Genomic DNA, 288358 nt, shown 5'->3' on the forward strand with positions numbered 1-288358 from the left:
CTTCGTGATTTTTATAACTGACCTGGACGAGGAAGTGGAGGAATGGGTTATTAAGTTTGCTGATGACACAAAGGTTGGAGGTGCTGTGGATAGTATGGAGGGCTGTCAGAGTTTACAGCGGGACATTGATAGGATGCAAAACTGGGCTGAGAAGTGGCCAGATGGTGTTCAACCCAGATAAGTGAGAAGTGGTTCATTTTGGTAGGTCAAATATGATGGCAGAATATTGTATTAATGGTAAGACTCTTGGCAGTGTGGAGGATCAGAGGGATCTTGGGGCCCGAGTCCATAGGACCCTCAAAGCAGCTGTGCAGGTTGACTCTGTGGCTAAGAAGGCATACAGTGTGTCGGTCTTCATCAATCGTGGAATTGAATTTAGGAGCAGAGAGGTAATGTTACAGCTATATAGGACCCTGGTCAGATCCCACTCGGAGTACTGTGCTCAGTCTGATTGCCTCACTGCAGGAAAGATGTGGAAACTATAGAAAGGGTGCAGGGGAGATTTACAAGAATGTTGCCTGAATTGGGGAGCATGCCTTATGAAAACAGGTTGAGTGAACTCGGCATTTTCTCCTTGGAGCAACGGAGGATGAGAAGTGACCTGATAGAGGAGTATAAGATGATGAGAGGCATTGATCGTGTGGATAGTCAGAGGCTTTTTCCCAGGGCTGTAATTGTTGCCACAAGAGGACAAAGGTTTAAGGTGCTTGGGAGTAGGTACAGAGGAGATGTCAGGGGTAAGTTTTTTACGCAGAGAATGGTGAGTGTGTGGAATGGGCTGCTAGCAATGGTGGTGGAGGTGGATACGATAGGGTCTTTCAAGAGACTTTTTGATAGGTACATGGAACTTAGAAAAACAGAGGGCTATAGGTAAGCCTAGTAATTTCTAAGGTAGGGACATGTTCAGCACAACTTTGTGAGCCGAAGGGCCTGTATTGTGCTGTAGATTTTCTATGTTTCTGTGTTTTCTAAATGGGTGCAAAATATGAAGTGGTTGTCTATCACACAGACATTTGTTGGCTTTCAGATGACTAGTCTTGAAGTGTATTTTCAAACTAAGGACAGAAGTTTCAGCTTTTCTGAAAGTAAAAAAAAAGCAGTTTTGGGACAGTTTGAGGGAAAAAAAGATTTTAAGTTGGCTTAGCTGGCAGATATTTTTAACCAAATGAATCAAGTGTATCTTTCATTTCAAGGTTCTGAAGCCATCATTATGGATGTGATGGAAAAATTTCAAGCTTCCTCTGCTAAGCTGTCAATATGGAAGAAGGAAGTAGAGGCCGACACTTTTGCAGACTTTGAAACTCTAGGGGAAGAGCTTTACCAAAATGGATTTTAGATACAAATTTCACTGTCAATTTCTTTAAAGAGAGGCATTTGCAAAGACATGTAAACAATTCAGAACTCTCTTAAAAGTTAATTTCATCTGGTTGGCATTAAAGTTGAGCCATGGATCCACAATTCTTTTCCTTCTGATATAAAATGGATCAAAAATGTTGAACTAACCAAAGATTAACTTGATCTTGGGACAAAAAACTGACTGCAATTGGAGTTTACCTCAAAAAGCCTTGCAGAATTCTGGTGTGCTTTGAGAGAAGCTGATCCTCACCTTGCAAAGCAAGCGATGGAAATGTAAATTCCATTTGCAAGAACATACATTTCCAAACAAGGGTTTTCAAATAGAACCATTAAAACAAATAGTCAAAATTGGTTGAATGCCCAATATGACCATCCCACAAGTTGAAATTCTCATTCAATCTAAGCAGCAACAGCCTTCACGCTGACATATCTTAAAAAAATGTTGATAATTATATTTCAATATAATTGGTTTATTTTGTAAGCCTCTGAACTGAATATTATTTATATATCTTTTAGAAAAATGGTTAAGAGCCCCTGAGCTAGATGAGAAACTCATTTTCTCCCAGTGCGCTAAGGAACAGGCCCAGCAAGTCTGGCAGGTTCTACAACAGCTATTCAAGAATCAATTACTTGTCAAGCATGAAGATCAAATTCCATGTAACAACAGTTTTATTCTTTGAATTTGTTATATTTAATGGTGACGTACAAATGGACCCCGATAAGACGCAGACCATGTGCAATTGGCCACCACCCACCACGGTGATAGAACTCCAGTGGTTTCTAGATTTTGCCAGCTTTTACAGGCAGTTCAACTGTGATTTCACTTCAGTGGTGGTGGCTTTTGCAGAGTTAAATCAAAGGTTCACGTCCACTCCTATCCTCATTTAACCAGACACAGACTTTTGCGGTGGAGGTCAACACGTTGAATGTAGTAGTAGGGGCATCCTGTCCAAATGACCTCAGATCACAAATTACAGCCCTAGGCCTTCTACCTGAGACATCTTTCTCCCACAGAGACAAACTATGACATCTGGAATCAGGATCTGTTGGCTGTTAAACTGGCACCGGAGGAGTGGAGGCACAGGTGAGAGGAGTCCAAACATCTGCTTGTGATATGAACTGACAACAAAAACCTAGCCTACAGGATGCGAGGAGGCTGAATTCTAGGGAGGCACATTGGTCCCTATTCTTTAACAGGTTTAACATCCTTCTTATGTATCGCTGAGGATCACAAAATCAAAATCCAGACACCCTCTCTCAACAGTTTGAAGCACCTATCAGAGAGGTGCCCATCCTCTGCAATATGGACTTGATAGCACACTAAGCTCAAGAGCAACATGGGGAAGACCCTGGTAATGAACCTTACAGATGTATGTTTGTTCCAGAACCTATTCACTTGGAGATGCTCAACTGGAGACACACTTTGAATCAGGCTGGGCATTCAGGGGTGACTCACATCCTAGAGTTCGTCAAGAGATGTTACTGGTCATCAGGCTTGGTGAAAGATGCCTGGGAATGTGTGATGTCAGTGCATGAAATGAAGAATCCTGAATGTAGCCTCAATGTTTACTTCAGCCTCCCCCATTCCAACTAGCCTCAGATCCCACATTTCTATGGACCTTGTCATTGGTCTTCCAGGATCTCAAGGTTACACAGTAGTCATAGTGGTCATAGAATGATTCTCTAAGGCCTGCTGCTTTGTACCCCTTCCCAAACCACCATCAGCTTCAGAGACTGCCAAGCTCACGTTGAAGCACATCTTCAGGGTACACAGATTCCCCCAGCACATTGTCTCTGATCATGGCCTCCAGTTTGCCTCTAGGTTTTGGAAGGCCTTTTGTGAACTCATTGGACCCTCTGCCTATCTGTTATCCAGGTTCTATCTGCAGAACAATGGGCAGATGGAGAGGGTCAGCCAGGACCTAAAGAGAGCACTCGGGTGTCTAGCCTCAGGGAACTCTACACCTGGAGTGACAATCTAATCTGGGTGGAGCTTGTGTACAGCACACGTCAACATTTTTCTATTGGGAAGTCCCATCCTCAGCTCTTCTCAGAACAAGAACTAGAAGTTGGGGTTCCATCAGCGGATCAACTGATCGAGAGATGTCGACATAAATGTATTCAGGTGAGAGAGATATTGTTGTCCAATTCATGGCAACAACAAGACCAGGCCAACCACTAAGGAAGACAGGGACCAGCGCTGCTTTCTGGTCAGTGGGTTTGGCTCTCAACTGGAGATCTCCCCATGCAGGTCAAATCCAAATAATCGGTCCCTTGTCCCATCAGTCCATTCAAATTCCTGCAATGCATCAATCTGGTTACCTATCATCACCAACTACAACTCCCAAGCAACATGCAGATTCATGCCACATTCCATGTATCCTGCCTCTAACCCTTGACTCCTGTTGCCAAACCTCCTCCACCTCTCAGAATTGTTAAGAATCAACCCACCTACACATTATGATGACTGTTGGACACCCGCATTATTCAAAGTAAAAGGCATTTACTCGTGGGTTGGGAGGAATTTGGCCCAGAAAGAAGAAACCTGATTCATTCATGGGACAGCCTGGACCCTATGTTGACTGAGGACTTTCACCTGCATCATCATGACCACCCTGGACCATCAGGATTTAGCCTAAGAGGTGTTTCTCTCATGGTCCTGACTGAACAATAGCAGGGAGCAAAGTTTTGGCATTCCAATTCCCCACAGAATGGTTCGCTGCCACTATCCCTTTAAGACTTAGACTGCCAATTACTGGCTGCTGTATTTCTGCATAGAAAGTCCGTACTTATAGACCTCATGCTGAGCACTCAGTGTTCAATCATAGGAGCTCCATTTCTAGTGCTACCATTTGTGATTTTGCCTTTGGATTTCATTGGCGTTGTCTTGTTTATTTCCAGTCTGAGGATGAGTTAATTCTAGACCTTACTCTGCACTTGGGTTCACCACGCTCCATAGCTCTCTCATTATAGATATAATATGTAACCCTCTCACCATGGGCTTGTAATGAGTTAGCTTTTGCTGTGAATACAAGCAAACAGCAAAATAACTACAACGCATGGGAATAACGATGAAAAGGCCATTTCGAATAAATAAACACATTTAGGTTAAGTATAATTCAGGTAAGTTCATACATAAAAGTTTGAATGTCCCTTCAAGGACTCATAATTGTATGAATACTCACACCAATATAAACTTATATTAAAATTGTATTGATATAATATTTTCGATTGTGGTGTAATCAATCCAGTTTGTTTCATGTTGTTTGCACACGGTACTGAACTGGCGTTGCACCGAAGATCCCATCCCAGGAATGAAGTATTCATGCAATGAGCAAGGAAAACCTTCTGCAATGTTGTGTGATAAAAGTTATCTGCATATACCCTGTGAAACCAAAATCAGCATAATGATTTTCTGACAGCAGTATCTGTCCTTACAAATAGATTCTGTGAGTATTTCAAAATGTTCTTCAATGATGCTTGGTGTCTGTTACAATTTTCCTTCTTTCTCCTTCTTTGATCCTATGCTCTCTCTAAAATGGCTACCCCGCTCTTTTTTCCCAAGCACATTCTCAAAAAAAGTTCACAAGACAAATCCTGTTGGTTAGTATAACAAACCTAACTTAATCAACTGATTTTTTATTTTAAGCAGCAAGAATGAAGTACTCAATTGTATAATGTAATCTATAGGAACATTTACTCAATAGTATAATTGCATTAATAAAATATAGTCTTAAACCAGGATAATACAAATACAATACCAAACCCTCAAACCATTGGGTTAGGACTCAGCCTGTAAGTCACTCTCACCTATCTGTTGTTCTATAATATAAACCACAACCACACCCCAGCCCGCTTGATCCCTCCTGTCCCTCAAACTCACTGTTATGAAGTCCACTGCCCTTGTACAATTACATTCCTTCACAGAATTAAATAACTGATCGTGTATATAACATGAACCCTCCTGAATTCCTGTACTCACCAGAATTCCTTTCATCGTGGAGATCACTGAGCTGTCACCAGGATCCAGATTTATTTTCAATGTTGTTAGCATGTACACGTCACCTGACTGCAATGAGGGAATTTACACGTTATAGCACGCCACCTTAAAACTACATTGCTTGTGGAATTCAAATTTTTTTTTAGCATGTCACACCAGACAGTCAGTCATTCTTGTCTGGTGCGTGGTGTCAGGATTGGTCACCTTTCGGATTAATCAGGTCATGATATAAAGGTTCCTGACTCAACCATTATTTTTTTATGAGGCCAAGTGGCTAGCTCGACGCTCAGCCCAGCACAGATGGAGAGCATGCTTGGGGGCAGCCCAACTTGGATTTGAACTCGGGAGCCTGCGCTCCGGAGTCTGGTGCTGATGAAATTGCACCACCAGCTGGCCAATTCAAGCTTCCGACAGGTAGAAATTACAAATGCAGGAAGTGAATCCAGAACAACATACTTAGATGATCTCAAAAATATGCCTTTGCTTTGTGCTGTGATCAGACACTTCAATTTCAGTCTGTAGACCATTGTGAGTATCCATTATCAAACATACAGGATATCCCTCCTACCACCCTCCAAACTCGTGATTAGAGCTCATCATGTAATCCATTGCCAGAGATCTGTTCTATCCCAAAAACCTGGATTACATTTCAGTCTGCAACCCATTCACTGGGATAGGGTATCTATATATAAACCCCTGAAGCCTTAAATTGCATCCCAGAATGAACTTCCTTCTGGGGATCTGTTATTCCATATATAACCTCTCAACCCTCTGTTTATTCCCAGCCTGTAACCCATTCCTGGTGATGTGTCATTCTATTAATAACCCCCCTCCCTGAAATCCTGAATGAGGACCCACTCATTAACTCAGTCTTTTCTTGTATACACCTATAGAATTTTGTCAAAGTTTTTGGTGAGGTATATAATTACTAATATAATGATTATAATTAAAGGTTATAACATTTCTTGTGTTAATTCCTGTAAAATGAGTGGGAAAGCAAATTGGGCAGATGATAGAAAGAGCTTGCAGAGAGATATAGATAGGTTAAGTGAGTGGGCAGATAGAGTATAATGTTGGTAAATTCAAGATCAGTCACTTTGGAATGAGAAATGAAAGAATAGATTATTTAAATGGTAAAAAAAATTGCAGCATGCTTCTGTGCAGAGGGACTTGGGAGTGCTTGTGCATGAATCACAAAATGTTGGTTAGCAGGTGCAGCAGGTTATCAAGAAGGCAAATGGAATGTTGGTGAGGGATATAATTTTTATTTCAAACAGCAAGAATGAAATACTCAGTTGTATAATTTAATTATAGGAACACTTATTCAATAGCATAACTGTATAAATAAAATAAATCATGGTCTTAAACCAGGATATTACAAATAAAATACCAACCGCCTCAAATTCCTGGATTAAGACTTAGACAGTCTTTAGTCAGTCCTATGGACCTGGAGATTTGACCCAATAATCATTTAATGGAAAGATGGTAAATTCAAAGGGCAGTACTCTGAACAGGCTCTCCCTTTGTCTGTCCTCTGTCTCTCCTATTCCTATTCCCCGGGCTCCTCTTCGACCACCATAGACCCCAGCCACTGAGGAAACTATGTAAATAGGCTGGACCAGGCTCTCTCGAGCTGAAAGGCAAAGAAGGAGGGAGATTTGTGGAGAGGCTGCCTCAAACTGCTGGGAAACTCATGGGTCCGTCCGGAGTAGGGAGGGCTATGATGGTTGTTAGTCTTACTCACAGTTCAGCTCCTGCTGGAGTGGTGCTTCCCATGTCACTGTCACTGGGAGATCAAAAACATTCCCCAGACACCTGAATGACTCCTGTGCAGTGGGGAATTCTTTGGAGCATGGACTGGTCAGAAGATTGAAAATCCCCATTGACATCTCAACCAGCAGCACGTCGTCATGACCTTTGGTGCCAGGACAGATCAGCCACCAAACCTCCCTGCTCAAGATTGATCAGCAAGTGGAATCAATCCAGCTCCATCTCATTCTCTCCCCACAAATACCATTCATTCTGGTCATCCCTGGCTGTCATTCCACAATCACAGTCAATTGGATTACTGGCATCAGTGTAGGCTGGTCAAATCAATGCAAAAAGAAATCCTCTAAAAGGGGCTTAAGGCACCTCCCAGAATATCAGTTGAACCTTCCACCTCGATCCCCCGTGCATCTGATTTGTCTAGATACATCCAGAATATTCAGACATACTGGAGGCATGTAACACCTCACCAAGACTACAACAGCGCCATCTGCCTGTCTCCAGGTACTTGTCCTCCTTGGGATAGTGCTACTCTCTGTATCAGTTCCAGGGAGAAAAGCCACATACAAGAAGCGCTGATTTCTGTGTTTATTCAACCATCCACATCTCATGCTGAAGCTTGATTGTTCCTTTTTCACTGAGAAGGATGGTGGATGAAGAAACTGCATAGACTATATGAGGCTAAGTAAGATAATTTGTCAGACCATAAAATGTAGGAGCAGAATTAGGCCATTTGACTCATCGACTCAGTGTAACCCTGACCCTTTAGGTGTATGGCATCACTCCATTCTGCTATACCGGCGAGGCGTAAACTCGTTTGGTACCCCTGCGATATTTAGGTCGTAGGAATACACTCGGAGGTGGGTGCGGTTCCCCTCCCCACAAAGGAGTTGCACCCCCTGGGTCAGGGGCTGGCACAGTGCCTCATGGCAAGAGCAAGAGATCCCTAAGGGGTCCTTGGTGGGGTGACGCTCCCTTTTCCTACAGGGCTTGGAGAGGCAGGTGACGTCATTCGAGACATACACGTCAGAACATCCCCACCCTGTTCCGAAGCAGCAGTTCTCATATACTCGGTCACCCTTCGGGGGCTTGGGATTCCCCTCCCACCAGAGATCTTTTTTCATCCGCAGGGGGAGTCGAACAGCCCCTATATGATCTGACCGCTTAATGATGGACGGGGGAAATAGGCAGTCCGCGACGGGGGCCGTGGAAGAGTCATAGGTGAATTCCACCCTCTTTCCCTCAGGCAATGTTTTGCTGGCGGGGGCACATCGGAAGGGCTGATCGGCACGATCCCAGTGCGGGAAAATGGTAAGGAGCGAGGAGACACTGGCGGGTTGGGGATAGCAAAGGATGGTTGTAGTGCCATACAGTCGTTTATGCACGTTTTGGAAATAGTTATCATTTATAAAGCCCGAGGAGGATCTTCCAAGGGTGGGGCCTTTGGGGAAACCCCAATCCCTTTTCTGCCTTGAAATGTCCCCCTTCGATCTCTTTAGGGGTTTTGGTTCCTCGTCCAGCGGTCCCTCAACCTTTGCCCTATACCCCACTATCCCTAAAAGAATATAGATAACCAAGAGCATCCTACCTTCCATTACCAGAGTACAATTTCAAGGATGTGGCACCACAAGGAAAAAGGAATTTAAACACACTACAGTTCAATCAAGTCCGTTTATCAGTCCCTTCATTTATCTGTAGTTTCTAGCGGGTCTGAGGTCCAGCGCTTGCAGTCGCTCAGATGAATCCAACGTTCTTGTCCCTTCACCTTGACAGCAGAGGGGGTCTGCAGGAGGACCTGGTACGGTCCTTTCCACCGGGGCCCCAGCTTGGGTCGATCCCAGTTCCTTATTAACACCCAACCTCCTGGTTCTGCTCCCTGCCACTCGCCTTCTCTGTCAGGAACAGGTCTTGAGGCTTCCTTCACCTGAGTATGTAGAAACTTAAGAAATAAAGTTAAATGCTTGAGGTAACACTGCAATTCCTCGCCCATCATTTTTGGATCTACCTGAATTGGCGGGGGGTTCTGGTCACTGCCCCATGGGGCTCTATTCGGGCGCCCGTAAACTATTTCAGCAGCAGTTAGCCCGGTAGCGGTTTGAGGTATAATGCGCATGTGATACAGTGCCAGGGGAAGGACTTTAAGCCAATTTAGTGCTGTTTCAAGGGTCAATTTAGTTAGTTTATCCTTCAGGGTGCCGTTTGTACGTTCCACGATTCCTGCGGCACGGGGGTGATAGGCACAGTGGAATTGTTGTTCAATCTTTAGTTTTTCGCAGAGTTCTTTGTTTACTTTCCCAATGAAGTGCGGACCGTTATCAGATGAGAGTCTTAGTGGGATACCAAAACGAGGAATAACTTCTTTCAGTAGCATCCGCACTACCGTGGAAGCCTTGTTGTTCGTTGTGGGGAAGGTTTCAATCCATTTGCTGAAGACTTGTAACAATTCACCTTAGGTAACTCAATAAAATCCATTTGTAATGTGTCAAACGTTCCTGCTGGGGTTGGGGTGCACCCTTTATCATATCTAATAGATTTACCCGGGTTTACTTTATGGCAAATTAAGCAACCCCTTGCCCGTCTCTCCGCTGCCTCATTCAAACTGGGGGACCACCATGTTTTTAATAACAACATACGCATTCCCCCCTTGCCGAGGTCCGTGTCAGAGTGGAGGCGGTCGACCAGGACAGGCAGGAGAGTATCAGGAATACAAGTCTGACCTGCTGGGGTCTGCCAGAGGCCCGTTGTGTTATTAATAATACAACCATGTTTCTTCCAAACATCAATTTCTGTCGCAGGGGCGACCCCCTGTAATCGCGCGATGTCGGATATGCCTGGGCTACCAACCGGCTGCCTGGCAGGCAGAAGGCGTGGGGCCGAATCCACAGTTATTGTTTTAGAGGAGGAGGCTCGCTTGGCTGCCAGGTCTGCCTTGGCATTGCCTTTACTAACGGGAGAGTCATCGGATAAGTGGGCAGCACATTTTATAATAGCAAGCTGTGGTGAACTACATATACCTGTCTGGACACGCACCCCCCCCCCCCCGCTGACTGCTCCTGTGGCTCCTCCCAAAGACCCCGATATAAAGGCGATTGGAGGCACAGACCCTTCCTCAGTCTCCAGGATGTTGTGTGGTGGTCACTTGCTGCTTGTGCTTTCTTCCAGCCAATAAAAGCCTACCTTAACCCACGTCTCAGAGTTATTGATGGTGCATCACAAGCTTACCGGGGAGCTGGATGGCTTTGAGCAAATTGTCAATGTAGGGGCCGTTGGCAATGCTTTTGCCAGCCGACGTTTGGAAGCCCCGCTGTGCCCATAGTGTGCCAAAATCGTGAGCGACCCCAAAGTCAGAGCGTGAATCCGTGAAAATATTGGCTGTCTGACCCGAGGCGAGGATGCATGCGCGAGTGAGGGCGAAAAGCTCAGCCAGTTGGGCCGAGACTGGTGGGTGGAAGGCTGCCGCCTCCAAGGTGGTGTGTGGGGTCACAATGGCATAACCTGATTGCCGGACACCGTCCGGGGAGACAGAGGACGAGCCGTCCACAAGAAGTATCAGGTCCGGATTGTCGAGCACAATGAGCACAAGGTCTGGCTGCGGAGAAATGAGGAAGTGGTTTCGCTCTGCGCAGGAGTGGGGATGCTTGGATAGAAGGTCGGGCGGGTGATCCACAAAGGCAGCAGGGTTAAGTGTGGTGCAACAGGTGAACGTCAGCAACGGTTTATGGAGAAGAGCAATCTCATAGCGGCTGAGTCGCGCCTGAGTGAGATGCTGAGTTGGTGCATGGTTTGAAGGGCAGTTACCGCATGGGAAGAGTAAACCTTCACTGGTTGATGCAGGGAAACGAAAAAGATCCCTTGGGGTCGCCCTGTAGATCTTAATAGTACTCAGCAAATATTCAATAAATTGCTCCGGCTTCTGCTTTCTGTCCGGGGTGCCCTGCATCACTATCAGCACTTCATTGGGCTTCCGGGGGTATACACAGAAACCATCAAGGGATTTTGCACAGCATCCTCAGCCTGGGCTGGATTAGGGTGACGAGGGTTAGGGACGTATCCTTTCCCTGATCCTGTCTACATATTTTGCTACACTTACCCCTCGCCCACCATTTCTACACGTACTCCTTACCCTCTTCACATTCTCAATGATAGCTTAATATTAAGAAGCGAGCTTTAGTATATTCACATTTATTTATTTACTTACTTACTTATTTACTCACTTACTTATTTTCAATCTTTTTGTTGATTTTTTTTAAAAGGTGTATACAAACAGGAGGAGAATATCTCTGGTATATATGTCAATAGCAATACATACAGAAAAATATCAGAATCACATGTAGTGTTGATATAAGTATACCAACTTTATCAAATTTATACTATATACACACAAGTATAAATTTGATATAGGATGTATAATTCTCCTCTTATCAATTTATGAAGAAAGGAAAAACTATTAGAATTTTTATAAAAGAAAAAGAACACTATTCTAAACAAAATAAAAAAGGACTGGGCAGTCCATCCTGAGAGAAAAACCAAGAGAAGAGAGACTCTCTGATCAAATCGAAGGTTCTGAAAAAATAGCTGAAAAAAAATCAGTACAAAAATCAGATCAAATGAAAATATTGAATAAAAGGTCGCCAGATTTCTTCAAATTTAAAGGATGTATCCAACGTCTGACTTCTTATTTTCTCTAGACTTAAAAAGGACATGATAGAGGAAAGCCAATTAAAGGCGGTAGGAGGGTTAGGGTCCTTCCATTTAAGTAAAATGACTTTCCTAGCCAATAAGGTTGAGAACGCTATCATCCACTGAGTGGAAGCAGGAATATATCCTGCTTCCGATGGAATAATCCCAAAATTAGCTGTAAATAAGTTTGGTTGTAAATACAGATAAGGTTTTGATAAGGTTTTAAAAACATCTTTACAAAGATTTTCCAACTTTATGCAAGACCAAAATATGATCAGTTAAAGTGGCCACCTGAGTATTACATCTATCACAAATAGGATTAATTTTGGGAAAAATTCAGGCTAATTTATCCTTTGACATATCTGCCAGATGCACTACCCTGAACTGTATCAAGGAATGACGGGCACAAATAGATGAAGTATTTAGCGGATGAAAAATTTTACTCCATTGATTATCTGAAAGTAACTCTTGAAATTCCAATTCCCAGGAGCTTTAATTTTATCGTTAGATATCATTCAAAAATTCAATAACCATTTATAAATTGTAGCTATTGATCCTTTTTGGAGTGGTTTAATCTGGAAGAGGGTATCTATTATATTAGATGGATAAGCAAAGGGATAATTTGGAAGCAGAGTAGGTAAAAAAATACCTAATTTGTAAACATCTAAAAAGTGTACATTGGATAAATCAAATTTATCTGCTAGCTGAGTAAAAAACATTAAGCAAGCCCCTATAAACAAATACAAAAAAAGTTATTATTCCTTTGGTTTTGCAAATTTAAAGATCTAAAATTGATTGTTTAAAAAAATTGTTACGATATATTTTACCAGAAAGGACAAAATTCTTTAATTCAAAAAATCTGTGAAACAGAAAACAAATTCTTAATGTATGTTTAATAGTAGGGTTAAAGTCTTGTCTACCAAAACCACTTGACATGAGGTGTTTCAAAAGTAGGCTTATACCTTGTTGCGGTTTAAGTGTTTGATATGGAGACATTGCTCAGCTTGGGACAAAGGCTCTGCATGTGTAGCCAACAGCAAGCCATCTACACTCACACCAGCTTTCTAAACAAGGTTTGAATTCTCCATGTGCGGCTCACCCACTGTTCAGACCTGGCCCATTTTCAGAGAAGACGCTGCATACCATGAAACTCAGTGAGTGAGGTGGATGGCAAGCAAGCTCCAAACACAAAGCAGAGGGAAAGACTGACCTGGTCTGAAGGACAGACACACTAAAACCAGCATACAGGAGGATGCCAACATGAACAGCATCTCTACCATGATAAAGCAACACCAACCCTGGTGATGTCATTATGATGCCCATCTAGCAAACCAGTCAGTGCCAGGAGGACCTTGACAACACATCCAGATAGACTTCACATGGCCCTCGTCAAAAAGCATGGATTATTTCACCGGGTAGTTAGGGGCTTTCCAAAGTAGGGAATGCACCGCCAGCATGGCTGCCTTCCTCTAACCCTTGTGTATTATAATACTTATAAAATGTGACATGAAGGCTGCAGTTACTGTACTCGAGTATTCTACCAGAAATGGCTAAACTACAGAGAGGCGAGAATACATGAAGTCTACCATTGCATCACTATCTACCACTACAACTTCCATTAAAGTATCCCTGATACTTACCATGGTTTGAAGGAAAATTCAATACACTGTTCTTGGTGAGTACACACACTTTATTCCCACCCGAAATTTGCATATGTAATAACATTTTTAAAAATGTATCTGAGAACTGACTAAAAAGCTAGTTTTATTTGCATGTATATTCAACTGTTGGAAACAGTTGCTTTTATATCTTTTATAAGATATTAGTTGAATTAATGCAAGACTAAACTCATTGTTTATTTTTGACAGTAAAACAAAATCATAATGTGTACTTTTAACAATTTGTATCTTAAACAAACTCATATTTTCTTCACAGTATGTGGTGATTCGGCCCTACTTACTGGCAGAAAATTGTATATCAGTTATATAACAGTTTACCATTGTTCATTTTTAATTGGCTAAGTTTTAACACAATATACATATGTTATCATATTTTTAATTACCTTTTGATTGGATTCTGTTATCTAAGGAACTTCTTTAATACTTTTATTTTTTATTTTTTTACATCAGATTACCAATGGCAACTGCGGGAAAGAAACAACATCAGCAATATTGCATTGAGTATTTTGTCTGTAGTTTTATTCCATCAACACAGGACAAAGGGATACCACTGTGGCTAATTTGTAAGACTACACTGCCAACTGAAAGTATGCAACCACACAAACTGAGGAAACATTTGGAGGCAGTGCAAAAGGAGACAAGTCATTTGATTATTTCAAAGAAATCTATCAAAAAATTTCAATCAAGACAGACAGTAAAACAAATGTTTAGTGACAAAAGATTTATTTGCATCCTATGAGATTTCAAACTCAATTGCAAAAGCTTTCAATCTTATATTATATTTAATATTATATGTGAATCATTGATTCCGCCTGCAGTTTTTGTTGTAATTTCCACTGTTGTAAATCAGGACACATATTAAGCAATTCAAGCCATCCCCTTGAGCAACTTATCAGTATCGATCCATAGTGATGATGTGGAAAAACAATTAATAGCACAACGACAAGTGAAGAAACTTGCCCTGGATACTGGATACTGAATCCTTTCTGATGACATCGGATAGGTTTTCGAATGATGATCAGGCCAGAGCGGAAATGAATTTTGCGTGAAACCTTGAGACAGTTATCAAAGATGAAACAATTTTGAAGATGTGAAGAACTAATTCTTTCAATATGAAAAATATAATAGCTTGTGCAACGGATGTTGTTGCTTCAATGGTAGGAATGTAGAAAGAATTCAAGGGTCATTTAAAATGCTGTGCCTGACATTTTTTGCATAAACTGTGTCATCCACTATCAGCAGCTGGTTGCAAGCTGATAATCTGATTTCCAAATTGAGCATTTGAAACAACTGCACTCTGATATGGATACTTGCTGGAGATGCCTATTCCAGATTGGGTTGTGGATCCAGCTGGGGTGAATGTGAATTCTGTTGCCACCACAACATCAATATCACAAGAATTGTGCTGCAGACTGATAGAACAGCCCAAGCAAAATTCAAATTCAGCAAGCAAAATTTCTGGATAACTAGCAATATTTTCCACAGCTCTGGGAGAAAGCAAAGTTGTTTTTAATTGTATTTCCCGCCTCTTTTCTAGTTTAATATATGTGCTAACCAAGTACAAATTGTGCCGAAGCGCAAATTGCCAGCCACAGGTGTAGTGGCATCAGCACTGCACTTCAAGGAGAGTGGTCCGGAGTTTGAATCCAGCCGGCTGCTTGCATGCTTTCCATCCATGCTGGGTGGAGCCAGTAACTCGGCCTTGTTAAAAAACAGTCAAATGTTACGGAAAGTGCAAAAAAGGTGTCCCATGCGCCGTAAGGCATGAAAAGGAACAACAACAAACTAATAGAATGTGGTTTTAGTCAGACTCTTCACCTGCTATCAAAAGCTGCTCATAACCATCCTGGCTGTCAAATCGCAGATATTCAAAAACTAGCTAATTTGCATTTGTTGCAAGGATCTCATTTTCATTTTCATTCTTAAAATCTTTTTATTGATACATAATCTTCTGCAGCTATAAAATGATACAAGACTTCAACAAGTTGATATATATACAATTAATAAAGCTGAGGATAAAATAGCTTATCAATAAAGAATAATATATGATAATGAAAAATAATTATTTTATAACGAAGGAAAAAAGAGAACCCCCAACTAACTGAAAAGAAACCCTACTAACTACAAGAGAAGGAAAAAGAAAAAAGGAAAAAAAAAAGAAAAAAAGACATTAGCAATCAACTCGTGGAGCAATATGTCTTTCCATCATCTATATATATATATATATAAAGAAGAAAAATCATCAACTGCCAATTCACATTTATATAAAATAAAATTGGAAGGAAACCATATAAATTAAACGATAATATTTGGCAAAAGAGCCCCATCTTCTCTCAAAACCAAATCGAGGATCAGAAGTTCTACTTCTAACTTTTTCCAAACTAAGACATAACATTACTTGAAAGAAAAACATTGAATTAATGTAGGGACAGAGGTATCTTTCCATTTCAATAAAATAGACCTTGTTGCCAACTATGTAACAAATGCAATTACACATTGGTCTGAAGATGAAATACCCTGAATATGATGCAGAACTATTCCAAATAGAACAGTTAATCTATTAGGTTGTAAATTAATTTTCAGAAATTGTAGAAAATAAAGATTTCCAAAAAGATTTTAGTGAAGAACATGACCAGAACATATGTGACAAAGAGGCTACTTCAGTTTTACACCTATTGCAATAATTGTCTATGTTAGGAAATATTTTGGATAGTCTCTCCTTTGTTAAATAATAATGGTGAACAATTTTAAATTGACTTAAACAGTGATTGGCACATATCAAAGAAGAATTGACCATTTTCAGAACTCACAACCAATCTTCATTAACAAAGGTCATATTAAGTTCTCTCTCCTAATCTTGTTTAATCTTTCGTGAAAGGTTATCTCTTTATAGTAAAAATAAATTATAAATTCTACCAATGGAATCTTACTAAAGGATTTATATTCAAAATAGTATCCAACAAATCACATTCTTGCATATATGAAAACTTAGATAAGTATTTTTGTAAACAATGTCTAACCTGAAGATATTTTAAAAGTATGTATGAGAGAGAGAATATTTGCTAATTAACTCTTCAAAAGTCATCAATCGACCATCACAAAATAAATCTGCAAAAAAACAGATCACCTTATTTCTCCAAAGAGAAAAATTAGATCGGTTATTGAAAGTTTAAATAAAAATTTCAATATAAAGAGCTAAACAAGTTAAATTGTTTAAAATTTTTCAAATTGCAAAACTGAAAACAAATCCATAAAGACTGTTTAATAACAGAGTTTTAAAATTTTAGAGAGTTGTAAAGGTAATGGAGCTCCTAATAATGAGGTTAAATGAAGTTGTTTGATAGCTTTTAATTCCAAACCAATCCTAGCTGAGTTTTGGCTCTTATCGAGCTAATATAGCCAAAAACATAATTGTCAAATATTAGCAGCCCAATAACACAATCTTAAATTAGGAAGTGCAAGTCCACCATCTTTTTAAGATTTTTGTAAATGATATTTATTAACTCTTGGTCTTTTATTGTTCCAAATAAAGGCCGAAATAATAGAGTCAATTTGATCAAAAAAATTTTAGTTAAAAAGATAGGTATATTTTGAAAAATATATAAAAATCTAGGTAAAATCATCCCTTTCATGGCATGGATACGACCTATTAAAGAAAGTGTAAGTGGGTTCCATCTAGAAAATAATTGTTTCATAGAGTCCATTAAAGGCACTACATTAGCTTTATAAAGATCTTTATAATTTTTAGTAATTATAATACCTAAATATTTAAAAGAGTTAACAATTCTAAATGGAATATCGTTGTATATAAAAACAGGAGCATTTAATGGAAACAATTCACTTTTATTTAAGTTAAATTTATATCGTGAAAATTTTCCAAAATCACTTAGTATTTCCAAAAGATTAGAGTGAGATTCTTCAGGATTCGAAATATAAACCAAAAGATCATCTGCATAAAGAGAAATCTTATGTGTGGTCCCATTTATAGAGATACCATGAATATTTTTAGCTTCACGGAGTTTTATAACCAAAGGCTCCAGTACAAGATTAAATAATAAAGGGCTTAATGGACATCCCTGTGTAGTACCTCGTGAAAGTGCAAATAGGGGACCTGAGATTATTAGTAATAACAGTAGCAATAGGATTCTTATAGATCATTTGAATCCACCTATTGAAATTATTACCAATGCCAAATATTTCTAATACCTTAAACAAATATGTCCACTCAACTCGATCAAATGCCTTTTCTACGTCAAAAGAAATAACACATTGGGCAATATAATGTTCATCAATCTCCAAACATTGGAGAAAGAGTAACAGCCTTTAATAAAACCTGCTTGATCCATAGAGATGATTTTTGTCAATAATTTTCCAAATGGTTAGCCATTATCTTAGAAAGAATTTTTGCATCCACATTTAATAACGAACTAGGTCTATGTGATGAACATTCAGTAGGATCGTTATCTTTCTTAAGGATTAAGGAAACAGAAGCTTCATAAAAAGGAGGTAAATTACCCTTCTCAAATGATTCATGAAGTATTTCCAAAAGATATGGAGAAAGTCATTTTTCAATATTTTGTAAAATCCTACCAAATAACCATCGTCCAGGAGCTTTACCTGACTGCATTGACAACATAGCTTTCTGAATTTCATGTTCAGTAATTGGAGCATCAAGCATCTGCTGATCTTCAACAGTAATTTGAGGAAATTTAATCTTATGTTAAAAAGCTTTCATTTTGGAGGCTTCTGCAGGAAATTGAGATTTAAAAACATCAGAATAAAGATCCTGAAAATATTAGTAATGTCTTCATGATTACTTACTATATCTCCATTATCTTTATGAATCTTTAAAATTTGTCTTTTAGCTCTAGCTGCCCTTAATTGGGAAGCTAAAAGCCTATTATTTTTATCCCCAAAAATATAAAACTGACTTTTCAATTTAAGCAAATATCCTTCAATTTCCTGTTGTAAATTGTTCCCTACCATTAATATCAACTATAATATCCTCCTGGTTAAACGGAATATCACAATCAATAAAAATGGAAACACCTGTAATTTTACTTCGAGAATTTGCACGACACTCTGCACCATACCAAAATTTAAAAAATTGGTTTTTATCACATAACCAAATATGCGTTTCTTGTGCAAAGATTATATCAGCTTGGAATCGGTTAATAGTTTTAAATGCTTTCTTACGCTTAATAGGATGATTCTAACCACAGACATTCCAACTTAAAACATTTAACTGTTTAAATATCATCATTAGACTTTATATCTGAAAAAGTAGTTAGATGCATGTCAGGATAAGGTAGTCGAGAATTGCGGAGATAAACAACAATAATGAGTATTTGCATATGCTCCGGAATTCCATAATGGGGATAAAAAATAAGAAAAGAAAAAAGGGAAAAACACACCCAACCAACAAAGCACAGAAATAAGTTGATATCAATCGATGCAAGCCCCAAAGAATGCATGAAAAGTAATTATAACTCCACCTGCTTGAACAGCAGGTAAAAATGAAAAGAGTAATCTCTGTCTCCCTCTTCCGAATATACATGTCATTACAGTCGACATACAGCTCATTACAGTTAAGTTGAAAAAAAACAGTTATTAGAAACGAAATTGTTTTGAAAATAACCTTAATAATATTAGATAAGAAAAAAAACACGTCCAAAAAAAATTCACAATTTCACATGGAAAATCTTCAAAGAAGCAAATCTCAGAGCTTTGAAATTGAAACAACCTTTGTTTTCTAGCAAGGTTAATAATGTGGTCTTTGTCTCTAAAATGAAGAAAACGCACAATGACATGCCTGTTTTTACCTTGAACCGAGGATTTTAAAGTACCAACTCTATGAGCCATTTCAATCTCCGGCAGTTGTAGGCAAGCCTCCAGAAATAAAGATTGAAACACGTTAGCAAAATAATCCAGTGTGTTGGCGGATTCTGATGTGTCTTTTAATACAAAAATTCAAATATTGTTCCGAGGAGAGCAAGCCTCCAGATCCACAATCCGCTGTTGAGTCTTTTCCAAACGAGAAGAAATATCAGCCACATTATGACTAACCTCTTTAAGGTCAAGGCTCAAAGAGTCAATTTTTCCCTCCAAGGGGAGAAATCTTTCTTTTAGTTGAGTTAATTCAGCAACGATATAGCTGATTTAAGACTCTATTATATTTACCCAGGGTGGCTCCTCTGAAGTCTTGTCAGCTTTTTTAAGCTTACCGTTGCCTGTTTCAGGATTTTCTCTGGTGCTTCTTATGTTAGATATTATTATAACTGTCGCTCTACAGGATCCAACTAAATAAAGTTAAAATTTCAAAGTTTAAGTCAGGAAAGGGAGAGATTAAAGGCAGTGTGGTGAACTACATATACCTGTCTGGACACGCCCCTTGCTGACTGCTCCTGTGGCTCCTCCCACAGACCCCTGTTTAAAGGCGATTGAGGCCGGAGCCCAGCCTCTCAGTCTCCAGGATGTAGTATGGTGGTCACTCACTGCTTGTTCCTTCTTCCAGTCAATAAAAGCTGATATCTCGCCTTTACGTCTCAGAATGAGTTATTGATGGTGCATCAGGCAGACAGAAAGAAATTGTGTCTTACATGTGCACAGGCGGAAGGCAGAGTCTGAAGGATCTCACTAAATACCCAAAGCTCTTTCATTGCTTGTCAGAAGTATATTATAGATATTATAAATAAAGTATCCTATTCAGAGCTTTGAAATAGTGTCATTTTTCATATACACCTTTAACATTACATTTAACACACATATAATACCTATATCTTGCTAAAACACAAATATTGACTATATATGAGAATAATTGGCTCAGTTGACTAAGGAAAAACTTTAACACCTAACGAAGATTGAATTGAATTGAATTGAATTTCTATTCATTGTCATTTAGAAACCACAACTGCAATGCAGTTAAAAAATGAAATAACGTTCCTGCAGAATGATATCACAAGAGCACACGACAAAACAGACTACTCCAGAAAATCCATATAACGTTTGGCAACCCCCAAATCCAGAGTCCAGAGGGGCTGCTGTGTATTAATATGATGTGGGGGGGCATCGATGTAAATGAAAGTCACAAGTGGGCCATAAACAGAAAAAGTTTGAGAACCATTAGTGTAGGGGACTGGAGAGAGTTACAGAGACAGAGAGGTGTAATAGGGCTGGAGGATTTTCCAAAAATATAAAGCTGTTTTAGTGCCTGAGGGCATTACGTTGCTAAGGAGGAGTGAAAGAGCTGGTGGTAATTTCAGGAGAAAGACTGGTTGGGCTGGGTGGTTATAATGTTGGGGAGAACAAGGGCCAGAGGGAGTTACAGAGAAAAGGGACTGATGGGATTACAGTGAAAGTTTTAGTGTCCTTCCATATATTCTCACCACAGGTGGACTGCACTGAGGCTTTACCACACTGGTTCATCAATAGTAAGTCTCGCACAGGAGAATTGATTTCATTTCCAGGACCTTATAACCTCAAGCTCAGAAAAACAAATGAGGACCTTTAACTCAAAAAAATTCTGACTGGGTATGACAGAGTTCAGTATTAATTTCCAGTATCTTGGCGTTGATGGTAAGAAGATGGGCGGGGTTGGGTCACTCCTTGATCTTCTGACACTTTATTAGGTAGACCTGTACACCTGTTTGTTAATGCAATTAAAGTTCAAAATTTCAAATACATTTAATATCAGAAAATGTATACAGTGTACTACCGGAAATTCATCCTCTTCACAGAAGTCAATGAAGTAAAGAAACCTCCAAAGAATGATAGAAACATCAACGCCACAGCTTCCACTCTCCCCTCTATTTGCACAAGTCACATCAAAAACATCAAACCCCGCCCACCCCAATGACCACCCATGCCAGCAGAATCCCTGACAAACCCCCAACCGCCCCCCCCCCTCCGTGCAAGGGCTCGCATCTTCTGGGTTGTTAATAGTGAAAGCAAAGCGCCTGGCCACACAATTGGTCCGGAAACCTACAGCTTGCAAGGAATATCTAATCAACCAATTATATGGCAGCAACTCAATGTATATAAGCATGCAGACATGGTCAAAAGGTTCAGTTGTTGGTCAGACCAAACATCAGAAAAGTGATCTATATGACTTTAACTACAGAATGATTGTTGGTGCCAGACAGGGTGGCTTCTGTACCTCAGAAACTGCTGATCTCCTAGGATTTTCACACAACAGTCTCTAGAATGTAAAGGGAATGTTGTGAGAAACAAAGATAACAATCAGTTATTTAGAGTGGCAGTTCTGTGGCCAAAATCGCCTTGTTAATGAGGAAGGTCAGAAGAGAATGGTCAGACAGGAAGGTTACAGTAAATCAAATCACCACACAATACAACAGAGGTGTGCACAACAGCATCTCTGAACACACAGAAAGTAGCATCTTGAAGTGAATGGGCTACAGCAGCCAAATACCATGGACATACACCTCCTGAACGTAATAAAGTGGCCACTGACATATCCAAGTCAGTATGAGCTAGGAATTGGTGGGTGAGCCAAGAGCACCCTCCCCGCCCCCCCCCCCCCCCCCCCGCCTACTGCATTTGTCCTTGTCGAGAGTGTGGTGTTGTGTGTGTTAGATGCTGCTGGGGTAACATGGACAAACACTATGGTAAATTAAATTGTGATAAAGGGTGTTGATGTGCACACAACAGCCACTGTGTGTCAGTGCTGGACAGCAATTGTGTTTCAGGTGGATGGGGAGCAGATCGAATAGGTTGGTTTGTTCTGCATGGTGCTGAGTCACTCTCACCCAGGGACGTGGAGAATGTTTCAGTACACTGCTGACCTGTAGGAGGGAGTGAGGTCTTGTGGCATGCATGGACAGCCAGTGTAAGTGTAAGAGAAGTGTTCCCCCCACCTTTCTTTCTCCAGAGGCCTCCCTTCCCATGATCCTTCCCCTTCTCCAGCTCTGTATCACTTTTGCATATCACTTTTCCAGCTCTTAGCTTCATCCCACCCCCTCCGGTCTTCTCCCACCATTTCGCATTTCCCCCTCCCCTGACTACTGTCAAATCTCTTACTATCTTTCCTTTCGGTTAGTCCTGACGAAGGGTCTCGGCCCAAAATGTCAAAAACGCTTCTCCCTATAGATGCTGCCTGGCCTGCTGTGTTCCACCAGCATTTTGTCTGTGTTGTTGTTTACATATTTACGTATTATGTTTTTCTTTATTATCATTGTGTTCCTTATTTTATTGTGATTTTTTTTTGTGCTGCATTGGATCCAGAGTAACAATTATTTCATTCTCCTTAACAGTTGTGTGCAGGAAATGACATTGAACAATTTTGACTCTTGACTATGTAGAGAATTGATGTAGGCTTTGTGTAGGCAGAAAGCATGAGGTGTCATTAGTTAGACACTGCATTGTGGGTCAAGGGGCCTGTTCCTGTGCTGTACTCACAGTCACAGAGTCACGGAGCACTACAGCACAGAAACAGGCCATTTGGACCATCTAGTTGGCCTCGTCCCATCAACCCGCAATTGGACCATTCGCTTCCCATCCAGGAACTTATTGAATTTCTCTTAAATGTTCAGATCAAACCCACATCCAACAGTTCCATTAGCAGATCATTCCACACAATCACCACCTTCTAAGGAAAGAAGTTCCTCCTCCGGTGCCCCTTAAATATTTTACTTTTCACACTTAACCTATGACCTCCAGTATCACCCAACCTCAGTTGAAAAAGCCTGCTTGAATTTACCTTATTTATGCCCCTCATCATTCTGTATCACTCTATCAAATCACCGCTCATTCTCCTGTGCCTCAGGGCAGGAGTTCCAACCTGTTAAACCTTTCCCTATAACAGGTCCTCAGTCCCAGCAACATCCTTATGGATTTTGTTTGTATTCTTTCAATCTTATTGATATCTTTTCTGTAGGTAGGTGACCAGAGGTGCACACAATACTCCAAATTTGGCCTCACCAACATCTTACAGAACTTCAACATAACATCCCAATTCCTGTACTCAGTACTATGATTTAGGAATGCCAATGTGGCAAAAACTCTCCTTACAGCCCAATCTTCCTGCAATGTCACATTCAAGGAATTATAGACCTGTATTCCCAAATCCTCTGTTCTACCACACTCCTTAGTACCCTACCATTCACTGAGTAAGTCCTACCCTGGTTTGTCCTCCCAAAGTGCAACACCTTGCACTGAAATTCCATCTGCCATTTTTCAGCACATTTTTCCAACTGGTCCAGATTCTGCTGCAAGCTCTGATAGTCTTCCTCGCTGTCCAGTAGGCCCCTGATCTTGGCGTCATCTGCGAAGTATCTCTATTAGTATAGATGATGAACAAGAACTGACCCAACACCGACCCCTGTGGCACTCCACTCATCACAGGCCTTTGTTAGAGTGTATTTTCTCTTTGAATATTGAACTAGTAGGAGAGATAAAAACAAGCCAGTGGATGTGATACATTTGCATTTCCAGTTGGTTTTTGATAAGGTCTTAATTTCAAAATTTAAGAGAAGTTTGGATCAGTACATGGGTGGTAGTGGTATGGAGGGCTGTGGTCTCGGTGCGGGTCAATGGTGCAGGGTAGTTTAAATGGTTTGACACAGAATAGATGAGCCAAAGGGCCAGTTTCTGTGCTGCACTTTTCGATAACTCTAGTTAGCTCATTTGCATGTGGCGTAGCCTGCCGAGGCAGGAAGTTGCGCAGCAGCTGAAGGCCTCAGCTGGTGCATTCTCTGGGGGAAGGGTCAATAGAGCTGAGCACCAAAACAGTCCATAAATGCATTGTCCCTGCTTGGATTGGCTGCCAGGCAGTTTTACAGAGCCTTGTGACTGCTCACTAAGAGCCTCTGCACAGAAGACAGGAGGGTTTGACGGGAGCTCCTTCGTCCTGTGAAAATGTAGAAGATTAGACTGTGGGTTTGATTCTTAAATCTGCCATATTGGTTAGATTAATGGGAAGGATACTCCTGGTGAAGGAAGGACTCATCTGACAGAAAGAAATCACAGAGTGAGTACTGTACTTTCATCACTACGGTCGACCCAATGTTTCCCAGTGGGGGCAGCTCTGGCCCTGAGCAAGTATCCAAAGCTGCTGGTTGTAGAGTGATACAGCACAAAAAAGTGAGCCCTTCAGTCCATGTCAACACTGACACATCCTTATACTTGTTCGCATTCAACACACATCCCTCTAAACCTTTCCTGTCCATGATCCTGTCCAAATGTTGCAATTGTTCCCGTCTCTACCTCCTTCTCTGACAGCTTGTTCCTTACACTCACCTCACTCTCTGTGGGGAAAATCTTGCCCCACAGATCCCCTTCTAAATCTTTTCACTCCAACTTAAACCTGTGCCCTCTAATTTGATATTTACCCACAGGGAAAGGTCCTTATCTTTGTCCTTCATAATTTCATAAGGTCACTCTCACCTCTTGTGGTCCAATGACAATATATGCAGCGTATCCAGCCTCTCCTGATAATAACAGCCCTCCCCTCCTGGTTAATTAGTTGTAGGTTGCAATTTCAGTTTCAGCTCAGCAACACTTTGTTATCTTTTTACTCACTCTTCTAAACATGTACGTTGTGAGTTAGGATGTGATACTAGTTTCAATTTCAATATTTATTGTTTTTTTGTAACTTTGGCCATATATATAGATTTAAGAGTTAAAGAACTGGGATCTAATCGTGAAGTTCAAGGGATTTATACTGTATATATAAATAACAGATCCCAAGGAGTGAATTACAGGTTGGAATCTAATCACAAGTTAGAGGTGATGGGGTGATATATACAGAGCTGTGCAGAAGCCTTTGGCACATATAGACAGAGATAGGGAGCCTAAGACAGTACAGTACAGGAATTTTAATCACAGCTCTCTACTGCTGCAAAAAAAAATCATGACCAATTTGAGTGATGATAAACCTGATTATGATATGGGTCTCTATTGTAGACTGAGAGTGGGAAAGAGGGCAGGGAGAGGGGGATTATGGTTGAGAAAGGGGGCAGGGAGAGGGGGATTATGGTTGGGAAAGGGGGGGAGGGAGAGGGAAGGGAGCAGGAAACCCCAGAGAGACATTCTGTAATGATCAATAAACCAGTTGTTGGGAATGACTTTGTCTGGTGTCTCAGGGTTGAGTGTCCCTCATGCCACCCTCTGTGCCTGGCACTCTGCCACCCAACCTTCTGTGCTCCACCCTCACCATTCCCAACATTCTTTGTTCCCGTCAGATTTTCCAAATCTCTCTCCACCATATTGACAAATATAGTACTGGACTAAAGTCTTAGTCACCCTAGCTTTAAATATATATACCTAGGACTTTGGCATAGTTCTGTATATTCGATAATGAGATACCCACTATGATTTACAGACTGGAATTTAAAAGTCTTTTCGTAGCACAGAGCAAAAGTGTGTTTTGTAGTTCTCTAAAGATGTCATTCTGGCTTCAGTTTTAATATACCCTTGGCTTTAGTTCTGCAAACTATGTGGTTTTAAATTGGTGCAATATAGAGTGTTAACTCAGAGCTTTTATCCCCTCAGAAAGGTGTTTCCTGAACGGAAGTTGTGATTGTGGTCATGTGATAACATTGAACATAGAATCGGATTCTGGTGAAAGCTTCGTGTCTGTGCCCAAGAGTGGTCTATGTGAGCACTAGAATAAACACCAAGGGCAGCACAGCCTGGACAGGTCAGTTCGAGGGACATGAGGGTGAGATGTGAGGGAGGCAGTTATGGGGAGTCAGAAGGTAACTGCAGCAACCTCCACACTTGTTATATCCAAAAGGGGTGAGGTTCCTTCAGCTGGGGAGAGAGAACTAAACAATTACAGCATTGTGGGATAGAGGGTCAGTCAGGCTGTGGGAGTGAAGAGGGAATGTATTGGTGACAAGAACAGTAATCCAGTGGGAGAGGTACTGTTTTCCACAGCCTGGAAGCATAAATCCTCACATCTGTGTTTGTCTGGGCTGGGGTTTATCCTTGAGATCAGAGTGGAATGATCCACTCTGAAATGGTACACATTGAAAGCGAGTCAATGATATGATAGAGGAAGAGTTATGGAGTGAGGATAAGCCTCAAGAATGCAGGAGAAGAGCAGAATCACCAAGTTGGGAATCCTGGGATTATTATCCAAGGCACCTGAATGGTGGTACTGAGTCAGTAAAATCAGGAACTGATTGATTCAGGTTGTGCTGGGTCTAACAACACATCCCCAGGAGTGGTTACAGGCTGGGATCTAATCCAGGAATGTGGAGGGTTATATATAGAATAACAGATCTCCGGGAGTGGGTTACAGGATGGGATCTAATCCAGGGGTTTGGGGTTTTGTATATGGAAAAACAGATCTTTAGCAGTGAGTTACAAGCTGGTGTCTAATCTCAAGGTTTATATAACCATATAACAATTACAGCATGGAAACAGGCCATCTTGGTCCTTCTAGTCCATACTGAACGCTTACTCTCACCTAGTCCCACCAACCAGTCCATAACCCTCCATTCCTTTCCTGTCCTTACACCTATCCAATTTTACTTTAAATGACAATATCGAACCTGCCTCTACCACATCTACTAGAAGCTCATTCCACACAGCTACCATTTTCTGAGTAAAGAAATTTCCCCTTGAGTTACCCCCTAAACTTTTGCCCCCTAACTCTCAACTCATGTCCTCCTGTTTGAATCTCCCCTACCCTCAATGGAAAAAACCTATCAACATCAACTCTACCTATAACCTCTCATAATTTTAAATACCTCTATCAAGTCCCCCCTCAACCTTCTTCACTCCAAAGAATAAAGACCTAACTTGTTCAACCTTTCTCTGTAACTTAGGTGCTGAAACCCAGGTAACATTCAAGTAAATCTCCTCTGTACTCTCTCTATTTTGTTGACATCTTTCCTATAATCCAGTGACCAGATCTATACACAATACTCCAAACTTGGCCTTACCAATGCCATGTACAATTTTAACATTACATCCCAACTCCTATACTCAATGCTCTGATTTATAAAGGCCAGCATACCAAAAGTTTTCTTCACCACCCTATCCACATGAGATTCCACCTTCAGTGAACTATTCACCATTATTCCTAGATCACTCTGTTCTACTGCATTCTTCAACGCCCTACCATTTACCATGTATGTCCTATTTTGATTATTCTTACCAAAATGTAGCACCTCACACTTATCAGCATTAAACTCCATCTGCCATCTTTCAGCCCACTCTTCTAACTGGCCTAAATCTCTCTGCAACCTTTGAAAATCTACTTAATTATCCACAACGCCACCTATCTTAGTATCAGTTGTGTACTTACTAATCCAATTTACCACTCCATCATCCAGATCATTAATGTATATGACAAACAACATTGGACCCAGTACAGATCCCTGAGGCATGCCACTAGTCACCGGCTTCCAACCTGACAAACAGTTATCCACCACTACTCTCTGGCATCTCCCATCCAGCCACTGTTTTACTACTTCAATATTAACACCTAAAGATTGAACCTTCCTAACTAGCCTTCTGTGCGGAACTTTGTCAAAGGCCTTACTGAAGTCCATATAGACAGCATCCACTGCTTTGCCCTCATCAACTTTCCTAGTAACCTCTTCAAAAAATTCAATAAAATTTGTCAAACATGACCTTCCAGGTACAAATCTATGTTGACTGTTCCTAATCAGATCCTATCTATCCAGATAATCATATATGCCATCTCTGAGAAAACTTTCCATTAATTTACCCACCACTGATGTCAAACAGGCCTATAATTGCTAGGTTTACTCTTAGAACCCTTTTTAAACAATGGAACCACATAAGCAATACGCCAGTCCTCCGGCACCATCCCCGTTTCTAATGCCATTTGAAGTATTTCTGTCAGAGCCCCTGCTATTTCTACACTAACCTCCCTCAAGGTCCTAGGGAATATCCTGTCAGGACTCAGAGATTTATCTACTTTTATATTCCTTAAAAGCACCGGTACTTCCTCCTCTTTAGTCATCATAGTTTCCATAACTTCCCTACTTGTTTCCCTTACCTTACACAATTCAATACCCTTCTCCTCATTGAATACTGAAGAAAATAAATTGTTCAAAATCTCCTCCATCTTTTTTGGCTCCACACATATCTGTCCACTCTAATTCTCTAGGGGACCAATTTTATCACTCACTATCTTTTTGCTATTAATATAATGGTAGAAACCCTTTGGATTTACTTTCACCTTACTTGTCAAAGCAACCTCGTATCTTCTTCTAGCTTTTCTAATTTATTTCTTAAGATTCTGTTTATGTTCTTTATATTCCTCGAGCACCTCATTTATTCGATGCTACCTATATTTATTGTAGATCTCTCCCTTTTTCCGAACCAAGTTTCCAATATCCCTTGAAAACCATGGCTCTGTCAAACGTTTAACCTTTCCTTTCAACCTAACAGAAACATAAAGATTCTGTACCCTCAAAATGTCACCTTTAAATGACCTCCATTTCTCTATTACATCCTTCCCATAAAACAAATTGTCCCAATCCACTCCTTCTAAATCCTTTAGCATCTCCTCAAAGTTAGCCTTTATCCAATCAAAAATCTCAACCCTGCGTCCAGTCCTATCCTTCTCCATAATTATATTGAAACTAATGGCATTGTGATCACTGGACCCGAGGAGCTCCCCAACACATACCTCTGTCACCTGACCGATCTCATTCCCTAACAGGAGATCCAACACTGCCCGTTCTCTAGTTGGTACCTCTATGTATTGCTGCAAAAAATTATCCTGCACACATTTTCCAAACTCCAAACCATCCAGCCCTTTTGCAGTATGGGCTTCCCAGTCTATGTGTGGAAAATTAAAATCTCCCACAATCAGAACCCTGTGCTTACTACAAATATCTGCTATCTCCTTACAAATTTGCTCCTCCAATTCTTGCTCCCCATTAGGTGGTCTTTAATACACTCCTATAAGTGTTACTACACCTTACCCATTCCTCAATTCCACCCAAATAATCTCTCTAGATGAGCCCTCTAATCTATCCTGCCAGAGCACTGCTATAATATTTTCTCTGACAAGCAATGCAACACCTCCCCCTCTTGTCCCTCCAATTCTATCACACCTGAAGTAAAGAAATCCAGGAATATTTAGTTGCCAATCACACCCCTCCTGCAACCATGTTTCACTAATAGCTACAACATCATATTCCAGGTATCGATCCATGCTCTAAGATCACCCACCTTTCTTACAATGCTCATAGCATTAAACTAAATGAATTTAAGAAATTCTCCACCTCTTCCTCTCTGTTTATCTCTAATGGTGCAAACAACTTTACTATCTTCTTTTTCTTCCTTCTCCCATACATCTGTTCCTACACTTTGGTTCCCCTCCCCTTTTGTACCTAGTTTAAATCCACTGGAGCCTCTCTACCAAACCTACCTGCAAGAATATTTGTCCCCCTCCGGAACAGGTCCCACCTTCCCTGGAAAACTGCCCAATTATCTATAAATCTGAAGCCCCCTCCTGCACCATGTCTTCAGCCACATGTTTAAATCCTAGTTTAAATCCTAGTTTAAATCCACTGGAGCCTCTCTACCAAACCTACCTGCAAGAATATTTGTCCCCCGCCAGAACAGGTCCCACCTTCCCCGGAAAACTGCCCAATTATCTATAAATCTGAAGCCCTCCCTCCTGCACCATGTCTTCAGCCACATGTTGATGTGCGCTATCTTATTATTTCTAAACCCACCTGCAAGTGGCATTGGTCACAATCCTGAGATTGCTATCCTGGAAGTCCTGTTCTTTAACTTGGTGCTTAACTCCTTAAACTCACTTTTCAGGACCTACTCACTCTTCCTACCCATGTCATTGGTCCCTACATGGACCACGACATCTGGCTGGTCACCCACCCTCTTGAGAATACTGAGAACCCAATCCAAGATATCGCGGACCCTGGCACTAGGGAGGCAACAGACCATCTGGGATTCTCGATCTCTTCCACAGAACCTCCTATGTCTCCTTAACTATCGAATCCCCTATCACTACTGCTCTCCTCTTTTCCCTCCTTCCCTTCTGAGCTAAGGGTCCAGTCTTGGTGCCAGAGACGCAACCACTGCAACTTATGTGTAGGTAACAGATCCCTGGAGTGGGTTACAGGCCAGGATCTAATCCAGGGGTGTAGGGGTTCATACGTAGTTTGAGATTACAGATGAAGGGCTTTCAGAAATTGTGTGCAAAATAGGTTGATTAACCTGTGGCCCTACTCTATTCTCCTTGTGCCAAGATGTCAACCTGCCAGCCCGCTCTGATGGAGGGAGAGATGTAGGAGCCCATGATGCTGATTTAGCTTACCCCACTTGCTCTCAAAGACCTACAATCCAATGAGCAACCTCTTGTTGTAGTTGCCATGACTGGCATGGCATGCAAGTCTTATCTCCAGAACCAGCTTGTGTGGAGCAGGAATGTGTGACTCCCGCCCTTAACTTTTCACCTTCAAGCATGCAGATCACCGACTTCAAGCCACAGGAGATTCTACCTGTGGAGGTATAGAACAGTGGGAGATGTGTGAGAAACTTTCAATTGCTGAGAGATTCTGACAGTTAAGTTAGCAAACAGAGAAAGTAATCTGGAAAGTTGAACAAAGTTTTTAAGAGCCCAGTAGTTTCTTCAGTCTTGAGAGGATATTTTCCCTGGTAGCAGGGAGTGATCTAGAACTGTGGGAATCATCTTGGAATAGGGGTCCGCCCACTTCACACAGATACAAGTAGGAATTTTTTTCTTGTGGATCTGACTAAATGTCATTAAAATGGACAATGAGATATAGAAGTGAGTAGAAGACATCATGTCTTCTCCACCATTCTACCATGAATGCTATTCCCTGCAACCCTTAACCAATTAAGAATCTGTAAATTTATGCATTATGGCCCTCTATGGCCCTCTGTGACGTCTGTCTGAAGAAATTCCTCCTCATCTCATACCTAAATGGATGTCCTTTTATATTCTCAGATCAGCTCTCCTGCTGATGAAAATGTATTCTTGGCATGCACTCTATCCATGCCTTTCAGTATCTTCTAAGTCTTAGTGAGACACTCCAACCCTCTCCAGCCCTCCACACTCCCATTGAGTACAGGCGCAGAGACATTTAACATGTGTTAACTCTTTTAGAGTTTTGAGTCCAAAGTTAATTTTTCTAATGTTGAGATTGATGGATTTTTCAGCTGCAGGTATGTCAAAGACTTGGGCAAAGACAGGTCAGTATTAGATGATTCACAAAGATTTGTTATGTGGGTATAAGAAAGATTTAAGGCAGGTGCCACATTGAACAGAACACTCAAAGTGCAAAGAACTTGGAACTGTTCAATCTCCCTCCTGTGTGCTGATTCATCACCCCTTTGATACAGCCCACAACTGTAGAGTCATCAGCAAACTTGTATATGTGTTGGAGCCATACTTAGCCACATAGTCATAGGTGTAATGCAAGTAGAGCAGGGGGCTAAGATCATCTCTGTGGTACTCCTGTGCTGATGGATGTTGTGGAGATTTTTTTGCTAATTCAAACAGACTGAGTTCTACAAGTGAGGAAATCCAGGTTCCAATTGCACAAGGGGGTACAGAGGCCCAGGCCTCTGAGTGTATTGCTTAGTTTTGAGAAGATGATGATATTAAATGCTGAGCTGCAATTGACAAGGAGCATCTTGAGCTGTAATCGACTAACACCGGTCTTACCGCATGTGACTAGTCACCGCACTCTTTGACTCCTTGAAGTAGTAAAATGGATTCAACAGTGGCTGGATGGGAGATGCCAGAGAGTAGTGGTGGATAACTGTTTGTCAGGTTGGAGGCCAGTGACTAATGGTGTGCCTCAGGGATCTGTACTGGGTCCAATGTTGTTTGTCATATACGTTAATGATCTGGATGATGAGGTGGTAAATTGGATTAGTAAGTATGCAGAAGATACTAAGGTAGGTAGTGTTGTGTATAATGAAGTAGGTTTTCAAAGCTTGCAGAGAGATTTAGGCCAGTTAAAATTGAACAAGGCATTGGTAAGGCTGAATTTGGAGTATTGTGTACAGTTCTGGTCACTGAATTATAGGAAAAATGTCAACAAAATAGAGGGAGTACAGGGAAGATTTACTAGAATGTTACCTGGGTTTCAGCACCTAAGCTACAGGGAAAGATTGAACAAGTTAGGCCTTTATTCTTTGGAGTGTAGAAGGTTGAGGGGGGACTTGATAGAGGCATTTAAAATTATGAGGGGAATAGATAGAGTTGACGTGGATAGGCTTTTTCCATTGAGAGTAGGGGAGATTCAAACAAGAGGACATGAGTTGAGAGTTAGCGGGCAAAAGTTTAGGGGTAACACGAGGGGGAATTTCTTTACTCAGAAAATGGTAGCTGTGTGGAACGAGCTTCCAGTAGATGTGGTAGAGGCAGGTTCGATATTGTCATTTAAAGTAAAATTGGATAGGTATATGGACAGGAAAGGAATGGAGGGTTATGGACTAGTTGGTGGGACTAGGTGAGAGTAAGCGTTCAGCATGGACTAGAAGGACCAAGATGGCCTGTTTCTGTGCTGTAATTGTTATAAGATTATAAAATCAAATTACACTAGGTACTCATAGTCCATCAGAAGCTCTAGATATTGGAAGAAGGCAGTGAATAGAAACCACACACTTCTGGAAATAGGTTTGTTTATACGAAAAAAAATATGTACAAAATATTTACATGAGCAAGAACAATTCAAAATTCCAACGTTCTTTTTAGGCACCAAATCTTATATATCAAACCACAACAAATTGCTTTTTAATTAGAATCAGTGAGATTCCTTTGCTACTCTAATCTTTCTAGTAAGATCTAGTGCTATTCCCTATTTAAAAGTTGACAGTCTGAACTTTGCTTTTCACTTATCCCTAGTTAGTTATAAAACCAATTCAAATTCAAACATCATATATACTGTTTAATTCTTTTCACAATTTTCCAACATCACAACTTTTAAGCAAAGTAAATCTCATTCAGTAACTTATCAAAGTCTTTGAAAAAAGTAATCAGTTTTTGCAGAAAATCAAATTCAGATTCTTGGAATGAAAATAAACTTGTACGTTCAAACATATGAAAACTTTTGCGTCATTACACATTTTGTTCCCACACTGGGTCTTCACCTTGGGTGGCTCACCATCTTGTTTCTTGGTTCATTGGATGGAATAGATTATCATCCAGGGAAAGTGAGTTCAAAAACTTGACCAAATCCCTTGGTATGATTTTGCAGAACGAATTCCAGACTACACGGTAGGGATTTTGGATGCTTGTCTCTGCCGATATTGTCTCGTTATAGATGCTGCGTGTTATAGCCATAGCTTCAATAAAACTTTTATCACTATTTCTCTCCTCCAGGTGTTTCACCCTGAGGTTTTCAAGTTAGTAGGGTAAAGATACTCACTACTAATTCCACTCTTAACAGTTCATGTCTTCAGTTTCTAATTGTTGCTGTGTTTCTCTCCTTCTTCATCCTGCATCAGCTACACCCGCCTTTGCGTATCATTTTTTTTTCAAATTCTCTTTTTTTAAAATCAGCAAAACTTGTTTTCATCCCTCCACAGGTGGAACCTTCTAACATTACATCTTTGGGTTTAACTAGCCCTGGGTTACATATGCATCTTTGCTGTCCAGATGTCTCAGGGTTCTGAGAAGAGCCAAAGATATGGTGTCCACTCTAGACTTGTTACTTCACTAGGCAAATTGGAATGAGTCCCAGTCACCACTCAGACAGGAGCTGATGTGCTTCAGCACCAGCCTCTCAAAACACTTCATCACAGTGGATGCAAATGCAACTGGGAATTTGTTTAAATTCATTCGATAAGATGGAATTTAAAATCAGCTGATAATTTGGGATTTAATTTCACTTCCAAATGTGGTATTTAATTTCAGTTAGTGCTAGGACCCTAGTTGTTTGTACAGTACAGTACGTGAATAATTTGGATGTGGGGTGTGGGGTCAACAGGTGCATGGATGACATGAAGATTGTGGAGTTGTTGATCGTGTGGAAAGTAGTTGATAGGTAACAGAGAGATATCAACGTATTGGTGAAATGGGCTGAAAATTGGAGTTTAATCCAGACAAATGCAACTTGATGCATTTTGGGAGCTACTGATGGAGCATCAATAGAACTAGTATTGAAGAACAGAGAGATCTTGCAGTATGTCCATAGACCGTTGAAGGTGGCAATGCAGGTGGATATCATGGTTAGGGAGGCCTACAGGACACTGGCCTTAATCAGTCAGGAGTAGAGTACAGCTAGAGGGAGTATATGCAGCAGTTTTATAAAAGTTACAAGGAGTGTGAATAGGGTGTACTGCTAGAAACTTTTCTCCCATAGCAGGGGGGCTAGAGGGACATAGACATGGAAAGGGATAAGATATGTAGAGGGGATCTGATGGTGACTTTTCTTACCCAGAATGAGATGAGTACCTGGAACACACAGCCAGAGAGCGTGGCAGAAGCAGAGTCACTGATAGTGTAGAAGAAGTGTCCTTATGAACCAGGTATGGAGACTAAGGGAAGATGGGATAAAGCTGGATTGGTGCCCATGGATTAGTGTAGATTTGATGGGCAGAATGGCCAGTTTCTGTGCTAAGAGTTTATAGCTCTGTGATGCGCACTCAAACATACAGACTGATGCACAGGAGTAACCATGTACTTAATGATAAACATCCACAGACACACACATACTAATACACACCGACTGACACGTGCACAAATACCCAGACTAACAGACACACACACAGGCAAATACAGAAGAGGGAGAGGCTAAGGGGAGTTTCTGTATCTTTCTTTCTTATTGCAATTAGAGCAGAGGGAATGACATTATCCTCTGCAACCTCTGCCATCCCCAAAAGGATCCGACCACTAAACATATCATTACCTCCAACCCCCCTCTTGTCCTTCCGCAGGGATCACTTCCTCCATGATTCCCTCCTGGCACTCATCCCTGCAAGTTGCCTGATTGCCACACCTGCCCACTCTCCTGCCTTACCCCCATTCAGGGCCACAAACAGTCCTTCCAGGTGAGGCAACACTTTACCTGTGGATCTGCTGTGTCTGGTGCTCCTGATACGGCCTCCTCTGCATTGGTGAGACCCATCGTATACTGGGAGTCTGCTTTGTCGAGCACCTCTACTCCATCCATCAAAAGCAGAACTTCATGGTGGCTGATCATTCCCATTCCCATTCCCATTATAGGTTGGTCCACGGCCTCCACTTGTGCTCAGAAGCCATCATCAGGGTGGAGTAGCAACATTTTATATTCCGTCTGGGGTAGCCTCTAGCCTAATGGCATGATTACTAATTTCTCCTTAAGGCAAAAATAAATTCCTCCCCCTCCTCTTCTTCATTTCCTCACTCTGGCCTTTACCTCTACTCACCCCAGGGTTCCCTCCTCCTTCCCTTTCTCCTACTCTCCTCTCCTTTCAGATTCCTTCCCCTCCAGCCTTTCCCACCCACTTGGCTTCACCTATCACCTTCTAGCTAGCCTCCTTCCCCTCCCCACACCTTTTCATTCTGGCACTTCCCCCTTCCATTTCAGTCTTGAAGAAGGGCCTCAGCCTGAAATGTTGTCTGGTTATTCACGTCTGTAGATGCTGCTGTATTCCTCCAGCATTTTGTGTGTGTTGAGTGAGAATGACTGTCATGGCAGAGGAGTGTCCCTCTTGCTGGATGTATGAAGACAGGGAGACTTCCAGCCTCCCTGAAGTCTACACCAACCAGATGTGCATCCAGCTGCAGCCCCTTACAGACTGTGTCCAGGAACTGAAGTTGGAGCTGAATGACCTACAGATCATTTGACAGTCAGAGGGGCTGACTGGCAAAAGTTACAGGGAGGCAGTTACTCCTTGGTCACAGGAAGCAGGTATCTGGATGGCCCTCAGGAGAGGGAAATGGAACAGGCAGTCAGTGCAGGTGATCCCTGTGGCCAGTTCTCACCATAACAAATATACAACTTACAGGGGTAGGACAGACATAGCCAAGGAAAGCCACAGCAGTTGTGTCTCTGTACTGGGTCTGTTTCTGTGGCTCAAGAGGGAAAGGAGAAGAGGCAAGCAGTAGTGATAGGACTTCACTAGTTAGGGAGGATAGACAGGAAGATTCTGTGGGACCAGATTGAAACTCCCAGTTGGGATGTTGTCTCCCAGTTGCAGAGTCCGAGATGTATTTGATTGAGTCCTTAGCATTCTTAAGGTGGAGGGTGAGTAACCAAAAGGTCATTCGTGGTCAACATTTGTGCCAATCATAGAGGCAGGAAGGGTGATGAAGTCCTGCAAAGAGCATTCAGGATGTTAGGTACTACATTAAAGGACGGGACCTCCAGGGTGGTCATCTCAGAATTTCTACCTGGGCCACTTGCTAGCGAGGCTAAAATTAGGAAGATAATCTATTTTAACATGTGTCTAAGGAGATGGTGCACGAGGGAGGACGTCAGATTTTTGGATCATTGGGCTCTCTTCCAGGAAAGTGGAATAGAATGGCTTGTACCTGAACTGAAGGAGTACCAATATTTTTGTGCAAAGGTTTGCTAATGACAACCGGGGGTGGGGGGTTTTAAACAAGAGTTGCAGTGGTGTGAGAACCAGAGTGGCAGGTCAGCGAGTGCAGTAACTGTTGTGGAAAGTAGATGTTGAACCTACGTGCAAAGACAGAAACTGAAAGGCAGGTCACAGTGGGACTAATGTTCTGAGTTGCCTGCATTTCAATGCAAGGAGTATTGTAGCTAAAGCAGAAGAACTTAAAGTGTGGATAGGCATGAGGAATTATGATGTTGTAGCCATTCGTGAGACCTAGCTTCAGGAGGGGCAGGACTAGTAGCTCAGTTTTCTGGGGATTCTGTTGTTTTAGAGATGATTGAGAGAGAAAGAGGGAGAGAGACAGAGAGAGAGAGAGTGAGAGAGAAAGAAAGAGGTATTAAAGAGAAAGAGGCTGGCACTACTCATCAGGGAAAATGTCACAGCAATGCTCATGGAGGACATACTGGAAGGCTCACCAATTGAGGCAATATAAGTGGAATTAAGGAGTGAGAAAGGGATGAGAACATTCATGAGTTTGTAGCAACAGGCCTCCCAATAGTCAACAAAGTTTATAACAGCAAATTTGGAGGTGTTGTGCTTAACTCTGCAATTCCCACTCTGATTTGGTTGATATTCATAAGTGTGAAACTATCCTCATATATGTTACCGATTCCTGGTCATAAATTCTAATAAATTGGGGCAACACTATTACAGCTCTGGGCATCAGAGTTCTGAGTTCAATTCCAACATCCTCTATAAGCAAATTTGTACGTTCCTTCCTGTGTGCACGTGAGTTTCCGCGGTGTGCTCTAGTTCCCTCCCACAGTCCAAAGATGCAGGATCATCGGTCAATGTAAATTGTCTGTGATTAAGTTAAATTGCCACGTTGCTGGGTGGTGTGGCTCAAAAGGCCAGAAGAGCCTGTTCCACACTGTAACTCCAAATAAATAAATAACTCTGTAGAGTGACAGCAGGCAGTTGCAAGAAAAATAAGGTTGTGTTAGAAGATGAATTTAACATTCCACGTATTAACTGGGACCCCCACACTGTAAAAGGTTTGGATGGAATAAAGTCTGTCAAATCTGTTCAGCGATGTTTCCTTAACGGTCAATGTGGAGAGGTCCCATTTACAGAGGGCGCAATACTGGGATCTCCTATCAGGGAATGAGGCAGGGTAGGTGACAGAAAATGTGTGTTGGAGAACACTTTTGATCCATTGATCATTATTCCATTAGTTTCAAGATAATTATAGAGAAGGATAATCATACCTTCAGTTCTTATCAACAAATTCCAAACTTTGGCCTCTGTGCCTCCCTCTGCAAGTGGATCCTTAACTTCCTCACTGGGAGTCCATAGTCAGTGCAGATCAGAAATAACATCTCCTCCTCACTGGTAATCAACACTGGTGCACCTCAACAGTGCATAGCCCACTGCTCTACTCTCTCTACACCCACAACTGTATGGATAAGCATAGCTCAAACACTTTCTATAAATTTGCCAATTGTCATTGTTGGCAGAAGTTCAGATGGTGATGAGGAGGCACACTGGAGTGAAATACATCAGCTGTTTGAGTGGTGTCACAACAACCTTGCATTCAACATCAGGAAGACCAAGGAATTGACTGTGGACTTCAGGGAGGGGAAGCTGAGGGACACACATCAGTCTTCATCAAGGGGTCTGCAATGGAAAGAGTGACCTTGGTTTTCCAGGGATATTGAGGCCCTGGTTAAGAAAGAAGAGGTGTGTCCGTATTTTCTCGGGAGTCACAGGGTCTACAAAACTGGGGCAAAAGATTAGTGATGTCATGTACCATAATTGGATTACCAAGAGGAGATACTTCCTGTCCAGGTCATGCTTTCGTCAGGAAGAAGGTGCAGGAGCCTCAGGACTCACACCACCAGGTTCAGGAACAGTTATTAACCATCAACTATCAGGCTCTTGAAACAGAGAGGATAGCTTCACTCATCTTCACTTGCCCCATTACAGAAATTCCCACAACCTATGGATGGACTTTCAATGACTCTTCATTGCATGTTTTTGCTATTTATAGCTTATTTATTTATTATTACTTTGTTATTTTATTTGCAAAGCTTACATCTTTTGCACAGTGGTTGAGTGGTCTTTCATTGATTCAATTATGGTTACTATTTTGTTATGGATTTATTGAGTATGCCCGCAAGATAATGAATCACAGGGTTGTTTATGATGACGTATATGTATTTTGATAATAAATTTACTTTGAACTTTGAAGCAAAGTTCCCCAGGGCCAAAGTAACCCCTCAGACCTTTCAGGAGGCCAATGCACAAATTTCAGGAGTATTTAAAATAGGCAGTTATTGAAAATGTCCTTAGCCACAGGTGAGGCATGGGGGAAAATAAATGTTGTTCTTTTGTTCAAGAATGTTCTAAGAATAAGCTGGAAAATTATAGGCCAGTGAGTCTGATGCCAGTCTTGGGCAAAGTTTTGAAAGGTGTTCTAAGAGAAAGAATATACGTGTATATGTATTGAATAGAGAGGGCCTGAATAAAGAATCAGCATGGCTTTGTGGATGCTAGGTTGTGTCTAACCAGTCTTACAGAGTTTTTATAGGAAATTACAAGGAAGGTTGTTGATGGAAAGGCTGTGGACATTGTTTATATGGAGTTTAGCAAGGCCTTTGACAGAGTCCCACTTGAAATACGGATCCAGAAGTTTAAGTTGCTTGGTATTCAGGATGAAGTAGTGAATTGGATTCAGCATGGGCTTTGTGGGAGAAGCCAGAGAGTACATGGTTATCTGTCTGACTGGAGGCCTGTAACTGGTGATGTGCTGCAGTTCTCTGTAAGTTTAGATGATTTAGATGATAATGCGGTAAACTGGATCAACGAATTTGCTGATGACGCCCAGCCTTAGGGTGAGGTGGACAGCAAGGAAGGCTATCAAAGCTTGCAGTATGATCTGGACCAACAGATAAAAGTAGCCTGAAACTGTCAGATGGCTTTTAATATAAACAAGTGTCAGGCATGGCAATTTGGGCTGACAAACCAGGGTCGGACTTGCAGGGTGAATGTTAGGGCACTGAGGAGAGGGTTCGATCTGGGAATACAGACCCATAATTCCTTGAAAGTGATGTCACAGGTAGACAGGCCATAAAGAGAGCTTTTTGCACAGTGCTCTTCATTCGTCTATTTTATCCGCTGATCCAGATCATGCTGCAAACCTTAATAATTCAGAGCATTGAATCCAGGAGTTGAGATGTTATGTTGAAATTGGCTAAGACATTGGTGAGGCCTAATTTGGAGTATTGTGTGCAATTCTGTTCACCTACCTACAGGAAAGATATTAATAGATTGAAAGAGTGCAGAGAAATTCCATAAGGATGTTGCATGGACTTTAGGACCTGAGTTATAAAGAAAGGTTGAATAGGTTATTAGTTTATTCCCTGCAGCATAGGAAAATAAGGGGAGATTGCATTGAAGAACACAACATTCTGAGGATATAGAAAAGGTAAAAACACGCACATTTTTACCCCCTGAGATTAGAAAGAGTTTTTTTTTTAGGTTCATAGGGATGGTTTGGAGGACAATATGGAGAACTGGAGGACAGATTACAGTTAAGGGATAGGAAAGATGAGGAGTTAGAGGTCAAGGGTCGGAGCCAGTGTTTGAAGTGCTCCCCAGCTGCAGGCCAGCAGATCCCTGTGGTCATTGACCAAGGACAGTGCGGCCCATGGACAAAGGCTTGTGATCTCTTCCCAGGCCAACAGATCCCAGGTTGAAGGTCTGTGAGGGCAGAAGGCATAATGATCCCCTCAGACAGGCAAGGCCCATGCGATTCCAATGATAGGCAATTCCTGGGGTTGGCTCCTAGAGGTTAGCGAAGTCCAGAGGTCAAAATCCGGGGATGGGCATATCCAGAGGTCAAGGCCTGAAGCTCAAAACCCCTGGGTCGGCGAGTACAGAGGTCAGAGGTCTACAAGTCCAGACCAGGAACTGGAAGTTAGACTCATGATGTCTGTGAGACGGAGAGTCCGTAGGGTTACTGGTGGCTGAAGGCCCAGAGACAGCATGGCCCGAGATTGGAGGAGGCCTGCCTTTGTGTGTGTGTGTGTGTGTGTGTGTGTGTGTGTGTGTGTGAGGGAGGGAAAGGAACTTGTTTTGCTCTTAGTGTTTTGTTGTGGTGTTTTTGTTGTTGGGAGAGCAGGGAGAGAGGCATGACAAACTGGGAGAGATGGTATAAGATATGGGAGGGTCTGTATGTGAAGGGAAGGGGCTGTGCACAGGGGGGAGGGGAAGGGCTGCATGCAATGGGAAAAGGGGAGGGGCTTCACATGAGGTGGAGAGAGAGGGTGAGTGGGGCTCACCAGTCTCTGTGTGAGTGGGGGGATGTCTGTGCAGGGAGCGTAATGGACTGAAGAGAGAAGGAGAGAGGGAGAGAAAGAAAGAGGATAGAAGGTTTCATCTCTCTCTCAACATGTTTCCCACAGCCTGGGTTATTGATTATCAGGGGTTCACATCTCTCAGGAAAAGTGGTTGGTCATTCAGGGCAGAGCAGGGAGAAATTCCGTCACTAGAGAACATGGAATGTTGGAATTTCTTCCCAATGGTGTTTCTGTCCCTGACCATGATCAAGAAGGGAATGAACGGATTTTCCATTTGGAGGGAGCATTGACAGTGAGAGAGGCTGGGAATACCATGCTGAACCACTAGAGGGACTGGTTGATCTACTACTGCTTGTGTTTTGCTCAGAATTCCTTGATTATTTCTGGAACAGAAGAGATACTTGACTTCAATGCTATCTGGAAGTGAATCGGAAACAGCTTTCCATCCTATCATTGTCTCACCTTCCCCAACCCCACGCATCACCAAGTACTGCAGGAAGGGCACAAAAGTTCCAAAAATCCTCTAATTACCTTTACTGTCAAGGAAAGGTCGAGAGAAGAAGTGAGGACTGGGGTGAGGACAGAGGGAGGAATAGGAACGGATGGAGTTCATTTGGTGTGTAAATAGGGGGAGTGAGTGAGAAGGGGTTGGTCCCATTGGAAAAGTGGGATTGAATGGGAAGGCGTGGGATCTATTAGGAATGTAAATAGCAGGATTGAATGGGAAGGGGTGGGTCCATTGGGGTATGTATGGTGGGACACAGAAATGACTGAATTCAGCACCAAATATCACAAGGAATCTGTGAAAAGCTTTGAGTGTATCAATTATAGACGGCAGTGCAGATTATATCAAGCTGGTGGGCATAAGAGGTGAACATTCGAGGAGGGAGTGAGAAACACCAGTCAGTGTACAGATCTCCCTCTGAGAGAGAGGGACAGGGAAACAATGGTCAGTGTACAAATCTTCCCTGAGAGAGAGGGACAGGGAGACACCAGTCAGTGTATAGATCTCCCCCTGAAAGAGAGGGACAGGGAGACACCGGTCAATTTAGAGATCTCCCTCTGAGAAAGTGGGACCGAACAACACCAGTCAGTATACAGAATTACCTCTGAGTGACACTGGTCAGTGTATAGATAACCACTAGAGAGCAGGACTGAGGGACACTGGTCAGTATACAGATTTCACCTAGAGAGAAGGACTGAGAGACACCGGTCAGTGTACAGATCTCCCACTGAGGAAAAGGGACTGATAGACAACATTCAGTAAAATTAATTATTTTATTTAATCCCAGGATGGCTTGAGTTGCCTTTAGTTCTAGTTGAGATCAAGGCAAAGTCGGAAGAGTGATATGAGGCAGATCTGCTGGAACTGACAGGATTAATTCCGGGAAATTTGGATTCTAGGTATTAGAGTGGGTGGTTTTGTGGAAATGGAGTCAGCCTCAATGAGATCAGCAGGAAGAACAGAGGAATAGCCAAAGATGAGGTGGGGGTGGGCATGCCATATCCCATAAGTATATCCCATAAGAGGGCATTCTGTGGATACTGATTAATCAGATGGGGAGAGTCGGTGCTGGGGGAGAGGACCTGCGAGCTGTGGGAGGGGATTCAGTGGGTGGGAGGAGAAGGTGATGGGTTGTGTGTTTGTGGTCTGTAGGAGGGGTCTCACTGGGTAAGGAGATTCAGTGGTTGGGAAGGTCAGTGAGAGGGAGTGTAGCCATGAGCTGCAAGAGGGATTTTGTGCGTGAGGAGAGTCAGTGATGGGGGAGAGTGTCCATGGATTGTGGGTGAGGAGAGTCAGTGATAGGGGAGAGTGTCCGTGGACAATGGGTGGGGATTCAGTGGGTGGGGTGTCAGTGATGGGGGAGAGTGTCTGTGGACTGTGAGTGGGGAGTGTCTGTGATGGGGGAGAGTGTCAGTGATAGGGGAGAGTGTCCGTGGACAATGGGTGGGGATTCAGTGGGTGGGGTGTCAGTGATGGGGGAGAGTGTCTGTGGACTGTGAGTGGGGAGTGTCTGTGATGGGGGATAGTGTCTGTGGACTGTGAGTGGGGAGTGTCTGTGATGGGGGAGAGTGTCTGTGGACTGTGAGTGGGGAGTGTCTGTGATGGGGGATAGTGTCTGTGGATTGTGAGTGGGGAGTGACTGTGATGGGGGAGAGTGTCTGTGGACTGTGGGTGGGGATTCAGTGGGTGGGGAGTGTCAGTGATGGGGGAGAGTGTCTGTGGACTGTGAGTGGGGAGTGTCTGTGATGGGAGAGAGTGTCCATGGACTGTGGGTGGGGATTCAGTGGGTGGGGAGTGTCAGTGATGAGGGAAGAGTGTCTGTGGACTGTGAGTGGGGAGTGTCTGTGATGGGAGAGAGTGTTCATGGACTGTGGGTGGGGATTCAGTAGGTGGGGAGTGTCAGTGATGGGGGAGAGTGTCTGTGATGGGAGAGAGTGTCCGTGGACTGTGGGTGGGGAGTGTCTGTGATGGGGGAGAGTGTCTGTGATGGGAGAGAGTGTCCATGGACTGTGGGTGGGGATTCAGTAGGTGGGGAGTGTCAGTGATGGGGGAGAGTGTCTGTGATGGGAGAGAGTGTCCGTGGACTGTGGGTGGGGATTCAGTAGGTGGGGAGTGTCAGTGATGGGGGAGAGTGTCTGTGGACTGTGAGTGGGGAGTGTCTGTGATGGGGGAGAGTGACCATGGACTGTGGGTGGGGATTCAGTAGGTGGGGAGTGTCTGTGATGGGGGAGAGTGTCTGTGGACTGTGAGTGGGGAGTGTCTGTGATGGGGGAGAGTGTCTGTGGACTGTGAGTGGGGAGTGTCTGTGATGGGGGAGAGTGACCATGGACTGTGGGTGGGGATTCAGTAGGTGGGGAGTGTCTGTGATGGGGGAGAGTGTCTGTGGACTGTGAGTGGGGAGTGTCAGTGATGGGGGAGAGTGTCTGTGGACTGTGAGTGGGGATTCAGTGGGTGGGGAGTGTTTGTGATGGGGGAGAGTGTCCGTGGACTGTGGGTGGGGATTCAGTGGGTGGGGAGTGTCAGTGATGGGGGAGAGTGTCTGTGGACTGTGAGTGGGGAGTGTCTGTGATGGGGGAGAGTGACCATGGAATGTGAGAGGGGATTCAGTGGGTGGGGAGTGTCCATGATAGGTGAGGGTATCTGTAAAGCAAGATTGTGTGTGTTGTGAAGAATGCGGTCAGTGAGATCGTCCATTCATTATTGAAAAGATGGAAATTGGGAGGAGGAAAAGGCTGCTCATCCCCTCCAATCCGCTCCACCATTTGAAAAGTTCACCTGATCTTAGTAACATTGGAAAGGCATTTGGACAGCTATCTGGGTAGGAAAGCTTTTTGGCCAAATGCAGGAAAATGGGATGAGCTTAGATGGGTATGTTGATCACCATGAATCAGTTGGGTTGAAAGGCACGTTTCTATTTTGTATGACTCTGTGACTTTGCACCAACTATCCCTCAATGACCCCAGGTCAATGTCAGTCCTCCCCAAACTGTGCCTCCACGATTCAGATGTAGACATTGCTCTCCCCATCCATTTCTTAATGATACTAAGGCAAAAATGACCCCTCCCAACTTCATTTTCGTGGGTCAGAGGCCACAGACCCTCTCTCTGCCTCTATCCATCCCTCAGTGGTCCTCAGGCTGTTATATCCCTCTCTTGGTCCACTGTACAAATCCTGCAGTAGGACACCCAGGTTCCTCTGTGGCTCAGAATTTCAGAACGTCATGTAACATGTTTCTGTTTACTTATTTTGCCATCCTGGATATTTTTGCTTTCTCCAACATTGTATCCCTGGTCCATGCCCAATCACTGACCCTATCTCTCTACTCTTTGGCATATCTGTGCATCACAGAGCAATACAACATATGCAGATATTTGTTCCCCCGGTCCTTTTTAAATCTTTTCCCTTTTATCCTACACTTATGCCCTCTAATACTTGATTGACGAACCCTGAGGAGAAAACGGTGTAGCTCCACCCTGTCTATACTCCTTTTGATTTTACAAACTTCTTTCAGGATCCCCCTCTCAGTTTCCTACACTTCAAGGAATGTCCCAGCCTGACCAACCTCTCCCTTTAAATCAGTCCCTCAATTCCGAGCATTATTCCGGGAAATCTGCGCGTTGTTTCCAATTTGTCTTTCCTATGACAGGATGACCAAACCTGAACATGGTATTCAAAACACCACCTCACCAAAATCTAGCAACCCCCCAATGCTGACCACATTGTCCACCCAGCTAGTCTCAATATCTGCCAATAACCCTCTGAGCCACATCCATCCACATAGCTTTCTGAGGGTTTCTTCAATGTTGTTATTGTATTTGCCTCAGCCAGTACCTGTAGCAGCTCAGTCTATATACTCAACAAAAAAATATCCCTCAGGTCTCTCCTAACATTTTTTCTTCACATTTTGAACCTAAAAAGAGCTGGGTAGGGTGGAATTCTAGAAAAAAAAGGTGGATGATTTTTACATGTACTTTAGCCTGTGACAAAGTCCCACCTGGGAGACTGGTCAAGAAGGTTCAGATGCTTCAGGATGAGGATTCAACATTGGCTGAGCAAGATGAGCCAAGAGAGTAGTGGCAGGTGTTTGCTCTCTGACTGGAGGACTGTGGTGAGTGTTGTGCTGCAGGGATCAGTGCTGGATCCATTGTTGTTTGTCATATCAATGATCTGGATGATAATGTGGTAAATTGGATTGGGCAAATTTATGGAAGACACAAAGACTGGGGTTGTAGTGGACAGCGAGGAAGGCTATCAAAGCTTGCAGAGGGATTGGGACCAGATGGGAAAATGGACTGAAGAGTGGCAGATGAAATTTAATGCAGGTAAGCACGAGATGATGCGATTTGGGAGGACAAACCTGAGTGAATGGTAGGGAACTGAGGAGTGTGGTACAACGGAGGATCTGGGAATACCGATCCATAATTCCTTGCTAGTTCTGTCATGGGTAGATAGGTTATAAAGAGATCTTTTGGTACATTAAATCAAAGTACTGAGTATAAGAGTTGGTATGTTATGTTGAAGTTGTATAAGACATTGATAATGACTAATTTGGAGTATTGTGTACAGCTCTAGTCTCCTACCTATATGAACGATGTTAATAAGATTGAAAGAGTGCAAAGAAAATTGACATTACTGGGACTTGAGAACCTGTGTTATAGGAAAGGATCAATGGAACATAAGCACATCAGCCCACAGTGTTGTACCAACCTTTTAATCTACTCTAAGATGAAACTAACCCTTCCTTTCCTCACAACTCTCTATCATCCCTGTGCTTATCAAAAATTTCTTAAATGCACCTAATCTTTCCACCTCTACCACCAACCTTAGAAGGGTATTCCACACACCCTCTATGAAAAGAACTTACTCTGACATCCCCCCTATATTCAATCGCCTTAAAATTATTCCCACTCATATTAGCCATTTTCCACCCTAGGAAAAAGACTCTGGCTCTCCGCTCAATCTATGCCTCTTATCATCTTGTACACCTTTATCAAGTCCACTTTCCTCCTCCTTCACTCCAAAGAGAAAAGCCATTGTCCACTCAACCTATCTTAATAAAACATGTCCTCTCGTCCAGGCTATGTCCTGGTATGTCTCCTCTGCACCTTCTCAAAGCTTCCACATCCATCTTATAATGAGGTAACTAGAACTAAAACCAATATTCTAAGTGTGGTCTAACCAGGTTATTATGGAACTGTAACATAACCTCTGGGTGTATGGGGTGGTTTGGTCCTGACTAAGTATCAGGAAATGCCAGTAGTGATTATATAGCTTCTCCCACCCAAGACAACTCCGCCCTCATGTAGGACTTAGGTCCGGGTGCACCCTGTCTCACTGAAGGAGCTCTGTCTATGGCGAGTGTTTGGCGCCAGAAAAAATAACCAGACCAAAGGTGGTGGTGTTACCTAAAATCACTGAAGTCTTCAGCAGCAGGGAGATGGATTCCAAGCTTTGGTAGAAGATTGTCTTTGTACAACAACAGCAAAGGTTGGGCAACATCTACTGTATGATTCCCAATTGGGAACACCAGTAGATCTCAATATGCTCTGGTTAAATGAGCACTGCAGCAACAGAAGGCAACGGCAAACCACTGTTGAAATTTCTGCCTGGTCAATCAAGGAAAGAAAAAAGAAGGAAACCAGACAACAGCGTGAATGGAGTTGATTCTAATCAACAGTACAACACCTCACTCGGTATGGGTAGTCATGTGCTGCAGGGGACACCAGACCGTCATCCAGAGACTGTAAGCAATAGGGAAAGGCTAAGGGTAGCAACATGGAACATCCGTACACTTCACCAGAAAGGAAAGTTGGACAACACATTAAATGAAATGAAAAGTTGATACCTTGGGCCTGTCAGAAATTAGATGGACTGACAGTGGCAAATTCACTAAGAATAGTTCTCTGATAACGTATTCTGGAGGTCAACAGCACATGTATGGAGTTGGAATTATTTTAAACAAACAAGTATCAAAATGTCTTAAGGGATATTGGGCGATATCTGACTGGCTGCTTTTAGTTAAATTAAGGGGTAACCCTTTTAACATTAGCATAATCCAAGCCTATGCGCCAACAAATGATGCGGATGAAGAGGATATCAAGAAGTTTTAAGAAGATCTTGACAGTGCTTATGAGCAATGTAAATCTCAGGATATAAAACTAGTCATGGGAGATTTTAACTCCAAAGAGGGACAGGAAAGGGTTGCTACCATCATAGGACTTTTTGGATTAGGGGAGAAAAATGAAAGTGGAGAAAGATTTACTGACTGGTGTGTCAGAAACAACTGAGTGATCACCAATACTTGGTATAAAAACTATCCATGTAGATGGTGTACTTGGATTAGCCCTGGAGATAGAACAAGGAATCAAATAGATTTCATTACCATCAATGAACGCTTTAGAAATAATATCAGAAATTCTAAAGCCTACCCAGGAGCAGACTGTGGTTCAGATCACCATCCAGTAATAGCTATCATCAAAGCAAAATTAAAGAAGCTGAAACATAGAAAGAAGTATATGTTGGGAGAACTTAAAAATTATTGCATAGTTAAGCAACAATTCAAAACAGCTATAGATGAACACCTCAACAAAAACGAAACAACACCTATTTGAGACAGATTAAAATATGCAATACAGCAATCAGCAGAGGAGATAATCCATATAACCATATAACCACATAACAATCACAGCACGGAAGCAGGCCATCTCGGCCCTCCTAGTCCGTGCCAAACTCTTAATCTCACCTAGTCCCACCTACCCGCACTCAGCCCATAACCCTCCACTCCTTTCCTGTCCATATACCTATCCAATTTTACCTTAAATGACACAACTGAACTGGCCTCTACTACTTCTGCAGGAAGCTCATTCCACACAGCTATCACTCTCTGAGTAAAGAAATACCCCCTCGTGTTTCCCTTAAACTTCTGCCCCCTAACTCTCAAATCATGTCCTCTCGCTTGAATCTCCCCTACTCTCAATGGAAACAGCCTGTTCACGTCAACTCTATCTATCCCTCTCAAAATTTTAAATACCTCGATCAAATCCCCCCTCAACTTTCTATGCTCCAGTGAATAGAGACCTAACTTGTTCAACCTTTCTCTGTAACTTAAGTGCTGAAACCCAGGTAACATCCTAGTAAATCGTCTCTGCACTCTCTCTAATTTATTGATATCTTTCCTATAATTCGGTGACCAGAACTGCACACAATATTCCAAATTTGGCCTTACCAATGCCTTGTACAATTTTAACATTACATCCCAACTTCTGTACTCAATGCTCTGATTTATAAAGGCCAACGTTCCAAAAGCCTTCTTCACCACCCTATCTACATGAGACTCCACTTTCAGGGAACTATGCACTGTTATTCCTAGATCTCTCTGTTCCACTGCATTCCTCAATGCCCTACCATTTACCCTGTATGTTCTATTTGGATTATTCCTGCCAAAATGTAGAACCTCATACTTCTCAGCATTAAACTCCATCTGCCAACGTTCAGCCCATTCTTCTAACCGGCATAAATCTCCCTGCAAGCTTTGAAAACCCACCTCATTATCCACAACACCTCCTACCTTAGTATCATCGGCATACTTACTAATCCAATTTACCACCCCATCATCCAGATCATTTATGTATATTACTATCATCGGCATAATCCCAGTACAAGAAATGCAACACACCAACAAGGGGTGGACAACCCAAGAAATTGTAGATCTGATGGAACAAAGAAGGTTAGTGAAGAATGATGAAGTGCAATACGGAGTGCTAAACAGACAGACCAGACAATTGTGCAATATTGCAAAGGAAGAATGGCTGAATCAAAAATGCAATGAAGTAGAAGGCCATTTTAACAACAGCAAAAAAATTAAGGAAATTACTGGAATTAAAAAAAACCTCTGCAGGATGCATAAGATCGGCAGACGGATCCATACTAATGGATGCAGATAAAGTATGTGAGAGGTGGATTTAGTATATAGAGCAGCATTTTGAAGATAATAGAGGGGAACCCCCAGATATTAAACACCCTAATTCTGGCCCACCTATTACTAAAGAAGAAATAACTAAAGCAATGAAAAGCATGAAACATGGTAAAGTCAACAGACCTGATGAAATTTCAATGAAAATGATACAAGCCCTAGAAGATCTGGGCATAGATATTCTTTTTGAACTACTTAATGGCATATATGAGTCTGGTGTATTGCCTGATGAACTCTTGAAATCAGTGTTTATAACTCTGCCAAAAATTCCTGGAACTATTGACTGCAAAAATTATAGAACAATCAGTCTCATGAGTCACATAATAATTTTGTTGAGAATAGTTCTGAGTCAGATTAAAAACAAATTAAGGCCAGAAACTTCTAAACTGCAATATGGGTTTATTGAGGTACTAGGAGCGCAAGTTTCATACTACAAATGCTTTCAGAAAGGGCAACTGAATATCAAAATAATGTCTTTTTATGTTTTATTGATTTCACTAAAACATTCGACAAAGTTCTCGCTAAGCTATACATTGATGGAAGGGACCAACAGCTGCTTCAAAATTGATATTGGAATCAAACGGCAGCGGTAAAAATTGATGATAATATAAAGCAGTTGGACTAAAATTCAAAAAGGAGTTAGACAGCAATGCATTGCCTCACCATAATTATTTTAATATCTATAGTGAAATGATTCTCAGAGAAACAGAAGACCTAGATGGGATAAAAATTGGAGGTGTTAACATCAACAATATAAGATACGCAAACCACCCTAATAGCAAGTGTTTCAGAAGACCTACAAATCCTCCTGGACAAAGTAGTACATACAAGTGTAGATTTTGGTCTAACCATCAACTATAAAACAACCAAACGTATGGTAATATCAAAACAGCGGGATACTCCCAACTGCCAATTGTACATCGGTAACCAAGAGATTGAACAAAAGACCAGCTTTAATTACCTTGGTAGCTTTATATCACAAGATGCGAGAAGTAAAGCAGAAATAAAAAGAAGAATTGCCATTGCCAAAATCAAATTCCACAAAATGAAACCCACTTTTAGCAACAGACACATTTCTATGACAACAAGGCTTAGGTTACTAAAATGTTACATCTGGCCAATCTTGCTGTATGCTTCTGAAACATGACTATAAATATGTCTTCTGTTGACTATAACACCAGAACTCCAAAGAAACTTAGAAGCAACAGAAATGTGGTTTCTTAGAAGAACGCTGAAAATATCACATAGAGATAGGGTAACTAATGAGACAGTACTCCAACGTGCCCATACAAAAAGATCTTTAATGAGAACATTAAATGAGAGGAAACTTAATTTCCTGGGCCATGTCATCAGAGAGGGAGAAATAGAATGCCTTACGTTACAAGGCTGTATGCTTGAGACACGCAGAAGAGGAAGACAGAGAAGAAAATATATGGACACTGTGAAAGAACTAATGAATCTAAATGTGCGAGATATCATTGGCGCTGCAAGGGATCGTTCGATGTGGAGAGCCTTGATCGCCCAAGCGAGTTACGCACAAGGCACATGAAGAAGAAGAACATAACCTCACAGCTCTTGAAATATTTAAGGCAAACCATTGCAGGCAATGGGGCTTTTGTCTTCATTTGGCGGAAAGACTTCCAGCCAGCTGCTTAAGGGTGGTGGTCAGGCAGGGCATCCTCCTACGGAACCCAGGAACAAGCCACACTGCTCAGAAGCATGCAGCAGGGGGTGAACCAAATTAATGGGACCATGAGGAGGTGGAATAAGGCAGAGTTTTCCCCCAGTGAGACCAACAGTGAATAGGTTGATGCTCAGCGTGCCTCTGCTTTCTCAAACAGCCCAGTCTCCCACCATGGCCACTCACTGGTGATCACAGTCCCTGCACAATATGTCACAATTCGTCTCTCCCTCTCCCCTTCCCTCCCAGTCTCGAAATCTCGCCATTGCCTGATGGCCGGTGTTTAGCAACTGGGCCTTGGATATTTAGTTTCTACCCATTGATGTGCAAAGTTATGTTATCCCTCTGCATGCTGCATGCCTGTAATGTTGCTGCAGCAAAGCTTTTCATTATACCTTTTGTGCGTACAGCAGTGATCTCTATTTTCATGAGCTCTTCAACATCTCCATCTATCAATGGTTGACATAGTTGAATCATCAAAGACCTCCACCAACGAGGACATACTCTCTTCTCCCTGATGCCATCAGGAAGGTGGTCCAGGAGCATCAGGACTCACCACACCAGGTTCAGGAACAGTTATTACCTCTCACCCATCGGGCTCTTGTACCAGAGAGGATGACTTCACTCACCCCATAACTGAACTGTTCCCACAACCTATGGACTCACTTTCAAGGACTTCATCTCATATTCTCCATACTTACTGCTTATTTATTTATTGTTGTTATTATATTTTTTTTATTTTCTTTGGTATTAGCACAGCTTGCTGTCTTTTGCACATTGGTTGGTCACCTTGTTGGGTGCTGTCTTTCACTGATTCCATTATGTTTCTTGGACATTGTGTATGCCCACAAGAAAATGACCCTCATGGTTGTACATGGTGACATATATGTACTTCGATGAATTTACTTTGAACTTTGATACAGCAATTCTAATGGACTCACCACCCACATCCCTCCCCAATTTCAGCAGTATCTACAGGAGGCGCTGCCTCAAGAAAACAGCATCATTCATCCGAGATCCCCACCATATGGGCCATGCCATCTTCACACGGCCTCCCTCAGGCAAGGGAATACTTCTTTGGTGAAGATACCGCACCCTGCATCAACCCATCTCCAATCGTCCTCCTCCTCTTGGAAACCCCGCCATGGTCTTCTGCTTTTTCATCTCTAATTGCTGACAAGAAACCAGCTGTCCCCTCCCCTCATCAAATCTAACACCCCACCCCCTGAACACACTGCCACCCCCACTCTGCTGCAATCCCAACTTCATCACCAAACCCTACTGTCAAGGAGGCGCTGCAGTCTGACAGACTGGCTTCTGCTTTACTGAGGCCAGGCCCCAACTCTCAAACACTTCCCCTTACTTACCCCTTGAAGAGGACTCCACTTTGGACCATCAAACCATTGCATCCCACACCAGCACCAACCTCATCAACTCTGGAGAACTCCCACCAACAAGGCCTTAAAGCAGGGGTTCCCAACCTTTTTTGTGCCATGGGCCAATACCATTAAATGAGGGGTCTGTGGATCCCAGGTTGGGAACCCTTGCGTTAAAGCTCTTCGTTTCTTTCTAGACCTGACCAGTTCCTCTCCAGCACCAGCACCACACCCTTCCATCCAGCAGAACTGATCCTCACACTCAACAATTTTCTAATGCTATCTCATTTGACTGCCTTCATGAGTACTCATCCATGGTTGAATATCAATTAAACTTTCTCTAAGCCCAAGGTGTAGTCATGGGCCCCAGCTATGCCTGCCTTTTCCTTGGCTACGTAGATCAGTCCATATTTTGAGCCTTCACTGGTAATGCTCCCAACTCTTTCTACGTTACTTTGATGTCTGTATTATTGCTGCTTCATGCACCCTGCTGAGCTTGTCAATTTCATCAACTCTACCTTCAGCTGCCACCCTGCCCTTAAATTCACTTGGCCCATTTCTGACACTTCTCTCCCCCTTCTCAATCTCTTTGTTTCCATCTCTAAAGATGGACTGAATATTGATATTTTTATAGAGCTATTGATTTTCACAGCTATCTTCACAATACCTCTTCCCAACATGTCACTTGTAAAAAAATTGCCATTTCCTTTTCTTAGTTCCTCAGTCTTAGCCATATCTGACCCTAAGAGGGAGCTTTCCTTTCCAGAACATCAGAGATGTCCTCCTTCTTCAAAGAATGTGGTTTCCCTGCCTCACCATTGATTCTGCCCTCACCTGCATCTTCCCCATTTCCCAGATACCAGCCTTCACCCGTGTGGTAAACCATGTATACCTGTCTGGACATGCCCCTCTGCTGACTGCTCCTGTGGCTCCTCCCACAGACCCCTGTATAAAGGTGATTGGGGCACTGCTCCTCCCTCAGTCATCCAACATGGTCATGCTCCATTTCTGCTGTTAATAAAAGCCTATCGTTCTTTATTCTACTTCCAGTCTCCTAGAGTTATTGATAGAGCATCAATTATGCCACGGTGTGGAAGGCCACACTCTTAGCCCTTAGATCAAAGGGACTACCGGTCTTAAAATGGATTCCATGTTTTAAAATCCCTGTTAATAAAATTGATGCTCCATCAATAACTCTAGGAGACTGGAAGTAGAGTAAAGAACGATAGGCTTTTATTAGCAACAAAAATGGAGCACGACAATGTTGGATGACTGAGGGAGGAGCAGTGCCCCAATCACCTTTATACAGGGGTCTGTGGGAGGAGCAACAGGAGTAGTCAGCAGAGGGGCGTGTCCAGACAGGTATACATGGTTTACCACAACCCGATCTTCCCATCGCCTTAACAGTGATAGAGTTTCGCTTGTCCTTACCTATCACCCAATGAGCCTCCGCGCACATTCTCCACAATCTCTGCCATCTTCAACAGGATCCTACCACCAAGCACATCTTTACCTCCCACCATTCTCCACTTCCTACATGGATCACTCCCTCTGTGTTTCCCTTGTCCAATCGCCTCTCCCCACTGCAGTGCTACACCTGTCCATTCACCTTCTCTCTCATTCACTCAGAGCCCCAAACAGACCTTCCAAGTGAAGCAACACTTCACCTGAGTGGCCTTCAACCTGATGGCATGAACAACAATTTATCTAACTTCCATTATTTTCTCTCCCCTGCCACCTTCTCTCTTCTTCCAATTCCCATTCTATCTCCCTTCTCACCTCTCCTTTTCTTCTTACCTGCCTACCACATCCCTCTTGTGTCACTCCCCCTTCCCTTTCTCTCCTGGTCCACCCTATCAGACTCTGTCACCTGTCTCTTCCCGGCCATCTATCTTCCATGATTTCCCTTCCTCCCCTACTCCCCTCTCTAGCCCCACAGCCTCCCTCCTTCCCCTGCAACTCCCCCTCCCTATCTCTGAAACCTCCCTTCCCATTTCTGTGCCCCCCTCCAGACCTGCCTCACTTCCCATATCCGTGACCCCCTCCGGCCCCTGCGTCTCTCCCCTTCTCTGTAACCCGCTCCCACGGCATTGAGTACAAAAGTTGGGATTACGTGACCACCCCCTACCCCAGGTCCTGTGTCACTCCATCCCTGAATCCTGCTACCAAGGCATTGAGTGCAAGTGGGTGGGTTTAAGCTGGAGAGGGCACAGGAAAGATTTGCCAGGACATTACTGGGACTGAAGGGAAAGAGACTGGACAGTGCTAGGACTGATCCCTGGAGTGAAGGAGGCCAAGCAGTGACCTGACAGAGGTTTGTAAAATCATGATTCTTTCTCCGCCAAGGGAGGACAGTCTAAAACTAGAGGGCACAGGTTTAAAGTGAAAGGGTAAAAGATTAAGGGGCCGGTTTAAAGGGAGCTGGGAGCTGCCAGAGGAAGTGGGGGAAGTGGCAATTAAAAGGCATTTAGGCAGGTTCACATGCGAGCTAATAGCGGACAAAGAGAACTAGCTCAGGAAGGCACCTTGGTCAGTTGGGCAGAAGGGCCGCCTTCTGAGCCAAGTTTTAATAATGAGTAAACATAAGCATGAACCTTGTGGAGAAGTACTTACTTGGAGCGAAAGCTATGAGATCAGTTGACTCGAGTGAGGGGGAGGTAATTGAAAGCAGCTGTAAGAGTCCACATCTGACATGTGGGAACGTTTGCAGAAGCAGCTGATCCAAGATCAGAACCAGCTTGTCCCATAGAGGGGGAAGGGATAAACATCGCAGCGCAAGTGAAACTTGGACAAACTTAATCAAAAAGAAAAAGGAAGTGTGTGTAAGTTTTAGAAAGCCGTAAAATCAGACAAGACCTTTGAAGAATATAGAGGAAAGAGCTCATGCAGGGCATTAGGAAAGCCAAAAGAATTTCTTGGCAAGTTGGATCAAAGATAATCCTCAGTCGTTTTACACTTGTATTCAAAATAAGAGGGAGGGGAGAGAGAGAGAGAGAAACAAAATGATGAAGGGGGGAACTTATTCTTTTAGAATGTGGGTCATGTTAGTAACTGAGAAGGACACCAAGAATAATGAAAGTAGTGTGGGTTATGATTTCAGACAAAAAGTAAAAGGATAACCAAAAGGGGCAAGTTGGAATAAAGAGAACCCTGGTGCATTTTATACCTATATTTGAAATAAGAGGATAACTAGGGAGAGAGGGTGACCACTCAGGGATAAAGGAGGAAAATATCTGTTCACTCAAAGAATGTGGGGCAAATTCTAAATAAGTAGCCAAGTAGGGGGAGAGTAATGTGGGGGATGCTAATTTGCTGGGGCATTCCGAGATTGAGAAGTTGGTGGTGCTGGGTATTTTGAAGATTATAATGGTGGATAAGTCCCCTGGGCCTGATAGGATCCATCCTAGGTTATTGAGGGAGGCAAGAGAGGAAATTGCTGGGACTTGATCAAAGTCTTTGAATCATCTCTTGCCTCAGGTTAGGTCTTGGAAGACTGGAGAGTTGCCAAAGTTGTTCCTTTGTTCAAGAAGGTAAATAGATATAAACCTGGAAACTATAGACTGGTTAGTCTCTCATCAGAGGTAAGAAGTTACTGGAAAGGACTTATGAGCATTTACGGGCAGACGACAAGGCAAGACATGACTCACCAAGTTGACTGAGTTTTACGGAGCGGGGACAAAGATTCACAACAACTTGGAGCTGGATGCCCTCAAAACCACTGAGATGCAAGTCGACCTCAGGAGAAATGCATCTCCTCACCACCAAATCATTGACGACACCGTTTCAACATGCCAGGCATCATTATTTCACAGGACCTCATGTAGGAGAACCGTATCACCTTCATGAACAAAAAGGCTCAGCTGAGGATCGATTTCTTGTGGCAGTTAGTGAAGTCCCATCTTCCGCAGAACATACTGTTCAATTCTACATTGCCACCACAGAGAGCATCCTCACATCAGCCATTACTGCCTTGTTCAGTGCAGCTTCCCCTCACAACATATAAAAACTACAGCAAACTGTCAGGTCAGCAGAAAAGGCCACTGGCTGTAGTCTACCAACACTGCAGGGCTTGTATGTGTCCAAAACTAAGAGGAGACCAGTAAAAATCATTGTGGACGCTATTCACTCTGCAAACTACCTTTCCCAAAAGCTCCCTTCTGGAAAGTGCTACAAGGCTATTTAAAAAAAAAACAGCCTTCATATCATCTTAAAGGTTTCTTCCCCTAGGCAGTTAATCTGATCAACCACTCTAGTTAATATCCCCTCACTCCTCTCTTTTTATTACACCTGTCACAGCATTGTAAACATTTTATATAATGCTGTTGGCATTGTAAATACATGCTGGCATTTATGCAGGTGTTTGATAAAGCAAGTTTTGCCACTGATAACTGGTGAGTAATAAACAGCAAGACAATTTAGAACTGTTTTGCTCACTGTGGTTTCAAACATTCAGGCTTGAAGATGCCAAAAACATACAAGAGTATAAATCAAGTAATTTCACAACTTCAACAAGTTAGGAACCACAAAGAATTTGAAGGTATCAGCAATGATTTTGAACATTGCAGTTAGAAGACTTAGAGGAGTCAAAAGCACTGTTTGAAGGTAGTCCCCTATCTGCACTAGGCACCCACACTGACCTTGTTCATTTGCAGTCAATCAACAGAACACATCAGTGTACACTGGAGAACTATAACTAATTCTGGATATCTATTTAGGAACTAATACATAGTACTGTAGTAGTTTTGGTAGTGTTCTAATTTAGACTGTATTTCATTTGAATACATAATTTCTTACTCAGTTAATGGTAGTTTGTCTTTTTTTAACACATTGTTAAACTACTTGCACGGAACTTAGGCTAATTGGGGTAGCTGTTTAATTGGGACAAAATATACTGGTCCTGATGTGTCCCAGTTAACTGGAATCCATAATGTGTATATGACAGATAGTTAATTGGGACCTATATATAATACAAACAGTGCATTAATAAGTGGGTGAATTAATAAGTTTTCTGATAACACAAAGGGATTGTAGACAGTGTATGGGGCTGTCAAGGGAGAGAGTGGCATACAGATCATATATAGATAAGATTGGAGAAATGATCAACGCAGTTTAAATCAACACACACAAGATGCCGGAGAAACTCGGCAGGTCAGGCGGCATCTATGGTTTCAGGCCAAGATCTTTCTTCAGGACTGGAAAGGAAGGGGGAGGACACCAGGATAAAAAGGTGTTGTGGAGGGAGGGGGGAAGGGAAGGAGGGTGGTTAGGAGGTGATAGGTGAGCCAGGTGGGTAGGAAAGGCCAGAGAGGAAGAAATCTGATAGGAAAGGAGAGTGAACCATAGAAGAAAGGAAGGAAGAAGAGGTAGGAAGCCAAAGTAGGGAATAGAAGAGGGGAGGGGATAGGACATAAGAGGAGGCCATGGACTGACATGTTAGAATGGGAACTGGAATTAAAATGTTTGGCACTGGGAAGTTTACTTATGGCAGATGGAGTGGAGGTGTTCAATGAAATGCTTTTGTAGTTTGTAGTTTAATCCTGGCAAGTGTGAGGTGTTGCACTTTGGGAGATCACATGTAAGGAGACGGTACATTATTAATAAGATTGTAGGATATAGGAGCAAAATTAGGCTATTTAGCCCATCGAATCTGCTCATCATTTCATTATGGCTGATCCATTTTCGTTCTCAGCCCCAGTCTCCTGCCTTTTCCCCATATCCCTTCATACCCTGACTAATCAAGGATCTATCAACCTCTGCCTTATATATACCCAATGACTTGACCTCCACAGCCGCCTTCGGCAGTGAATTCCACAGATTCATCGCACTGGCTAAAGAAATTTCTCCTCATGTCCACTCCAAAACGATGCCCCTCTATTTTGAGGCTGTGCCCTCTTAGACCCCTCCACCACAGGAAACATCCCCTCCACAACATATGATAGGTTTCAATGAGGTCATTCTTCTGAATTCCAGTGAGCAGAGGCCCAGAACCATCAAATGCTCCTCATATGACAAGCCTTTCAATTTTGGAATCATTTTCGTAAACTTCCTTTAAACCCTCTCCAATGTCAGCACATCTTTTTTTAGATGAGGCCCAAAACTGCTCATGATCGTCCAAGTGAGGCCTCACCAGTGCCTTATAAAGCCTCAACATTACATGCTTGCTTTTATATTCCTGTCCTCTCAAAATGAACCCTTGACATTGCATTTGCTTTCCTCACTACCAACACAACCCATGCAAATTAACTTTTAGGCAATCCTTCACGGGGACTCCTAAGCACTCATCGCACCTCAGATTTTTGAAATTCCTCTCCATTTAGAAAATATTCTATGCTTCTATTTCTTCTACCAAAGTGCATGATCATACACTTCCCAACACTGTATTGCACCTGCCACTTCTTTACCCATTCTCCTAATCTAAGTCCTTCTGTCCTTCCTCAAAACTACCTGCCCCTAAACCTATCTTTGTATTGTCTGAAACATGACCACAAAGCCATCTATTCCATCATCCAAATCATTGACGTATTGCCCAAAAGTGGTCCCAACACAGACAGCTGTGGAATACCACTAATCAATGGCAGCCAACCAGAAAAGGCTCCCTTTATTCCCATTCTTTCCCTCCTGCCAATCAGCCAATATTCTATCCACTCTAGTACCTTTCCTGTAATACCTTGCGCACTTAACTTGTTAAACAGCCTCATGCATAGTACCTTGTTAAAGATCTTCTGAAAATCCAAGTACACAACATCTGCCGATTCTTCCCTGCCTATCCTGCATGTTATTGTATTTCATCAAAGAATTCCAACAGATTTGTCAGGCAAGATTTTTCTTAATGAAACCATACTAACTACAGCCTAGTTTTTCATGTTCTACCAAGTACGTAATAGTCAACTCCAACATCTTCCTATCTACTGAAGTCAAACTAACGGGCCTATAATTTCCTTTCTTCTGCCTCTCTCCCTTCTTGCCGAGTGGAAACTTTTGCAATTTTGCATTCCTCCTGAACCAATTGATCCTTGATAGGTCGTTACTAATATCTCCACAATCTCCTCAGCCACCTCTTTCAGAACCCCCTGGGGTATATATCATCTGTTCCAGGTAACTTACCTACCTTCAGACCTTTCAGTTTCCAAAGAATCTTCTCCCGAGTGGTGGTAACTTCATGCACTTCCACCCCCGGCACTCTCGAACTTTTGGCATACTACAGCCTTCCACAGTGATGCAAGCTTCCACCATTTCTTTTTCTCCCATTATGACCTCTCCAGTATCATTTTCCAGTCGTCCAATATCTACTCTTGCTTATCTTTTACACTGTTTGTGGGTGTGTGTGTGTGTGTGTGTGTATTGTTGGTTAGTTTTGGATAGGTATATGGACAGGAAAGGAATGGAGGGTTATGGGCTGAGTGCAGGTCAGTGGGACTAGGTGAGAGGAAGTGTTCAGCATGGACTAGAAGGGCCGAGATGGCCTGTTTCTGTGCTGTAATTGTTCTATGGTTATATATATAGAAACTTTTTGGCATCCTCTAATATTATTGGCTTACCTTCATATTCCATCTTTTCCTTCTTTACTGCTTTTTTAGTTGCCTTCTGTTGGTTTTTAAAAGCTTCCCAATCCCCTCACTTCCCACTAATTTTTGCTCTATTATATGCCCTCTCTTTGGCTTTTATGTTGGCTTTGAATTCTCATGTAAGCCATGGTTGTGGCATCCTGCCTTTGGAATACATCTTCCTTTTTGGGATGTATATATCCTGTGCCTTCCAAATTGCTGCCAGAAATTCCAGACGTTGCTGCTCTACCATCATCCATGCTAGTGTTCCTTTCCAATCAAATCTGGTCTGCTCCTCTCTCATGCCTCTGTAACTCCCTCTACTCCACTGTAATACTTATACATCTGACTTTAGCTTCTCCTCAAATTCCAGGGTGAATTTGATCATATTATGATCACAGCCCCTAAGGGTTCCTTTACCTTAAGCTCTCTAATCAATTCTGGTTCATTGCACAGCACCCAATCCAGAATAGCTGATCCCTTAATGGGCTCAACCACAAGCTGCTCTAGGAAGGCATCTCACACTCTAGAAACTCCCCCTCTGGGGATCCAGCACCAACCTGATTTTCCCAATCTACCAGCATATTGAAATCCTCCATGGCTATCATAACACTGCCCTTTTGACATGCATTTTCTATCTCCTGTTATAATTTGTAGACCACACCTTTACTACTGTTTGGGGGCCATATATAACTCCCATTGGAGTACTTTTTTACCCTTATAATTCCCTACCTCTACCAACATGATTCAACACCTGCTGACCCTATGCTACCTCTTTCAAAAGATTTGGTTTCAATTTTTCCCTACATTAATGGAAGAACCCTTAACAGTTATTGATGTACAGAAGGGTCTTGAGAGCCAAGCCCACAGCTTCTTGAAAGTGCCAGGTGGCTAAAGCGGTAAAGAAGGTGTGCGGTATGCTTGCCCTCGTTGGTCCGTAAGAGTTTATGCTGCATCTCAATAAAAACGATGGTCAGGCTGCTCTTGGAGTATTGTGGTGCCCCGTTGCAGGAAGAATGTAGGGGACTTTGGAGAAGGTGCAGGATGCTGCCTGGATTTCAGGGTGTGAGCTGTAACGAGTTTATACAGACTGGGGTCGTTTTCCTGGAGTAGCGGGTGCTGAGGGAGGGGAGATCTGATAGAGGTTTATAAAACGATGAGAGGCACAGATAGAGTAAAATGCCCAAGGGCATGCGTTTAAACTGAGAGGTTATACAATACTTTCAAAGGAGATGTTCAGGCAAGTTAAGAGTGTGGTGGATGCCTGGAATGAGCCGCCTGGGGTGGTGGTGAAGGCAGATGCGACGGAGGCATTTAAGACGCTTATAGGAAGGCACGTGGATGTGCAGGAATGGAGGGATATGGAAATTGTGTAGGCAGAAGGGATCGAGATTAACATCGGGGCTGAAGGCCCTATTACTGTGTTCTGCTGGCGTGGTTTCAATGTCCTAATGTAGGGGCACAGTTACAATGTCTTCTATGCCTTCACCTATATCTCTGTGAATCGCCTGGCCTGTAAATCTCTCTGGCAAATACTCCCCTCCCGTCTCCATAACCATCCCAGCTCCAGCCCTATGCACCCACTCCGTCTCTGGTGGCACCTCCCCTTCCGATTAACATCGCCATCTCCGGGTCCTATTCTTCCCTACACTCCACTCTGTCTCATTGCCCCCCCCCTCCGGATCCTAAGCCGTCCCTATCTCTATTAACCCCACCCTCCCATTTATCCCTCTCTGTTTTCGTGACCTGCTCGCTCCACTATACCCTCCCTGACTCTGAAAACCCCTCTAGCCCCTGCAACTCACCCCATCTCCCTCCCTCCTCCCTCCGAGCCTTTTTCCTGCCAGACATCAGTTATGCATGGTCTGATGACCAATTTCCTGAGCTGTTTCTGCTCTTCGGCCAATTCCCAGCCGACCCGCGCTAACCAGAAATTATGTTGATTCCAGGCACTGACACGTCCCTGGATACTTAGCCCTTCTGTCTACAGTCCCCTCCATGTCCTCGTCCAACTCCTCCCCCAACCCATTTCTTCTCCTCACTCACACCATCCTCCCCTTCTCACTCCCCATTTCCATCCCCTACTCCAAGCCATCAGCCTGTTACTCTTCGCACCATCCTCCAACTCATCGTTCTCCTCCACTCCCTCCAGCACTTCATCCTTCTCCACCCCGTCACCTCTCCTCCTTCCAGTACTCATCCACCGCTTCCTTGTCCTCTTTCTCTGCCCTCCCTCTTTAGTTTACCTACCACACACTTTCCACTTCCTCCCTGAACCTCCCCTCCTGCTTCATGAATCCCACTCTATCCTTCACCTCAACCCTCCCCATCTTCTCAATCCTCCCTCCTCTCCCTCTCCCATCCCGCTCTTTTCTTCCTGTTTCCATCCCCCCACCTTACTCTCACTTCCCTCCATCTCTCCCTCCCACCCTCTTCCCCCTCCCTCCTCGCCCAGCCTTGCACATTCCACGCCCTTCCTCTCTCGTCCTCCGCGCCGACCCGACAATTGACGTTTTGGGGAAGTTTGATAATTTAGTGACGCTCCCTTCCGCTGCCCACACGGAAAAGGCGCGGTGGTGGCAGACGGGCCGAGCGGCGGCGCTGCAGCGGCTGGCGGAGGAACGGTGTCGGGAGCCGAGGTAGGGGGGAGAAGAGGAGCGGGGCGGAGGGGGGTCGCTGACAGCGCAAACTAACAAAGTACAGGCAGACTCACTGTCGAGCCGTATCCAGCCACACACACAGATTTAAACACACCTATTCACAGAAGCGCCGACACACAAACGGACTGTACATACAAGCTAAGAGATATCCGAAGAGGGGGTCCCAGTGATTAGACACACTACCCTCTCACACCCAACCCCCTACCCCGGTACGTCGTCCCCTTCCACCACCACCCCCACTACCGACCGGTCGTCGAACACGTCCTCTTCCCCCATCCTTCTGGGATAAGAAGCCAAGTTACATGCTACTTTGAAGCCCTCATTCAGCTGAATCTCTTCAGGTGTCCGTGCCCTCGCCATGTCTGTAACGGGGCAGGAGTGGGATGTATACGACAAACAGAGGGTGGTGAACCGGGGGAACCCGGTGGAACACGTTCACTAAGCAACCAGAAATAACTAAAATCAACACGGCCCTTCCCTGTCACGTGTAAATTGTTGTCTCCTACACTCTCTCTGTACGCTGACAGGTAACTCTGACTCTCCCTCGAGACGGATCTGTGCACTGACCGGCATCTCTCAGCCTCTCTCTCAGGGGGGAGATCTGTGCACTGACCGGTGTCTCTCAGGGGGAGATCTGTATACTGACTGGTGTCTCTCAGTCCCTCTCTCCCAGGGGGAGATCTGTGCACTGACCGGTGTGTCTCAGTCACTTTCAAGGGGATAGCTGTGCACTGGCCGGCCTCTCTCAGGGGAGATCTGTACACTCACCGATGTCTCTCAGTCCTCCTCAGGGGGATATCTGTACACTAGCCGGTACTTCTCAATCCCCCCACCTCCCGGGAGAGATCTGTACACTGACCAGTGTCTCTCAGTCCCTCTCTTTCGTGGTGAGGGGGATATCTATGTCCCTCAAGTGGTGATCTTTGTGCACCGATCGGCCGCTCAGTTACTGCAGCCTGTGTTTACTGCGTGTGGGCCTCTGACACAGATTGATTCCAGTATTTTCTATATTCTGCTTTTAAGTACTGCTGAGGTACGAGATGATTTTGGTTTGTCAATGACCGATTGTTCTTTCGTTCTGGGACATTGTCCTCCCCCTCTGTCCAAGTGTGTCCCGTGGCGAGGTCACTGCTCCAGTTCCACAGCTGGGGCTGTGTGAACGGCGAACGCCTGGTAGGCAGACAGTGCGGAGGCAGGCACTTCGGCCCATCTTGTGCGTACTGACTCAACCTATTTCCCAAACCACGCGTCCACTCTCCGCCTTGGAGATTCAAGCGCTCATCCGAATACTTGAGTCTCATTCTCCAACAGTTTCTTAGGCAGCGAGTTCCAGGTTCCATCCCTTCTCTGGGGGGAAATATCTTCCCTCGCAACCCCACCCCCCAGATCCCCTCTGAACCTCCTCTCCTCTCATCCCAAGTCCTCTGTTTTCAGATACAGGAAAGGAGTCTCCCATTGCCCACCCGATCTGTCTCTCCTCCCTCAGTCTCTTCGCTTCGGGGAGAATACGTTTAAGCTGTTCCACTCTCTTTGCATCACACAGTGTAGAATATAGATCATTGCAGGGGCTTCTGCCCACAATGTTACATCTATTCTAAGATCAATCGAACCCTTTCCTCCCATGCAGTTCTTCATTTCTTTCATCTACATGCCTATGAAGGAGCCTCAATTGTCCCCACTGTATCTGCCTCTATCACCTACTCTGGCAGTGTGTTCCACGCACCCACCTTTCTGACATCTCCCTATAGATTTGTCCAAACAACATAAAATTATGCCCCCCTCCTATTAGGTAGCTCCATCTGGAAAAATATCTACGGCTGTCCACGATCTATGCCAGTCGTCATCTTGGACATCTATCAAGTTATCTTCCTCCTCCTTCGTTTCAAAGAGAAAAGCCCCAGCTCACCAAACCTTTCCATAGAACACTACAGGCCCTTCAGCCCTCCATGTTGTGCCGACCCATAAAAAGGTACTAAACCCACACTACCCCATAACCCTCTATTTTTCTTTGATCCATGTGCCTGTCCAAGAGGCTCTTAAATACCCCTAATGTTTTAACCTCCACCACCATCCCTGGCAAGTCATTCCAGGAACTCACAACCCTCTGTGTAAAAAAACTTACCCCGATGTCTCCCATGAAATTCCCTCCCTTAATTTTGTACATATGCCCTCTGGTGTTTGCTATTGGTGCCCTGGGAAACAGGTACTGACTATCCACCCTATTTATGCCTCTCATAATCTTGTAGACCTCTATCAAGTCCCCTCTCATTCTTCTACACTTCAAAGAGAAAAGTCCTAGCTCTGCTAACCTTGCTTCATATGACTTGTTCTCCAAACCAAGCAACATCCTGGTAAATCTCCTCTGCACCCTCTCTAAAGCACTTCTCCACTTCCCCCCTAAAACAAGTCGGCCAGTACTGAATAGTATTTCAAATGTGGTGTAACCAAGATTTTACAAGGCTGCCAGAGTAACTCGTGGCCCTTGAACTCAATCCACAAACTAATGAAAGTCAACACACTATACAACTTTATAACAATCCTGTCAATTTTAGGGATCTAAGGGCATGGAAACCAAGATCTCTCTGCTCTTCCACGCTGCGAGGAATCCTGCCATCAACCCAATATTGTTTTCAAGTCAGAACTTCCAAAGTGAATCACTTCAGACTTCTCCGGATTGAACGCCATGTGTCACTTCTCAGCTCTGCATCCTGTCAATGTCCTGTTGTCAACTTCAACAATCTTCCACACAGTCCACACCACCACCAACTTTCCATCATCTGTACATTTACTAACCCACCCTTCCACTTCCTCATCCAAGTCATTTATAAACATCACAATGAGCAGTGGTCCCAGAATAGATCCCTGTGGAACACCACCGGTCACCGACCCCCCCAGACAGAATACAGTCCCTCTACAACCACCCTGTCTTTTATGGGTAAGCCAATTCTGAAACCATGCAGCCAAGTTTCCCTGGATCTCATGTCTCCTGACTCTAAATGACCCCACCATGGGAAAACCTTGTTGAATGCCTTAGAAAAACCCACATCCACTGCTCTACCTTCATCAATTTCCCACCTCAAAGAAGTCAACCAGGCTCATGGGGTATGACCTGCCCCTCACAAATTCATGCTGAATACCCCTAATCAAACTCTAAAAATCCTTTCCAATAGTTTGCCCATCACTGATGTTAGACTCAGTGGTCTATAATTCCCAGGATTATCTCTCTTGAACAAAGGAATAATATTTGCCACCCTCGGATCCTCTGTTACTACACGTGGTTAGTGAGGATGCAAATATCATTGCCAAAGGAACAGATATTTCTTTCCTTGCTTCCTGTAGTAAACTGAGATACATCTTGTATGGTTCCAGGGGTCCTTATTTATCATGACATTTTCCAAAAGTTCCAACAGGTCCTTGTCGACATGTTTTAGCATACCGTATCAGCTTGTCCTATGCTGTGCACCTCTCACTACTGAACACTGAAACAAAGCATTCATTAAGGACCTCCAGTACCTCCTCCTACTTCAGGCGCGTTTTCTCCTTTATCCCTGATTGATCCTGCTAGAACGCCTTGGTTTTCCTTAATCCTACTCACCAAGGCTTTCTCATGCCCTATTCTAAATCAATTCTTACGTTCCTTCCTGGCTACTTTGCAACTTTCAAGAGCCACGTGTCACTCTTGCTTTCTAAAACTTAAATAAGCTTCTTTCCTCCTCTTGATTAAACGTTCAACTTCTCATCAACCATGATTCCTTCACCTTGCTTCAATAGGACAAAGATATCAGAACCCCATGCAAGTTCTCCCTTCGAAATTCCATATTTCTGTTGTGCATTTCCCTGAGTACATCTGTTCCCAATTTACACTACCGAATAGCATCATAATCTGTTCTCCCCAAATCCACCTTACTCCTAACTCTGTCCAAGGCTATGGTAAAGGTCAATCCCAGCCTTCCTGGGTGACCAAAACAGCACACATTATTTCAACTGCAGTCTCACTAATGTCTTATACAGCTATCATGTGATTCCCAGCTCCTGTACTCTGTTGCACTGACAGAGACAGGGATGGGTGTAAGGGAGAGCAGGGGTCAGAAACAGAAGGGATGTAGGGGAGGGAGAGAGGGTGTCACAGAGACTGAAAGGGGTGTAGGGTGAGGGAGAGAGCATGTCACAGAGACAGGGAGGAGTGTTGGGGGGGAAGAAGGGGAAGGGTTAAAAAAAAAGCACCCGTTATGGTTTTATAAACTTCCCTTATATCATCCCTCCAGATCTGGCACATAACAGGAATCCCTCTCCAGCTGAATCATTGTCATCCTGACATATCCTGGGGTCGCCGATGGCGGAGGGAACAATGGAAGCAACTGGAAAGCCCAAGCAGTCGGTCAAAGGGGCAAGGGGCGAGGAGGTGGATGGAAATCCAGCAAGGGTGAATGGGGACCTGAATGACAACAAGGCCCTGATAAATGTAAAGGAGATGGAGGAGGAGGAGGAGGACGAGGGCAGAATATGCAACTTCTGGAGGACCAAGAGGAGATTTTTCTGGCTATCGATCTGCAGTGTGATCTTCGGGTGTTCCTGTGTCGGCATCTACGCACTCGTTAGTGCCGTAAAGGTGAGTTTGTACCCCACCCCTGTTACAGAGTCACCAGTTAGTTTACAGATCTTCCCCAAGGGAGACAGACTGAGAAACACCGGTCAGTGTACAGGTATCCCTTGACAGAGAGGGACTGAGAGACACCAGTTAGTTTACAGATCTCGAGAGAGAGAGCAAGGGACTGAAGGACGAGAAGAACACAAGACACAAGAACAGTATCAGGCTATGCAGTCTATCAAGTCTGCTTCACCATTCGATTGTGGCTGATTTATTTTCCTCTCCTACCCTCACTCTTTAACTGTTGACACCCTTACTAATCAAGAACAATGATCAACCTTTGCTTTGTACGCCCATCGACGTCTGCAAAATTGGCCACAAAGCCATCAATTCAGTCAACCAGATAATTAACACATGATGTGAAACATAGTTAACCCAACACTAACCACTGCGGAACCAGCAAAAGCCCCCTTTATACCCATTCTTGGCGTTCTATCAGTTGGCCAATCATTTTGTCAGCCAAGACTTATTCTCAAACTGACTTTAACCTATTTTATTGTGTGCCCCCAAGTGCTTCAAAACTTCACCCTTATTAATTAAGTCTAACATTTTCTCAACTACTTAAGTCAAGCTAACTGGCCTGTAATTTCCTGTGTTTTGCCTCCCTCATTTCTTAAAATGTGGAATATTTGTGATTTTCTTTGTATTAGTGATTATAATCACTTCTGCCCGAAACACTCAAATTTCTGGCATGCTACTGGAGTTCTCCCACAGTGAAGACTGACAAAGTAATTATTCAAGTTGTCCCCCATTACTTTCTTTGCTGTGTCATTTTCCAGTGGTCCAATATCCACTCTTATACATATATCTGACACTTTCTGGTATCCTCTTTGATATTATTGGGCAGGGTTAACTTCATATTTTGTCTTTTCTGTCCTTACTGCTTTTTAAGTTGCCTTGATAGTTTCCCACTATTTGTTGTCACCCTTTTTGCTTTTATGCTGTCTTCAACATCCCTTATCAACCACTGTTACCTCATTCTCCTTTGGAATGATACCAGTCAGCATACAGATCTCACACAGAGAGAGTGACAGAGAGCGACCAGTCAGTGTATAGATCTCCAAGAGGGAGGGATACCAGTCAGTGTACAGGTTTCCCCTGAAAGAGACTGAGAGACACTGTTCAGTGTACGGATCTCCCTCTGCGAGAGAGGGACTGCGAGACCCTGGTCTGTGTGCAGGTTTCCCTTAGGGGAGAGGGGGACATTATTCAATGTACAGATTTCACCCCCACCCCAAGAGAAAGACAGAGCCACCTGTCCGTGTAGATTCCTCCTGAGAGAGGGACAAGAAGACAACTGGTCAACGTGCAGATCTCCCTCTGAGCAAGAGGGAGTGAGGGGCATGCAATCCATTGATAAATCTATAGTTCAAATGCATTTCACTGATCACATTACTCAGAAAACAAAAATGGGGATTTCCAGATTTTGTGGGAGTGTCATTCAGTAATGAAAGTAATAAATGCTCTAAGCACATTCCTGTCATATGACTCACTGCTGTACTTCTGTGACGTTTTCTTTAAAACTCATAAATGCCTGGTTTAGATTCCAGTCTGTAATGCACACGTGGGAAATCCTATTCTACTCATAACCCCATAATTCCAGATTAGATCCCAGCCTAGATCTATTCTATATATATATATATATATATATATGTTATTCTATATATAATCCCCAAGCCTCTGGATTAGATCCCAGCCTGTAACTCACTCCTGGAGATTTGTTGTTCTGTATTTCAACCCCCTGAAAGCTTAGATGAGATCCCACCTATAACACATTCCAGGGGACTGTAGCCAAAACTCTGACGCCAATCTCCCCCATCCCCACAGGCAACAGAGCGGAAGATTCAAGGCGACGTGGAAGCAGCGAGGAAGTTGCGTCGACGGGCGGTGAAGTTCAGCCACCTGAGTTTCCTGGTGCTGGTGGCCAGCGTGCTGCTGAGTCTGCTGTTCATTGTCATCGTGTCCTACCTGGTGCGGCTAGCAGAGTAAGGTGGAGAGCTGAGCGAGCCTGGTCCAGAGCAGGATAACAAGCACTCGCCACCCTGCTCTACACCCTGAGGCAGGGGGGCCTGCTTCCAAGACTGAACCCAGCATTATGGCGTGACTGTTACTCTGAGCCCCACCTCCCACTGGCACTGACCAACTGCAACCGCTGGATTAGTGCCATTGACAGTATTATTGGGAACTGGGGGAAACTGTTACTGGTGGGGTTCAGTGGGGGGGGGGTTGATTATTTATACTTAACTTATATATCACTGGTTAACAATGCAAGATTAGCTGAAATAAACAATTTTGGCAAATGTGGTGTGGAGTGGACAGGGTGTGGGGGTTGCATGGAGAGAGAGTGGCGGGAGGGAGGGCGAGGCAGGGGGGAGGGCGAGGTGGGGGTCTGGAAAGAGAAAAAGGTGTCTGTAAACGCTAAAGGGTACTTAGGAGGGAGGTTAGACTGTTAAATCGCCTAACCGCCATTCTCATATCTCCCCCAAATGACTTTTGTACTCCCCTCCCTTCAGAGCAGTTTCCCAGGCGTGTGAGGCGAGCTCTAGACACAAACCAGCCCTGGGTCCACTTGGAGGAACCAAATGTTCTGTGAGTTAGGCCGCCTGAGAAACCTTCGCAGCATTCATTTAAGCAAGGTCATTTTAATTAAATGCATTGTACATCCTGCACCCAGGGCGGGGGAGGCAATGGGAAGAAACAGACCAAGGAGGAGTCATGGAAGGGGAGGTGGAGAGGTGGAAAAAAAGGAAATTGGAGGAAGGGAGGGAGATGATGGGTTGTGCAAGAGTGGGTATAGTGGGGAGCAGGGAGGGTGTGACAGGAGCAGAGGGATGAGGGGAGGGTGAGGAGGCAGTGCCTCATGAAAGGAATCGTCAGAACCAAACCATGCGACAAGTACAAAACTGAACGAGTTAGTAAAAATATATATTATCCGGTAAAAACGAGGCTGTACAGTGCTGTGGGGGGGGGGGGGGGGTGGTCAGGAGAGAGGGAGGATGGAGGGAGGCAATATAGGGAGGTGGGGGATGGAGGGAGTGAGGGCTGGGGGACCCTATCCCTCCTCCCCGGCGAAGAAGGCGTCAAGCTCGGACAACCGCTGCCTGAGCAGCCGCTCCAACTCAGGCGCCTCCAACCTAGAGCGGTCTCCACGCAGCCCCGGGCCACCCCCTTGCACCAAGCGCAGTTTCTGCCGCAGCCGTCGCTTGCGGGGGAGGCTGCCGTCCTGGAATTGCACCGTCCGCTTCAGCCGCCGCTGGCTGGTCAGCACCAGCAGCCCGTTCCGCTCCACCGGCTCCTCAAAGATGGTCTCAAATGGGCTGGTGGTATAAAAGGAGAGAAGTAAGAAACTCGTCCCACACTCCTGGGTGAAGCTCCTTCACACTGTCCCGTCACACACTTCTGGGGTGAGACACAGGGTGAGGCTCTGTCCACACTGTCTCGTCACAGACTCCCGGGGTGAGAAACAGGGTGAATACTGTCTGGTCAAACAATCCAGGGTCAGACACAGAGTGGAGCTCCCTCCATAGTCATAGAGTTATAGAGCACTGCAACGGAGGAAGAGACGATCTAGTCCGTACCAAACTATTATTCTGCCTAGTCCCGTCCCATCCATGTACTTATACTAATTTCTCTTAAGTGTTGAAATCAAACCAGCATCCACCACTTCCTCTGGCAGCTTGTTCCACCCACTGAATGAAGAAATTCCCTTTCAGGTTCCCCTCAGATATTTCACCTTTCACCCTTAACCTGTGGCCTCTAGATCTAGTTTCATGCAACCTCAATGGAAAGCCTACTTACATTTATACCATCAGCATCTTCTATACCTCTATCAGATCTCCCTCATTCCGGTATACTCCAGAGCACAAAGTCCTAACCTATTCACTCTTTCCCTGAATCTCAGGTCCTCGAGTCGTTGTAAAATTTCCCTGTACTCTTTCAATTTTTAGACCTCAACAATGTCATGCACATCTTCAACATAACTCTTGTACTCAGTATTTTGATTTATGGCCAGTGTGCCAAAAGCTCTCTTTACAAACCTAACTACCTGTGACACCACTTTCAAAGAATTATGGTTCTGTATTCCCAGATCCCTCTTTCAGGATCTATGAACTTGGACCCCAAGATGCCTCTATTCCTCCACACTTAAAAATCCTATGAATAACCCTGTAATCTGCCTTCAAATTCTACTTTCCAAAGTGCATTGCTTCACTTTTCCACACTGAATTACATCTGCAACTAGAGCCCAGCTGTACATCCTAACAATGTATCCCTGTAATTACTTTAATACCACCAACCTTTGTGTCATCTGCACACTTACTACCCTGCCCTTCCATTTCCCCACGGACAGATCCTTTGAAAAGGGACGATCGTGTTGTGCGCACATTTTGGGTGTTGCCATTATGATACAGGAGTGGGGCACGGAGTGGAGGGATACGTTCTGTGTGCAGAGAGACAAATTCAGAGAGATTGGCATGGACACAGTAAGCCAAAGGGACTGATATGGAGCTGCACTATGCAATTTCTGTGCTCTCACAACCCGTTGAGGACCAGTGACTACAGAAGTATGTAGGGTTTCCAATGCCTGGGTTGTGTTATGGAGCTTCTGTAGAGTGGGAGGGGTTCTGTTGCAAGAGGAAACAGTGGTTCTGCAATGAGATCCTGAATATGTAACAGGACAGCAAAGACCATTCAGCCCACAATATTATTCCATACTCATTAAACTAGTAATTAAATGCCTTCTGTCTAAAAAATGTCCATTTCCTTCCATTCTCTGAACATCTACTTAACAGTGTCCTAGTAACAATGCAGATGATACCACCATAGCAGGCCACAACTCAAATAACGATGAGTCAAGAGTATAGGATGTCACTAGGTGCTCTATCTACATGGTGTCATCACGGTAACATTTCCTTCAATGTCAGTAGAAAAGCTGGTCATTGACTTCAGAAAGTCGGGCGCTGTTTAGATTAATGGTGCCAAGGTTGATCAATGGTTGACAGCTCCAACCTTCTTGGAGTGAACATCACCAGTAGCCTGTCCTGGTCCAGTCACACAGAAACAAGAACCACAAGAAAGTTCACCAGCGCCTCTACCGCTTCAGGATCTTAGAAGAGTAAACGCAGTGCAGGCCCTTCAGCCCACAATGTTCATACTGACCCTTTAACCTAGTCCAAGCTCAATCGAACCCTTCCCTCCTGCATAGCTCTCCATTTTTCATTCATACATGTGCCTATCAAAGTCACTGAAATGTCTCATCAATCTGCCTCTACCACCACTATAGTTTCCACCACACACCCTAAAGTTATGGACCCTCATATTAGCCATTTCCACCTTGGGAAAAAGCGTTCCTGGCTGTTCACTTGATCTCTGCCTCTTATCTTGCACACCTCTATCAAATAACTTTTCACTCCAAAGAGAAAAGCCCTAGCTCACTCAACTTATCTTCGTAAGACATGCACTCTAAGTCAGTCAGCATCCTGGTTAATCTCTCTAAAGCTTCCATATTCCTCCTATAACAAAGCGATGACAACTGAACACAGTTGATGGCCTGCTGAGTTCCTCCAGCATTTTGTGTGCTACAATATTCTAAGTGTAGTGCAACCAGGGTTACATAGAGCTGCAACATAACTCGTGGCCCTTCAATTCAATCCCTGAATAATGGAGGCAACACACCACATGCCTTCTTAACCCACAGCACATGAACCCCGAGATCACACTGTTAAGAATCCTGCCAGTGACATTGTGCCTTAAAACTTAAAACTTCACACTCTTCCAGATTGAACTCCATCTGTCACTTCTCAGCTCAGCATCCTGTCAAAGTCCCATTGTAACCTACAACACGCTTCTACGCTATCCAAAACTGCACCAAGCTCCGTGTCATCTGCAAACATACTAAACCGTCCTCCAATTCCTCATCCAAATCATTTTTTTTTTAAATCACAAAGAGTGGTAGTCCACTCTCCACCAAAATACCTTCTGTGGGCAAGCCAATTCTGAATCCATGCAGCCATATTTCCCTGGGAATCCCAGCCCTCCTGACTTTCTGAATGAACCTACCATGGGGAAACATCAAACGCCTTAATAAGATCCATATACATCACAGACACTGCTCTGTTTTCATTAATTTGGTTTGTTTCTGCCTCTTAAGAATTCAATCGGACTAGCAAGGCACGACCTGCCCTCAAAATCATGCTGACTATCCCTAATCAGACTATGCTCACCAAACACTTGCAAATGCTGTCTAAATTATTCTCTACAATACTTCACCCACCACCAAAGTAGGGCTCACTTGTCTGTAATTGCCAGTTATCCACCCTCCAATTCTCTGGCACTACTCCAATGGACGAGGATGCAAAGATCATCACCAGAGGTGCCGGAGTCTCATCCCTTGCTTTCGTAGTGACTTGAGGTACGTCCCGTCTGGCCCCTGGGACTTATCATAATGTTTTTCAAAAGTTCCAGCACACCCTTTCTTAATGTCCACATGTTCCAGCATATCAGCTTGTTCTACCTTGTCCTCATATTCATCAAGGTCCCTCTCACAAGTAAATAACGAAGCAAAGTATTTATTAAAGACTTCCCCTACCTCTTCCGACTCAAGGCATATTTACTCTAATATCCCTGATCGGTCATACCTTCGATCTACTCACCCTACTGGATGTGCATGAAGAACAGAATGCTTTAAGTCCAGAAGACATAGAAGCCATTCGGCCTATCAAGTCTGCTATGCCATTTCATCATGGCTGATACATTTTCCCTCTCAATCCAAATCTCCTGCCTTCTCCGCTCAACCTTTCACATCCCAACTAATCAAAAATCCACAAACCTTCACTCTAAATACACCCAATGACTTCGCCTCCACAATCACCTGTGGCACTGATTTCCACAAATTCACCACCCTTTGGCTGAAGAAATTCCTCCTCACCACTATTCTAAATGGACGTCCTTCTCATCTAAGGCTGTGTTCTCTGGTCATAGACTCCCCCACAAAATGAAACATTTTCTCCACATCTACTATATCTAGGCCTTTCAATATCTGACAGGTTGCAGTGTGATTCCCCCCTCATTCTTCCGAACTCCAGCAATTTCAGGCTCAGAGCCATTAAACACTCCTCGTACGAAAACCCTTTCATTCCTGAATCATTCTCATGAACCTCCTCTGAACCCTCTAATCCTTTCTTAGATAAGGGGCCCAAAATTTCTCACAGTACACCAACCGAGGCCTCACCAGTGCCTTATAAAGCCTCTGCGTTACATCCTTACTTTTATATTCTAGTCCTCTCAAAATGAATGCTAACTTGCATTTGCCTTCCTCATCACCGACTCAATCTGCAAGTTGAGGGAACCCTGCACAAGGACTCCCAGGCCCCTTCACAATCCTGATTTTTGAATTTTCTCTCCATTTATAAATAGACTGCACTTTTACTCCTTTTACCAAAGTGCATAACAATACACATCCCAACACTAACTCCATCTGCCATTTTACCCATTCCTCCTGATCTAAATCCTTCTGCAGCCTCCCTGCTTCATCAATATTACCGGCTCCTCTTCAATATCATCTGCAAACTTAGCCACAAAGCCAATAACACTGCCATCCAAGTAACTGACATATAACATAAAAACAAACCGTCAAAACAACAACCCCTGCAGAACACCACTAGTCACCAGCAGCCAAGGCTCTCTTTACTCCAACTCTTTGTCTACTGTTAATTAGCCAATCCTCTATCCATGCTAGTATCTTTCCTGTACTATCGTGGGTTCTCTATCCTGTTAAGCAGCTTCATGTTCAGCATCTTGTCAAAGGCCTTCTGAAAATCCAAATACACAACATCCACCGATTCTTCTGTCTATCCTGCTTACTATTTTCTCAAAGAAAGCCAAAAGATTTGTCAGGTAAGATTTTTCCTTAAAGAAACCATGCTGACATCAGCCCCCCCAAGTATCCCAAAACCTCATTCTTAACAATCAACTCCAACCACTGAGGTCAGGCTAATTGGCGTATAATTTCCTTTCTTTTGCCTCCCTCCCTTCTTGAAGAATGGAGTAACATTCACAATTTTTTAGTCCTCTGGAATCATGCCAAAATCTAGTGATTCTTGAAAGGTCATTACTTATGCCTCCACAATATTTTCAACTACCTCCAAGATGTAGTCCATCTAGTCCAGATGACTTATCTACCTTAGAATTTTCAACTTCCCAAGCACCTTCTCCCTTCTGCACTCACTTCTGCCCCTGATAGTCTCAAATTTCCAGCATACTGTTCGTGTCTTCCTCTGTGAAGTGTTATGTGTGCTGAACAAACCAGATGGAAATGGGATCCAGAGCTAACCCCGCCACCCCCCACCCCAGGAACTATGCTGCTAACGAGAGAGAGAGCGAGAGAGAGAGAGAGAGATGAAGAATAGAGGTAGAGACACCTGCTACAGGTAAGAGAGAGAGAGACGAATGATTTAAGTATCGTGGCTTCTTCACTGATGGAAAGGTAAACAATCTTTTGGCTACAAGGACACTTCTTTGTTCATTAACATTCCTGAGGAGACAGCGGGAGTGGCCTAGTTTGATGGACATATTGAGTTGATGGATGGCTGATACCCCGTCAGTGGGGATAAAAGACGGGTCTGCGGAGACACCCACTGACACACCAGTGGACACTGAAAGAGTGTTGTGCACCCACAGGAAGGTGGGGGCCTGGAGAATTGGTCCGGTGTACAGTGGATGAAGGCAGACCGGTGGGGACTTGTGTGTGTGAACACCCTTGCCTGGGTGACGAGTCCATCTCTGAAGAACGGTCTAGCCTGGAACAGAAGGGTCATAATCGGTGACCCCCAACGGTACAACGGAACAAGAAGACGACGGAAGGTTTGCCTGCTGCAGCTGCTCATCTCTTGCTCATTCCCTCTCTCTTTCCAACAATTGCAATACAACAACAACTACCTCAGCACGAACTGAACTGAACTTTATATTCTTCTATGACAGTACATTTACCCTAGACTTTGATAGAGCTTGTTTTTTACTGTTGATTCTTATACCTACACTTCTGTTTTTATTATTGCTAACCTGTTTTATATGTATATTTGCATTTATTATTTTGTATTGCTTAGTTTACTAATAAACACCTTTAGTTACAGTACCACCAGACTCCAACGTATCCTTCCATTTCTGCTGGTCTGTTAACCCAGTTACAGGGTACGCAACAGAAGACTGATGCAAAATACTTAATGTTCATCCACCAATTTCATGAGTCCCATTACTACCACTCCAGTGCTATTTTCCAGCAGTCCAATATCTATACATATCCCGCTTTTACTTTTTATATATCTAACAAAACGTTTGGTATCCTAACAAATAAACTCTTCTTGGGCTTCCAGCTGGATATCAGCATCGACTATAACAAAAATTTCAATGACAAACTCTGCCACTTGTCAGGGATGATAATAATCCTAAAAGTCATCCCTGAAGAAGATGGCAGAGTTTCTAATCAACATCTCTACCTGGCTAGAAGCCAGAGAAGTTTATTAGTCCTATACTTCAGGAAAGCACTAGATTCTGATTGGTATCATCTTTGGTATTATTGGCTAGTTTACCTTCATAATCATTTCCTTATTTTTTTTTTAGTTTCTTTCTGTTGTTCTTTTAAAAAAAAGCTTCCCAATTGTCAAACTTCCTACTAATTTTTGCTCTATTATATGCCTTCTTTTGTTTTTATGGTGCTTTTGACTTCCCTTGTCAGCCACCATTGCTCATGCTACCTTTAAGTACTACCTCTTTGGGATGCACCTTTCCTCTGTCTTTCAGCTTGTTCCGAGAAAGTCCAAACATTGCTGCTCTGCCATCATCCTTGCTAATGTCCTCATCCAATCAACTTTGGACAGTTTCTCTCTCTCGTCTCTGTAATTCCCTTTACTCCACTACAATACTGATAACCTTCATCCTCTCAGGGAGAGGGAGAAATTGCAGGGAGAATGCTATCATATTGTGATCACTGCCTCTTCAGGGGTTCTTTACCTCAAGCTCCATAACCAAATCTGATTCATTATGCAATATCTGAGAACAGTCTTTCCCCTACTGGCCTTGGAGGCTTCCTTAATCTTACTCGGTGGGGCTTTCTCATGCCATCTTCTAGCTCCATTCTTAAAGTTCCTCAAGTCGCTTCTTAAACCTGAAATATTGATTAGATGTTCCACCTCTCTTGTCAACTATAGTTCTCTCACCCCATCATCCTTTCCCTGCCTCAATGGGACAAAGCAATCCAAAACTCCATATGCAAGCGCTCCTTAAACAACCGCCATATGTCTGTTTCCTCAGGTATATCCATTCCAGGTGTCCGCTCCAAAGTCCTGCCTAGCAGCATAATTCACGCTCCCCAAATTATTTACCATTAGCACGTGCTCTTATCCCTAAAGTAGGCTAAAGAAATTCAGCACATCTCAATCAACCCTCACAAAGGCTTTATAGAAAGCATCCTATCCAAATACATCATGGTTTGGTATGGGAACTGCTCTGTCCGTAACCTGTAGAAACAGTATAGAGTTGTGGACACAGCTTCTCCTCCATGAACTCTGCCTATACTGCTTGCTACCTCAGTAAAGCAGCAGCTGTCTACTCAATCTATGCCTCTCGTACTCTAATAAACCTCCATCTCAGGTCTCCTCTCAATTTCCATTGCTCTTGAGAAAACAACCTAAGTTTGGCCAACTTCTCATTTTAGCCTGTGGTCTCTAATCCAGGCAGTATCTTGGTGAACCACTCCTGCACCCTCTCCAATGCCGTACACCATCCTGTATAGGGCAAACAGAACTGAATGTATACTTCACATGCAGCCTGACTAGAATTTCATAAAGATGCAACGCAACTTCCTGACTCTATTAGTCAAGATGTTCACAAAAGGTCAGAATGCTAGCTATTACAGCACCAGCAACTGAAATCCAATTCCACCGCTATCTGCAAGGAGTTTGTATGTTCTCTACATGAGCATATGGGTTTCCTCAGAGTGTTTCCTTTTCTTCCACATTCCAAAGATTTGTAGGTTAATTGGTGACATGGGTGTTATTGGACAGGGGCTCACTGGGATGGAAAAATAAGAAATATATAGATCTTAGGTTGGGTGAGAATAGAGTTTAATGTGGGAAAGTGTAAGGTATAAGACTTTAGTAAGAGGATTCAAAAAGTGCATTGTTATCTCAATGGAGAATCTGTAAGTGAGTGAAGTTCAGAGGGATCGAAGTGGTCACAAAGTCTCAAAATATTAGCAGGCAGTTTCAACAAGTGGTGAAGACAGCAAACAACATTGTCCTTCACTGTGAAGGGGGTTGGAGTTTAAGAACACAGAGGGAATGTTCCATTTGCACAGGGTGTTGATTGGGACACATCTGGAAAACTGTGCATAGTTCTGGTTCCCTTACCTGGGGGTGGGGGCTGTCCTATCAAGAGGGGCTGAACAGTTTGCATCTGTGTTCCCTGGAGTTTAGAAGATTGAGAGGTAACATTACTCTAACACAGAAGACCCTGAGGAGACTTCACAACAGTAGATGTGGAAACACTTCCACCTGAGGGGGTCATGAACAAAACAGAGGGTCTAATTGTTTAAAACTCAGGTGTGTAGAAATTCCATCTCTCTGAGGATGGTGAACCTCTGCAATTCCACGCCCCCAGATGGAGGTAGGGGTCGCACCTGGATATATTTATGGTGGAGGTAGATAAACTGGAGATGAGAGGTTGGACAGACTGGGGCTGTAGAGTGTTGGAGGCTGAAGGGAGATCTGATGGGAGTTTATAAAATACTGGGAGGTCTGGACATGAAAAAGATGTCTCCATCAGTGGGAGAGTCTGGCATCCGAGGTCACAGCCTAAGGATTTAGGGATGTCCCCCTATAACAGATGAGGTGAATCTGTTGCCACAGAGGGCTGTTGAGGACAAGTCATTGGGTACATTTAAGTCAGCGATTGACAGATTCTTGGTTATCAATGGAGATAAGGGTTACAGGGAGAAGGCGGGAGAATGGAGATGAGGAGTATGGGTGTCTGCAAAGTGCTGCCAGATCTGGTGGTGGTGGCAGATATGGTAGAGGCATTTAGAAAGCACTTAGGATAGGCACATGGATCTGCAGGGATTGGGGGAATGTGAGTTGTGTGCAGGCAGAATGGATTTAACCCAATTCAACAGTGTTCAGCATAGACATCATGGGCCTGTTCCCGGGCCTTGCTTTATACATATCTGAACGGTTGAGCGCTACAAAAGAGTCGAAGTCAGTATTCATCAATTAGGATCATATTGAACAGAGGGCCACAGGGGACTGAGTGACTGAGTGCTGGGACCAGTCCCTTTTCCTAGTCAGCACCTCCAAATTTCCCAGAAGAGCAGAGGTAGCTATTACTGTCAGCTCCTGACCAATGAGGAGATTAATTTCGTGGGGGAGAGGGGGCAAGTTCCATCAACAGAAATTGGTAGGTTGGTTTACTATTGTCATATGTACAAAGATACAATGAAAAATTTGTTTTGCATTCTACCTGTACAGATCAAATCATATCTCCTGAGGTAGTACAAAGGTAAACAAAAACAGAGTGCAGAATAAAGTATTACTCTTATGGAGACAATGGGATGGACAGATTGAAGTGCATTTTTAATGCTAGAAGTGTTGTGGATAAGGATGATGAACTTAAGAGCATGGATCAATGCAAGGAACTACAATGTTGCGGCCATTACCAAGACCTGGTTGGGAAGTAAACAGGGGTGGTTGCTTCATGTCCCTGGGTTTTGATATTTTAGAAAAGACAGAGGTAAAGGGGTGAGAGAGATGTGCAATTAATCAAGTATTCAGAAGAGGGCTCATACACTCTCTATACTCAAAAATAAGAAAGGTGCAATCACTCTGATGGAATTATACCCCACTGCACCCAATAGCCACCAGGAACAGATATGCAGGCAGGTTAAGGAAGGAGGCCGAAAGAATAGGGTGATTATAGTGAGTGACTTAACTTCACTCATATAGGACTGGGATCCCCTGAATGCAAAAGGTTTAGATGTGTGGAGGGTATCTGAAGGTCAACTGCACAGAGTACAGGACAGAAATGTTCCAGTATGAAGGAAGGACAAGGTGACAAGGTAAGGGAACCTTAGATGTCAAGAGAGGTGGCAAGTTTAGTCAAGAAGAGAAAGGAAACATATGTAACGTTTAGGAAGTGAAGATCAGAGAGCTCTTGAAGATTATAAAGAAGCCAGAAAAGTGCTATCTTTGTGTCCACTCTAGCCACAGACAAGGTCCTGTATGACTGAAGAGTAACTGATGTTCCATTTATGGAATATGGATAATCCTGGAATCCATAGTCTTGAATGTCTCACATCAGTGGTAGAGGAAGTTACTGGAGGGGATTTTTATGGATAGGATTTATAAGCAGTTGGAAAACCATGGGCTAATAGGGACGGTCATGCCATCCAAGTCACGTCTCAGTAACTTGATTGAGTCTTTTGATGAGGCGACCAGGGTGACTGATGAAGGTCAAGCTGTAGATATTAGTGGATTTTAGTAAAGCATTGGAGAGTTCATCCAGAAATTAAGATAGTTCCATGGTGACTTAGCCGTTCGGATTCAGAATTAGCTAGCCCATAGAAGGTGAAGGAAAACGCTCAGCGGGACCAGTTCCAGCTGAAAATCCGTGATTATTGGTGTTCCGCAGGGATCTATAATGGGAACTCTGCTATGTGAGTTAGTGTGTTGGCAGATGATATGAAGATTGGTGGAGTCGTGGATAGAAAGACTGGCAAACAATACAGCATAATCTGGATCAGTTGCAGACATGGGCAGCGAACTGGCAGATGGATGTGGAAACCATAGAAAAGGTGCAGAGGAGATTTACAAGGATGTTGCCTGGATTGGGGAGCATGCCTTATAAAAATAGGTTGAGTGAACTCGGCAGTTTCTCCTTGGAGCGACGGAGGATGAGGGGTGACCTGATAGAGGTATATATGATGATGAGAGGCTTTTTCCCAGGGCTGAAATGGATAGCACAAGAGGGCACTGTTTTAAGGTGCTTGGAAGTAGGTACAGAGGAAATGTCAGGAGTGAGTTAGTTGGTGTTGATGGTTTTTTAATTTTTTTTTTATACACACACACACACACGTGTGTGAGTGAGTGAGTGAGTGGTGAATGTGTGGAATGGGCTGCTGGCAATGGTGGTGGAGATGAAAAATGATAGGGTCTTTTAAGAGACTCCGAGATAGGTACATGGAGCTTAGAAAAATAGAGGGCTATGGGTAACCTTAAGTAATTTCTAAGGTAAGGACATGTTCGGCACAGCCTTGTGGGCCGAAGGGCATGTATTGTGTTGTAGGTTTTCTATGTTTCTATGTAATTTAATCAGGGCAAGTGTTCAGTGTTGCACTTTGGGAGGTCAAATGTAAAGAGACAGTACATTGTTAATGAAAAGACCCTTAACAGAGTTGACGTATTGCATGATCTTGGGAGTCCAGGATCCTGTTGTACATCAGCAAATCCTTGCAGCATCTGCTGACCGTCATCTTTGTCTCAGAGACCGACATCAGAACATAATGCGTGAACCCTCGCAAGGGGTCTGGCCCCAATGGTGTATCTGGCAGGGCACTGAAAACCTGTGTCAACCAACCAGTGGGAGTGCTCAAGGCCATTTACAATCTCACTGTTACTGTCGGAGGCTCCCACATGCTTCAAAAAGGGCATTAATCACACCAGTGTCCAAGAAGAGAATGGTGAGCTACTTCAATGACCAGTGGCTAATTGCAATCACATCTACAGTGATGAAGTATTTTGAGAATTAACTCCTGCCTGAGAAAGGACCTGAACCCACCGCAATTTGCCTACCACCACAATATGTCTATAGCAGATGCAACCTCACTGGCTCTTCACTCAGCCTTGGACCACCTGGACAACAGCAATACTTATGTCAGGCTGCTGTTTATTGATTATAGCTCAGCGTTCAATAGCATCATACCTGCAGCACTAATCAACAAGTTTCCAAACCTGGGCCACTGTACCTCACTCTGCAACTGGATCCTCATCAGGAGACCACAGTCACTGTGGATTAGAAATAACATCTCCTCTCTGACGATCAACACCGACACTCCTCACCATCATGCTTAGCACCACTGTACATCCACGAATGTGCACCTAGGCACCACTTAAGCACCATCTGTAAATTTGCCAATGACACAACTGTTGTTGGCAGAATCTCAAAGTGTGACGAGAAGGAGTGGGATACATCAGTTGGTTGAGAGGTGTCACAAGAAGCTTGCACCCAACATCAGTAAGACCAAGGAATTGACTGAGGACCAGGAAGAGGAAGTGAAGGGAACACACACCAGTCCTCACTGAGGGACCAGCAGTGGAAATGGTAAGCAGCTTCAATTTCCTGTGTGTCAACATTTCTGAGAATCTATCCCGGTCCTAACATAATAAACAAAGAAGGCATGTCAGCAGCTATACTTCGTTAAGATAAGATTTTGAGGACCTTTGCTATGTCAGCAAAGACTCCAGCAAATTTCTACAGATGTACTGTGAAGAGCATTCTGACTTGCCACATCGCCACTTGGTACCAAGGTGCCAATGCACACTATCAGTAAAAGCGGAAGGGTTGGGAACTCAGTCAGTTCCATCATGGGCACTAGCATCCCCAACAAGGACATCTTCAAAAAGTGATGCATCAAAAAGGTGGCATTCATCATTAAGTACCCCTATCACCAAGGACATGCCCATTTCTCATTGCTAAAATCAGGGAGGTACAGAAGCCTGAAGAGACACACTCAATGTTTTAGTAACAGCTTCCTCCTCATCCCTCAGATTTCTGAATGGACAATAAGCCAACTTATGAATACCACCTCACTATTTTTGTTCTCCTTTTTTCCCCATTACTTATTTAATTGTTGCATATACTGTATAAACTCAGTGGCCACTTTATTAGATACCTCCTAGCATTCAAGGTTTGATGTGCTGTGCATCCAGAGATGCTCTTCTACACAGCATTGTTGTAACTTGTGGTTATTTGAGTTACTGTCACCTTGAACCAGTCTGGCCATTCTCCTCTGACCTCTCATTAGCAAGCCCATTTTTGCCAACAAACCCCCAGTCACTGGATTTTTCTTTTCTGTTTTTTTTTTTTGCACCATTCTCTGTAAACACTGTTGTGCGTGAAAGTCCCAGGAGATCAACAGTTTCTGAGATACTCAAATCCGGCCAGTCACTCCGCAGTCAAAGGTACTTAGATCACATTTCTTCCCCATTCTGATATTTGGTCTGAACAACTGAACTTCTTGACAGGTCTGCATGCTTTCATGCACTGAGTTGCTGCCACATGATTATCTGATTAGATACTTGCATTAATAAGCAGGTATATATGTGTACCCAATAAAGTGCTCAGAGTGTATATCTCTTACTGCAATTTATAGCTTTATACTCTACTGAAGCTGCAAAACAACAAATAGGTCAGTGATATGAAACCTGATTCTGATTCCAAGACAACAGCTCTCTCAAAGTGGCTACACCGGTAGATTGAGTGGGAGAGAAGAGATATGCACAAGCTTGCTTATAATAGTCGTGGCACAGAATTCAGAAGTTGGGAAGCTACACATGTTGCAGTTTTATAAAACTCTGGTCAGGCCACATCTGGAGTGTGCATTCAATTCTGGTTCTTCTCCCCATTACGGGAAGGGCATGGGAGCAGAAGACATTTCCTGGATGTTGCTGGATTAGAGAGTACGTGCTGTAAGGAGAGGTTGGACAGGCTTGGGTTGTTTCTCTGGAGTGATAGAGGCTAAGCGGACTCATGATAGAGGTTTATAAGATTATGAGAGGCAGAGATAGAGTAGATAGCCAATATCTTTTGCCCCCAGTGTCGAAATGTCTAATACCTGAGGGCAAACATTTAAGGAGAGGGGGTAAATTCAAAAGAAATGGAAGGGAGATTTTTTACCCCCACACAAGCAATGGGTGCCTGGAATGTGCTGCCAGGGGTGGTGGTGGAGGCAAATATGATAGAGGTGTTTAGGAAGAGCTTAGTTAGGGAAATAGATGCACAAGGAATGGAGGAATATGGACACTGTAGGCAGAAGGAATAAGCTTAACCAGGTATTTAAATGCTGTTAACTAGCTTAGCCCAGCATTGTTCCTGTGCTGTACTATTCTGTGTTCTATGTTCAACACAGAGAAACTGTACTGTAGGTAGACATGGTACAAGGGGCATGACAAGGTAGATTTGGAGGTCAAGAATGTCTTATCATACCAGGGAATCATTCAATTGTCTTGCAGCGCCGTCGTTCCAACGTGCTTCAAGGCCGCCACCATTGTCCCCGTGCCGAAGAATTCTTCAGTGTCCTGCCTCAGTGACTACTGTCCTGTTGCACTCACATCCATCGTCATGAAGTGTTTCAAGAGGCTCGTCATGAGGCACATCAAGAATGTTGGAATGCTGTTCACAGACTTCAGCTCAGCATTCAACACAATCATTCCTCAGAAACTGGAAAGCTGAGCTTACTGGGCCTGAACACCTCCCTCTGCAACTGGATCCTAGACTTCCTGACTGGGAGACCTCAGTCAGTTCAGATCGGAGACAGCATCTCCAACACCATCACACTGAGCACGGGGGCCCCCAGGGGCTGTGTGCTCAGTCCACTGCTGTTCTTTCTGCTCACCCACCACTGTGCTGCAACACACAGATCGAACCACATCATCAAGTTCGCCAATGACACGACCACAGTGGGTCTCATCAGCAAGAACAACGAGTCAGCATACAGAGAAGAGATGCAGCGGCTAATGGACTGGTGCAGAGCCAACAACCTGTCTCTGAATGTGAACAAAACAAAAGAGATGGTTGTTGACTTCAGGAGGGCACGGAGCAACCACTCTCCACTGAACATCGACGGCTCCTTGGTAGAGATCGTTAAGAGCACCAAATTTCTTGATGTTCACCTGGTGGAGAATCTCACCTTGTCCCTCAATACCAGCTTCATAGCAAAGAAAGCCCAGCAGCGTCTCTACTTTATGCGAAGGCTGAGGGAAGTCCATCTCCCACCCCGCCCCCCCCCCCCATCCTCATCACATTCTACAGGGGTTGTATTGAGAGCATCCTGAGCAGCTGCATCACTGCCTGGTTCGGAAATTGCTCCATCTCGGATCGCAAGACCCTGCAGCGGATAGTGAGGTCAGCTGAGAAGATCATCGGGGACTCTCTTCCTGCCATTACAGACATTTACACTACACGCTGCATCCACAAGACAAACAGCATTCTGAAGGACCCCATGCACCCTTCATGCAAACTCTTCTCCCTCCTGCCATCTGGGAAAAGTCTCCGAAGCATTCGGGCTCTCATGACCAGACTATGTAACAGTTTCTTCCCCCAAGCCATCAGACTCCTCAATATCCAGAGCCTGGACTGACACCAACTTACTGCCCTCTACTGTGCCTTATGTCTTGTTTATTATTTATTGTAATGCCTGCACTGTTTTATGCACTCCTGGTTACGTCTGTAGTCTAGTGCAGTTTTTTTTCCTGTGTTGTTTTTATGTAGTTCAGTGTAGTTTTTGTAGTTTCATGTAGCACCATGGTCGTGAGAAACATTGTCGTTTTTATTGTGAAATGTACCAGCAATTATGGTCGAAATGACAAAAAGTGACTTGACTTGACTTAACAATAGGAGAGAGAAGCTGAGCCCGATAGGAAGTACCTTCAGGATTTTGTAACTTCTGTATGACGGAAGGGGGAAGAGGAGAGTATGTCTGGGGTGGGTGGGGTCTTTACACTGGCTTCTTTATTTTGGGAGCAGGGAATGGAGACAGAGTCCGTGGAAGGGAGGCCGGCTGCTGTGATGTGTTCAGCTGTATCCACAACTTTGTGGTTTCTTGTGGTCATGGGCAGACCAGTTGCTGTGCCAGGCCACGATACACCGGGGTAGGATGCTTTCTATAAGGCACTGTTAAAAATTGGTGGGGGTCAAAGTGAGCTTACCAAATTTCTTTCACTTCCTGAGGAAGTATAGGGGGTGCAGTTGGTAGAAGACATTTTCCACAAGGCAAGATATGGCTCTGGACATCTGTCTACAACTTCCTTATCAGAAGACCACGGTCAGTGCATATCAGTAGTAACATCTCCTCGCTGATAATCAACACAAACGCACCTCAAGGATGAAAACTTAGCCCACTGCTCTACTATCTCTACACCCACAAGATGGCAGCTCAAATGCCATCTACAAATTTGCCAATGACACAACTGCCATTGGTAGTATCTCACTCAGATGGTGATGAATAAGTGTATGGGTGGGAGACAGGTCAGTTGCTGGAGTGGTGTCACAGCAACCTTGCAACCCAGCAGCTATGTTTTGTAAGGAGATTGAGGAGCTTCGGTACGTCACCAAAAACTTATGTAAAGTTCTACAGATGTTCTGTGGAGAGCATCTGACTGATCACATCACATCCTGAATCTGAATCCCCGAATTAATAGCAATTTGTTGTTTTGCGGAAACGGCGAATTGCAATACATAATGAAAAATATACATATACATATTATTTTTTAAAATACACACACACAAACATTAAGTAAGTAGTGCAAAAAGAGCAGTAATGTGAGGTAATGTTCTTGGGCCTTGGGCTCATTGTCAGATCAGAAATCTGATGGCAGAGGGGAAGAAGTTGATCCTGAAATGTTGAGTGTATGTTTTCAGGCTCCTGTGCCTCCTCCTTGATGGTAACAATGTGGTAAGGGCATGTCCTGGGTGATGGGGGTACTTCATGATAGATGAAGGTGTCCTCCATGCTGGGGAGGCTAGTACCCATGATGGAGTGGCTCCTCCATATCAGACAGCGATGCAACCAGCTTGAATGCTCTCCCACAGCACCATCTGTAGAAATCTGCAAGTCTTTGGTTACCTCCCACGCCTCAAACTCCTAATGAAATACAGCTGATGTAATGCCTTCTACGTAATTACATCAGTATTTTGGGTTCAGCAATGGACCTCAGTGACATTGACACCCAGGAACTTGAAAACTCTCACGCTTTCCACTTCTGATTCCTCAATGGGAACTGCTGTGTGGTCCCCTGGACTTGAAGTCCACAATCAATTCCTTGGACATACTGACACTGAATGTAAGGTTGTTGCTGCAACAACATTCAACCAACCGGTCAAACTCACTCCCATATGCCTAGTCACCATCAAAAATTCTGCCAACAATAGTTTTGTCAGCAAATTCATGGATGGCATTTGAGCTGTGTCTAGCCACACAATCGTGGGTGTAGAGAGAGTAGAGCAGTGGGCTAAGTACGTATCCTTGAGGTGCACCAGTGTTAATTGTAAATGAAGAGGAGATGTTATTTCTGATCTGCACAGACTGTGGTTTCCCAGTGAGCAAGTCAAGGATTCAGTTGCAGAGGGAGGTGCAGAGGCCCAGGTTAGAGGCCTGTTAACCGAGGGTAGGATTTTGTTGAATGCTGAGTTGTAATCAATGAACAGCAGCCTGATGTAGGTATTACTATTGGTGTGGAGACTCAACTGCACGGATTGAAAGAGGCTCCAGAGGGTTGCAGACTCAGCCCTATCCATTGCCGGCACAACCCTGCCTACCAGTGAAGCTATCTTCAAAAGACAGTGCATCAAGAAGCCAGAATCCGTCAAGGACCTTCACCATCTGGGACATGCCATCTTCAACTACCTTCAGGGTTGACCCTGAAGTCCCACACTCCTTCAGGGACATCTTTCTGAACAGTCCCTGAGCTCCTGAACACTATCTCAGATTTCCTTTTTATTTGTATTTTATAGTAAATTTATGCCTTTGCAAAGTACTGTAGGTGCAAAACAAATCTCACGTCATACAAGTCGGTGATAATAAATCATATTCTGCAGGGGGGGTGGATGGCTTTGGAAAGGGGGAGTTGTTTAAGGGAATAGAGCGGAGCAGACAGAAAGGGACAAGCGGCCAGTGTAATGTTTCAGAGAAATTTGTATTATTACATGGAAGAGAGAGGCTTTGAGGGACATGATCTGGGTGTGTAGATGGGTCTAGGCAGGAGAGCAGATCGCATGGACTAGATGGAATGAAGGGCATATTACTGTAATCTAGTACTGAATGACTATGACTTCCTCTGGCAGTGAATTCCAGATATCAACCACTTTCTGTGTGAAATAACACCCCTCAGATTCGCCCTTAAATCTTCTCCCTCGTTCCTTAATTTGTGTCTGGGATTTAAAAAGGATCCTAGCTATGCTCTCAAAATCTTATATCATTTACTTCACCATTCTGCTTACAGTGCTCCAGGGAGAACAGTCCCAGTCTCTTCCTCAGTCTCTCCCAGTACCTATACCACTCCAAATCCAGGGGAAATCTCACCAGACCAGCGCAACCATAAATCCAGGATTGTTTGCACCAGTAGTCTTTCAGTGTAAACAACCCTGCCACTTGCACAACCCCTGCAAAGCTCCAGGCATAGAACACTTACCGCTTCTCAGTGGGAGCTTTGTAGTTCTTGTTTGTGTAAATCTCCTCCAGGCTGAACTCCTTCTTATTTAACCTGAAACAAAATCATAATAGTCATAAACACCAGAAATGCTGCAGATGCTAGAAATCCAAAGCAACATACACAAAATGTTGGCAGCATCTATGGAAACGAATAAACAGTTGACATTTCAGGCCGAGACCCTTCTTTAGGACTGGAAAGGAAGGGGGAAGACACCAGAATAAAAAAGGTAGGGCGAGGGAAAGGAGAATAGCTGGAAGGTGATAGGTGAAGCCAATTGGGTAGGAAAGATAAAGGGCTGGAGAGGAAGGAATCTGATTGGAGAGGACAGTGGACCTGGGGGGAGAAAGAAAGGGAAGGAGAGGAGGACCTGGGGGGAGAAAGAAGAGGTAAGATGCCAGGGTGGAGAATAAAAGGAGAGGGAGAAAAAGATTTTTTTTAAACCAGAAGGATAAATCAATATCCATGCCGTCAGGGTGGAGGCTACCAGACAGAATACCAGGTTTTGCTCCTGCACCCTGAGGTAGGCCTCATCGCAGGACAAGGCCATGGACCAACATGTCAGAATGGGAATTGGAATTAAAATACAGATCTCCCACAGAGGGAGGATAGCTTTGCTACGCTACCTTGCTGGTTTTGGAAGTCCCATAGGCGTCAGGTTTGTCTGCGTCCTCACCGGTGCCTTCCTGATGCGGAACCTCGACACCTTTCCCACACGAGTCTGTCCATTGATTTCTGAGGTCTGGGGAAGAAATGCAGACTGGGTCAGACTGAGTATGAGGCCGGGCAGGAATGTAGGGGCTACAGGAGGGAAATGAGAATGGGGTACAGAGTGGGTGAGAGACATGGGGGCTGGAGAGGGAGATGTGAAGTTCAGAGATGGGAAAAGGTGTAGGGGAGGGAGAGGAGGGATGTGATTACAGGGATATAGGGGTGTAGAGAAGGAGGAGGGGATGTGATTACAGGGGCAGGGAGATGGGGAGTAGTAGAGGGGAGACAGAAGAACAGGGTAAGGAGGGATGTAGGGAGGGAGGAAATTACAATACAAAAGGGAGCAGGAGAGTAGAATAGGGCAAGGAAAAGAGGAGGGAGGTTAGGAGGAGTGGGGGAATGTGGGTCGGAAGGGACTACGGAGTCAGATCCTCCCTTCCCCCTCACCTCGGTACTGTGCTCGGGGGTCTCTGCCTCACGGGGTTCGGGCAGGACTGTGTCCAGCTTGCGTTTCCTAGGAGTGCAGCCAGGCTCCTGCACGGACACCTGCTCCTGGGTCTCAGATGCCCGTGCTGGTGAACTCTTGGACTGTGGAGGCAGCTCCCGGTTACTGGACTGGCCTGGACAGGCCGGGCTGTGTCCAGATACAGGGGGAAAACAGGGTCACAGCAAGGTCAGGGAGGATGAAACAGAGCAACTCACACCCTCCTCCCCTCTCCTACCAACTCCCTCTCGTTTTCATTTGCCTCCCCCTGGCCCCACACTCCCCCTTCCCAACCCTCCATGACCTTCTCTTACAGCCCATACCTACTCATTCCTCAACATTCTTCTATCCAATCTTACCCTCCTACCCTCCAGCTCCGCCCCCCTCTCATTTCCTACCTCTTCCAAATATCCCCTCTACCTCCTCATAACTTCTACCTCTCCTCCTCATCATTCTTCCACTCTCTCCCCGACCTCTTCTTCCTTCCCTTCTCCCGCCAACTTCCTCCCCATTCCCACTACCCACCCTCCTCCCACCATTCCACCCCACCTTCCCCTCTTTGGACCCCCCCCCCCTCCATCGGCCCCTCTTCCTCCATCCCATTCACATCCCTTTTGTCCCATTCCCCGTTCTCTCCCAGGACCCCTTTCCCCTCCTCTCCCTACCCATCAACAACGCATCCTCCATCTTTCATCCTCTACCCCCAATCCATCTCTCACCACTCCCCACCTCCCCTCAACCTTTCTCATTCCCCAATCACATCCTTGCTCCCCTCTTGCCACCCTCCCCTGCCATTCACACCATTTCACCTGTCCCTACTTCCCCACCTCCCTCCAATCCACACTCCCTCACCGCCCCCCATCCTCCTCCAGACCTCCTCCTCCCCCCCCCCCCCCCAATTACCTGTACTCCAGGACAGGGTCCCTCCATACGTCCGCCTCCTCCGTTTGCTCTCTGCTGGCCGTATGTGCAGGAGTCAAGACCCTCCTCTCGGGCCGGCCGCCTCCGTTCCCGGCTCCTGCTGTACCCCACGAACTGGGGAACACCTCCTTGCGCAGGCAGAGAAGGGCCGGAGGGGCCGTCAGCTCCCGGCTGGGGTCCGCACCCCCCAGAGTGTGGCGCCTGTGCCGGGGGTTGGCAGAGGGGGGCAAGGGTGGGGCTGGGAGGATGGGGTGGTGGGGCCAGCAGGAGGGGGAGGGAGAGGCTGGGATCTCGGGGCAGGACAGACTGCGGCAGAGGCGGGTGGCAGGTCTTTCCTCTCTCCTTGGCGGAGGAGGAGGGGGAGGGGGTGCAGGTGTGGGTGGAGGCGGCTCGGCCTCGGAGGGAGCTGTTGCCGCCGTGGAGCCCCCGCGCCAGGGCAAGTGGCTGCGAAGGGGCGAGAGGAAGATCTCGGCGAAGCCCTCCAGCTTGGAGCGGACAGTGCTGAGGATGGGGGAGAGCTCCCAGCGGCTGCAGGGTGGGGGCAGAGGGGAGCCGGGGGCTTCTGAGGGCTGCTCTGGGGATTCCAAGGGTGTCCAGGGCTGTGTAGCACCTATGGGAGGGGGAATAGCAAGAGTTAGTTCCCATCCCCAATCACACATCGCAAACATGGGGACACCAGCATTTATCACACACCCCTTGTCACTCACTTGAGAAGGTGGGGACCATGCCAGAATTTATATGTCCCTACATTCCCCTCAAGGTGGGGGACTTGCCTGATTTATCATCCATGCCCAGTTACTCTTAGCAAGGTGAAAATCTGGCAGTTCATATCACCCATCCCTGATCTCCCCTCATGAGTGAGTGAGTGTGTGAGTGTGTGGTTAGTGAGTCTCTCCTCCTTGAACCATGGCCTCCCTTCTGTGCCAGGGCTTCCATGGCAACAGGCTCTGGTGAAGGGCCAAATTACAAAATAATTTAATTTCAAATTTTATAGATGCTTAGCATTAACATTTTTCAGACTTATTACAACTATTACAAGAAGTTTTCAGTGTAGAGACATAGAAAGAGCTTTTCAGAAACCCCACATATCTACAACAATTGTTGGACACAGCCACAACTTGTGGCTAAGCAAAGTAATGTGATGTTTGCATTCATTTCAAGAGGATAAGAATACAAAAGCAAGGATGTAATGCTGAGGCTTTATAAGGCATTGGTCAGACTGCACTTGGGAGTATTGAGTGTGGTTTTGGACCCCCTATCTGAGAAAAGGTGTGCTGGTGTTGGAAAGGGTCCAGAGGAGGTTCACAAGAATGATTTCAGGAATGAAAGGGTCAACGTATGAGGAGGAGCATTTGATGGCTCTGGGCCTGTTTGCAATGGGGTTTGGAAGAAAGAGGGGGTATCTCATTGAAACCTATCGGATATTGAAAGGTATGGCTAGAGAGGAAGTGGGGAAGATGTTCTCTCTAATGGGTGAGTCTACAATCATAGGGCACAGCCTCAGACTAGAGGAATGTCCACTTAGAACAGAGATGAGGAGGAATTTTTTTTAACCAAAGGGTAGTGTATCTGTGGAATTCATTTCCATGGACCGATGTGGAAGCCAAGTCATTGAGTATATTTAAAGCAGACATTGATGGGTTCTTCGTTATTCAGGGCGTCAAGGATTACTGGGAGAGGCCAGGGGAAAGGGGTTGAGAGGGACAATAAATCAGCCATGATGGAATGTTGGAGCAGAATAGATGGGCCAAATGGTCTACTTCTGCTCCTATGCCCTATAGTCTAACTTGTGTGGGTCATTTCCACATTAGGGTGGTGAAAAGTATAAAAGTTTGGGATTTATTTTGCTCAAGCCACAGGCCAAATGGAGTATTTGTGCACAGTCTATTCACCCCACTATAGGAAGGGTGGGGGGGGGGGGGGGCTTTGGAGTGGATGCAGAAGAGGTTCATCGGGATGCTGTCTGCATTAGAGAGCACGTACTACAAGGAGAGGTTGGACACACTTGCACTGTTTTCTCTGGAGCGGCAGACTGAGGAGAGACTTGATAGAGGTGTACATTAAATAGACAGCTGGTATCTTATTCCTAAAGAATGAAATGTCAGGTACTACAGGGCATGTTTTTAAGTGAGGAGAAATTAAGTACAAACGCCATCATGCTGCTTTGATTTGGAGGACTTTAGTTACGAGGGGAGATTGGAAAGGTTAGGTTCATTTTCCCTGGAACAAAGAAGGCTGACAAGTGATCGGTTTGTTTTTGTCACGTGTTCCCAAGGTTCAATGTGAAACCGAAGTTTGCGTGCCATCTGTACAGATAATTTCAAAACAGATCAAGGCAGTATAACAGAGAAGAGGCTCTCCCCACCCTCTGCACGCTGAACAAACTCGAGTTGCTTCCTCTGGAGTGGTGGGGCCTGAAGGAGACCCGATGGAGGTTTGTAAGATTACGAATGGTATCCATTTCCCACAGGTTTGAAATGTCTAATACCAGAAGGCAAGCATTCAAGGTGAGCGCAGGCAAGCTCAAAGGACAAGCTCACTTTATTTATTCATTTATTTGCTTACACGGAGAGCAGTGGGTGCCTGGAACATGCTGCCAGTGGAGGTGGCAGAAATTATTCTGCTTGGTTCGGAAATTGCACCATCTTGGATTGCAAGACCCTGCAGTGGATAGTGAGGTCAGCTGAGAAGATCATCAGGGTCTCTCTTCCCGCCATCATGGACATTTACACTACACACTGCATCCGCAAAGGAAACAGCATTATGAAGGACCCCATGCACCCCTCATACAATCTCTTCTCCCTCCTGCCGTCTGGGAAAAGTCTCCAAATCATTCGGGCTCTCACATCCAGACTATGTAACAGTTTCTTCCCCCAAGCTATCAGACTCCTCAATACCTGAAGCCTGGACTGACACCTTGCCCTATTGTCCTGTTCATTATTTATTGTAATGCCTGCATTGTTTTTGTGAACTTTATGCAGTCCTGTGTAGGTCTGTAGTCTAGTGTAGCTTTCTCTGTGTTGTATTTTTTTTAAAACGTAGTTCAGTCTAGTTTTTGTACTGTGTCATGTAACACCATGGTCCTGAAAAACGTCTCATTTTTACTATGTACTGTAACAACAGTTATGGTCAAAATGACAATAAAAGTGACTTGACTTGACAGAGGTGTTTGAGAGCCCATCAGATAGGCACATGGATGTGCAGGCAATTGAGGGAAATGGATAGTGTATGCATCAGGCAATTAGTTACAAGCTTAATTAGTTTGGCACAACATTAGTGGGAGGGGTGTCACCCCAATTCACTCTCTCTTATCCCTTCTGTTGGTGGACAGTGGGTGATGGAGCTTCAGCTTACTCCAACTGGGGAAGGGAGTCCAGGGTCCAGAGTGAAGCAGAGAGAGGCTGAACAGCTACTGTACCTCCACTCTCTCACTTCCATTTCTCTGACGAGTACATTGCTTTTGCTGGATGATCTGATTCCTACTCTGAAACCTTTAAACCTCCCCCCCACCCCACAGGTCTCTGGGTGGGAGGGCCAGGAATTTTTTCTTGAACAGAGGGAATGCAGGGGTTGTCCTGTTCAAAGTTCCTACTGTGCCCCCATTGACAAAGATGCGCAGTAAGAAGCACCCACCGGAAACGGCAGAGATCCGGATGCAGCTGAGCACATCACGAGAACTGGCCTACCCTCCAAGGACTGTCCACACTTCCTGCTGCCTCAGAAAAGCAGCCAGCAAAATCAAATAGCCCATTTTCTCTTCTCACTCCCACGGGCAGGAAATACAAGAGCCTGAAAGGACAGGTTCAACCCTGCTGTTGTAAGACTACCGAATGCTAACGCGAACTCTTAACCTCAATCTATCTCACCACAACCTTTGCACCTTGTTGTCTACCTACAGTGCATTTTCTCTGTAAACCTAACTCTCAATTCCACTTCGTTTTACCTCATGCTGCTCAATGTACAAATGAATGAAATGATCTGCATGACTGGCAAACGAATGGAAGCTTTTCACCAATGCACACAAAATATGCAGGGGAAAGGGGGAAATATTTGCCATTTCAGCCTGTTTTTCCAGTGGTGGGGGGGGGGGGGGGGTGGAGAGAAAAGACACAGGCAGCTGCGGGGATAGATATCAGCATTGCTGTCAGACATACCTGAGCGACTGTGGTGAGGACTCTCCCTCGGGGTGACCGGTGGGGTATCTGCCTTGGAGCCTGGGCGGAGGTGCTGAGTAGGGGTCTCCAGGAGTGTGGTGAGCCTGTGGCCAACAGGGAGGAAAAGGGAGAAGAGAGATTCATCAGGCTTGGGGACGAAGGGAAGTAAGTCCACGTGGGACCAAGGACAGGAGCGTCCCTGCAAGATCTCAGGGACACCCAGGTCACTGGATATAGTGAAACTGGGTAAAGGCTTTGGTATCACCGCACCCCATCAACCCTCCCCATTGCACCCATCATGCTGCCCACTCCCCACCCCTCCATACTCCAAAATTGACCCCACCCTCTCAACTGCTCCCCACTCCTTCCCTCACCCTCATGCGCTGCTCCCTCCTCCACCCCCATTACTTACCTCCCGTTGGAAGGTGATGACCCTACGTTGTTTCTGGAGTTGTGGCAGGACCCCTGTAGAGAGAAATGGGCATGGTGAAAGGAGGGAGAGAGAATTGGGGAGGGAAAATGGGTGTGGGGGGTAGAGGGCATCAACACCACATGCCACACTTTTGAATGGCAAAAGGCTCAATCATACACACACCCCACCCCAACTTACTGAGAAATATCCTGGACTCCCTCATCCCCACACATCACCGTTGCTGCCCTACTACCTCCATCCATCTCCCTTCCCAGTCCCTCCATGACCTAGTTTTAAAACAGTTATGGAGAAGGCCATCAATGTTAAAAAGTCAAGGTCCTGAACTGGGGCAGAGTAAATTTTAGAGCCATTCGATAGGATCTTGCAGTGTTGGGTGAGATTGCTTGCCAAGAAAAGTGCATCTGCCAAGAGGAAGGCTTTTATAAGTGTGATGTTAAGAGTTCAGGGCTCTTCAGGGTGAAGAGCAAAGGCTGGTGGGCTTCAGCAACCAGACAAGAGATTGGAACTGGTATTGATTTATTATGGTCACACGCACAGAGAAACACTGAAAAGCTTGCCTTTTACATTGTTCATACAGCTCATTTCATTGCTCAGTAAACTGAGATAGTACAAGGAAACAGAATAAAATGTAAAAGCTACAGAGAAAGTATAGGACTGATTTTCAGTAAGGTGCAAGGTCATAACAAGATAGATTGTGACGCTAAAAGTCCAAACATATCGTACTAGGGAACCGTTCAATGGTCTTAGCTATTGTCCCATTGTTCTGTCTTTGAACCCATGAAGACATGATTTTATAAAAAAGTTTGGGAACCCTTGCTCCAGGACCTCATCCCTTTTCCTGCCTAAATTGATGGTACTAATATGTACCACAACTTCTGGCTGTTTACCCTCCTGCTTTAGAATGCTGAGTACCTGATGTGAGATAAACCTGGCACTTGCCAGGCAACATACCATATAATCTCCTGTCTGCTCCTCTATTTTCCCCACTGGTAAGAGGGAGAAGAAAGAATGTACAGAGTGAATGGGGTCTTTGATCTTGCTGACTACTTTACTGAGTCACTGGGAAGTGTAGACAGAGTCCATGGACCAGAGGCTGATTTCCATGACATGTTGAGCTGCATCCACAGCTCTCTGCCCTTCCTTTCGGTCATGTGTGGAACAGTTGCTATACTAAGCCACAAATGCATCCAGGTAGAATGTATTCAACAATGCAACAATAAAAATTGGTGGGAGGCAAAGGGAACATGCCCAATTTCCTTAGCCTCCTGAGAAAGTAGACCAAAGGTTTGAGATGTGTCTATTTCAACGCAAGGAGTGTTGTGAATAAAGCAGACGAGCTTACAGCGTGGATCAGTACTTGGAGATAATCATGTGGTGGCTACCACAGAGATTTGCATGGCTCAGCAACAGGAAGGGTTACTTCAAGTGTCGGGTTTTAGATGTTTCAGAAAGGACAGGGAGAGAGGCAAAGGAGATGAGGGCGTGGCACTCTTGATCAGAGATAAGTGTCACAGCTGCAAAAAAGGTGGACGTCATGGAGGGCTTGTCTACGGAGTCTCTGTGGGTGGAGGTTAGGAACAGGAAAGGGTCAATAAATTTACTGGATTTTTTTTTTATATAGGCTGCCCAATAGTAACAGGGATATCGAGGAGCAGATAGGGAAACAGATCCTGGAAGGGTGTAATAACAGTTTTTAATTTCCCAAATATAGATTGGCATCTCCCTAGAGCAAGGGGTTTAGATAGGGTGGAGTTTGTTAGGTGTGTTCAGGAATATTTCTTGACACAATATGTAGATAAGCCTACAAGAGGAGAGGCTATACTTGATTTGGTATTGGGAAATGAACCTATCTAGGTGTCAGATCTCTCAGTGGGAGAGCATTTTGGAGATAGTGATCATAATTCTATCTCCTTTACCATAGCATTGGAGAGGGACAGGAACAGACAAGTTAGAAAAGCTTTTAATTGGAGTGGAATTATGAAGCTATCAGGCAGGAAATTGGAAGCTTAAATTGGAAACAGATGTTCTCAAGGAAAAGAACGGAAGAAATGCGGCAAACGTTCAGGGAATATTTGCGTGAAGTTCTGCACAGGTATGTTCCAATGAGACAGGGAAGTTATGGTAGGGTGCTGGAACTGTGGTGTACAAAGGCTGTAATAAATCTCATCAAGAAAAAAGAAAAGCTTACAAAAGGTTCAGAGAGTTAGGTAATGTTAGAGATCTAGAAAATTATAAAGCTAACAGGAAGGAGCTTAAGAAGGAAATTAGGAGAGCCAGAAGGGGCCATGAGAAGGCCTTGGCGGACAGTATTAAGGAAACCCCAAGGCATTCTACAAGTATGTGAAGAGGAGGAGGATAAGACGTGAAAGAATAGGACCTATCAAGTGTGACAGTGGGAAAGTGTGTATGGAACCAGAGGAAATAGCAGAGATACTTAATGAATACTTTACTTCAGTATTCACTATGGAAAAGGCTCTTGGTGATAATAGTGACGACTTGCAGCAGATTGAAAAGCTTAAGCATGTAGATATTAAGAAAGAGGATGTGCTGGAGCTTTTGGAAAGCATCAAGTTGGATAAGTTGCCAGGACCCGATGAGATGTACAATAAGGCTACAGTGGGAGGCGAGGGAGAAGATTGCTGAGCCTCTGGCTTTGCATCATCAATGAGGACGGGAGAGGTTCTGGAGGATTGGAGGGTTGCGAATGTTGTTCCTTTATTCAAGAAAGGGAACAGAGATAAACCAGGAAATTATAGACCAGTGAGTCTTACCTCAGTGGTTGTTAAGTTGATGGAAAAGATCCTGAGAGGCAGGTTTTATGAACATTTGGAGAGGTATAATATGATTAGGAATAGTCAGCATGGCTTTGTCAAGGGCAGGTCATGCCTTACAAGACTGACTGAATTTTTTTTTTGAGGATGTGACAAAACATATTGATGAAGGAAGAGCAGTATATGTAGTGTATATGGATTTCAGCAAGGCATTTGATAAGGAACCCCACGCAAGGCTTATGAGGCATAGGATCCAAGGGGACATTGCTTTGTTGTTCCAGAACTTACTTGCCCACAGAAGGCAAAGAGTGGTTGTAGACAGGTCATATTCTGCCTGGAGGTTGATCACCAGTGGGGTGCCTCAGGGATCTGGTCTGAGACCTCACTCTTCATGATTTTTATAAATGACCTGGACAAGGAAGTGGAGGGATGGGTTAGCAAGTTTGCTGATGACATTAAGATTGGAGGTGGTGTGGAGGCCTGTCAGAGGCTACAGCAGGACATTGATAGGATGAAAAACTGGGCTGAGAAGTGGCAGATGGAGTTCAACCCAGATAAGTGTGAAGTGGTTCATTTTGGTAGGTCAAATATGATGGCAGAATATAGTATTAATGGTAAGACTCTTGGCAATGTGGAGGATCAGAGGGATCTTGGGGTCTGAGTCCATAGGACACTCAAAGCTGCTGCGCAGGTTGACTCAGTGGTTAGGAAGGCATACGGTATTTTGGCTTCATCAATTGTGGAATTGAATTTAGGACTCAAGAGGTAATGTTGCAGCTATATAGGACCCCAGTCAAACCCCACTTGGGAGTACTATGCTCAGTTTTGGTCTCCTCCCTACAGGAAGGATGTGGAAGCCGTAGAAAGGGTGCAGAGGAAATTTACAAGGATGTTGCCTGGATTGGGGAACATGTCTTATGATGATAGGTTGAGTGAACTCGACCTTTTCTCTTTCGAGCAATGGAGGATGAGAGGTGATCTGATAGAGGTATATAAGATGTTGAGAGGCGTTGATCGTGTGGATAGTCAGAGGCTTTTTCCCAGGGCTGAAATCGTTGCCACAAGAGGACATAGGTTTAAGGTACTGGGGAGTAGGTCCAAATGAGATGCCGGGGTAAATTTGACAGACAGACAGACATACTTTATTGATCCAGAGGGAAATTGAGTTTCGTTACAACTGCACCAACCAAGAATAGTGTAGAAATATAGCAATATAAACCATAAATTAAATAATAAGTTAATCATGCCAAGTGGAAATAAGTCCAGGACCAGCCTATTGGCTCAGGGTGTCTGACACTCTGAGGGAAGAGTTGTAAAGTTTGATGGCCACAGGCAGGAATAACTTCCTATAACACTCAGTGTTACATCTCGGTGAAATGAGATTTGAGTGGCGAGTGTGTGGAATGGGCTACCGGCAAAGGTAGTGGAGGCGGATACGATAGGGTCTTTTAAGAGACTTTTGGATAGGTACATGGAGCTTAGAAAAAGAGAACTACAGGTTTCCCCCACAATCCTAAGGTAGAGCGTTCCTATGAAACCGTTTGTAAACCAAAATGTCGTAAAGTGAAGAAGCAATTACCATTAATTTATATGAGAAAAATTTTTGAGTGTTCCCAGACCAAAAAATAACCTACCAAATCATACCAAATAGCACCTAAAAAAACCTAAAATAACACTAACATATAGTAAAAGCAAGAATGATATGATAAATATACAACCTATATAGAAATATTGTACGTATGGTATAGTTTCACTTATCTAACTCGGGAAGACAGCAAGCCAAAATCGATTTGGAGAAACAAAAAAATCGGCACGTGCACGCCTACGCACATACACGCATACGTACACATATGCATACACACATACGCAAACAACTACCCACACAAGGCTTCACGGTCATTGTAGTCTTTCTCGGGGTAAACACACGTATAAAGTGGGCGTCTTTTTTACGTAAAAGTGAAAATCCTCTTCGGTTAGCAAAAACAGGTACTAATGTAGGTTTTTCGTAACAGCGAGCTGATGTAAAGTGAACATTTGAAAATCGGGGGACACCTGTATAGGTAAGCCTAGTAATTTCTAGGGTAGGGACATGTTCGGCATAACCTTGTAGGCCGAAAGGCCTGTATTATGCTGTAGGCTTTCTATGTTTCTAAGTAGAGATGTCAGTGAGCTTTGGCGGCAATGTAATGTACCTTGACAGTGCTCAGTGTGGTTGTTCCCCACAGCGAGTACACTGTTTTTGAATACTGTTGGTGGTGGAGAGAAGACGACACACCACAGGAAAGTTACTGAGGTCTCTGGCACTGAGTCTGGCTCTGTGGTTTACAGAGGGAAGGGGAGTTTAACAGTGATAAGCGATTCCACAGTCAAAGATGCCAGGGACATCTCACGTCAGGTACACAGCATTCTAAAGCAGGAGGGTAAACAGCCAGAAATTGTGGTACATATTGGTACCAACGATTTCAACAGGAAAATGGATGAAGTCCAAGAGCAAGGGTCACAGCCTTTTTCACGCCACGGACCCCTGACATTATCCATAGACCCCAGCTTGGGAATCCCTGAATACAAGGAGTCAGGTAGAAAACTGAATTAAGGTTGCATCAGATTGTTGCATGTGCCATACATCAGCGTTAGGATGATTTGACAGATGACTGCATAGCCCAGAAATCAGTGCAGAGGGCAAGTTTTCAGATTTCTGTAAGATTAGAACCTCTCTGAGGGAAGGACAACCATTATAAAAAGGACAGGATACACCTAAACCCAAAGAGGATCAATATCCTTGGGGGCACACTTACTGTTGGTATACAAGTAGATATAATGTCTAGAAAGACTGAGAGGAAGGAGAGGCAATGATTTGTGTTTAAAGTAAATAGAAGGCTCAAATGGAAAGGATAGTACAGAAGAGGTTAGAAAAGTCTCCAGAGTAACTAAATACTAGAAGTTTAGAAAGGGATAAGAATTTAGCTTCTAGTAACATGGGAAAAATTGAAAAAGGTGCTACATAAGGAGTTACATTTCAATGCATGCAGCATACTGAATAAAACAGATGATCCTGCAGAGTAGCTACAGATTTGCAGGTATGATGTTGTAGGTTTCCCTGTGTTGTGGCTGAAGGAGTTGAGAGCTTAACATCCAAGGAATCATATTGTATTGAAAGAACAAGCAGGTAGGCAGAGAGCGAGAAATGAAATCAAATCCTTAGAAAGAGGTGACATAGGATCGGAAGATGTAGAAGCCTTGTGGATAGAGTTAAGAAACTTCAAGGGTAAAACTACCCCCATGAGAGTTCCATACAGACCTCTGAACAGTAGCCAGAATGTGGAGTACAAAGCACAATGGGAGACAGAAAAGGCATGTAAAGAGGCAAAAGTTATGATGGTCATGGGGGATTTCCATATGCAAGTAGATTGGAAAAATCAGGTTGGTGTAGGATCTCAAGAGAGGGAATTTGCAGAATGACTATAAGATGTTTTTTAGAGCAGCTTGTGGTAAAGCCCATTCAGAAAAGGCAATTGTTGATTTGGTGGTGTACGATGAACCAGATCTGATTGAGGAGCTTAAGGTAAAGGAACCCTCAGGAAGCAGTATCATAATATGATATAATTCACCCTGCAGTTTGGCAGGGAGAAGTTAAAATCAGATGCAATGCAGTAAAGAGAAATATAAGAGGCATTAGAGAAAAGCTGACCAAAGTTGATTAGAAGGGAACACTAACAAGGATGACGAAAGAACAGTAATGGCTGGAGTTTCTGAGCAATTCAGAAGACCCACCAAAGGTGTATCCCAACAGAGTATTCTAAAGGGAAGGTGAAGCACCATAGCTGACAAATGAAGTTCAAGATGCCATATAAGCAAAAAAGAGGCATCTAATACTGCAAATATTAGTGGAAAGCTAGACGATTGGGAAGCTTTTAAAAACAACAAAAGGCAAAAAAAAAAGCAATGAAGACAAAAAAAATGAAATATGAAGTCAAGCGAGCCAGTAACAAAGAGGACACCAAAAGTTTTTTCAAATATATAAGTAAAAGAGACAAGAATGGATATCAATGCTAGAAAATGACATTACAGAGGTAGTAATGGGGGACAAAGGAATGACGGATGAATCTAAAAAGCATTTTGCATCAGTGTTCGCTATGGAAAAACACCAACAGTATGCCAGAAATTTAAGAGTCGGGGGCAGAAAGGAGTGTAGCTTCTATTACTAAGGAGAAGGTGCTTGGGAAGCCAAAAGATCTAAAGATAGATAAGTCACCTGGACCAGATGGACTACAGCCCAGCATCCTGAAGGAGAAAGCTGAAGAGAATATGGAGGCATATATAGCAATCCTTCAAGAATCACTAGATTCTGGAATGGTTCCAGAAGACTGGAAAAATACAAATGTCACTCCATTCTCTAAGGGAATCAAAAGACAGGAAACTACCAACCAGTTAACCTAACTTCAGTGGTGGGCAAGATGTTGAAGCCCATTATTTAGGATGAGGTTTTGGGATACTTGGAGGCACATGATAAAATAAGTCAAAGTCAGCATGGTTTCCTTAAGGAGAAATCTTGCTTGACGAATCTGTTGGAATTATTTGAGCAAATAACAAGCAGAATAGACAAGGAGAATCAATGGATATGACAAGATGCTGTACATGAGGCTGATAAACAGGCTGGCCATGGTATTACAGGAAAGATACCGGCAGGATGGAAGATTGGCCAACTGACTGGAGGCAAAGAGTGGGAATAAAGGAAGCTTTTTCTAGTTGGCTGCCAGTGACTTGAAGTGCTCCACAAGGGTCGGTGTTGGGATTGCTTCTTTTCACGTTATATGTCAATGATTTGGATGATTGGATCGATGGCTTAATGGTCAAGTTTGCAGACGATATGAAGATAGGTGGGGGGGGGGGGGAGGAGAGAAGAGGAGGCAGGTAGTGTTGAGGAAGCCAGGAGGCTGCAGGACTTGGACAGATTAGGAGAATGGGCAAGAGGTGGTAGACGGAATACAGTGTAGTTAAGTGTATGGTCATGCATTTTGATATTAATAAAGGGAAAAATTATTTTCTGAATGGGGAGAAATCAGATGTGTAAAGGGACTTGGGAATCCTTGCACAGGATTCCCTAGAGGTCAGCTTGCAAATTGAGTTGATAGTAAGGAAGGCAAATGCAGTGTTGGCATTCATTTCGAGAGGATGACAATAAAAAAAGCAAGGATGAGACTTCGTAAGAAATCGATTAGAATGCACAGAGTTTTGAGTGCTGTTTTGAGCCCCTTATCTAAGAAAGGATGTGTTGGCATTGAAGAGTGTCCAGAGAGGTCTCATGAGAATGATTTTGGGAATGAAAGGGTTAACATGGGGAGTGTTTGACAGCTCCAGGCCTATATTCACCCGAGTTCAGAATAATGTGGGGGGTGGGAGAACCATACTGAAACCTATCCGATATTAAAAGGTCAAGATGGTATGGGTATAGAAAGAATGTTTTCTATACTGGGGAAGTCTAGAACCAGAGGGCACAGACTCAGAATAGAAGGATTTCCCTGTAGAACAGAGATGAGGAGGAATTTCTTCAACCATAGGGATGTGAATCAGTGGAATTCATTGCCACAGACAACTGTAATGGCCAAGTCATTGTGTATATTTAAAGCAGAGATCGATAGATTCTTGATTAATCAGGCTGTTCAAGATTAGGGGGAGGAGGCAGGGGTGTGAGGTTGAGAGGGATAATAAGTGGTGAAGTGGACTCAACAGGCCAGTGGTCTTTCTTGGCCATGCTGTCTATACGATTACCAGTTCAGGTTGCTGGTGTTGACTGAGCTGATTAAAATAGAGGGAAGCACATACTGCACACAAGCAACTAAGAACTGGAGAATCTCTTCAGTGACAATAAGAGTGCACTCGAGATATAAGGTAGGAGGGGAAAGATTAGAATATGAGAAGGATCTGGCAGGCAAGGTGAGGCAAAATCCTCAAGAAAATCTAAAGATATATTAAGAGTAAAAGGGTAGCTGGGTAGAGAACAGGTCCCCTTAAAGACCTGTATAGCTGTCTTTGCGTGGAGCTGGATGAGATAAAAATACATTTAATGAATACCTCTCTTCTGTGTTTACTGGAGAGAATACAGTGAAGGCTGAGGAAACAGGGAAAATGAGCAGTATTGTCTTAAGACCACATACAACCTGTCTCTTAATGTGAACAAAACAAAAGAGATGGCTGTTGACTTTAGGAGAGCACAGAACGACCACTCCCCGCTGAACATTGACGGCTCCTCGGTAGAGATCGTAAACAGCACCAAATTTCTTGGTGTTCACGGGACAGAGAATCTCACCTGGTGTCTCAACACCAGCTCCATAGCAAAGAAAGCCCAGCAGCATCTCTACTTTCTGCCAAGGCTGAGAGAAGTCCACCTCCCATCCCTCCCACCCCCCCCCCATCCTCATCACTTTCTACAGGGGTTGTATTGAGAGCATCTTGAGCAGCTGCATCACTGCCTGGTTAGGAAATTGCACCATCTCGGATTGCAAGACCCTGCAGCGGATAGTGAGGTCAGCTGAGATCATCGGGGTCTATCGTCCTGCCATCACGGACATTTACACTACACGCTGCATATGCAAAAGAAACAGCATTATGAAGGACCCCATGCACCCCTCATACAATCTCTTCTCCCTCCTGCCGTCTGGGAAAAGACTCAGAAGCATTCGGGCTCTCATGGCCAGACTATGTAACAGTTTCTTCCCCCAAGCTATCAGACTCCTCAATACCCGAAGCCTGGACTGACACCTTGCCCTATTGTCCTGTTTATGATTTATTGTAATGTGTTTTTGTGTTTTTGTGCATTTTATGTAGTCCAGTGTAGGTCTGTAGTCTAGTGTAGCTTTCTCTGTGTTTTTTTTTAACGTAGTTCAGTCTAGTTTTTGTACTGTGTCATGTAAACCATGGTCCTGAAAAACATTGTCTCATTTTTACTATGCACTGTACCAGCAGTTATGGTTGAAATGACAATAAAAGTGACTTGACTTGATACAAATTAAGGAAGAGATGATATTAAAGTGCATTAAGGAGGATAGATCCCCAAGGCTTGACCTGGTACATTTTCAGATCTTGTAGATAGCTAGAGAAGAAATGGCAGGGGCCTTTGCAGAGGCTTTTGAATTAGCAAAGACCACAGGTGAGGTTCCGGATAACTGGAGTGGCAAATGTGGTGACAGTGTTTAAAAAGGTAAGCAAAATAAGCCAGGAAATCACTGGCTACCCAGTCTGACATTCTTTTTTGGCCAGTTCCTGGAGGGGATCCTGAGAGAGACAGGATCTACCACCATTTGGAGAGATATGGTCTGATTCAGGACAGTCAGCACAGCTTTCATATATGACCAATCCTTTGGAGTACCTCAAGGAGGTAAAGAAGGTAGTGAGAGTAGGACTGTGGATGTTGTCTATATGGGCTTTAACAAGGTTTTGACAAGGTGCCTCACGGCAGGCTAGTCTGAAGGGTCAGATCTCACGCAATCCGGGGAGACAGCAGATTGGATTCACCGGTAGTAAGCAAAGGGTGACAGTCAAAGGTTGCTCCTTGGATTGAAGGTCTGTGGTCCAGTGTGTGCCACAAGGGTCAGCTGTATTATTTGTAACTTATATGATTAATTTGGATGTGAACATACAAGAAAAGTAAGTTTGAGGATGAAACTCTGGTGTTGTACATTTGTAGAATAATAACAGGGAAATCAGGATCGGCTGCGTATGTGGGTAAATGGCTTCCAATTCAGATAAAGGTGAGGCATTGCATTTTTTTGGAGATCAAACTAGGGTAGCACTTATGTAGTGAATGTAGGGCATTGAGGAGTGTGATTGAACAAAAACAAACACCAACTGCAAGTTCATCATTCACTGAAAGCAGCATCTTATGTAGACACGGAGGTGAAGGCAGCTTTTCGTAAATGGCCTTCTTCATCAGGGCACAGAATACAGGATTGGAAAATTATGCCACAGTTATACAAGACCTCGCTTGAAGTATTGCACACTGTTTTGGTCATGCTGCTATGGGAAAGATGTTATTAAGCTCAGAAAGAGTACAAAAAAAATCAATCAGGATGCTGCCTGGACTCAGGGCCCTAATTTAGAAGAAGAGGTTGCACAGTCAGAACTTTATTCACCGGAAGATAGGGGATTGAGAGATGACCAGACGCATGAGGGGCACAGACAGAATAGAATGAAAGCAGTCTTCTTCACCAGGGAAGGAAACTAAAAACACAAAAGGCACAGATTAGAGGCGAGAGATTCAAAAGGGACATAGGGGCAGCTTCTTTATGCACAGGGTGGACAAGCTCTTGGAAAGACTGGCTGAGGTGGACACTTTTAAAAGCCATTCCCAAAACCCACTCGGACAGGAGAGTGCAGTTGTTAAATGCAGGCAGATAAAGCAAACTTGCCGGGCAATGCAGTTAGCTCAAAAGAATTGGACTGAAATGCCTATTTCAGTGTCCTGTATCCCCTTTATACGCTGTCTCCCAACCCTTTCCCTACCCACCACTGCTCCTGCTTTCCCCTTTCTCAGAGTCTCTGCCTTTCTCATACATCCACCCACATGAGAACCCCTCAGTTCTAGTGAATGCTGAGGTGGGGATAACACTCACCTTCCAGCCAAAGGTCCGGGTGGGTGTCTCAGCGGTTGCTGCCTCCTCACTGCGGCTCCGACAGTCTTGCAGCATGATGGAGAGGACACGACCAGCACGTCGCTCCAGGGGAGAGGTTGTGATGAGGGGCCGATGGGACGAGGAACTGGAGGGCGAGGGTCGCAGGCGGGCGCAGACAGTGGGAAAAGGGGTGGGCGGCCACTGCTGCGAGTCCACCAATGCCTGAGAGGAAGCATGGCCTGGGCTGAGGGAGAAAGTGAGAGGCAATGAGAAAATATTAAAGACAACAAGCAACAGAGCGAGACTGCGAGCAGGGTGGGAAGGAGGCTCGCGGAGGTGGGAGAAGACATCCCGAAGGAAGCCCAAGCTCTCAGCATTCATACCTGTAGGGTCTGCAACACCTCCTCTTGGAGCGTTCCAGTTTTCCAGTGCCCCTGTGGATTCGGGGACGTCGGAGGGTGATGTGCTGACTCAAGTCAGATCCTGGCTCCCCCTCCATCCTTCTGACGAGTGGCTGTAGGTGAGTTCAGGCACTTGTAGTGGCAACCTCCGTTCCTGGCATACTGGGCAGGCTGGGGGTGGGGATGATGCCAGGGGGAGGGACAGGGAGGTGATGGGTGGGGGAGAACAATGGAAACATTGGGAAGAAGCAGTGAGCTATTCAGCCCATCTCTACCATTCCACTCATATTTCAACCAGAGACTGACTGTCAGACACCTCTCAGGACTCCACCTCATTTAAATGCTCCGGCATTTAAATTCCTGACATCCCAACAGAGGGCAGGTGTGTGAAACACCTCCTCCCACCCTCTTCATCACTGCCTTGCTTTCATACCCCACCACACTCTCCCCAAACTACACCCCCATCTGCCTCATCCACCATCCATTTTCATTCCCGTACACCTCCGTAACCGCACTCCTCTCTCCCCCATCCCACTTCCTCTACCCCTCCCATTCACCCCTCCTCTCAACCACCTTTCCCCGTCCACAGTCCCTCTACCCTGCTGTTCCCCATCTCTCAAACCATCCATCCTCCATTCCATCCCACTTCCTTTTGTCTCCCTGGCATACTGCTCAGCACCCCTCCTCCTTACACCTCTCCCATCCCACATACCCATCTCCTTTCCACCCTACCCTCTCCCCATGCCGTCATCTCCTTCCATCACCACACCATTCTTCTCCCTCCCCACTCCCTAACCCATCTCCCACTACTCCCATCCCCCCCTCAACCCTCCCACATCCCCTTATCCTCCTCCTCCCTATCCCCTCCTCTCTCCCATATCCCATCCTCCTCCTCCCCTCTCCTCTTCCACATCCCCTCCTCATCCCTCCCATCCCCATTCACACTCCCTCTCCACACCCCCCTTCCTCTTCTTCCTCCTCCTCCTCTTCAACCCCTCCCCCACTCCCATCTCCGACCCCTCACTACATTCGCTCTCCCTCTTTTCCCTTCACTGTTCCTCTGCAGCCCGCTCCATCCCCTGTACCCCCACCCTTCCTCACTATGCCCCCTCCCCATCCATTCACTCTCCTCACCGTCCGTCTGCCTCTGCCCTTTGTTTGTCCTTCCCTTCATCCCATCTCCTCAACCCCACCTACCATACTCCGTTCCCCCTCCCCTCCTTGTTTCTCACCCTCCAGCGGCCTGGAACCACATCCGACCTCCTCTCCCCTTTGACCCGTCGTCCCGCCCTTCGCACCGCAATGACTGTTACCCGGTAGACCGTATTCTTCCCATTGGCTGGTTCCAAACCGTCACCGCACTGTGATTGGCTAATTCTAGACAGCTTCCGCTGACACGCATCAGCGGGAGCTAGGTTTCATCGTATTCATTGGTGGAGGTTCGATCCACCTTCTGATTGGAAAGACTCAGCGACGTTCTCTCTCTATTGGTCGATGTGGTTGTGTCACTGAATGGACAGATCGGAGAGCTCACGCTCTACTATTGGGCGGCGCTACCGGATGGGTAAGCCAATCAGCATCAACCGGCTATACAAATGCCTCGGCAAGTCACCTGTGGTCCAAGGGGTGATTTAAATTGCCTGGGCTTGCTGCGTTCGACCAGCATTTTATGTGTGTTGTTGTCCGTCCATTAAAAGTTGCTTTACTGTCGCTGCCCAATGGATGGGGGTTATGGTGAGTTTGTCAAGAAGCGGGGTAGTTGCCGATCACTGACCAATGGGAAAGTAATAGAGGCAAAGCTAAACGTTTTTGACTACTACAATGCGGTGGGAGGGAGCGTAACGGAACTGCCCAATAGGAAAGGCGATTGATATGTCAATCTTGACTTGGCGACGTGTCACCATGGAGGCGGAATTATATTTGGCGACAAATATAGGAGGTGGCACTGGAGGGGCGGGAATTCAGGTGTTGACCAATGAGAATGCAGAGATTCATCTGACAACCAATGGAGAGGGTGGTAGTTCAGGCCCCGCCCTTTGAAGGCGGGGAGTGAATGAACTGACCAATAAGGAGGAGGGTGTTGGTGGATGTGGCTGAAGGAAGCGGAGACGGATCCTGGGCAGTGAAGGGTGAGTGAGTGGATGGCGTCAGGTTTTCGTGGTTACATCCAATGGAAAGACTTTTCATCCATTCAGACCATTTCATTACACAGTGCCTTGTGGTAGGAGAGACAAATCTATAGCAGAATGGTGTTACAGTCATAGAAAAAGTGCAGAGCAAGCAGTCAGTGGATTGGGAGATCAAGTTTGTCTAATGGGCCAATAGTCCCATAATGTCACTCCACACGCCAAGAAAGTAGAGATGCAGAAGCCAGTTAGTCTGACCTCAGTGCATAGAAAGATATTGAAGATGATTGTTAAGGATGTCGTTTTGGGCTGCTTGGAGGCACATGATAAAATTCGCTGCAGTCAGTGTAGTTTCTTCAATGGAAAATCTTGCCTGACAAATCTGTTGGAATTCTTTGAAGAAACAAGAAGCTGGAGTTGGTGGACGTTGTGTACTTGGGTTTTCATAAAGCCTTTGATGTGGTGCCACATATGAGGCTGCTTAACAAGTTAAGCTCTCAAGGAAAGATACTAGCATGGATAGAGCATTGGTTGATTGGCAAGGGACAAAGAGAGCTTTTTCTGATTGGCTGCCAGTGACTAGTGGTGTTCCACAGGGGTCTGTGTTGGGACCACTTATTTTTACGTGACATGTCAATAATTTGGATGATGGATTTGTGACTGTGTTTGCAGACGATATGACAATAGGCAGAGGGTGGTTTGTTTTGAGGAGAGGGGATACAGAGGACTAGACAGATTAGGAAAATGGCAGATGGAATATAGTGTCTGGAAGTAGATGGTCATAAACTTTAGTAGAAGAAATAATACGAAGTGCAAAGGGACTTGAAAGTCCTTGTGCATGATTCCCTAAGAGTTAATTTGCACGTTGAGTCTGCGATGTTTGCATTCATTTTGAGAGGACTAGAATATAAAAGCAAGGATGTAATGTTGAGACTTTATAAGGCACTGGTGAGGCTTCACTTGGAGTATTGTGAGCAGTTTTGGCTCCTTAACTAAGACAGGATGTACTGATATTGGAAGGAGTTCAAAGGAAATTCCCTAGAATGATCCCAGGATTGAGGATGTTTCCTATAGTGGGGGAGTCTAAGACCAGAGGACATAGCCTCAGAGTAGACTGTGATGTTAAGGACTCCATCCGGTCGTACAAGAGGCCCGTTCAAGAACCTGTCGCCATCCTTCGAAACAGTTGCTTTGACAAGAGTCATATCTGTGGACTGTTACGTTGCTTGCTCCCTTCTCAACTCGTAACTCACTACAATTTGGAGGTAGAGGCTCAACTTGCAACTTGTTTTTCAAATGTGCAGCACACCCAGCAACCTGACTGGTTAGTGTGCAACGTATATCATAACTAAGATGAAGGGTCAGCAGTGTTAGCTTCATGAGCTAGTTCTGTACATAGGCGGAAAGACGATCCAAATCATATAAACACCCAGTCACAAGCCGTGATGATCGAAAGTACACTTAATCAGTCTTTTGAAATCTTGCATCTACAATAGTGTGATTTTAATCCATAGTCTTCTCGGCCTCTGACGCATCACACTGTAATTGTTACTCGTTCATCAAGTGAATTTGGAAAGTATTACTAGCCTGATCACACTGGGTGTATCATCTGGCCATAAGAATTTGCTGCTGCTGCTACCCTGGTGGCGGAGTCAGCTTGTTTCTTGTCTGTAGCTAATTATTCCCATTAGTATAAGCCACACATCTTATTGCAACAATTTCAGTAGACAATTAAAAAGCGGGGGGAAAAAAGACATTTTATAGTTAATTCATTGTGTTCTATTGGAATTCCTGAAGAGATGGGAAGCCCCCCTTGTGTCCACTGTCTCGTACTACTCCGCAGTAATGAGAGTCGGTGTGGATCATTCTGGTAGCAGGTAATTGTTCAGGCAAAATGTTCGGCTGCTCGAGCAGACCAGGAGGAGGGTAGTTCAGCTGCCCCAGCTCTTGTTTGAGGTGCACACATAGCACATCCACTAAATTTCTTTCCCAGTATCACATCGGGAGGAAAATCTGTCAACAAAGAAGGATGATGCGTGGGCTTTCTACAGGTGGTGTTTTACAATGATCAGAATGATCATTTAAAGTAAACCAGGTAGTCTATAGTACTAGTTGCAGTGGGGGTGGAAGCTTTTATTCGAACTGCCTTGGCGCTCAAGGTATCATCAATCCCAATGGCCAGGTTGTCCACAAACTGAAACATATCCCTTGCGGACAACCCTATCCTTTACATCCACCCACTGTCCCATTTCCATGAGGTTGCAACTTATTTACAATAATAGTTAATATGACGGGCATTCCTGCTTCTAGAGTTAATATTTTTTTAATATATTATGCACACACTCTACAAAGTCAGTAACATCATTGTCTTTTGTATGACAATATATCAAGTTATTCTGTGAGGGCATCAGTTTCTTAGAACTTCTACTAGGTCAGTTCAGGTATCTTTAAATCAATCTATCACTCGTACTTTCTGCACTTCTCCACCTCCCGTTTCCCGTAATGCTATTGGGACCCTCCAGCTGTGGCAGGGCACCGGCTAATGCCAGCCTCATGAGTACTGAGGCAGTGCCATTTACTGAGGCTTTGTTGTGACCATGCCTATGGGAAGAAGCCAAAGTAGAAACTACTATCCTTTGTCTGTTCTTTCTTTGTATTTTCATTCTTTAACTCTTCAAAGTTCAAAGTAAAATTTCTGATCAGAGTACATACAAGTCACCACATATAACCCTGAGATTCTTTTACTGCGGGCATAACTAACAAATCTCTCAAACAGTAACTGTAAACTGCAGGAGGGGCTAACTGTGAACAAACGGGGCTGGCGTCTTGTCGCACTCACCTCAATTGTAAGCAAATGCTTTGCGAGGCTGGTGAAAGACTACATCTGCAGTATGCTACTGCCCACACTGGACCCCCTACAATTCGCCTACTGAAGGAACCGGTCTACCCATGATGCCATAGCCACAGCACTACACACAGTCCTCACCTGGAGGAGAGGGATGCATACGTTGGAATGCTGTTCCTGGACCACAGTTCAGCATTCCACACCATAATTCCCTCCAGGCATGACAGGAAGCTTAGTGACCTCGGTCTGCACCCTGCCTGGATCCTGGACTATAAAAGGCAGCAATTCCAGGCAGTTTGTTTGGAGCTTTAACCAGCAACTAATTGGTGTTTGGGATTGATTAGGAAGAACAAATTAAAAGAAGGCAGGAGCAATCGTTGGAGTGGACAGATTTTGAGGCTTTAGCTCTTTGAGGCTTCAATCAGAGAAGGCAAAACAGAGAAGCTCCAGGTGGAGGTTTTTTCCCCTCCCTTCTTTCCGTTTGCTCAGTTAGGACAGGAGAGATGTCAGCCAGGATAGTTGAATGTTCCTCTTGCAGGATGTGGGAAGGCAGGGAGACCTCCTGTGTCCCTGACGGCTACAACTGCGAGAAGAGCATCCAGATGCAGCCTCTAACAATCCGCGTTAAGGAGTTGGAGCTGGAAATGGATAAAGTCCGGATCATTCGGGAGGCTGAAGGGATGATGGGCAGGGCATATAGAGAGTTAGTTACACCCAAGGTGCAGGTCACTGGAAACTGGGTGACAGTCAGGAAGGGGAAAGGGGTTAAAGGGCCGGTGCAGAGTACCCCTGTGGGCATTCCTCCTCAACAAACACTTTAGATAGTATTCGGGGTGATGTAGCAAAGTCACAGCGGTAGGGTCTTGCTCCGTGACTCGGAAGACGCGAGCTGTGGTGATAGAGGATTTGTCATTTAGGGGAACATAAAGGAGATTCTGTGGGTGAGAACAAGTTTCCCAGATGATATGTTGCATCCCGGGTGCAAAGGTCCGCGACATCTCAGATCAGGTCTCAAGTGGAGGGTGACCATCCAGAGGTCATGGTCCAAGTAGGTACCAATGACATGGGTAGAACAAGTGACAAGGTTCTATATAGGGAGTTAGGTGCTAAGTTAAAGGGCAGGACCTCCATTGTTGTGATCTCAGGATTGCTACCTGTGCCACATGCTAATGAGGCCAGTACGAGGAAGATTATGCAGTTTAATATGTAGCTAAGGAGTTTGTGTAGGAGGGAAGGCATAATAGTTTTGGATCACTTGGCTCTCTTCCATGGAAGGTGGGACCTGAACTGGAGAGGCACTAATTTCTAGTGGGAAGGTTTGTTAATGTTGCATGGTGGGATTTAAACTAGAGTCGCATGGGGACGAAAACCAGAGAAAGCCAGAACAGTTGGTGGAGAGGTTGTGGACACAGATGTTGGTAAGACCTCAGACAAAGCCAGGAATCAAAAGGTTGAGCAAGGTGGAACTAGCGCCCTGAGCTGCTTATATTTCGATGCCAGAAGTAACGTAGGAAAGGTGGATGAGCTCAGGGCATGGATCAACACCAAGAATTATGACATTGTAAACATTAGTGAGACGGTTGCAGGAGGGGCAGGACTGGCAGCTCAGTATTCCGGGCTTCTGGTGTCTTAGATGTGAGAGAGTAGGAGGGTGGTGGTACCAGCCAGGGAAGATGTCATGACAGTGCTCTGTTAGGGCAGGCTGGAGAACGTGTCTAGTGAGGCGTTTAGGGTGGAACTGAGAATTAAGAAACTGGATTTGCTATTAGGGAATGAGACAGGGCAGATGACAGAAGTTTGTGTAAGGGAACAATTTGCATCTAGTGACCACAATGCAATTTGTTTCAAAGTAAATACACAAAAAGATAGGTCAGGTGCTCGGGTTGAGATTCTAAGTTGGAGAAAGGCCAATGTTGATGGTAACAGAGATGATCTGGCAGGTGGGACAGGCAAAGGTGTATTTGGTAAGTGGGAGTACAATGTATGTATGTGCTTGTCAGAATAAAAAGGTAAAGGTGACAAGTGTAGGGAGCCTCGATTTTCAAGAGATATGAGGCTCTGGCTAAGAGAAAATAGGAGGTACAGGCAGGTAGGAACAAATGAGGTGCTTATGGAGTACAAGTAATGTGAGAGAATATTTAAGGATGGCTAAAAGAAGGTATGAAGCTACCCTAGCAGATAAATGAAGGTGAATCCTAAGGGATTCTACAAATATGTTAAGAACAAAAGGATTACAAAGGATAAAATTGGCCCTTTAGAAGACCAGAATAGTAATGCAAGCGTGGAGCCAAAATAGATGTGGGAGATCTTAATTTTTTTTTACTCGGGAGATGGACAGAGAGTCTATAGAAGAAGGTATCAACTTCATGGACTCTGCACTGATTGCAGAGGATGAGGTGTTTGCTATCCTGAGGCAAATCTGGGTGGATAAATCCCCAAGATTTGACAACGCGTCCCCTTTGACCTTACGGGAGGCGAGTACAGAAATTGCAGGGGATAGCAAAGATATTTAAATCATACTTAGTGACAGGAGAAGTACCGGAGGATTGGAGGAAGTCCAGTGTTGTTCCACTTTTTTTTTAAAAAAAGTCTGTAAACATAAACCAGGAAATTATAGGCTGGTGATGCTGACATCGGTTGTGGGAAAGACATTGGAAGGTAATTGACAGGACAAGATGCATAAGCATTTGAGCAGACATGGACTGATTAAGGATAGTCAGCTTGGCTTTGTGAGTGGTAGATCATGCCTAAACAATTTTACAGAGTTTCTCGAGGAAGTTACTAGGAATGTGGATGAAGGCAAGGCAGCGGATGTTATCTACATGGACTTTAGTAAGGAATTTGACAAGGTTCCACATGGGAGATTGGTCATGAGGTTTCAATCGTTCAACATTCAGAATGAGGTAGTAAATTGGATTAGACATTGACTTTGTGGGAGAAGCTATAGAGTGGTAATGGATGGTTGCTTCTCTGACTGGAGGCCAGTGACTAGTGGAGTGCCACAGTTATCGGTGCTGGGCCCATTGTTGTTTGACATCTGTATCAATGATCTGGATAATAATGTGGTTAACTGGATTAGTGAATTTGCAGATGACACCAAGATTGGGTTGTCATGGGCAGTGAGGAAGGCTATGATGGCTTGCAGAGGGATCTAGGGCCCCTGGAAAAATGGGCAGAAAAATGCCAAATGGAATTTAATGCAGACAAGCGGGAGATTTTGCATTTTGGTAGGATCAGCACGGGTAGATCTGGTAGGGCACTGAGCAGTGTGGTAAAATAAAGGGATCTAGTAATACAGGTCCATCATTTGTTGAAAGTGGCGTCACATGTAGACAGGGTCATAAAGAAATCTCTTGCCACATTGGCATTCATAAATCAATGAGTACTGGAGATGGGATGTTATGTTGAAGTTGTATAAGATGCTAGTGAGGCCTAATTTGGAGTACATGTGCAGTTTTGGTCACCTACCTATGGGAAAGGTGTAAACAAGATTGAAAGAGTACAGAGAAAATTTGCAGGGATGTTACTAAACCTGAGTTTTAAGTGCAGATTGAATAGGTTAGGACTGTATTCCTTAGAATGTAGAAAATTGAGAGGAGATTTGATTGAGGTAAACAAAATTATGAGGGGTACAGATAGGGTAAGTGCAAGCAGGCTGTTTCCACTGAGCTTGGGTGGTATGACAACCAGAGGTCATGGGTTAAGGGTGAAAGGTGAAAAGTTTAAAGGGAACACAAAGGGTAACTTTTTCATTCAGAGGGTCCTGCGAGTATTGGACGAGCTGCCAACACAAGTGGTGCATGCAAGCTTGATCTCAACGCTTAAGAGAAGTTTGGAAAGATACGTGGTTGGTAGGGGTATGGAAGGCTGTGGTCTTGGTGCAGGCTGATGGGAGTAGACAGCATAAATGGTTTCGGCAAGGTATAGATGGGCCAATGGGCCTGTTTCTCTGCTGTACTTCTCTAAGACTATTATGTTAAACCGTACAAATGATAACAGACTTCAAAACAGGAAGTGGCACTGATAATGTTAACCTATCTCTCTCTCCTCATGAACTAACTGCTGAGTATCTCTAGCATTTATTTTGATTGTGTTTACAGTTGGATGGATTCCTGTGCAATTCAAGTTGTGCTGAAGTAGCTAAATTTTAATGTTTTCCATAATTGATAGTCAAGTTAATAATCTCTCCAGACCAATGGCAAACAGAGGGTCACATTCTTTATACCTCCCGGTGGCTACTTTCAGAATCAGGGATCTAAATCTTGGAACAAGACACTAACCAAGAAATAGACGTGCCAAGTGGAATCAACAAAAAGTGGAGAAAATTTCCAAAGATCAAAGCAAAAAATTCCAGGTACCTAACAGAAAAAGTGTTAGGGTTTTCAAGTGGGTTCAAGAGTCTGACAGTGATAGGGAAAAACCTAGAGCTGTTGGTCTTCAGGAGATCCATAGAGTCCTATTGCTGAGGTAGGGTTAATTCAAAAACGGAATGGTTGAAGAGGAATCACTGTTCCTGAAGCTGGTAGAATGGGATGGGACTTCAAGCTTCTGTACTTCCTGCCCAAGAAGATGGCACAGCCTGGATGGTGAGGATCTTTGATTATGGATGTTGCCTTTTTGGGCCAGCATGTCCTGCAGATACTGCTGATGATGTGGAGGGATGTACCTGTGAAGTATTGGGCTCTTGCGTGCTGTTCCAAACAAGCTCATCACCAAACAGTAGACCCTGGGATTTCAAGCATCCTTCCACCAGTGATACCTTAACATTCTGATCGACAGACTGGTATCAGCACCTCCACCATGAACATTCTAAACTCTGGGGCTCTACAAAGCTCCGTCCTCAGCCCCCTACTCTACTCTCTGTATACTCATGATTGCCTGGCCAGATTCTGCTCCATCTACAAGCTTACAAATAATAGCACTGTAGTGGGCCACATTTCAAATAATGATGAGTCGGAGTACAGTCGGCCCTCCTTATCCGCGAATTCCGCATGCGCGAATTCAACCAACTGCGAATCGTGAAAACCCGGAAGTGCTTTACAGCACTTGTCGTTCGAGCATGTACAGACTTTTTTTCTGGTCATTATTCCCTAAACAATGCAGTATAACAATTATTTTACACAGCATTTACATTGTATTAGGTATTATAAGTAATCCAGAGATGATTTAAAGTATACAGGAGGATGTGCGTGGGTTATCTTGGATGGGATTGAAAAAAATTGGAAGTTCTCTTACTCAGTAAGTCAGAACAGGTACATCCGGTATTATTTAGTGTCAGTTAGTCAAACGTTTGCCTTAGTTTTACCTTTCTATTCATATAAAACACTTAAGAACGTCTGTTTCAGCGCCGGGCTCGGGAACTTCTTCCCAAGTTCGATCCAATGACAGATCACTCCCGATTGCGCTCTCCACCGTGCCGGGTTGATGTGAGGATCAAAAACCCAAAACCCAATAATTAAACCACTGCGTTGCTCAGTAATAATTGCAGCTTTCATCGGGGCAGGGCCTTTCTCACTTTATCCATTAAAATTGTTTTGATCATTGACCGACTGTAGCCGAACACTTTTCCAATGACTGATGGCGTTTCACCTCTTTCCGATCGCTTTATTATTTCCACTTTATTTTCAATCGCGACCGTGATTATTTTCGAGAACAGAAACACTGCAGATTTAGATCTCTGCCGCTGGATCCTAATGTCCACCGCACTGAGACAGGTTAAATAAGGTCGGGGTTCCACTGGGTCCTAAGATCCACCACATTGAGACAGGTTGAACAAGGGACTTAAGCATCCACGAATTTTGGTATCCACGAGGGCCCCCGGAACCAATCCCTCGCTGATGAGGAGGGCCGACTGTACAGTAAGGAGGTAGAGAGGTTATTGAGATTGTGTCTTGACAACAACCTTTCCCTCAATGTCAATAAAACAAGAGTTGATCATTGACCAGGAAGGGGCCAATGCACGTGCTCCTGTATACATAAATGGTGTTGAGGTTGAGAGTTTCAAGTTCCTCCCTGTACTAGTCCAACCAAGTTGATGTCATGGCCAAGAAATCTCACCAACACCTGTAGGCTGAAGAGGTTCGGAATGTCCCATTGACTCCTACCATTTTTTATCAATGCACCATAGAAAGCATTTTGTCTGGATGCACGATGGCTTGGTCTAACAACTGCTCTGTGTGCGACCAAAGGAAACTACAAAGAGCTGTGGACGCAACTCAGCTCATTGCAGGAACCAGCCTCCCCTCCACGGGTCTGTTTACACTTCTCGCTGCCTCAGTAAAACAGCCAGCGTAATCGAAGACTCCACTCACCCCAGACGTTCTTTGTCCTCCCTATGCCCGTTGGGCAGAAGATACAAAAGCTTGAAAGCTTTCCAGGTTCAAGGACAGCTTCTGTCCCAATAATATCATACACTCACACGGACCTTTGATAGAATAAGATGGACTCTTAGCCTCACAATCTACCTCGCAATGGTCTTGTACTTTATAATTTATCTGCACTTCACTTTATTGGTAGATTTTACACTTCATTCTGCACTGTTAGCTTTTACTTTATTGTAGCTCAAGGCTATGTGTAATGATCTGACACATATAAACAGTATGCAAAACAAGTTTTTTCACTGCGTCTCAGAACGTGTGAAAATCATAAACCAGAAACTAAACACCCAAAAAAAAAGTAGCGGCAGGCTGTGCTGAGACGCTGGGGTGGGGTGACGGTTCCTGCCATGTGCTGAGCTGTTTCTATAGTTCTGTTTAACTCTGTTTTCTTGCGGCCAGGTGCAGAGCAGTTGCTGTACGAAGCCATAATGCATTTGGACAGGATGCTTTCGATGGGGCATCTGTAGACATTGAGGGTCAAAGGGGGCATCCAAAGGAAGCAGAGGCATTGGTGGACTTTCTTGGCCATATGTCAATGTGATTGGACGGGGCCTGATTATTCATGATGTTCACAGCTCAGCTTGAAGCTGTCAACTTTCACAACTTCAGCACCACCCTTCCTTCAACCTTCCTGAAGTCAATGACCAGCTCTTCTGCTGGCATTGAGGGAAGTGGTGTTGTCATGATACCATGTCACTGGGCTCTCTACCTCCTTCCTGAACTCTGACTCATTCTTATCTTCAATATGGTCCACTACAGTTGTTTCATCTGCTATACAACCCTGTGTGTATAGGGATTAGTGTCAAGGGCAGAGCATGTAGTCTTGTGGGGTAATAATCATGGAGTAAAGGGAGAGGGATTGAGGCCTGAAGGGAGAGAGGAATGAAAGGGAGGAGTTTTGGGAGTGTGTCCCGGCAGATCTTCTCCATTCCACTCCCTTGCTCCCCTTCCCCACCCACTTTTCCTTGCCCTTCCACTTCCCTCCCTTCGACCATGTTAATCCTTTCCTTCCCCGTTCATGACCATTTATCCCTCCCTCCCTCACTCTCCATGACCATTTACTTTTCCCCCTCCTCATTCCCTTTCTCCCTCCTTCACCTCCCTCTCCCCTCTCCCCATTCCTTCTGCTCCTCTGCCTATTCCTCCCTCACTCTCTTCATGACCATTGACCCTTCCATTGCTGGCCAGTTAACCCCTTCCTCTGTTAACTCCCCAGTGAATGTTAACCCTTTCCTTTGTGTGTTATCCTCTCCCCCTCTGTGACCGTTAACCCCTTCCTTTCCCCTGTGACTATTAAATCATTCCCCTTTGAAATAACCTCTTCTACTATATGTTAACTCCTGTCTATTAACCCCCCAACTGATGTTAGTTGACACCTCCTCGTTGTGACCATGAACCCCCCTCCCCCTTTGATTGAGTTAACCCCTCTTTCTCTGTGACCATTAACCCCTCCCCATGACTGAGTTAAGCCCTCTCCCTCTGTGAGTGTTAACCACTTGCTTTCACTCCCCCAGACCACACCATGCCTGGTATGGACAGCACCATTTTCTGCAGCGAGAAGTATGGTGGAGGTGGGGCCCGCCACTATATCCGCGACCTGGAAGGGAGGTTGCTGAGAAAGCAGGAGAAAGCGGGCCAAGTGGCCAACTCCTTGGCAAGAGGGATCTCGGTGAGTGGTGGGAAAGGAGGGCACTGCCCGACACCAACAGATGGGGGCGATTAGGGATGAGCAACAAGTGCTGGCAAATTACCCACCTTCTCGAGGGGATGATGAAGGATGTATGATAAATGCTGGCAAGTCCCCCACCTCAGGGGGCGAGTAGGGATGGGCAATAATTACCGGCAAGCTTCTCTTCCCCCAACACAACATCCTCCAGGGATGTTATTTAATTATTCAGCCCTTTCTAGCACAGCCTGAAATCTTTCTCTGAGCTCTGTGACCGAGCTTCCAGGGAAGAAAATCCCAATGATTCTAATGCGCCAGAGAAGGAAATTTTTTCCCACCTCCGTATAGAAGTTAAAGTTAAAGTCTGTCCCGAGCCTTATAGGCTCATCAGGCCAGTGCTTGCCAGTTTCCGTGGCGTGAAGTGACTGAGAGTATGAGACTCAACCCCCCCCCAGATAGGATGCCAGTCTATCACAAGGTTAACCCACGGTATTTTGCCGGTACCCATTTTCAGCTGGGTGGACTGGAGCAACGTGTGGTTAAGTGCCTTGCTCAAGGACACAACACGGTGCCTCGGCTGGGGCTTGAACTCACGACCTTCCGATCGCTATTCCAATGCCTTAACCGTGTAGAATAATTGGTTCTTTATTCAAAGATTATGATAACCCACCCGATCCAAGCTCTGTCACTTCCATCAGTCTCAAATTCCACAACCTATACTGTCCCATCTCTCCCTGAAGAGTAGCTTCCAACCCTAAATACACAGAGTCTGTAATCTCATCTGCCGATGACATGGTGGCTTTGAGTTGGAATATTCACAGTTACCTTCCCCTTTCACATTTCTCTTTCAGTCTGTCTTCCTTCCACAAGGATACCCAGAGAGTGTCAGCGCTGATTACTTGTCTTACCAGGTCTGGGACACCTTACAGGTGAGTGTGAAACCGGGGCTCCCATGGGGAGAGGGGGATGATCTGTCCAACAAGCATTCTCAGAGAGGGCTGTGTGTCCGGTACCTGGTCCCGACGAGGTGGAGAGGGTAGTATGTTTGATGCCCAGTCCCAGAGGAGTGTAGAAGATGATGTGTCCAATGCCCAGTCTCAGAGGGGTGAGGAGAAGACAGTTTGCCTTGGATTTGTTGATGTGAGCTCTGTCCCACGTGGGTGTCTTCGACGATTCCAGCTTTTTGCAGATGCCGATTGCTAAGAGGACATGGGGACATCCCCAGCAGCTGCGAACTAGGAACAGGGGCTGTTTCCAGGGATGTACATCAAAACGGATATCAGTTGCTGCTGGAAGGTCATCGACTCAATGATGGCCGCGCTTTGATCTGCCAAAAATGTGTTGTTCTTCCAGCACAGTGAGACGCCTGTTGGGGAATGCTGTAGAAAGTCATGGTACAGGCTAAAGAACACAGGAAACAGATGCAGGAGTCGGCCACCTGACCCGTCAAGCCTGCTCCACCATTCAGTAAAATGTTGGCTGAACTCAACTTCACACTTGCCCTGCTATGCACAAATCTACATATCTTACTGTATTTGAGGTATATTTTAATGAAGTAGCCTCTACTGCTTCACTGGGCAAAGAATTCCACTAATTCATCCTCTCTGGGGAAAAGGAAATCCCCTTCCCTTCCATCCTCAATCTATTCCTCTGAATCTTGAAGCTACTGGAAATAACTTTCTGGCATCTATCTTATCTATTCCTTTCATAATGTTATATACGTCTGTGACATCCCCTCGCCTTTTTCTGAATTCCAGTGGGTAAAGTCCCGTATGACTCAGTCCCTCCTTGGTTTAGCCCCGTCATCTCCAGAATCAACCTGGTAAAGCTCCTCTGCTGGGCCTTCAAAGCCAATGTATCCTCTGAGTATGGAGACCAGAACTGTACGCAGTACTCTGGGTGCAGCCTCTCCAGTACTTTGTACAGCTGCATCATAACTTCCCTGCTCTTAAATTTCCTTCCTCTTAGCATTAAAGGTCAGTGTTCCATTTGACTCCTGGATAACCTGTTGCACATGCAACTGACCTTCTGCAATTCATGCACAAGCACTCCCAAGTCCCTCTGTACAACAGCAAGCTGCAATCCTTCACCATTTAAATATTTGTTTATTTATTAGGAGATACACTGCTGAAAAGGAAACGTATCAGTCCTTCAAGCTGCCCCGTCTGGCAACCCTTGATTTAACCCTAACCTAATCACGAGAGAATTTGCATAACCAATAATCCTACTAACCGGTATGTCTTTGAACTGTGGGAGGACACTGAAGGACCCAGAGAAAACCCATGCATTCCACGGGGAAGACAAATAGACTCCTTAGAGAGGTTGAACTTTGGGATTGAACTCTGAACTCCAACACCCCTAGCTGTAATAGAGTCACACTACCCACTATGCCACTGTGGCATCATCTGATCTTCTATTTACCCTTCCAGGGTGGATGAGCTCAGGTTGTACTCCACCTTGCAGATCCTTGCCCACTCACTTAACCCATCCATATCTCTCTGTGGCTCCTATAGTTCCTTCCACTACCGCGCATGAAAGTTGGGTGAGAAGCCCTTCAAACAAGGAAAGAGCGCTCCCCCTAAGGAGCCATGTGAGGGCAATGTACACAGAGTTATAAGTGGTGTACATGCAGGCTTTTCCCCTGAGGATGGGTGAGACTAGAACGAGAGATCACAGGTTTAGGGTGAAAAGGAAACCTAAGGGGGAACTTCTTCATTTGGACGGTGGTGTGAGTGTGTGGGACAAGTTGCCAGCGGATGTGGGGAATGTGGGTTCAGTTGCAACATTTAGGAGTAGTTTGGACGGGTACATCAACACAAGCAATTCTGTGGATGCTGGCAATCCTGAGCAACACAGAATCAATAATCAGCAAGTCAAAATTCTGACCTCTGCCTCCTTCATTCCCAGCACTGATGAAAGGTCTCAGCCCGATGTGAGCTGTTTATTCCACTCTATAGATGCTGGCTGACCTGCTGATTTCCTTCAGCGTTTTGTGTGTGTTGGACAGGTACATGGATGGGAGGGGTATAGAAGGATCAGGTCTGACTGTATGTTGATAGGACTAGGTAGAAAAATAGTTTGGTACAAATGAGAAGGACTGGAAGTACTTTCGTGCTCTATGACTTTACAGCTGCTATGTTTGTATACTTTTTTTTCTTTCTCCAAGGTTTATACTATGTAATGTACAGACTAAACATGTAAAGGATTTTTTTTTGTTTTGCATTGTTTCTTCTATTCGTATATATTTTTCTGTCGTGAATGGTCTCAAATTTGAAATCAAGAAAAACACCTCCCCCTTCCCCCTCCTCAGGCATTCGCCAGCACTCTCACAGGGACCCTGGCCACACAGGCGGTGTTGAGGGGTGTGGGTGTCGGGGACAGCTCTGCCACGGTTGCTGCTGCTTCCCTCACCTGGATGCTGAAAGGTAAGGGGCTTGGCAGTACGGGAGATCTGTACACTGACCATTGACTCTCAGTCCCTCTCTCAGGGGAAATCTGTACGCTGACCGTGTCTCTCAGTCTTTCTCCCTCGGGGACATCTGTACACTAACTGGGTCTCAGTCTCTCCCTCAGTGGGTGATCTGTACACAGACCTGTGTCTCTCAGTCCCTCTCTCACAGGGGAAATCTGTACACTGACCGGTGTCTCTCGGTCTCTCTCCCTCAGGGGAAATCTGTACACTGACTAGTGTCTCTCAGTCCCCCTCCCTCAGGGAGATCTGTACACTGACCGGTGTCTCTCTGTCCCTCTCTCTCAGGGGAGATCTGTATACTGACCATTGTCTCTCTGTCCCTCTCTCTCAGGGGAGATCTGTATACTGACCATTGTCTCTCTGTCCCTCTCTCTCAGGGGAGATCTGTATACTGACCGTTGTCTATCAGTCCCTCTCACAGGAAATCTGTACACTGACTGGTGTCTTCTGGTCTCTCTCCCTCGGGGAAATCTGTACAGTCTCAGTCATAAGAATCACACAGTACGGAAGCAATGACAGCCAAGTTGACCATCGAAGTGAGTCCCATTCACCCGCGATTGGCCCATATGCCTCTAAATCTTTCCTATCCATGTACCTGTCCAAGTGTCTTTTAAATGTTGTTATTGTACCTGCCTCCACCACTTTCTCTGTATTTGTTCCATATACAGAACAGCTTCTGTGTGGAAAAAGTTGCCTCTCACGTTCCTATTAAACCCCTCCCCTTTCACTTTAAACCCGTGTCAGCTAGTTTTTGGGTCCCCAACTCATTGAAAGAGACTGTGCACATTCACCCTGTCTATGCGTCTTGTGTTTTTATACACTTCTATAAGATCACCCCTTGTTGGCACCAGTGGACAACGCGACCAAGTGCAATCTTCCAGAAGGTTCACCAAGCTGCTTTTTTCACTTGTTTTATGTCTTTATCTTTTGAATGTGGTTCTACTGGTGTTGGAGCTTGTGATCGACATTTTGGTGGTCTGTTTTTTGGGTCGATTGAACAATCTGGCTCTTTGCTGACTCGGGTATTTCAAGTGAAGCATGCAGCCAAGAGCTCAAAAAGCCCGGAATCTGCACGTGAGCCCGTGATCGACTCCATATCTCACCAATTAAAGAGACTAGGAAGATTGAAATCATTGGGGAGAGCGCAGAAGGAGGGGCGCTGTCTACCAGCCTCTCGCTCGCTACTGCCAGAGGGAGGTCCCTGCATTTGGATGATCCCTCTCTCCCTCGAGTTTGTCAGAGGATGCGACCGCAGTCCTGGGCCTTGGGCAAGGTGTAATCAACTCAGTTTGTGGATTACTCTATGTTCACGTTATGATGTGTTTCTGATTTCTGGTCACTCTTTTTTCTTTGTTTTTATTTTGGGTGATTTTTGAATCAGGGCAGCCCACAGATAATGAACCTGAGCTGAATTGAATATATCCGCACTCTTTCGATTTTTTGGTCTTCGTTTTTTTTTTGCCACTATTTAGGCAATTTTTTGATGGGGTGGGAGGTGTTGATATTTATTCTTTGAATGGGTTTCATGGCTGCTTGTGGGAAAGACTAATCTCAGGGCTGTATACTGCATACATACTTTGATGATGAATGTACTGCAAAAGGTACATTTAATGTCAGAGAAATGTACACAATCTATATCCTGAAATTCTTTTTCTTCACAGACATCCACAAAAACAGAGCAGAGCCCCAAAGAATGAATGACAGATTAAAATTGTTAGAACCCCAAAAGCCCCCCAGCTCCCCCTTCCCATGCACAAGCAGCAGCAAAGCAATGACCCCTCCCAACACAACACCCACCAGCAAAAAGCATCGGCGCCTTCCATGGAGCACTCAAGTGTGCAGCAATGCATCAGTAAAGTCACAGACTTGCAGAGCACCAAAAATTACTCGTTCACCCGGTAATTCGATATATCACAGGTTCTCTTTCTCCCTCATAAGGGGGAGAAAGAGGTTTCACAGCAAGAAGGGAGACATAACAGAGAACTTGCTGGTTTACGATTCTAAAAGTCTGTTGCGTCATTTTCTCCGAGCTCTGCGCCCAGAGAGTCAGCAGCAAAAAGCCCAGCTCCCTGGACACACAACCCCCGGCAGCTAAATCGCTGCTCCCGATATTCCGTATTCTCCTGCAATGCTTCAGTCAGGGGCACAGGCCTAGAATCAGCACGTCTCCAGAGCCACGAAAATCTAGAACCCCGAAGGCACGCTTGCCCTCCAGGCTATGTCGTTGGGATATCAAAAAGATGCCAGTCGTGAGGCCCCGAGAGCGGGTCCCATTCCCTCCAAAAACCAAAGTCAGAGTTTAGCTCCTGGTCAGGGTCTTCAAAAGAACCTTGAAAAGGAGGGAAAAGAGATATCAAAGATAGAAAGAGAGATGCTTCCAAAGATATAAGCAAAGGAGTGGCCGTTTAGCTCCATCTTCACTCCGCCTCTTCGAATCAAGTTCTAGACTGCTGAACCTCTCCCTGTAACTCAGTTCCTCGAATCCCTGCAAAACCTTCCTGGCAGTTTTCCCAGCTTTATACAAAGGTGGATAAAATCGTAGTGGGGCGGCATAGGTGGGGTGAGTTCACGCTGTCTTTTTCCTGGTGTTGGGAAACCAAGAGCCAAAGGGCAGAGGTTTAAGCTCTTTAAGATTTAATTGGGCAGCCTCTTCACCCGAGGGTTGTCCGTACTTGGAAGGAGTTGCCAGAGGAAGCAGTTGAGACAGGTGCATTAACAACTTTTAGAAGATACTTCGACTGGTGACAGGTAGGAAGGGTTTGGGGGGGGGAGGTTATGGCCAAAATAAGAAGATGGGACATCTTGCTCAAATTGGGCCAAAGGACCTGTTTATATGGTCCGTAACTCCAAAACCTCTGTCACCCACATCTCTGACCTTCCTGTGTGCTCATTCTTCCAGACGGCACCGGAATGATCGGCCGGATCCTCTTTGCTTGGTTGAAGGGGTAAGTGTTGCTGCTGTAGCCGTTCCCACCATCTGCAACCTCGAACCCCTCTCCTACCCCTGCCACCATCGAGCGTGGGGCACCCAGACTTTTGGAGAAATGGGAGGCAGCTGCTTTATCCCCACACCACAACTCCTCTGCCTCCCTGTCCGATCTCCTTCCCCTCCTTGCCTCTTTCCACATGATCTCTGTTTCCCAACTCTTCCAAAAAACAGCAATTCAACCATTCCTGGACACACTCAGCTCCTCTGAGCTGCTCCCAGTTTTCCGTATCTCTTTAAACCTTGCCCATCTGCGTACTTGTCTAAGTGCATTTTTAATTGTATTTCCTCTGGCAGCCCGTTCCATATCCCCACCACACACCGCCCTTTTAAACATTTCACCTCTCACCTTAAACCTGTGCCCTCTAGTATTAGTCTCCCCTCCCTTGAGGGAAGAACGGCCATGATCACCCACTTTATCTACACAGCTCAAGGGTTTATAAATCTCTGTCAGGTCACCCTTTAGCCTCCTTCACTCCAGAATAAAAACAGAAACAGCCCTGTCCTGTCTCTTCAAGCCTTCCAGTCCTGGGAACATCCTGGTGAATCTTCCTTGTTTCCTCTGCAGCTTAATCCCACCCTTCCTATAGCTGGGTAATCTGAACTCCAAGTGTGGCCTCACCAGCATCCCACCTTTCATACTCAGTTACGCGTCTGATGAAGGCCAATGTGCTAAGTATTTCCTTCACCACCCTGTCTACATGTGTCTCCACTTTTTGGGAAATTAGTACCTGTACCCCCTGGGTCTCTCTGTTCTACAACACACCCCAAAGAATTTGCTGTACAGGTCCTGACTTGGTTTAGCTCCTCAGAATGACCCACTTTGCAAATTGTCTCAATTTCCAATTCAATCTCACACGGTCTTTGCCTTCCTTTATCCCAAAATGGAACTCCTCCCTATCACACACTCCTGAGGTCATTTGCAGAGTGGAGCTCGCTCTTCACTGTCCCATCACACACACACTCATGGTCAGACACAGACACTTGCACGTTTTCCCCTCCCAGCAGGAGGGAGATCCCCTTACCACCCCACCTCCAGCTCTGCCCTCAGAATCAGATGGATCATGACAAGATTACCCTTCACCTTGGTTCTAAACAGTCTGTTTCTATCAATGCAGACCTCCCCCACCACCCCACCAACCTCAGGAATCAACTGCAGAACATCCTCTGATTTTCCCCCCTCCAGAGGGTATTCTCACTCACCCTGCCACCTGAATATGGGTCCAGAACCGTGATCCTGTGCGGCTGGGTGGTGGGTACAGAATTGCCTGACCCTGTCTTTGTTTCCGCAGGACACAACTGGACCAGGACGCCAAGCAGTGGAGGTGAGTTTCTCAAACCTTGGACACAAGATCCTTGGCAACTCAACTCATGTCCGACCCGACAGTGTGTGACAGGATGGTGCAGAGGGAGGTTTATTCTATGTCTTACTTGGGAGTGTGTGATGTGACCATGAGGAGGCAGATTCATTCTGTCTGACCCTGGGAGGATGTGACAGGACGGTATAGTGGGAGCCTCACTCTGTCTGACCCTGGGAGTATGTGACAGGACGGTATAGTGGGAGCCTCACTCTGTCTGACCCTGGGAGTATGTGACAGGACGGTATAGTGGGAGCTTCACTCGGTGTCTGACCCTGGGAATATGTGACAGGACGGTATAGTGGGAGCTTCTCTCTGTCTGACCCTGGGAGTATGTGACAGGACGGTATAGTGGGAGCCTCACTCTGTGTCTGACCCTGGAAGTATGTGACAGGATGGTATAGTGGGAGCTTCTCTCTGTCTGACCCTGGGAGTATGTGACAGGACGGTATAGTGGGAGCTTCACTCTGTCTGACCCTGGGAGTATGTGACAGGACGGCATAGTGGGAGCCTCACTCTGTGTCTGACCCTGGGAGTATGTGACAGGACAGTATAGTGGGAGCCTCACTCTGTCCGACCCTGGGAGTATGTGACAGGACGGCATAGTGGGAGCCTCACTCTGTGTCTGACCCTGGAAGTATGTGACAGGACGGTATAGTGGGAGCCTCACTCTGTCTGACCCTGGGAGTATGTGACAGGACGGTATAGTGGGAGCTTCACTCTGTCTGACCCTGGGAGTATGTGACAGGACGGTATAGTGGGAGCCTCACTCTGTGTCTGACCCTGGGAGTATGTGACAGGACGGTATAGTGGGAGCTTCACTCTGTGTCTGACCCTGGGAGTATGTGACAGGACGGTATAGTGGGAGCCTCACTCTGTCTGACCCTGGGAGTATGTGACAGGACGGTATAGTGGGAGCCTCACTCTGTGTCTGACCCTGGGAGTATGTGACAGGACGGTATAGTGGGAGCTTCACTCTGTGTCTGACCCTGGGAGTATGTGACAGGACGGTATAGTGGGAGCCTCACTCTGTCTGACCCTGGGAGTATGTGACAGGACGGTATAGTGGGAGCCTCACTCTGTGTCTGACCCTGGGAGTATGTGACAGGACGGTATAGTGGGAGCTTCTCTCTGTCTGACCCTGGGAGTATGTGACAGGACGGTATAGTGGGAGCTTCACTCTGTCTGACCCTGGGAGTATGTGACAGGACGGTATAGTGGGAGCTTCACTCTGTGTCTGACCCTGGGAGTATGTGACAGGACGGTATAGTGGGAGCCTCACTCTGTGTCTGACCCTGGGAGTATGTGACAGGACGGTATAGTGGGAGCCTCACTCTGTGTCTGACCCTGGGAGTATGTGACAGGACAGTATAGTGGGAGCCTCACTCTGTGTCTGACCCTGGGAGTATGTGACAGGACGTATAGTGGGAGCTTCACTCTGTCTGACCCTGGGAGTATGTGACAGGACGGTGTGGAGAGCATCACTGTGTCTGACCCTGATGGCATGTGATGGGACAGTGTGGACAGAGCTTCCCCCTGTGTTTGACCCCTGGCAATGTGTGACGGGGCGGTGTTGAGGGAGCTTCACTCTGTGTTTGACCCCCAGGAGTGTGTGACGGGGCGGTGTGGAGGGAGCTTCACTCTGTGTCTGACCCGTCACTCCCTGCCCTTCTCCAGGTTGTTTGCTGACCTCCTTAATGACCTGGCCATTTTCATTGAGATCCTCGCTCCAGCCTTCCCGACGATTTTCACTCTCATCATCTGCATATCCTGCTTGTTGAAGGTGGGTCACTGGGAGCAGGGCCAATGAAGGTTTGTCACTGGGAAAGAACTGTTTTGCCACCACCCCAATCCCTCCCACCACTCTGTCCAGTCCTCTCCCTATTCATGCTCTCTCTCTCTTTCTCCACAGTCGGTGGTGGGAGTGGCTGGAGGTGCGACCAGGGCTGCACTGACAGTTCACCAGGCCCGGAGAGACAACATGGCTGATGTGTCCGCCAAAGACGGCAGTCAGGTGAGGGGGGTGATGAGAGGGGAGGGAGGGGAGGAGAGGCGGAAGGCGGGGGGGATGAGAGGATGGGAAGATGGTGGAGAAGGCTGTGAGGGTAAGGGGTGGGGGAAGGAAGAGGGTCAAGGGACAGGAGAGAGGAAGCAGAGAGGTCAGGACAAAAGACAGAATGGGGAGAGGAAGAAGGACGGAGAACAAGGGGTTTGGGGAGGGGAGGTGCATGGCAAGGGTGGTGAGGAGTGGCAGGGTTGGGTTAGTGATAGGGGGCGATGTGGGGAGAGTGATGGGCAGTGAGAGGGAGGGGCTGGGTGGGAGAGGGGCGCCAGCCACTGACCCTCTGTCCTGTGTGTTGCCCCTGCAGGAGACCCTGGTGAACCTGGCTGGACTTTCCACCGGCGCACTTCTGGCTCCACTCACTGCTGACAACCTTCTGTACGCAAGCAGAGGCCCCCAACCCTGGAGCTTTGGCCATTCGCCCGTCGCAACCCTCGACCCCAGTCCCAAACCCCAACCGGCACCAAACTGACCTCTGACCCCAAGCTGACCTCAGTCTCAACCCCCATATCCTGTACAGCTGACCCCAAACTGATGCCCAGTGATGGGCTGACTCCTAACCCTGATCCCTGACATCAAGCACTGTCCCTGATTTCAGGCCAGCCTGAAAACCAAGCTGACCCTAATCCCAATCCCAACCCCAGACCCTGACTACCCGACCCTCAAAACTGACACCTGCCTACGATCCCTAAGCGACCCCTAACCCAGATCACAAACCTTGACCCTCCCAACCCTGGTGCTGACCCACAAACACAAAGTTGACCTCAATCCCAACCTCAAACTCTGACCCTTGACCCCAACAAGCATCTTGACCTCAAGCCTGACCCCTGAACCCAAGCTGACCTCAATCCCAAGCCAAAACCCTGACCTCAAGCTAACCCCAAACCCTGCACTGCTGAGCCCAGTTCCAACCCCCTGATTACAAACACTGATCTGTAACTGAACCCAAATTCTGACTCCTAACCTCAAACACCAACCCCTGACCTGAACCACAAACCCCAGTCTTTAACTCTGGCCTGTGACTGACCCCAGCCCTGAACTGTGACCCTGGCATTAACCTGAGGTGCAGCCTGAACGTACCTGGGGAATGGGAGTGATGTGCTGTCCCAGATGGCACATCAGTAGGGAGGGCGTATGGGAAGTGTGGGTGGAAAGGGGGAGGTAGAGAGAGAGAGGGCAGAGGGAAGGTGGAGTGGGGAGGGACAGACAGAGGGGTGGCTGAGATAATGAAGGGAAAGCAGGTGTAGAGGGGGAAAAGGAGAAGCTCAAGGGGGAGAGTGGAGAAAGGGGTGAAAAAAGGAGAGTGGTGAAATTGGAAAGGGTGTGAATTTTGGACATAGGATCTTCTTCACCTCTTCCCACAGCCTGACCCACCTGCTCTTCGCCCTATTCACTACCCTCCACCTGTTCGCCAACTACCGTGCCGTCCGGGCTGTGGTGATGGAGACCTTGAACAATGCTCGTCTCCGGCTGCTGCTTGACACTTTTCTGAGGGAGGGGGTTGTCCCTCTGCCTGCCTCCATCAATCCCCAGGAGCCCCTCCTACCAGGTCAGTCCAACACGGGGACGGAGGTGGGGGGAACCTCAATCAGAGGGGTTAATCATTCATCCTCTGCCACGTTACCTCTTCCCATCGATAGTTGAGGAATGTAATGGGAACCTCTTTCACTTCACCAGGTACAGTAAGTTAGTCCATGCACTCCACATCCGCCCCATTACCTCTTCCCATCTACATATCAGGAATGTACACTCAGTGGCCACTTCATTAGGTATACTATACACCTCATTAATTCAAGTTTCTTATCAGCCAATCTTGTGGCAGCAACTTGAAGCATGAAAGCATGCAGACATGGTCAAGAGGTTCAGTTGATATTAAGACCAAACATCAGAATGGGAGAAGAAATGTGATCTAAGTGACTATGGAATAATTGTTGGTGCCAGACAGAGTGGTTTAAGTCTCTCAGAAACTGCTGGTCTCCTGGAATCTTCACGCTCAACGGTCTCTTGAGTTTGCAGAGAATGCGAGAAACAGAAAGCGTCCTGTGAGCGGCAGTTCTATGAATGGAAAAGCCTTGTTAATGAGGGTGTTCAGAGGAGAATGGTCAGACTGGTTCAAAGTGTCTGGAAGGAGACAATAAGTCAAATAACCATGTGTTACAATAATGGTGTATAGAAGAATATCTCTAAGCACAGAACACAACAAGCTTTGAAGTAGATGGGCTACAGCAGAAGACCACAAACATGACCCTGGTGGCCACTTTATTAGGTACCAAAGGTACCCAACACAGTGGTCACTGAGCCTACAAACGTTTGTATATCCAAAATGTATATTGTGAACATAAATTATGTTGTTCATGTATATTTCCTCGGCTACTGTCTCCCGAACAATTAACCTCCCTCCTCTGTTCCAGCCTTCTGGCATAGAGGGACTGTACGACTGGGAGCTCCACTACACACCATCTGTCAGAGGTAGGTACACACTATCAAGTCGCCCACCTGCCTGTAATGTGCGAGTGCGTGAGGCCTCCATCAGTCAGGGGTGTTGCATCCTAGCTGTCGAGATATGAAAGCCAGGGCAGTATGATAGGAGAGCAAGCTGCTGCCCAGGTAGCAGCTCCCCCTCTCCTCACACCTGATCAATTCAAAAGAACTGCAGAGACCGATACGGTTTGGTATCAGCAGCATCGCAGGAGATGCCAGTCAGCTTTGAACTCCGATGTAGGACTGCCCTAGGGCCTCCTGCTCCGTTTTTTCCCTCTGGGTTTACTCCAGAAGCCTTCTCCGTGAGTGGGTATAGATATAAAGCAGCAGATGTTTGAGATCAGAGTATTCCTTCTGGATGAGCTGCCAACCACAGCTGACAAGCTCCATCTGCTCAAAGTGGCTGGTTTTACGGTGCCCGTAACCCACCTTGGCCCCTTCTCCTGTCAGTAGAAACAACTCCGCCAGGCTTAATAGCTAAGACATGTGAAGGTCTGGAGCTGGACTTGCTTTTCAGAGGCAATTTGAGCCACACGCCATTGGGAGCATTTGATAGGCAGTGGGAGCTTGTCCCCATTACCACCCCCCCCCCCCCGACTGTAACAACCTTAAGGAACCAAAAGGCTACTTATAATACCCACTTCACCCTGGATTAGATCCCAGCCTGTAACCCACTCCTGGAGATCTGTTATTCAATATATAAACCCACAGAATCCCTGGACTAGATCTCAGCCTGTAGCCACTCCCAGGGTTTTGTTGTTCTGTATATAATCCTGGAAACCCCTGGATTAGATCCCAGACTGGAAATCTGTAATTGTAAACATAAACCCTGACCGCCCTGTCTCTATCAGTATCTGACCTGTAATGGCTCTCCCACTCTCTTGTACTCAGTGTTGCTGAATATCAACGGGCTATAGAAAACAACAGAAAGAATTATTTACTGGGAATACATCGAGACACGGGTGAGTCAGTATTATTAATTGTGAGACCTGATCCTGGGGGTTGGGGGGGTGGGGTGTCCAATTCCACAGGTAGGGGAGAGGAAGGCATGTCTTGTTACCCAGTCCCAGGAGGAGGGGAAAGGATGACGTGACTTAGAAGTGGGGGAAGAGGACAGTGTGTCTGATGCCCTATCCCGTTACACAGGTGGGGTGGGGAGAGAGAGAGAGAATGGTGTGTCCAACTTCCTGTCCTGGAGGGTGGGGGGCAGGATTGAAGATTGTACATCCAGAGCCCCGTCACAGAATGGCCGGGGGTCAAGGGCTGGGGGAAGAAAGGACAAGATGTCTGAGGCCCTGTCCCGGGAGAAGTGGGACAGGATGGTGTCATGGGAGTGGGGGTGGAAGGAGTAGATGGGAGATAGAATGGCGTGTGTATAGCACCTCAGGCTGACACGGGACTGTCTTCACAGGTGAGGTGAGTGTATGCTTGAGGGAGGGAGCTGGAAGTGTGGATGTTATCCAGGCTGCTATCCACGCTGAGCTCCTTCTCCTGCTGCTTCACCGGGACCTGACGGGCTTCCGAGTGGAGCATCAGAAATTAGCGGAACTCCAAGCAGCGATCCGCACTGGTATGTACCTATAGTGTCATCTGTCTCAGGAACCTCACTAGCCCCATCCACGGCGATGAGACACTGCACCACACTGCTCCCCAAGTGACTGGCAGTCCCTCTCCCCTCTCTGATGACCCTTCTCTCTTCCTCTCTGCAGCTCGGGATGATCGGCTGTGGGATGTGGTCTCGGCTACCCACCTCCTGGTTGAGCAGCTGTTTCCGGAGCTGGTGTCAGGGGCCCGGAGCTCGGGCTGGCTGACAGAGCGGCACCAGCTGGGGCCCGACGAGTGGCGAGCTCGCTGGGGTCCTGGGGACAAGAAGGAGCAGTGACCAGAGCAGGCAGGGCAAGCGGAGGGCAGGGAATCACACCCCCCCCCTGTGATACCCAGCATTTGCCTTTCCAGACACTACCCCATCCCTGACTCTTCCACCCATCCTTGGAACCCCCCCCCACCATATCCTTTCCCCATCATCTCCCCCTCTATCTACTGAATCTCCTACCACAGTTCACAAACACTCTGCCTCATCACTGACTCTCTTTCCCCCCTGCTGCCATCCCCCCCAGCACCTACCAGATCCCCTCCATGCGCATTCACCCCAATCACAAACTCTCCAGTCCACTGAATCCCCTCCCACAGTCCATGAACACTATGTCCCATCATCAACTCCCTTCCCCTCCCACCCACTGAATCTCATCTCAGCAGTCCACGAATACTCTTTCTCCCCCATTGCCAACTGTCCCCCAACCTACTGAATTCCCTCCCATTCTCCGAATACTCTTTTCTCCACCTCGCCAACTATCCTCCTCCTCCCCATCTACTGAATCCCCTCCCATTCTTCAGTCATTGAAATATTTATCTAACTCCACCCCCAGTCAGGCTCCAGCTCAGGGAGAGAATTCTACAAATTCATCATCCTTTATGAGAACGTTCTGCACATTCCAGTTTCAACAACTGACTCCTTTATAATCAGAATTGGATCTGTCATCATTGTCGTCTATGATGTGAAATCTGTTGTTTTGAGGCAGCAGTATTGTGCAAGGACAAAACGACTGTGAATTAATAAATGAATAATGCAAAATAAGTGTTCAAAGGGTTCTTGGACCATTCAGAAATCTGATGGCAGAGGAAAAGAAACTGTTTCTGAAACCCCACCCTGAGGGTAGTAATGAGAAGAGGGCATGTCGCAGATGGTGAGGGATCTTAATTATGGATGTCACCTTCTTGAGGCATTGCCTCCCGAAGATGTCCTCGATAGTGGGGAGGGCTGCCTATGACTCCAATCCTCTGCAGTGTCTGCTGATCCTGCATATTAAGGCCTCTTCAAAGGCCAGACAGAAGGCTCTGCAATATGTGTCTGCAGAAATTTGCCACGGTCTCTGGTTACGTATTGAATCTCCTCGTACACCTAAAGAAGTAGAGCCGCTGGCGTGCCTTCTCCATGATTCCATCAACATGTTGGGTCCGGGATTTTGTGCTGTTCCTCTCCGCACCCTGTGGGACATTGGGCGGTAGCCTTGCCCTTTCTTTAGCATTTATCTGTTTTTTTTATGAGGCCAAGTTGCTAGCTTGATGGTCAAACCAGCACAATGGAAAGCGTGCAAGGAGCCGGCCGGATTAGAAACCAGGACCACTTGCCTCGAAGCTGCTCACCCTTCCTACTGCTGATCCCTCGATAAGGACTGGAGTGCGTTTTCCTGACTTCCTCTGCCAGAAGTCCACAATCAATTCCTTAGTCTTACTGCTGTTGACTGCAAAGATTGTTGAGGCGACACCACTCAACCAGCTGACCTATCTCACGCCCGTGTGCCTCCTCGTTCCATCTGAAATTCTGCCAGCAACAGCGGCATCATAACAAATGTATAGCGGTCGTTTGAGCATTGGCCTAAGCACATATCCTTGAGATGCGTCTGTGTTGATTGTCAGCGTTATTATTGCTGATCATGAAATTTGTTGTCTTGCAGCAGCAATACAGTGCGAGAGATGAAATGTACTAAAAATACGTAACAAATACAGTACTGTGAAAAAGTGAATATATAGAGACAAGCAGCCACTGAAAACCACCCCTCCATCTTCTTGGAGCAGTTTCCCAAATCGGGGCCATCATGTACATCAATTGTTATGACGTTCCTGTTTCTCCCCCACCAATTTCAGCTGGTTGATATCGTACCAGCCACTTTTATCTGGAGAAGTCAGTACTTTGTACACCGATGGACTTGCTTTGGCTATAATTTCACAGGCAAACCTTGGAATCAAAAATGAGTTGTGTTAGTGTATTTTAACCATCACTCTTTGTCCTAGGCTATTCTATGGGACTGACTTTTGAGTCCACGTAGGCTTTACTCTGTTGCTTCTTTCCTATTTAATGGGCTGCCACATAACTGGCCTCTTTCTCCAACTCCAACTGTTGTACCCACTTTTCTGACACATCTAACAGGTTCTGACAAATCTAATCCAACATCTCCTCCAATCCTCTCCTGTCCCTTCCGGTCAAAGGGGTGTAACCCGTTGATGATGCCGCCATCAGTACACAGGGTTAAGCTATCTTCCACCATCACCCACCTTCTTTATAGGGCCCCTGTCCCCTCCTTATTCAGTCCTGATGAAGGGTCTCGGCCTGAAACGTTGACTGCTCATTTCAATGGATGCTGCCTGACCTGCTGAGTTCATCCAGCTTGTTTGTACATGTTGATTTGACTATAGAATCTGCAGTGTACTTTGTGAAAACTATCTGTCCTGTTGTTGCACAATTTTGGCAATTATGTTTTTTTGGTGTTCAAATAATCTTTTCCACAATTCAACTAGACTGTGGTCTACAGGGTATATGAACTCTCTTCTTGATCCCTAAATGTGCTGTGCTACCGTGTCTTATCTGGGCCTTGAAATGTGTGCCTTGATCCGATTCAATACTCTGGGGTAATCCCCAGCGTATCAATATCTTTTCCAATAAGCTGTGTTTGTCTTAGCTGGGAAAGCTTCCACCCACTTTGTAAAAGTATCCATTACTACAAGAATAGTAACCTCCTGGGGTGGGCAGTAGGGGACCAACATAATCTATTCAAGTTAGTCCAAGCCCTTCCACTGGTCTGATGCATAGGAGAGCTCCTTTCTTTTCATTTCTATCAGGATTATGTTGTGCACAGATCAAGCAATTCTTCACATAGTGTTCCACATCATCCTTCATCTTAGGCCACCACCCCACTTCCTTGATCTTTTCCAGGGTGCTTTTGGCTCCCTGGTATCCCCATTGATCATGGTACCAATGGATCATCTGATTTTGTCCTCCATCCAGAGACAAACTTTCCTTCATAAATGACAACTCCATCTTTGATAAACACTCCATTGTGCTCTTTGTATATTTCAGACCCTGATCCTTCTATTTTTTAAAATTCTTTATCTTTCTTCTACTCTGTTAAATTCATAACCTTTATCTGTTGTCCCTTCTGCCTTCCAATCTCACCAATCAGTGGCTGCCATTTTTGCCCAATTAAAGTACCTTGCTTTGCCAATTCGTCAGCCTTTCTGTTTCCCTCAGGAGAAAATTTAGAGCGAGCTTCACCTTAATGAATGTTTTCTTTTCCCTTTGCCTCCTCAAATATATATTGTAATAAAGCAACAGGCGGGGGTGGCTTCCTATCAGCTGAAACAAGCCCTCTGGCTTCCCACGGAGCAAATGTTACTGTAAGGCTGTTACAGGCGTACTTACTATCAGAGTGTAAGACTGACCGAAGCGGAAAACGTTCTCGGTGGCTAACCACATATGCTACAGCTGCCTGTTCTGCTGCCTGTGCACTCATGGTTTTGGGTAGCTTTAAAGTTATACTATACATTTCCTGGCCATGTTCATCCTGGATATATATACCCAGTTCTCCTCTCATCCATCTGTACTGATGAGAAGCAATCTACAAATACGTTAAAATAGTGGGGTTTTTTTCTTTCTCCTTTGTCTCTTCGTTCTCAGACATTATTTTATCTGATCTACTTCCATCCCCTCCTTTTTGTTTGGATACAAACGGTCCCTTGGGATAATTTGCTATCATAACTGGACACTCATATTCACCTCCTTGGTACACCAGGTTATCGGCTAACATTGAGGTAGTATTTACTCGCTTTACACTAATATTTCTCCCTTGCAACAGCAATGCCTATCTAGCAATTCTGTTTTGGCTTACTAAACCATTCTTATATCCAATAGTGTTCAGTCAGTACTGCAAGTAGATTATGTCCCACTACGTAGGTGGAATGTTGTACCTCCCAGTGTTTTTCACATGCAGTTCTACTGGTGAGAGCATACACTACTAGTCTTAACCTCCCATGCATCTCCTGTAACAGCACTGCTGAGAGGGTGGTATCAGTTGAGGCCACCTCCAACGAGAACGGCTCATTCAGATATGGATATTTTAGTAGCCGACACTTTTTAGGCTTTGCCTCCAGTCCCAATGCAAGTAACAATTGCAGCAGTTCTGTCCATAGCTGATAATGTTCCTAATTGGTTTCAGTCAACAGGGGTAGATCATCCACATATTGCACCAAGCACAGGCTTTGAGAACTGTTTTAACCCATCCCCAAAGCCCTTTTGAAATGTAGATGAGAGTGTATAGAACCCCTGAGGTAGGGCGGTACAGGTGTACTGCTGTCCCAGAAAGGTAAATGCAAGCTTGTAATGACACTCTTTCTAGTACAATAGGACAAAATCCATTATTTAATTCTAAACCTGTGAACCATTGTGCTCTTCATTCTGTTTGACCACTGCTTCCAGACTAGTTGCTGCAGTTACTTTATTCAGTTAATGGGGTTACTTTATTCAGTCCTTGATAGTCTATTGTCAATCGCCAACAACCACCTGCTTTCCTTGCTGGTCAAATGGGAGATGTTAGTGGAGGGTTCTTGCCTCACTATCCCTTCTTGTACCAAATTCCATATTACCTTACCTACATCTTTCTCTGCTTGTCTTGGAAACCCATATTGCTTTTGTGGTTTGGGGTCTGGACAGATACTGCCACCCATCTTTCCGCATTCATGCTTGTACCTTGCAAATGCCCCCGAGTTCTGTGCAATAATTTGCTGCACCTTCTGATCATTGCTCACCTCCTCTGGTTTGATCCACATTTCACCCATTGTGCATATTCTATCCTGATATTCTCCTACCGGGATCTGCATGTGCTGTATATTATTCATGCCAGTTGGAATCTGCCAAACCATACAATTAACTGGGTCAATACAAAGCCCCACTTTAGCATTGTAATCATTCCCCAGTGTATGTTGCTGTTTGCTGGATAATTCTACCAACACTATTGAATGTCTCCTATTCTGACTTCTAACTCGCATGTCCCACTTGTGCATGTCCTGTGAATCCTCTTAAGATAATTTTACCATCTCCTAATTTCCGTTATTTGCATTAGTGGTGTTGACGGTGGTTCAGGATCCTCCAGTGTCCCATAAAAGGGAACAGGGTGGCCTCTGACCCTACCACTCACTCAAGGTCCTCCGGTTTCATACCACCGTGTGTCTCACACACGTATTGGTGAGGCCTCACACTGTCATTGAAGCCTAGGGTACAATTCCCTGGATTGCAGTGTCTCCATGTTATTTTGTGGGGGTGGGGTGTCTCACTCTCTCAGGTTTGGATATTCTTTCAATGTTGTCCCTCTAGACCACAGTTACAACATTTAAATCACCTTCAGTTCTCCCTGTTCCTGGCACCGTTCTATTTCCTCCGCTCTTCCTTGCCACTTGGTACTGTGATGGGGACACCCTTGGGGTGGGTCTTCTACCTTAATTTCTCCAGGAAGTCACCTGCCTTTTAATAAACAGCACTTTCCCATTAGAGGGTTTAGTTGGCCTTTGTATCTCCTTTTCCCACTCACTTTCCTCAGTATGTGTGGGATCAATGGAATCAAACATTTCCAATGGCTTTTTATATTCATCTGTTTGAGGGCTCTGCTCCTAAACAGACTCAATCCAGTGCTGTTCCATTTACTCCTTGAAACATCCCTAAACAGGATGCAAGCGCATTGTTCACCTCTTCCCCTGGTATTGTTTTGCTAGCATGTTTACTCTGTTAATACCGATAATAGTCAATATTGCATTCTTTAATTCCTCACTAGTTCCCCCACCATGTCACTATATATATCACAAAATACAGGAGCAGAACAAGGCAATTTGGCCCATTGAGTCTGCTCTGGCATTCCATCATGGCTGATCCAGTTCTCTCTCAACCCAGTCTCCTGCTTTCTTGCGCTGACCAATCAAAACTCTTATCAACCTCCACCTTAAATATACCCAATGCTGGCCTCCGCAGCCAGCTGTAGCAAAGCATTTCACAGATTCACCACACTCTGGCTGAAGAAATTCCTCCTCATCTCCATTCTAAAAGAATGCCCCTCTGTGTTCTCTGGTCTTAGACTCTCCCACTATAGGGAACATCTTCTCCACAAAGAAAAGATGCAGCCTGTTACTCAGTACAACGTCATCACTTGGCAAAGCTGAGTGGTAACAAACATTATAATCAACTTCCTTTCCTCAGAGTAATCTAGGCCATGTATTACTCTCTGATTATCAGTTGATTGGAAAACCTCTCGAGGATAGTTTCTGAACACATGTCCGGAATCCTTGGCAATATCTCTAAGCTGCTGTACCCCAAACAGTGTTGTGTGTGTTATATTTCTGATTTTGATTTCTTGCCCTGAGCAGGGGGTAGATCCTGCTCCTGTTTGTAGTGTGTCGGTGGGGATACCTCGGGGAGATGGTGCTTCGTCATTATCGTATCTGTATCTAGCTGCTTCATCGGCTAAATCACTCCAAAGGATATCTCCATAATCACCTTCCTCCCATCTTTCAGATATTATTCCTCTCTGTGCCGGAGTTGGTCCTGCAGCTTTTATATCTGCTTTAAACGCTTTGCATGACCCCCAGTGTTGCCCTTCCTTTCCTGTGCTGATGTCTTAATCACATTCATTGCCGTCTTTAACTTGCCACATTGTTTCCTTAATCCTTCCTCTTCATTCTTGGCTAGTTCTGCAGCTTCCTCTTGTTAACTTTTTTTCATTAACCAATTCCTCAGCCTCAGACTTCAGCTGAAACTGGCTCATAAGTATCAGTCTCTGACCCTGCAAGTCAGCAATCTTTTCTCTCAAGGTTTTTCCTCCTTTTGGAGCCTTTTGTTTTCTTCTAATTTCTTTCTCTGCTTCTGCTTTATACCGATTGTCTAGGATTTCCTGTTATAATCTCTCGCTCAGCTTCTGCTTTATGCTGACGTTCATTTTCCGTTTCTAATCTGTGCCATTCTGCCTTAGCATTCTGTCGAACGTCTATTGACTCCTCAATTAAGCTGTCATCTGCTACTGCTTTTTCTTGTAATCGTTTAAACTTCTTGACCAACGGCTTCTCTTAGGCGATTCTCCAAAGAGCATCCCCTTCACAAATTCTTCATCTTGTGGCCACTTCCCCAACACGTATTTCTGGAGGAAACCCCTCCAATCAAACCAATCCAATTCCTTTGGAGTTGCAGAATTCCCCTATTTATATATATATATATTTATACTAGGTTAGTTTTCTACTCAGTACCATATCTCTCTGTATCTCACCCATGTGGTTTAATTCAAGTCTCCTACTGACTCAGCAAAGAATTTTATCCAGGGACGCCAACTCTGTTATAATGAATCTACCCCTTAGTAATAATGATCAGAGAGGCACAATAAGTAATTTACCAATAAGTAACCTTTATTGTCTCAACTAAAAAGCACATAGATTCACAAACTACTTGTGTGCACACCCACTAGGATACCCTGACCCTTCATGAACAGACAATGAAGGAAAAAGGTATCACTCAGGAAAGGAGACTAGGCGTTACTTGTGGCCCAGATCTCCACGTGTCCGTGGGGTCCTCCACATCATTTGAAACTCCTGATTCTTATAGTATCAGTTCAACTATTCAAGTTAGTCCAAGCCCTTCCTACCTGAGTAGCCTTCTTACTAGCTCTGGTCCAAGGGTACAACCAGCATCGTTCTATGGTTTCTGCCCCCAGCCTCGTGCCTTTGTTCCTTTCAACTCTGGGTTCAAACCAGTTAAACTAGGTGACCCAAACACTGCGCCTCACCAGATGACAGATCGCTTCCCTGGCAAGCCTGTCACCTTTGATTTGGCCAACGACATTCGCAAACTTAAATATGGCATTGGAGCTGGGCTTAGCTTCACAGTGGTGAGTATAAAGTGAGTAGAGTAGGGGACTAAACAGACAGCCTTGTGGTGCAGCTGTGCTGATGAAGATTATCGTTAATGTGAACCGACTGGCATCTGCAAGTAAGCAAATTGAGGATACAGTTCCACGAGGAGGTATTGAGGCCTAGATCTTGAAACTTAAGATTAGTTTTGAAGGGATGATAATATTAAATGCAAAGCTACAGTCAATGAGGAGCATCCTGATATATGCATTTTCGCTGTCCAGATGCTCCAATGTTGAGTGAAGAGCCAATGAAATGGCACCTGCTGTCGACCTATTGTACCAGTGGGCAAATTAGAGCAGATCCAAGCTGATTCTTAGGCAACAGTTGATACTGTGTATTTCATCATCAGCCTTTCAAAGCACTTCATCAAAGTGGATGTAGGTGCTACTGGATGATAGAAGAACAGGTTACTATGTTCTTCTGAGGTACCAACATAATTGAAGCTGGCACAAAGCAGCTAGGTACTTTAGACTGCCAAAGTGGGAGATTAAAGGATATCAGTAAACACTCCAGCTAGATCATCAGCATAAGTCTTTAGTACTTGGCCAGGTTTGCTGTCTGAAAGATGCTGTCACATCACCCTCAGACTGAAATTACAGGGTCACCAGGCACTGTAGGAGTTTGTGAAGATGCCTGCTTTGTTTACCAGTCTAAGCAAGCAAAGGTGGCATTGAGCTCATGTGGGAGCAAGACCTTCTTGTCACCTGTGTTGCTTGGTTTCACCTTGTAGGATATGATAGCATTCAAGCCCTACCGCAGCTGTCAGGCATTCTTCAGTTTGGTGCAGAATTTCCCCTTAGCATATGAAGAAACATAGAAAACCTACAGCACAATGCAGGCCCTTCGGCCCCCAAGTCCACAGACCTGAAGCAATCCCATAGCCGCTCCTCTGCTTCTTGTGACCCCTTCTTTGTTGTCCTTACTTTTGCAGCTGTGCTCTTTATCCTCTCCCAATCTTCAGGAGGAAGATGGCCAAGAGATCAGATTTCCCGAAATGTGGTCTGGGCAGGTAACGGTAGCATAGCAGAGGTAGAGTAAGTTGGTGCCCCTAGTGCCACGGGTGATTTTGATTGATAATTGGTCAGCGATTTCTTCAAACAAGCCTGATTGAAGTCCTTGACAATGATTTGAAAGACGTCGGGGTGAGGTGCTTCTTATTTGCTGATGGCAGTATTCAGTACCTTGAGTGCCTGCTTAACATTGACCTTTGATGGTATGGGTCGCAGAGGAGAACTCTCTTGTTAAGTAGAACAATCAGCACATAATCCTTAGATGTTCCATGTTAAGAGAACAAGAGCACAGCACCAAAAAGAGTTTATCATGAAACACAGATTCCCCACCTTTTGCCTCTTCCAAATCAGCAGTCCGGTCCATCCATGTGTATTAAGAAGCCCTTGGGTCTTACCGACATATCCGGCATGTCTGGAGTGAGCCATGTCTCTGAGAAACATAGATGGTGGCAATTCCTCATTTCCCTGCCAATACAGTAACCTTGCTCTTAGGTCCTCCATTTTGTTCTCCAGCGACTGTACATTTGCTAACTCAGCCCTTGGAACATATGGATAGTGAAGATGCCTATATCAGAATGATCTTCATGGGCTAAAGCTCAACATTCAACACTATCATCCCCTCAAAACTAAATCAGCTCCATGAACTTGTTCTCAACTCCACCTTTGTCCAACTGGATCTTTAATGTCCTCACTTGCAGACCACAGTGAGTTCAGATTGGCAACTTCTCCTCAATAATCACCATTAGCACAAGTGCACCTCAAACCTGTGTGCTTAGTCCACTGCCCTGCTCACTTTCTAGTTATGACTGTGAAACTAAGCACAGCTCCGATGCCAGATTTAAGTTTGCTGACACCACCACTGTTGTTAGCCAAATTAAAGGTGGTGATGAATCAGCATATAGGAGGAAGATTGAAAATCTGGTTGAATAGTGCCACAATGACAACCCCTCACTCAACGTCAGCAAAACCAAAGAGATGATGACCAGGAGCAGGAACCAGTCTTCATTAGGTGATCCATGGTGGAGAGGCTGAGTAACATTAAATTACTTTCTTCTCCACCAATGAATCCCATGATGAGCACAGGATAGGGTCAGTAACTTTAATTTCCTCAGCATTATCATTTAAAAGGATCTGGCCTGGGTCCAGCACATAAATCTCTTTAGAAAGATAGCACAGCAGTATCTCTACTTTCTTTAAAGATTGCGAAGATTAGGCATGTCCTCTAAAACTTTGAACAGCTTCAATAATGCATGCTGGATAGTATCCTGACTGGTTGCGTCATGACCTGTTATGAAACACCACTGTCCTTGAATGAGAAGCCCACTAAAGTTAGTGGGCACAGGTAAAGCCCTCCCTATCACTGAACACATCTACAAGGGACACTTCTGCAGGAAAGCACCATCCATCATCAACGTCCCCACTATACAGGTCTTCTCGCTGCTGTCATCAGGAAGGAGGACAGGAGCCTTCAGGTTCAGGAAGTTATTACCCCTCAACCATCAGGCTCCTGAACCAGTGTAGATAACCTCATTTACCACAAGATCTCAATGGTTTCAACAACCTACGAATTCATTTTCAAGGACACAACAACTCCTGTTCTCAATATTATTAATCACTATTGTATATTTTTAACATCCCACTGCTACAGGTGGAAGTTCCCACTTGCTTCAAAAAGGTAACAATTATACCAGTGCCTAAGAAGAACAATGTGAGCTGCCTTAATGACTACTACTCAGTAGCATTCACATCAACAGTGATGAAATGCTTTGAGAGGTTGGTCATAGCTGGACTGAACTCCTGCCTCAACAGGAGCTGACCCATTGCAATTGCAATATTGTGCCTATCACCACAATAGGTCAATGGCATTTGCAATCTCAATGGCTCTTCACATGGTTTTAGACCACCTGGACAACACAAACACCTACATCAGGATACTGTTCATTGACCATAGCTCAGCATTCAATACCATCATTCCCACAATCCTGATTAAGAAGTTGCAGAATATGGTCCTCTCTAACTCCCTCTGCAATTGATTCCTTGACTTCCTAACCAGACCACAATCTGCGGATTGGTGATAACATATCCTCCTCGCCGATGAACAACATTGGCGCAACTCGGGTGTGGGCTTAGCCCACTGCTCTACTCTCTATGTACACATGACTGTGTGGGTAGGCATAGTTCAAATACCATCTACAAATTTGTTGATGATACAACCATTATTAGTAGAATCTCAGGTGGTCATGAAAGGGCGTACAGGAGTAAGATATGCCAATTAATGGAGTGGTGCCACAGCAACAACCTGGCACTCAATGTCAGTAAGACGAAAGAACTGATTGTGGATTTCAGGAAGGGCAAGACAAAGAAACACATACCAATCCTCAAAGAGGGATCAGAAGTGGACAGAGTGAGCAGCTTCAAGTTCCTCTGTGTCAAGATCTCTGAGGATTTAACCTGGTGCCAATATATCAATGTAGTTATAAAGAAGGCAAGACAGCGGTTATACTTTATTAGAAGTTCGAAGCGATTTGGCATGTCAACAAATACACTCAAAAACTTCCATAGTTGTATCATGTAGAGCATTCTTATAGGCTGCATCACTGTCTGGTATGAAGGGGCCACTGCACTGTACCAAAAGAAGCTGCAGAAGGTTGTAAATCTAATCAGCTCCATCTTGGGTACTAGCCTACAAAGCACCCAGGACATCTTTAAGGAGCAATGTCTCAGAAAGGCAGCGTCCATTATTAAGGACCTTCAACACCCCGGGCATGCCCTTTTCTCACTGTTACCATCAGGTAGGAGGTCCAGAAGCCTGAAGGCACACACTTAGTGATTCAGGGAACAGCTTCTTCCCCTCTGCCATCCAATTCCTAAATGGACATTGAATCTTTGGACACTACCTCACTTTTTTTAATATACAGAATTTCTGTTTTTGCATGTTTTTAAAAATCTGTTCAATTTACCTAATTGATTTATATATTTTTTTAAATTTTATTTGGTTTTTTTTCTCTGTTAGATTACGTATTGCATTGAACTGCTGCTGCTAAGTTAACAAGTTTCACATCACATGCCAGTGATAATAAACCTGTTTCTGATTCTATATTATTACTATTTTGTTTTTGTATTTGCACAATTTGTTGTCTTTTGTATATTAATTGCTTGCCTGTCTTTGTGTGTAGTCTTTTCATTGATTCTTTGTATTTTAAAGATTCAAACGATTGTATAATCAAAGAATGTATAAATTATACAACCTTGAGATTTGTTTGCTCCACAAAGCAAGAAACTGGAAAGAATCCAACTAAACAAAAAAAAAGGAGAACACCTAATGTGCAAAAGGAAGGGGACATAAAACACAAATCATGCAAACAATTGAAGTAAATGAGAATATTCTGAAACAAACCGAGTCCTCCAATCTGATCCATGGAGCAGCCCCGAGTAGACCCAAAGTCCCACTTATCAGTTCATCATATTAGCAGGCATGGAGCACAGCAGCTGGGTAAGTATTCATAGCAACAGCGCCACAGAAAGAGGAGTGACCATTAGGGATAGCGAGTGAATTGGCTCTCTTTTCCAGTGGGCACTTATTGTGAGTGACCTCTAAAAAATAAATCTGAGTGTAATCTAGACTCTAGAACACTACAGCACAGTACAGGCCATTCGGCCTGTGATGTTGTGCCGACCCATATATTCCTTAAAAACAAGTACTAAACCCACACTACCCCGTAACCCTCTATTTTACTTTCATCCATGTGCCTGTCCAAGAGGCTCTTAAATACCCCTAATGTTTTGGCCTCCATTAGCATCCCTGCCATGTCATTCCAGGCACCCATAACCCTCTGTGTAAAACTTACCCCTGATGTCTCCCCTTAACTTCCCTCCCTTAACTTTGTACATATGCCCTCCAGTCTTTGCTATTTGTGCCCTGGGAAACAGGTACTGGCTATCCACCCTACCTATGCCTCTCATAACCTTGTAGACCTCTATCAAGTCCCCACTCATCCTTCTGTGCTCCAAAGAGAAAAGTCCCAGCTCTGCTAACCTTGCCTCATAAGACTTGTTTTCCAATCCAGGGAACATCCTGGTAAGTCTCCTCTGCAACTTCTCCACAGCTTCCGCATCCTTCCTATAATGAGGTGACCAGAACTGAACACAGTACTCTAAATGTGGTCTCACCAGAAATTTGTAGAGTTGCAACATGACCTCTCTACTCTTGAACTTAATCCTCCTATTAATCTATCGAGACATACACAGTATGTACAGCATATTCCCATTAATTGGACCATGATTAATTGGAGCAGCCACTATTTTGGAGAACTTTTACAGAACAAACACTAATTGAGAAAATTGCTGAGATTCCCTTTCTCTATTTCGGATACTATGATGATTATGGGGAAGTAGACTGTTGATCAACAGGTTCTAACTAACGCCAGCCACATGTACATTAAACACAACACCATACTTAGAGCATTAAATTCCATGTGTTTGTGTTCAAAGAACAATTTTTGTGATAATTAGCAAGTGAGACAACTCCAAACTCCAAACTGCTCAGCTTGTTGACTTCATTAACTTTGCCTCCAACTTTCACCCTGCCCTCAAATTTACCTGGTCCATTTCCGACACCTCCCTCCCCTTTCTTGATCTTTCTGTCTCTATCTCTGGAGACGGCTTATCTACTGATATCTACTATAAGCCTACAGACTCTCACAGCTACCTGGACTGTTCCTCTTCCCACCCTGTCTCTTGCAAAAATGCTATCCCCTTCTCAAAATTCCTCTGTCTCTGCTGCATCTGCTCTCAGGATGAGGCTTTTCATTCCAGGACGAAGGAGATGTCTTCCTTTTTTAAACAAAGGGGCTTCCCTTCTTCCACCATCAACTCTACTCTCAAACGCATCTCTCCCACTTCCCGCACATCTGCCCTCATCCCATCCGCCCGCCACCCCACACGGGATAGGGTTCCCCTTGTCCTTACCTACCCCCCCCACCAGCCTCCAGGTCCAACGTATAATTCTCCGTAACTTATGCCACCTCCAACGGGATCCCACTACCAAGCACATCTTTCCCTCCCCTCCCTTTCTGCTTTCCGCAGGGATCGCTCCCTACGCAACTCCCTTGTCCACTCATCCCCCCCATCCCTTCCCACCGATCTCCCTCTTGGCACTTATCCTTGTAAACGGAACAAGTGCCACACCTGCCCTTACACTTCCTCCCTCACCACCATTCAGGGTCCCAGACAGTCCTTCAAGGTGAGGCAACACTTCACCTGTGAGTCGGCTGGTGTGGTATACTGCGTCCGGTGCTCCCGGTGTGGCCTTTTATATATTGGTGAGACCCGACGCAGACTGGGATAATGTTTCACTGAACACCTATGCTCAGTCCGCCAGAAAAAGCAGGATCTCCCAGTGGCCACACATTTTAATTCTACGTCCCATTCCCATTCTGATATGTCTATCCATAGCCTCCTCTACTGTCAAGATGAAGCCACACTCAGGTTGGAGGAACAACACCTTATATATCAGCAGGGTAGCCTCCAACCTGATGGCATGAACATTGACTTCTTTAACTTCCCTCCTCCCCTTCTTACCCCATCCCTGACATATTTAGTTGTTTGTTTTTTTCTCTCTCTCTCCCCCCATCACTCTGTCTGTTCTCCATCTCCCTCTGGTGCTTCCCCCCCCCCTTTCTTTCTCCCGAGGCCTCCCGTCCCATGTTCCTTTCCCTTCTCCAGCTCTGTATCACTTTAGCCAATCACCTTTCCAGCTCTTAGCTTCATCCCACCCCCTCGGGTCTTATCCTATCATTTCACCCTCCCTCTCCTACTTTCAAATCTCTTAGTATCTTTCCTTTTAGTTAGTCCCGAAGAAGGGTCTCAGCCTGAAACGTCGACAGTGCTTCTCCCTATAGCTGCTGCCTGGCCTGCTGTGTTCCACCAGCATTTTGTGTGTGTTGTTTGAATTTCCAGCATCTGCAGATTTCCTCGTATTTGCTCCAAACTGTTTTGATCACTGCTATTTCAACCATTCAGGCTTAGGGATGCTAGAAATAGCCAGTGAAAATGAAACAATTTCACTACTTCAACAAGTTAGGACCATTGAAGAATTTGAAGGTATCAGCACTCATCTTGAATGCTACAATGAAAATGAAGAGTTGGAGGGTGGAATTGTTGATGGCATTATATGAAGGTAATCCATTATCTACACTAGGTACTATTGTCAGTGTTATAATTTGTTTTGTATTTCATTGAAATACATAATTTGATACTCACGCTTGTCATTTTTATACCTATTTAACTACTTCCATGATCTTTCGGCTAATGGGGGCAGATATTAATTGGTCCAAAAAGCAATGGTCTCGATCTCTCAATTAACCGGAATTCACTGTACTTTGAAGATAAATTACTTTGAGCATTATCTCCTCCACCCCCACCCGATCTGGACGTCAAAAGCGTAACGGAGCCGTCCTCACTGATACAGACAGCGCTGCGGCGCTCCTCGCGCATGCGCTCAACCGAGGCGCTGTCTAATAACCACTCCCCAGTGCGCAGGCGTACTACCGTCTCCCCGCCCCACTGCCGGCTCTCCTTCCCTCCGGCAGCGAAAGCTCTGGTTGCTGGCGGGCAACGGGTTTCTCCGCCTCCGAGATCCGGATTTTATCCCCGCGTTTCCAGGACCTCCGGTGTACCTATCTCTGTCTGGGGACCCAAATCCCCTTCCACGACGTTGAATGAGGAGTTAGCTTTAAAACTACAACTCCCAGCTTGCGCGGAGATTTTTTAACGTCACTACCGGCAGTTGGGCCGGACCGGAAGTCGTAAGGAGGAAAGCGGCATCCGCGTGGAGTGAGGAGTGTAATGGACACTCCGTCTCCTCAGAACGATATAGAGACCCTACCGCCCCTGGGTGGTGGCTCCTTGTGTCCCCAAGCCGGAGGTCCTCCGGGCGAAGAGCCTCAGTGCTGTAAGTGTGGAGGTCCCCTGGGGGTGACTGCCTATGCCGAACCCGGACATCATATCTCTCGCCGCCGCCGGGCCCAGCGCCCCTTCGATTTTAGCCGGCATGGACGCCGACACGTAGCGCTACGGCTGGCCTACCTGGGCTGGGACTACCAGGGCTTCGCCAGCCAGGAGAACACCAGCAACACGGTGGAGGCTAAGCTGTTTGAGGCGCTGACCAAGACCCGGCTGGTGGAGAGCAGACAGACGGCCAACTACCATCGTAGCGGCCGCACCGACAAGGGAGTCAGCGCCTTTGGACAGGTGGGGGAGGGTGCAGTTGGACCCTGGCGGGGCAACCGATTGGGATCTGGGGTGGGCCGCATCGACCCCTTCCCCTTCGCCCCCTCTCCATCCCCACTACCCTCTCCTCCTTCCTCCGATGTTGAACTTAAACGTCTGTCCGATCACCTTTGGGAGATCAAATATAAAGGGACAACACACAGTTAATCACAATCACGTTTATTATCACAGACATATGTAATGAATTATCTTGTGTTACAGCAGCAGTGCAAAGAAAAACGTTTTAAATTACTATGTTACAAAAATAAATTAATACTGCCTTACATAGCGGCAGTGTTCATGGACTGTTCAGAAATCTGACGCCAGAAGGAAAGAATCTGTTCCTAAAAAGTTCTTCATGATCCTATTCCACCTCCCTAATGAGACAGGGCACATACCAATGATGAGGTGGATGCTGTCTCCGTGAAACACGGTTTTGAAAATGCACTTGATTGTGGGAAGAGTTGTGCCTGAGCTGGAGGTGTCCCAGTCTGCAAGCCTCTATAGCTCCTTTTGATCCTAATCCTTCCCTCGATACCAGGTGGTGATGCAACCACTCTTAATGCTCCCCACTGCAGAAATACATCTGGAGAAATTTGCAAGTCTTTGGTGACGTAGCAAATCTCATCAAACTTCTAATGAAGTAGAGACGCTGTTGTGCTGCCTTCATGATTATATTAATGTGAGGATAGATCCTCTGAGGTTTAGTCACCCAGGAGCTTGAAGCTACTCACCCTTCCCACGGTTAATGAGGACTGATGTGTGTTCTCCCGACCACCCCTTCCTGAATTCTACAATCAATGGCAGGACACAAAATAGCACCAATGTATGGAGGGATCTTGGGTTTCGGTCCGAATCAGGTTTATTATCACCGGCATGTGACGTGAAATTTGTTAACTTAGCAGCAGCAGTTCAATGCAATACATAATCTAGTAGAGAAAATAATAATAAATAAGTAAATCAATTATGTATATTGGATAGATTTTTTAAAAGTGTAAAGAAACAGAAATACTGTATATTTAAAAAAGTGAGGTAGTGTCCAAGGGTTCAATGTCCATTTAGTAATTGGATGGCAGAAGGGAAGAAGCTGTTCCTGAATCGCTGAGTATGTGCCTTCTGGCTTCTGTACCTCCTACCTGATGGTAACAGTGAGAAAAGGGCATGCCCTGGGTGCTGGAGGTCCTTAATAATGGACGCTGCCCTGAGATTGGCTGCACACAGTATGAAAGGATGATAAAGAAGGCTTATGGCATGGTTGCGTTCATCAGTCAGGGTGCTGGGTGTAAAAGTCAAGAAGTTATATTGTAGTTGTATAAAACTTCAGTCAGATTGTATTTGGAGTGTTGTATTCAGTTCCAGTCACCCCATTACAGGGTGGTTTTGGAGGGGGTGCAGAAGAGGTTCACCAAGTATCTGCCTTGATTATGAGCTATAATGAGAGGTTGGACGAACTCAATTGTTGTCTTCTAACAGGATTATGTTTATTCTTACTGACACGTCATTAAATTTTTGTTACGGCAGCAGTACAATGTGGAACAAAAATTACTATATGTTACAGTATAACTAATAAGTTTTAACTTGTTAATATTATAAAGTTTTGAAGATATCCTTGCTGGTAGGGAGCTTGTGGATCTGACTGAATCTTTAACCCTCTGCAGTATCTTTCGATGCCGTGTATCAGAGTCTCCGTACCAGGCAGTGATGCAACCGGTCAGAGTGCTCTCCACCTAACGTTTGCAGAGATGTGCTTGTCTTTGGTGACAGACCACTTCTCTCAAACTCCTAATGAAGTAGAGCTGCTGGAGTGGGGGATCCTGTGAGGAGAGCTGACAGAGACTTAGAGAGGCACAGATCGAGTAAATAGCTGTAACTACCCCCCCCCCCCCCCCGTGTTGAAATGTCTAATAGTCGAGAGCATGCATTTAAGTTTTTTTTTACACAGAGTGGTGGGTGCCTGGAATGTACTGCCAGGGCTGCTGGTGGAGGAGGCAGATACAGTAGTAGAGGTGTTTAAGAGGCTTTTAGATTGGCAAGGGGGTGTGTTGGGAATAGAGGGTGGCGTCTGTGGGCAGAAGTGATCAAAAGTCATTACCTTAATTAACGTGGCACAACATCATGGGCCAAAGGGTCTGCTCCTGTGGTGTACTGTGTCTGTTTTGTATTTTACGGATCCGTGGGTTTGGAGGTTATCTTTGAGGGGTTTTTGCTATTCTCTGTCTGTTTGTTGCCCTCATCCTCGCTGGGAGAGGTACTCGGTTTTGCAGCTGAGGGGCCACCTGGAGATGCTTCACTGTGTCCTGCAAACAGAGAGATTGAAATTAATGGAGAAAGGGGCAGTTGGACAGATTGAAAGGGGGGTGACAGACGGAGTGGGTGCAAGACACAGGTGAACAGAGAGAGAAGGAAACGTACATGGAGATGGAGGGTGAGAGCAGAGAGAACCTTGCACAGGTATACACACACATAGAGAAGTATGGACATGCAGGGATGGAGAGTGGGAGAGAAGTGAACAGTAACAGAGAGATGCTCAGATGGGCACGCACACACAGACCAGTTCGGACACCTACACGCATTCTGAGTGTCGATCTCCAGGGGCTCCGCAGAGGATTTCATTTCCTTTCTGGTGGGCTATCTGAGGGAGTGGCCTCGAGAATTAAGGGAGCATGAAGTTTCAGATGTCCAGAGCTTGAAGTTCAGGAGGATAAATGTTGAACCTTCTGCTCCAAGGGTTTCGGCCCACGTGTGACACAATTTGCTCCAGCTGTAGGCATCTATCGTTTCTCAGCGGGTAGAGACAGCAACACTCGGTCCCCAAGACCTGGCTTCAAACCTGAACTCTGCCTTTACGTGTGTCTCTGTGTCAATACTTTAGGAGCATGTTCTTCCCTTTTACCTTCAGATTTCTGAGCAGTCATGAAGGTGACTTCACTATCCTCCATCTATTCACTTTTTGGAACTTATAGTTTTTATGTATTGCATTGTATGACTTATGTGAATGAGAGTAAACGTGATTTAGATTCTCTCTGCCCCCATGTCTCTCACTCTCTTTCTTGCTCAGTGTCCGTATGTGTGTGTGTCCATCCATCCATGTCCCTCTATCTGTTCTCTTGAGGAGCTCTGAGTTCCTTCCACATAGCAACATTGCAGGATAAGGGAGGGGGGTGTGAGGGATGGTGAGGAATGGGTGGCGATGTGCAGAGGGGAGATGTACGGTTGGAAGTCTACCTACTTCAGTGTGGTGTGACCTTAACACTGTTTTATCTCTTTCTCTTGTTTTCTCTCCCCGTTTTTCACTCTTCACCCCCCCCCCCCACCCCCTCAGGTGATCTCCCTAGACCTTCGCTCACAGACGCTGTCTCCGGATGGGACGGAGCTAGTGCCAGGTGCCAGGGAGGGGGCAGAGGGGGAGCTGCCCTACACCCGGCTGCTGAATCGAGTGCTACCGGGGGACATACGGGCACTAGCCTGGGCACCGGTGCCCTCAGATTTCAGTGCCCGTTTCAGCTGCCTACACCGTACCTACCACTACCTGTTCCCGTTGGCCGGACTGCGACTGGATGCCATGCAGGAGGCGGGTCGCCGACTGGAGGGCACCCACGACTTCCGTAACCTGTGCCGGCCAGATGTGGCAGGAGGCGTGCTGGAGTACCAACGCACAGTAATGCGAGTGAGAGTGCTGGGGGCCGGGCCTGGCCTTGGCTGCCTGGAGGTGCGGGCGCGTGCCTTTCTCTACCACCAAGTGCGCTGCATGGCTGCCGTGCTGCTGCTGGTGGGCCGTGGCCTGGAGGAGCCCGATGTCATTGACCAGCTGCTCGATGTCCATAGCCACCCCCGAAAGCCTCAGTACAGGTGAGCCCTCTGGCCTGCCGACCTCCAACTCCTGGCCTGTGACCTCTCTGCGCCCTCTAACCCCTAGGCTCCAACCTCACAGACATTCTGATGCAAGACCACCAATCCCTGATTTATGATCTCTCCAGCCTGCCAACTTCTGACTCCTAAGCTCTGACTCCCCAGTCCACCCTTGACCCTGGCCTTCCTGGAAGCCTGATCTCTCACTTCAGGTTTTGACTCCTGACCCTCAACCACCTCAGGTTTCTGACCTTTGACCTCCCCAGCCCTCTGACCCCAACCCATCCCCCAAGGTATTCTGACTCACGTCGGTGCATGCTTTACCCTTGTACACTGTTACTCCTCTGTTACTCTTACCTGCCAATCCTGGAGCGTGTCCTATTCACCCTCTGTTTCTTGGCCCATCCTGGGACCCCCTACTCCCATTCCTCTTGCTTTTAACAGTGGGGATTTGGCGTGTGTTCACTGATGTTACCCTCTCCACCCCTCTCTGCAGTATGGCTGTGGACTACCCCCTCATTCTCTACGACTGTGCTTATGAAAACGTGAAGTGGATCTTTGATCCAGAGGTACATGCCTTCAATGTGCGGCATCTCCAGGCTCTGTGGGCAAGTCACACCATCAAAACTCGGATCCTGCACACCATGCTGAGCGGACTGGGGCAGCCGCCCATTCCCCCGGAACCAGGTGGGGGGAAGGTGTGCGTGTTTGTTCTCCCCTCCCATATTTATGAGACGGGGAGGGGTACGTGTGTATGAGAGACAGGGAGCAGTCTGTGAGCAAAGCGTGAAAGGAGGGATAAGAATGAATGGGGGAGGATGTGGGTGTGTGTGGGGGAGAGTGAGTATGTGTGGGAGGAAGAGAGGAGGAGTGCATGTAGTGGAAGGGGAGAGTTTGTGGGGAGGGAGAGGGTGAGTTTGTGGGTAGAGGAGTGGGGTGCATGTGTGGGGGGGTGAAGAGATTGGGATTAGTCTGTGCATGTGGATGTTCTGGAACAGGACATATCTGAACAATGTGCAGGGAAAAGGGTTTTGTTGTTAATTACTAGTTAATTGGTTTGGTAAAACTTTGGTAAGTGTGGTTGAGTATCAGGAATAGTCAAGGGTATAGAACTCTGGTAGGCCATGCACACTTGGATATATAGTTGTGATCAGTCTGTTATGGGAGGAGTGTGGGTTAGTTGCAGAAGAGTTTCAGCAAGGTGCTGTCTGGATTTGAAGGCCTGTTGCTGCAAGGACACGTTGGACAACCTTGGGTTATTTTGGGTGGAGCAGTTGAGACTGAGAGGGGAGTTCCGATAGAGGTTTATAAGATTATCAGAGGCACAGATAGAGTGACAGCTGGTATAATTTCCCCCAGGGTGGAAACATCTAATGTCAGAGAGAATGATTCTAAGATGAGAGGGGCAAGTTCAAAGAAGGTGAAGAGGCAATTTTTATTTTACATAAGGAGCAGTGTGGAGTGTGCTGCCAGGGTGGTGATGGAGGCAGATATGTTAGAGCCCTTTGAGGCTTTTAGATAGGAACATAGATGTGCGAGGAACGGGGGCCGTGAGCATCGCGCGGGGAACAGAGGGGCACGGGCAGAAGAGTTTAGTAGGTCATTCACTGATGAGTAAGAAGTTCAGGAGGCAGCTGCACGACCAGGCAGAGAACAGAGGAAAATGGATCATGTGAGGGAGATGGGATCAGTTTGATTGACATGGTGTTTGGTGAAGACCTTGAAGTTCAGGGCGGATAAATGTTGCTCCTGTACTCCAGGTTTGCAACACGAGGTCCTAGATCTTGACATGATGGCAAGTGTACCCAGTGCCTTGTGCATTAGTCTGTCCTCTGGTGCAGGGCAAAGGGTCAGTCCCCACCACCCTACAGGATTTGCACTTTGGTAGGTCAAACCATGGTCAGATTTGCACATAGAGCAATAGGGCATTAAGGAGAGGTAGAACAAAAGGATCTGGGAATTCAGATCCATAATTCAACAGGTAAATGCAGTTGTAAGGAGAAATTTTAGTACATTGGCTTTTCAAAATCGGTATTAAATACAGGAGTTGTGTTGTTCTGTTGAAGTTGTCCAGGACACTGGTTGGGGCAAGTTAGGGGTATTGTGTAGTTCTGGTCACCTACTTGAAAGTTATCAATAAACTTGAAAGCGTACAGAGAGAATTTACAAGGATGTTGCTGGAAGACTTTAGGTATGGGGAAAGGTTGAATTGGTTAGGACTTTATTCCATGGAGTGTAGTAGAATGACAGGAAATCTTATAGGGCAATACAAAATATTGAGGGGTATAGACAGGTGAATGAATGCAGACTTTTTCCCCTTCAGGTGGCATGGGACTAGAACTAGAGGTCTTAGGTTTATGGTGAAAGGTGAAACATTTAGGCGGAACTTGAGGGCAATTTTCTTCACTCAGTTGGTGGTACAAGTGTTGAAAAAGAGTTGCCAGTTGAAGTGGTAGATGAGGGTTCAATTGCAACATGTAAAGAAGCTTGGATAGTTATGTGGATGAGAGGAGTATGGAGGGATATGGTCTGGATGCAGATAAATGGGAGTGGGCAGAAGAACCGGCTGGCACAGAGTAGATGGGCTGAAGGGTCTGCTTCATGTTGTAGTGCTCTGTGACTCTATGACCTTGTAGGAGATGCTGGAACTAGAGGGGCAGTGAGACCCTAGCACTTTCCACTAGCTGGAAGGGCAGCGTGAACTTTTGGAGCACCAAACACTGGGGGAAGGGAGCTGTGGGGAGCGAGCGGGAGGGGCAGAGAATTGGGCACTAAGGATAACTGCCATTCCTTTGCTTATGCTCCTGCAGAGCCAGAGGCCGAGGAGGAAGAGGAGAGCACTCTGACTACCTGGGCCCGGACCCAACCACCTGTCACCAACCTCTCAGATGTGCTGCTAGATGGAGTGAAGCCCAGGATCTACAAGCGGCTGATGGAGCGGCCGACTTGCGAGGAGCTCGAGTCCCGGATCAGGCACTATGCCAAAAAGGGCCGTATCCAGCTGCCTGAAAGGATGAGGGAAGCAGAGGATTGCCAGGAGCTGGTAAAGCAGCAGGGCTCTGCTGAGTGCCAAGAGCTGAAGGGAAAACAGGACTCTGTAAAGCACCAAGACCTGAAGGAAAAGCAGCAGGACTCAGTGGAGATTCCTGAGGTGGAAGGATAGCAGGACATTACGGAGACGCTGTAGCCACAGTAGCACAGGGACCATAAACTGTAAAGTGCCTGGGGGTACAAGAAATTATAGATGTGGCAGGACTCTTGAGAGTCCCCAAGAACAGGAAGGGCGGTAGGACCCTGTTGTGGCTCATGAACTGGAGGGGCTGCAGGATCCTTTGCAGCTGATGGACCCAGAGGGACAGCAGGACCCAGGGGAGAAGCAGGGGCACAGGCAGAGGCAGGGGAGGTGTTGGTTAGCAGTATCTCAGGGTCCCAGGGTGGGGAACAACACTGGAGATGTATGGGGAGAGTTAGTTGGAAACTCATCCAGGGAGAGGGTCAAGGAGCAATGGGAGGGTTGGAAAAGAGGGGCTGGGGTTGTAAAGGCAGAGCATCTAATACATTAGATGAATTCTGATACATCCCTCACTCTAACTGTGAATTCCTCTGTGTGCTCTCCGTTACCCTTTATTTCTCGATCTTGCAATTACTTCTGTTCCTATGTTCACAATGCTCCAATCACCATCCTGCTTAGGGGCTGTGGGGAGCAGGGAATTTCAGAGATTCAACAACCTCAGAAGGAACTTCTGCATATCTCAGTTTTTTAAGCTACCAATACCTTTACTTTGTCGCTCTATTCCCTTGATCATGACTCTCCCACAAGTTACAGTAGGGACTTTTAAGGGACTATTAGTAGGGTACTTCATTGTCGCCAAACAATTGATACTAGAGCGTACAATCATCACAGCAATATTTGATTCTGCACTTCATGCTCCCTGGATTACAAATCGATAATAAATACAGGTGCCCCCCTCTTTACAAAGGTAGAGCATTCCTATGAATCCTTTCTTAAGCCGAAATGGCGTAAAGCAAAGAACCATTAATTTATATGGGAAAAATTTTCATAAAAGCGAAAATCATCTTTGTAATGTGAAAACAGATTACTAATGTAGGTCTTTTGTAAAAGCGAAGTGGCGTAAAGCAGGGGCAACCTATAATAAAAATTTAAATTATAAATCATAAATTAAAAATAGAAAAGAAAAGTAAGGTAGTGCAAAAAAAAAACCCGAGAGACAGGTCTGGATATTTGGAAGGTATGGCCCAGATCCGGGGGGGGTCAGGATCCGTTCAGCAGTCTTATCACAGTTGGAAAGAAGCTGTTCCCAAATCTGGCCGTACGAGTCTTCAAGCTCCTGAACCTTCTCCCAGAGGGAAGAGGGACAAAAAGTGTGTTGGCTGGGTAGGTCGTGTCCTTGATTATCCTGGCAGCACTGCTCTGACGGCGTGCAATGTAAAGTGAGTCTAAGGACGGAAGATTGATTTGTGTGATGTGCTGGGCTGTGTTCACGATCTTCTGCAGCTTCTTCCGGTCTTGGACAGGACAACTTCCATACCAGAAGAATGCTTTCTACGGTGCGTCTATAAAAATTATTGAGGCTTTTAGGGGACAGGCCAAATTTCTTCAGCTTTCTCAGGAAGTAAAGGCGCTGGTGAGCCTTCTTGGCAGTGGACTCTGCTTGTTTAGACCAAGTCAGGTCATTTCTGATATTCACCCCAAGGAACTTAAAGCTTTTGACCAGCTCCACCTGCGCACCACCGATGTAGATGGGGTCGTGCGGTCTGCTACTCCTTCTGAAGTCAACAACCAATTCCTTCGTTTTGCTGACGTTGAGGGATAGGTTATTATCTTCGCACAATGCCACTAGGTTCTTAATTTCCTCTCTGTACTCAAACTCATCATTACCCGAGATATGGCCTACAATTGTGGTGTCATCAGCAAACATATATTGAGTTCGATGGAAACTTGGCTACACAATCATGGGTGTACAGTGAGTACACAGCCTTGTGGGGCACCAGTGCTCTGAGTGATTATAGAGGAGAGCTTGTCCCCTATTTTTACAGCCTGGGAGCTGTCTGTGAGGAAGTTGAAGATCCAGCTGCAGATCTGAGTGCTAAGACCCAGGTTCCGGAGCTTAGGAATCAGTTTATTTGGAATGATGGTATTAAAGGCAGAGCTGTAGTCAATGAAAAGGAGCCTTACATATGCATCTTTCTTCTCCAGGTGTTCCAAGGAGGAATGTAGTGCCAGAGAGATAGCATCTACAGTTGATGTGCGCCATAACCAATCGCTCAAAGCACTTCATAGCAATTGATGTCAGAGCCACAGGTCAATAGTCATTCAGGCATACATAGATGAAAGAAAATTCAAAGTCCAAAGTACATTTATTATCAAAGTATGTATCCCGTATACTACCTTGAGATTCATTTTCTTACAGCCGTTCATAGAAATAGAAAAAATCAAAGAAATGTATTAGAATCAATGAAGAACTACACACAAAGATCGACAAACAATAGATGCTCAAAAGAATACAAACTGCAATAAAAACAAAATGGTTGATTGATTAATGCCGAGAACATGAGTAGTAGAGTCCTGGAAGCAGAGTTCATAGGTTGTGGAATCATTTCAGTGTTAGGTGTGTGAAGGTGTCCACGCCAGTTTGGGAGCCTGATGGCTGAAGCATAAAAACTGTTACTGCAGCTCCTGTACCTCCTTCCTAATGGCAAGGAGAGCAGCGAGAAGAGAGCATGGCCTGTGTGGTGGGGTTCCCCGATGATGGATACTGATGTCTTCCAGATGTGCTCAATGGTAGGGAGGGCTTCTGCTGTGATGGAGTGGGCTGTATCCACCACTTCTGGTATACTTTTTCGTACTTTGACATAGGTGTTTCCACGGCAGTCAGGCCATCAACTACATCTATGGAAGTTGATCAGTTTTAGATGACATGCCGAATCTGCACAAACTTCCAAGAAAATACTGGTGGTGCCTTGCTTTCTTTGTAATGTGCTGGTCCCAGGACAGATCCCCTAATGAAGTCTGGTTCCTGGACCTCGGCTTCCTCTTCCTGCTTGGTTTCAAAAATCAGCTGTTTGGTTTTGCTGACATTGAGTGAGAAGTTGTTGAGGTGCCGTTTAATTGTAGTCAGCAGCCGTTCCACATCCCCACTGCCCCGTGTGTGAGGAAAACTTGATCCTTGAAAACTTGAACCTTTCCCTCTCGCGTTAAACCTGTGCCTTCTAGTTTGCGACTCCCCTCCCTTGGGGCAAGAACAACCGTGACCACCCACCTTGTCTACACCCTTCAGAGTTTTATAAACCTTTGTCAGGTCACCCCTCAGCCTCCTTCACTGCAAGCAAAACAAACCCAGCCTGTCAGGCCCCTCATACTTTATGTGCTTTACCAGTGATGAAACCAAAGGTAAAGCACATTTGATTTAGTTTGATTCCAAATTGTTACTTCAGCTTTCATTATTGACTGTCGTGTCTTGCCAGCAGCTGGTGTGAAACCAGTTTCCAATTCTTGGATGTAAATATCTCTTGTATGTTGCCCTGGGCCCAGCACACAGATGTATTCATGACAAAGGTACGGCAGTGTCTTTACTTTCCTAGAAGCTGGTGGAGGTCTTGTGTGTTTCTAGGTTTTCTCTGGCAAACTTGGAACATAGAACAGCACAGAACAGGCCCTTTGGCCCACAATGTGAAAAATGAAACTGCCTGCATGTGGCTCATATCTCTCTGTTCCCTGCATATCCATGTGTCTATCCAAAAGCCTCTTAAATTACTATCATATCTGCTACCCCTAGAAGCACATTCCAGTGCCCACCACTTTCTATATGGAAAAAGCTGTTCTGCAAATTTCCTTTGAAGTTAACTCTCACCTCAAGTGCATGCCCTCTGGGTTAGGTATTTCACCTTGGGCAACAAAAGATACTGCTGCCTCTCCGTGCCTCATAATTATACACGTCTATCAGGTCTCCCCTCAACCTCTGCCATTCCAGAGAAAACAACCTAAGGGTGTCCATCCTCTCCTTATAAACCACACAGCGTTCTCACAAATTTTTTCTGCACCTTCTCCAAGACTGCACATCTTTCCTGTAAAAGAGTGACCAGAATTGAAGGTAATGCTCCAGGCGACGGGGCCTGACTTGGGGTGTACAATGCTTCAACATAAACAGTAACCTTTAAGCATGTACGGCAATTTGAATGCACTGGTACGTAACAAGTTGCAGAAAGTAGTGGACTCATGCCAATACTTTATGGAAATGTCCTTCCCCACCATTCGGGCAGCTACTTCCCTTCCACCATTCAGTGTCTCAGCAGCAGAACATTACTGGACTTTTTTCTATTTTTCACATCTTTGATTGTGTCCTTTTATTAGCACAATGTCTTGGTTATGCAATCGCACTTTTCACTTCTGTATAACTATTCTGTGCTTGTTGTCAATACCTGTGGGTATGTGGGGTCATAATTTCTATGGCATAGAATGAAGGGAGATATGCAAATTGATGAGCGCAATAAATAAGATAGATGTGTGCAAGCTAAAGTAGAGGTCATGGGTTTAGGGTGACAGGTGAAATATTTAAGTGGAGTACGGGGGGGGGCTTCATTCAGGGTGATGTGATTGGAAAAGCCGCCAGTGGGAGTAATGGATGCAGGTTCAGTTGTTACATTTAAGAGACATTGGATAGTACATAGGTCATTGAAAGGTCTTCTAGGCAGAAAGGGTCAGCGTGGTTACATGGGCTGAAGGGCCTATGGTACTCTAATGTTTTATGACTCTAGAACATAGAACGTACAGCACGCAGTGGGCCATTTGGCCTACAATGTAATACCGACCTTTTAACGTACACCATGGTCTATCTAACCCTCCCATACAGCTGATAACCCTTCATGTTTCATTCATCTATGCACCTATCTAAGAGTGCCTTTAATATCTCTAATATGTCTGCCTCTACTGCCATGCTTGACTGTATGTACCGTGCACACTTTCCTCCACTCACTTTAAACAGACATCCTCTGACATTGGCCATTTCCATCCTGGGGGAAAAAAGCACCAGCTGTCCACTTTATGCCTCTCATAATCTTGTACAGCTCTACCAGTTTGTCTCTCATCCTCCTTTGCTCCACAGAGCAAAGTCCCAACTGGTTGAACCTTTCTACACAAAACGTCTGCAGAAGTTTGGTGACATGCCAAATCCCCAAAGGCTTATCAGAAAGTAGAGGTTTTGGTGAGCCTTTATCTTGATTGAATCTGTCTGCTAGGCGCAGTTTGAGAGACTAGATATTTCTAACTGTGTCCCCGATGTTCATAACTTCAATCCACACAGATTTCACATCACAGTCCGTTGCCACTATATTACAATTTAACTTTCTGACATCTTCCACTGCTCCACCTCCTTCCTCTGTTGTGTTCTTTCACAGGCTTTTAATTTGGAGTATTGAGTTAGCGTGCAGATAACAAAAAAATGTTGGTATTGATTTATTATTGTCACATGTTCCAAGATACAGTTAAAAGCTTGTCTTGCCAACCGTTCATGCAGAACAAATCACTGAACAGAATGTAGAATAAAGTTATCAGCTGCAGAGAAAGTGCAGTGCAAGTAAACAATAGGGTGCAAGGTCAAAGCGAAGTAGACTACAGTAGGATTTTACTTATCGTACAAGAGGACCATTCAATAGTCTGATAACAGAGGTAGGAGCCGTCCTTGAGCTTGGTGGTATGTGCTTTCAGACTTTTATAACCTGTGTGGGAGAAGAGAGACTGATTGGGGTGGGGTGGGGGGGGAATGTGTAATCAATTGTGCTGACTGCTTCAGTCAGACAGCGAGAAGAATAGACAATGGAGGAAGGATGGTTTCTGTGAAGTGCAGTGCCCACAACTCTGTGGTTTCTTGCATTCTCAGTTATCACTTGTTACAATTTACATTAATCAGTGTTCAGCTTGGATAGGTAAAATCATCTATGCAATTTCCATCAGCATAGGTGCACCATGAGGGTGTGCTCCACTCGCTTTATACTTCACTGAGGCTATGCACAGTTCGAATCAGAGTCAGGTTTAATATCACTGGCACATGTCATGAAATTTGTTCACTTTGTGGCAGCAGTGCAAGGTACTGCATGATAACAGAGAGAACTGAATTACAGTAAACACAAAAATATATATCATAGTTTTAAATAAGTAGTGCAAAAACAAGGAATGAAAAAAAGTGAGATAGTGTTCATGGGTTCAGAGTTCTTTCAGAAATTGGATCGCAGAGGGGAAGAACCTTCCTGAGTCGCTGAGTGTGTGCCTTCAGGTTTCTGTACCTCTTGATGGCAGCAATGAAAAGAGGGCATGTCCTGAGTTATGGGGGTTCTAAATGGACACTGCCTTGCTAAGGCACCACTCCTTGAAAATGTCCCCGATAGTACAGAGGTTTGTGCCCATCATAGTATCCAATGCCATATTTGAGTTTGCTGACATCACCACCATGATTGGCTGAACCAAAAATGGTGACAAATCAGCATATAGGAGGGAGAGAGAAAATGTGCTGGGTGGTGCCACCATAACAATCTCACTGAATGTTAGCAAGACCAAGGAGCTGATTATCAACTTCAAGAGGAGGAAATTGGAGGTCCACTTTGGTAGATCAGAGGGGAGAGGGGCAGGAACTTCAAATTCTTCAGCGCTATTGTTTCAGAGGATCTGTTCTGGGCCCAGCCAGTATGAAGAAAGCACAGCAGCTGCTGTATGTCCTTGTGAAGATTAGACATGGCATCTAAAACTTTGACAAACTTCTATAGATGTATGGCCCGATTGCATCATGGCTTGCTATGGAGACAGCAACGCCCTTGAACGGAAAGTAGTGAATATGGCCCAGCCCAGTTCATCACGGGTAAAACCCTTCCCACTACATGAAGTGTTGATGAAGGAAAGTAACATCTATCATAAAGGACCCCAAACACACAGGTCATTCTCTCCACACTGCTGCCATCAGGAAGAAGTTGCAGGAGCCTTGGGACTTGCACCATCATGTTCAGGAACAGTTATCACCCCACAACCATAAGGCTCTTAAACCAGAGGGGATAACTTCCCTCGCCACATCACTGAACTGTTCCCACAATGTATGGACTCAACTTTCAAGGACTCTTCGTCTCATGGTCTTATTGAATTATTTCCTCAGTATTTGTACAGTTTGTACCCTTTTGCTCATTTGTTGGTTGTTTTTCATTGATTCTATTGTTTCTTGGATTTATTGTGTATGATTGCACGGTTGCATATGTTGACATATATGTACAGTGCCAATAAAAAGTATTCACCCCACCACCACCATCCTTGGGAGTTTTCATGTTTTATTGTTTTACAACAGTGGATTTAATTTGGCTTTTTTGACACTGATCAACAGAAAAAGACACTTCTCTACAGATCTTTACAACTAATTACAAATATAAAACTAAGTAATTTAGTGCACAAGTATTAATCCCCTTCAAGTCAGTTTTTATTAGATGCACTGTTGGCAACAATTCCAGCCTTGAGTCTATGTTGATGGGTCTATCAGCTTTGCACATTTGGACACTAATTTTTCCCCATTCTCCTTTACAAAGCCACTCAAGCTATGAATTATTGCGTGGGCATTGTGAGTAATCAACCTTTTTCAAGTCCAGCCACAAATTCTCAGTTGAATTGAGGTATGGTCTCTGACTTAATCGCTGTTGATGTTAACTTTGTTGTTTTTATGCCATTCCTGTATAGCTTTGATTTTATGCTTGGGGTCATTGTCTTGCTGGAAAACAAATCACACAAGTTGCAGTTCTCTTGTAGACTACATCAAGTTTTCCTCCAGGATTTCCTGTATTTTGCTGTATTCATTTTACCCTCTATCTTCACAGGCCTTCCAGGGCCTGCTGCAATAAAGCATCCCAACAATGTGATGCAGCCATCACCAGGCTTCACAGTAGGGATGATGTGCGGTATTTGGTTTACACCAAACATTAGACATTAGAACCTTTTCCAGCTTACTTCATAGTCTCCCACATGCCTTCTGGAAACTAGCCAAGATTTCATGTGAGTTTTTTCAACAGCGGCTTTCTCTTTGCCACTCTTCCATAAAGTTCTAACTGGTGAAGCACCCGGGCAACAGTTGTATGTGCAGTATCTCTCATCTCAGCCATTGAAGCTTATAACTCCTTCAGAGTTGTTGTCTGCTTCTTGCAAGGTCACTCGGTTTTTGAGGACAGCCTGCTTTTGGCAGATATATGACTGTTCCATATTCTTTCCATTTCTTGATGATTGACCAAACTTTATTCCAAGGGATATTCAGTGACTTGAAAATTTTCTTATATCCATCTCCTGACTTGTGCTTTTCAATAACCTTTTCATGGAGTTGCTTGTCTTCATGGTGTAGTTTTTGCCAGGATACTGACTCACCAGTAATTGGACCTTCCAGATACAGTTACTACAATCAGTTGAAACACATTGACTGCACACAGATCTCCATTTAATAAATTATGTGACTTCTGAAACCAATTGGCTGCTGCACCACTGACTATTTGGTGTGTCATATTAAAGGGGAGTGAATATGCAATAAATTATTTTGATCGTTATATTTGTAATTAATTTAGATCACTTTGTAGAGATCTGTTTTGACTGACACGAAAGTCTTTTCCTGATGATCAGTATCAAAAAAAGAAATTAAATCCACTGTGATTCAATGTTGTAAAACTAAAACAAGAAAATTCACGGGGGGGGGGGGAATACTTTTCATAGGCACTCTACTTTGGTAATAAATTTACTTTGTGCTTTGTGATGAACCAGGATGGAACAAAAGGTAAGGTCTCCCAAGTTTTCTCATGATGCAAGAATTTTACAGATACATTTTGGTAAGGACAGTGTCATTGTACACTGGTATACAACATTACCTGGAGCTGAATGCAACCCGGACCGTGGTGACCAATGTTGCCCTGGAAGCACTACCTGGCTTGTGTGTCATGAAAGAGCTTGATGCATTGCTATCTACTGAAGAGCTCTGCAAAGCTATCGACTTGTCTCATCAGTATGAAAACCCCAAGGGAAAGATGGAATTCCCCCCCCCCCAGTCTAAAAAACGGGAACCCTGCCTTACTGCATCATCTACACAAGCAGCTGTGTCTTTGCTAGGGGAAAGGCCACATCTCTGAAGACATGCATGTCACACTTTACAAAAACAAGTACAGCCTTATAGTGCTTATAACAATTACCATGGACTATCTCTCCTTAGTATTGTGTGGAAATGTCCATCCATGTCGTGGCACGACTTCAGAGCCTTACATCTGGAGTCCCAGTGAGGGTTCAGAGCAGGCAAGTCTACGGTGGGCATGATATCACTGCTCCAGCTGTGGAAGTGCTGAGGGTGACAGAAGCAATTGTACACAGCCTTCATTGATCTGATGGAGGCATTTGACCTCATCAGCAGAACCGGTCTCTTCAAACTCGTACTAAAGTATGGCTCCCCACCCAACAAGATTGCATAGCATTATACCATCCTTCCATAAGGACATGCACAACACTACCTGCTGCAATGGAGCAACTTTTGATGTCTTTCCAGTGAGCAGCGGAGTGAAACAAGGTTGCCCTGGCACTGACACGCCTTGGAATCTTCTTCACAGACTACACTGAAGGCATCTACCTTTGCACAAGAACTGATGGCATGCTGTTTGCAGATGATGCAGCATTGATGTCACACACAAGAGGGACTCCAACAACTGATTAACCACTTTGCTCATGCCTACAAGGAGTTTGGGTTAACCATTGTCTGAAGAAGTCAAACGTCATGGTCCTGGCTGTAGAATCTCCTTCAAACTTCACCACTGATGGTTGCTCTTGATGTAGTCGACTCCCTCACCTATCTGGGGTCAACCATCACCAGTTCCCTGTCTCTCAAAGCAGAGGTGAACAGCAGGTTTGCCAAAACTGCAGCTGCCGTGGCCAGACTGAGCAACAGAGTGTGGAATAACAGACAGCTAACAAAGAAGACCAAGCTGCATGTGTGCTCAACACATTCCTCTATGCCAGTGAGGTTTGGACGCCATGCATCAACCAGGAGAAAAGGCCAAACTCATTTAATGTGCTTCAGGCACATTTGGCAGGACAGAATCACTTCTAGAAATTTTTAATTGGTCACATACCAAATCCCTTCAAACTCCTACTGAAATGTAAATACTACCATGCTTTCTTCCTGATTACATCCATGTGCTGGGCCCTGGGGAGATCCTTAGAGGTGTTGATGCAAGAATTTAAAGCGGCACACCCTTTCCACTGCTGATGCCTAAATAAGGGCAGGTGTGGGTTCTTAAGATTTATCCTTCCTGAGGTGTTCCACATCCTATATTGGAGCGCTCTGCTCCCCACAATCTCATTCTTCAGAAGTCTGGGACCCAGAGGAGTTTTCGTGAAACTTAATTCCCCTCCCTCTCTCCCTAAACTACCACCATGGACTGGTTTCCCTCCCCCTAACGTCATAGCCTTATGCCCTGAGACAGGGAACCTATAGATACATGCTGAACCCACATGCAGTGTGAGCTCTAGGAGATGGGAAGAAATCTAGTGGACAGTGAAGGGGGTATGGGGAACTGGGTGGTGTTCTAGTGCCTTGGGGCAAGGTCCAAGGGGTCAGAGGTACCAAGGGTACTGAGTCTGGGTGACAGGATCATAGGAAACGTGGCTCATCAGGAGGGGAAGTGTGGAGATCCGGGGATAGGAGTGGTGGACAAGATCTGGTGAATGGGAAGAGGGATCTGGTAGGCCGATGTCAGGGTTGTGCACTTCTTTTTCTTTTATTGCTTTTTACTGGTGTATGGCTGACCAACCAAAAAGATGTATTAATGCCACCTACTGAACTGGAGTGTTTTTAAAATTTATTTATATACACCCAGCCCTATTGAGTTAAATTGTATTGAGTAACCCAACAAGTTCTAAGAATTTAAGAAGGGTAAAGTCGGAAAGTCCAGTATTTATAGGGACTCGATAGGGGGTCAGAAAGGAGATTCTGTGGCCACAAAGGAGACTCCAGGATGGTCTGTTGCATCTCCAATACTTGGGCCCAGGATGTATCAGAGTAGCTCAAGGGGAAGCAGAAACAGCCAGAGGCTGTAGTGCATATTGGCACCAATGACATAGAGTGGTACAGCACAAAAACAGGTCCTTCAGCCCATCTTGTCCATGTTGAAACCATTTAAACTGACTTCTCCAATCGATTTGCACTGGGACCATAGCCCTAAATACTCCTACCATCCATGTCCCTATCCAAACTTCTCTTAAACATTGAAATCGAGCTCACATGCACCAATTGTACTGGCAACTCATTCCACACACTCATGATCCTCTGAGTGAAGAAGTTTCCCCTTATATTCCCCTTAAACTTTGTATCTTTCACCCTTAATCCATGACCTCTGGTTGTAGTCTCACCCAACCTCAGTGGGGGGGAAAAAGCCTGCTTTCATTAACCCTATCTATTCCCCTCAAGATTATATATACCTCTATCAAATCTCCTCACAATCTTCTGTGTTTTAAGGAATAAAGCCCTAACCTACTCAATCTTTCCTTATAACTCAGGTCCTCCAGATCTGGCAACATCCTTGTAAATTTTCTCTGTGCTCTTTCATCCTTGTTTACATCTTTCCTGTAGGTAGATGACCAAAACTGCACACAGTACTCCAAAATAGGCCTCACCAATGTCTTGTATATCTTTAACATAATATTCCATCACCTGAGTTCACTATATTGATTTATGAAGATCAATGTGCCAAAAGCTTTCTTTACACCCCTATCCACCTGTGACCTCTTTCAATGCATAATGTACCTGTGTTCCCAGATCTCTTTGTTCTACCACACTCCTCAGTGTCCTACCATTCACAGTCTAAGTCTTACTGAAATGCAAAACCTCACAGTTGTCTGCCTTAAATTTCATCTTCCATTTTTCAGTCCATTTTCCCAGCTGATGCAGATCCCTCTTCAAGTTATGATAGCCTTCCTCACAGTCCACTACACCACCTATCTTGATGTCAACTGCAAATTTGCTGATACAGTTGATCACATTATCATCCAGGTCAGTGATATAGATGACAAACAACAAAGGACACAGCACTGATCCCTGCAGAACACCACTTCACAGAGCTCCAGCCAGAGAAGCAACCATCTACTACCACTCTCTGGCATTTCCCACAAAGCCAATGTCTAATCCAATTTACTACCTCATCTTGAATACTGAGCATCTGAACCTTTTTAACCAACCTCCCATGCAGGACCTTGTCAAATGCCTTGTCATGTGGACAACATCCACTGCCTTGCCCTAATCCATTTTCCTGGTGACTTTCCCACAGATGTCAGACTCACTGGCCTATAGTTTCCGGATTTATGTTTAGAACCTTTTTTGGACAGCGGAACGACTTTGGCCATCCTTCAATCCTCTAGTACCTCTCTTGTCGCTAAGGATGATTAAAATATCTCTGCTAAAGCCCCAGTAACATCTGCACTTGCCTCCTGGAAGGTCCAAGGGAATGCCTTGTATCCACCCTGATTTGCCTCAGGATAGCAAATGCCTCATCCTCTGTAATCTGTACAGATTCCATGAATTGATGCTGCTTTGCCTCACTTCTATAGACTTTGTATCCATCTCTTGAGTAAATACAAATGCAAAGAAAAATCAAGATCTCCGTCATTTGTTTTGGGTTCACATTTAGATTACCGTTCTGGTCTTCCAGAGGACCAATTTTGTCCCTTGCAATCCTTTTGCTCATTATACCCATAGAATCTCCTTCATGTTCTCTGCTAGAGAAACTTCATGCCTTCTTTTAGCCCTCCTGATTTATTTCTTAATTTGTTCTCTTGCATTTCTTATACTCCATTAGCACCTCATTTGTTTCTATCTGCCTGTACCTACTATGCTCCTCTTTTTCCTCTCTTAACCAGGACCTTGATAACTCTTGAAAATCAAGGTTCCTGTTACTTACCCTGAGGGTATCTTGTGACTGTCTTATGACCATGATATAATTGAGTATCTGGTGAGCATGATGTAATGGTCTTGTGATGGTGGGGTGTTGTAATTTCCAGTCAGTGTGAGGTCACATGATGACAGGTTCAAAAAGGTATAAAACAGGAAAGCCTGCTGTGACACAGAAGTTTTTGTGTTGAGTCATTGTTTAATTCATCAGTTACTCCGTTAAGTTGCGTATTTGGTCTCTTGACGCAGTTCGTTTTAAAGTGTTTTAATTTCTATTGTAAGGTACAGAATCATTGTGCTGACAGTTTTGCCAGTTTGTTTGATGTATTTTTGATTTAATTTTAAAGTCTAAGTATTGGAGAGTGAAGACCTTACTGAAGTACGGGAACCCGAAGGATCGAGTAAGGTTGGTGTCGTCAGCGGTTAACTACAGGATCGACATTATTGGATCTTTGTTCAGGAAATAGTGACCTGCATCTGAGATAACCTCTACCTGTAAGAGTAGAAAGGGTTGTGCAGTGTTCATTTGCCGAGAAAAAGGTCAGTTCCTTTAAGCCATTTTTATTTCCTTCATCATGAATCCTTCAAACAAGGCTTATTTCAGCTGGGATCAGCAGTAACGCCATGTCGTCGAGGAATTTGTTACTTTAGGAAAATCTTTTCTAATTGACTGTATAAATCATTTGGACTTTCGTATTTACCACGTTTAAGACTGTGTTCACATTTACCACTTTAAGACTGTGTTCCAGAGTTGCTGTATAGCAGTTAACTTCTGGTTAAGTTAGTTGTTTGTTTACTTTTCATTTTTATTGAGCAGAGTTTAATAAATGTTAATTTGTTTGTAAAACCCCAACTCAATTTTATATTCATTGTTGCCGGACACGTATCCTAACAGTTCCTCACACTTGTTATCTTTACCTTTTATTCTGATAAACTTCAAAGTTTATTATCAGAGTATATAGATGTCATCACATACAACCCTGAGATTCTTTTTCTGTGGGCATACTTAGTAAATCTATAGAACAGTACTAAAACAAACTGTAAATGTGGGTATAAATACATAGCAATAAATAAAGAACATGAAATAACTATACAAGACGGTCCCTAAATGAATGTAGCTATCCCTTTTGTGCAAGAGCCTGATGGTTGGGGGGTAGTAACTGTTCTTGAACCGAGTGGTGCGAGTCCTCAGTCCTGTACCTTGTACCTAATGGCAGTAGTGAGAAAAGATGGTGAGGATCTTTGAGGATGGATGCTGTTTTATCTACAGTAACGTTTCGTGTGGATGTGCTCAATGTTTGGAAGGGTTTTGCCTGTGATACACTGGGCCAAATCCACTACCTTTTGCAGGATTTTCCACTCAAAGGTATTGGTGTTCCCATAACAGCTATAATGCAGCCAGTCAACACACTTTTCCACCACATATCTATAAAAGTTTGCCAGGGTTTTCAATGACATGCCAAACCTCCACAGACTCCTGAGGAAGTAGAGGCACTTTCTCTACTGAAGATAGGAACATACAGGTTTAGTACTCTCAAAGTTTCAATTTTGTTGGCCTCCCACTTACAAAGTACACCTTTGCCAGGAAACAGTCTGTCCCAATCCACTCTTTCCAGATAATTTCTGATACCATCAAAATTGGTGTTTCTCCAATTTAGAGTCTTAACCCGTGGACCAGATCTAGCTTTTTGCATATTTACTTTGAACCTAATGGTATGGTTACTGGGTGCAAATTGTTTCCTTGCACAAGCTTCTGTTACCTGCCCTGTCTCATTTCCTAATAGAAGATCAAGTATTGCACTCTCTCTCATTGGGACTTCTATGTACTGATGAAGGAAACCTTTTCTGAATACATTTGACAAACTCTATCCCATCTAGTTCTTTTACGTTATGGGATTCCCAGTCAACATGTGTAGTTAAAATGACTTATTATAACAATCTTATTCTTCCTGCAACAGTCTGCTATCTCTTTACAAATTTGTTCCTCTAAATCGCTCAGACTGTTTGGTGGTCTGTAATATAACCCCATTAACATGGTCATACCTTTCTTATTTCTCACTTCCACCCACTTCCAACCATGGATGAGTTCTCCAGTCTGCTCTGATGGCATAACAATTTCCGTTGTTAATAATGCCATCCCTTCTCTAATCCTTCCCACTCTGTCACATCTAAAACAATGGAATCCCATAATATTGAGCTGCCAGTCCTGCCTCTCCTGCAACCAAGTCTCACTAATGGCTACAATATCATAATTCCAGCTGTTGCTCCATGCCCTGAATTCATCTGTCTTTCCTACGATACTTCTCACATTGAAATACATGCAGCTCAGAACATTAGTTCCACCAGGCTTAGCCTTTGGATTCCTGACTTTGTATGAGGTCTCCACAACCTCTCCACTAATTGTTTTGGTACTCTGTTTCCAATCCCCATGCAACTCTAGACTTAATCCCTTAGCCACGTTTAAAATGCATAATCTTCCTAGTTCTACTGTAGCACGTGGCATGGGTAGTAATCCTGAGATCACAACCCTGGAGGTCCTGCATTTTTACTCAGCACCTAATTCCTTGAACTCCCTATGCAGAACCTCATTCTCGTCCCACCCATGTCATTACTATCTACATGGACTACGACCTTTGGCTGTTCACCCTCCCTCTTGGGAGAGCATGAAACTTGATCCGAGATGTCCTGAACCCCCAACCACCACTGTATGCCTGACCTCCCCCACCCCTTCCCTTCTGAGTCACAGAGCCAGACTCAGTGCCAGAGACCTGACCGCTGTGATTTTCCTCTGCTAGGCCATCTCTCCCCAACAGTATCCAAAGTGGCATACTTGTTGTTGAGTGGGATCGCCACAGGGGTATTCTGCACTGGCTCCTTAACCCTTTTCCCTTCCTGACTGTCACCCTTCTTATGTTCTGCACCTTGGGTGTAACTAACTTTCTACTACCTAGCACCCCTTCGGTTGCCAAATAATCAAGAGATCATCCAGCTCCTTAATGCCAATTGTTAGAGGCTGCAGCTGGATGCACTTCCTGCAGGTGTAGTTGTCAGGCACACTGGAGGTCACCATATCCCAAAAGAGGAGAATTCAGCTGTCCTGCCTGGCATCTCTACTGTCCTAACTGAGCAGATAGAAAGAAGGGGGGGGGGGGGAAATAAAAATTTTTCTGAGAGCTTTTCTTTTTTGTCATCTCTGACTGAAGCCTCTAAGAGCTAAAGACTGAAGGTCACTACTCTCTGTCCACTCCAACAATGGCAGCTGCACTTGTCCCTGCCTTCCTTTAATTTGTTCCTGCTAGTCAATCCCAAATGCTGATTGATCACTGGTCAGAGCTCCAAAAATATTCTCAAAGAGGAGCGGGAACAGCCAGAGGTCATGGTGCATATCGGAACCAATGACATAGGCATAAAGGGAAAGAGGTCCTAGGCAGTAAGTATATAGGGGTTAGGAAAGAGGCTGAAGAGAAGGACCTCCAAGGTTAAAATCTCTGGATTACTCCCTGTGCCATGGGCTAGTGCAGGTAGGAATGGGGCTTTAGCATGGCAGGGTTTCAAGTGCTTTGGATCATTGGAACATTTTGTGGGAAGGGGTGACCAGTATATGAGGGACGGGTTGCACCTGATTTGGAGGGGAACCAATATCCTGCCTGGGAGGTTTGCTGAAGTGACTTGAGAGAGGTGCTTTTTAGACTTATTCTATTAATTCAGTTCAGGTATGGGGGAAGACGGTTAGAGCAGTGGGGTGCTCTGTATGCGGTATGTGGGAAGTCAGGGTCAACACAGTTGTCCCTGATGACCACACCTGCAAGAAGTGCGCCCAGCTGCGGCTCCTATCAGACCGAGTTAGGGAGTTGGAGCTGGAGCTGGATGAACTACGGATCATTCGGGAGGCAGAGGCAGAGATAGATAGGAGTTATCAGGAGGTAGTCACATCAAAAAACCAAGAAGTAGGCAGATGGGTGACAGTCCAGAGAGGCAGGGGAAGCAGGCAGAGAGAGCAGAGCACCCCTGCGGCCATTCCCATTAACAATAAGTATGCCGTACTGGATACTGTTGATGGGGATGACCTACCAGGAATGAGTTGTAGTGGTCCTGCCTCTGGCACAGAGGTTGAACCCTCAACTAGAAAAGGGAAGAGGGAAGAGAAGAGAGCGATAGTTTTAGGGGATTCTATAGTTAGGGGGGCAGATAGGAGATTTTGTGGGGCAGATCGGGAGTCTCGGATGGTATGTTGCCTCCCTGGTGCCAGGGTCCGGGACATCTCAGATCGGGTGCAGGCTATTCTTGAGAACGAGGGCATGAACCCAGATGTAGTGGTCCATGTAGGGACCAACGATGTAGGTAAGGTGAGTGAGGGGGTCCTGCTTAGAGAGTTCAGGGAGTTAGGAGTGAAGCTGAAAGGCAGGACCTCCAGGGTGACAATCTCGGGATTGCTACCTGTGCCACGTGCGAGTGAGGCGAAGAATAGAATGAGTATGCACATTAATACGAGGCTGAGAGCATGGTGCAGGAAGGAAGGGTTCAGGTTTTTGGATAATTGGTCTTTGTTCCAGGGACATTGGGATCTGTTTCGAAGGGACGGTCTACATCTGAACCGGAGGGGTACTAACATTCTTGCAGGATTGTTTGCCAGTGCTGCTCGGGGGTGGGGGGGGGGTTAAACTAGATGTGCAGGGGGCAGGGATCCAGATCCAGAGGGTTGGTCAGAAGGAGCATGGGGTTAAATGTGTAGAAGGTTTGGGTGATCTTGAGAAGGTCATCAAAATTCAGGGTGCAATTAGCCCGAAGGAAGTTCAAGGAGCTGGGTTAGGTACAGTAGACAGTGTTTTAAGCAAAGAGAGGAGGAATGGGCTAAGAATTCTATACTTGAATGCGCGTAGTGTCAGAAATAAGACAGATGAGCTTGAAGCTCAGATGAAAATGGGGAACTACGATATTGTTGGGATAACGGAGACATGGCTGCAAGGGGATCAGGCCTGGGAATTGAGTGTACCAGGGTATACGTGCTATCGTAGAGACAGAAATATGGGAAGAGGGGGTGGGGTGGCCCTGTTGGTGAGGAATGAGATTCAGTCCTTAGCAAGAGGTGACTTGGGAACAGGGGAAGTAGAGTCTGTGTGGATTGAGCTGAGGAACAGTAAGGGTAAAAAGACCCTAATGAGTGTTGTGTACAGGCCCCCAAACAGTAGCGTGGATATTGGGTACAAGTTGATTAGGGAGTTAACATTGGCATGTGCTAAAGGTAATGTAGTCATTATTGGAGATTTCAACATGCAGGTGAACTGGGAGAATCAGGTAGGTGCTGGACCCCAGGATAGGGAGTTTGTGGAGTGTCTAAGGGATGTATTTTTGGAACAGCTTGTGCTTGAGCCAACCAGGAACGAGGCTATTTTGGACTTGGTGATGTGTAATGAACAGGAATTGATAAGTGATCTTGAAGTAAAGGAGCCATTAGGAAGTAGTGATCATAACATGATAAGTTTTTATCTACAATTTGAGAGGGATAAGGGCAGATCAGAGGTGTCAGTGTTGCAGTTAAATAAAGGAGACTATGGAGCCATGAGGGAAGAGCTGGCCAAAGTTAAATGGGCGGATGCCCTGGCAGGAAAGACAGTGGATCAGCAGTGGAAGATATTCTTGGGCATAATACAAAAGATGCAAAAGCAGTTCATTCCAATGAGAAGGAAGGATTCAAAGTGGGGGAAGGGGCCACAGTGGTTGACAAAGGAAGTCAGAGATTGTATAGCATTAAAGAAAAAGAAGTATGATAGGGCTAAGATGAGTGGGAGTACAGATGATTGGGAAAGTTTTAAGGAACAGCAGATCTTAACTAAAAAAGCAATACAGAGAGAAAAAATCAGGTATGAGCTCAGTCTAGCCAGGAATATAAAAGGGAATAGCAAAAGCTTTTTTAGCTATGTGAAGAGAAAGAAGATAGTTAAGAACAATGTTGGCCCCTTGAAGAATGAATTGGGAGAAATTGTTATGGGAAACAGGGAAATGGCAACAGAATTTAACGCGTACTTTAGATCTATCTTCACCAGGGAGGACACAAGCAATCTCCCAGATGTATGGATGGGCCAGGGTCATAAGATATCAGAGGAATTGAGACAGATTGACATTAGGAAAGAAACTGTGATGAGTAGACTGGTAGGACTGAAGGCTAATAAATCCCCGGGTCCAGATGGTCTGCATCCGAGGGTTCTAAAAGAGGTGGCTCAGGAAATTGCGGATGCATTGGTAATCATTTTCCAAAGTTCCTTAGATTCAGGATCAGTTCCTGAAGATTGGAGAGTGGCTAATGTTATCCCACTTTTCAAGAAGGGAGGGAAGGAGAAAACGGAGAACTATCGTCCTGTTAGCCTAACATCAGTCATGGGGAAGATGCTTGAGTCCATTATTAAGGACGAAATAGTGGCACATCTAGATGGCAGAAATAGGATTAGGCCGAGCCAGCATGGATTTACCAAGGGCAAATCATGCTTGACTAATCTGTTGGAGTTTTTTGAGGGTGTAACAAGGATGTTAGACGAGGGTAAGCCAGTGGATGTTGTATACCTAGATTTTCAGAAGGCATTCGATAAGGTGCCACATAAGAGATTGGTGAGTAAAATCAGAGCTCATGGCATTGGGGGCAGGGTTTCAACATGGATAGAAAACTGGTTGGCAGATAGAAAGCAAAGGGTAGCAGTGAATGGGTGTTTCTCGGACTGGCTGGAGGTGACTAGTGGGGTACCATAGGGCTCTGTATTGGGACCACAGCTCTTTACGATTTATGTCAATGATTTAGATGAGGGCATTGAAAACTATATCAGCAAGTTTGCTGACGATACTAAACTGGGTGGCAGTGTGACATGCGAAGAGGACGTTAGGAGAATACAGGGAGACTTGGATAGGCTGGGTGAGTGGGCAGATACTTGGCAGATGTCATTCAATGTGAATAAATGTGAAGTTATCCACTTTGGAAGCAGGAACATGAGGGCAGAGTATTGTCTGAACGGTGTAGAGTTAGGTAAGGGAGAAATGCAAAGAGACCTAGGAGTCCTAGTTCACCAGTCAATGAAGGTGAATGAGCAAGTGCAACAGGCAGTGAAGAGGGCAAATGGAATGTTGGCCTTTGTTACAAGGGGAATTGAGTACAAGAGCAAGGATGTCCTTTTGCATTTGTACAGGGCCCTGGTGAGACCACACCTGGAATATTGTGTACAGTTTTGGTCTCCAGGTTTAAGGAAGGACATTCTGGCAATTGAGGAAGTGCAGCGTAGATTCACTAGGTTGATTCCTGGGATGGCAGGGCTATCTTACGCAGAGAGATTGGAGAGATTGGGCTTGTACACGCTGGAATTGAGGAGATTGAGAGGGGATCTGATTGAAACATTTAAGATAATTAAAGGATTTGATAGGATTGAGGCAGGAAATATGTTCCAGATGTTGGGAGAGTCCAGTACCAGAGGGCATGGATTGAGAATAAGAGGTCAGTTATTTAAAACGGAGTTGAGGAAGAGCTTCTTCTCCCAGAGAGTTGTGGAGGTATGGAATGCACTGCCTCGAAAGACGGTGGAGGCCAATTCTCTGGTTGCTTTCAAGAAGGAGCTAGATAGATATCTGATGGATAGGGGAATCAAGGGATATGGGGACAAGGCAGGGACTGGGTATTGATAGTGAATGATCAGCCATGATCTCAGAATGGCGGTGCAGACTCGAGGGGCCGAATGGTCTACTTCTGCACCTATTGTCTATTGTCTATTGAGAGTTTAAACTAGTTTTGCTTAGGGCTGGGAACTGGAGCCCAGATAAGTGAGGGAAGATTTGGACTGGAAGGTAGATGTCAGAGAAAATGCTGAAAAGCAAAATCAAAATAACAGGATAGTTTGAAGTGTGTCTATATTTTAATGCTTGGGGTATTATGGGTAAGGGTAATGAACTTAATACATGGATCGGTATATGGGACTATGATGTTGTAGCCATTACAGAAACTTGGTTGAGAGAGAAGCAGGAATGGGTGATTAATGTACCAGGTGTTTGAAGTTTTACAAAAGATTGAGGAGGTGGTAAGGGGTGGAGTTGAAATGGACACTATCACAGCTGCACTCAGAGTAGACGTAATGGAGGGGGCTACACACTGAGCCTATTTGAGTAGAACTCAGGAAAAGGAAGAGTGCAATCACACTGATGGGATTGTACTACAGACCCACTCCAACAGCCACTGAGATATTGAGGAACAAATATGTATCAGATTAAGGAAACGTGTAAAAATAATAGGGTTGTTGTAATGGGGGCTTCCAACTCACCGAATCTCAGTGGAATCTTTTTTCTTGCAAGGGGTTTAGATGGAGCATAATTTGTTAAGTGTATCCAGGAAGGTTTCTTAAATCATTATGTAGACAGTTCAACGCGAGGAGTGGCTGTACTGGACCTGGTGTTGGATAATGAGCCTGGCCAGGTGACTGCCTTTCAGTGGGTGAGTAGTTAGGGAACAGTGACCACAATTCCTTAACTTTCAGGATAGCTACAGATAAAGATAGGTATGGTCCTTGCAGGAGATTTTTTAACTGGAGTAAGGCAAATTACAAGGACATTAGGCAGGAACTAAGAGTTTATTGGGAATACTTTTTCTCTGGCAAATCCATATCAGATATGTGGAGGGTGTTTTAAGATCAATTGCACAGAGTACAGGAAAGATATGTACCTGTTAGAAGGAAGGATGGGGATGGAAAGATAAGAGAACCTTTGATGTCCAGAAAAGTGATGAATTTAGTCAAAAAAGAAAAGTATGTAAAGCTTCAGAAGTTGTGACCAATGAAGCACGTGAGTGTAAAGGAGCCTGAAAAGAACTAAAGGGAACTAAAGCCAGGAGTGGCCATGAAAAATCCTTGGCAAGTAGGATTAAGGCATAATATACATACATCAAGAGCAAGAAGATAACTAGGGAGAAGGTGGAACCACTCAAGGATAAAGGGGGGAACATTTGCTTGGATGTGAAGAATGTGAGTGAGGTACTTTATGAGTACTTTGCTTCAGTATTTACCAAGGAAAAGGATATGGAGGACCATGAGATCAGTGCTGAGTGTATAAACACATTAGGGAGTTTAGAGTTCAAGGAGGAGGTGTTGGATCTCTGAATGAGTATTAAGGTGGATGGGCCTGATGGGATTTCCACCAGGTTATTGAAGGAGGCAAGAGATGAGAATGCTGGTCCCTTGAGCAGTATCTTTGTGTCCTCTCTAGGTACAGGCAAGGTCCCCGAGCACTGGCCAGTGGCTAATGTTGTACCTCTGTTTAAGATGGGATCAAGGGAAAATACTGGGAACTATAGACTAGTCAGCCTCAAGTCAGTTGTAGGGAAATTGGTTGAGAAATTCTTAGGGATAGGATATATGAGCATTTGGAAACCTGTAGCCTAATTAGGGAGAGCCAGCATGGCTTTCTGCATGGTAAAGATGTGTTTTACCAAATTGATTGTGTTTTTGAACAAAGTGAAGAGAGAGAGAGATCGATGAAGTAGGCAGTAACTGTTGTCTTCATGGATTTTTGAAAGGTGTTTGATAAAGTCCCTCATGGGAGCTTCACCCAGAAGATTAAGGTGCATGGGGACCATGGTGAATAGGCTGTTTGGATTCAGAATTGGCTTGTGTATTGAAGACAGAGGGTAGTGGTTGAAGGGATTTATTTGAGCTGGAGGTCAGTAATTAGTGGTGTTCCACAGGGATTTGTGCTGGGACCTCTGCTGTTTGTAACGTATATAAACCGGATTAAAATGTAAATGGGAAGGTTAGTAAATTTGTGAATGATAGCAAAATTGGTGGAGATGAGGATAGAGTAGAAAACTGGCAAAGAATACGGTGCAATATAGATCAGTTGCAGATCAGAATCAATCAGGTTTAGCAGTTCAATACAATACATAATCTAGCAGAGAGAGAAAAAAATAATAATAAATAAAATAAAACATAAAAGATAAACAAGTAAATCAATTACATATATTGAATAGATTATTTAAAAATGTGCAAAAATAGAAATACTGTATATTTAAAAAAAAGTGAGGTAGTGTCCAAAGCTTCAAGGTCCATTCAGGAATTGGATGGCAGAGGGTAAGAAGCTGTTCCTGAATCACTGAGTGTGTACTTTTATGCTTCTCTATCTCCTGCCTGATGGTAATAATGAGAAAAGGGCATGTCCTGGGTGTTGGAGGTCTTTAATAATGGACACTGCCTTTCTGAGACACCACTTCCTAAAGAAGGCCTGGGTACTTTGTAGGCTAGTGACCAAGATGGAGCTGACTAGATTTACAACCTTCTGCAGCTTCTTTCGGTCTTGTGCAGATATGGACTGAGGCATGGCAGATGGAGTTAGATCCAGATAAATGTGAGGTGTTGCACCTCGGTAGGGCAAATGCAAGGAAACAGTACACTGTTAAGGGCAAGATCCTTAACAGTGTTGCTGAGCAGACAGACCTTCAGATCCAAGTTCAAAACTCCTTGAAAGTGGCTACACAGGTCGATAAGGTGGTTAAGAAGGCTTATGGAATGCTTGCTATTTTTAGTCAAGGCACTGAGTTCAAAAGTCAGGAGGCTGTGTTGCAACTTTGTAAGACTCTGGTGAGGCCACATCTGGAGTATTGCATTATGTTCTAGTCACCCCACTGTAGGAAGGATGTTGAGTCTTTGGAGAGGGTGCAGAAGAGGTTTACCAGGATGCTGCCTGTTTAGAGGGCATGTGCTATCGTGAGAGGCTGGAGAAACTTGGCTTGTTTTCTCTGGAGTGTCATAGGCTGAGGGGAGATCGGGTGGAGGTTTAAGAGAGTTATAGATAGAGTGGATAGAGAGTATCCGTTTCCCAGGGTTGAAATGTCTAATACCAGAGGGCATGCATTGGGCGTGTGAGGGAGTGAGGGGTAGTTTTTTCCTTGGGGAGTTAGAGATGCCTGGAATACCCAGCCTGGTAGAATGTTAGAGTCAAGCCATTTTTATTGTCATTTTGACCATAACTACTATGTACAGTACATAGTAAAAATGAGACAATGTTTTTCAGGACCATGGTGTTACATGACACAGTACAAAAACATTATAGGCAAATACATTTTAGGTTTCTAAGAGACATTTAGACAGGCACACGGATGTAGGAAGCTGGAGGGATATGACATTGTGTAGGAGGGAGGGATTAGCATTTGGGTGTTTTTGATTTGCTTTTTAGCTGGTTTGTGGCCGAATGGCCCATTTCTATGCTGTACTGTTCTATGTTCTCTCGTGCTTCATGACCATACTGTCAAACTGACAATATCACTTCCCAGGGTCTGCTTTCTCTCCCACTAATATGCCCGGCATTCCAATAACACGTGTTGGAATGTCTCTGGAAGTTGACACAATCTACTTTCACCTGAAGTATGTTTACCAAGTCTAATCAAAGTGGCATTTAAACCAGTATGGCCAAATCTTTTTTTTATTCGAAAACTTGTTTTTATTTGAAAACTTTTTTTTATTGCGTTTTTAAGTGATTACAGAATAAAGCGTGGGAAAAAAATGTATATAACCCTTCCCCCCTCCCCTTAACCCCTCCCCCCTAACTTCCCTATAGAAAAAAAAGAGAAAGAAGGAAAGAAAAAAAAGAAAGAGTGCCTAGTTGTTGGAAGATCTCCACATGCTCCATGGAGTTCGTAATAACTTTAGTATATATATTTATTTCTTTCCCCGAGTAACCAATTGTTTCATCTTCAGAGCATCTATATATTTAGTCCTGTCTTTTGTAAATAAGGGCACCAAATTTTCAGAAATGTTTCATATTTATCTCTTAAATTATAAGTAATTTTTTCTAATGGAATTAGGAAAATCTATTAGAATCTTATCTAATAGATTATCTAAATGCTTACCAAAATTAGTGCATATGGATCAAACAGGATTTATTAAAAATAGACAATCGGTAGATAATGTACTGAAACTCAAACTAAGTAAATATCAGAAAGAATTCATAAAAATTGCACTGGCAGTAGCCAAAAAGGCTATTGCAGTTACTTGGAAATCGGATACATATTTAAGTATAGATTGTTGGAAGAAAGAAATTTATGGCCAAATCTTAAGTCAACTAATTGGTGCCAAGCTGTATCGGACCTTGCCCTTACCTTGGACAACATCGGTGTAGTGGAGAGGGGAGACTTGCAGCAAGGGCAACTGCCAGCCTTCCACACAACCTTGCCCAGGCCTGCACCCTGGAGAGGACACTCCAGTGGACTTTTCAGGCACAGATCTATGGTCTTGTGAGACTAACAGTTGCCACCAACCCGACTAATTATAACTTCCTCCCTCCTCTCCTCTGAAGTGAAGTAACCTTTTCTAATGGTAAGACTCTTGGCAGTGTGGGGGATCAGAGGGATCTTTGGGTCCGAATCCATAGGACACACAAAGCAGCTACGCAGGTTGACTCTGTGGTTAAGAAGGTATATAGTGTATTGGCCTTCATCAATCATGGAATTGAATTTAGGAGTTGAGAGGTAATGTTGTAGCTATATAGGACCCTGGTCAGACCTCACTTGCAGCACTGCGCTCATTTCTGGTCACTTCAACACAGGAAGGATGTGGAAGCCATAGAAAGGGTGCAGAGGAGATTTACATGAATTGGGAAGCATGCCTTATAAAAATAGGTTGAGTGAACTCGGCCTTTTCTCCTTGGAACGATGGAGGATGAGAGGTGACCTGATAGAGGTGTATAAGATGATAAGAGGCATTGATCGTGTGGATAGTCAGTGGTTTTTTCCTTTTGATCATGTGGATAGTCAGGGCTGAAATGGTTGCCACAAGAGGACACCGTTTTAAGGTGTTGGGGAGTAGGTACAGAGATGCCAGGGGTAAGTTTAAGTAAGAGTGGTGTATGCGTGGAATGGGCTGCCAGCAAAGGTGGTGGAGGCGGATACGACAAGGTCTTTTAAGAGACTTTTTGATAGGTACATGGAGCTTAGAAAAATAGAGGACTAGTAATAATAAGCCTAGTAATTTCTAAGGTTAAGGACATGTTTGTCATAACTTTGTGGGCTGAAGGGCCTGTATTGTGCTGTAGTTTTTCTATGTTTCTATGAATTCCAGATGTCTCCCCTTCAATTGTCTATCTCACAGTACATCCCAGATTGCGAGAACATGGTCTTTAATTAAAAGCTTTGCTTCCTCCTTAGCGGAATAGCAATATCACCATCACTGATTTTCTTAAGATTGTTTACCCAGCCAAACGACTGCTTCACTTCTTTCCACCCGGACTAGAGCTGGGATCCACAAAAAGCAGTCTTACACTCCTGAACAAGCAGCATAATAATATTTGTGTAACTTCCAACAAGACGTCTACACGACTATTGTACACATCCACCTTGGGACCAAACAGTTAGGCTGTACATCTTCTATCCATTGCAATTCAAGAAGAATATTTCAATACTATCAACTGAAAGTTTATTATATAAGGTTTTACTAATTGACACCTGAAGTTCTGGGACATAGCCTGCCGCACCGATGTTACGACACCCCGGGGCTTTAGGTCAGGAAGGGGGCGTACCCTAGGCGACAGGGACTGGATACCAGGGAAACGGGGCGTGGCCTAGTTCCGGACTTCCGGAAGCGCTCGCGTGGTGGTAGTTGGTAATGGCGCGGCGCCTCATGCGGTTCCTGCCGCCGGTCAGTGCGGGGTTAGGGGACGTGCCCGTGTGCCGACGGGGGTTGGCGGTCGGGAGCACGGGTGCCGGCCGGCTGACGGCGGCGGAGCTCGCTGCCCGGGTACGGCGGGAAGCCGAGCGGGAGGCCCAGGTAACTACCGTGACGTCATGCGCGGGGAGTAAGGCTGACGTCGGCGCGATGAGTGCGTGATGGCAGCGTCAGATTGCGGTGACGTCACTGCTCGGGACAATGGCGTCAGGCACCCTGTCCACTTCCATTGCCCCCTCCTCCACACGCCTCATTCCTCCCTCCCTTGCCACCCCTCAGTCCTTCCTATATTTAAACTCCCAAAGCTCCCCTTCTGCCCCCGTGACTGCGCTGGTTTCCTCGGGGTGCTCTGGTTGCCTCCCACAGTCCAAGGACTTACCGGTCAATTGTCCTGTGATTAGGCTAGTGTTAAATTGGTAGGCTGCTCAATGGGATGGAAGAGACTGTTCCCTGCTGTGTCTCTACCTACATACCTTATATAGAAAATACACTCCTACATAGTACACGCATAGGAGAGGTTTGGGGTGAAGGGAGGGAGATTTCATAACGTGTAGTTAATATCTGTCAGAGGAGCAGCCCCTGTATGAGGCATTTAATTGGTATTACTGATAAAGGGATACTGACCAAAAATGGTACCTGGAACTGGTGTCAATTGGGTCGGCACAGGTTGTTGGGCTGAAGGGGGTGGTTCCCGTCTGGTGCTTGTCTGTGACTCTGGTACTCTCCTTCTGACAGGGCAGGGAAGGACAGACACTGCACTCCCAGCCGGTCCAAAAGCTGAGGCGTATGACCCGTTCTCTGCAGCAGGCCCATCCCAATGTACTGGCGAAGGTGCTGAAGAAGGGACTGATCTTCCAGAGCCCGGAGCTGGTGGTCGTCAGCAAACCCTACGGGGTCCCGATGGAAGGTGGGTCACGGGTCCTGACACAAAGGGGGTGGGGATCCAAACACGCCTGTGTCCTGGGAATGGGAGGAGGGAGTGTGTGGAGCGAGCTTCACTTTGTGTTTGACCCCAGGAGTGTGTGATAGGATTGTGTGGAGGAAGCTTCACCACATGTTTGACCCCTGGAGTGTGTGATAGGACAACGTGAGGGAGCTTTACGGTGTGTCTGATCCCTGGAGTGTGTGATGGGGCAATGATGGAGCTTTACCATGTAGGCACAATTTTAATCTAGTCCTCTCCTTACCTCTCCACCCCCTCCCCCATGTGAAGCTTGTCCCAGGGGGGGCCCCAGTGTCCGTGACGTGCTGCCTGTCCTCTCGAAGATGCTGCGTGGGATGCGTGCGGAGCCTTTGCACCTCTGCCACTGGCTGGACAAGGACACCAGCGGCGTCCTGCTTCTGGCCTATGACCAGTCCTCGGCCCTCGGGGTCCAGCAGCTGTTCCAGACTCAGCAGGTCACCAGGAAGTTCTGGTAGGTGTTCCTCATCACAATGCCTGTCCTGAGCAAGGGGGTTGTGTTTGTGTGTGTGGGTTGGTGCACGTATCTGCACAGCTGTGTCCATGTGCGTCGTCGTCAGAGTGTGTGCATGTGTCTAAGTGTTTGTACATGGGTGTCTGTGTGCATGTGAGACTGAGGATCTGAAAATGGGTATATTCATCTCTGGAAGACATCAGTGTGTGTTCTGATGTCTTCTCTCTCTCACTCAGAGACTCACTCTCTCACACACGTCTGTGTCAGTGTTCACATAAACCGTATGATATTCAAACTGACCTTTTGGCCCACGATGATGTGCAGAGCTCATTAAACTAGTAATTAAACACCTCACTCAACTAATCCTTTCAGCCTGCACAGTGTCCTTTTCTCTGTACATTTGTTTGCGTATCTTAAACACCTCTCTCGTAGCTGCTGCCAGCACCACCCCAGGAGCATATTCTGGGCACCCTCTGCTCTCTGTGTAAAAGAAACCTATCCCCTCATACCTTAAATGGAATTCCTCTGGTATTCGAGATTTCAACCATGGGTAACAGATACTGGCTGTCTACCTATGCCTCTCAAAAACTTAAACCTCTATCAAGTCTCCCCTCAACCTCCATCGCTTCAGAGAAAACAATCCAAGCTTGTCCAGCCTCTCCTCATGACCTCCAAAGCTTCTACTTCCTTCCTGTCATGGGGCAATTACAATTGTGTTAAATAATTGTGGAGGCCTGGGCAGTGTTGGGGAACATGGGTCCAGTTGCATGGTTCCAATGAAGGGTTTCGGCTCAAAACAGTGACTGTTTACTCCCATCCAGAGATGCTGCCTGACCGTGTGTGTATTGCTACAGTTACATGGTTCCCTGAACGAGGAGAGACAGGGTGGTGAAGAAGGTGTTTGGCACACTGCCCTTCATTAGACAGGACACTGAGTACAGGAGCTGGGATGTTCTGAAACGACGTTGGTGAGTCTGCACCTGGAGTATTGTGTGCAGTCCTGGATGCCCACTTGTCAGAAGGGTGGAATTAATCTGGAGTGGGTGCATTCACCAGGATGTTCTCTGGGCTGGAGAGTTTGAGTTATATAAGGAGAGACTGGACAGGGTTGGAACAGTTTTTCCTGGAGGGAAGGAGGCTGACGGGTGTAGATAAGGTGGAAGTGTATGATGGTACTGTTCATTCGGGTTGTGCCTGCGCGTGAGTGCGGGTCAGAGTGAGTTCATGTGGGAAGCATCAATGTGTACACACACACTCACTCACACACACACTCACTCTCACACTCACTCTCACACTCACTCTCACACTCACACACACACACACACACACACACTCACACACACACTCACTCACACACTCACTCACACACACTCACACTCACAGTCACACTCACACTCTCACTCACACCTGTCTCAGAGTACACACAGAACAGTGTGGCACACAAACTGACCCTTCTGCACACAATAATAATTCAATAAACTTCTGTATGATCTCCATGGTAGTGGAGCGCCATGGTGTGTAGAGGCTAGCACGGTGCTGTGACAGCTTGGGGGTATCAGAGTTCGGAGTTCCATTTTGTCACCTTCTGTAAGGAATTTGCCCATCCTCCCTGTGAACACGTGGCTCCGGTTTCCTCCCACAGTACCAGTCATGGTAAATTGTCTTGTGATTAGGGTAAAGTTACATAAATGTGTTGCTGGATGGTGCAGCTCGTTGGACCAGAAGGGCCTGTTCCGCACAATACCTCTAAATAAAAAATGAAAAAATCTCCCCAGTGTCTGCCACTTCAGAGAAAACAATCTAAGCTTGTCCAAGCAACACACATCAAAATGCTGGTGGAACACAGCAGGTCACGCAGCATCTCAAACCTCTCCTCATAGCACACACCCTTTGATCCAAGCAGTATCCAGGTGAAGTATAAACAGCCAGCATAATCTGGGATCCCAGCCAGCCCTGTCATTTCTCTTTGATCCACTTTCGATTGAAAAGATACAAAAAGCCTGAAAGCACGTACCATCAAGCTCAAAGACAGCTTCTACCCTGCTGTTATAAGACCATTGAAACTGTCCCCTGGTATAAGACTCTCAATCATTCCAGGCACTGAATGGCCTTTGTGTGGGTGTTGGGAGGGGGGGGTGGGGAAGGAGATGCTCACACAACTTTTACCTTGCCCCCCCTCACCGTAAGTGCATGCCCTCTGAAACCAGGTATTTTGTCCCTGAAGAAGAAAGACACTAATAAGCTTATAAACTTCTATCAACATCTGCTGCTCCACAGAACCCAAGTTTGTCCAACCCTCCTTATAGCACATGCTCTCTAATCCAGGCAGCATCTTGGTGGTCCTCTTCACCCTCACCAAGGCCTCCACACCCTTCCTGTGCTTATGCGTGTGTGACCAGCAGTACTATAAATGTAGCCTATTATGAGCTTTATACAGCCACGACATAACTTTCCGACTCATAGACTGATTGCCTCGACTAGTAAAGCAGGTATACCACAGGCCTTCCTTCCCACTTAGTGTCTTGAGTGTCTGCTTTCAGAGAGTTGCATACTTTGAGCCCCAATATCTGTCTGTAGATCAACATTGTTCAGGGCCCTGCCATTAAATGTGTACAGTCCCTTTGCACTTGCCTGGATTAAACTATGTTCACCTGATTCGGAAGCTGATCTGTATTATGTATGTTGTATCACGTGGCAGTCTTCTACACTGATGCAAGCTTCTGTGTTTTTGCTTGTGTGCACACCCATGTCTGTGTTTGCCTGCCCATTTATCAGTTTGCCATTTCCCCCATTCTCCCTGAAAGTAGGTACTCTATGATCTTGTCCTTTTGTTATAACTCGGCTTCTCTCACATTTAGTTCTCCTGCACGATCTACAACCCAACCTCTGTTTGTTTATCCCATCAGCACACTATTCCTTGTGATCAAAACACTTACCTGATCAAAGTACCATCCTGGTTCTTTAATCTATCTCCACAACAGGCCCATTCTTTTGCCATCCCTTTCTAATTTGTCAGGGTCTTAAGTTGGCCCTTTTGGAAGCGTGAGGTGTTCTTGAGAAACTAGTTTGGCAGGGGGGGTGGGAATCAGAATCTGAGTGCAGGGATTAAGGTAGAAGGACAAGGGCATGATGCTAAGAGTTCTGAGTTGATGCGGAAGGATAGGCAGGGGAAAGAACATAATTGTAGCCAGTTAAAGGGGTTGAAATGTGTCAATTCAATGCTAGGAGTATTAGGATCAAGGAGGATAAACTTAGAGCATGGATTAGTACGTGGAACTACGATGAAACTTGGTTGGAGGAAGGACAGGATTGGATGATGCAGGTCCCGGGGTTCAGGTGTTTTAAAAGGAATAGGATGGGAGGTAGAAAAGGAGGGGCGAGTGGCATTGCTGGTCAGGGATAGTATCATGGCTATAGGAAGGGAGGACGGTGCAGAAGGAGTCCACGGTGTCAGTCTGGGTGGAAGTCAGAAATAGGAAGGGATCAATCACTGTGCCGGGAGTAGTCTATAGGCCCCCAAAAATCCCGAGGGTAGCTCTCGGGATACCGAGAAGCAGATAAGCAGGCAGATTTTAGAATGGTGCAGGAAATACAGGGTAGTAGTTATGGGTGATCTCAACTTCCGTCATATTGACTGGCACCTCCTGAGTGCAAGGGGGATAGATGGGGCTGAGTTTATCAGGTGTGTTCAAGAAGGATTCCTGACACAGTATGTGGACCGGCCGACGAAAGGAGAGGCTATACTGGATCTAGTTCTAGGTAATGAACCTGGACAGGTGACAGACCTCTTGGTGGGGGAGCATTTTGGTGAGAGTGGCCACAACTCCCTTAGCAACAACATAGCTATGGAAAGGGATAAAATCAGACGAAATGGTAAAGTGCTTAACTGGGGAAGGGCTAACTTTGAAGGGATGAGGCAGGAACTAGCGAGAGTAAATTGGAAACAGATGTTCAAAGGGGAAAGTAATGTGGGAGAAGTTTAGGGACCACTTGAGTTGCGTTCAGGATAGGTTTGTCCCACTGAGGCAAGGAAAAAATGGTAGGAAAAGGGAACTGTGGCTGACGAAACGTGAGGCAACTCGTCAAGAGGAAGAAGGAAGCATATGTTAGATATAAGAAGCAGGAAGTAGGAGGGGCTTATGAGAAATATAGGGTAGCCAGGAAGGAGCTAAAGAAAGGACTTAGGAGAGCTCGAAGGGGGCATGAGAAGGCCTTGGCATGTAGGATTATGGAGAACTCCAAGGCATTCTATGCATATGTGAAGAATAGGAGGGTGACGAGAACGAAGGTGGGACCGCTAAAGGATAAAGAGGACATCATGTGCATGGAAGTGGAGGAGGTTGGGGAGGTCCTAAATGAATACTTTGCTTCAGTATTCACAAGTGAAAAGGATCTTGATCAGGGTGAGGTTGAAATAGAGCGGGCCTGTGTACTGGACAATGTGGAGATTAAGCAAGAAGTGCTGGATTTTCTTAAAAACGTTAAGATTGATAAATCCCCAGGGCTGGATATGATACACCCCAGGTTGTTGTGGGAATTGAGAGAGGAGATCGCAGGAGCATTAGCTATGATCTTTGATTCCTCTTTGGCTGCAGGGGAAGTGCCAGAGGACTGGAGAATGGCAAATGTAGTTCCCTTGTTTAAAAAAGGTAATAGGGAGAAACCTGGGAACTATAGACCGGTGAGTTTTATGTCGGTGGTATGCAAACTACTGGAAAGGATTCTTAAGGATAAGATCTACAAGCATTTGGAGAAGTACAGTCTACTCATGGATAGTCAACATGGCTTTGTGAAGGGAAGATCGTCCCTCTCGAGCCTCATTGTTTTTTGAAGAGGTAACAAAAGAAATTGATGAGGGTAGGGTAATGGATGTGGTCTACATGGACTTTAGCAAAGCATTTGACAAGGTCCCTCATGAGAGACTCATCCAGAAAGTCATGAGGCATGGGATAAGTGGAACCTTGGCTGTTTGGATAAAAAATTGGCTTAAAGGAAGAAAGCAGAGGGTAGTTGTGGGAGGAAAGTATTCTGCCTGGAGGTCAGTGACTAGTGCAGTGCCGCAGGGATCTGTCTTGGGACCCCTGCTATTTGTGATTTTTATAAATGACACAAAGATTGGAGGAGTTGTGGATGGAGCTGTAGGTTGTCGAAGGTTACAAGAGGAGATAGACAGGCTGCAGAGTTGAGCAGAAAAATGGCAGATGGAGTTCAATCCGGACAAGTGTGAGGTGATGCATTTTGGAAGGACAAACCAGAAGACTGAGTGCAGGATTAATGGTCAGTTACTTAAAAGTGTGGATGAACAAAGGGACCTTGGGGTTCAAATCCATACATCTCTCAAGGTCGCTGCACAGGTTGATAGGGTAGTTAAGAAGGCCTATGGGATGCTAGGCTTCATTAACGGGGGATTGAGTTCAAGAGTAGAGAGGTTATGTTGCAACTCTACAAATCTCTGGTGAGACCGCACTTAGAGTATTGTGTTCAGTTCTGGTCATCTCATTATAGGAAGGATGTGGAAACTATGGCGAGGGTGCAGAGGAGATTTACCAGGATGTTACCTGTTTTGGAGAATAAGTCATATGAAGCAAGGTTAGCAGAGCTGGGACTTTTCTCTTTGGAGCGTAGAAGAATGAGAGGGGACTTGATAGAGGTCTACAAGATTATGAGGGGCATAGATAGGGTGAATAGTCAGTACCTGTTTCCCAGGGCACCAATTGCAAACACCAGAGGGCATATGTACAAAATTGAGGGAGGGAAGTTTAGGGGAGACATCAGGGGTAAGTTTCTTACACAGAGGGTTGTGAGTGCCTGGAATGACTTGCCAGGGATGGTGGTGGAGGCTAAAACATTAAGGTTATTTAAGAGCCTCTTGGACAGGCACATGGATGAAAGAAAAATAAAGGGTTATGGGGTAGTGTGGGTTTAGTACTTTTTTTTAAGGATTATATGGGTCAACACAACATGGAGGGCTGAAGGGCCTGTACTGTGCTGTAGTGTTCTATGGTTCTATGATGCTATCCAGAAGGTTCTTTGGAAGCTAAGAATGTCATGCAAATCTTGTTATTACAGCTGTTTTATTAGATATTCATAACAAAGAAAAATAGCAACAGAAAGGAATGTGTTGGCATTAGAAATGATCTAGGAAGTGTGGTTTGGGCTAGCTTGTTTTCTGGCAAAGGAGTTCTTGGTAAGCAGGAGGCTTTCAAAGTTGAAATATTGAGATTACAAAGTTTTGTTATTGTGTTTATAAAAGGCAAGGTGAACATGTTTAGCGAATTGTGGGTTTTGAGAGATATTGAGACTTTGATTAAGAAAAAGAAACGGGTGCATAACAAACATAGGCAGCAAGGAACAAATGAAGTGCTTGTATACAAGAAGTGCAAGAGAACATGAGGAAAATCGTGAGGGCTAAAAAAAATGCATGACGTTGGTCTGGCAAACAAGATAAAGGAGAATTCCAAGAACTACAAATGGATAGCAAAGGACAAAATTGGCCCACTTGAAGATCAGTGTGGTTATGCATGCATGGAACTGAAAGAGATTGGGAGATCTTATATGGATTTTTCCATCTGTTTCTTGGGAGACGGACACTGAGGCAAAACACTAGTGTATCTAGATTACAGAATCTGAATGTATCCAGCTTGCCATCTTGAGTCAAATTAGGGTGAATAGGTTCTCAGGGCCACCTTGACAGGCCTGGACTTATCTATCCTAATTTACCTCAAGACAGTGCAGAAAATAAGTAAGGATGTGCTGACATTGTAGAGGGGTTCAGAGTTAGTTCATGAGAATGATTCTGGGAATGAAAGAGTTATATTCAAGATTCAAGATTCCAAAACATTATTGTCATTCTAACCGTACATCAGCTCTGCAGGGCAGAATGAGACAGCGTTTCCCAGGAGCAATGCAATCATAACATAACAAACGTAACACTAAATAATAAACATAACAATAAATAGTAAAACACAACAGCCACATGTCAGTTAAAAACAAGTTATAAGTGTCCAGTGCAAGTTAAAAGTGTCCAAAGCAGAGTCAGGTAGAGCAGCTATTTAGCAGTCTGACTGCCTGTGGGAGGAAGCTGTTTAGTAGCCTTGTGGTTTTAGTTTTGATGCTCCTGTAATGTTTACCTGATGGCAGAAGAACAAACAGTTCATGGAGAGGGTGTGAGGGGTCTTTACTGATGTACCGTGTCTTCTGGAGGCATCGACTCTGAAAGAGGTCTTGGACAGAAGGTAGGGAGACCCCAATAACCTTTTCTGCTCCCCTAACCACCCTCTGCAAGGCTTTTTTGTTGGCAACACTGCAGCTGGAGTACCAGGCTGTGATGCAAAAGGTCAGCACACTCTCAACCACGCCTCTAGAATGTAGTTAAGATGTTAGTGGGGAGTGATGCTTATTTAAGCTTCCTCAAAAAGTGCAATCTCTGCTGGGCTCATTTCACAATCCCAGTGGTGTTCCTGGACCAGGTGGGATTGTCCCGAGATCTGCACCCCAAGGATGTTTTCCACTCTGTCCACTGTAGAGCCGCTGATGCTGAGGGGTGTGTGCTCAGGCTGAGACCGTCTGAAATCGACGATCATCTCCTTGGTTTTGGTGACATTAAACATCAAGTTGTTGTCACTGCACCAGCTCTCTAGATGTTTAACCTCCTCCCTGTACATTGTTTCATCATTTTTGCTGATGTGCCCCACCACTGTGGTATCTGAGCAGTGAGCAGTGGCCGGAGGTTCTGGGTCTGTTCTCACTGGAATTTAGAAGAAGGAAGAGGGGGAACCTCATTGAAACCTATGAGTGGATGTGAAAAAGATATTTCCTTTGTTGGGGTGTATAGGATCAGAGGGCACAGCCTTAGAATAGAGGGACGCCCATTTATAACAGAGATGAGGAATTTTTTTGGCCAGAGGGTGGCGAAACTGGAATTTCCTGCCACAAGTGGTTGTGGAGGTCATATCATTGGCTGTATTTAAAGTGTAGGTTTTCTGATTAGTCAGTATGAAAGGATATTGGGAGAAGGCAGGAGAATGGGGTTGAGAGGGAAATGGATCAGTCATGATGAAATGTCAGAGCAGACTTGAAGGGCTATATGGCCTAATTCTGCTCCTTATGATCTAAAATAACTGCTCAATAATGAAAAAGCTTTTGTTAGCATCCTTGGCTGGAGAAGCAAGGAACTGGACCTGTTGAAATTTGTCTATCCCTCAATGAGGCTATAACGGATGCAATCTCACTGGCTCTCCACTTAGGCTTGGATCACCTGCACAGTAGCAATATAACAATAACTACGTCAGGCAGTTGTTTATTGATTATAGCTCAGTGTTCAACACAATCATGTCCTCAGTTCTCATCAACATACTCCAAAACCTGGGCCTCTGTACCCCCATCTGCAATTGGATCCTTGACTTCCTCACAGGACGATCACAGTCAGCATGGATTGGTAATAACATTTCCTTCTGTCTAGCACTGGCACACCTCAAGGATGCGTGCTTAGCCCACTGCTCACTCTGCACCCATGACCACGTGGCTGGGCACAGCTCAAACACCAGTTATAAATTTGCTGATGACACAACTGTTGTTGGCAGAATTTCAGATGGTGAAAGGTGGTGCGCAGGAGCGAGATCAGCTGGTTGAGTGGTGTTGCAACAACGACCTGGTAGTCAACGTTACTAAGTGGACTTCAGGGAATACACACTAGTCCTCATCAGAGGATCAGCAGTGGAAAGGGTGAGCAGTTCAATTTCCCTGGTGACAACCCTGGGCCTGGCACGTTAACGCAATTACTGTATGATGCAGCTATATTTCATTAGGAGTTTGAGAAGACTTGGCATGTCACCGAAGTCTCTCAGCTTTCTGCAGACGTGGAGAGTATTCTAATCAACATCTGGTATGGAGGGGCCTTTACACAGGATCAGGAAAAGCTGTTGGAAGTTGTAACCTCAGCCAGCTTCATCATTGCCACTAGCCTCCCCAGCATTGAGGACAATGCCTCAAGGGTAATGCCTCAAAAAGCCAGCATCCTTCACCCAGGACAAGCCCTCTTTTCATTGCTACCATCAATGAAAAGGTACAGGAACTTGAAGGCACACTCAATGTTCCAGGAAGAGCTTCTTCCCCTCTGCCATCAGATCTGTGAATGGACAATGAACCCATGTACGTGACATCACTTTTTGTTTGCTCTCTTTTTATGAACTACTGTACGTACGTGTGTGTGTGTATATATTTGTAATTTCTAGCTTTTAAAGTTATTGTGTATTGCATTGTACTGCTGCTGCAAAACTACAAATTTCACGACAGTGATATTAAACCTGATTCTGATTCTGGGATATATCTGGTGTCCTCTGTTCCCATGTTTGAAGAAAGAAGCTGTGCAAAGGAGAGCTGGGTCTAAGTTTAACTTGTTAGGTATGTACTGCTAGGTAACTGTACGATGTCTGCACACTGTCTCTGCCTTTACGCTATCCTAACCCTTGCCTTGCTGCAACTTCCACAGTTGGGGCCAGCTGTCGGTGGACCTGGATGAAAGTGTAGAAGGGTGGGTTAGTAGGTTTGCAGGCAACACAAAGATTGGTGGTGTTATGGACAGTGAAATTTGTTAAAGGTCACAGTGGGATGTACATCAGTTGTAGATGCAAGCGGATGGAGTTTAATCAGGTGAGTGTGAGGTGTTACACTTTGGGAGGTCAAACGTAAGGAGTCAGTACCGTTAATGACAAGGACTTTAACATTGTTGATGTACAGAGCACTGTTGGGATCCAAGTCTATGGCTCCCTGACGCTGGCTATGCAAGTAGAGCGAGTGGTAAAGGTGCTGTACGGCATGCTCGTCGTCATTAGTCGGTGCCTTGAGTACAAGAATCAGGAAGTTGCATCTGTGTAAAACATTGGTCAGGCCACACCTGGAGTATTGCATTCAGTTCTGATCACCCCGTTACAGGACAGATGCCGGGACTTTGAAGAGGGTGCAGACGAGGTTCACCAAGATGGTGCCTGGATTACAGGGCATGTACTATAATGAAAGGATAGACAAACTTGGGTTATTTTCTCTGGAGCAGCAGTGGCTGAGTGCTAACTGCAGAGAAGTTTATAAGGTTAGGAGAGACAAAGCTGGTATCATATACCCCAGGGACAAAATGTCAGAAAGGAGAGGGAGGAAGTTCAGAGGAGATGTATGGGGAGGGGGGAGTTTGTTTTAAACAGAATGGTGGGTGCCTGAAATGTGCTTCCAGGGGTAGTAGTGGGGTTAGGTATGATAGAGGTGTTTAAAGAGGCTCTTGCGAACATGGATGTACAGGGAATAGAGCAATATGTGCATTGTGTAGGCAGAAAATATAGGGTGTCATTTGTTTAAGTAGTACAGCCCAGTATTGTGTCTGTTCCTGTACTGTACCTCTCCGAGTGTTGACCTGCCCCTCTCTCTCTCTATCTCAGGGTGGTCACAGTGGGAGTCCCTGTGCCTTCGGAAGGAGTCATTGACATCCCCCTGGTGGAACGAGAGGCATCACGACCCAGGAAGCATTTTAAGGTCAGCGAATGGGAGCCCTCGGAGTGAGCACCCTCTTCTCCAGAACTTTGCCACTCCCCGGAAAATGTCTCATTATGCCTGATCTCCAGGCGAGGCAGTTAGAGCACCAAGATACCCTCCAGCCCCTCGCCTGATGCTTCCACTGTCAGTCTTCTTCCCCCACCCCTGGCATGCAGGCTTCCCTGTTTTTCTCCACAGTGCTCATCCCCCCCCCCCACTATGGAAACACCCTCCCTGCACCCAGCCTTGTCCCCCGATGGGATCTTCTCTCCCTTCCTTGATCTCCAGGGTATGCAGTCCCAGTCTGTGCTTCGCCTTTTGCCCAGTACGACAGACCTGTGCACCTGCTGTGACATATTTTGGAAGGTCAATCCAGCAAAACATTCATTCCATAAACGGCAGGGCTCGAGGGAGGGAGAGTTGAAATAGAGGGACCTCAGAGGGTAAGTGCAAAGTTAGTTGAAGGCGGCGACACAGGTTGACAGGGTGGTGAAGTATGCTGGGCCAGTCAGAACACCGAGTTTAAAAGTTGGTATGTTATGTTGCAATTGTGTAAGTCATCGGTGAGGGTGAACTTGTGTTCAGTTACGGCTAGTCCTGTTAAAGGAGAGACTTGCTTAGAGGCGTTTTCTGCACTGGGAGGCGTGCAGAGAAGGTTTATTAGGATGTTGCAAGGTCAAGAGGGCTTGAGTTTTATGGAGAGGTTGGCCAGGCTAGGGCTTTATTCTGTGGAATGTGGGAGAACGAGGGGCAACGTTATAGAAATTTCCCATCGGGTTCAGCATTCTCAGCAGCTTTGGCAGGTAAGACTTGAGCACTGACCCCTGGGACACCCTCCCCCAGCCACAGTAAGGTCAGTTTATTCCCATTCTCTGGTCCGTAAGCAGTTCCTGACCTGTATTGACCTGTTGGAACCTCTGACTGCAGGAGAGGTTCTCACAGGAGGGTCTGCCCGCCCGCTGATGTAACTGCCCCTGCCCCAGAGCACACTGCCACATTGCCTGTGACTGGCAAGCCTTGCCCTCGTGCTTCCTCCATTCATTCTTGGTCTCCATCTCCTTTCCTCCCCTTTCCTTCAGCTCCTTTTCCCTACATTTCTCTGTCCCTCCCTCCCCTCCCCATCACTCCTTCTCCTGCCCCCTTCTCCCCACCTCTCTCTCACTCCCCTGCCTCCCTCTGTCATTCGCAGTGAAACTTTCTCCCTGCCACTTTTCCTCTTCATTCTAACCTCCCTTCTACCCTGCCCCACTCTCCTCCCACTCCCATCTTCCAGCATCTCACACTGAGTCCTCTCCCCCTGAAGCTGTCTCCTTCCCATCTCCCATTCATTCTCTCTCTCTCTCTCCCCCCTGCATTCTACCTCTCCCTCTTTCTGCCCCTCTTCCTCTCCCTATCTATACCTCTACCCCCTTACGCATTCTCACTTCTAACTCTCCGCCTCCCCTCTCCCTTTCCCGCCCCGTCTCCCCCATTCCACACTCCCAGCTTCAGGCACAGAATTAAGCTCCCTCTGCACCACCCCATCAACCTCTCCCAGGGTCAGACACAGAGTGACGTTCCTCCTCTCTGTCCCATAGATGGCCCTGGCTCCCCTCTTTCGAGTGGGTGATGCTGCAGGGAGTGTGGTGAGGGTGAGGCAGAACCGGTCGGCACACAGCGCAGTGACGCGCTACCGAGTGCTGGATACCTCTGGTCCCACAGCATTGGTGGAGGTTCAGCCAATCACAGGTGAGTTCTAGCAACACTAGTGGCAGGCCATCATGCAGCGTTAATCAGTGGAGTGCTGTCTGTTGTATCTGTCACCTGAGGAGGGTGGAAGGAGAGGCAAGGAAGGCCAGGACAGGGTTTGGATATAATATTCCCAAGGGAAGTGTCCTGTGAGGCTGTGGAGATCGGATTTGGGAATTAGAAGAGGTTCATTTGGCATGTTTGTCTTCATTGGTCAGGGTGTAAAATGAACAAATTTCACTGCATGTGCTGATGATATTAAAACTGATTCTGATTCTGCTTTGAAGGAGACTTCCAAGGTCAGTTACTTTACTTTCACACAAAGGTACCAGGGAGCTGCCTGGATTGGAGAGCATGAGCTTGAATACACATCGGTTCTTTTCTCTAGAAGCTGAGGGAAGTCCTGTTAGAGGCTTATAAGATTTCAAGAGGAATAGAGTAGACAGCCTCTTTCCCTTACAGTCTAATAATGTCTAATAGTATGGAAAGTTTTAAGGAGATGTGTGGGGTAAGTGCTTTCAAACACAAATTGGTTTATAAAATTACAAGAGGCATGGAAAGGTTAAGAAATGTCAAATAAAAGAGGGTGTATGTTTAAGGCAAGAGAAGAGCTGCTTAAGGAAGATGTACGGGGCAAGTTTTTTCCCCTCAGTTTATAGAATTACGAGTGACACAGATGGGTTAAGGAATGTCAGATACGAGAGGACATATGTTTAAGGGAGGTGTGTGAGGTAAGCATACTTAACACAGAGGGGCAGGTTTCTGCAACAGGCTTTCAGGGGCATTGGTGGCGGAAGCAGGTATGACAGCATTCAAGAAGCATTCAGTTAGGTGCTCGACCAGTGGGAACAGAAATATGGACCACGCACAGGGAGCCAGGTCAGAGTTTAATTTGGCACCCTGGTCGGTGTGGACGATGTGTGCCGAAAGACCTGTTCCTCTGCTGAACTGCTCTGTGCTTGCCTCAGTGTGAGCGAGAGCACGATCACACATGCAGTGAAATTGCGGGTAGTGTAGGAATAATGAAGTGTGAATATTAAGAAGGTTTAGTGGCTCTGTGATGAACTGGGGCTACATGGATGGGGCAGAAGCTGTTCAGTGTGTCCAGGGGAAGTTTCCCAAACAATGCATAGATAGTTCAGCTAGAGGAGGCTGGTGGCTGAGGTGTTGGTGGAGGGGCACTTTGGGACCATGTAGTATGGAAGTCCCAATGCATAGGATTGCAAACGGCTGTAGGCTCAGGCAGCTCCATCATAGGCACAACCCACCCCATCATCTTGAATTCATCTTCAAGGCACAATGCTTCAACATGAAGGGTGTTCACCATCCAAAACGTGAAGAGTGGGTCTTCAGTAACAAGGGGAGGGTATTCTCCTTGTTACTGAAGACCCACTCTTAATGTTTTGAGAACAGCTTCTTCCCTTCAACCATCAGATTTTAGGATGGTCCATTAATCTGTGAACACTACCTCACTATCCCAGTCCTGAGGAAGGGACTTGGTCTGAAATGTTGACTTTTGTTAATTTCTCTTGATGCTGCCTGACCTGCTGTTCCTCCAGCACTCTGTGTCTGTTGCTCACTGTCTCACTATTCTTCTTTATCAATATCTATCTATCTATCTATCTATCTATTTATTTATCTATTTATTTATTTATTTGGCAACTTGGAGTTATATTTTGTCTTGCACCGTACTGCTTTCCCCAAGCAGCAAATTTCATGATTCAAGTCAGTAATAATAGATCCAATTTTGATTATCTTTAAAAAATAACTTTGGAAAAATGGGAGTTCTAGCCTGAAAGTTAAAGTTCTCAATTAGGGCCAATTTTAAGAGATAGACGGGAACTTGCAAAGATTGATTGGGGAGAGACAGAATTGGACAGAGGGAGACTGGGATCAGTGTGTTCCACTTCCAAATCCTGCAGGATTTTGATTGGTATGATTCAGGTGGGCTGAAGGGCCTCATTTCTTGCTGTAGCAGTCACTAGATCAATCACCCTCGTGGAACAGGAGAGGGGGAGCAGGGAGAGAAAATAATGTACGGCTTGAGGTGTGGGAAAGGGAGGGTGTTACAGAGATGGGTAGGGGTATAGGTGAGGGAGAGAGGGTCGCGGAGAGGGAGCGGCACAATGGGGGAATGGGATTATGGAGACAGGAGGGGCTTGGAAGGGATGGGGTCATGGAGATTGGGAGGGGCGCATGGGAGGGTTAGGTTCATGGAGATGGGGAGGGGTGCATAGGCAGGATAGGGTCTTGAAGACTGAGGTGGGGATCACAGATTGGGTGGGGTGCAGGGAAAGGAGGCAGAGAGTCATGGGGAGGGAGTCGATTAGGAAGTAAGAACCTCGGTGAATCCTCCCCACAGCGGGGCCCACTGACCATCTCCTCTCTCTTCAGCCGTGAAGCACCAGGTGCGGGTGCACATGGCCCTGGGTCTCGGCTGCCCTGTCCTCGGTGACCACAAGTATTCCAAGTGGAGCAGCCTGGAGCCACAGGTATGTGTGGAGGGAGGGGCCGGAGAGAAGGGGTGAGTGGCTCAGGGAGAGGGAGCAAGGGACCAGAGGGGAGAGAAGGCACGGGATGGAGTGAGGTGTGAGGGGAAAAGAGGCAGGAGGGAAGGGGGAGGGAGTGGGAGGTGTTAGAGGGCTGGGAGTCTTCCCCCTCTCACACCACACTAACTCATTCTCCTGTCTCCACACAGAAGCTACCTCGCTCAATACTCACCCTCCTGGGCTTGACCCAACCAGTGTCACGTCACCTGGGTCTGCACCTACACTGCCGGGAGATTGCCCTCCCACCAACCTCCCCCTCCCTCCCCCCGACCCCCACCTTCCTCTCCACACTCCCACCCCATATTCTGCACTCCCTCCGCAAGCTCAGGCTCCATCTCCCCGCTACCAGCAAGGACGACCCACCAGTGAATGGCTGAGGGCAGGATGGTGCGGAGAGAAGAAGTAGGACTCGCCTCAGTACTTGATTCCTCACTCCCCTCTTGTCCAGCTCCCTCTCCCCCTCTCCCTACCCACTCCTCTTCTCCACCCAACCCTTTTTACTTTCCTCCTCACCCCTGCTGCCTTTTCTCCTCTCCTCTCTACAGACCCTGTCTCCCCCTACACCCTACCCCTCCTTTCTCTACCCCTCTTCTCACCTGATCTTTTCACTCTCCTAAATAAAACTGTGAACTTCACATACTTTGACGGTTCAGGTTTTTTGGGTCTGGGGGAGAGTACGTTACCGGTGGCACTGAGTCGCAGCACAGAAACAGGCCCTTTGGCCCATCTCATCACTGCCAGCTAAGGTGCCCTCCTGAGCTGATCCCATTTGTTTATGTTTGGCCCATATTGCTCTAAACCTTTTGTATTTATGTACCTGTTTGTGTCTTAATTGTAGTTGTTTCTCCCACTTTTGACAACTCCTTCTAACCTACCTCCGTGTAGGCAGCCTGTCCATAGAACATTACAGCACAGAAACAGGCCTTTTGGGCCTTCTTGGCTGTGCCGAACCATTTTTCTGCCTAGTCCCACTGACCTGCACCTGGGCCATATCCCTCCATACACCTCTCATCCATGTACCCATCCCAGTTTTTCTTAAATGTTAAAACTGAGCCCGCGTTCACCACTTCATCTGGCAGCTCGTTCCACACTCCCACCACTCTCTTGTGTGAAGAAGCCCCCCCCCCATGTTCCCTTTAAACTTTTCCCCCTTCACCCTTAACCCATGACCTCTGGTTTTTTTCTCCCCTGGCCTCAGTGGAAAAAGCCTGCTTGCTCTATCTATACCCATCTTAATTTTATACACCTCTATCAAATCACCCCTCATATCACCTGTCCCTTTAAATGTTTCCCCAGTCATCTTACACCTCTGCTGTCCAGTTTAAGACTTCTTGACCTCATAAGTAGCAAGATTGTACCACCTATCCTCTGCACCTCTCGTTTCATAAACCTGTGCCAGGTCACCTGTTAGCCTCAAACAAGAGAAAATCTGCAGATGCTGGAAATCCAAGCAACATATACAAAATGCTGGAGGAACTCAGCAGGCCAGGGAGCATCTGTGGAAAAGAGTACAGTCGACATTTCAGCAGAGGCCCTTCAGGAAGATGGTGCTTTCCACCCAGGTGTTAGGGTCCAGGGTGTTTCAGAGCGGCCCAACAGGGAGGATGAGCTGCCAGAGGTCGTGGTACATATTGGTGCCAGTTACATAGACAAAGTGGGTAAAGGTCTTGCCCTGTCTGTATAGAGAGATAGAGAAATGCCAGAGGAACAGAAGTTCTGCATAGGGCATTCAGGGAGTTAGGTGCTAAGTTACAGGGCAGGACCTCCGGAGTTGTGATCTCAGGTTTGCTACCTGTGCCACGTGCTAGTGAGGCCAGAACTTGGAAAATTATACAGTTTAACATGTGGCTCAAGAGTTTGTAAAGGAAGGAGGGAATATTATTTTGTATCCAGGGAAGGTGGGTCCTGTACAGAAGGGATAGTTTGCACCTAAACTAGAAGGGGACTAATATTGTAGCGGGAAGGTTTGCTAATGCTGCACAGTGGGGTTTAAACTAAGAGTTTCAGAGGGACGGGAACCAGAGTGCCAGAACAGTTAGTGGAGAGGTTGTGGACACAGATGTTGGTAAGACCTCGGACCAAGTCAGGAATCAAAAGGTTGAGCAAGGTGCGACCTGTGCCCTGAGCTGCTTGTATTTCGGTGCCAGAAGTATCATAGGAAAGGTGGATGAGCTCTGGGCTTGGATCAAAATCTGGAATTATGATATTGCAGCCATTAGTGAGAATTGGTTGCAGGAAGGGCAGGACTGATGGCTCAATATTCCGGGGTTCCGTTGTCGTAGATGCGACAGAATGGGAGGGATTAAAGGAGGAGGAGTGGCATTACTAGTCAGGGTAAATGTCACGGCAGTGCTCCATCAGGGCAAACTGGTGAACTCATCTCATGAGGTATTATGGGTGGACCTGAGAAACGGGAAAGGCATGACCACGTTAATGGGGCTAAATTACAGACTACCCTACAGTGCTGGGGATTTAGAGGAATAAATTTGTAAAGAGATCACAGATTGTTGCAAGGAACTTAAAATTATTGTAGTGCGTGATTTTTAACTTTCCATATATTGACTGGGAATCCCATACTGTAAAAGGCCAAGATAGGATAGAGTTTGTCAAATGTGTTCAGGAAAGTTCGCTTCATCAGCTTGTAGAAGTCCCACCAAGAGCATGCCATTCTGGATTAGCTGTTAGGGAATAAAACGGAGCAGGTGACATAAGTTTGTGTAGGGGAATGTTTTACCACAATGCAATGAGTTTCAAAGTAAATGCAAAGGAAGATGGGTGTGGTCCGTGGGTTGAGATTTTAAATTGGAGTAAGGGCAATTTTGATGGTACTAGAAATGATCTGGCAATTGTGGATTGGGAGAGACTGTCTTCTGGCAAGTGCTAAGTGGGAGGCCTTCAAAAACACAATTTTGAGAGTACAAAGCTTGTATGTGCCTGTCAGAATAAAAGGTAAAGATAGCAAGTGTAGGGAATTTTGGTTTTCAAGAGACACTGAGGCCCTGGTTAAGAGAAAAAAAAAAGCAACAAATGACGTGCTTATGGAATGTAAGAAATACAAGCGAACACTTAAAGAAATTGGAACTAAAGGAAGATATGAAGTTGCTCTAGCAGACAACGTGAAGGAGAACCCTAAGGAATTCTACAGATATGTTAAGATCAAAAGGATTGCAAAGGTCAAAATTTTGGTCCTCTGGAAGACCAGAAAGGTAATGCAAGCCCAGAGCCAAATCAGATAGCGGAGATCTTAAATATTTTTTTACAGCTGTACTTACTCAAGAGATGGACACAGAGTCTATAAAAGTGAAGTAAAGCAGCAGCATCTTCACGGGCTCTGTACTGATTACGTTTGCTATCCTGAGGTAAATCAGGGTGGATCAGTCCTCAAGGCTTGACAAGGCATTTCCTCGAACCCTATGAGAGGCAAGTGCAGGTTACCAGGATCCTGGCAGAGATATTTACAGTAAATCATCCTTAGCGGCAGGAGAGGTACCAGAGGAAGAAATTATAGGCCTGTGATTCTGACATCAGTTGTTGAAAAGTATTCTAAGGGACTGGATATATAAGTATTTGCAAAGACATGGATTGATTAAGGATAGTCAGCATGGTAGGTCATGTCTAGCCAACCTTAAGAGTTTTTTCTAGGAAGTTACCAGGAAACTGGATAAAGGCAAGGCAGTGGACTTTACCAAGGCATTTGCCAAGGTCCCTTAAGGGAGGTTCAGTCGCTCAGTATTCAAGATGAGGTAGTAAATTGGTTTAGACATTGGCTTTGTGGGAAAAGCCAGAGATTGATAATACAGGGTTGCTTCTCTGACTGGAGGCCCTGTGCCTCGTGGTGTGCCGCAAGGATCGGTGCTGGGTTGTTTGTCATCTATATCAAAAGATCTGATGATAATGTGGTCAATTGGATCGGCAGATTTGTAGATGACACCAAGATTGCGGTGCAGTGGAGTGTGAGGAAGACTGTCGTGGCTTGCAAAGGGATCTACATCAGCTGGAAAAATGGCAGATGGAATTTAATGCAGATGAGTGCAAAGTTTTGCACATCGGTAGAACCAAGCAGTGTAGGTCTTACACATTGAACAATAGGGTGCTGAGTGTGACAGAACAAAGTTATCTGGGAATACAGGTACATGATTTATTGAAAATAGCATCACAGGTAGATAGGATTGTAAAGAAAGCTTTTGGCACGTTTAGTACAGGAGATAGGATGTTAGATTGAAGTTGTATAAGACATTGGTGAGGCCTAATTTGGAGCATTTGTGTGCAGTTTTGGTCACCTACCTACAGGAAAGATATTGACAACGTTGAAAGAGTACAGAAAAAATTTACAAGGATGTTGCCGGGTTTGGAGCATCTGAGTTATAAGGAAAGATTGAATAGGCTAGAACTGTATTCTTTAGAATGTTGAAGATTGAGAGGAGATTTGATAGAGGTAGACAAAGTTTCCACTGAGGTTGGGTGAGGTCATGGGGTTAAGGGTGAGGAAGGAGAAGTTTAAGGGGAACCTGAGGGGATACTGTTTCTCGGAGGATCATGTGGAATGAGCTTCCAGCACAAGCAGTGTATGCAAACTAATCAAGTTTAAGAGAAGTTTGGATAGGTACATGGATAGTAGGGGTATGGAGAGTTACGGTCCCAGTGCAGGTCGATGTCTAAATGTCTTCAGCATGGATTAGATGGGCCAAAGGGTTTGTTTCTCTGACTATTGGAAATGATCCCTCATCCAGCAGATTACCTGGAGCATAATTGTGTCAACTTTAAAACGCTGCTCAAGCCAAGCCAGTTTAGCTCACAAAATGGAGAACAGTGTCACTTCATAAAATAGTAGCCTCCGTCTCCTTGGTCATGGCAGGAACAAAGGCAATTGGTCTGTTTGCTTCCACTGTCCTTGATTCACTCGAATACACTGAATTGTAAACTGTAGTTCCTTCTGGCCAACATCTCCCTCCTGTTGATCCAAAGATATTTATCTTAAGATCACTATCGTCCTCTAATCTGTTAACTACTCATAGCACTGTCATGAACCCCCAGCATGTGTGTGATGCTTACATCATACAAAGATAAAGGTAGCATTTACTTGTTGAATTTATGCACTCTGTATACAGACAATCATCATCTCTACACCATCCTCTTCCTTCTGTTCAACTTCAGCCTTCCACCTTTTAAGGTGATACACATTATACAATTACCAGGGTATATAAAATTGATATTACAGCAGCATGCAATATTATCCTCAGCCATGGATATATTTGATCCCCAATTTCAAAAGTTATCCCAGAAGTCGGAGTCACTCAATATGTAATTTGCTTTATCAGTGTGTCTTAATAACTTTTGTATGTTTAGTCCATTGATGGATTACCTCATTTGCCTACTTCTCAACTTGTGTCCAGTCTGTAGTCAAATGAGGAATTGGTTGCAATTCGGTAACAACGTAGTCCCACAACTATCAACCCGTATCAGTGCGTTGGACTGAAAGGTTCTCCTTCATTACCTTAGCTACTGCTGGCTGAGGCAAAGTTCAACCTCCAGTAGTCAAAACTAAAGTCACGCTCCCAAATGCAACATTGTGACTTTCCAAAAGACATTCTTCCCATCCCTTGGTATAAGTCGTTGTTGCTGTCACTTTGTCTGTTCCACTCTCCATTGCATATTGTAAGAAAAACTCATTATTTACAGGCAGAATAGACAATGAACAATTCTCATTAGTACTGAAACCACAATTCAGACATTTCTGTTGTGTCATCTCTGCTGGGTAAGTGCTTTGACGGCATCTTGATAAATCTATCCCTTTCCAAGTACCATTAATAACAACAGCATGTGTTGGTGGGTTACTTAAGGATAGCCAAGTATTCTCATGATATTTGCCCACATTGTAAATCCTTTTCAAATGGTAGGTTAAACTATTTCCATGTTGGGGAATATGAAATACTGCACCATCATAAAACCATCACAGGTACCCAGTACTCTCTTAGATAGTTTAAGACTTCTAATATGACACAAGGGTACCTTTTCTCCAACCCATACTACAAGGATTGATGATAAGTTCGTGCTTAAGGTAGGAGTCAATATTAGAAAACCTAGCACATTTATTTTTCAAAATAGGCCCCTCCTACACTTACACACTTAGTCCAGTGGTCGTGGAGCATACGGGTCCCTTCTTTATAGAAGTGGTCCACAGCAGTGGTGATTGATAAGTTCGTGGCCTAATGTAGAAGGCGATGAGTTATACAGCTCTCGTTACATGCACATGCAGTTCAACTCTGAGTGAAAATGCAGAAAGTTTAAAGTTAATGTCATCTTCTGCCTTAGGCCACAAACTTATAAATCACCCCATGCTGGACCACATCTGGAGGTCCAAGACGCTGACTTCTACAAAGAAGGGATCCACATGCTCCACGACCACTGGACTAAGTGTGTAAATGTAGGAAAAATAAATGTGCTAGGTTTTCTTAAATTGACTCCTTCTACCTTAGGCTACGAACTTATCAATCACCCCTCCTATTACTCATCTGAAACCCAATTTGATACATGGTGCGCATCAAGCTGTAATAGATTGTTACGAAACCCCGTAATTGGGTCACTTACCAGGAAAGATAGGTCCGTTGAAGTCTGATGGTACTATTTTTAAAAGTATTTATTGATAAAGGGGCACAAAAATAAGATTAATGCAACCATACAGATAATATGCGTCGTCAATACTAAATCTAAAGTGCAGGTATAATAATAACCAATAAGAAATAGCTCTATCGTTGTCTAGGGGATAATGTATTGTCCGATGGAAATATAACAGGATCTGTTAGTTCGTTCAAGCTGCAGCGTTTTGGGGTTTAAGAGCGAGGCGGTTTAAACTTGCCCAGGTCTTTTATGATGCCAATCCGTTGAGTCAGGGGAGTGGGTTTCCCTGTTGTTAGCTAATAGCCGTTTTCTGTGGTTCCAGCCACCAATTCCAGCAACGGAACTGACCGCACGTGGCCTCCTTCGGATGACTTCTTGCTGTTACGTGGTCACTTAACGTTTCTTCTGGTGCGTCTGAGGGGCTGTTCCTGCAGACCCTCTTTTATCCTGACTCACAGGGTCATAGATGTCAATCAGGTTGGGGGTGATGCAATCTCTCCCTCAACCAGCCCACTTTGCCTGAGGGCATTCACGTAGCATAGTCTCCAATCCACACTTCGCCTTCCAGAGACAATGGCCATGTCCCGCAGCTTTACATCGCTGGGGGGGGACATTCTGCACGTCTCTCTCTCATTTCCTGGATCCCTTGACCCAACCCAACAGTGATCTTGCGATTCTCACAAAGGAGGGGGCTACGGATGTAACAAGATACATACCAATCATGGCGAGCAACCAACTAGCACATATAGTACAGATTTCAGGTTTATGTACTTCCTTAGGATAAGTGGTATATGCAGGTGTCCATCCTAGGACACTAATACACCTTTGTCTTTTCCAGGGTGCTGTCGGCTCCCTGGTATCCCCTTAGATCATGATACCAGCGGATCATCTGATTTTGTCCTCCCTCTAGGACCACAAACTTCCCTTCATATACACTAGGACTACTCCACCCTCAACACATACATGGCTCATACAACACATGGCTCTTTGTATATTTCTGACCCTGCTCCTTCTTTTAGTTTTTAAACTCTTTACCTTTCTTCTACTGGCTGCGACTCCTACCCATTTAAAGCACTAACTCATCAGCCTTCCTATTCCCCTCAGGATAAATCTGAGTGGGCTTTCACCTTTATGGCTCCATATTCTTTCCCCTTGGGCTCTTTCAAATATATACCGCAACAGAGCAGCAGATGGGAGAGGCCTTCCTTCTGCTGAAACAAACGCACTCGCTTCCCACAGAGGCAACTGCTCTGTAATGCTATGACAAGTGTACATTCTATGCTATCAAAGTGTATGACGATTCTGGCAGCTTTCTAGGTGGCTAACCACATATACTTGTGGTGAACTACATGTGCCTGTCTGGACACGCCCCCTGCTGACTGCTCCTGTGGCTCCTCGCACAGGTCCCTGTATAAAGGCGATCTGAGGCCTATGCTCGGCCTCAGTCTCCAGGACGTAGTATGATGGTCACTCACTTCTGGTTCCTTCTTCCAGTCAATAAAAGCCGATATCTCGCCTTACGTCTCAGAGTGAGTTATTGATGGTGCATCAATACTGCAGCTGCCTGAGCACTCATGGTGTTGGGTAATTTTATAGCTAAACTTAGCCTTCCTTGGCCCTCTTCATCCTCGACATATATACCACACACATCACTCCTCTCACCCATCTGTACGGACGATGAGCCTTCTTTGTTCTTGGGTATTGCTTTCCAATTTCTTTTCACTCCTGCCCCCCTTATTATTCAGATACAAATGGTCCCTTGGGATCGTTTGCTATCATATCCAGATACCCATGGGGTTCTGCAGTACAATAAAGATTATCAATAAAGATTAGCTGACTGACTACGACATTTTAACTTGAACATCCAGTAGTAGCTAGAAAAATGCTGAATTGCTTTTTGGACCAGTCCAATATTTAAATTTAGCTTCCATTTGCACTTTACATAACAAAATACTGGTAGCTTCAAAACTATTTTCCAAGGGATCTCAAACTCTATCAATATGTCAAAGGTCTTGAGCAACATCTTTTATATTCTGTAGAAGAAAGCATTTTGTTAGTAAAAGTAGCTTTTAGGATTGCTTTTCAAATGTTCCAGTCTTCCCAAAATATTAATTTCAAATCTAACTATCCACTAATGAGCAATTTCCCCAAATGCCCATTTCCCTCAGAAATGTGGGCATCTCCTTTCTAGAACAGAGATGCACAAGTTTCATTCTCAACCCAGATTACTCCTGGCCAGTGCGGAATGTCAATTTTTCCATGGAAAGTGAATAAAGAAACACAAAACAAAAATTGTCAGGACAAACAAAAATCAATGTTTGTACTGTTATTCCTTTAGAACCTTCCACAAGTAACTGCAAAACTTAATATACACCTTCTCTATGCCAATGCAGTTCTGTGACTAATGCAATGATGGCTTGGAGAAGGGAATTGGGAGGGGTAGGTCGGGGCAGGGAGGCAACCAAAGTATGATTGTACAATGGGTGCATCTCTTTTATAGATGTGAATTGTACATTTTTTAAACTTGTTTTGTACTGCTCAAACCACCTTTGTACTATGTTTGATTTAAAAAAGCAATAAAAATATTGTTGAGAAAAAAATAAACTGTTAATTACCTCCAAGAAAAGCTTTCACACAATTTTCAAATAACCATGGAAGAGAAGAAAAAACTGCTGGGTGGAGGAGCCCCATTAGTACAAGAAGACCAGGTATGGCATACAACGGGTTATTTCAAGAGTAAAGAAACAAAAGTTGGAGATGAGACTGGATGCAGGTCGACTCTGGCAGGGGCTTACAGGACATTACTTCCTAGAAATGTTTCACTACCAGATGAGCTGAATGCCTTTTATGCCGGATTTGAAAGGCAGAATATAACTACAACTGTGAAGATCCCTGCTATACTCAGTGACCCTGTGATTTCTGTCTCAGAGGCTGACGTCAGGCTGTCTTTCAGGTGGGTGAACACTCACAAGGCAGCACGCCCTGATGGAGTACCTGGTAAGGCTCTAAAAACTTGTCCCAACCAACTGGCAGGTGTATTCAAAGACACTTTAAATCTCGCACTGATACAGTTGATATAGTTCAGCATTTAACACTATCATTCCCACAGTTCTGATTGATAAGCTACAGAACCTGTGCCTCTGTACTTCCTTCTGCAATTGGATCCTTGACTTCCTTTTTTTTTTACAATATTTTTATTCAGAAGAAAAAAAAGATTTACAGAGTGCAACACATAGATACATCTCAACATAACTTGTATATATAATTCATATATTGTAATAAAATTGATCAAAATTTTATAGCATAACACATAAAGGAATACGACTCTGTAATCAAAAATTTAAAGATAGGTCATACATCATTTAAAGGCTTCCTAACCAGAAGATCACAACTTGTGCAGATTAGTAATAACATCTCCTCTTTGCTGAAGATCAGCACTGGCACCTCAGGGTTGTGTGTTCAGCCCACTGCTCTACTCTTTATGCTCCCATGACTGTGTGCCAGCTATACACTTGCTGATAATACAACTATTGTTGACAGAATCTCAGACAGAGACGAGAGGGTGTACAGGAATGAGATACACCAGCTCGTGAGTGGTGTTGCAGCAACAACCTTGCACTCAGCATCAGTACGACCAAGGAGCTGATTGTGGACTTCAGGAAGGATGCACGAGGGAACATGAACCAATCCTCATAAAGAGATCAGAAGAGGAGAGACTGAGCAGTTTCAAGTTCCTGTGTGTCAATATCTCTGAGGATCTGACCTGGTCCAAACATACTGATGCAGCTACAAAGAAGGCAAGACAGCAGCTATATTTCATGAGGAGTGCGAGGAGATTTGGTTTGTCACCCAAAATTCTACAGATACGGGGAACATTCTGACAGGCTGCATCACCGCCTAGTATGGTGGTGGGGGTGGGGGGTGGGGGAGGTGCTGCTACTGCACAGGAGCAAAAGAAGCTACAGAAAGTTGTAAAATTAGTCAGCTCCATCATGGGTACTAGCCTCTGTAGTATCCCAAGAAATTTTCAAAGAATGATGCCTCAGAAAGATAGCGCCCATTATTAAGGACCCTCATCACCCAGGACATGCCCTCTTCGCATTGTTACCATCAGGAAGGAGGTACAGAAGCCTGAAGGCACCCACTCAATGATCCAGGAACAGCTTCTTCCCCTCTGCCATCTGATGCCTAAACGGGCATTGAACCTATGAACACTACCTCACTGTTCTCCCCGTTTTTGCACTATTTTCAACTATTTAATATACAGATATATTCATTCTTCCCCCTCCCACCCTCTCACACACACTTTCTCTCTCTCTGAAACGCACTTTACACAATTGAAATATCCAAACCATTTACTTTCAATCATTTCAGAATATCTCTTATTCCTAAGGGTTAAACCGTTTCCCAAATATTCAGATACAAACCGACAAAACGATGAAATGTGTTACTCTGCCTATATTCATCATGTAAAGAACATTCTGACCCTCTATAACTCCAATCTCTGATTTTTGTTATGATTTAAATTACATGAACTGTTTGCTGTACAGCTCTGGGCTTAAATGACCCACGTTACTACATCTGAAACAGTAGAATTGAGCGCCGTACTGCCCTTCTACAATCTCTCTGCTGGCTTCTGTCTTGACCCGCATTTCCCACACGACATTCTGTGCATTTTCTCGGAAGGGCCTCAGGAGTATTCCTAAAGTTAAAATATACCTCCCGCACATCCTTCTCCCAAGCTCTAATCATTTTCCTAAGGATCAAATAATTCCAACATCGTTCTAGATTTGCCGGTGCTATGAGACACTAATGTTCTTAACCATCTATTTGTGGGTCGTTGATCCATACACCGCTTGAAACACCATCCACAGACGGGACGCAAATGTGACGTTTTCCTTTCCTCTGGTTAACAGCTACATAACGTGTTTATTGGGTCCCCGTTGTAATTACCCATAACAGCCAATTTCTTTAAGTCCTCATTTTGTTCCCACAGCATACCGATATGCTTCTGGCAAAGCAGACTATTTGTTATGATGCAAGCACTTTATAATCAATCTAGTAATCTAGTCCATGTATTGCTTTCTGGTAACTAATAACCTGAAACAGTTCCCTAAGATTGTCCCCTGGGCATATATGTCAGAATATCCTTAGCAATATGCATCATCTGCTGTACCCCAAATAGTGTAGTGTAAGTTATATTCTGGGGTTTGATTCCCTGCCCCCGCCCCTCCCTCTGCTGGTAACTAGAAGGGTCAATCATCAGTTGCTTGAATTTCTAGCATCTTCAGATTTCCTCCTGTTTGCATCGGTAGCACAGGCTCATTTTGATTGTATGTCGGCGGAGGGGGGGGGGGGCGAAGCTCCTCGCTATGACCATATTTGGATGCCTTATCTGCTAAATCTTGCCAATACATACCTCCACATTCAGCCCCTTCTCCTCTTTTATGTCGAGAGGTACATATCAGAATCATGTTTATTATCATCAGGGTGTGTCGTGAGATTTGTTAACAGCAGCAGCAGCAGTTCAATGTATTGCATAATACAGAAGAAAAATAATAAATATGTAAATCAATTGCAGAATGCTTATATTGAATAGATTAAAAAGCAGACAAAAACAGATATAATATATATTAAAAAGTGAGGTGGTGTTCACGAGTTCAATGTACATTTAGAAATTGGATGGCAGAGGGAAAGAAACTTCCCGAATCGCTGAGTGTGTGCCTTCAGGCTTCCGTACCTCCTACCCGATAGTAGCAATGAAAAAAAAGGGATTGGCTGTTGTGGAATGATCCGGAGGTGATGAGAGAGCTTAAGGTTTCGAAACCCTTAGGGAACAGTGATCACATTGAGAAGGAAAAACTAAATTCCAATGTATCGGTAATTCAGTGTAATAAAGGAAATTACAATACCATGAGAGGAGAACTGGCCAAAGTTGCTGAAAGGGACACTAGCAGGAAGGACAGCAGAGCAACAATGGCTGGAGTTTCTGTGAAAAACGATGAATGTCTATGATTTGGACTATGGGATTAATGGACTTGTGGCTAAATCTGCCGATGATACAAGGATAGGTGGAGGAGCAGGAAACAAAGGAAACAAAGAGCCTGCAGAGAGACTTAGGTCATTTAGGGGAATGGGCAAAAAAGTGGCAAATGATATACAATGTTGTAAAGTGTATATTCATGCATTTGGTGGAAGAAATAAATGGATAAACTATTATTAAGATGGGGAGAAAATACAAAATGCAGAGATACAAAGGGACTTGAGAGTCCTTGTGCAGGATGCTGTATCCAAAGAGCCATGCCTGTCATGTGATATCACTGCCCTCACCTGGTCGGAAGGCACATCACATGCCAGTCAACATTTTGCCCCTCCCAACTAATCAATGCACACTTGACCACCTTAATTGGATTAACCCAACTAATACCAAGCCGTTAACCCTCCAGTGAATCACCTGGGCTGGACCCACCAGCCCCCCCCCCCCCCAATCTATAAAGGGTACTACATGTGCTTGGCTCGCTCTTTTTGCCATCCTCGAGGGACTACCCTGCTTCACTCCAGACTGAAGACCGCTGGAGACACATGGTGAGTGTTTATTGTTGTACCTGTAGCAGAGAGCCATGTCTGTCCATAGTCAAAGTATGGCCTGTAAGCCTGTATCGTAGTTACTTTTCCCTTGCTTGATGTGTACCTGTACTCTGTCCCCACACCATTTTCCCGTGTATTGTACTGCCGACCCGACTTTTCCCCACGCTCGTCTATTCTAAGCACATTTGTGCCAATATTGTAGCCACTTGTGTTCCCAAGCTCTTCTCCCCTTGTAAGTAAACTCATTATTAAAACTCTGTGTCCAGAGCCCTTGCCTTTGAGATGCAAAGAATCTGTCTCATTTCCATCACAACAGATGCCTAAAATTTAACCTCCAGTTTGAGTCGGTGGTGAAGAAGACAAATGCAATGTTGGCATTCATTTCAAGAGGATGAGAACATTAAAGCAAGAATATAATGTTGAGACTTTATAAAGCACTGGTGGGCTGTATTCCCTAGAGTTCAGGAGAATGAGTGGATCTCATAGAAACATTCTGAATGTTAAAAGGCTTGAATGCATTAGATATGGCAAAGATATTTCCCATGGTAGGGCGTCCAGGACAAGAGAGCACGACTTCAGGATTGAAAGATGTCCATTTAGAACAGAGATGCAGAGGAATTATTTTGGCCAGAGGGTGGTAAATCTGTGGAATTTGTTGCCACGAGTGGCAGTAGAGGCCAAGTCACTGGGTGAATTTAAGTCAGAGATAGATAGGTTTTTGATTAGCCAGGGCATCAAAGGGTATGGGGAGAAGGCAGGGGAGTGGGGAAGACTAGAATAATTAGATCAGCCCATGATTGAATGGCAGGGCAGACTCGATGGCTCCTATATCTTGCGCCTTGGGTTGATGCTGCTTTTCTGAGATACCGCTCTTTGCAGACGTCCTTGGTACTTTTTTACTCAAGATGGAGCCAACTAAACCCTCAGCCTGTGCTTTCAGTCCTGTGCAGTAGCACCCCTCCCCCCATAGCAGACAGTGATGCAGCCTGTCAGAATGCTCCCCATGGTACATCTATAGAAGTTTTTGAGTGTTTTTATTGACATATCAAATCTCTTCAAACTCCAGTCTTGCCTTCTTTATAGCTCCATCAATATGTTGAGACCAGGTTAGATCCTCAGAAATCTTGACACCCAAGAACTTGAAAATGCTCACTCTCTCCACTTCTGATCCCTCTATGAGGATTGATATGTGTTCCTTCATCTTACCCTTCCTGAACTCCACAATCAGCTCTTTCATCTTACTGACGTTGAGTGCAAGGCTGTTGCTGCAACATCACTCCACTAATTGGCATATCTTGCTCCTGTACACACACTTGTCTCCATCTGACATTTTACCAACAATAGTTGTATCATCAGTATATTTATATATGGTATTTGAGCTATGCCTAGCCATACATTCATGGGTATATAGAGAGTAGAGCAGTGGGCTAAACACACACCTGAGGTGCACCAGTGTCGATCATCAGCGAGGAGGAGATGTTATCACCAATCCGCACAGATTGTGGTCTTCCAGTTAGGAAGTCAAGGATCCAATTGCAGAGGAAAGTACAGAGACCCAGGTTCTGTAAGTTCTCAATCAGGATTGTGGGGATGATGGTGTTAAATGCTGAGCTACAGTTGATGAACAGCATCCTGACACAAGTGTTTGTATTGTCCAGGTTGTCTAAGGCTGTGTGGAGAGCCTTTGAGATTTGATCTGCCGTTGGTCTATTGTGGCATTAGGCAAAATGTAATGTGTCCAGCTCCTTGCTGAGGTAGGTGTTCAGTCTAGTCATAACCAACCCCTCAAAGCAATTCATCACTGTAGATGTGGGAGCTACTGGGCGATAGTCATTAAGGCAGCTCATATTATTCTTCTTAGGCACTGGTATAATCATTGCCTCTTTGAAGCAAGTGGACAATTATTATTCTTCTCTGTGTAGCATATTGATCCTGCACCTTTTGATTCTGTTTTAAACACTTCGTATGATCGATTGTATTGTTTCTTCTCGGGTGATTTCTGTATCACCTACATAGTGGCTTTAAAATCAGTGCACTGTTTCTTTAATTCCTCCAATTTGTTCTTAGCTAAAATGGCTTCTTCTTCCTGTTTACTCCTTTATCTAAATTCTCACATTTCAGCTGATATCGGTTCACGAGCACCAAATCCATACTTCTCCGTCTCAGTCCCTGCAAATCAGTACCAGCTCCCTTAAGGGTTTCTACCTCCTCCTGGAGTGTTGTTTTCATCTTTTAAACTATCCCACTCTGTTAGTTTCTCAATGGTATTGCTCGGCTTCAGCTTTTTGCCATCATCCTATATTTCCTATCATAATCTATCTCATTTGGTGTCAGCTTTTTGCTGATACCCTTTTTAAATCCTCACTGAGGCAGGCCACTGTCATTGACTTTAGTAGCCACTTAAATTCCTTGTCTGACAATTTCCCTTTGGCAATTTTTAAAAGAGCTTTGCCACCTTCACCGCTGGTGTGTCCAGCATACTCCCTATATTGGGGCCATTGCCCCAATACGCACTTCTGGAGGAAACCCCTCCAATCAAAACAATCCAAGTCCTTTCGACTTGCAGAATTCCCTGAATTTTTCATCTGGGTCAGCACAAACGAGCTACCGTGTCCCACGTGGTCTGACTCGAGCCTGCAGCAGACTCATCGGGAATTTGAACCTCGAGCCCACCCAGAGATGCCAATTCTGTTACTAGAATCACCCCTTGCAACAATGATCGGGGATCTGTAGTTACCAACAAGAACCTTTATTATGAATAAACTCTTCGCGGCCTTTATTATCTCAATGGAAGAACATTTGAACTTAACCAACCAAACAATAGAAAAGATAATACAAGTTAAAAGGAATATTTGCTGCTGGACGTGTTTCTCAAAGTCCAGTTCATATCGTCATATCAATGGGGAACCTCACATCCACGATAGTAAACCTCCAGAGCATCATCGCTGCCAGCACACTCGAAGCGTTTTCTTTAATACTCATTTCTTAGCAATTCGAATATTGCATTTCAGTCATTGGCTGCACGTCACGTGTCTAACCTTTAATGCCTTCTTATTAGCTCTGCTCCAAACCAGTATCCATTTATTAACCTCTTACCAGCAGGTGACAATTGGTAATTTACGGCTCTTTGTTCTCAATCAGCAACCAACTTGAATCATGCAGGACAAATAGAGACCCCAACAGTCAACAATGTGCATGTTATATCCAACCACAGAACACCAAATAACTTCTCATCTGGAAATAAGCCTATAAGATCATAGATACAGGAGCAGAATTAGGCCATTTAGCCAATTATGTCTGTTTCACCATTTTATCATGGCTAATCCATTTTCCCTCTCAATCCCAATCTCCTGCCTTGCCCCCATCTCCCTTCATGTCCTGCCCAATCAAGAATTTATCAACCTCTGCCTTAAATATACATAAAGACTTATCCTCTATAGCTGCCTCATCACTCTCTGGCTAAAGAAATTCTTCATTTCCATTCAAAAAGGCTGCCCCTCTATTCTGAGGCTATGTCATCTGGTCTTAGACTCTCCCAACATAGGAAATATCCTCTCCAAATCCACTCTATCGAGCCCTTTCACCATTTGATAGGTTTCAATGAGGTCACCCCTCATACTTATGAGTTCCAGTGAGAACAGGCCCAGAGCCATCAAACATTCTTCATATGACAAACCATTCAATCCTGGAATAATTTTCATGAACCTCCTTTTAACTCACAACTTTCTAAGCTAAGGCGCCCAAAGCTGCTCACAATACTCAAGTGAGGCCTCACCAGTACTTTATGGGAGATGAGGGTTGATGTGGGGAGGAAGTTCCAGTTCCCAGAACTGGTGCAAACCATACTTTGACCAGATAACGTACTGTGGCCCACCGAAGACAAGATAATCATCCTGGTGGAGCACATAGTGCCACAGGAGGAAGGATACAGGGTGACTCATGAGAGGAAGGCCCTTAAGTATCAGTCCTTAATCCAGGAGTGCAGGGACAAAACACAGCAGACATGGCTATTCCCCGTGGAGATCGGCTGCAGAGGGTTCCTGGCAAGGTCGCTATGGAGGTTTGTTATCTGCACTGGGCCTTGATGAAAAAGAACAAGAATCAAGCAGCTCACAGGATGGGGGAGAAGCTAAAAGAGCCTCTTGCTGGAACAGGTGGGAGGAGTTGAGCTGGAAGTCAGGAGCAGATGGGCAGTGACTGCTGACCAGCCAACTGAAGTGTGTCGTTGTTATGGGTCAAAACACTCTAGGAAGGTTGGGCACCTGCTCCTGGCCAAAGGCTACGGTTACCTCATCAGGTAACTGAAGACCGCACCCTGGTGTATGATGCAGACGACACCTGGAGCACCAGTGACTTCCAGGAAAGACTGGATGGCAACTGAGAAAGGTCAGTGATACTGGAAAGACAGCTGACCTCCAGGAAAGACTGGCACAGACAACCGTGTGTGCAGCACTCAATAGACAGCAGCATACAAGCTATGGATGAACTAGTGTGTGGCCTCGGACGGTTGTGGTCGACCATGGGTACTGTGCCTATGGCAGTCACTGGTTTGTCAAGCAGTGTCGACTGTAGCTATTGAGGCCAATCCTGGAATGGTAGGCTCTACCACAGTTGCTGCATGTGTAGGGGGTCGTGGAATTGCTGTCCGCTGTACTCTCCGTTTAGCTCTCTGCTCCTCAAACTGACTCAAGATCACTCTTTTGCCTTGCTCTAGGTGTGGCTGAAGTACTTCGCCATTTGTTGCGGTCATCTGCTGTATCCTCCCAGCACTCTGGGTTGATTTTTAAGGCTTTCATGTCACACTTGTAGAGGTACTTAAAGAGAAGCTGGGGTCTACCAACGTTCCTCTTGCCTGTTGCTAATTCTCTGTAGAGGATGTCCTTTGGCATCCTTCCCACAATGGACGTGGCCCAGCCAGTGCAGTCTCCATTGTCTTAAAAGCATGAACATTGCAGGAGTTTGGGACTTTGTCTGTCCAGGTGATGCCAAGGATGGGGCGAAGGCTGTGCAAGTGAAAACTATTGAGTTTCCTCTCCTGTTTGAAGTAGATGGTCCAAGTCTTGCTACCATACAGGAGGGCGCTGATAACGCATGCATTGTACAACGCAGTCTTGGTCTTTGTAGCGAGTTTCAGATCCTCCCAGACCCATGAGGAGAGTCGAGTGAAGATCGATGTTGCTTTGCCGATACGCCTATTGATTTCAGCATCGAGGGAGAGTGTGTCGCTAATGGTCGGCCCCAAGTATGTGAACTTATGGACCACTTCCAGATCATAATTGTCGATGGTAATGACTGGTGTCTCCACTAACTTCTGGGTAAGGACATTTGTTTTCTTTAGGCTGATGGTAAGCCTGAAGTCCTTGCATGCCTTTGAGAAGCAGTACATGGGAGTTTGTAGTTGCTGTTCAGTGTGCGGTGTTATTGCAGCGTCATCAGCAAACAGCATGTCATGAATTATGATCTTACGCACTTTTGTTCTTGCTCTCAGGTGTGCAGGGTTCAACAGCTACCCATCAGACCTGGCGTGCATGTAGATGCCTTCTGTTGACGTCCCAAATGCATTCTTCAGTAGCATAGAGAAGATGCTAAATAATGTTGGGGCCAACACACATCCTTGTTTGACTCCACTACGAATAGCAAAGGGTTCTGATGAGCTGCCATCGTACTGATCAGTAGCCCTTATGTCATCATGGAATGACTTGATGATACTTTGGAGTTTCGGGGGACAGACGATCTTGAGCAGAGTCTGAAAGAGCCCATCCCTGCTGACAAGGTCGAATGCTTGGTCAAGTCGATGAAAGCGACATAGAGGGGTTTCTGTTGTTCCCTGCACTTCTCCTGGAGTTGACGGAGTGAGAAAATCATGTTGACAGTTGACCTCCTTGTGCGAAAACCACATTGGGACTCAGTAGACTCGTTCTGCCAGAGTTTGTTGACACGCCAGACCTACACAGGCAAAGACTTTGCCGAAAATACTCAGGAGGGAGATACCCCTGTAGTTGTTGCAGTCGCTCCTATCATCCTTGTTCTTGTACAAAGTGACTATTTTGGAGTCGCACATATCCTCTGGTACAGCTCCTTCCTTCCAGCACTGCCAGAGGACCTTGTTGGAGGAGTGAGCTCTTGCAGTGTTTGATCAGGTCTGGAGGAATCCCATCACTGCCAGGAGCTTTCCCTGGGGCCAGACTGTCAATTGCCTTGCTGAGGTCCTTAATGGTTGGTACTGAATCGAGTTCATCCATGACTGACATTTATATGCAAAATATGCAATATTTTTGACACAACAGTTTATCAGATAGAATTTAATGTGAGGACATACAGAGCTGATGGATGGTGTGAGGTGGCTGTGTGCATATTGGGGGGGGCCTCTCTACCCATTTCTCTCCCCCCACCTGCCATCCCCCTATGCTGATGGAGGGAGCAGCTCTTGGAGCCCCTCAGTCAGGGTAAAATAGCTGCTGTGTCTGCTTTCAACCCCAGACCAAATGAACTCTGACTTCTCATGGCGTGTGCAGCTGATCTCTAGCTGGCCCTGACCTGTAACCAGTCATTTCGACCTCTGTCCAAACTTTTGTTCCTGACCCCTTACTGTCACTTTTGCCTGACTTATGATCTCTCACCACCCCTGACCTCCATCCCCTCTGTGCCCCTGACCTCTCTGTTGTTGAGCTCCATCCCTGACCTGCGACCTCTCACTGATCTGACCTCTGGCCTTAACCCCTCACTTATGTGATCTCCACCACTGAATTGTGACCTCTCAACACTCAGGACTTTGCTTCTGCTCACCCCAACCCCCCACCCCTCCCAAAACCAACCTTTTGCCTCTAGCTGCCTTGCTCCCTGTCAGCCCCCATCCTGCTTCCAACCCTCAGGCCCTGCTGTCCCAGGAGAGAGGCATAGTGTCAGGAGGGGAGTATTCCAAGATCTGGGAGTGGTGATGGAGAGACCTCTGGGTCGATGACTGGGTGAGACGCCAGGGGTGGTGAGAGAACGCACATTCCAATCCCACAGCTGGGTCAGAAGCTCGGGAGCCTTGAGGGAGATCAGGACCTGGAGGAAGAGGGAGAGGGTTAGTCTCACTGTGCATGCTCAAATCACAAACAAGAGAATATCTGCACATGCTGGAAATCAAAGGGCCTTTTTCCCCTCCCAGTCTTGTCCCTTCCCTCCACTCCACCTACCCTGACCTTTCTTCTTATCCTCCCTCCTCCCAAACCTCCATCTATCTGCCATGTCCACCCTCACTCACTCCACCTCCTCCTCTACACCCTTACCCTCCTGACCCACCTCTCTTCTTCACCCCCTTCCTTCCCTATCCACTCATATCTCTTGGAACTTCTCCCTCTGCCTCCTCCCTCCACTCCCAGGCCCCCAACTCATCTTTCCCTTCTCCCATCATTCCCCCTCCTCAAATTCTCACTCACCTCTTGGACTCCTGCCCGGCAGCTCACTCCCCCTCAGGGAACGCTCTGGGTGCGGGTGGGAATCCTGGAGAGGTGTCCTCAACTCCTGTCGTCTCGCCCTCCAGTCGCAGGGCAGAGGCCAGCCGACACGCCTGGGATCGGACCATAGGGTGTGGGTGGGACAGGGCTTGGAGCAGGGGTCTGGAGGGACAAGACGTGGAACTCTCCTCATCTCCCTCTCCCTCCAGTGCGTCTCGCAGCAGGGTCCGAGTAGGGGGAGAGAGGCGGCAAAGCCAGGAGAGGAGTGACAGTAAGAGAGCAGCAGGGGGTGGTGAGGAGGGGGGAGGAGAGGATAGGAGCTGGTTCAGCAGAGAGCAGAGGCGAGTAGGAGGGGGCAGGCTGGAGAGCAGCCGCTCTTGGCTGGGGCCCACTGCCGACAGGGAGAGGTGGCAGAGCAGAGACAGGGGCAGATCAGGTTCCGAGGAGGGCAGGCCACAAAGAGACAACTGGGGAGGGAGAAAGAGGGTTGTACAAGGGGGGAGGAAGGAGAGGGTAGAACAGGGGCAGGGAAGAAAAGGGGCAGAGGATGGATAGAGAGTGAGAGAGAGTGCAGGGTGTCAGGGTATAGAAGGGGAAGAGTGGGAGAGGAAGGAGTTAAGAGAAGAAAGGGGAGAGAAAGAAAATATGTAATTCACTCAAATGGTTACGTTCAGAATAAAGCTGTTTCTAAAGAAAACTGTTTGCATTGTGAACTTGTGTCTGTGGTTTATATTGCAATGTAATTGTATGCAGGGTGCAGACTGTTGGAGGAGGGTAGGGTAAAAGGAGATGTGCAAGGAACAGGGGCACTGGGAAGAGAAGGCTGGTTAAAAGAGTGCTTGGGAAGGAAGTGTTACAGTAAAACTGCCAGTACAGAGCATGTGGAGCATCTACCTCTCACAAGGTGGTGGCTGAACATAAAGAACTTAAAGTACTGCAGGTCTACCCCATCAGTAGGTTGTTTGTTGGTGGAGAAACTGAAGGAACTGGACTAGGTGCTGCTGTCAGCATCAGAGAAGCATTGGTCTGCAAAGGCTGTACGCGGAATAACAGTGAGACTTACTTTTCAAGTGATGTGCAAGTCTGATTCACTGATTGATTGGCAGATAGTGGGGGGAGTTGCATGGCCTCGGTCGTAGCAAGGACCGGGCTTCAAACGGTGTTGTCACCTGCTTGCAGCTGCCCAGGAGACTCAGTGCACTCCACTGGAGTGCCTGAGGCCGTGTTCATGCTGTAGCGCCATCAAGTGTTCACGTAGCAGAAGACAAGATCTATTGTCTGACTGCAGACTGCTGCAAAATCCTTACAGGGACTTGGAATTTTTTTTTTGTGTGCCACATTGCCTGTAAAATGTATTCAACCCCTTGGAAGCTTCATGTTTATCGTTTTAGAACATTGAATCACAATGGATTTAATTTGGCTTTTCTTTAAACTGATCAACAAAAGACTTGTGTGTTAAAGTGGAAACAGATCTCTACAAAGTGATCTAAATTAATTACAAATATAAAACACAAAATAATTAATTGTATAATTATTCCCCCTCCCCCTTTAATATGACACACCAAAGCATCGCTGGTGCAGCCAATTGGCTTGTGACATCACATAATTAGTTAAATGGAGATTTGTTTTTGGAGACCTGTGTGCAGTCAAAGTATTTCATTTGGTTGCAGTAAAAATATACCTGTATCTGGAAGGTCCAACTACTGATGAATCAGTACCCTGGCAACAACTACACCATGAAGACAAACGAGTACTCCAAGCAACCCCGTGAAAAGGTGAAAAAGCACAACACACACAAAATGCTGGAGGAACTCAGCGGGCTAAGCAGCATTCTATCGAAGGGGTTCAGCCTTGTGTGTTGACTGCACATTTTTCCACAGATGCTACCTACAGATTTTCTCTTGTTTATGATTTGAAAAGCACAAGCCAGGAGGTGGAAACAAGAAAATTTCCAAGTCACTGAATATCTGTGGAGTGAAGTTAAGTCTATCATCAAGAAAAGGAAAGAATATGGCACAGCTGTAAATCTGCTGAGAGCAGGCTGTCCTCAAAAACTGAGTTACTGTGCAAGAAGTGAACTAGTGAGGGAGGCCACCAAGAGACCTATGACAAATTCTGGAGGAGTTACAAGCTTCAGTGGCTAAGATGGAAGAGACTGTGCATACAACTGCTGCTTGGGTGCTTCACCAGTTGCAGCTTTATGGAACAGTGGCTAAGAGAAAGTCACTGTTTAAAAAAAAACTCACATAGAATTACAGCTAGAGTTTGCCAGAAGGCATGTGGGAGACTCTGAAATTAGTTGCAAGAAAGTTCTATGGTCTGATGAAACCAAAATTGAGCTTTTTGGCCATCAGACTAAACACTATGTTTGGCTAAGCCGAACACTGCACATCATTAAAAACTCACCATCCCTACAGTGAAGCACGATGGTGTCTGCATCATGCAGTGGGGTTGCTTCACTGCAGCAGGTCCTGGAAGTCTTGTGAAGGTAGAGGGTAAAATGAATGCAGCAAAATACAAGGAAACCCTGGATGAAAACCTGATGCAGTCTGCAAGAGAAATGCGACTTGGGAGAAGACTTGTTTACCAGCAAGACAATGACCCCAAGCATAAAACCAAAGCTACACAGGAATGTGTAGCTTTAAAATCAACAAAGTTAATGTCCGGGAGTGGCCAAGTCAGAGTCCAGATCTCGATCCAATTGAGAATTTGTGGCTGGACTTGAAAAGGGCTGTTCACTCACGATCGCCATGCAATCTGACGGAGCTTGAGCAGTTTTGTAAAGAAGAATGGGGAAAAATTGCAGTGTCCAGATGTGCAAAGCTGATAGAGACCTATCCACACAGACTCAAGGCTGTAATTGCTGCCAAAGGTGCATCTACTAAATACTGACTTGAAGGGGGTCAGCAATTGATTATGCAATCATTTATTTTATGTCTTATATTTGTAATTCATTTAGATCACTGTAGAGATTAGTTTTCTCTTTGAAAGAATCTTTGTTCTGTTGAGCAGTGTTAAAAATGTCAAATTAAATCCACTGTGCTTCAATGTTGTAAAACAATTGTAATGCCGTGGTTCATATAGTTTTACTGCTACGCTGTATGTATTTCATCTTGATAGTTCTGCGAGAGCTGCTTGTTTTCAGCTTGCTCCGTTTTCAGCTTATGTTCGGGTTATTGTTGAAGTTAAGAGATGAGGAGAAATGTCTGCCATCCGATTAGGACGGTGGAATTAAGGGGAGGTTTCTCTGGTGAGGGACACTAAGGCTGGCCTTGGGGCACTTGCTTGAGACAAGATGAAGAGGGAAGACGCCAAAGTGAAGTCGTAGGATTTGACCTGGAGCAGGACCATGATTTGACGAAGCCCAGGGTAAACTCAATTGAGCATTGGTGATTTGGAGAAACTGTGAGCTCCAATGTGCACATTAGACTGTTTAGTTAAAATAGGCTCTTTTTTTTTGTTCTTTGTTAACCCTTTAGTCAAATTAAGAATTATAAATCTTTTAATCATATGCGGTGTACTGTCTGTTATTTCATGGCACTAATTTCTAACAGGGTAGCAAATTACACAGCCTCCACACAAATGGGGGTTTGGGGTGGGACCACATCTCAATCTCACACGTTTGGCTGAGCCAGAGGTCGTCTTTCCTAGACTTATGCAACCGAGGAAACCAAGGGGTTTCACAATAAAAATGAAAACTTACAGGGGAGGATAGGCTGAATACTTTTGATTTTTGATAGGCACTGTTCGTGTTCCTGGTGCTGTAAATGACTGTTGGTATTGTGTTGTGCACCTTGACCCAGGAGTAACGCTTTTTCATTCGGCTGTATTCAAGTATGATTGCATGATAATTAAACTTGAACTATACGATGCAGTGTTGCATGTCTGTACGTATGGAGCATGTGTATGACACGGGGTTAAGTGTCCACGAGGATTGTGTGTTTAAGCATAGTTGCATGTCTGTCTATTTGCAGCATGTGCACTATAGGGAGCTGTGAGATTGTCCGTACACATGGAGTGTGTGTATAGTGTGGGTTTTGTGTCTGGTGGAACATGTCTATAGCACAGAGCTGCATGTCTGTATATGTGAACTGTTGTGTATCATACCTGGTTGAGGGGCTATGCTCATGGACCATTTGCAGTGCGCAGCGTTGCTTGCCCATCTGTGTATGGCTGGACATATGTGTCACATACCTGCACTAGGTGCCGGACAATGTCTCCCTCCAGCAGGGCTAGCAGAACATTACTGAAGAGTGGCTCCTCCACATCTGTGGCGAAGGGAAAGCATAGGAGCTGGCACACTCGCAGCACCACGCTTGACACAAGGTCCTGGCCGGGCTCGGAGCAGAACCTGCACATTGAAAACTAGGACACTGGGACATTTCATTTACCAGAGAGAACAGTAACATAGTGTCAAGACAACCTTTCCCTCAACGTCAGTAAAAAGATGGTCACTGACTTCAGGAAGAGGGCGATGCACATTAATGGTGTACGATGTCAGACCAAGAGGGCTGAGAGCTCGAAGTGAATGAGTGAATGTCATGAACAGCCTTGTCCTGGTCCAACCACGTAAAGCTCACCAATACCCCTTCCTCCACAGAAATTCAGCATACCCCTGCAACTCTCACTAGATTTTACCGATACACTACAGAAAAGATCCTATCCAGATGCATCATGGATTGGTACATCTGCTTCAAGTCAAGTCACTTTTATGTCATTTCAACCATAACTGCCATGTACAGTACACAGTAAAAATGAGACAATGTTTTTCAGGACCATGGTGTTACATGACACAGTACAAAAATTAGATGGAACTACGTAAAAAACAAGAGAGAAAAAACAACAACTACACTAGACTACAGACCTACCCAGGACTGCATAAAGTGCACAAAACAGTGCAGGCATTACAATAAGTAATAAACAGGACAGTAGGGCAAGGTGTTGGTCCAGGCTCTGGGTATTGAGGAGTCTGATGGCTTGGGAGAAGAAGCTTACATAGTCTGGTCGTAACAGCCCGAATGCTTTGGTGCATTTTCCCAGACGGCAGGAGGAAGAAGAGTTTGTATGAGGGCTGCGAGGGGTCCTTCATAATGCTGTTTGCCTTGCGGATGCAGCGTGTAGTGTAAATGTCCGTGATGGCGGGAAGAGAGACCCCGATGATCTTCTCAGCTGACCTCACTATCCGCTACAGGGTCTTGCGATCTGAGGACCCCAAAAATATCTGCAGAGTTGTGGACATAGCTCAGCACGTCACAGAAGCAATAGACAGTAGGTGCAGTAGGCCATTCGGCCCTTCTAGCCAGCAGCGCCATTTGCTGTGATCATGGCTGATCATACACAATCAGTACCCCGTTCCTGCCCTCTCCCCATATCCCTTGACCCCGCTATCTATAAGAGCGCTTTCAAACTCTCTTGAATGCATCCAGAGACTTGGCCTCCACTGCCTTCTGGGGCAGAGCATTCCACATATCCACCACTCTCTGGGTGAAAAAGTTTTTCCTCAACTCTGTTCTAAATGGCCTACCCCTTATTCTTAAACTGTGGCCTCTAGTTCTGGACTCCCCCATCAGCGGGAACATGCTTCCTGCCTCCAGTGTGTCCAATCCCTTAATAATCTTATACATTTCAATCGGATCCCCTCTCATCTTTCTAAATTCCAGTGTATACAAGCCCAGTCACTCTAATCTTTCAACATATGACAGTCCCGCCATTCCGGGAATTAACCTTGTGAACCTACGCTGCACTCCCTCAATAGCAAGAATGTCCTTCCTCAAATTTGGAGACCAAAATTGCGCACAATACTCCAGGTGGGGTCTCACCAGGGCCCTGTACAGGTGCAGAAGGATCTCTTTACTCCTATACTCAATTCCTCTTGTTATAAAAGCCAGTATGCCATCAGACAATAGGTGCAGAAGTAGACCATTCAGCCCTTCGAGCCTGCACCGCCATTTTGAGATCACGACTGATCAACTACTATCAATACCCGGTTCCTGCCTTGTCCCCATATCCCTTGATTCCCCTATCCATGATACCTATCTAGCTCCTTCTTGAATGCATCCAGAGAACTGGCCTCCACTACCTTCCGAGGCAGTGCATTCCGGACCCCCACAACTCTGGGAGAAGAAGCTTTTCCTTAACTCTGTCCTAAATGACCTACCCCTTATTCTCAAACCATGCCCTCTGGTACTGGACTCTCCCAGCATCTGGAACATATTTCCTGCCTCCATCTTGTCCAGTCCCTTAATAATCTTATATGTTTCAATCAGATCCCCTCTCAATCTCCTTAATTCCAGTGTGTACAAGCCCAGTCTCTCTAACCTCTCTGCGTAAGACAGTCCAGACATCCCAGGAATTAACCTCATGAATCTACGCTGCACTTCCTCTACAGCCAGGATGTCCTTCCTTAAACCTGGAGACCAAAACTGTACACAACACTCCAGGTGTGGTCTCACCAGGGCTCTGTACAAATGCAAGAGGCTTTCCTTGCTCTTGTACTCAATTCCCTTTGTAATAAAGGCCTACATTCCATTAGCCTTCTTCACTGCCTGCTGCACTTGCTCATTCACCTTCAGTGACTGATGAACAAGGACTCCTAGATCTTTGTATTTCTCCCTTACCTAACTCTACACCGTTCAGATAATAATCTGCCTTCCTGTTCTTACTCCCAAAGTGGATAACCTCACACTTATTCACATTAAACGTCACCTGCCAAGTGTCTGCCCACTTACCCAGCCTATCCAAGTCACCCTGAATTCTCCTAACATCCTCATCACATGTCACACTGCCACTCAGCTTAGTATCATCAGCAAATTTGCTGATGTTATTTTCAATGCCTTCATCCAAATCGTTGATGTAAATTGTAAACAGCTGTGGTCCCAATACCGAGCCCCGTGACACCCCACTAGTCACCACCTGCCATTCCGAGAAACATCCATTCACGGCTACCCTTTGCTTTCTATCTGCCAACCAGTTTTCTATCCATGTCAATGTCTTCCCCCCTGAGCTTTGATTTTACCCACCAATCTCCTATGTGGGACTTTATCAAATGCCTTCTGAAAATCGAGGTACACTACATCCACTGGATCTCCCCCGTCTAACTTCCTGGTTACATCCTCGAAAAACTCCAACAGATTAGTCAAGCATGATTTACCCTTGCTGGCTCGGCCCAATCCTATCACTGCTATCTAGATATGCCACTATTTCATCCTTAATAATGGACTCTAGCATCTTCCCTACCACCGATGTCAGGCTGACAGATCGATAGTTCTCTGTTTTCTCCCTCCCTCCTTCCTTAAAAAGTGGGATAACATTAGCCATTCTCCAATCCTCAGGAACTGATCCTGAATCTAATGAACATTGGAAAATGATTACGAATGCATCCGCAATTTCCAGGGCCACCTCCTTTAGTACCCTAGGATGCAGACCATCTGGACCTGGGGATTTATCAGCCTCCAGTCCCATCAGTCTTCTCATCACCGTTTTCTTCCTAATATCAATCTGTTTCATTTCCTCTGTTACCCTGTGTCCTTGGCCCATCCATACATCTGGGATGTATGGACATTAGCTTTCTTCACTGCCTGCTGTACCTACATGCTTGCTTTCATTGACTGATGTACAAGAACACCTAGATCTCGTTGTACTTCCCCTTTTCCTAACTTGACTCCATTTAGATAGTAATCTGCCTTCCTGTTCTTGCCACCAAAGTGGATAACCTCACATTTATCCACATTAAACTGCATCTGCCATACATTTGCCCACTCACCCAACCTGTCCAGTCACCCTGTGTTCTCATAACATCCTCCTGACATTTCACACTGCCACCCAGCTTTGTGTCATCAGCAAATTTGCTAATGTTACTTTTAATCCCTTCATCTAAATCATTAATGTATATTGTAAACAGCTGTGGTCCCAGCACCGAACCTTGCGGTACCCCACTGGTCACAGCCTGCCAATCCAAAAGGGACCCGTTAATCACTATGTTTCCTGTCAGCCAGCCAATTTTCAATCCATGTCAGTACTCTGCCCCCAATACCACATGCCCTAATTTTGCCCACTAATCTCCTATGTGGGACTTTATTAAAAGCTTACTGGAAGTCCAGGTACACTACATCCACTGGCTCTCCCTTGTCCATTGAGGCAGGAATCCAGCCTCCCCTCCACGGACTCTGTCTATACCTTTTGCTACTTCAGAAAAGCAGCCAGAATAATCAAAGACCCCACCTACTTGGACATTCTTTCTTCTCCCCTCTTCCAAAGGACAAAAGATATAAAAGCTCAAAAGCACATCCCACCAGGTTCAAGGACAGTTCCCATCCCACTGTTGTAAGACTATTGAACAAGATGAACTCTTGACCAATCTAACAATTTATTCTGCATTGTTAATGTTTTACTTTAGCATCTGAACACATTGTTCCAATGAATTGATGTGTGCAAATGATATGATGTATGGAATGATCTGTATTGAAGGCATGTAAAACAAAAATCTTTTCTATAGCTCGGTTCATGTGATAAATCAACAAACAACACAGCAAAGTTGAGAGAATTTCACCCTGCAGCTGACCTCTGGGGATTGTGCAGTGGGATGGTGTGGAGGGAATTTAACAAGTGAGAGAGATAAAAAAATGAAAGAAAGAAACATAGTGTGGAGGGAGTTTCACTCTATGCCTTACGCCGAGGTGTGGGAACGTGATGGTATGATATGGAGGGAGTTTCATTCTGTCCAATCCCAGGAGTAAGTGATGGGGTGGTGTGGGGGGAGTTTTTACTGTGTCTGACCCCAGAGGGTGTAGTAGGATTTTTTAACAATGTCTGACCCCAGAGGGTCTGTAATGGGATGGTGTGGAGGGAGCTTCACCTTGTGTCTGACCCCGGGGGAGTGGGGACTGGTTTGATGGGACAGTGTGGAGGGAGTTTCACTCTGTCTGATCCCAGGAGCGTGTGATGGGATGATGTGGTGGGAGTTATATCCGGTGTCTGACCCTGAAGGGGGAGAGGGTTTGCGTGTGTGATGAGACCGAGTGGAGGGAGTTTTACTCTGTGTCTGACCCCGGGGGAGTGGTTTGATGGGACGGTGTGGAGGGAGTTTTACTCTGTGTCTGACCCTGGGGGAGTGGGGAGTGGTTTGATGGGACGGTGTGGAGGGAGTTTTACTCTGTATGATCCCAGGAGCGTGTGATGGGATGATGCGGTAGGAGTTTTATCCAGTGTTTGACCCTGAAGGGGGTTTGTTTGTGTGTATGATGAGACGGAGTGGAGAGAGTTTTACTGTGTCTGACCCCGGGGGCGGGTGGGTGTTGTGATGGTATGGTATGGAGGTAATTTCAACCTGTGTCTCATCCCGGAGGTGGGTGTGTGTGTGTGTGATGGAACAGTGAGAGAGTTTCATTCAGTCCAATCCCAGGAGTGTCTGATGGGGCAATGTAGAGGGAGTTTTTATTGTGTCTGACCACCGAGTGTGTGTGATGGGATTGTGTGGAGGGAGATTCACCATGTTTGATCCCGTGAGTGCATGATAGGATGGTGTAGAAGGAGCTTCGCTGCTCTGTTTTTGACCTCGGGACTATTTGATAAAATAGTGTAGAGGGAACTTCACTCTGTGACCCCAAGCCCAGGGAGTGTGTGAATGATGTGACGTATGGAATGATCTGTATTGAAGGCATGTAAAACAAATATCTTTCTATGGTTCGGTTCATGTGAAAAAATAATGAAAAACACAGCAAAATCGAGAGTGTTTCACCCTGTATCTGACCCCTGGTGGTTATATGGAGGAACGGTGTGGAGGGAGTTTCACTCTGTCTGAGCCCAGGAGTGTGAGATGGGATGATAATGGAGGGAGTTTTATCCTGTGTCTGACCCTAAAGGTGTGTGTGTATGTGAAAGAGGGAGAGCGAGAGGGACAGCAAGTGAGAGAGAGATAAAAAAATGAAAGAAAGAAACATAGTGTGGAGGGAGTTTCACTCTATGCCTTACGCTGAGGTGTGGGAACGTGATGGTATGATATGGAGGGAGTTTCATTCTGTCCAATCCCAGGAGTAAGTGATGGGGTGGTGTGGGGGGAGTTTTTACTGTGTCTGACCCCAGAGGGTGTAGTAGGATTTTTTAACAATGTCTGACCCCAGAGGGTCTGTAATGGGATGGTGTGGAGGGAGCTTCACCTTGTGTCTGACCCCGGGGGAGTGGGGACTGGTTTGATGGGACAGTGTGGAGGGAGTTTCACTCTGTCTGATCCCAGGAGCGTGTGATGGGATGATGTGGTGGGAGTTATATCCGGTGTCTGACCCTGAAGGGGAAGGGGGGTTTGCATGTTGGATGAGATGGTGTGGAGGGAGCTTTACTCTGTGTCTGACTCCGGGGGCAGGCGGGGGTTGTGATGGTATGATGTGGAGGAATTTCAACCTGTGTCTCATCCCTGGGGCGTATGTGTAATGGAACAGTGTGAGAGAGTTTATTCAGTCCAATCCCAGGAGTGTCTGATGGGGCAATGCAGAGGGAGTTTTTATTGTGTCTGATCACGGAGAGTGTGTGATGGGATGGTGTGGAGAGAGCTTCGCTCTGTGTTTGATCTTGGGACTACATGATAAAATAGTGTCGAGGAAGTGACCCTGAGTCATAGTGACTCTGTGACCCCAGGCCCAGGGGGTGTGTGAATGATATGATGCATAGAATGGTCTGTATGGAAGGCATGTAAAACAAAAATCTTTTCTATAGCTCCGTTCATGTGATTAACAAACAACACAACAAAATCGAGAGAGTTTCACCCTGTAGCTGACCTTGGAGGGTGGGGATGGGTGTGGTGGTATGGTGCAGAGGAAGCTTCACTCTGTGTGAGTGGATGAGAAGGTGTAAAGGGATCTGCATTCATTCTCTGACATAGGTGTGTGTGATGGGTCAGCGCAGAGCACCCTTCACTGTGTATCGGACCCACGGGAACATGTAATGACACAGCGTGGAGGGAGACTCATTCTGCGTGACCCCGAGACCATTTCACGGATGGGGCGGAGGGAGCTTCAATCTGGGGTCTGATCCCGGGAGGTACGGTAAGGAGGGAACCATCCTGTATCTGGCAATGGGATTATACGATGGGATGGTGTGGAGGGTGTCTCATTCTGTGCCTGGCCCAGGATACTGACCTTTGTCTCAGATGAGTGAGGAATGGTTCTGACAGCAGATGCCCGAGCGTTGCCAACACAACACTGGAGGGACTGGAGAGCAGCGGAATGCACTGGGAGGGAACGGAGGCAAACACCAGTGTGGCCAGACTGAGGAAAGCCCGAAGCCCTGTCCAGGAAAGAGAGAGCAGGAGCAAATCAGAGGGAGAAATAATGAGGGCAACAAGTAGGGATGAGTGGGAGGTGGGAGAATTGGAGGAGGTGGAGTGAGGGAGCCAGGAGAGGTGCAGGGGTGGGTTTCCTGGAAAGGAGAGGTTATTCGGAAGAGATGTGTAGCCAGAAGAGGAAGCAGGGTCGTCATGAGAGAGAGTGAGTCAAGTCAGTGAAAGGAGAGGAGAAGGGAGAGGGGGAGGGGAAAGGAAGGAGAGTAAAGGAAAGGAGGGGGAAGGGGGAAAGAGGGTGGAGGGGAGGGGGAAGGAAGGAGAGGAAAGGAGAGGGAAGGGGAAGGAGAGGGAGGGGGAGTGGGGAGGGAGGAGGGAAGGGAAAGGATAGCAAGAATTGGGGAAGGATGAGGGGAGGGGGAGTGGGAGGGGAAAGGATAGCGAGAGGGGGAAGGAGTGGGGGGAAGGATGAGGGGAGGGGGAGTGGGGAGGGAGGAGGGAGGGGAAAGGATAGTGAGAGTTGGGGAAGGAGTGTGAGGGGAAAAAGGTATGTAGGAGAGAGGGGCCACATGGGAACGGGGAAGGTGAGAAGAGGGTGTGGAGTGGAAAGTTTTGAGTGAGGGAAGTGGAGTGGCAAGAGAAGGAGAGGATGGGGAAAGAGGGAAGTGACCAGGAGCAGGAACAGGCAAGAAGGTGGTAGGTGTGGAGGTGAGGAGAGAGAGTGGGTGGTAGAGGTCATAGGGAGGAGGCAGAATTACTCGCCTGTGGGAGAGAGACAGCTCCAGTTGGGGACAGGGGTGGGTCTTCCTGGTCTCGGGGTGTCTCCTTCCATCAGCGGCCCCTCTGGGCAGATGCGCAGGGTGCGGCACACCCTCTGCCAGCTGAGTGGCCACACCTCGGAGCCCTGGAGAATGGCAGCTGCACCCTGTGGGAGAGAGGGAGGGAGCAGGTAGAGGAGAGAGAGAGAGAGAGAGAGAGAGAGAGAATGATTGGGAGGGAGAGGGGGAAAGACGTCACTGAGTCATAATGTTAGAGAGGGAGGGGGAGAGAGAGAGAAGATGGGGAACCACAGGAGCGAAAGGGAGTGACAGTGAGGGAGAATGAGAAAAAGTAATGGGGGAAGGGTGAAAGCAACAGAGAGGATAGGGGAGTGAAAGAGGTGTAGAGTGGAGGGGGCATTTTTCAGTCCATACCTCGGCAGCTATCTGCAGCAACAGAATCAAAAGCCCGTCCAACATGCCAAGGTCTTTTGGTGGGGTAACTGTATGCTGAAAGAGGGAAACATAGTACTTTTACCCATCTTCACACACTCCTTAGGGAAGAGAATTAGGCCATTTGGCCCATTGAGTCTGTTCTGACATTCTATCATTAATATCCATCTGCAATTCATTCTCCCCATAACCTTTGATGGTCTCACTAATGAAGGAACCATCAACCTTTTTATATACACAGAATACACGTATACACAGCCGTCTGTGGCAATTAATTTCACATATTCACCACCCTCTCTCAAGAAATTCCTCCTCATCTCTGTTCTAAAGGGACACCCTTCTATTCTGAAACTATGCCTTCTGATCCTAGACTCCACTACAAGAAACACCCTCTCCACGTGCACTTTGTCTAGGCCTTTCAATATTCTGTAAGTTTCCATGTGATCCGCCGCGCCCACACCCCACCCCCTGCCATTCTTCTAAAACTCCAGTAAGTACAGGCTCATGGCCATTAAACCCTCCTCGTATGTTAACCCCTTTAATCCTGTAAACCTCCTCTGGATAGCAGCACATCCTTTCTTAGATTTGGGGCCCAAAAACTGCTTATAATACTAAACAGATGCAGCATTACATCCTTGCTTTTATATTCCAGTCCTCTCAAAAATGAATACTAACATTGCATTTGTCTTCCTTACTTCTAATTAAAACTACAAATTATCCTTTAGGAAATCCTGCATTAGTCCCTTTACATCTGATTTCTGAATTTGCTCCCTATTTAGACAATAGTCTACGCCTTTATCCCTTCTCCCTACAATGCATCCCATCTGCCAATTATTTGACCAGACTCCCTGCTTCGTCCACACTAACTGCACCTTCACCTATCAGGGTGAAGGTCCCTCCACACTGTCCTTTCAGCCACATCCAGGATCAGCCATAGAGTAAAGGTCCCTCCACACCAACCTATCACACACTCCTGGGATCAGACCCAGAGTGAAGGTCCCTCTGTGCCCTCACATCACACACCCCCTGTGGAGCTGGGAGGTGCAACACCTTACCTGGAAGCTGGAAGTCAGCGTGACGAGGGCTGCTTGCAGAAGGTCTTCGAGCTGAAGCTCCACCGAACAGCCTCGAGACCTCAATTCGATCAACAGGAGGGCTGCAGCGCTCTGTGGAAGAGGAGTGAGGGTGAGGGGGGGGGGCAGGTGCGAGTAGAGAGAAGGAATAGAAGGAAAGTGACACCGAGATAGAGAGGGGTAAGGAGAAGGCAACGGTGGGGGTGGGGCGAGGGAGAGGGAAGGAGAGTGGGGGACAGAGCCGGGATGCGAGTGAAATTGGCAGAGATGGACAGTGAGAGTAGACTTGTAAATAGCCCCCAGTGCAGTGGTCCCTCCTTCCTCCTTCCACCTCCTGCTCCCTGACCCAACCATATTGCTGCTGTACTCACAGTATGAACTGGAGATCGCAGTAAGATCGAGATGACTGCACCGGTTGTGTCTTCCAGCCTGCGAGCAGAGAGAGCAAGGAGGTGGGAAGAGTTCCGGAGAGAGAGGGCAAGGAAGGGTGAGAGAGAAAGAGTGGAGGCGTGCGAGAGAGTGTTGGTGGGGTGGCAGATGGCGACGGAGAGAGTGGGGGTGGGTGACAGGGAGAGAGTGGGGGTGGGCGACAGAGGGAGAGAGTGGGGGCAGAGAAATGTGATTGAGAGGGGAGAGAGTTTGAATGAAAAGAAAGTGAAATTGAGTGGGGTAGTTTGGGGAGAAAAGGGTCATCAGACTATAGATCACCGAGTGACACCACTTCCCTATTTGGACCCATCCTGTACATTGCACAGATACACTGACCCCAGCCCCCAACTTCACCTTCAACAAGTGGGAGGAGATCTCTAAGTCAGGGATTCCTGCAATCCGCTACCCATTCTGAACTTCTCAAGCAGGATAAGGGCAGGAGGCTCAGAAATGGGCAGGGTGGGGTGGGAAGCCCCTGAGAATAGAGCTGAAACAATTCCCGCTTCACTGGGTGGCGATATGCCACATTACCTCTTCCCTATCTGCAGGTCAGGAGTGTGATGGGAACACTCTCCATGTACGTAGTTCTAAAAGCTCTTGGGAACCTTGACACCATCCAGGACAGACCATCCTCACCTGGTCACCCACCCACCTCACCCCCTGCATTGTCCCAACTGGGGCCAGGTCTGAATCTCAGAATCCCCTTACCTGACAGCACTGTGGGAACTCCAGCACCAGAAGGAATGACAGTTGTTCAAGTACTGGTCTCACCCCTACCTTCTTGAGGGATGGATTAGGAATGGGTGATAATATCTGGCTTGCTGCTTGTGCTATCAGCCAGGAAGGTCAAGAATAAGATGATTTGGCAGATGAATGCGTGTCTGGAGAATTGATTCAGGGTTTTCGATTTCTGGGTCACTTGGATCTCCTCAGGGGAAAGTATGACTGTACAAAAAGAACCGGTTACACCTAAACTCAAGGGGAGCAATACCCTTGCTGGTAAGTTTGCTAGAGCTGCAGGGGAGTGTTGAAACTAATTTGACACGAGCATGGGAACAGGAGTAATAGGAGTAATAAATGGGGCACTTAGTATACAGCCAGTGAGACTAAGGAAGAACAGGCAGATGATAGGGTAATATTGAAGTCAGTGGGATGAGTTAAAGTGTAACAGAACCAAAATCAAAAAAGGTAATGAATACAGGACTGAAATTGTTATATTTAAATGCACATAGTATAAGGTAGATGATCTTATAACAGAGTTTGGCAGGTATGATGCTGTGGGCATTTCTTAGTCATGGCTAAAAGAAGGTCATAGTTTGGAGCTAAACATCCAAAGTACACCACGAAATAGCGGACAAATTTAGTAACTATTTTGCGTCAATCTTCACTGTGGAAGATACCGGTAGAATGCCAGAAATGAAAGAGTGTTAATGGGCTTTTACTAAGGACTGGGAAGCCAGGAAGTCATAAGGTAGGTAAGTCATCTGGACCAAAAGGATTACATCCCAGCATTTCGAAAGAGGAACCTGAAGAAATTGATGAGGCATTAGTAAAAATCTTTCAGGAATCACTAGATTGTGGAATTGTCTGGAAAACTGGAAGACTTCAAATATTACTCCACTCTTCAAGAAGGGAGGGAGGCAAAGGACAGATAATAATAGATCTGTTAGCCTGACTTCTTTGGTTGGTAAGATGTAGATTTCATTATCAAAAATAAGGTTACAGGGTACTTGGAGGCACAAGATAAAACAGACTGAAGTCAATATGGTTTCCTTAAGGAGAAATCTTGCCTGACAAATCTATTGTGATCTTTTGAGGAAATAACCCGCAGGATAGTCAAAGGAGAGGCAGTGAATGCTGTTTACGTGGACTTTCAGAAGGCATTTGACAAGGTGCTGCACATCAAGCTGACAAGGTAAAGAGCCCGGGGTGTTACAGGAAAGCTACTAGCATGGGTAGATGATTGGCTGACTGGTAGGCAGCAAAGAGTGAGAATAAAGGCAGCCTTTTCTGGTTGGCTGCCGGTGTCTAGTGGTGTGCCGCAGGGTCTGTGTTGGGACTGCTTCTTCTCACTTATTTATTGATGATATATCAATAATCATCAATTATTGATTGATATATGAAAATATATTTGAAGGAATCAATGGCTTTGTGACCAAACTTGCAGCTGATATTAGGATACAGTGAGTGGAAGGGCATGTAGTATTGAGGAAGGGGGGTGTCTGCAAAGTGACGGCTGATGGAATATAGTGTCAGGATGTACATGCACTTAGCAAAAGTGCGGACAATTTTCCAAATGGGGAGATTCAAGGAGACTTGGGAGTCCTCGTGCAAGATTCCCTAAAGGTTAACTTCAAGGTTGGGTCGGTGGTAAGGAGAGCAAATGCACTGTTAACATTCATTTTGAGAGGACTAAAATGCCAATCACCGATGCAGTTCCTTGACTATAGCTCAGCATTTAATACCATCATTCCCACAATCCTGAAGGAGAAGTTGCAGAACTTGAGCCTCTGCAACTCCCTCTGCAATTGGACCCTCGACTTCCTAACCAGAAGACCACAATCTGTGCAGATTGGTGATAACATCTCCTCGCTGACGATCAAACTGGCACTCCTCAGGTGTGTGCTTAGCCCACTGCTCTACTCTCTATGTACACATGACTGTGTGACTAGGCATAGCTCAAATACCATCTATAAATTTGCTGATGATACAACCATTGTTGGTAGAATCTCATGTGGTGTATAGGAGAGGCTGTACAGGAGTGAGATATGCCAACTAGTGGAGTGGTGCAGCAGCAACAATTTGGCACTCAATATCAGTAAGACGAAAGAGCTGATTGTAGACTTCAGGAAGGGTAAGACAAAGGAACACATACTAATCCTCAGAGGGATTAGATCCTCAGTGGAGAGAGTGAACAGTTTCGAGTTCCTGGGTGTCAAGATCTCTGAGGATCTAACCTGGTCCCAACATATCGATGCAGTTATAAAGAAGGCATGACAGCGCCTATGCTTCATTAGGAATTTGAAGAGATTTGGCATGTCAACAAATACACTCAAAACTTCTATAGATGTACCGTGGAGAGCATTCTGACAGGCTGCATCACTGTCTGGTGTGGGGGCTACTGCACAGGACCAAAAGAAGCTGCAGAGAGTTGTAAATCCAGTCAGCTTCATCTTGGGTACTAGCCTACAAAGTACCCAGGACATCTTTAGGGAGCAGTGTCTCAGAAAGGCAAAGTCCATTATTAAGGACCTTCAGCACCCTTTTCTCACTGTTACCATCAGGTAGGAGGTACAGAAGCCTGAAGGGACACACTCAGCGATTCAGGGACAGCTTCTTCCCCTCTGCCATCCAATTCCTAAATGGATATTGAACCCTCGGACACTACCTCACTTTTTTATATACAGTATTTCTGTTTCTTGCATGTTTTTAAAAAATCTATTCAATATAAGCATACAGTAATTGATTTACTTATTTATTTTTTTATATTATTATTATTTTCCCATATTATGTATTGCAAAACAGAACAGCTGCTGCTAAAGTGACAAATTTCACGTTACACGCCGGTGATAATAAACCTGATTCTGAAAGCAGGGATGGAATGCTGAGGCTTTAAAGAGCACTGGGTAGACTGCACCTGGAGGGTCAGAGGGAACAGCCTCAGAACTGAGGAACATTCAGTTAGAACAGAGATGTTGAAAAAATTTCTTTACCCAGACTGTGGTAAATCTGTGCAGGCTAGGAGATTGGATATACTTCATGTGGAGGTTGATGGGCTCTTGATTAATCAAAGTGTCAAAGACTACAGGGAGAAGGCAGGAGAATGGAGTTGAGAGGGATAATAGATCAGCTATGATGGAATGGCAGAGCAGACTTGATGGGCCAAACTGCCTAATTCTGCTCCAAGCTCTTTTGTCTGATAAATGCTGGCAAGCTCCCTGCCTTCTCGAGGGGGCAATGAATGATGGGCAATAAATGTCAGCAAGCAACAACTTTATCAAGGGGTAATAACAGATGGATAATAAATGACAGCAAACATTCACCTTCTCCAGGCATGTTGAGGGAAGGGTGATAACTGCTGGCAAGACCCCGCCATTTTGAGGGGGCATTGATGGACAGGTAATAAATGCAGGCAAGTAAGCACCTCATTGTAGGGGGGACGGAGAGTGACAAAGGATGAACAACAAATGCTGGCAAACCTCCATTCTCTCAAGGCAAGATGAAGGATAAGCATTAAATGCTGGCAAGCTCCACACATTCTCGAAGGGACAATGAGGGATGGGCAAAAATGCTGCAAGCTGGACTTCTCCGGAGGTGATGGGAGATAGGCAAGACCCAAATCCACATGGATAGGGAGGGATGGGCAATCACTGCCTGTGAAGTTGAGGCGAGCTCCCAAAAATCCCATACCCAGAAAAAAACAACACTCGGAAAAAATAACCAGCAAGGAAATCTGGAGTAATGCACTCCCCTGGAGTCTGGAGTGGTGAGGTCATGGAACATGGAAGGGGGAGAGGTAGTAACCAGATGAATTGCCACATCTTGCATGGGGATATGAAGAGAAGGGAAGGGTCAGAACAAGGAGAGCAGACAACGCACCTGTCGGGGACACGATCCAACTGTATCACCACCAGCGACAGAAGGAAGAGAGAAAGCTCCCAGAGCTGAGACCAGATGGGGTCTTCGGGGGAGACCTGTGGAGCACACACAGATTATATGGATAGGGGCTGCTAACTTACTCCAGAGGGAGGAAACGAGTGTTTCTGACAGCCGATACTGTTGGAGGGGGAGAGAATGGAGTATGCGAAGCCCAAAGGGTGGGGAGAGAACAGCATGTCTGAAGCCTGGTACCAGGGGGAGGGGGTAATGGTGGTGGAAGATCTGTCTGATGCCCAGTCCCAGAGGACGTAAAGAGGACCTGAAGAACACAGTGTATCAACTGTCTAGTCACGGGGGGTGGGTGGGGTGGGGGGGGAGTGGGGGTGTGAAAAAGGATGATCACACTTAAGCCCAGTTCCTGAGAGGACAGTGCATCCAGTACCTAGTCCTTGGAGGGGGGGGGGGGGTGGTGGTGGGAGGAGGACTGAGTATCTTACACGTGGTCCAAGGAGGGGCGAGGTAAATAGTGTGTGTGTGACCTACCCTGACAGTCAAGCAGGTGAGACTGCTGTCTGATTTCCGAGTGAAACTCACCTGACTTTCCAAGAGCCCAATCAAGTTTGGTAAAGCCTCGTCCATGACGAGCTGACATGTGTCTTTACTGACATTACAGCAGGAGTAGATAACCTGAGAGAATGGAGGTAACAAACAAAGTAAGTACCTGTGCATGTCTCTCTCTCACACACACACTCACACTCTGTCTGGTGATGCGCATTCCTTCCTGCTCAATGTGGGGACCTGTACACTGGCAATTGTCTCTCAGTTCCCCTCACTCGGGGAGATATTTACATTGACTGGTGACTCAGTCCCTCTCTTGCTGGTCTGTATACAGACCAGTGTCACTCAATTCTGTTCTCTTGGACAGATCTGTACATGGATCAGTGTCTCTCTCTCTCTCTCTCTCTCTCTCTTCCTCCCCCCCAGCATCCATCAGTTCTTCTCTCCCGGGGGAGATTCGTATACTGAATGGTGATTCGCAGAGGGAGATCTGTATACACTAACTAGTGACTGTTAGTCAGGTGCCTTTCAATCCTTCTCATTCAAGGGGAGAACTGTACACATAGAAAACTTGGATGAACTCAGCAGGTCGGGCAGCATCCGTTGAAAAGAGCAGTCAACGTTTCGGGCCAAGACCCAATCCTGACGAAGGGCTTGGCCCGAAACGTTGACTGCTCTTTTCAACGGATGCTGCCCAACCTTCTGAGTTCATCCAGCTTTTGCACGTGTTGATTTGACCACAGCACCTGCAGTGTACTTTGTGAGAACTGTACACTGTCTGTTGTCTCTGAATGAGTCTCTCTCATAGGGAACTCTGTATAATGACCAGTGTCTTTCAGTCCCTCTCATTTAAGGGGGAAAGCCAAATGCTGATCAGCACTTCTCAGTCAGCCTCCCTCGGGTGGGGGGGGGGGGGGGGGGGGAGGATCTATACACTGACCGATGTCTCTCAGTCCCTTGCTCTCAGAGTGAGATCTGTACATTGACTTCTGTCTCTTGGTCTCTTTCTCTCAAGGGAAATCTATACCCTAACTAGTGTTTCCCAGTCCCTCGCTCTCCGAGGGGGTTGTCTGTACACTGAACAATGTTTTCGTGCCTCTCTCTAAGCATAAGATCTGTATGTACACTGATTACTATTGCTCAGTCTCTTGCTGTCAGTGAGGTCTGTACACTGACTCGTGTCTCTCAGCCCCTCTCACTAAGGGGCAGATCTGCACACTGACAAATATCTCTCAGTCCCTCTTTCTCAGCAGGTGATGTGCACACTGACCGATGTCTGTCATCCTTTCCTCTCGGGGCGATCTGGACACTGGTGTCCCACAGTTCCTCTCTCTGACCTGCACACTGACCTGGTGTTTTCGTCCTGCTCTCTCAGATGGATAATCTGTACACTGACAGGTGCCTCTCAGTCCATCTCTTTCAGGGGTTGATCTACACACTGTTTCTCAGTCCCTCTCTATCAGGGGAATATCTGTACACTAACCAGTGTCTCTCAGTGTGAGAGCTGAACACTGACTGTAGTCTCTCTTTCCGGGGGAGACCCATACACCAGAGTCCCTGTCCATGCTCCCTACCTTTAGTGTGTAGAGCACCAGGGTCTGGTCTTTGATTCCATTCAGGAAGTTGTTCGGTTCCTGTGGCTTCTCTGTGGGAAAGAGGTGGTTGTTCACATACTGAGTCACCTGTAATAGAGAAAGAGGCTCAAACTTCTCCCATCATTCGCAAACACACCCCATCCTGTTGTCAGCCCCACCATCCCAAACCTCCCCCCTCCCCTGCTCCCTGACAGAGGTTCCAGCCCCACCCTGACATGTCTCTGACCACCTCCCTCCATCCCCAACCTTCCTGCTTCCTGAACCTGTTCTCGGTCTTTTCATCTACCCCACAGATAGTCTGTCTCTCTAGCTTCTCACTTGCCCTGCTGGGCCCTGCTGTAGAGATCTTGGGAGTCCCTAGAATTCAGTGTACAGCCTCTTCAATCCTGTCAAGTCTATGCTGAATATGATGCACCATAAAACGGATTCCTTTTGACACACTGGCCTTCACTGAATGTGGCACTGAGTACAGAAGACATGACACCGCGTTACAACTGTACAAGACATCAGTGAGGCTGCACTAGGGAGTACTCTGTGCAGTTGTGATGAAGGGTCTTGGATCGAAACGTCGACTGTTCATTCCCATCCACAGATGCTACCTGACCTGCTGAGCTCCACCAGCACATTGTGTGTACTGCTCTAGATTTCCAGTATCTGACGTACCTCGTGTCTGAAACTGAATCCTTTCTGCCCGCATGTGGCGTGTACAGAAAAGCCTTTCACTGTATCTGGGTGTGCGACAATAATAAACCAATACCAATTCCAATCATTTGTCTAACAGCCTCTTACATGTCTCTATTATATCTATGTCACCACTACCACCCCGGCAACAAATTCCAGATACCCACCAATCTCTGTTTAATATATAAAAAAAACAGTCCCACACATCTCTAAACTTACTCTCACCTTAAATGCATGCCCTCTAGTATTGGACGTATGAACCATGAGAAAAAGGATTCTGTCTACTCTACTGATGCTTCTCATAATCTAATGAACCTTTTCTACATCCTCTCTGAAGCTTTGACACCCTTCCTGTAATGTTTCGACCAAAACTGTACCCTATAATGGGGAGTGTTGTAGAACAGACAGACCCTGAGATACAGAATTATGGTTCACTGAAAGTGGAGCTAGGTACACAGATGGTGAAGGGGGTGTTTGGCACACTGGCCTTTAGTCAGAGTACATGAGTTAAGAGCCGCATTACAGCTGTACAAGATGTTGTGAGTACTGGAGCACTATGTGTAGTTCTGGTCACTCGGCTATAGGAAAGGTGGGATTAAGCTGGAGAGGATGCAGGAAAGATTCACCAGGACGTTCCTGGGACTGCAAGGCTGGAGTTATAAGGAGAGGTTGGACAGGGCTGGTATAGGGTAACGTAAGGGGTGGAAACATTGGCATAATTCACAACCACCCTCATTGATTTGGGGCTCACTTTAAGAGGCTGGTCTGACATGATGACATAAAGTTTTTCACTGCACTTAGTGTTTGATATTTAGTGGACAACAAAGGAGATGTTACGGTTTTCCTTAAACTTAAAATGCCTCTGCTGTGTTATTTACTAAAACCTACACTGGGTGACCTCGATGCTCCAGGATGATTCCAGAGTTATTCAAGATGTCGACCACTTTGATATTGCCAGAGTTTTGGAAGTAAAATGCCATCACTTGATTTGCACAAGTCAAGGCCCAATTCGCGCTGCGAGAAATCTCTGCGGACAATGTGCAGCTTAGTAGCTTCATGGCAGGGAATGTGGTGAGCCTGCTTGAACATCTGACAGAACGTGTTAAACATCACACACTGAAAACCCAGCTTTTACTGTTGGGAGTCTCAGCATGCCAAAGGTGCCTCCTTTGCTCGGTCTGGGAGATGCTGGCCTTCAGAGCTAACAGAACACATGATGTCTCTCCTGGGAAGTCACCACTGTTTTATTTTTAAAGAACTCTTTGTGCAGCAAAAGCCTGATCCAGTTCGCACAGCCCTCGCTAACATACCTGTGAATGACTACAGAGAGCTTGCTAAAATTTCTGATAGTCTACATTCAGCCAGGTAGAGGTGCATGTTTACTTGCACTACATTTTCTCTGAACCTTTACACTTTATTCTGCATTATTGTTTTACTTTGTTCTTTGTCAATGCATTTTATAGTTAATTGAACAGCACACAAGACCAGCTTTTCACTGTATCTGGGCACATGTGGCAATAATAAACCAATAACACTGAATCTTGTGGCTATATCCCCTAGTTCTAGTTTCAACTGCCAGTGGGAACTACATTCCTGCCCCTTTCCCTTTCATAATTTTATATGTTTCTATAAGATCTCCTTTCATTCTTCTGAATTCCAATGAGATCTCTCAAAGGCTAACTCTCTCATCTATGCAAAAAATCCTAGACTCTTCTATCAATGGGGACATTGTATCAATGTTCACTCCATCTACTTGTCAACATCCAAGAGGTTTCAATGAGATCCTCTGTTCAACCCATCTGAGTACAGGGCCAGTGGCATTGAATGCACCCTGTATGTTAACTCTTCATATGTTAACTCTTTCATTCTGGGATCATTCTGCTAAATCTCCTCTGGATCCTTTCTAGAGCTAGCTCACCTTTCCTTAGATACAAAGCCTAGAACTGCTCGATATTTCAGATAAGATCTGTACATCTTGTAAAGCTTCAGCAACACACCCTGGCTTTCAGTTTCCACTTCTCTCGAAATTAATGCTAATGTTTTGTTTGCCATGCTTACTACTGACTCAACCTGCAGGTTAAATTCAAGAGAATCCTAAACTGTGACTCCCAAATCCCTTTGCACCTTGAATTCCTGAATTCCCTCCCCATTTAGAAAACAGTCAACATCTTTATCCTTCCTACCAAAGTGCATCACCCCACAGTTCCCCACACTGCATTCCACCTGCCACTTACTTGCCTACTCCCCCAACCAGTCTAATTCCTTCTGTAGGCTCCCTGACCCTAGAATATAAAAACAGGCCTCTGGAAGACTAGATGCTGGGAACAGACTCTCTTGAGAGCCCATAGTCTTCTGCTTGCCTTGCAGTGTGCGTAGTGGTAGTTAATAGTGTTAATCCTCTGCCATCCAGTTAGCCACTCCCACATGGGAGGAGTTCAAATAATGTACAAGCAAGGTTATCAACAGAGTTCAGTTGAATATCCTGCAGGTTGGTGTCCTGGTGTGCTCTGCACTCACTCTCCCTCAATAACAAACACAACATGGTGTCAGAAGTGGTTGATCGTTGATGAATTGGTGCTACAGGCCAAGTGAGATCCCCGATAAAAAAGAATTTACAGTGAGACTGTTCTTGTTTACATATCTCTATGAACAATATCCAGAGACTTAGTAGCTTAAACTGACTATGCTAGTTTGCTAACTGTATGAACCATGAGGCATCGGCTGACAAAGGGCCAGGGTTGCTAGGAAATGCCTTCAGCTATACCCCAAAGTGCATATGCTGTAATAATCTGTGGGCCACTAGCCTGGGAAAGGGCACAGAGACAGACACAGCAGAGCAATCAGTCAAACTCTCAGGGAGAGAAAAGACTTTCGCAGTCCAAATAAATAAAATAACAAACAGGAAAATGGAGCATATACTTGCAGTACCACATCTACTGAGCCCCCTGAGACATCTGATTGCTCTAAAACAAGGGACTTTGAAAGAAGACAGACACTTTGAGAGATTTAGAGTTGCAAGCAATCTCACTCAGGCTTCAGAAGAGCATCACGTAATCACACTGATATACTGCATGGGCGGCAAAGCAGGTGACATCATGGGTGGATTAGGACTGACAGATGCTCAGAAAAAGGAGTACAAAACAGTGCAGGATAAATTCAAAGAGTATTTCACAGGAAAGTAAAATATGATATAGGAGAAAGCAAACTTCAACTCCAGAAAACAGGAGCCAGATGAAACTGTAAATGACTTCATCTAGCATTGTATACCGTCAGGCAACTGTGCATATGGAAATCTGAGAAATGAGCTCATTAGAGACGGAATTGTTGTTGGGCTACTTGACACCAAATTGTCAGAGCAATTTCCATTGCGGGCAAACCTCACACTGAAGAAAGTTATTACTATGGTCAGGCAGAGTGAGAATGTTCGTCAGCAACAGGTGGAACTCAGGCATGAAAATGATACTGAGGTAAAGCTACAAGCTGTACAGAAAGAAGGGTACAAACAAGGTGCGGTCAGAAAGACTCCAGAAAGAGGTGACGGTAGAGCTCAGTTCAAACAAAACAGAGCAAAACAAAGAGCAGGTAAAATGTCCAACTGCAAGAGATGTAGCAAGTCTCTGGTCCATGTCCAGCAAAATAAGTGAAATGCCACCAATGCCATAGAGTCAGCCATTATAAAAACCAGTGTCACAGTTCTTCAGGAGGTCAAAGAAGATCAAGATTTAGAAGAAGAGAGAGCTTTCATTGGGGTTCAAGATTCAAATAGACAAGGTTGGTGTACTATAGTTCAGTTGTATAATGAGGCAGTAATGTTCAAAATGGACCCTGAGCAGATGTCACAGCTATCCCTAAATGTCTGTTCACAAAACTGGCGAAGAAAACAGGCAATACGCTAAACCCAACAAAGAAAGTGCTCACAGGGCCAGGGAAACACAAGCACACTGTGTAAGGAACGTTTACCGCTTCCATCCATAAAAATAAGAAACAGTTAAAAGAATCTCTTCTCACCAATCCTGGGATGACAAGACACTGAGAAGCTGAACCTCATTGCAAAGCTGGATTAGCTAAAAAAATGTTCAGTGGCAGGAGAGCTACTTGGAGTTGTTTCAGGCCTGGGGTTATTGAAAGAAGACTACCTTATCCAACTGAGGCAAAGAGTGATACCATTCTTATTGGGGAGGGGGGGGGAGAGACAGTTATAATGTTGGAAATTCTTTTTTATGTTTATATAAAGAGCATAAGTTATGTGCTATAGGTAAAGTGAACTGAATTGTTCTGTTTCAGTGACTATAATTTCAATGCAGTTTTTTCAACAAGTAGTACGTACCTAGTTTTCATTTTTTTCAAGATGTTGTGGTAGTTACTAATGTTATTCCTACGCCACTCAGTTAGCCACTCCCTCATGGGAGTTTACATACTGTACAAGCAGGGGTAGCAATAAAATTCAGATGAGTATCCTGCATGCTGGCATCCTGGTGTGCGCTGCACTATCCCTCAATACCAAACACAAGTGTACTCAGAGAGTTGTGCCTGTCAGATGACAGCACTGCCCTCACCTGGTTGGAAGTCACACCACCTACCAGTCAACATTTTGCCCCTCCCAACTAATCAATGCACATTTAACCACTGGCCACCTTAATTGGATTAACCCATCTAGCACCAAGCTGTTGGCCCCCTGGTGAATCACCTGGGCTGGACCTGCCAGCCCCCTGACCTACAAAGGGTGCGACATGTACTTGGCTCGCTCTCTTTTGCCATCCTCGAGGGATCACCCTGCTTCACTCCAGGCAACGGCACTGGAGACACGTGGTAAGCTGTACATTGAATAGAGTTGTGGGAGCATTTCTTGTTGTCCCTTTAGCAAAGAGCTGTGCCTGCCCAAGTCAAGGGCGGCAGGTATTGTAGTTACTTTTCCCTTGCTTATATGTGTACCTGTACTCCGTCCCCACACTGTTTTCCCGTGTATTGTACTGCAGAACCGACTTCTCCCACGTTCGTCTATTCTAAGCGTGTTTGTGCGAATATTATAGTTGCTTGAGTTGTTCCCAAGCTTTTTCTCCCCTTGTATTATTACAACTGTGTGTCCAGAGCTCTTGCCTTTGAGACCCAAAGAATCTTTCTCATTTCCATCACAACAAACAGTGTGTCCAGATGTTACCTTGCACTTGGATTCTTGACAGCAATTTCCTCCTGGTGGGACGTGGCAGAGAGTAGCCACTGCAGCAGTGTGCACAATCTGAAGGTGATCCTGGGACTCCGAAAACCCTTCCAAACCTGTGAAAACAAGGTAGGCACAATGGAACCAGCAGGGGTTTAATTTGGTGTTCTGATGCGTCTCCATCTTACCCTCACAGGGAACAAATCCAGACTTCACAATCCCATCTCAGTATTACTCTGGGTCAGATACGGGTCCACACCAAACCAGGAGCAGCACGCACGGTTCCCAGCTCAGGGTCCGCTAGGCTAGACCCACACCGGGGGCACCATGCATGGTTCCTGGGTCACACTCACATAAATAGCATCTTACACGATTCCTGTTTTCATACCCTCTAATTTAGACCTAGAGTGGTAGCATCATGAACGGTTCCCATCTCTGCATCTCTTGGTCAGATCCACACCGGGACAGACTCAGGGTCAAACTCAGTCCAGGGGCCTTGTGCACAGCTACTGTCTTTAAGATGTTGGAAAAGATTTGTAGCTCGAGTTGAGGATGTTGTCTGTGAGTAGCTCGCTGAGCTGGCTTGTTAGCCTGCAGATGTTTCATTACCCAGCTGGGCAACATCATCAGTGCAACTTCGAATGAAACGTTGGTGATCTACAATGTACTCAACAAGTTCCTGTTTACTTATCCCTCTGGCTCAGACCCACACTGGGAGTACCGTGCATGGTTCACCTCTCTATATTCTCCAGATCAGAAACACAATAGGAGCATCATGCATTTGTTCCTGTCCCTGTATTCCCTGGGTCAGACCCACTCAAGCAGCAAAGTGCATGGTTCCCATCTTTGTATCCCCGAGTCAGACCCTCACTGGGAGCACTGTGCACGAGTGGGAATAATGGTCTGGGAAGAAGGTGAAACAAAGTTAAGATGGCACTAAATGGCGACTCCCTTGCTTGCATCTTCAGAAACAGCCCTATTTCTATCTTTGATATGTCTATTTTCCTTTTTCAAGGTTTTTTTTTTGAAGACCCTGACCTGGAGTTACACTCTGACTTGGGTTCTTTGCAGGAATGGGACCTGCTCTTGGGGCCTCACAACTGGCCACTTTTTGATATGCTAAGAACACAGCCTGGAAGACTAGCATGCCTTCAGGGTGCCGGATTTCCGTGGCTCTGGAGACGGGTTGATTCAAGGCTGGTGCCCCTGACTGAGGCTTCGTGGGAGAACATGGAAAATCAGGAGCTGTGTGTCCAGAGACCTGAGCCTTTCCAGGGCCAATTTTCTGGGTGCAGGGCTGGAAAAAGCGACAAAACAGACTTTTAACATTATAAATCAACATGTCTCCCTCTCACTGTGAAACGGGAACACCTCTTTTTCCCTTATTAAGGAGAGGGAGAGCCTGTGGTATGTCGAATTACCAGGTGAATAAGTAGTCTTTGGGGTACTGCAAGTCTGTGTCTTTACTGATGCTTTGCTGCACATGTGAGTGCTCGATGGGTGGGATGCCGATGCTTATTTTCCTGCTGGTGAGGAAGCGGGGTTTGTTGCTTTGCTGCTGCTTACATGGGGGGGGGGGACAGCTGGGGGCTGGCTTTGGGGTTCTAGGTAACTGTCATTCATTCTTTGGGGCATGTGGATGTTTGCGAAGTAAAATAATTTCAGGATGTATACAGTCGGCCCTCCTCATCCGCAGATTCCGTATGCACGGATACAACCAACCAAGGATCAGGAAAATCTGTAAGTTCTCTCTCCAGTACTCATTGCTTGAGCATGTACAGACTATTTTTTTCTTGTCATTATTCCCTAAACAGTACAGTATACTTACATAGCATTTACATTGTTTTAGATATTATAAGTAATCTAGAAATGACTTAAAAGTAAAGGCAGTCCCCAGGTTATGAATAAGTTCCGTTCCTGAGTCCATCTTTAAGTCGAATTTGAAGTCGGAACAGGTATATCTGGTATTATTTCGCGCAGTTAGTCAAATGTTTTTCTTAGTATATAGAAAATATTTTACCTTTCTATGCATATAAAACACTTAAGAAGCATCCGTATTTCAATAATTAAACCACTGTGTTGCTTAGTAATAATTGTAGTTTTCATTGGGGCAGGGCCTTTCATATGCTCCATTAAAATTGTTCCGATCGTTGACCGATTGTAGCCCAACGCTTTTCCAATGACCGATGGCATTTCACCTCTTTCCGATCGCTTTATTACTTCCACCTTATTTTCAATCGCGATCGTGATTATTTTCATGAACAGAAACACTGCGGATTCAGAGCTGCAACGCCAGGTTCTAATGTCCACCGCACGGAGAGACGTTAAATAAAGTCCGGGGTTCCACTGGGTCCTAAAGACCACCTGCACTGATATACATGTTAAATAAAGGACTTGAGCATCCACGAATTTTGGTATCCGCAGGGGGTCCCTGAATCAATCCCCTGCAGATAAGAAGGGCCGACTGTATCGTGTACATTTCTCTGATATTAAATATACCTATTGAACATCAGAATTTCTCGTCTAATATGCTGGAAGCACATGCCCAGCCAGCTCTTCCCGGTAAATTGTGCAGACACTGTCACATACTACCTTGCTGCTTTGTGGGTGGTGGCTGCATTTCCCGGCTGCCCTGCAGCAAACTGTCCAATACAACCTGGTGCTCAGACAGCAGTGACTCATAAACCAAGCGAGAGGAAGCCTGAGAGGTTCGATCCACTGCCTCACACAGGACGATGAGACACTGGGGGCAGAAAGAAGAAACATGGGTCACAAGTAAAATAGATGCACTGTATTTCCACAGTAAAACACTGTGAACCTTCCTTCACATCATCCTATCACACACTCCATGTAGGATACAAAATGAAGCTCCCTCCACCCATTGCAGCACACACTCCCAGAGTCAGACATAGCGTGAACATTCCTCCACACTGTCCATCACACACTTCTGGGGTCAGGCACAGGGTGAAGCCCCCTCCACACCATCCCATTATACAACTACCCCCAGAGTCACTCAATGTAAGGCTCCCACAATACTGTCCCTTTGACAGATCGAAGAGGACAGTATGTGTTCCACACTAAGTCCCAGAAGGGAGAGGAAGGAATTAGCTTGATGTTCAGTTCCTGGGGGGTAGTGGGGGAGGGGGGGGGAGACAGGGTACCTGCCACATTATCCTACTGCCTTTTTCACTTACCGTGAGAGCTTGTTCCTTCAGCCGCGGTTCCTGGACGGACCCCTGTGACACCAGCCAAGGGAGGAGTGACAGGAACTGGGAGGCAGACTGGTCCAATGCCTGTATCCTGGGAAGAGTCAGAAGGAACCAGTGAGGATGGGGAAATGGTGCCTGGGGCTGCATGAACCACTGTCACCGTGTGCCTGATAACCAGATTCAATCCAAGCAATAAGGCCATCTGGTACAGGAGCAGAGCAAGTTCATCATGTTATTCATTTCAAGTGCTGTGTTCACCTACAGTACTGTGTTAACTTCTGAATCAAAATCAAGTTTATTATCACTAACATATTAAATTTGTTTTTATGTGGCAGTAGTACCTGGCAATGTGTACAAAAGAACTACAAGTTACATAAAGAAATATGAAAAAAATCAAAGTAGTGCAGAAAGAGAGTAGAACAGTGAGGTGGTGTTCTTGGATCATTCAGATAGGGAGTCATGGTAGTACAGCAGTTAGCATGATGCTTTTACTGCTCAGGATGGAGTCTGAAGTTCATTTCTGACATCATCTGTGTAGACTACCAGTGAAATGCATGGGTTTTCTCCAGGTGCTCCAGCTTCCTCTCACAGTCCAAAGACGTACCAGTTAGTAGGTTAATTCTTTATTGTAAATTGTCCTGTGATGAGGATAGGGTTAACTTGTGGGCTGCTGTGTGGAAACATTTCCTCACAGCTGCACAGACCACCCATTGCTCTGAGCAGGAAATTTCTTACACAGCCTGAAAACTACGCGCACATTATACTCACATTATATAAAAGAAAATTCCAGCCGCGTGGCAACAAAGGCTATGTGCACAGCCGTTATTTCAGTTATTGCGCACTGTGCATCTATTCAGCTGAGAGGGAAAGGTGCTGGGCAGTGTGGTTCAAAGGGCTGGAAGGTCCTATTACACACTGTATCTCTAAATAAAAATAAAAAGGTAAAATAAATTCTGGAGGTGCAGGGGAAAAGGCTGTTCCTATAACATTGACAAAGTGTGTCTTCAGGCATTCTCATTGTCTTGGAGAGCGAAAGTCCTTGATGAGGAATGCTGGCTTCCTGAGGCATTTCCTTTTGAAGTTGTCCTCGATGGTGAGAAGCTAGTGCCCGTGATGGAGCTGGCTGAGCTTACAACCCTCAGGGATTTTTTTCTTGATCCTGTGCACTGGCGCCTTCATACCAGATGGTGGTGCAACCAATCAGAATGTTCTCTGCAGTACACCAGTAACAATTTGCTACAGTAGGGGGCAACATAGTAGCATAGCAGTTAGTGCAAAGCCTTACAGCAGAAGCTGTAAGATCAAGGTTCGATTACTGCCACTCTCTGTAAGGCATTTGTACATGCTGCCCCTGACCCTGTGGGTTTCTTCTGAATGCCTGGTTTCATCCCACACTCCAAACACATGGGTTACGGTAAGTGAGCTGTGGGCATGCTATTTTGGCACCAGAAGTGTGGTAACACATGGAGGCTAACCCCCCCCCCCCCCCCGTGCAGCCCTCGCTGACTCTGATTTCACAAAATTATGCATTTCATTGCAACATACAACATGTTGGAGGGACTCAGCAAGTTAGGCAGCAGAAACAGTTAGTTGATGCTTAGGGCTGAGGCATCAGGACTAGAAAGTGGGAGAGGGGGAAAAGCCAGAATAAGTTGGTGAGAGGAGGGGAAGGAATACAAGTTGGCAGGTGGTAGGTGAAGCCAGGTGAGAAGGATGATAGGTGGGAGGGGGATGAGGGATGAAATGAGTGTGGGAGGTGATAGGTGGAAAAAGTAAAGAGCTGAAGGAGAAATCTGGAAGGAGGAGGAAATTGGTAGGAGAAGAAAGTGGACCATGGGAGAAAGGGAAAGAGGAGTGTAACCAGAGGGAGTTGATAGACAGGCAAGAAGCAGTAAGAGGGGAAACAGAATAGGGAATGAAAAAAGAGAGAAGGGGAAGCAGGGAGAAATTACTGGGTCAGAGACATCAATGTTCCTACTATCAGGAAAGAGGCTATCCAGTTGGAATATGGAAGCCTTGACCCAATATGTTGAAATAGGAATGGGGAATGGAATTAAAATGATTGGCCACGGGCAAATCCTGTCTGTTGTGGACAGAGCAAAGGTGTTTTGATGTTCAAAGTTCAAAGTAAATGTTATTATTAAACAACACATATGTCACCACATAAAACCCTGAAATTCATTTTCCTACTGATATGCTCAGCAAATCTATAGAATAGCAACCATAACAGGATCAATGAAAGATCAACTAGAGTATAGAAGATAGCAATTGTGCAAATGCAGATATAAATATACATAACAAGAACATGAAATAACAAGATAAAGAGTCCTTAAAGTGTGGTTGTGGGGACATCACAATGGATGGGCAAGAGGGTGTAGCTATTCCCTTTTGTTCAGGAGCTTGATGGTTTTAGGGCAGTAACTTGGACATAGTGGCACGAGTCCTGAGATTCTTGTACCTTCTACCTGATGGCAGCAGTGAGAAAAGAGCATGGCCTGGGTTGTGAGGATCTTTGATGATGAATGCTACTTTCCTACAACAGCTACAACTTACTGTTCACAAAGCCATGTTGACCATCCCTAATCAGTACTTATCTATTCAAATACTTACATGTTTGTTCCCTTAGAATACCTTCCAATAACTTTCCCACTACTGATGTCAGGCTCACTGGCCTTTAATTTCTTGGTTTATTCTTAGAGCTTTGCTTAAACAATGCAATAACATCAGCTATCCTCCAAACCTCCAGTACCTCACCCATGGCCAAGGATGTTTCAAATATCTCAGCTAGGGCCCCTGCAATTTCTGCACTTGCCTCCCACAAGGTCCAAGAAAAAATCCCGATCTAATTTGCCTCAAGACAGTAATCACCTCCTGCTCTGTGATCTCTTTCAGGCTCATGACCTCACTGTTGCATTGCCTCACATCTATAGACTCTAACTGTCTCCTGATCAAATACGGATGTAAACTATCTATTTAAGACCTCCTCCACCCCTTTTGGCTCTATGCTTACATCACTTCTCTGATCCTTCAGAGGACTAACTTTGTCCCTTGCTATCCTTTTGCTCTCAATATATCTGTATATCACAATATATCAATACACCCTCAGCCAATAGGCTGGTCCTGGACTAATTTCCACTTGGCATTATTTACTTATTATTATTTAATTATTTATGGTTTTCTATTGCTATATTTCTACACTATTCTTGGTTGGTGCGACTGTAACGAAACCCAATTTCCCTCGGGATCAATAAAGTATGTATATAAAGTATGTAAAGTATATATAAATACTTGCTGTGCACTTCCTTCTTTTTCTTAACTAGGGCTTCAATAGCTCTCAAAAACCAAAGTTCCCTAAACCCTAAACAGATCCTTCATAGTTCCCCCCGGAGAAATATGAACTATTGCGAGAGAGAGAGAGAGAGTGAGAGTGAGAGTGTGAGAGTGTGAGAGAGAGAGACAGAGAGAGATATGAAGCACAGAGGCAGGAACATCTGCTACAGATAAGAGAGTGAGACTGTTGATTTATGTATTATGGCTTCTTCTTTGTATATTTGCATTTTTCATATTGTATTGCTTAGTTTACTAATAAACATCCTTAGTTTTCGGTACCACCAGACTCCAACGGATTCTTTTATTTCTGCTGGTCTGTAAACCCAGTTACGGGGTACGTAACACTATCCTTTTCCACAATCACCTTGAAACTAATGGCATTATGATTAATAGATGCAAAGTGTTCCCCGACACAAACTTCTATCAATTGTCATGTCTCATTTTCTAAAGGAGATTTGGTATCGCGCTCACAAGAAGGACTTCAATGTACTGATTAAGGAACTGTTTCTGAACAAATTTAACAAACTCTTTCCCATCCAGCCCTTTTACAGAATGGGAGTCCCAGTTAATATGTGGAAAGTTAAAAATCACCAACTATTACAACAGCTTGCAATCTCTCTACAAATTTGCTCCTCTAAATCTGTGAACTGATGGGTGGTCTGTAACATAATCCCACTAACGTGGTATAGCTTTATTTCTCATTTCTATCCATAAAGCCTCACTAGATGAGCTCGAGTGTATCCTGACTGAGCACTGCCATGACATTTTCCCTGAGTAGTAATGCCCCCCCCTTTTAATTCCTCCCATTCTGTCGCATCTAAAACAATGGAATCCTAAAATATTGAGCTGCCCGTCTTGCCCCTCCTGAAAGTCTCAGTAATGGCTACAATATCATAATTCCATCTGTTGATCCATGCTCTGAGCTCATCCGCCTTTCCTACAATACTTCTTGCATTGAAGTATATGCAGCTCAGAACATTAGTCCCACGATACTCAACTTTCTGAATTCTGACTTTGTCTGAGTTCTTAACAAATCTGTCTCCACAACCTCCTCACTATCTAATCTGGTACTCTGGTTTCATCCCCTTCAATTCTGTAGATTCCCCACCCTCTGGCTGAAGAAATTCCTCCCCGTCTCAGTTCTAAAGGGATGTCCCTTCATGTTGCGGCCATGCACTCAGATCCTAGGACTCACTCACTGACGGAGACGGCTCCTGCATGCCCACTCTATCCAGACTTCTCATATCGGGAGGTTTCAATGGGATCATAAGGCTAGAAGACATAGTTGCAGAATTAGTTCATTCAGCCCATCAAGTCTGCTCTGTCATTCCATCATGGCTGATTAGTTATTCCTCTCAATCCCATTCTCCTATCTTCTCCCCGCAACCTTTAATGCCCTGACTAATCAACCCGCACTTTAAATATACCTAGTATTCACTTCCTCTGCTATCTGAGGTAATGAATTCCATAGATTCACTACTCTGGCTAAAGAAATTCCTCCTCATCTTTGTTCTAAAAGGATGTCCTTATATTCTGAGGGTATGCCCTCTGGTCCTAGACTCCTCCATTATAGAAAACATCCTCTCCCTGCCCACTCTATATAGGCCTTTCAAAAGTCAAAGGGTTACTATGAGAACCCCCTCATTCTTCTAAATTCCAGCAAGAATAAGCCCAGAACCATCAAACGCTCCTCATACATTAGGCCTTTCACTCCTGTAAACACTCTCGTAAACATCTGAACACTCTCCAATGCCAGTATATTCCTTACTTCCAGTTAAGATAGCAACACTGAGCACATACGATAGTTAAAAAGTTAAGAAATCTGACTGAAACATCACTAAAAATACCTTTTCTGAGGTAAATTGGGTTAAGTTATTGCCAGAAACAGTGAAGGGGTGAGTGATGGTGAGGTGAGTTCAGGGGATGAACTGAGATGGTGTGTTGCAGATGGAGTTCCGATTCCAGTACAACTGGCCCAGGTGCAAGGTTGCATCTCTCTGGATGCCAAGAGCAGAAGTTAAGGACCGGGCAGAGGAGATTTGATGCTCATACAACTGGCCCATGTGTGAGGTTGGATTTCTCTGGCTGCTGTGCTCATTTGCAGAGCTTGAAAGTGGCTTCGGGCTGAGCAGCAAAATCCGGGCCAGCAGCGAATTGCTGGACGGTGTGTCCTAGGCCCAGAACCTCTTGCTGCAGTGGTACCTGGGTCCTAGTGTGAGGTACGATACACTGTTCAGACAATTAAAGCACAGTCCCAAATTGAAGGGAAGAGCTGATTTCATTTGCTGTCCATGATGTTCAATCTTCTCTGTAGGGAACAGCCTTTTGCTGTTCTGTTGTTTGGTCAATTTAAACGCTGTCCCAGATAGACTGAAAAGACAAGGTGTCAGGATCTGGGGTGAGAGCCAGTTGTGCTTGTTCCCCTCCCTCCATGGCGTTGATGCTATGAAGACTGCCCCCAGCTGCTGTGCTCTGTGCCCACTAATAAGATGAACTGATAAGCGAGGCTTTGAGATTTCTCTGGGCAGTTCTGGGATTTGAATCTGAAGACTCTGTTTGGTTCAGAATGTTGTTATTTGCTTCAATTGCTTGCATGATTTGTGTTTTTTTCTTTCTCTTGCACAACGAGTGTTGTCTTTTATTTTTATTCTTTTGTTTTTCTCAAATCGAGTTTTCTTTCTTTCTTTGTGGCTACTTGTGAGCAAGTATATCTCAAAGCTGTATAATTTATACATTCCTTGAATCTTAAATTCTCTCTTAGATAAGGGGCCCAGAACTGTGCACAATTATCCAAATGTGGTCTGACCAACACCTTGTAAAGCCTCAGAATCAGAATTGGATTTAATATCACCCGCATATGTCATGAAATCTGCTGCTTTGCAGCTGCAGTACATTGCAATATTATTGTAATAAAAACTGTAAATTAAAGTATATATAAAAATAAATTAAGTAAGTAATGCAAAAAGAGAGGGGAAAATACTGAGGTAATGTTCATGGATTCATTGTCCATTCAAAAATCTGATGGCGGAAGAGAGAAAACTGTTCCTGAAATGTTGAGTGTGTGCCTTCAGACTGCTGTATCTCCTTGATAGTAGCAATGAGAAGAAGGCATGTCCTGGGCGATGGGGGTCTTTAATGATGGATGCTGCCTTTTAGGGCCTTCGCCTTTTGAAGGTGTCAGGATGTTAAGGAGGCTAGTGCTCACGTTGGAACTGGCCAAGTTTACAACTTTACCAGCTCTTTTTGATCTGTGCAGTGACCCCTCTATACTATCCGGTGATGCAACCAGTTAGAATTATCTCCCCAGTACATCTGTAAAAATCTGTAGGCATCTTTGGTATGCCAATTCTCCTCAAACTCCTAATGAAATAGAGCCACTGTTGAGCCTTCTTTGTAATTGGATCAATATGTTGGGCCAATCCTTTTATTCTCCCACAAACCTCTTGACTCCCTGCCTCACCCACACAATGGGGCTGATTAGCCCACTGACCCCACACCATTTGGATAATGGGAAAAAGCAGTGCACCAATGAAGAATACGCTGGGTACCTACCCGCTACCAGAATCCATGCCAAAGTCACCAGCAAAGTAGGCAGATAGGGCAGACAGGAGGTCGCAGAGAACAGGTGCTCTCCAGGGCTGCTGTAGGACAGAGAGAGAAAGAGGGGAGGGTTGAGTGAGAGAGATGGGGCTAATGAGGGTGGGGGGAGGGACAATGAGTGAAGGAGGGACAGATGGGGGAGGGAGAGTATGTTAGTAGAGATTGAAAGGCATAGGGAGGTGGGGAGAGAGGAGAGGGCAAACGGAGGCAAGACTGCTAAGGGCAAGAGGGTATGGGGAATTGAGTGGAATGTTCGGAGATAGGAGTTCAAATGGGGGAAATAGGAGATGAGGGTGAGGCATACAGGAGAAGGAGATGTGAAGGGAGGGAGATGGAAGGGAAGTGCCCAGTGGGTGGGGCCAGAGCCGAACAAGAGTTGGCAGTGTAGCAATACAAGATAAGGAGGGGGTAGGTTGTGCAGTGCAAGAGGTGGGCGGCACAGGATGGGGGGTCAGCAAGGTGGGCAAGTGTGGGGGGCAGAAGACAGATGGTGAGACTAGGTTTTGGGCGGGGTCAGCAAGATTGGTGGGGGGGGTCAAGAAAGAAAAGGAGGAAATAGCAAGTGCTGCAAGTTGGGAGAAGGGAGGGGAGGCAGTATAAGAGGGAAACAGGGTGGCAGATGGGAGATGGTAGGGGAGTTAGATGGGAAAAGGGAGAGAGGTGGGAATATGGACAGGAATGAGATGGGAGTTCGGAAGGAGAACTTCCTTGGACAGGAGAAGTGAGCTGAGATGACAGGAGAGAGGGAAAGGGAAGGAAAAAGAAGGGAGGGTGGAGGAGGTAGACATGAAGGGACAGTAGAATGATGGGAGGGGGATGGGAGATATGAGATGGTAAGGGTGCAAGGCATAAAGAGCAAGGACATGGGTGAAGAGAGGGTAGAAAGATGGGAGGGGAGTGGAGGGAAGCAGAAGAGGGGTGGGGAGGGACGTTGGAGAGGGAAAGGAGGAGTCAAGGAATTCGGGAGATTTGAATGAGATAAGAAGTGCAGTGAGAAGGGAGAGATTGGAGACAGGATCAGAAAGATGAGTGATGGGAGGTAGGGGAGGAAGGATGGGAGACAACAGACAAGACAGGAGATGACATAAGATTTTGGGGGAAGAGGGTGGGTTATGGAAGATGGGGGATGGGGTTGAGGGTAGATGGGAGATGGTGAGAGCTGAGGTGTCAGAAAGGGTGTACAGGGGTTACACACCTGTCGGTGACATGAAGGAGATAAGGAACAGAGGTAAAGTACAGGAAACGGGGTAAGGGCTTACTCACCTGTCGGAGGTGGATACAAAGAACAGAGATGCCGGTGACTCACCTTTCGGAGTTGGTCATTCTGAAGCACAGCCCTGATGAGTTGTAGCAGGAGCTGAGGTAGGCACAGGCTCTGACAGAAGGTGTGCAGCAGCTCCCCGTCACATCGTGTGGCCAGCAGGTGGGTGGTGACGCGCAGCACCGGGCGAAGTCGGGAGGCTCCCTCCAGCATCCCCTCCAGTACCTACGCAATGTGTAGGGAAATGATCGGGGGAGCATGGACAGGTGTGGTTCTAGGTCAAGCACCCCACACACACACAGCTTGCATGCACATGTGTACTGACAATGTGTGGCACGTTCACGTGCACGCTGAACATTCAAGCGGTCTGCACCGTCAGCACATGCACACACAGAATATATACGATCTACATGAACACACAACATATACCCATCTGCATGCATAAACTGCACAAATCCTCCCTGCATGCATAAACACATGCATTTACACTGCAACCCCGTCGCCACAATGCAATTACGCATAACAGACCATCTCTATGTGTCGACATAATGCAAAGCCCAGTCTGCACATGTATCAATCTCTATGTACATCTACTCAGTGCACACTGTCTGTATGCAAACATACAGCACACCCTGTATGTGTACACACAGTGGATGCTACCAACATGCAGACATGCATACACATAGCACACACCCTGTCTGCATGAGTATACACACAACATACAGACATTATCGATCTTGTTTGCACACAAACCCCCCCCCCCACCTTGTTGATCCTGAGCACAAATCCACACCCAGTGAAGCTTAACACCTGCGCCCCACACCACCCAGCATGGCTTTCCTAAGCCCTTGACGCTCCTGTGTCATACACCACCCAAGACCATCACCTCTGCACCAACTTCCCCTTCACCTGCTTGGTCTCCCATACCATACACGACTCAAGAACAGCCACCATTCCTCCGCACAGATGCTCCATCTCTCATTTGGGGTTCCATACCATTCAGGAACAGTTCTTACCTCCCCGACTTACCCGACCAGGCTTCTGTGCCATAACCCATCCCCCCCCCCCCCGGGTCAACCTCACCCCTCCCCTGGATTCCCAGTACCATACAACACACAGGACACCACATCCCCCCTACACCTGCTCCACCCTTTTCTGTTCCCTGTGCCGAACACCACCTGGCATACCTTGTCCCTCTCCCTGTGCTGACAACCTCCTACACCCCTGCCCTCCTTGCTACACCAGCCTGGACGCAGTGCAATGATCTCTTTCTCATCTCCATTTCCATTCCATAGGGACCACCCACCCCCAAGCTAACCTCTCTCAGTCCTGCAGAATGGTTTTGGACTGAAACAGCAACTGTTTACTCTTTTCCATAGATGCTCCCTGGCCTGCTGAGTTCCTCCAGCATTTTGTGTGTGTTGCTTGGATTTCCAGATCTGCATATTTTCTCATTTGTGGTTTGATAACCTCTCCCCCTTCCAGGACTCCAGTGACATACACCACACAGGACTAGTGCCCCTCCACACCAACCTCTCCCTTCCAGAGGCTCTGTGCTGCACACTCCCAGAGCAGAACCCCACCCCCCCCAGCTTCTGCAACCCGTACCTGTGCGCTGGAATTCTCCAGCCGAGTCCGCAGTCGTTCGTGGAAGTTGGGGTCCTGCAGGAGAGCCAGCGGGGTGCTGAGCTGCAGAGCAGATGGGTCAGTGGCCTCGATCAGCTGTTGCCATTCATCATCACTGTCCACCGCCTGGAGGGGACAGATAGGAAATTGTGACTGGCTCCTGCTAATCAACATTCCCTCTTCTCTCCACCATCACGTCACCACTGGAGTGAGGGTGGGGGGAGGGCATAATCCAGAACTCCCCCCCCCCCCCCAATGCACTGGAATCTCCCCCTGTGGCCTGAACGGTGCCCTCACAGAGCGATACAGAAGCGGCAGGATACAGATCAATTGCAGACACAGGAGGGGTTTATTCTACGCAAATTTGAGATGTTGCACATTTGGAGGTCAAAAACAAGCACAGAATACAGAACAGTACTGCGCAGTATAGGCCCTTTGGGCCACAATGTTCTGCCGACTTTTTAAATCGACTCCAAAATTAACCTAATCATTCCCCCCTGAAACACCTTCTATTTTTCTTTCATCCATGGGCCTATCCAAGAGTCTAGTTGGCATGCCATCCAAAACTTTGACAAACTCCTATAGATGTGTAGTGGTGAGTATGCTGACTGGTTGCATCGTGGCCTGATAGGGAAACATCAATGCTCTTGAATGAAAAAATCAACCAAACTTAGTGGATACAACCCAGTCCATTATAGGTAAAGCACTCCCCACCACTGAGCATATCTACAAGGAATGGTGTCAGAGGGAAGCAGCTCTCTTCTTGCTGCTGTCTTCAGGATGGAGGTACAGGAGCCTCAGGATTCACACCACCAAATTCAGGAACAATTCAATCATCAATTCATTCAATCATCAGGCTCTTGAACCAAGGGGATAACTTCACTCAACTCAACATTGAACTGTTCCCACAATGTAGTGTCTTACTTTCAAGGACTCTTCATTTCATGTTGTCAATATTTATTGTTTATTTATTATTATTATTTTGAGTACTTCTTGTATTTGCAGTTTGCTGTCTTTTGCACATCGACTGTTACTTGTCTTGCTACATGTGTTTTTTAAAGTTGATTCTGTGGTGATTCTTTTGTATTTACTGTGAATGCCCAGAAGAAAATGAATCTCAGGGATGTATATGATGACATAATGTTCTTTGATAATCAATTTACTTTGAACTTTAAACTTAAGTGTACCTAATGTATCTGCCTCTACCACTAACACTGGCAGTGCATTCTATGAACCCACCACGTGTGGAAGAAAGCCCACCTCTGCCATCCCCCCATTACTTTCATCCAATCATCTTAAAAGTCAGTCCTCTCATATCAGCCATTGCCAACCAAGGAACAAGGTGCTGGCTGAACACTCTATTAATGCCTCTTATCATCTTAAATACCTCTGTCAAGTCACCACTCATCCTTCTTTACTCCAAAGAGAAAAGCCCTAGGTTGTTCAACATTTCTTTAAAAAGCATGCTCTCCAATCCAGGCATCATCTTGGTAAATCTCCTCTGCACCCTCTGTAACTCTTCCACATCCTTCTGGGGCAACCAGAACTGAGCACAATACTCTCAAGCGAGGCTAACCAGTTTTAAGTAAAGAGAGAGTGCACAGTTAACTGCTGAACTCTTAATGGTGTTGGTGCACAGTCCAAGGCCACCTATAACTGGACACACTGATACAGTGATAAAGAAAGTGTTTAGAATTCTTACCTTTATTAGTCGACACATTGAGTTCAAGACTGCATTCAGTTCTGGTCACCTTACTAGAGGAAGAGTGTGGAGGCTTTGGAGAGGGTGCAGAAGTTAACCAGCATGCTGCCTTGTTTAGAGGGAATTAACTATAAGTAGAGATTGTACACATTTGGACTGTTTTCACTGGAGTGCAGATTCTGAAATGAGACCTCTTAAGAGTTTTATAAGATTATGAGAGGTATACATTGGATAGGCAGCCAGTATCCTAACACCAGAGGACATGCAACATAATTGAGAAAGAGGATATTAAAGAGGTGCAGGGCAAGTTTTTTTTAAACGCCTGGAATGAGCTGCCAGATGTGATGGTTGAGACAGGTACAGTAGAAGTGTTTAAGAGGCTCCGAGGTACATGGATCTGTAGAGAATGGAGCGATACTGGGTGTGTGAGCAGAGGGATGAGGTCTCTGTAGTTTAAAGTAGAAGATGCAGAATCCTCAAGGGCAGAGTTAAGAAACTGCAAGAGTAAAAATGAACAACACTGATGTGAAGCCTCCGAACCGTAGCCAGAATGTGGGATACAAAATTACAAAAGATAGAAAAGGCACGTAGTCATGGAGGTTTTTATTATGCGGGCAGATTAGGAAAATCAGGTTGGTGCTGGGTTCTAAAAGAAATCATTTGTTGAATGTCTACAAGCTTCTAAGCTCAAGATTTTGGTCTCAATATCTCCTTGTGTAACTGGATCCTTGATTTCCTCAACTGTAGACCCCAGTCATTTCAGATGGGCAAAAATCTCCTCCAGCCTCCATCAGTACAGTTGCACCACAGGGTGTGTGCTTAGCCCCCTGCTCTACCTGCTTTATACTAATGACCGTGCGGCTAAGTACAACTCCAATGCCGCATTCAAGTTTGCTGACGACACCACCGTCATTGGTCAAATCAATGGTGGTGATGAATCAGCTTATAGGAGGGAGGTTGAAAATGTGGCTGAGTGGTGCCACTAAAACAACCTCTTACTCATTGTCAGAAAGAGCTGATGAGGAGGAGGAAACCTGAGGTCCATGGGCCAGTCCTCATCGGGGGAATCAGAGGTGGTGGTGTGCAGCTTTAAATTCCTCAGAGTTAGTGTGTCAGAGGATCAGTCCAGCCCAACAAGCAAGTGCTAATACGAAGAAAGCAAGGCAGTGCCTCTACTTCCTTAGATTCAGCAAGACATCCAAAACTTTGAAAAAACACCCACAGATGTGTGGTGGAGAGTATAATGAATGGTTGCATCATGGCCTGGTATGGAAACACCAATACCCATGAACATAAAATTCTACAAAACGTAGTGAAAACAGCCCAGTCTATCACAGTTAAAGCACTCCCCACCACTGAGGACATCCATATGGAGTGCTGTTACAGGAAAGTAGCATCCATTATCAAGGACCCCCCACCAACCAGGACATCTCACTGTTGCCATCAGGAAGGTGGTACAGGAGCCTCAGGACTCCCACCACCAGATTCAGGAACAGTTATTACCCCTCAACTATCAGGCTCTTGCACCAATGGGGATAACTTCACTCAATTTCACTTGTCTAATCACTAAACTGTTCTCCCAACCAATGGCAAACACGAGGAAATCTGCAGATGATGGAACTACAAACAACAAAACACACAAAATGCTGGTGGAACATAGCAGGCCAGGCAGCATCTATAGGGAGAAGTGCTGTAATGGGCACTACTTTCAAATCTCTTACTATCTTTCCTTTCGTTTAGTCTTGACGAAGGGTCTTGGCCCGAAACGTCGACAGCGCTTCTCCCTATAGATGCTGCCTGGCCTGCTGTGTTCTGCCAGCATTTTGTGTGTGTTGTTGTTCTCCCAACCAATGGACTCACTTTCAAGGACAGTTCACCTCATGTTCTGAATATTTATTTATTTCTTTATTTTTCTTTTGTATTTGCACAATTTGTTCTCATATTGCACACCAGTTGTTCGTCCGTTCTGTTGAGTGTCGTCTTTCATTGGTTCTATTGTGTTTCCTGTGAATGCCCACGAGAAAATGGATCTTGGGGTTCCATATGGAAACATATATTTACTTTGATAATAAATTTACATTGAACTTTGAGACGGCTTTTTAATAGCAGCTTGTGGTAGAACCCAGTAGGAAAACACAATTCTGGATTGGGTGTTGTATAATGAACCAAATTGATGAGGGAGCTTAAGGTGAAAGAACCTTTAGGAGACAGTGATTATAATATGATAGAATTCACTCTGTAGTTTGAAAGGGAGAAGCTGAAGTTAGATGTATCATTATTATAGTGAAGTAAAGAGAATTACAGTGGCATGAGAGAGAACTTGGCCAAAGTTAATTGGAAGGGGACACTTGCAGGGATGACAGCAGAATAGCTTTGGAGAGTTTCTGGGAGTAATACCGAAGGCAAAGGATAGATTCATCCCCAGAAAGAAGGATTCTAAGGGGAGGATGAGGCAACTATGCCTGATGAGAAGAGTCAATGACAGTATAATAGCAAAAGAGAGGGTATATAATATCACTAAAATTAATGGGAAGCTAGAGGATTTAAAATCAACACAAGGCAATTTTTTTAAAAAGCAATAAAGACAGAAAAGATAAAACGTGAAGGCAAGCAAGCCAATAATATAAAAAAGGATACCAAAAGTGTTTTCAGAAATATAAAGAGTAAGAGAGCCAAGAATGGACATCAGTCTGCTGGAAAATGACATGGAGAGGTAGTAATAGGGGACAAAGAAATGGCAGACAAACTCAATATTTTGTCTAAACCTTCAGCTGGACCAGATGGGCTACACACAAAGGTTCTGAAAGAGGCAGCTGAAGAGATTGTGGAGACATTAGTAATGACCTTTGAAGAATCATTAGATCCTGGCATGGTTCCAAAGGGATTTGAAAATTGCAAATATCACTCCACTCTTTAAGAAGGGAGGGAGGCAAAAGACCTGTGAATCTGACTTCATTAGTTGGTAAGATGTTGGAGCCCATTATTAAGAATAATTTAGGGTACTTGGAAGCTCATATTAAAATGGCTTCCTTAAGGGGAAATCTTGCCTGAAAAAAATGTTTATTCTTTAAGGAAATAACAGGCAAGATAGACAAACGAGAGTCAGTGGATGTTGCTTACACGTCCACATCACTTACGTGGACAAGACCTTCGACAAGTTGCCGCACGCGAGGCTGACAAGAGCCCATGTTATTACAGGAAAGATACTAGCATGGGTAGAAGACTGGCTGACCAGCAGGAGGCAAGGAATGGAAATAAAGGAGGCCCTCTCTGGTTGGCTGCCACCTGATTAATGGTGTTCCACAGAGGTCAGGATTGGGACCACTTCTGTTCATGTTATATGTCAATGACCTGGATGACTGAATTGATGGATTTGTGGCCAAGTGTGTGGACAATACAAAGGTAGGAAGAGGGGCAGGTAGTGTTGAGGAAGCAGGGAGTCTTCAGAAGGATTTGGTCAGATTAGGAGAATTGGCAAAGGTGACAGATGGAATAGACTGTCGGAAAGTGTACGGTTATGCACTCTGGTAGAAGGAACAAAGCCATAGACTACTTTCTAAATGGGAAGCAAATTCAGAAGTGCAAAAGGTCTTGGGAGTGCTCGTGCAGGATCTCGGAAATGTTAACTTGCAGGTCAAGTCAGTAGTAAGGAAGTCAAATGCAAAGTTAGCATTCATTTCAAAAGGACTCGAATATAAAAGCAAGCATGTAATGGTGAGGCTTTATAAAGCATTAGTCAGAGTGCACTTGGAATATAATGAACAACTTTGGGCTAAGGAAAAATATGCTGGCATTGGAGAGGATCCAAAGGAGTTCACACAAATAACCCCAGGAATGAAAAGGTTAATGTATGAGGAGCTTATGATGACTCTGGGATTTTACTTGCTGGAGTTTAGAAGAAAGAAAGGGGATCTAATTGAAGTTTATCAAATGTTGAAAGGCCTAGATAGAGTTGTTGTGGACAGGACATTTCTTACAGTGGAGAAGTCTAGGATAAGAGGTCACAGCCTCTGAATACAATGATGTCCCTTTGGAATAGAGATGAGCAATTTCTGAGGGCGGTGCACCTGTAGAATTCATTGCCACAGATGGCTGCGGAGGCCAACACATTGGTTGATAAGTTCTTGAGTAGTAGGGTTTCAAAGGTTACAGTGAGAAGACAGGAAAATAGGATTGAGGGGGGATAATAAATCAGTCATGATCTAATGGCAGAGCAGAGTCGTTAGGCTGACTGGCCTAATTCTGGCCCTATTTCTTCTAGTCGTAATTAGTAAGACACAGCATTGGGGGGGAGAGGGGACACACCCGCCCACCCCCAGAGGGGGAACTGAAACCAAGTCTCGGTGCCCAAAGGCAGCAGCTCTACTGACTAAGCCAATGTATGATCCAGCCCCACATTTTACAGCCTTTACATCCCTGGGAGTGCCCTGGATAATGTTACTCACTGCTTTACCCTTATCTTAGGAAGTAGTGCCAGGGAGTCCTTCCACACAGAGACAGGCCCTTCAACCCATCAAATCTGTACTAACAAAGATACATTGGCACTGTCCTATTTTATTCTCTTCATACTAACCCTGGGTGTGTGTGATGGGATGATATGGAGGGAGATTTACTCTATGTCTGGCCATGGGATTTTGTGATGGAACGGCACAGTCAGTGATGGTGACATAGGAATAGATGGTACCTCATTTTCTGTGCTGTGACTTTTCTTCTTCACCATCCTCGTTGAGATCTGGACCTTGGGGAACTCCAGCTCATAATCCTGGCTGATCTGTTGAAGACTGTTGGCAGAAAAGTGCTCATCAGACCCCAGAAGGAGAACCAACTGACACCTTGTGCTCTAAGGAGAAAGGCTGGCAGGGCCTCAGCCCCTCTCCATCCCCCCCATTTCCCTCCCCCTGGCAGTCTCACACCACTGCCCTCTGCCAATAATAGGGTGCATTGAATATTGACACAGGACCTTCAACCCAATTGGTCTCTGCCAAGCAAGGTGCCTTCCCGAGCTGGTTGCATTTGCCGATATACCCCTAAATCCTATTTATCCCATGGACCCCTACCTTTTACCAGGTCTGTGGAGCAGGTTGGAAATGCCTGCTCTAAACTTTTCTTATCTGTGTACCTGTCAAGTGTCTTTGAAACGTATAAAATTCTAAAGGGATTGGACAGGCTAGCTGCAGGAAGATTGTTTCCGATGTTGGGGAAGTCCAGAACGAGGGGTCACAGTTTAAGGATAAAGGGGAAGCCTTTTAGGACTGAGATGAGGAAAAACTTCTTCACACAGAGAGTGGTGAATCTGTGGAATTCTCTGCCACAGGAAACAGTTGATGCCAGTTCATTGGCTGTATTTAAGAGGAAGTTAGATATGGCCTTTGTGGCTAAAGGGATCGGGGGTATGGAGAGAAAGCAGGTGCAGGGTTCTGAGTTGGATGATCAGCTATGATCATACTGAATGGCGGTGCAGGCTCGAAGGGCCAAATGGCATACTCCTGCACCTATTTTCTATGTTTCTATGTAATTGTAGCTTCCCCTACTTCTTCTGGCAGCTTGTTCCAAATCCCCACCACCCTCTGTGTAGGAAAACTTGCCCCTTTAAATCTTACCCCTCTCACTTTAGACCTGTGCCCTCTAGTTTTAGACTCCTTTCCTCTGGGGAAGATAGACTGTAATCACCCAACTTATCCATGCCTGATGTGCTCTTAGGTCACCCCTCAGCCACCTTTACTCCAGGGAAAACAATCCCTGCATGTCTAATCTCTCCTCATAACTCACATCCACCAGTCCTGGAAGTGACCTGGTGGATCTTTACTATACCCTCTCCAGCTTAATCCCATCATTTCTATAGCTGTATGGGATTCTCTAAATGTGACCGTCATAGTATGCTACAGTATGGTAAAAGGTCCTTTGGCCCACTGTGTCCTGCTGACCCTTTGTCCCATCTGTCCATGTTAGGACCACATCTCTCCCTGTTGTTTAATTGCCTGTCTAGTGAGGCTTCCATTGGTTGGTCAACCATTAATGCTCTGCCCTAGCTGTACTCAAGGCAGTAAACAACCCTGGGCAGCACAATTTGGTGAGGAAGCTGTTGCCTGTGCCATTATGCCAACCCTAAATCTTACCTCTCACCTTAAATCTGTGGCTTTGTTTCTGACATCCCTACCCTGAGAATAAAGATTCTGAGCGTCACAACAGAACCGTCCTTCCTATAGTGCGGAGACCAGAACTGCACACAATTTACTCCACGCAGTCTAACCAGTTTTGTAAAGTCGCAACTTCATGTCTCAACTCTTAGATTCTCTGCCATGACCTTTGAAGGCAAACATGGCTCACATCTTCTTGATGACATAATCCACTTGGGGGTGTCACTTGTATCCACTCAATCCACTCGGGGCATTATTAGTTAACAATCCTCTCCCATTCACACCTTCCACACCCCCTAACCCACCCTCCCAATTTCATTTCCCACAAGTTCCAAGGATGTTCTCAAAGTCTTTTCTTTTGCAACATCTCTGCTGATCCCCGAATGCCCTGGAAGTACTGAAGGAGGAGCATTCAGGAAGATGTGGAGAAGCCTGTTGTCCTGTACTAGGGCAGGTTTTTGGTGCGGTGGAGTTGCCCTGAGTAAGTGGTGGAGATAGCACATCACATCGTAAGGTACACACCGCAGAGTCTTTGGTGTGTCAAAGGCTCTCAGCCAATTTCTACAGCAGAGCACTTGTGTCACTGTCTGGTGCACAGCATCAAAACAGCTCCATCATCGAGGACACCTTCAAGCGGCAATGACTCAGGAAGGCAAGGTTTTTCATTGCGAACCATTACCGTCTGTGACACACTTTCTCTGCACTGCAATCATCGGGCAGGAGGTACAGGAACACTCAACACTTTATGAACAACTAAAATATTGCCCCAAAACTATCAGATTTCTAAACGGTCCATGAACACTACCTTGTTATTTGATGTTTGCACTATTTGTTTGTTTGTGACTTTTAGTAAATGTTATTCTGTCTTGCACTGTACTGCTGTTACAAAATAACACATTTCCTCACATGTCAGTGATAATAAACCTAATTCTGAATCTACTACTGTGCCACCACCAACTTTTGTGGCAGAGATTTGAGGGATCCTGCCAAATCAATGGACCCTAATTAGGAAGAAGTTTGGACTTCTGTAGTCTCCTGTCTTGTCTTCTTACCTCCTTCCACCCAACGCGAGTTTCCACCCCACCCACTCCCCCTCACCTCTGCCCTGTCTGCTGGGCCTGCGTGCTTCCCTGGTGGCTGGTGGTCCTATAACAGGGATGAGTGCTGTGTGCTGGGATCCAGTCATTAGCAGCCTTTTCTCCTGCAGGCAGCCTACACTCCTGGGCCTTGGAATCTGCCCTCGGGTTTGACTCCTGGATGACCAATTGATTACCTGAATCCTGTGGGAGTAAAAAGAGGTGTTGGTGATGGCCCAGGATTTTCAATGTAAGGAAAATCCAACCTGGCACACCAGGAAGGATTGGGGGGGGGGGGGTGGTGGGGGGAGAGGAGTAGGGAGTTCCAGATGGGGGGAGGGTAAGGGGTTTGGGGGCAGGGGATGGGCAGAAATTATGGATGCAGGGTGTAGAGAGAGGCTCTCTCCCCTTTAGTCTTTGTCCCCTACATCCTTTCTCTGCTCCCCACCCCTGCCCACACACCAACTCTCCAACCCCCAGCCCGATCCACACATTGTTTCTCTGCCTTTGCCACCACTCCCTCGCCCTCTCTCCCTCCCTCTTCTGACCTTGTTGCGTCCCTCCTGCAGCATTCTCTGCCGGGCCTTCCTCAGGATGCGGGAGTGACCAGAGGTGGGCGCCCGTTCACGACTCTGCTGTTCCTTCCGTGCCTGTTCCTCAGGGCTTAGCACGAGGGTCAGGGGCTTGTAGCTGGCCTCATCCTGTCTCCCCTCCTCCACTACTGTGGGGGTGGGGTGGTGAAAACCAGAGTCAGAGCGATCATCGTACTCCTCCCTCCCTCCACCACTGACGGTGGCAGGCAGACAGGGTGGGAGGGATTATCACTCCCCTCCAGCCCCCACCCTCAAACCCTCGCCATCCTCTCACACCTCCCTCCATCTACTTTTATTGCTTCCTCCCTCCCACACCTCTCCTCCTTCTCCACTCCCTCCCTGACCTCCTCTCCCTCCAGCCTCTACCCTCTCAAAAACCCTCCCCTCCCTCCCAATACTCCCCTTCCAGCCCCACACCCACCTCCCACCCTCTCTCCCTTTCTACCACCCTCCAGCTCCCTGTCCCACCTCCCTGTCCAATACCTCTCTCTTTCTCTACATTTGTCCCCACCGATCTCCCTCCCTATTCTATCACCCTGTCACCATCTGCCATTCCCTGACCCACTCACCGAGTACTCTGTCAGCCACGAATGGGTGGTGGAGGAGACCAGGCCATGAGAGCCTCTGGTTTGGATCCTTGGTCAGAAGTCCCTGAAGAAACTCCTGGGTTGGGGGGTGATGAAAGGCTGGATCAGAAGCTCTGCAATAGGCAGGGGATTGCCCCCATTCTCCACCGATTCCCCCCACCCACCAAATCCCATGCCAGAGCCAATAAACAGTCCCCCAAACATAGGCTCCCCCTACCCACTGAATCCCCTCCGTTAGCTCACAGACACTCTACCCCAACAGTGATTCTCATTTCACACATCAAAACCCCCTCCAAAGATCACAGAGGCTGACTGACCTTGAATTGGGAGCTGATGCCCTTGGGCCACTTGACAGGGTCTCTGACGATAATGCTGACCAGCTGGAAGATGCTGCTGGTGTAGAAGGGAGGCGTGCCGACAAAGAGCTCATAGAGGATGCAGCCCAAGGACCAGAGGTCAGCCGTGTGGTCATAGGGTCTCTCCTCCACCAGCTCTGGGCTCATGTACAGCGGGGTCCCTTTGATGGAAGTCAGCACGAGAGTCTGCTGGCTCATGGCCCGTGCAAAACTAAGGGAGCAAAATGGTGGAGAGAGTGAGGGAGGGGAGGGAGATAGGGTGGAAGGGGGTGTAAGGCAAAGAGGTGGAGGAGAGGGGAATAGGGAGTAATAAGGAGAGGCAGAGAAAGGGGAGAGAGGGAGAGGTACATAGAGCAGGTTAGAGAAGGAGAGAGATGGAGCGAAAAGTGGGGAGAGGGAGAGGAGGAGTAAACAAAATAGAGCAATGGGTTTGGAATGGGTACAAATAGTGAAGAGAGACTGGAGTTACATACAGGACTGCCATGTTTGTACTCAAACCAAAGTCCCTCTCCTCAAGTTCAAAGTAAATTTATAATCAAAGTACATATATGTCACATCTTCAACCCTTCGTCTTCAACATTTTCTTGCAAGTACACTCAATAGATCCAATAACCATAATAGAATCAATGAAAGACCATACCAACAGAATGGAAAGCCTGACAATAAAAAGGACAGTAAAATGTGCAAATACAAAAATAAACAATAATAAATAAGCAATAAGTACTGAGGAGCAATGTCTCAAAAAAGCAGTGTCCATCATTAAGGACCCCCACCATCCAGGTCACGTTCTCATTGTTACCATCGGGAAGACAGTACAGAAGCCTGAAGACACACACTCAGTGATTCAGGAACAGCTTCTTCCCCTCTGCCACCTGTTTTCTGAATGGACATTGAACCCATGAACACTACCTCTCTATTTTTTTAATTTCTATTTTTGTACTTTTTATTTAACTATTTAATATATTTACTGTAATAGTTTTTTTCTATTATTACATACTGCTACCTCAAAGTCAACAAATTTCATGACATATGCCATATTATACCTGATGCTGATTCTGAAAATGAGATGAAAAGTCCTTGAAAGTGAGTCCACTGTTGTGGGAACAGTTCATTGACGGGGTAAAGGGAAGTTGAGTGAAGTTATCTTCTCTGGTTCAAGGAGGGTGGTTGAGGGCTAGTAACTAATTCTGAACCTGGTGGTGTGAGTCCTGAGGCTCCTGTATTTTCTTCCTAATGGCAGCAGCGAGGAGACAGCAAGCCGTGGGTGGTGTGGGTTTGTGATGAAGGATGTTGTTTTGATGCAACATCGCTCCATGTAGATACATTCAATGGTTGGGAGGACCTTACCTATTATACACAGGGCCATCCATGACTATTTGTCGGATTTTCCATTCAAGGGCATTGGTGTTTGCATACCAGGCTGCGATGCAGCCACTGAATATACTCTCCTCCACACATCTACAGAAGTTTGCTAAGGTTGTAGTTGTCAAGGTCTAAGTATGTACCATTCATTACACTTCTATACCTGCACCACATTGGAGTTGTGATCTCTGAAACTTGGTGTTCCTATTCTAAATCAACGCCAAATACAGGTCCAAGTATAATTAATTGGAGTCACTATTCCCACTTCCTCTAGCAGCTCATTCCATATTCCCGCCACCCTCTTTGTGGGAAAACCTGCCCTTTTAAACCTTTCTCCTCTCTCCTATGGCCCGTGCCCTCTGATTTTAGACTCCCCTCCCCAGTAGAGAAAGATTGTGACCTATCGGTGCTCTTGCCTCTTCTAAGTTTTCTTACTATATCCGTCCCTTTCATTTCCTCTCCAAAAATCGAACGAGCTGTCAGAGGAAGTGAAAAAAGACACTTAGCGCACTTCATCTCTGCTCCGAAGTGCAATTTCACTTGAGAACATAGAACAGAGCATTACAGCACAGTACGTGCCCTTCAGGCCATGATATTGTGCCAACTTTTTAATCTAATCTAAGATCAATTTAACCCTTCCCTCCTACAGAGCCTTTATTTTTTTCTATCATTTATTGTGCCTGATGTATCTGACTCTACCACCATCCACGCACATACCTTTCTCTGCGTAAAGAAGGCACCTCCAATATTCCTTCTATACCTTCCTCCAATCACATTAAAATTATGGCCCTTTATAAGCATTTCCATCTTGGGAAAGTCTTTTGGTTATCTACTCAATCTGTACCTCTTCATTTTGTATACTTTTATCATGTCATCTCTCATCCGCCTTCATACCAAAGGGGAAAACCCTAGCTTATTTAGCCTATCTTATAAGGCATGGCCTCTATTCCAGGTAGCATCCTCCCTAAAGCTTCCACATCCTTCCTATAATAAGGTGACCAGAACTGAACACAACATTCCAAGTGAGGGTCTAACCTAGCTTTTTATAGAACTGCAACATTACCTCACAGCTCTTGAACTCAATATGGCCAACCCACCATATGCCTCCTTAACGACCCTACCAACCTATGTAGCATATTTAAGGGGTTGATGGATGAGGACATGTAAGGACATTTATGAGCACACGGATGTAAGAAAAAATGGAGGTCTCTGAGAGATGCAAGGATTAAATTGAGCTTGGAGTAGCTTAAAAGCTTAAATTGGAGTAGCTTAAATTGAATGTTCCATTTTCTAGCCAGACTCTGATGCTTGCACCTCATCACTCACTTCCACTCACTGAATCATTTCCCCATACCAGCACTCCTAGTTGCTGAAGGGAGTGCCATGTGTAATTCAGATATTCCTGTGAAGAACTGACCATCGAGGTCATGTAACACAGTTCAGGACCTCCCTTCCGCGCACTGCAGTACGTGACATCCACTGGCACAGATGGTGGGAAGTCCTGGGACTTAGCTCACCCAAAGTCGCAGAGTTTGAGGATCCCTCCCTTGCCGATCAGAACGTTCTGAGGCTTCAGGTCCCGGTGCAGAACGCGGTGGGAGTGCAGATAATACAGAGCAGACACCAACTGCCCCGCGATCTCCCGGACCTGCACACAGAGCAGAGAGATCAGAGTAAGCTGTTGTCCTACCTGGGGGGGGGGGGGGGGGGGGGGGAGGAAGGTGTAGGTAGTACAGAGCAGATATCAGTTGACCTTTGGTTTGATTTCCTGGACCTGGAAATAGAGCAAGGAAATCAGAGCGGAGCTAGGAGCTGCTTTCTGAACCAGGATAGAGAAAAGGAGGGGAGAGGGTGTGGCAGGGAAAGATAAGGGGGAGAAAGAGGGAGGAAAAGAAGGGGGGGGGCAAGGAAGGATTGACGACAGCGAAGGGAAGGACAGATGTGAGGCAGGGATTGGGAGGATTGAGCAAGGGATTGAGAGAGGAATGAGGAGGTATGTGAGGAGTGAGGGGGAATCAGAGGGAGTGTCGGGGGGAAAGGTCAGTGAGAGGGGGTCTTGTGGGGAGATGCCAGGGAATGAGACACGGGGTGTAAGTGACAGTGGGAGAGACGTGGGGGAGAAGGATAGAGGGATAAGGGTGAGGTACTTGGAGGTTGGCGAAAGAGGTGAGGGGAGGAGCAGACAAGAGGGGTAAAGGGTGGGGGCAGGATAGTGGCAAGACGAAGAGGGATGCGGAGTGTGCTTAAGGCATGGGTGGAGGAGGGAGGTAATCAGCGAGGGTGGGAGGGGAAAATGAAGGCAAGGGAGTGAACAGGGTGGAGGAATGTAGGATGGTCTGGCACAGACTCACCCACCTGCTCCTCGGAGAGGCTGCCATCGTCCTCCAACACCTGGAAGAGTTCACCCTCTGCATACTCTGTCACCACCACTACCTGCAGGAAGGAAGAAGTCAGTGGAAGCAAGCCAGAGTGGGACACCAGACATGACATCACTTCACGCCTCGCCCCACCCACCACCATGTCTACAATTGTCTTTATATACAGTGCACTCCCACAAACCCTGAAAATGAGGTCAAGATGCTACTCATCCAAAGGTGCAGAGACGACTGCTGGACCACCCTGCTCAAACAGATGGTGGCAACAATCAAGCTGCTCAGTCCCAGGATATGGTGCCCACAGCCAGACTGTCCTGCCCAGGGATGCGGCAACCAGCATCAAACCATTCTTATCGGGGAAACAGGGAGTCCAATTGGAGAATGAAGCTGCAGCACGGTGACTACAATTAGACCATCCTGTCCAGGGGCGCGGTGACCACAATTGGACCATCCTGTCCAGGGACGCGGTGACCACCATTGGACCATCCTGTCCAGGACGCAGTGACCACCATTGGACCATCCTGTCCAGGGGCGCGGTGACCGCCATTGGACCATCCTGTCCAGGACACAATGACCACAATTGGACCATCCTGTCCAGGACGCAGTGACCACCATTGGACCATCCTGTCCAGGACGCAGTGACCACCATTGGACCATCCTGTCCAGGACGCAGTGACCACCATTGGACCATCCTGTCCAGGACGCAGTGACCACCATTGGACCATCCTGTCCAGGGGCGCGGTGACCGCCATTGGACCATCCTGTCCAGGGGCGCGGTGACCGCCATTGGACCATCCTGTCCAGGGGCGCGGTGATCACCATTGGACCATCCTGTCCAGGGGCGCGGTGACCACCATTGGACCATCCTGTCCAGGACGCAGTGACCACCATTGGACCATCCTGTCCAGGGGCGCAGTGACCACAATTGGACTATCCTGTCCAGGGGTGCAGTGACCCTATTTATGTGCAGTCATCCAGTAAGGGGAAGGTGGAAGGAGGGATGAAGATGTCCTAGTAAACTTGCTCTGGCAAAGATAACTATCCATAGGTCCTGGAAGTGGGCAGCAGTGGTTTTTGTCTAGGCAATGTTCCAGGCATATGTCCATGCCTGAGTAACAGTGGAGGTGAAACACAGGTACCAAGCAACTGTTTCAGGACAGTTAGACACCACACGGGATAAAAGTCATCCAAGATCAGGATGGGGATTATTTAATATAATTTAGTTTGTGTTAGTGATTCTATCAGTTACTGATAACGTCTCTGTATTTGTAGTATCAAATATTCCCATTGACAACTTGTTGTTACATGCCACTGAGTCATCGACTCATGGCGACCCTATGGATAGTTGCCCTAAATGAGTTTAGATCCTTGCAAAGGTGGCTCATCGTAGATAACGTTGCAGTCATAGCTGTCCTTATTATGTCCATCATTCTGATCAGCGGCCTTTTTCTCTTCCATTGTCCTTCCACCTTGCCGAGCAAGATATCCTTTTCCAGAGAGCTGTTTCTTCGCATGATACGCCCAAAGAGTGATAGGCGGAGTCTTGTCACTTGAGTCTCCAGAAAGTGACGGTTTGATCTCGCTGAGGCCCAGTTCATTTCTTCTGTGAGAGGTCCACAAGATGCGTATAGTTTTCTTGCACCACAGTTCGAAGGCATCAATTCGTTTCCTATCCTCCTTCTTTGCCATCTAACGTTCGCATCCATATGATGTTGTTGAGAACACCATTGCCTGCCCAAGTTGAATCTGTGTACATAGAGATAGATTCCTGTTTGCAAGGATCTTCTCCAAATCCTCCATGACTGCTCTGCCAAGGGCACTTCTTCACTGGATTTCTTAACTGCGTACCACTTCGGTGTTAATCATTGATTCAAGTAAATTGAAACTGTCAACCATTTCAATTTCTTCTCCATCTAAGAATGAAATCGGTTGTGCTGCTAATAGTCATAATCTTAGTCTTCTTCAGATTAAGGTGCAGACCCATTTTGAGCCTATGTTCCTTGAATTTGGTTGGCATTTGCTTCAGGTCTTCTTCATTTTCAGCCAGTATTATTGTGTCATCAGCATAACGAAGGTTATTGGTGATTCTGCCACCAATTCTTATCCCTTTGACGTCTCCTCCTATACTCCTGCTTCTCTGGAGATTTGTTCGGTGTACAAATTAAACGGGCAGGGGCGGAGAATACAGCCTTGTCATACCCCTTTACAGATGCTGAACCACTCTGTTTCTTCTTGTTCCGTTCCAACTGCTGCTTCTTGATTGATATAAAGATCAAACACAAGGACGATCAAATGTTCTGATACAGCCTTGGGTCTTAAGGTGATCCACAGTTAGACATGATTGGCACAGTCAAAGGCTTTGCTGTTGTCAATAAAGCACATGTGGATGTCCATCTATGTTCTTTTGCCCTCACAAGAATCCATCTCACATCAGTTTAGAACTACTACAGTTGAAATCCAGTCATAGACATAGGTACCCCAGTAAGTAACATCATTTTAAGACATTAAAAAAACATATTGATTCTCAAAATCAGTCCTTCTTGGACCACAGGCTCAGGTTGTGAGTGCAGTTCCCCTTTAAGAAAAAGGAAGTGAGTGTGGGACAGTTTGCAGGTATAATTGAAATACAGAGCCTTTAGACCATCAATACCAACTATGCTGCTGGTGAGCACAGAATCTCTGTAAAGTAAAATTGAAGAACTCAGAACAAGATTTCAGTACCAGAGGTTATATCAAGGTCTGCTGTTGACTTTGCTTTCTGGAAATATAGCTCACCCCTATAATAGCTCAATGTTAACCTACTAGGCAAAACCAAACCTTATGAATGGTTGTGATTCTTCACTCCCAGATGGGCTAAATTCCCTTTATGCGTGCTTTGAAAGGGAGAGCAGAAATTAAACCCATGCAAATCCCTGCAGCATCTGATGACCCTGTGATCTCTGTCTCAGAGGCCAACGTCAGAACATCTTTCATGAGGGTGAACCCTCGCAAGGCATCAGCCCTGATGGTGTACCTTGTAGGGCACTGAAAACCTGTGCCAATCCACTAGTGGGAGTGTTCAAGAACATCTTCAATCTTCCACTGCTGCAGTTGCTGGTTCACATCTGCTTCAGAAGAAGAGCAGGGTGAGTTGCCCATTTGCACTCAGATCTACTGTGATTAAGTGCTTTGAGAGAGTGATTATTGCCAGACTCAATTCCTGCCAAAGCAAGGATTTGGATCTGCTCGTTTGCCTAACACCACAACAGGCCTACACCACATATAATCTCACTAGCTCGCCACTCAACCATGGATCACCTGGACAACAACAATACATACGTCATGCTGCTGTCAATTGATTACATCTCCGCATTCAAACACCATCATACCCTCAGTATTAATGAACAAGCTCCAAAATCAGCCTCTGTACCTCCCTCTGTAAACAGATCCTTTACTTACACATCAGACCAGTCAGTGCAGTTCAGAAATAACATCTCCTCTCACTGACAACACTGGCACACCTCAGGATGCATCCTTACTTAACCCACTGCTGAACTCTCTCTACACCCACAACTGTGAGGCTAAGCACAGCCCAAACACAGTCTATAAATTTGCTGATGACACAACTATTGAGATGGTGACGAGGAGTCTATCTTATCAAGATAGATCGGCTGGTTGATAGATGTTGCAACAACCTCATCATCAATGTTTGTAAGACCAAGGAATTGATTGTGGATTTCAGTAAGGAAAAATTGAGGGAATACAGACCAGTCCTCATCAAGGGATTAGCAGTGGAAAGAGAGAATAGTTTTAACATCTCTGAAGATCTATCCTGGGTCGAACATATTGATGCAATCACAAAGAAGGCTCAACAGTGGCTATACCTCATTAGGAGTCTGAGGAGAATCACCAAGGACCACTTCAATTTTCTACAGGTATACAGTGCAGAGCATTCTAACTGGTTGCATCACTGTATGGTACAGAGGGGCCACTGTAAAGGATTGAAAGAAGCTGCATAAAGTTGTAAACTCTGCCAGCTCCATCATGGCTGCTAGCCTCCCCAGCATCGAGGACATCTTCAAAAGGCATACAGGCAGTCCCTGGGTTACGAATGAGTTCCGTTCCTGAGTCCGTCTTTAAGTCAGATTTGTATGCAAGTCGGAACAAGTACATCCGGTATTATTTAGTGTCGGTTAGTCTAATATTTGTCTTAGTATATAGTATATATTTTACCTTTCTATGCATATATAACACAAGAAAATATGTATTCCAATAGTTAAACCACTGCATTGCTTAGTGATAATTTTAGATTTCATCAGGGTAGGGCCTTTCACATGCTCCATTATTCTCACTTTATCCTTTAAAATTGTCCCAATCGTTGACCAACTGTAGCCTAATGCTTCTCCAATGACCAATGGCGTTTCACCGCTTTCCAAGCGCTTTATTATTTCCACTTTATTTTCAATTGCAATCGCTTCCCATCAACGGAACAGAAACACTTCGGGCGGCGGGTCCCGCCCTCTGCTGGCCCCCGAGGTCTGCTGGGTCCCAAGGACCACCATACTGTATTCCTTGGCTCCTTATGTCCACCACACTGAGACAGGTTAAATGGGACAAGTGGGGGCTGTGCTGGGTTTGGGTATTTGATCCTCCACAATTTTCTGCATGGGAATTTAAACTGGAGGTGGCAGTGGTTTTTTTTTACGAGGTCGAGTTGAGAGCTCGACATCAACCCAGCACGGATGGTACGGGAGTCACTGGATCGACATCAACCCGGCATGGGAGCAGTCTGTCACCAGATCGAACTGGGAACTTCCATTCTCAAGCCCGGTCCTGATCTCACTGCGCCACCAGCCAACCGGAACCGGGGGTGGGGGGGGAGAGGGAGGCATGATCAGGGTGAAACTTAAGAAAAATTTAAGCCAAATACAAAGATATACACTCAAGGCAGTGTCAACGGCAACAATTTAAAATGGCGGACGGTGTCGCAATCTGACTTAAAATGGCGGACGGCGTTCTCCTTCCTCGGTTCGTAAGTACGAGCTGTCCGTAAGTCGGACATTCGTAACTCGGGGACTACCTGTATAATTTTTTTTTATATGTGTTACAGAGTACTGCTGCTGGAAAACATACATTTCACAGCATGTTGTATGTCAGTGATAATCTGGTTTATTATCACTTTATTAACTGGATTCTGATTAGTATTCTAGAATGTAATTTGTAACAATACATTTTTGTAAAAATAAGACTCAACGGCCAGTCAGACCGCTCATTCAGGGCGTGGCGGCCACAGATGGTGCAGTTTGACGGAGCTGGGACCGATCGATCAGTTCCTCACCTCCTGGTCCGTGTGGAAGCTGTCAAGCAGCTGGATCACGTTGGGGTGCCGGAGACCCCGCATGATGTCAATCTCCCGCTGCAGGCACCTCAGCTCCTTCTCCGAGCGGCCAACCTTCGGGATGAATTTCAGCGCCACGACCTGTGGGGACAGGGCTTAGGTCACCAGGGAAGAGGTTGCTGAGGGTGGGGGGCTGGCTGGATCATGTGGTCATATGGGGGTGGGAACAGGTCAAATGGAGTAGGGGACACCAAGGGGTGTCACCGATGAAGAGGGAGGTGGGAGGACGTACAAGGTCACTGGGGGAATGGGGGTAGGAGTAGGCAAGCAGGGGTTTTGGTGAAGTAGTGTTCGGGGGAGGCACAGGCTCAGCACCTGTCCACTGAACTTCCTGCGGCCTTTATAGACTCTGCCAAAGGACCCCTCCCCGATCAGATTCAGCACATGGTAATCCATCAACCCCGAGCCCAGTGGTGTGTTCTCCATCCTGGGGTTACCAGGGAAACGATGGCTGCAAGCGAAGGAGTCACGGATCTGCCTGCAGAGGGCAAGGGCAAGAGTTCAGTGGAGCAAGAGGATTTAGCCTTTTCCCCAACCTGAAACCCATATCATCCCATTCCAACAGTTTGCCTCTTCTTTTCCTAGAAGCACAATCCTCCCACCCTCCCTCAGTCCTACTACATCTGATCTTTCTCTCTATTCTCCTCTGCTGCTCACTTTCTGCTTCCCTCAGCTCTCCATCACCATCCCACTCCTCCCAACCTTCTTTCCTTCCCCATCCGTCCATTTCATTCCCCTCCCCAACCTCCTTTCCCATCCCTTCCTCCGTTCATTCCGCTTAATCCACATCGGCATCCTTGTCTCTGTTCCCCTTCCCTGCGTCATTCCTCTCGCTCTCATTCCCTCTTCCTCCGTCATTTCTCCAACTCATTCCTCCTCCCTCCGTCATTCCCCTCACTCTCATTCCCTCTTCCTCCGTCATCCCTCTAACTCATTCCTCCCCTCCATCATTCCCTTCACTCTCATTCCCTCTTCCTCCGTCATTCCCCTCACTCTCATTCCCTCTTCCTCCGTCATTCCCCTCACTCTCATTCCCTCTTCCTTCGTCATTCTTCTCTCTCATTGCCCCTCTTATTCCGCCACATATTCTCATTTCCTCCTTCCCGTTAACCACCACCGCATTTATTTGTCTGTACCTCCTCCCTCACTCCAAGCATCTCTCCCTTCCCTCCACTCCAACCTCACCTATCTCACTTTTCACCGCCTGTCTACTGCCCGTCAGGCGGAACAGAGTTACCCCAGCTCTGATCGAGGACCCCACGCCCGCCGCCATGGCAACCGGCGTCGCGCCTCGGGAATTTACAGCCAGAGAGGCCGAGGCACCCAATCTGATCGACAGGAGCTTCAGCCAATAACCAGACAGTACAGTGTGACGGCGGACGGGAGCCTACAAAATGGCGGAGGAAGGAGAGGAGGGGTAAGAGCTGGGAAGAGAGAAGAGTGGAGGAGGGCTTGTGAGGGACAGAGAGCCGGTTTGGGCGGAAGTAGGGTTAAAGGGTACCTCCAGAGAACCGGCATCCCCTTTCTCCTTACCCTCCCCGCTTTTCTCCCTCTCTTCCCCTTCCTGTCTCCATCCTCCCCTCCCCCGCTGATGTTGTATGAGGTTAGAGCTTTTACCAGAAACCACATGACCATAATATATAGAAGAATTAGGCCATTTGGCCCTTCTAGTCTGCCATTCTCCCTCTCAGCCCCAATCTCTTGCGTTCTCCCCATGTCCGGTCATGCCCTGACTAATCATGAATCTATCAACCTCTGCCTCCACAACTGCCTCTCCAATGTTAGAGGGGCCCTGGGTGTTGTTGTAGACGAGAGTACGAGGCTTCCTGCGAGTAGAGTCACAGCTAGATCAGGTTAGATTTGTTTATTATTCACATCCAATACAAGCTGACTATGCCCTGGGGGCAGTCCACAAGTGTTGCCATGCATTCTGGAGCTAACAGAGCATGCTCACAACGTTCACAGAAAAACATGCAGTTGACATTCAACAAGCAAAAACAGCAAAACAAACCCATTTCCCACCTCTCCTATGTGCCCACACACACAGCAAAACATGCCACACTCAGATCTCTGACCTCTAGACCATGAGGCATTGAACTTCAGGCTTGACCTCTACTCAGAAATCCCAGGACTTCGGCCTCCATTTTGCCAATCATGGGCCTCTGACTTTGGAACTTGTCAAAAAACCTCGTCCTCGAATCACAGGACTCACTGACCTCAGACCACCATCTTTGGGGATCACTGGTCTCCGACCTGCAGCTCTTAACCCCAAGGATTTACTGCTTCTACCATCTCACTCCCCTCATCTCTGGCTGACACCTGACCTTTAAATTCTTATGCTGTACTACAAACCCAGTAAAGTAAGTCTGACCCCCAAATCCAATGGACGGCCAGGAAGTTTGTTCTCTGGGCTGGACTTGGGGCTGGGGAACTGCTGGGATGTTCTGTGGGAATATTGACCGATGGCCTGTATAGGTCCAGAACGATATTCGTACACAGTTCCTTGCAAGCTCCGATAGGATGGCAGGGAGGGAGACTGATGGTGACAGCAACAGCACGGAGTTTGACTGGGAAGAGGTGGGGAGAGGGACTAAGAATAGGAAAGTGATGGATTGGAAGAGAAAGAAAGGAGGTGGGTCTAGTGGATCGGAAAATGAGGGAAGAGAAGATGAGGAGAAGGGCCCGAGGGTAAAATTGCTAAATAAGATTTGAGGGAGAAGGGGGGAGTAAAAAAAATCAATCCGCTTAATAAAAGTCATCAGAGGGCAAGTAGGGGAAGTGAGCTATACGAGAATTTTAGGAGATGGAAACCTGCTGATAGGACATAAAACTAAAGAGCAGATGGAGAAGGCAATGAAGGAGACTAATGTTGGGAAAGTCAAAGTGTTCAGGGTTATAAGAGTTGGAACACAAAGGGTCAATGGTTGCAAGGGGGTGATCTCTGGAGTTCTCCTCAGTGTTAATATGAAGGATTTAGTGGAGAACTTAAGGGTGAGGAATAATTCAGTGAAGAGTGTGAAAAGAATGACAAGGGGAGCAGAGAAAAGGGAGATTGAAACTGTTCTGGTAGAATTTGAGGATAAGGTGCCTCCAAAGGAGTTATATTTTGGATTTCTAAGATACAATGTAAGAGAATATATACCAAAACCTATGAGGTGTTTCAATTGCCAGGAGCTTGGGCATGTGGCCAAAGTGTGCAATGAAAGAAGATGTGCAAGGTGTGGTGGGGAACATGACTACTGAAAATGTGGAGAGGGATTGGGACCAAAGTGCTGTGATTGTGGAGGTAACCATAGTGTAGCATACTGGGGATGTTAAGTGGTGAAAAAAGAGGTGAAGGTGCAGAAGATAAGGATGAAGAAAAAAGTCTCATATGCTGAGGCAGTCAAGTTGGCAGGACAGAAGAAGATGAATGAGGGAGGATGTAGCAAAGAGCAAGTGGCAGCTAAAGAAAGGCAAGATAAGAAGAATGCATGGATAGAGAAGAAGAAATTGGTGTCCTTTATAGCAGGAATGGTAAATGCAACTTGTGACATCAAATCTAAAACTGAAAGGATTCAGATTATTGTGAAAGCTGCAGAGCACCGTTTGGGTACGATAGGATTAAAATGGGAAGAGGTAGATGATGAACTCAGGGTACAGTCAAGTCAAGAAACAGTATGTGTGGGTTGATATTACTAATAATGCTACTTCTTCAATGGAATGCAAGAAGCCTGATTAGTAATGGACAAAATTTCAATAGTTTATAGCTAGTAGGAGAGAAAAGCCAGATATTGTGTGTATCCAGGAGACCTGGTTAAAACCTAATTTAGATTTTGTTTTATATGGTTCTGAAGCAGTAAGGCAAGACAGGAGAAAGGGGGGAGGAGGAGGATGTGCAACTTATTAAAGCAAAGTATCCCTTATAGAATACTAGGTATAGGAAGTGAACAAGAGTATGTGGTAGTAAAATATGGGCTGAAAGGAAAGAGTTGGTGATTGTGAATTATTATAATCCATGCAAAAAGCTAGAGTTAAACAAGCTTGAGGAGATAGAAGGACAGAATAGTAGTAACGTTGTTTGTTGTGGTGATTTTAATGGCCATAATATATTATGGGAGAGCAACGGAACAGACATCAATGGTCAAGTAATAGAGGAGTAGCTAGATGAGAAGTATTTAGTGTGCCTAAATGATGGCAGTAGTACTGGAATTGATGTTAATACAGGTAAAGAATCTGTGCTTGATCTTACGTTACTATCAAACTCTATTGCATCATTATGTGAGTGGTTAGTGTATCAAGAAGGAACTGTAGGAAGTGATCATTACCCAATCTGGTGCAAGATAAGTATTTCTGCCTCATTAGTCACAGAGAATATAGGTGGGAAATGGATCCTTGAGAAAGCCAGTTGGGAGAAGTTTCTGGAAAAAAGTGATAGATATCTAAGTCAGGCCAGTGATGAGATAGACATAGAAACCCTTGACAGCATATTAAAACAAGGTATAATATCAGCTGCATTAGAATCCATTCCTAAAAGTAAAGGAGGAACAAAGAAGAGAATAATGCTGTGATGGGATGATAATTGTAAGGAAGCAGTGAGAAATAGAAATAAGGCTTTTAAATTGGTTAAAAGAACTCATAACTTCTAACATATGATTCAGTACAAACAAGCTCAGTAAGGAGGACAATAAGACATGCTAAAAGGACACACTGGAAAAAGATTCAATCGGAAGCACAACCCAAGTAGGAGAGGTGTGGGGGATGATAAAAAGGATGGGAGGGGCCAGGAGAGAGTGGAGGTACCCAGTTCTGGTGGATGGAAATGTGACTGTTGTAACAAATAAGGAAAAGGCAGAGTTGTTGGCAAGTACTTTTGTTACGGTACATTGTTCTGATAATTTAAGAAGGGAAGAAGAGGTAGAGAGAGAACAAAAGCTGAAAATATTGAAGTTTTATGTAGGAAAACTAATCTTGACAGTGTGCAAGATAGAACAGGAAAGACTGCACCAGGTAAAGATGAAATATGCTATAGTATGATAAAACACCTGAATGAAGGAAGTCTGGAGAAACTACTGCTTCTGTATAACAAAGTCTGGGATGAAGGGAGAATACCAGGGTGCTGGAAAGAGTCAATAATTATTCCAATAAGGAAAGCTGGAAAAGATGCCAGCAGGCCAGGAAATTACAGGCCAATTGCCTTTTTTTTTCTAAATCTTTTTATTAATATTAGTAATATGGACAGAATACAGATGATATATTGATAAAGAAATTACCAACATATGGCCAATTGCCTTGACGTCTCATATATGTAAACTTATGGAACGTATGATAAATGCGAGGTTAGTGTACTTTCTGGAAAGTAGAGGTACGGTGGCTATGTATCAAAGCAGGTCAGGTAAGGAAGGAATACTATGGATCCAGTGGTGTGTCTAGAGGACGAAATAAGAAAAGCACAAGTAAATAAAGAGACAGTGGTTGCAGTTTTTTTTTGATGTTGAGAAAGCTTGTGATATTAGGAGGGGGCTCCTAATCAAGCTGCATTTAATGGGAATCGGGGGGTGGGGTCAGTGTTCAATTGGGTTAAGGACTTTTTAAACAGGAGAACTATTCAGGTGAAGATAAGATCAGAGCTATCAAGCCAGTCTGTTGTAGAAAATGGGATGCCTCAGGGGAGTATAGTGAGTCCAACTTTACTCTCCATTTTGATAAATGATATATTCATAAGTATACCAACGGAAGTGGGGAGGTCATTGTTTGCAGATGACGGGGTTTTGTGGAAAAGAAGGAGAAATATTGAACTTATAGTTATGAAAATGCAAGATGGAAGTAACCTGGAGAGAGTTGAAAGTTTTCGGTTTTTGGGAGTGCACTTTGACTTCAGATTAACATGGAGAGAACATGTTAGATATGTAGTTGCTAAATATACAAATGTGATAAATGTCATGAGGTGTCTTGCTGGTTTGGAATGGGGTGCTGATTTTGCATCACTGAAGTATGTTTATGTAGCATTAATAAGATCAAGATTAGATTATGGAAGTATTGTATAAGGGTCAGCAGCAAAATCTATGTTAGCAGAACTGGATATCGTGCAAGCTTGGGCTCTAAGGATGTGCTTGGGAACTTCCCCAGTGTCTGCACTCCAAGTTGAAGCAAATGAAATGCTATCACCATGCCCCCTTAAATTAATCCAGTAATTGGCCTCCAGCTGTTTATGTCACAGCCCCAATGGCATTCCATTTGCTTGGAGACATGCTGGGAGAAGGAAAGGACACAAAAAGAAAGTTTTGGCTGGACATGAGAGCAAACAGCAGAAAATATCGGTGTATATGATAAAGAGTTTTGTCCAAGTGTGGTGTGGCCTGTCAGATCTTTTTGGATATTAGAAAATCCCTCTGTGGAATTGGAATTGCTTAAGATTAAATGCAGTAATAAATCGGCTGATATACTCAGTGATTATCATAAGTACAGGGAATGTAAATATAAAGGCAAACAGATTTTTATGGATGGATCAAAGGATCCAGAAACAGGTGCAACAGGTTCTGCAATTGTGCCAAGTTATCAAGTGGAAATTAGCAAGAGAACGCCGGATTGCTTGAGTGTTTATGCAGTTGAAATGTTTGCCATATTGTTAGCACTAGAATGGAGTGAGCAGGTTGACGGTAGTAATTTTGTGATATGTAGCAATTCTGTATCGGCCATTGCAAGAATTAAGGCGGGTACAGCTAGAGGACACCAGGATCTGCTTTATGAAATCCTGTTTGCAAATTCAAGACTGGCTAGACAAGGCAAAAATATCACATTCATGTGGGTTCCAGCACATTCGGGTATTATGGGAAATGAGACAGCAGATAAGCTTGCAAAAACAGCAGTCAAAAAGGATCTGTCGAGGTCAGTATTAAACCATCAAGATCAGAGGGGAAGAGCATAGTATGGAGAAGGATGAATCAACAGTGGCAGCAGCATTGGGATAGAGCAATAAAAGGAAGACATTTACATTCAACTCAGAACAGAGTAGATATGGGAAGGAGTAAGGGAGTAAAGTGAAAGGAGCAAGTAATTATAAGTAGACTGAGAATTGGGCACAGCAACCTTAATGGTATTCTGGCCATCATAAATAAGCGTCCGGCAGGTTTTTGCGATCTATGTCCAGAGACTGGAACAGTAGAGCATATCCTTATTTCATGCAGGAAATTTGCACAGGAAAGACAACAAATGCTACAACAATTACGCAAAATAGGACTGGTAGAGAACAGTGTTAAAGGTTTATTGGAATGTGGGGAGAGTGATCAGGGGAGGAAATGGTTGTTTAGTTTTTTAAGGGCAACGGAAAGATGACTTTAGGCAGTCAAGTGAATGGACAATGAGGGACAGTAAATCCTGAAGACGGCAGTAATGCAACAGTGTGGATGCCAACTGCCATAAAAACTCAAGGAAGAAGAAGAATCCAATGGACGTTGCTGTACAGCGTCATCTCATTTGAGTTGCTGGCTTTGGAAAGTTATGTTGCAGCTGTATGGCTTGAGTGGGATATGCTTGTTCAGCATAGACAAGTTGGGCTGAAGGGCCAGTTGCACTGTTCTGCCACTCTGACACAGCCTTCCATCCCTTTCTTGCAGGGATCTGGGCTCAGAGCTGGAGATCCTTCGCTCCATCTACCTGGATGAGCTGAAGATTTCACACGATTCAAACAGGTAGGTAGCTGTGGATCTGTTCCTCTCCTTCCTCCAGCCCGTCACAACTCCTATCCACCCACACCCCTCCCCTTCTACCATCCCACTCTTCC

General features: G+C 45.4%; 7 protein-coding genes across 19 annotated transcripts in view; 5 read left to right on the forward strand and 2 right to left on the reverse strand.

The window, feature by feature from the left end:
• The first annotated feature begins 22257 nt into the window (after window positions 1-22257).
• Window positions 22258-69971, forward strand: LOC132382779 (transmembrane protein 265-like). Of its 3 annotated transcripts, none has more exons than XM_059953239.1 (4): window positions 22258-22327; window positions 25990-26137; window positions 67337-67680; window positions 69547-69971. In XM_059953239.1, exons 3-4 carry the CDS (start codon window positions 67405-67407, stop codon window positions 69706-69708), a joined length of 438 nt encoding a protein of 145 aa, XP_059809222.1. In that variant the 5' UTR covers window positions 22258-22327; window positions 25990-26137; window positions 67337-67404; the 3' UTR covers window positions 69709-69971. The 3 variants fall into 3 exon arrangements, with proteins under 3 accessions (XP_059809222.1, XP_059809223.1, XP_059809221.1); XM_059953240.1 differs by lacking the exon at window positions 22258-22327 and adding an exon at window positions 24300-24466; XM_059953238.1 differs by lacking the exons at window positions 22258-22327; window positions 25990-26137 and adding an exon at window positions 62323-63050 and having other exon boundaries at window positions 69547-69970.
• A 655-nt stretch (window positions 69972-70626) lies between these two features.
• Window positions 70627-109010, reverse strand: prr14 (proline rich 14). Of its 3 annotated transcripts, none has more exons than XM_059954049.1 (10): window positions 108903-109010; window positions 107653-107841; window positions 107270-107513; window positions 95869-95921; window positions 95457-95560; window positions 91285-91912; window positions 90345-90531; window positions 89813-89928; window positions 89169-89240; window positions 70627-71036 (listed from the first exon to the last, which is right to left on the reverse strand). In XM_059954049.1, exons 2-10 carry the CDS (start codon window positions 107766-107768, stop codon window positions 70772-70774), a joined length of 1785 nt encoding a protein of 594 aa, XP_059810032.1. In that variant the 5' UTR covers window positions 107769-107841; window positions 108903-109010; the 3' UTR covers window positions 70627-70771. The 3 variants fall into 3 exon arrangements, with proteins under 3 accessions (XP_059810032.1, XP_059810033.1, XP_059810034.1); XM_059954050.1 differs by having other exon boundaries at window positions 108868-108920; XM_059954051.1 differs by lacking the exon at window positions 108903-109010 and adding an exon at window positions 108805-108881.
• A 150-nt stretch (window positions 109011-109160) lies between these two features.
• On the forward strand, window positions 109161-137047 carry rusf1 (RUS family member 1). Of its 2 annotated transcripts, none has more exons than XM_059954052.1 (14): window positions 109161-109234; window positions 120533-120687; window positions 121536-121613; window positions 123995-124109; window positions 127056-127101; window positions 128435-128467; window positions 130178-130283; window positions 130413-130514; window positions 130870-130940; window positions 131927-132111; window positions 132974-133031; window positions 133935-134005; window positions 134455-134613; window positions 134753-137047. In XM_059954052.1, the coding sequence occupies exons 1-14, from the start codon at window positions 109183-109185 to the stop codon at window positions 134923-134925; spliced, it is 1404 nt and encodes a 467-aa protein (XP_059810035.1). In that variant the 5' UTR covers window positions 109161-109182; the 3' UTR covers window positions 134926-137047. The 2 variants fall into 2 exon arrangements, with proteins under 2 accessions (XP_059810035.1, XP_059810036.1); XM_059954053.1 differs by lacking the exon at window positions 109161-109234 and adding an exon at window positions 109281-109404.
• Window positions 137048-150402: 13355 nt separating this feature from the next.
• On the forward strand, window positions 150403-165156 carry pus3 (pseudouridylate synthase 3). Its single transcript, XM_059954054.1, has 4 exons — window positions 150403-151081; window positions 154422-154948; window positions 155445-155635; window positions 157759-165156. Exons 1-4 carry the CDS (start codon window positions 150677-150679, stop codon window positions 158109-158111), a joined length of 1476 nt encoding a protein of 491 aa, XP_059810037.1. The 5' UTR covers window positions 150403-150676; the 3' UTR covers window positions 158112-165156.
• A 10992-nt stretch (window positions 165157-176148) lies between these two features.
• Window positions 176149-209944, forward strand: rpusd4 (RNA pseudouridine synthase D4). Of its 3 annotated transcripts, none has more exons than XM_059954056.1 (7): window positions 176149-176193; window positions 185307-185478; window positions 185785-185986; window positions 196414-196507; window positions 198085-198235; window positions 200630-200727; window positions 200934-201419. In XM_059954056.1, exons 1-7 carry the CDS (start codon window positions 176170-176172, stop codon window positions 201159-201161), a joined length of 969 nt encoding a protein of 322 aa, XP_059810039.1. In that variant the 5' UTR covers window positions 176149-176169; the 3' UTR covers window positions 201162-201419. The 3 variants fall into 3 exon arrangements, with proteins under 3 accessions (XP_059810039.1, XP_059810041.1, XP_059810038.1); XM_059954058.1 differs by lacking the exons at window positions 176149-176193; window positions 200934-201419 and adding exons at window positions 184465-184673; window positions 207725-209944; XM_059954055.1 differs by lacking the exon at window positions 176149-176193 and adding an exon at window positions 184466-184673.
• Window positions 209945-220098: 10154 nt separating this feature from the next.
• Window positions 220099-281923, reverse strand: stk36 (serine/threonine kinase 36 (fused homolog, Drosophila)). 5 transcript variants are annotated; one of them, XM_059954059.1, is made up of 27 exons: window positions 281782-281920; window positions 280912-281074; window positions 280537-280677; window positions 275200-275277; window positions 274362-274492; window positions 271444-271693; window positions 271109-271202; window positions 270495-270667; window positions 269969-270150; window positions 267418-267514; window positions 261014-261157; window positions 259451-259630; window positions 258097-258185; window positions 251200-251305; window positions 250598-250748; window positions 248006-248121; window positions 242146-242253; window positions 240608-240700; window positions 240014-240108; window positions 235357-235414; window positions 234968-235078; window positions 233895-233969; window positions 233464-233626; window positions 232562-232709; window positions 225627-225783; window positions 221415-221899; window positions 220099-221040 (listed from the first exon to the last, which is right to left on the reverse strand). In XM_059954059.1, exons 2-26 carry the CDS (start codon window positions 281020-281022, stop codon window positions 221438-221440), a joined length of 3513 nt encoding a protein of 1170 aa, XP_059810042.1. In that variant the 5' UTR covers window positions 281023-281074; window positions 281782-281920; the 3' UTR covers window positions 220099-221040; window positions 221415-221437. The 5 variants fall into 5 exon arrangements, with proteins under 5 accessions (XP_059810042.1, XP_059810043.1, XP_059810044.1 ...); XM_059954060.1 differs by having other exon boundaries at window positions 281834-281919; XM_059954061.1 differs by lacking the exon at window positions 280912-281074 and having other exon boundaries at window positions 281782-281866.
• The window catches only part of rnf25 (ring finger protein 25), a 20976-nt gene continuing 14507 nt past the window's right edge, over window positions 281890-288358 (forward strand). Inside the window, exons 1-2 of one of the 2 annotated variants that reach the window (XM_059954065.1) lie at window positions 281890-282013; window positions 288192-288266. In XM_059954065.1, coding sequence (XP_059810048.1) covers window positions 281991-282013; window positions 288192-288266 — 98 coding nt within the window. In that variant the 5' untranslated portion in view covers window positions 281890-281990. The remainder of the gene's footprint in view (window positions 282014-288191; window positions 288267-288358) is intronic. The other variant, XM_059954064.1, reaches the window with a different exon arrangement.

The sequence above is a fragment of the Hypanus sabinus genome, chromosome 29 (assembly GCF_030144855.1).
Source record: "Hypanus sabinus isolate sHypSab1 chromosome 29, sHypSab1.hap1, whole genome shotgun sequence".
Classification (NCBI taxonomy): Eukaryota; Metazoa; Chordata; class Chondrichthyes; order Myliobatiformes; family Dasyatidae; genus Hypanus; species Hypanus sabinus.

Coding starts and splice junctions, on each gene's coding strand:
- LOC132382779 (XM_059953239.1), top strand. CDS start 67,405: ATGGCGGAGGGAACAATGGAAGCAACTGGAAAGCCCAAGCAGTCGGTC. Junction 67,681..69,546: donor CACTCGTTAGTGCCGTAAAG/GTGAGTTTGTAC, acceptor CCATCCCCACAG/GCAACAGAGCGGAAGATTCA.
- prr14 (XM_059954049.1), bottom strand. CDS start 107,768: ATGGAGGGGGAGCCAGGATCTGACTTGAGTCAGCACATCACCCTCCGA. Junction 95,561..95,868: donor TCATCACCTTCCAACGGGAG/GTAAGTAATGGG, acceptor TGTTGGCCACAG/GCTCACCACACTCCTGGAGA. Junction 89,241..89,812: donor GGACTTCCAAAACCAGCAAG/GTAGCGTAGCAA, acceptor ATTTTGTTTCAG/GTTAAATAAGAAGGAGTTCA.
- rusf1 (XM_059954052.1), top strand. CDS start 109,183: ATGGACAGATCGGAGAGCTCACGCTCTACTATTGGGCGGCGCTACCGG. Junction 130,284..130,412: donor GCATATCCTGCTTGTTGAAG/GTGGGTCACTGG, acceptor CTTTCTCCACAG/TCGGTGGTGGGAGTGGCTGG. Junction 130,941..131,926: donor CTCACTGCTGACAACCTTCT/GTACGCAAGCAG, acceptor CTCTTCCCACAG/CCTGACCCACCTGCTCTTCG.
- pus3 (XM_059954054.1), top strand. CDS start 150,677: ATGGACACTCCGTCTCCTCAGAACGATATAGAGACCCTACCGCCCCTG. Junction 154,949..155,444: donor CCCCGAAAGCCTCAGTACAG/GTGAGCCCTCTG, acceptor CCCTCTCTGCAG/TATGGCTGTGGACTACCCCC. Junction 155,636..157,758: donor GCCCATTCCCCCGGAACCAG/GTGGGGGGAAGG, acceptor ATGCTCCTGCAG/AGCCAGAGGCCGAGGAGGAA.
- rpusd4 (XM_059954055.1), top strand. CDS start 184,512: ATGGCGCGGCGCCTCATGCGGTTCCTGCCGCCGGTCAGTGCGGGGTTA. Junction 184,674..185,306: donor AAGCCGAGCGGGAGGCCCAG/GTAACTACCGTG, acceptor TCCTTCTGACAG/GGCAGGGAAGGACAGACACT. Junction 185,987..196,413: donor CAGGTCACCAGGAAGTTCTG/GTAGGTGTTCCT, acceptor TCTCTATCTCAG/GGTGGTCACAGTGGGAGTCC.
- stk36 (XM_059954059.1), bottom strand. CDS start 281,022: ATGGAGAACACACCACTGGGCTCGGGGTTGATGGATTACCATGTGCTG. Junction 270,151..270,494: donor TGCAGGAGGGACGCAACAAG/GTCAGAAGAGGG, acceptor TTACTCCCACAG/GATTCAGGTAATCAATTGGT. Junction 251,306..258,096: donor GGCATGGATTCTGGTAGCGG/GTAGGTACCCAG, acceptor GACTCTTCCCAG/GATACAGGCATTGGACCAGT.